Below are 238082 nucleotides of genomic sequence, written 5' to 3'. Positions count from 1 at the left end.
GTAGGGAAGTTGACCAGCAAAGATGCTCTTTGTTGTGCTGAGAAGATTTTGATGATCTCTGTTTGATTTAGAAGCTTCTATCTTTTCATACAATCTTTCTACCCTCCCCCACCTCATCCTTGTGCTTGGGAGATGACCCAGTAAGCTGAGTCATGCTACTTCTTGCAGGTGGCCTGGCCCCTGTATGGAGCTGCTGGCTTCTTTCACCAAACAACTGCCCAGATCCAGATCTCTGACTAAAATGCCGTGGGCTGATACACAGGCTCTTGTCTGATCAAACCCAACACCTCCCCCAAAGAAAAAAGCCTTCATGACACAAAGCAAGATTATGGGTCTTGAGAACAGGAGGCCCTGGAAAGAAGCGAGTGATTCACAGACTCCTCTGGCTGAAGAAACTTGATTTTCATTGACCATTGTCTGCTTTACTCTCTTTAAGTTTTTGAACCCAGCTCTGTGTTATGTATGGAATCTTAAAAGATGCTTGGGACATAATTCAGAGAAGAGGGTTGAGTTTGGATAGGCTGGGAGCGGGGAAGGCAGAGCAGAGGGAGTGAGACCAGTGCCCTGGAGACTGTCCATCCACTTCAGGCTCGGCTCCACAGGGACATGCACACCCCTAGATAGTTCTCAACCCGGCAGTATGGCTATTCCTGTTTCATAGAGGAAGAAATCAACGTGGTTTTCAAAGTATCAAGGTCATACGGGTCAGGAAAGGCTAAAGGATCATTTTGTTGTTGTTTTTTACTTTGTAAATGGCGTCTCCATCCACCATATCAGGAGGATTATTCTTGATCTGCCCTCCTCCTCCTCCCCTCCCCCACCTCTCAAACCCAAATCTAGTCAAGTTCGTCTTCTAAATCTCTTTCAAATACAGCATCCACTTCTCTCCATCACCACTGCTGTCATCAAATCCAAGTCGCCATTATTATCCAACCAGTTCATATAATGTCCCCCCTCACTCTTGTCTTGTGGTATCTGGTGTGGTGTCAGGGCCAAGCCCTAGGGTCCGTTTCCCCTGCCCTCTTGTCCATCTGGCCCCTACTTCCCAATCTCATTTTTGCTCTTTTCCATTCTTTGAACATACCATGTTTTGCTGTGGGCTGTTTCACTCTTAAGGCTTCTCCAAGGCCTTTCCTCTGCCCAAGCCTCTCACTGTCTCCCACCTGGCTCACATTCTTTCTTCCAGTCCCAATCTTTGGACCTCAGTTCAAAAACCAACCCTCATATCCTCTTCCCCACCGCCCCACTCGATGCAATGCACAGTCAGGCCTCAGAGCACTTTGCGTTTACTCAGGTCACCTGTCACGTTTGTCATTGTCCTTGTCCTTTGTCTTCCCTGCCAGGTACCGAAGACTGTCAGGACAAGGATATGGTGATGATGCTATGCCCACCACAGAACTGGCACACAGCAGGTGCACAGGTAACCTGCTGAATGAGCCCTCAGCACATACCATTCCAGCAGCCCAGCTGCCCCTTCCTCATGTCTGTGTCAGAGAGGTAGGGTGTGGAGACCCGTGATAAGAATTCAGGAGAGGGGAAGCAGCAACTGGCAGGTACAGGTGTCAAGCTGACACTGACATAGATGTTGAACAAAGTGAAATCTTGATCCCAAGATTACATGTTTAATATAAAACATCAAGTCTAGTGATTTAGGTTGTAGATAGAACAATCTCTAACTGGCACCTAAAAGCATTTCATCTTGGATGTGGACTTGATTATTCTCTAGAACACAGTTTACCTTTTTTATATGTCAAGATCTGAATTTAGCCTTGTGTAGAATGGCATGATTGCACTTGCCCTAAATTTCAGTTAAGTGTGCCTTTTATCTTTTTATTTCAGAAAATCTCCAGCACACACAGAAGTAGAGGGGATGGTACAAGGAACCCCCACTTACCCATCATCTGCTTTAACAACTACCAACTCGGGGCCAATTTTGTTTCATATATACCTCACCTCCACCCCCATTATTTTGAACCAAGTCCCAGACACCATATGGGTTTCATTTGGAATAGTAAATGTGCTTTTTAGTGCCGTTTGCAGAAGTGCATATATGCCTGTACTTGGTCATTTAAAGGCTCCTGAAGGCTTTGTCAAAAGCTACAAAGTCACAGTTAATAAGAAATCTGAGGACTGGGGAGTTCTTATTGATCAGATTTTCTGTTTCACTGAATCATTAGTTAGAAAACCCTTATTGTTTAAAGAGGGAAAAGCTTTCTAAGATAAGAGTCTACTTTCCTGCCTTAATGGGTATAGTGCAGCAAACAATCTAATCTCTTGATCTAGTCTGACTGATTTTCTTTCCTGGGGGACGAGACCAAACGGCGCTGGTTGAAGTTCCATTACAGACTGTGGGAGTGGGGCCTGCGTGAGCAGGAGTCCCCACCTGCCCCCTCACCTGTCCAGATTCCAGCCTGTTGGTGTCATCTCCTGAGTCCCCAGCCCACCCATCAGTGTCACTGAATGACCTTCACCAGGATACACATAAGCTTCTCTGCTTCCGTGCCTCTCATCCAACACCTGCCACGGATTTGCCCAACTGCACCTTCTTTCTCCTCCAGTCTTTGATCAAGGAACATGTGCCAAAGGCCAAATTTGAACTCAGTTCAGGGAACACCGCAGTGACTTTATTGGAGACACCACGAATCTATCGATATACTGAGTGATGGGGGCAAGCAAGCACGGGGGGCCATGAAAAGTCATGAAGGAGCTCCAGGAACCACCTGGGAAGGGACGGGGAATGTACCGAGGTAGGTGGTGCCTGAGCCAGGAACCAGCAGGACAAGCAGAGTTAGCTGGGCAGAAGGGCAGGACCCTCAGGGAAGAAGAGCACGCTTCACAAGACGTAAGCTCCGCCAATGCTGACACATCCATTGATGGAGTCTCCCCCTCTGCCCACTGGGGCTTTTTCTTGTCCTTATCTCTTCTGCCTCACTGTTTTCTCCTTTTCCAATTGACTCACTCCTCTTTACACTCCAGTTTCTCTTTCTCAGGTCTCTGCTTCTAACCACCATTTCTTTAACTTTCAACCTCCCCTGCCTGAAACCTTTTCATCCTCAAATATTCTGTATCTCGCCACATGGTGTTGCCAGCTTCCTGATTGCTCAAGCTGAAACTTCAGACGTCCTCCTGGGTTCTTCCGTCCCGTAACATCCCACCTTCAGCCTGTCATTGGTAAACCCTGTGTGATCCCTCCAGAATAATCACAAGTCCCTTCTCCCCACTCCCACTGCCACCATGTGGACGGACCACTGTAACATTCTCCATGGTCCACTTCTAGCTGCTCATCACCAATTCTTCACAGAGCTAGAGTGACCTTATTAAAGATACTTAGGACACATTGTCCCCCCAAACTTCCAGTGGCTTCCTGTTGCATTCAGAATAAAGTCCAAACTCCTCACCATCTGGCTTCTGACCACCGTGGGTGAGTGACAACCTTTCTGGGCCTGAAAGTCTTCATCTAGAAAATGTGGATAAAAATCATACCCATCCCACTGGATTGCTGAAGAATTAAATGAGCTGGGTTTACTATAAACACTTGTAAATTGAGCTTCTTTTGCTAATCTCTCTTCCCCACCTTCTCCCCCATTCCCAGCACTACATTCTCTCCCAACTCTCTCGGATTTTATTCATGCTACCACAAAGACCATCCTCCTTTTTTTTTTTATTTTATTTTTAATTTTTTTTACCATCCTTGTTTTTAATACCCTGGGGTCATTTTGATTCTCCCTGCCTCACAACATCCTGCCTGCTGCCTTTCATTCACCTAACCTTGTGTTGTGAATTCTTTCTGCCTAATGTCGCTGACTGGGATCCCAGTCCGTGCCATGGAACACCTGGCATGGGTCAGAGTTGAGAAATACTCCAACACGATCTTCCTAGCTCAGGTCTACAAAGGTCAGGAAATAGGAATCATCTTCATTCCTTTTTCAAAAAATCTGCCCTCCTCCCAGAACTTCCTGTTCTTCTAGAATAAAGTCCCCATTCCTTAGTGTGGCATTCAGTAAGGCACTAACTCCACCTCCCATCCCTGCCTGTTACACAGCACAGGTTACAAGCTAAATGCACGCCCCATGGTTATTTAGCTCTCCCCAAGATGCTTCCCTCTGTACCTAGCCAACATCCCCTGCCCCCCAGAAGGCCTTGTGCTCTGTCCCTCTTGGTAACCTGCCCTGGCCCACCCCACTTTGGGTTTTGAATTACCACCTGTGCTCCATTTGTCACTCCTGCCACATGCCACCTTCTCTTGGTAATGTAACTGTCAATACTACCCTCACACCATCACCCCCTGCCTACGGACAGGGACCACATCTCATTGTATCAGCCATCTACCATAACATGCAGTTTCTGTGTTCTGGGCACCGATTCAGCTCATGGTTTAAATCATATCTACCACCCTGCCAGCGGTGATGCAACACCATATGAAATGGGTACTATTAATACCCCTACTTTAGAGATAAGGAAGTTGAGGCTTACAGAAGTACACAGCTTGCCCAACAGCACTATCACCCAAGAGCAAATCTGAGCTCTAGACCTGGGTGTGTCTGATAGCAGCATCATGTGCCCGCTCCAGGCTGTAGACTTTTACTTTACCCCATTTGTATCCTCAAAAGACCCTGTGTGGTACCTAGACTGCTATTCTTGTTTTCCACAGGAGAAAGCTTCCCTTTCATGATAAGGACACTCAACAGACCAGGAGTACAAGGGGACCTCCTCAACCTGATAAAGGCATCTGTGAAGACCCCACAGTTAGCACATTTAATGGTGGAAAGCTTCATGCTTTCCATCTAAGATGGGCACAAGACTCAACCCTGTCCTGGAAATTCTAGCACAGTCAGGCAACACATAGCAATATAAGACATTCTAACTGAGGGGGAAGGTGGGGAGCAGTAAAAGTATCTTTGTATGCAGATGATGCGCTATATATGGAAAACTCTAAAGGATACACATGCACACATTAATCTATTAGAGCCAGTAAATGAGTTCAGCAAGGTCACACACAGGATTAGAGATCAGTGCACAAAAACAAGCTGCATTTCTGGACACTAGCCATAAACAACCCAAAAGTGAAATTAAGAAAACAATTCCACATACAATAGCATTGAAAAGAATAAAATACTTAGGAATAAATTTAGTCAAGGAAGTGTAAGACTCTTACACTGAAAACTATAGGACAGGGTTGATGAGTGTTAGCCATAAGGAGTGAAACATTGACTGGGCTACAGCATAAACATCGTGCTACATGGAAGGAGCTCCAGACAGAAAAGAAGGCCACACAGTACGTGATTCCATACGTGAAATACCCAGAATAGGCAAATCCATGGAGACAGAAGACACTTGGTGATGCCAAGGCCAGAGGGGGAGGTAGAGCAGCAGTGGCTGCCTAATGGGTATGGTGCCTCCTTTCCAGGTGATGATGATGTTTTGGGACTTCCAGGTGGTGGTTACATGACATTGTGAACATACTCAATGCTAGCAAATTTTACATTTCAAGATGGTCAACCTCAAAACAATGTTGAAAGAAATTAAAGAAGTCCTAAATAAATGGAAAGTCATTCTGTGTTCGTGGACTGGAAGACAATATTGTCAAGATGGCAGCACTCTTCCAAAATGACCTACAGACTCAATACAGTCCCTTTCAAGATGATAACTACCCCTTCTGCAGAAACAAACAAGCTGATTTAAAAATTCATAGAAGCATTGTTCATAATAGCCAAATGTGGAAACAACTCAAATTGTCCTTGATCAGATGAACGGACAAATAAAAGATGGCATATCCATACAATGGAGTGTTACTCCACCATAAAAAGGAATGAAGTACTGACACCTACTTCATGGATGAATCTTGAAAACATTACACTAAGTAAAAGAAGCCAAATAAAAAAGGCCACATATTGTACAATTCTGTTTATATGAAGTGCTCAGAATAGCCAAATCCATAGAAACAAAGTAGGTTAGTGCTGGGGTGCCTGGCTGGCTCAGTCAGTAGAACATGTGACTTGACCTCAGGGTTGTGAGAACCCCACATTGGGCATAGAGATTACTAAAAATAATAAGTAAACTTTAAAAAAAGTAGTAAAAGAAAGTAGATTAGTGGTTTCCAGGGGCTGGAGGAAGAGAGGAATGGGGAGTGACTGCTAAGGGGTACAGAGCTTCTTTTAGGGGTGATGAGAATGTTCTGGAATTAGATTGCAGTGATGGTTGCACAACTCTGTGAACATGTACATGCACACACGTATGCACACACACACACACACACATATATATATACACACACTACCAAATTGCATACTTCAGAGAGATGACATAATTCGTCTAAAGCCACATCACACACAGTAAGTAGAGGACCAGAATCTGGAACCCAAGAGCATCTGCTGTTAGCACCAATGCTGTTGGAGGCAGAATGTTTCCGGGGCCCTTGAATAAGCAAATTAAGAAAGCTGAGATCTGAGAAGAGCCTCACAAATGTCATTCTGAATATTCCTTCTCATTATGAAGTACTATATAGTTTGGGATGGTTCACATAAAGGGCTGGGGGACATCATGCCACATGGGTCACACTGAGAAGTCGGTTGTACTCAACAAGGAATAACCTGCCCCTGATGGGCTGGTAGGGCTGTGCCTTTCAGCAGAGTCTGAGAAGCAGATGAAGAGCTGTGAAGAGTGACCCTAGGCTAATTTCAGAGATCAGGGAGGAGAAATAAGCCCACGGCTACAGTGAACAGCCTTGGGATGGCCAAAGAATTTTATCTTTACCAATATTTGTAAAACTCTTTAAAGGCTCCATTTCTCACTCCCTTTTTCTCACACTATTTCAAAATATGAAATTGTATTTATCTTAGTGATTCCTAAGATAATACATGCTACTTTTAGAAAATTTGGGAATGTCCATAAAACTAGAAAGAAAATTACCCCAGTCCTCAAGGATACCTTTTCCCAGTCTTGTTTTCTGTGCATAAGTCTACATGACTTAACACAATTATGGTTTTTGAAATCCCTCTGTCCATCATGCAGGGGCCCTGCCTCCCACAGGCCTCTCCCAGCCAGTGACCGTGGCAGGAATGCTGAGACGGGCTCATTTCCCAGGGAAACCAGGCTCCTCTGACAAGTGACCGGGCAGACTTCCCAACGGCCTTGCCAATCTCTCTTAGAGAAGCAGTGTAGTCTGAAATGCTGCCACCAGCCTCTCTTTCTTCCCACTTTCCTGCTCCTCACAGGCTTGGCTGCTGCTGAGTCCCATCACGGTGTCTGCTCCTTGGGGGGTCCACGCTGACACAGATTTCCTGGTCTGTTTCTGGTATTATCACTAATGCTGTTAGACACCCCGCGCATGCATGTGCGCGCCTGTATGTGTTTGTCCTGCCCTGGTCTGTGATCAGCTCCTTAGGGAATTACAGCAGGATAGAACAACAGGAGAGAGTCACTGGTGAGAGATGGAATCCTCTGATGAGACCAATACCTATTTCCGCAAGTGGCCTTTCTCCTTGCTGCCTTGCCAGCAAGCCTTATCATGTGTAAAACCTCTGCTGATTTGACCTCCTGTTTATTTGCCTTTCTTGGTTACTAGTGAGGTTCAGCCTAGTTTCACATTTAGCAGTGATTTGATTTCTTATTTTACATTTAACCACTTATTTGTCATCTCTCTCCTCCTCCCTCTGGTTATCTGATCACCCCTTCTATTTCCTTTTTATTTGTCCTCTCGCTTCTTAATTCTCCAGAACAAGAAAATGACATTACATAAAAATGTTTTTCTTAAAGCTTTATATTGTCTGTTCTACCTTTATAAATTGAGCAAGTTTAAGCTCTTGCTTAGCCTCAGAGAGCTCCCCCTGAAATAAAGAAGTCATGTTAATTGTATCATATTAGTTTTTGTTTCTCTGTGACCCTTGATTATTTGCTTTCCCTTCCTCTGTGAGTCAGTGGCATTGGATGAAAAAAAAATATTTTTACTTTTTATTTGAGAAAGAGAAAAAGAACATGAGTGGGGTTGGGGGTCAGAGGGAGAGGGAGAAGCAGACTCCCTGTCAATCAGGGAGCACAACACGGGGTTCGATCCCAGGACCCCGGGATCATGACCTGAGTTGAAGGCAGGTGCTTAATCAACTGAGCCATCCAGGTGCCCCTGGATTTTTTTTATGCCATTATTTTGGAGTGTTTTGATCATAAACATACTGTGGAAATGATCTGGTGGAAGAGATATTAAATTTATAACAAAAATGCCAAGATCTGCTTGTCTTTTTCCTCTTTCTAGGTTTTTAGTAGATTATCCCCCCCCAAATGCTAATTACCTGTGGGTTCTTATTAGCTGAAATCCAGGTAACTTAGGTGCCAAAGTTTTATTTACCTTATCAGTGAAGGAATCAGTCAGCACAGCACAGCTGGTTCAAAGGACAGAAGAAAGTCATGTCTCTCTCTCATCTGTCTATCATCAGCGAGGAAGATCAGTGCTGAAACAGAAAGATAAGGTTGCTGTTCAACTGGCCTCATGGTCAACAAAACCATCACCCCTGGCATTACTTCTCTACTAGCTAGGAATGATTTGTACCTTATCAATTTTCTTCAAATTTCTACAAATTTCTATTGCCTCTACAAATTCACAGACTCTGGGACCTAATCCATGAGAAATCATGCCAAAGCTTCATCCCCTGAGAGCAGCGCTGTCCAATAGAACTTCCTGTGGCCATGGAGATGTTCTATGTCCCTGTTGTCCAGGTTAGGAGCCATTAACCACATGTGGCTCTTGAACACCTAAAATGTGGCTAGTGGGCCTGAGGAACTGGATTAAAAAAAAAATGTTTGAGGGGCACTTGGGTCAGCCAGTGGTTGAGCATCTGCCTTTGGCTCAGGTCATGATCCCGGGGTCCTGGGATCGAGTCCTGCATCAGGTTCCCCACAGGAAGCCTGCTTCTCCCTCTGCCTATGTATCTGCCTCTCTCTCTGTGTCTCTCATGAATAAATAAAATCTTTTTTTTTAAAATTTAATTTAATTTAAAAAATGTTTTACTTTAAAATATATTTAGGTGTACAGAAAAGTAATAGATAAGGCAGTTCTCATATACCCTTCTCCCAGCTTCTCCTGAATGGGAATGTCTTACATCACCATTAGGTACATTTATCAGAACTAAGACATTAGGGGGATCCCTGGGTGGCTCAGCAGTTTAGCGCCAGCCTTCAGCCCAGGGTGATCCTGGAGTCCCGGGACCGAGTTCCGCATCTGGCTCCCTGCGTGGAGCCTGCTTCTCCCTCTGCCCGTGTCTCTGTCTCTGTCTCTGTCTCTCTCTCTGTGTGTGTGTCTCTCATGAATAAATAAATAAAATCTTAAAGAAAAAAAAAGAACTAAGACATTATCACAAGTATAGGCTTAATTTGAATCTTCACCCGTTTTTTTCACTGCTATCCTTTATCAGGATCCCCTCCAAGATTACACTCAACACCTGTGTCTCTTTGGTCCCCACGTGGCAGTTTCTCCATATTCCCTTGATTTTCCTGACCCTAACACTTTTGAAGAGTTGTGATCAGGGATTTTGGAGAATGTCCCTCAATTTGGATTTGTCTGGTGCTTTCTCAGGAAGAGGCCGGGCATGGATGTGACAGAAGAGCCTCACAGAGGTGAGGAGCTGCCCTTCCCATCAGGGCCAGTTGACACCCTGTTCACTGGCTGTTTTGTCCTGTGCTTGGTGCTTCAGAAGCAAGTCACAGATCTAGTCTATGATCACTGTCACAGGGAAGGGAGTTCCCCTCCACCTCCTGCAGGGAAAGTATCAAAGAATTTATAGACGTAAATTAAAATTGCCAAATGACTAGTAAATATTTGTGGGAAGATACTTTGACGCTATGCAAATTTCCCGTTTCGTCTCAGTTCACCCATGAATTTTAGCCTTCATCTGTGGATCTTGCCTACAGCAATGAGGACTGATGTGTTGTTCTTTCTTTCTTTTTAAAGATTTTTCTTAAGATTTTATTTATTTATTTGAGAGAGAAATAGAGAGAGCACAGCAGAGGGAGAGGCAGAGGGAGAGGAAGGCTCCCTGCCGAGCAGGAAGCCCAACACAGGACTTGACCCCAGGACCCTGAGATCATGACCTGAGCCGAAATGCTTGAAGCACCGAAGGCAGATGCTTCATCGACTGAGCCCCAGGCACTCCTCAGATTTTATTTTTAAGTTATCTTTATACCCAACCTGGGGCCAAACTTAGAACCCCGACATTGAGTTGCATGCTCTTTTTTTTTTTTTTTTTAGTTGCATGCTCTTTGAGGCATTCTAATGGTGATTTTCTATTTCCCTCATTCCTTCTATGTTTTAATCAGAATTCTGTAAGGAACATTTGTCCCTTGTCCTTCATTTATTTATTTATATCGCTACAAACTAGTGGAGATTTGTTTTACTCTTTTTTTAAACATTTGTTTTTGTTTTTTAAAGATTGTAGGGATCCCTGGGCGGCGCAGCGGTTTGGCGCCTGCCTTTGGCCCAGGGCGCGATCCTGGAGACCTGGGATCGAATCCCACATCGGGCTCCTGGTGCATGGAGCCTGCTTCTCCCTCTGCCTGTGTCTCTGCCTCTCTCTCTCTCTCTCTCTCTGTGACTATCATAAATAAATAAAACTAAAAAAAAAAAAAAAGATTGTATTTATTTGTCCATGAGAGACAAGAGAGAGAGAGGCAGAAACATAAGCAGAGGGAGAAGCAGGCTCCATGCAGGGAGCCTGATGTGGGACTCAATCCTAGGACTCCAGGATTATGCCCTGAGCCAAAGACAGACGCTTAATCGCTGAGCCACCCAGGTATCCCAATTTGTTTTACTCTTGAGAAAGACACATGGTCATCTTTTTTGCCTTATTTCCCAGTTTGGGGGTAATTTTTCTGATAATAGTAAATGTTTTCCAATATAGGACAGTCAAAAAGAATGATAGATGACCACCACAGTGGACATTTTTTGGAAAGTTTGCCCCATATGCTGTCATTGAAGGTTATAGGATGTGGAAGCTTAAGAACCTGTGGGGCTGGAGGAGAAAACCCCACAAGACTAAGACTGAGAATTCAATGGCTCTGAGTCCTAGCCTCATCTCCCCTGCTATGAGAACTGAGGCAAATCATACTGTCTCTTTGGGCCTCAGTTTCCCTCTAAATAAGATGAAGACGAAGGTGTTGGTCAACTTAGAATATCAGTGGTTCCCAGGCTTGAGAGTGCATATCAATCACCTGGAGATTTAGTTAAAAACCAGATCACTGGCTGCACCTCCAAAGTGTCTGATCCAGTAAGTGTGAGGTGGGGGGGGCATGGGTGTGCACATCTAACACATTGCCAGGTGATACTGACGCTGCTGGTCCAGAGATCACGTTCTGAGAACCATTACTCTTTGAGATAATCTCAAAGAACCATGCACAACTTTGGACTCAATGTGTATTCAAATGATAAAATCTTTGGCCTTGGCTCTGAAGAAATCATGGATGCAATGATGGAACAGAACTTTGCAGGAGCAGAGGCACCAGGAATCCAGTGTGGAACCATGCAGAAGACACTTGAGGGATTGCTCTGTACCAGGCATGCCATTCATTAAGTACTCCTAAGACCCAGTCACTGCCCAGAGAGGGACAAAGGCTGGACAGAGTGGTGAAGAGCAAGCTTGAGTCTGAATAACTGTGTGGCCTTGGGCAAATGGCTAAAATGACTCCTTGCCTCCATTTCCCCACCTATAAAAGGAGAACAGTAATGGTACTTATGTCGCCTGGCATAAAGAAAATGCTTGATAAATGGTTGTAGCTGCTGGAATTACTATTATTTGCTACTGAACCTACCCAATGGGGAGAAGTACCAGTGACAGAAATGATCTCAACTTCCACAGCATGTCCCATGTTTCCTCAGCCACAACACCACCTAGTCTGGATTCTCGGCCACTAATTTTAACCCCCTCACAAAATCCAAAACAGATTATGAGAAGAATTCAATATAATTTATTAAATAATTCCCGAGGGCTCCTTCAAGGAGCATTAAACAACTCTCAATACAATAAAACCAATAAATTAACATAGGTGCCTCCTCCTGCCTTCACAGAGGCATGATGAGGATAAGATTTAAGTCTACAGAGGAAAAACATACTAATAAATATCAAGAGTGATAACAATGACATAACCTGAAGTCTTTTCGAAGTTAGTTCACATATTTATACCTCAGTCCTCCCAAGACCAGCCCATCCGGGAATTCATTAAGAGTATTCACTGGAATAATTTACTTGACAACTCACAGCAGAGTTAGCTGTCAGTCATGTTTTCTCAAGGCTTCATATATGTCCACCATTACAAAAGAAATAGGTTCGACCAGATAGCCTTGAATGATCTACTGAGGTCCAGAGGTTAGTGACTTAAACACACTTTCCAGGCACGCCGAGAACTGCTGTAAAATCGTCAAGATGAAGCTTTTACATTCAAAAGTATCTGCAGGCACAGAAATTTCTGTTTCTGGTTCATGTTGAAATTTGAGTTTGTCAAGCTGTTCTATGATTTTATCAATAATGTTCTTATCTGATAATGGTCTGATTGCCCTGAAATAAGGCAAGATGGCTGAGCTGTTGAGGCGTGGTGGTTGGGAATCAGAGGTGAGACACGGCAGCAAGGTACGGTTGGATTCTGGCACCCCTGTCTCTTTCTTCTGCTGTGGAATGAGGAGGAGAAACAGGTGAGCATTTGGTTTGTAGTAACAGCTAGAAGCCCCAACACTAGCGTCTGAAAGCTCCCTCTGTGATGGGCTGGGGGGGCACTTCCCGCTGCCATCTGTGGCACCCATTACAATCCCCCTGGTTGTAATGGGTGCCCCAACCCTGAGAGACTGTGATCATTGCTATTTTCCTTCCCAGAAGAAACTAAAGCTCCGTTGGTTTGTGGAGCTGGCCCAAGATCAGGTGGCAGACCTGAAATTCAAACCCATGTCAGCAGCCATCCCAAAGATTATGCGAATAACCACTGCTTCAGCCTGCCTCCCCTACCCATCTGGCCAAGGCCTTAACAGCCCCCTGGACTCTTCTCTTAGCTGATCAGGGACTCAGAGCTGGGGACTAGGAGAGCATCTGGGTTTCCATCCTGCTTCTTGCTCTCTGTGTTAAAGCCAATGTATCTCAAGCTCATTGAGGGAGTATTTGCATATCTGGAAAGGCCTCCAAGATGGCAGGGAGAGTTTTTCCAAACTCCAGACCATACACTCTCCTGTCCCTCTTCCCAAGGACTAAGAGCTTTTGGGTTCACCTGAAGTTCTAGTAACACCTCACCAGCCTGAACGACCTAGTCATCTTGGCTGGTAACTAGGTGTCTATAAAAACCAAGGCTAAGGTTTCAACGTCAAGGTAGAAGAGAAGGGCAAGGCCAATTTCATGAGGTGTTTCCAGTTTTTGATTTGTTTGTTTAATCAAAACAGTCTAAGATATTCTGTCTTGATCACAACTCTAAGAAAGTGAGAGTATTCACATTTGTTCAGCCTCAAACTTTCCTCCCAATGGAGTCAGGCTCAGAAGAGCCTCGGCTTAGAAGTAGATTGGGTCCTAATTAAACAATTAAGTAGCTTGCAAACAGACACCCAATTTGTTAACTGCCCTTCTCTGCAGTAAGAGAGACTCTCTGTGACCCATGTGAGGATTTTAGTGTCCTGAATTCCTGGAAACCTCACTGACAGCTTAAGTTGACATACGCTGCTCCCTAGCAGGCTCCTAAATGATCAGGCAAGACAGCCCATCTCTAGGGATGTGCTAGAGGCAGGAAAATCCACGTAGTATTACTGTGAACCAAATATGTTAGAGATGAGCAGACCTACTAAAGCAGATCCTATAGTACATTAGAAGTTGAACTTCAGGCTGTCTGGGCTAATCTCTGCCTCCAACTCTCACAAAATGTCCATTGTAGCCTGTCTCGTTGTTTCCCTTCCCTTCCTGGTGTATCCACAGCCCTAGCTTCAGGTCTAAAAAGAGTTGGCTTCTTCTGGGGGCAATGGAAGGCATTTTAAAGAAATGGCTTGGAAAAGAAATCTGTAGAGCACTTACATAGTCTTCCAAAAGTCCCCTCGACAAGGGCTGTAATTCCAAGATGATTTTTCGTACATCACTTGGTGGTAGCTGATGGGTGGGTGCCATATGGGAGGACAGCAAGGTTTCCATAGAGCAGAGCAGGAACAGGGCAAACCTGGATGGTCCTGGAGAAAGAAAATGATACTGTGAGGCAAGTGACCAGACAGACCACCCCTGCCCAGCCCAGCTGTAACCACTGCTGGCTGAACCCCTCCAGCCTTGCCCTCTATCTGATGAGACAAGACCAGGCCCATGAAACAGGCAGCAGGACACGGTAATACCTGTGTGGGAGAGCATGGTGAGGGAGCACACAAAGCCCGTTTCAGCAACAGCTTCTAGAGCCAGACGTGCTCGCCATGGTCTTCAGGAGATATATAAAGGGCCAGCTGAGAGGAAAAAGAATGATCAATGTCCCGCCCATGGCAAAATCATTGCTCAGCTTTTCTCCAGAAAACACTCAAAATTCTGCGGCCAAAGGTTAGGCGAAAGCAGGGCTGGAAGGAAGCGCTGAGGTTACCCTCTAGGTGGGCAGATGCCTGACTCAGTGCAGACACACACAGGAAGATGCACAAATCTTTGCTATTTCTTCTGGGAAAAAGCTTGTTGATCTGAGTAGAAAAAATTCTGAAGCCCAGACTTGACAGGCATAACTCCTCAAGAACAGGAAATTTACAGAAGCTGAGGGCCAGTGCCCCACAGGGAATTTCTGGGGAGGGTCACAGTGAGTGTGTGTAGGTGTCAGGCTGGCATGAGGTTTTCTTTCTTTTTTTTTTTTTTCTAAATATTTTATTTATTCATGAGACACAGAGAGAGAGAAAGAGGGAAAGAAAGAGAGAGAGAGGCAGAGGCCGAAGCAGGCTCCATGCAGGGAGCCTGACGTGGGACTCGATCCCGGATCTCCAGGATCACACCCTGGGCCAAAGGCAGGCGCTAAACCGCTGAGCCACCCAGGGATCCCCTGGCATGAGGTTTTCAAACTGTATTACCTTTGGAAATTTCTAAAGCATGTCCATGCCAGTGTGTGAGGATGGCCCCGATAAACCACTGTGAATGTGGGGAGTCAAAAGCCTTGTCTCCACTCTGTTTGACCTTGAACATCATTGGATTCTCAACTGCTCCTTGGCAATATCAAGGCCTAGAACCAGAATAAGTGTTCCAGAGTTATTTGTTGAAGGCACTTATTCCTATTTTGAATGTCAGCTTTGACCAGGCACTCTTCCGGGGTCTTAGGAATAGTGGCAAAAAAGTTAAACATAGTCCCTCTCCTGACCAAGCTGGTGTTTTAGCAGGCAATGGGCAGACATGAATAAACAAGAAAGTGTCAGGTAATGATAAGAACTATGAAAATAGAACAAGGTGATGAAATAGAGAATGGCGAGTGATATACTTTAGGTCAGGTGATGAGGAATAGTTTCTCTGAGGAGGTGTCTGCTGTAGGAAGATCTGGGGAAAGGGTACTCTAAGTGTAGGGGACACTAGTGCAAAAGTCCTTGGGCAAAAGTGAACTTGGTGTGGTCAAAACCAGGAAACAGGTCATGGCAGCTGGAGCAAAGTGAGGGAAGGGAAGGGTGGTGGGTAATTAGGTGGAAGCCAGGTCACAGAAGACCTTCTGAAGCCATAAAAAACTTGGGTTTTATCCCAAGTTTGACAAGGTACCCCTGGATGACTGCAGGGAGGGGAATATAGGATCTGGTATACTTGAAGCAGTGAAAATGAGAGAGGCTGCTAAGTGGAGAATGGATTGTGTGAATTCAAGATGGAAGCAGAGGACCAGTTGGTAGGTTATGTGACTGTCCAGGTAGAGATGATGGTGGCTTGGACCAGGGTAGAGTGGATGGGGATGGAGTCCACAGAACCAGTTGATGAATTTATGTGGAAGTAAATCCAAGAGAGGAATCAAGGATAACTCCTGGGATTTTTTTTTTTTTAACTCCTGGGATTTTGATGAAGTGAGTGGTTGACATGCAGAGAGGAAAACAAGTCTGGAGAAGGGAAATCAAGAATCTTGTCTAGAATGAGTTAAATTCAAGATGCCCATTGGGCATCTATTCAGTGTCAAGTTAGCTATTGGATAGGAGTCAAGAGCACAGGGACAAGGTCAGACCAGGGCCATCCACAGAAGCCAAGATACACAACGGAAGAGAGAGTTGAGAACCCCCTTCCACCCTTTTAAACCCACGTCCCCCTTCGCCCCTGCTGTCTCCTTCCTCTTCTTATCCAAGCTTCTTGACAGAGTGGTCTACTTGCACTTTTACCTTACTTCCCAAACCTCTGCAATATGGTTTTACCCTAACAATTTATTCAAAATCCTCTAGCAAAGTCATGAATTTTGCCCACATGACTTTCACCCTCTGATGTTTACTCCCATAATTTTATCGCATTACAGGGACTTTGCAGATGTAATTAAGGTTATTAATCAGCTGACCTGAAGATAGGTTGTTTGCCAGATGGGTTCAATGTAATTACATGAACCCTTAGAAACAAAGAGGTAAGCAGAGAGACTCAAAGCATGAGAAAGACTCAGCTGACCATTGCTGGCTTGAAGAAGGAGGCACCAAGTGGAAAGCAGAGAAGAGAATGAATTTGGCCAAGAACCAGTGAGTTGTAGGAGGACCCTGGGCCCCAGCTGAGAACCACAGTCCCAGCTACTACTCTGACTTTAGCCTGCTAACACCCTGAGCAGAGAATCCAGTTACTCCATGACAGACTTCTGACATACAGAAACTGTGGGACAGCAACTTTATTGGTTCAAACTTCTGAGTTTATGGTATTTGCTATGGCAGTGACTGAGAACCTGTATAGTCTCCAGTGGCCTTATGGTGCCAGCCTTACTGGGTTCTTCTCAGTCTTCATTTTACTTGACCCTTCCATGACATTCAGTAATGCCAACCACTTCCTCCTTCTTGAAAACCTCTTTTTCCTCTTATTCTGTGACAATATTATCCTGATACATTTGGGCCCTCTGACAGTACCTCCTCAGATCAAATCATCTTCCTGCCCAGTCCTTTAATGGGTGTGTTTCCACAAGCTCCACCCTTGACTCATGGTCCTCACACTTTAATATCTCTCTCTTTCAAACTCCAGATCTAAATGTCCAACTGTGTCATGGACATTTCTACCTGAATGCCCCACCCTTGACATGTCCAAAGCCAAGGATCTGAACCAGGGTAATAATGATTGTGGAGATGAATAGATGTGAATGCATTGGAGAAATCTGTAGGAGGCAAAATTCATAGGATATGGTGGTTGATTGGATTTGAGGATGGTGGAGAGGGAGGAGTTGAGGACTGCTTCTGGGTTTGTGGTTTGGGTAACTGGACTGATGAGGGTGCTAACAAACAGAGAGGACCACAGGGTTCAGGTGAATGATGAATTCAGTTTTGACATGGTGAGTTAGAAGTGTCATGGAACTCTCAGGTGAAGATGTACAGTGAGCCATTGGACATTTGGATTTGGAGCTCAAGGGAAAGAACTAGAGACATGGGTGCTATGTCTGTCTATTGTACCATCTTTGGGCGCCATCTGCACATTGTGGTTGAGAAAACTGTAAGTCTACAAGAGATAACCAATGAGAGACATGTGAGGTAAGTGTGGAGGCCAGGGGTACACTTCTATTCACAGAACAGGGAGAGGAAGATGACAGTCTAAAATGCTAAGAAGGCATTCTTGAAAGGGAGAGAAATGTACTAGAAAAACATGTCATGGAACAAGATGAAAGTGGTTTTCAAGGAGGATGAGATTAGTACCATTATAAGCCATGGGGAGGTCAAATAAGATAAAGGTTGATGAGAGGCCCTTGGTTTGATAACATGAGGTCACTGGGAACTTTGCCAGAGAGTTTGAATAAGTAGTTGGTGAAGGGAGCTATACTGGGCAGTTTGGGAAGTGGGGTAAAAGTGCACATAGACCACTCTGCCAAGAAGCTTGAATAAGAGGAAAGAAACAGCAGCGGTTAGAAGGGCTTTAGGGGTGGAAGGGGGTTTCCAGCTGTTTATTCTGTTGCACATTAGGTTGTGAAGATCACCCAGGGCTGACCTCATTCCTGGGCTCTTGACTCCTATCCAGCTGTTGACTTGATATGGAGTAGATGCCAATGGCATCTTGAGCTTAACTCATTCTGTACAGGACTCTTGCTTTCCCCTCTCTAGGCTTCTTTTCTCTCATTATATCTCAGTCACCCAGCTGTTTCATCAAAATTCCAGGAGTCATCCTTGATTTGTCTCTTTAATTTGTTTATATCACTCATAGATGTTTTTCCTGTTCTTTAAAAGGACATGTGGCTCTTTTTTTTTTTTTTTTTTTTTTGTCTTAGTTTTTTTTGTCTCCAGTTTTGGAGAATTTTTCTGATAATAGTAAAGGTGTTCTGACATAGAACAATCAAAATCAAAAAGGACAATAGGTGAGTACCACAATGGGTGTTTTTGGAAGGATCACATCAATAAGTTAGACTTCCTCAAAAAATGTTTGGTCTTCTAAAGACACTGTTTAGAGGATGAAAAGTTAAGTGTAGACTGGGAGAAATATATTTGCAAATCACAAATCTGAGAAAATATGTAAAAAACACTCAAATGCCATTTTATTAGAATTAGGCAATAGTTTCTTTAAAATGACACCAAAAGGGGATCCCTGGGTGGCTCAGCTGTTTGGCGCCTGCCTTTGGCCCAGGGCACGATCCTGGAGTCCTGGGATCGAGTCCCGCATCGGGCTCCCGGCATGGAGCCTGCTTCTCCCTCCTCCCATGTCTCTGCCTCTCTCTCTCTCTCTCTCTCTCTCTCTCTCTCTCTCTCGGTCTATCATAAATAAATAAATAAATCTTAAAAAAAAGAAAAATAAAATGACACCGAAAGCACAAGCAACATAAGAAAAAAATAGATAAATTATACTTCATTGAAATTAAAAACTTTTGTGGGTAAAAGGATACTATCAAGAAACTGGAAAGACAACCACAAGAGAAAATACTTTAAATTATATATAAAACAGGGGGCTAATATCCAGAATATATATATATATATACTTTTACAACTCAACAATTAAAAGACCAAAAAAAAATTTAAATGACCAAAGTAAAAAAAAAAAAAAAAAGACCAAAGGACCAAAGTATTCGAATTGACATTTCTCCAAAAATATACAAATGACCAAAAAGCACATGAAAAGATGTTCAATATCATTATGAGTCAGGCATTGGGGAAACGCAAATAAAAATCACAATGAGACACATCACACCAACTAAAGATGGCTATGATTTAAAAAACAGTAAAATAATAGGTGTTAGTGAAGATATAAAAAGTTGGAATCTTCATATGTTACTGATGGGAATTTTCCTCATTCTCACTGATGTGAGGTGGTATCTCATTGTGGTTTTGATTTGTATTTCCCTGATGGCAAGTGATGCAGAGCATTTTCCCATTTTCCCATGTGCTTGTTGGTCATGTGTATGTCTTCTTTGGTGAAATTTCTGTTCATGTCTTTTGCCCATTTCATGATTGGATTGTTTGTTTCTTTGCTATTGAGTTTAATAAGTTCCTTATAGATCTTGGAAACTAGCCCTTTATCTGATAGGTCATTTGCAAATATCTTCTCCCATTCTGTAGGTTGTCTTTAGTTTTGTTGACTGTTTCTTTTTTTTTTTAATTTTTATTTATTTACAATAGTCACACACAGAGAGAGAGAGAGAGAGGCAGAGACACAGGCAGAGGGAGAAGCAGGCTCCATGCACCGGGAGCCTGACGTGGGATTCGATCCCGGGTCTCCAGGATCGCGCCCTGAGCCAAAGGCAGGCGCCAAACCGCTGCGCCACCCAGGGATCCCTTGTTGACTGTTTCTTTTGCTGTGCAGAAGCTTTTTATCTCGATTAAGTCCCAATAGTTCATGTTTGCTTTTGTTTCCTTTGCCTTCATAGCTGTATCTTGCAAGTAGTTGCTGTGGCCAAGTTCAAAAAGGGTGTTGCCTGTGTTCTCTAGGATTTTGATGGAATCTTGTCTCACATTTAGATCTTTCATCCATTTTATCTTTGTGTATAGTGTAAGAGAATGGTCTAGTTTCATTCTTCTGCACGTGACTGTCCAATTTTCCCAGCACAAATGTTGGAGAGGATGTGGAGATAGAGGAACCTTCTTGCACTGTTGGTGGGAATGTGAACTGGTACAGCCACTCTGGAAAACTGTGTGGAAGTTCCTCAAAGAGTTAAAAAATAGAGCTACCCTATGACCCAGGAATTGCACTACTGGGGATATACCCCAAAGATATAGATGCAGTGAAAAACCAAGACACCTGCACCCCAGTGTTTATAGAAGCAATGTCCACAATAGCCAAACTGTGGAAGGAGCCTCAGTGTCCATCGAAAGATGACTGGATAAAGAGGATGTGGTTTATGTATACACTGGGATATTACTCAGCCATTAGAAATGACAAATACCATTTGCTTCAACGTGGATAGAACTAGAAGGTATTACGCTGAGTGAAGTAAGTCAATCAGAGAAAGACAAACATTATATGGTCTCATTCATTCTGGGAATATAAAAAATAGCAAAAGGGATTAAAGGGGAAAGGGGAAAATGAGTGGGAAAAATCAGAGAGGGTGACAGGACATGAGACTCCTAACTCTGGGAAATGCACAAGGGGTAAGGGAAGGGGAGGCAGGAAGGAGGTTGGGGTGACTGGGTGACGGGCACTGAGGGGGCACTTGATGGGATGAGCACTGGGTGTTATACTATATGTCGGCAAATCAAACTCCAATAAAAAATATACAAAACAGGGCAGCCCGGGTGACTCAGCGGTTTAAGCGCCGCCTTCAGTCCAGGGCGTGATCCTGCAGATCTGGGATCAAGTCCCACATCGGGCTCCCTGCATGGAGCCTGCTTCTCCCTCTGCCTGTGTCTCTGCCTCTCTCTCTCTGTGTCTCTCATGAATAAATAAACAAAATCTTTAAATATATATATATATACACAAAACAAAATATTACTGATGGGAATGTAACATGGTGCAGATTCTGTGTAAAACAATTCGCAGTTCCTCACAGTGTTAAACATAAAGTGACCATATGACTCAGAATTTTCATTCCTAGATAACTATCCAAGAGAAAGAAAAACATATGTTGACACAAAAGTAGGTACAGGAATGTTTAAGGCAGCATTATTCATAAGAGCCAAAAAGTGAAAACAGCCCAAATGTCCTTCAGCAGGTGAATGGATGAACAAAATGTGGTCTCTCCGTGCAATGCAATATTAGCCAGCCACAGAAAGGAATGAAGTGTACCGACACGTGTTATATCATAGATGAAACTTGAAAACATTATGCCAAGTGAAAAAAAGCCAGACAGAAAAGACAAATATTTTGTGATTCCATTTAATATGAAATATCTAGAAGAAGCAAATCCATAGAGACAGAAAGCATATTAGCGGTTGCTAGGGGATAGGCCAAGGGGGGAATGAGGATTGACTGCCTTGTGGGTATGGGGTTTCCTTTTGGGGGTGAGGACAAAGTTAAAAATCAGATAACGCTGATGGTTGCACTATGAATATAGTTGCATTGTGAATATACTAAAAATCACAAAATTGCACATTTCAAACAGGTGAATTTTGGGGTTTGTAAATTGTATCTCAATAAAGATGTTGCATTTCCAAATTCTAGAATCCAGAATCATCTTATCCTATTTATTTCTCAAACCTGTGCCCAGGAGCCCTTCCTTTTTGGCCAGCAGTAGGCTAGATGCTAGGTGCTCTGAGAACGGAGAGATGAATGAGATCGCCTCCAGTCTAAAATGAGATCTTGGTGCTAAAATGGTTAATACATGCAAACAGGGATTGTTACAACCCGTGTGTGACTCAGGGGTTAAAGAGACCCACTGGAATCCACCGGTTAGAATCTTGAGATTGTTTGACCTTGGGCTCATCTTTCCTTTCTGGATCTGTCAAATGGGGATGTAATTAGCATTTTTCTCCTCGGGAAGCGCTCGGCATCTGCTGGGAGCTACAGCAGTTAGAGCCCGGGGGTTGTGGGAAGCGCACGAGTATCCCATTTTACAGCTGCGAGCACGGGCTGGGCCAGAGGAGAAAACCCAGGGCGTCCCCGCCTGCAGCAGTCTCGGGGCTCCGGCTCCGGCTCCGGCTCCGGCTCCGGGGAGAAGCGCGCAGACGCCGGCGCAGGTGGGTCTCGGGAACGCCACGTGCCAGCCCCGGCGCGCGCCCGGCGGTTGGCAGGCGGCTGTAGGGCCGCGGCCGCGCAGCGATGGAGAAGCCGGGCAGGGCCTTGAGCGCAGCGGTCCGGGAGCACCTGAGGCAGCTGTGCCTGCGCGAGTTCCCGTGCGGCACCGGCAGCTGGGTGCGCTCTGGGCGCCGGCGGGGGCGGCGAGGACGGACTCGGGCCGTGGGGCACGGACGGGCTGCCCGGGGCGGGGGGCGGCCGCAGCACGTGGCTGAGCTGGAGAAGCCTGGGGGAGGTTTGGGTCTGGGCCTGACCTGGGGTGCGGGCCGCGACCCTGCGAGGACTCTGCGAGGACTGTGGGCCTGACCCCATCCCCAGCACATCAGGCTGACCTGGGGTAGGGCTTCTCAGTCTGTTCAAGACACCAGGCACCTTTTGGGGTGAAAAGCTTTTGCCTGGGCAAAGCGCCTGTCCACCTTCGGGTGCCGCAGGACACGTGGCGAGAGCCCCCAGGCCGAGTGCAGGGCATGGTTCTGGTGGTGCAGAGGCTAGTGGGCCTGGGAGAAGCGGCTTCCTCCCTCCCTTCCTGTCTCCTTGTTTCTGAGGCCAGAAGCACTTCCCTCCTAAGGCTTCCTCCCGGGCAGCCAGTGTGGCTCAGGAGGGCTGGAGCAGGTGTGTGTCCACGCCCCACTCCCAACAGCTGGGTGAGGAGCGCGACACCGAGAACCTGCCGTCCCTGAGATGTGCACAGGAGTATCCTGAGGGTCTAGAATGTTGCCCTCCCACTTGCTGGAGAGCTGGCGCCCCCCACACTGTAGGCGCTAAGGGGAGGTCAGTGTTCCCATTTCCGCAGAGGAGAAAACCAGGACACCAATCAAGGAACTAATGCATGTGTTTCATCAACAAACATTGTTGCACAACCTACTATGTGTACCTGGCATCCGCTGGGAGCTCTTGGGGTTTCATGGATGTCTCTCAAGTGTCTCCTGGAGAAAAGGCTGGGAGAAAGTCCACTCTGGGACTCATCATCCTCTGTGACATCTAAATTCTGAATTCAACCTTTTCAGCCTTGCCACTTTTCCCTCAAAAGCCTTTCCTTGGTTAATACGCCTCCCAGATTGCCTTTTGCTTGCCTCCTAGCTTCTAGTGCATACATCCTAAATATTTGGATGCTCTCACCTGGTGTTTCCAGGGTCCCAGCTTGAGTAAACCCCTAAAGGCAGAAATGTAGTTCTCAGTCTGTGGTTCTATCCATGGCTAATAATCAGTCAAAACTGATTACTCACTGTCTAGATCTCTAAACTCTTTATCCCTGATTGTCCTGTCTTACAATCTGCTCTATCTGGGGAGTCTTGAATCCTTGAGAGGGCTGAGTCACGAGTAGCACATTCTCCACCTCCACCACTGCAGAATAAGTCACGCTTTCTTCCTCGAACTCCCCGAGCATGGAGGGAGCTGATCCCCAGAGACGAGGAGGTCGTGAGCCCTGGGGAGGAGTCGGTGGAGGCCCTGTTGGACCTGGTCCGTAGCCCCCACTCACCCTGGGCTCTGCTGGAGGGCTCCAGTGCAGAGGACCGTTTTCTGAAAGAACTGGCCATCCAGAATCCCCTGGTGCTCAAAGACACCTTCTTCTACTCCTACTTCAGGTCCCTACGGGTGGTGGACAAGCAGGTAAGAGCCGGGGGTTGAGGTTAAGGAGGCCATTCCCCTATAAAACTGTACAGTCCTTAGTGGTGGGGCCTCGGTGTTAAATGGGAGGAAGGATGGGACGGTAGCTCTGTCCCCCTAATTTCACCAGCCGCTCCACCAAGCAGGGCCAGCTGCTCATTTGTTGGGTGTCTTCGTTCTTCGTCCCTGGGGGAATCCAGGTGTGTCTTGTATAGTTGGCTTCTGGTGCACCCTGCACTTGGCCCTCCTGGGTCCTAGGAGCGACCTCTAAGGTATCCATATTGGTTTTACTTGATTTACACCGTGGGGGCCCAGGTTTAGGGAGCGTTAGGCATAGTACCGTATTAGTTTCTGTTACGAAAAAGCCTTCTTCGCTTCTACCAATAACAGAGTCCCGTGCTGCAAACTCAGCCTTCCTGCTTTTGCTTCTCCTTTCCCGGAGAAACTGTGAATTCCCGCAGTACCAGGCATGAGGAGCAGGAGCCACTCCTACCAATTTGCCTGGGACTTTCCCACTGTCAACTATGAAAGTTTTGTGTCCTCAGGACCCCTCAATCCTGGGCAAAGTGGCATAGTCACTGGGTAGCGCCCTAATGACTTTGAGGCCACAGAGAACTGAAGATTTGCAGGAAGACCTCTGAACTTTAGGTCTGACCCTGCTGTGTGTCAACCAGCAATACCTTACAGCCTCAGGATTCACTGTGGCCCAGGGGTAGACAGCAAAGAATATGGGATCCCTGGTCTTTGGAGCTCACAGTCCAATAGGGGACACGGGACACTGGGCTGGAAGTTGTACAACCTCTCCAGGGGGTGGGGTGAGGGCTCAGAGGTGAGAGACCACCCCGTGGTCGAGGTGGAGCGGCTGGTGGGATGTGCAGGAGAGTCTGTGAGGAGGGTGGTTAGGGAGAGAAAGGGGGTTGGCGTGCGCCAAGTAACCCCCTCGGGAGGGTCAGTGGCCAGCTGTTGCTGCCCTCCTGTAGACCCTATTTCTGCTCCACAGCTGCCTCGCCCATGAGAGCTCTTAGCTTCTTGACCTTTCCTTCTAGGTGAACCTGGTGGATAAAGGTCTCCTGAAGTTTCTAAAACTCGAAGAGTTGGTACTGAGTGCCAACCAAATCAAGGAGGTTGATGCCATCAACCTGCCCCCAACTCTCAAGGTAAAGAGTCCCAGGCTCCATTTAGTGTCTGCGGGCTGGTGCAGCCCAGAGACCCTGCCAATGGAAGGTTTGGCCAGTGTGGCTGGGTGCCAAGGGCCAGCCCCAGGCTTTGGAGAGGGAGGCCAGATTCCTCAAAAAGTACAATTTCCACGTGACCCAGCAATTCCATCTCTCAGTATATGCCCCAAAGAATTGAAGGCAAGGACTGGGATTCTTGCAGGCCGGGGGTGGTCACGGCAGCATTACCCACCACAGCCAAAAGGTGGGGCCAACTGAAAGGTCCATCAGCAGATGGGTGGGTAAACAAAATGTGGTCTCTCCACACAGTGAGATGTTACTCAGTCATAAAAGGGAATGATTCATGCTAAAGCACGGATAAAACTTGAAAACATTATGTTGAATGAGAGAGGTCAGACACAAAAGGTCACATATTAGATGATTCCACTTCCACAAAATATCTAGAAGAGGCAAATCCACAGGGATCACAGTAGAGCAGAGGTTACTGGGGTCAGAGTGAGGGCAATGGGGAGTCATTGCGGTACCCAGTGGGGGGACCATTGTGACGGTCCAGAACATCCATCTGGGGTGGTAAACATCTTCAGAAATAGGAGTGATGATGGCTGCACAACGATGGGACTCTACTTAATGCTTCTGAATGGTACACATAGAAATAGGGAAAATGGTGAATCATATATATTTTGCCACAATGGGAAAAAAATCACTTTAAATAAAGTTAGCCCAGGCTTTATGATGTGTTTTCAGCTGAACGTATCAAAATGATCTCAATTTCAAATTAAGTGTGGAAATTAGTAGATATAGTGGCAGAAGGGACTCAGAAATATGGCTACATGCTGGGCCTAGGAAGAAACCAGGAGAGGCCTTGGAGCAGAAAGCCAAGAATGCTTCGTGACGCTCCAGCTGATGCCTTACTGGCTCCAAAGGCCAGCGGGGACCCTTTGGCTTTCCCAAAGATGTGCCACCGTGGGTTGAGCGGTGGCAAAATGCTGTGCATGTACCCATCCGCTCCGCCATCACCTCCTATGCCAAATTTTCACATCTCCTTCACTAAGGAAAAGAAACTTTCCAACACCTCCTGCAGAAATATCCCCTCCACCCCGTATTTTAAAGAGAGTCCAGATGGGCACAGGGCGGCGTGGCATGAGTACTACACAGTTCCATCCTGTTGTTTCTTAGGGAGGGAGGGGAAGGACAGATGGACGGACAGACTCCAGCTCACAGGCACCGTTCTTTCTGCTTCTCTCAGGTGCTGGAGCTCTATGGCAACAAGATCACCAGTATGGAGTGTCTGTGTGCCCACCCGCCCCCACGTCTCCAGCACTTGGGCTTGGGTCACAACAAGCTTCTGGGCCCCTTAGAAAGTCTGTATGTCACCGCAGATCACTGGTAACTGGAGAGCCCCGGATGGAGAGAGAGACACTTAAGTCTTAGGTTTGGGTGATTCCACCCTGGTGCCTTGAAGGACTCACCTTAGCTTGCTCCTTTCCTTCCCTTTCCCTTTCCTTTCCTTTCCTCTTTCCTTTCCTTTCCTCTCCTCTCCTCCCCTCCCCTCCCCTCCCCTTCCCTTCCTTTCTTTCCTTTCCTTTCCTTTCTTCCCTTTTTTGCTTTGCTTCTTTCTATAATAATTGTTGGTTGGCTGCCAGCTCCAGACCTAGGATTTATTTCTCACCAAATAAGCAAAAATTCCCACTGAAGCCCAAGGAAAGATACAAGAGGTAGCAGGAGTGAGTCAGACCTTTCCCTCTGATGCTTTGAGAGCAGGATTTCTCAGCTTGGATATTGCCGACACTGGAGTGGGCAACTGGGGTGGGGCTGTCTCATGCTCCGTAGGAAGCAGAGCTTCACCTCTGGCCTTCACCCACTAGATGCCAGTTGCACCCCCACACCAGTTGTAACCACCAAACGTTCGTAGACTGTGCCCACTAGGTGGGGTGCAAAATCACCCCAAGCTGAAAGTCGCTGCTCTACAGACTACTCTTGGTTTGGCTTGTCTCCTTTGGGAGTGAGCGGAGGGAAACAAAACCTGGGGTCTGAGGAGTATGGGGGAATCAGAGGCCACCTGCGAAAGGCTGTCAGAGGAAGGCTTCCAGAACATGCCTCGAGGATTCCCAGGGTTTCAGCATCTTGGGCGGCGCTGCGTGGGCTACACTATGGTTCCCTTCTCCGCAGCCTGGACTGGGCAGAAGGCATCGGTCAGCATCCCTTCCTTGCTTTTCTAGGTTATCTGGAAAACAATCTCAGGTGGCCCAGCTGTATACACTCTTGGAGGGTCCCCATCTCTGATCATAATTTCCTTCCTCCTCCTCCTCCTTCCACCCTTGCCATAGCCTTGGCCATGCACAATTCCAGTTTCTTCCACTGACTTTAGCTGCCAGAGAACGTAGCCCAGGAGGGAAGCGTACATTTTGGACTTCCTGTGATGGCTGATTTCAGACTCATACCATGGACTGTACTCCATGTGTTCTGATTTTTTATTTGGAAAACACTTTCTCTAAACCTAGGTTACCTGCTTCGTGCCAAGTGTGAGTTTCATAAAAACACGTAAGGGAAACCTCTGTCTTTCACTGAGATTAAAACTAGGGTCCCCTTCTCATGGATGGATTTTCCTCGGGTCTTCCCGGTCTTCTTGAAGGCTGTCGTTGGACAAGGTCTGTGTGCTGGTCCCCACGAAATGTCCTTTTGGGCATTTCCCCCTCAACTGGCTACACAGGCCAGAAAAGCAGGGCAGAAGGGAGCAGGACGCGCCTGAGTGAGGGCACTCCGTCTGCTGGAGGCCGTAGGGTATCCATGTGACCATGCCGTGCCCCTCACATTTTTCTTGCTGCTGTTCTCAGATCTGGAACCTGTTTGCTTTCTAGTTTGTGCAGTTGGGGAACACACCTGTGCCCCCCTCTTCCTGGCCAGTTTTCACCAGACTGGAAAGGAGGGTGCCTCCTTTGTCCTCACTGGCACGTTCCTCTTCACTCATGTTCCCCCAAGAAATGAATCATGTGGCTTCTTACGACCATGAGCCAGTCAGGCTTTGGAAGGTGTCCTCTAGCTTCACGTACCCTATTCTCAGGTCCCCATATTTACCTGCCTCTCTTACCTCCCTCCACTGCTCCTCCCCATGTGGCTTCCCTCTGCCTTCCTTGCCCGTGTCTGTCTTTGTTGAGAACCTTCTGGAGGCACAGTGCTGTATCAGATCTATGGGAGGTACCAGGAGTTTAACTGAGAAGGAGAGATCTATGTAAATGGAAGTCAGGGGAGGCAGGATGTGACCAGGGCCACCTCTGTGTCACAGTGATGATGGCAGTGTCATGGGGGGAGGGGGCAATAGGACTGAGAGGTGCTTCCCAACAAGGGGCTAATTTGTGAGACAAGGGTGGGCTGGGGCTCCCCTCCCACCCTCAGCACAGGCCTGCTGTCTGTCCTGGACACGGGGTGCTGGGGGATGGTGAGCAGGGCAGGCCTGGCGCATGACACAGCTGCCAGTCCCCACCCCTGTGCTCACCCTGCCTCTGGACTCTCCTGCTCCCCTTCTAGGCCCAACCTTGTCTCTCTGGACCTGAGCTTCAATGACCTGACGGACCTGCAGGGCATGATCGCCAGCCTCAGCACCCTCCAACATCTGAGGCTGCTCGTGCTGCAGGGGAACCCACTGGGCCTGGTGCCCTACTACCGAGGTTTCACCATCGACAGCCTGCCCCGGCTCTGCGTGCTAGATGACATCACCGTGTCTCCCAGTGAGAAGTATCAGTTCAGGGGGCTCAGCCACCATGGGGGTGAGGAAGCCGATGTGCAAAGTGGGGAGGGGCTGGTATTTGATGCCCTGAGCCTCAGCTTGCCTGTCCACCATCATACAGGGTGGCCTGTCCCTGCAGCTCCCCAGTGGACCCACACCTTAGTCAAGTGTAGCTCACCTTCTTGATCAGAGTCCTCTCCCAGATTTTTGATCTCTGTACTTGGGATTGGGGGACAGAAGTGGTAAGGAGGGTGAGACCATCCTAGGCAAACAGGAAACATTCTTGAAACCAATTTCTTTACTTCTGCGGTGGCTTGAGATCACCCCCTTGTGGCCCATGCCACAAGCTGCATCAGATCCTTCTCAGGGTAAGGGTGATACAACGTTGGTAACAAACAGCTCCCGCGACTGTGTGCCTGGCTGTGCTAAGGTAACAGGTATTCTTCATCTGTAACCGTCCTGCAAAGCAACTACTGTCATTCCCATTATACAGATCAGGAAAACAGGGGTGTCTTACCATCTTACCAAAAAGGGACGTGCTGCACATCACTGTGTTTGAACTTGGCAGAACTGGGATTTGAGCCCAAGTCTGCACACTGTGAGGCTGGGCCCGGGTGGAGGAGAGAATGCAGGGATCCTGTTGGCCATGCCCTCCCCTGCCTACCCCTCACTTCCGCCCATCCCCCTTGCAGACCTTTTGGCGTGTGAGGCGCAGCTCGTGGTGACCATTGGAAATGTCAAGGGGGTTCCTGACACCTCTATCTTGGACCCCGACCCGGGGCCCCAAGGCCCTTTTATCAGTTACAGCTACTATGTGACCTACGGTTTTGTGGAAGATGAAGAAGGAGAAGGAAGTAAATATGGTGGTGTGCTGGCTGAGGTGGGTTCCCCTCGGGCTGTCCCGGGAGCCAGGGGCCTGGGCGGCGCTCGGGGTCTCCTGTGCAGCAGAACCGCTTCTTGGAGCCCAGAAAACCCCCTTAATTGGAGCTTTCTGGTTCACACCCGACTCTGAGGGGGAAGCGGCTCTGGTCAGACCCTTTCTTGCAGCTCACTGCCCTTCGCCTCCTTCTTTTGCCCTTGAAATCCCAGCAAATGGCCTCACCAGGGAGCAGCATGTACAAGCAGGCTTCTCCCCTACCTCTCCCCCTACCACTCCCCCTACCTCTCCCCTAACTCTCCCCCTACCACTCCCCCTACCTCTCCCCTACCTCTCCCCCTACCACTCCCCCTACCTCTCCCCCTAAGTCTCCCCTAAGTCTCCCCTAAGTCTCCCCCTAACTCACTCTCCCCCTAACTCACTCTCCCCCTACCTCTCCCCATGCCTCTCCCCTGCTCTTCCATCACTCTTCTCACCAAAGGCAAAGCCAAGGGTATCATCCAGCCAGGAGAATGGGGGCACCCCAGCTCCCGCAGAAATCGTTCCTCCTAACGTAGACCTCTCAGGAGGGGCGAGACGGGCATTTAAAACAACAGCCCAGAAGCCTCCTTGCTTCCCGCCCGGGGCACAGGCACCTGCTCCCGCACGTGCGCGCTGCGCCGAGGACCCCGAGCGGCGGCCCCGCGGGGCCCGTGTCTCTCCCGCAGACCGTCAAGCCCTCGGCGCGCGGCGAGCAGCTGGGCCCGGACGTCCGCGAGGAGCTCTCCGAGGGGCGCGAAGACTCCGCAGAGTCGGGCCAGTCCTCGCCGTCGGGGGAGCGGGAGGACTCGCCGGCCTCGGGCGCGTCGGCGGCCCCGCCCTGGGTGACGGACTCGGCGGAGGAGCTGGCGGGGCTGGCGCAGCTGCGGCCGCGCGCGGATCCCCGGCTCCGCCCCTCCCCGGGGTAAGGGCGGCGGGAGCCGGCGCGGGGCGGGGCCGGCGCGGGGCGGGGCGGGGCGGGGCCGGGGCGGGGCGGGGCGGGGCCGGGGTTGGGGCCCCCCGCGGCCTCCGGCGGGCTGCGGCTCCTCCCGCCCTCCCCCTCGACGGCCAGCCCGGGCGGCCCCTGGGTACCACGTGCTTTGTCTTACTTGCTAAGGAATCTTTTTCGATGGTGAAGAATTTTACAAGAACCTGGAGTCACTTCTCATTTAGCATTCGAAGCCCTATTAACTGATTTTGTGACCAGTCGCTAAACATGGAACTCGGTTTGCTTTTAGTTTTGTTTGTTCACAAAGTTCCTGTTCTCGGCTGGTTTTGCCGTCGATTCCTCTGATGGGGGCGGTGGCGGCGGTGCTGGTGGCGCAGCAGCAAACAGAACCTGTGACTTCTGATTACCTGAGCCTGTGCCCCACGCAGACCCTGCTACCGACGCCCTCAAGGAATTGGGAAAGCCAGCTTCTCCCCTAGCTAAAAGAGTTTTTTTTTTTTAATTTAGTTTCTTTTTATTTTTTATTTATTTATGATAGTCACACACACAGAGAGAGAGAGAGGCAGAGACACAGGCAGAGGGAGAAGCAGGCTCCATGCACCGGGAGCCTGACGTGGGATTCGATCCTGGGTCTCCAGGATCGCGCCCTGGGCCAAAGGCAGGCGCTAAACCGCTGCGCCACCCAGGGATCCCTAAAAGAGTTGTTTTTTAAAAAATTACTTGCAACCTCCACAGAATGTAAATGATGCAGGCTTGTGGAGACTGGGGGGGAGCCACAGTGGCCCCTTGTGTCGCACTCCCCACTGCCGGAGGAGGGGAGGCAACCTCCAGCCCAGCCAGGCTCCTCAGCCAGCCACCGCTGATGATCTTGCGGTGGTTGTGCTGGTTGCATTTTTGAAAATATTCACAAAAACGTAAGAACTACAAATGATTCTGCTTTTTAAAAAAAGGCGTAAATTAGAAAATAAAAGCCTCTTCTCATGTATCCATCTAATTCATCCCATGGAATGAAGTACTCTTTTATTATTTATTAAATGTTTTATGTATTTGAGAGACAGAGATCACGAGCGAGGGGGTAAGGGCAGAGGGAGAAGCAGACACCTTGCTGAGCAGGGAGCCTAACGTGGGACTCGATCCCAGGACCCCAGGACCATGACCTGAGCGGTAGGCAGGCGCTTTACCGACTGAGCCAGCCAGGTGCCCCAGGATGAATCCCTCTTAATAGTTTTGTGCATATACTTCCCAGTCATGTGTACAAAGCTATATACTCATAATTTGTTTTTTTAAAAAATGAACTCATATTCTGGGTATCAGTTTGAAATTTGCTGATTCTCCATGTGGATGTGGACACACCAACCTGTTCTATTATGTTTTTATTTTTTATTTTTATTATGTTTTAAAAGATTTTATTTGTTTACTCATGAGAGACAGAGAGAGAGAGAGAGAGAGAGAGAGGCAGACACACAGGCACAGGGAGAAGCAGGCTCCAGCAGGGAGCCCCACGTGGGACTCGTCCCGGGGCCTCCAGGAACAGGCCTTGGGCTGAAGGTGGCGCTAAACTGCTGAGCTACCCAGGCTGCCCCAGTAAAAAAATAATTTAAAAAAGAAACAATATAACAGAACCTCTGAAGACTCCCCAGGCCCCTCCCTCTTTCCCAAGGGTCATCATCAACTCAGGTGACACCATTAGTCACCGTGCCTCTCTTAGACCTTTATATAAATGGCATCGGGCAGTAATCCTGGGTCTGGCCTCGTGGCACGCTGTGCATATCTTCTCAAAAGCCTTGTCCTCGTCCCTGGCCACAGCCTCCCGGGTGATGGTGCCCTGTCTGCCTCTGCCCTCCCCAAGGACAGTCCTCTTCAGCACCACCCACAAGCCCTGGACAGATGTCATTCCCTGCAACTATGAGATGCAGCACAGCCTCAGAGATCTGGTGCCCCTCAAGGCCTTCCTGCTGGCGGGAACCACCGTGACCATTGTGGAGGAGAAGGTGGGGGGCACGGATCCCCACAGTCCACACATGGGCCCCCTCCCCCAGCCTCCGCTCTTCTGTCCGGGTGCCGCGTGGCTCTGCTCCCGTGTTGGCAGGCCCCAGCTAGCCCCGGCCTGGCCTGGCCCGTATTCACCGCGGCCACCTCGCTGTCCCCTAGATCCTCTCCTGGCCTCTGGTGCCGCCTCCTGTCGACATTGTGTCGCCTGCCAAGAAAGGAAAAGGGGAGAAGGACAAGAAAGGGAAGAAGGACAAAGACAAGGAAAAAGACGGGAACGACAAGGCAGGGAAAGGGGAGAAAGGGAAGGCAAAGGTACCGGCTGGGCGGCGGTGGCTGTGGGTGCTCTGGGCCTGGTCCGTGGGGGGCCCCGTCTGCTCTCCGGCCTCTCCCCTCTGCAGGAACAGAAGGCGGCCAAGAAGAAGGAGCTTCCAAAGGAGCTCCGCCAGGACCCCCCCATCCTGAGCGTGCTGGGCAGCGGCCTGCTGGCCTTGGAGCCCCTGCTGGCGGGGGAGCCGCTTGTGTCCTCCGTGTGTAACTTTGGGGTGATCCGCACCCCGGAAATCGACAGGCTGATGTTTCTTAGGGTACAGCGGGGCCTCTGTCCCTCCTGTATCCACCAAAGCAGTGCTGGGCAAGGAGGGGCTCCAGGGGGCTCTGAGCCTCCCAGTCTCCTCAGGCAGGCCCCGGGAGGCACGGGCAGCACTGCCCAGCTCCCAGCTTTCTGGGTCGCGGCTCCTTGGGCAGCCTTCTCGGGCGTGAGGAGCCAGGCAAGGCGGCAGGTCAGGCCCGGTCCTCTCTGGAAGGCCGGCCTTGCCTCCCTGGGCGGGGAGCCCCACAGGACTGCACAGGCATCTGTACCGCCCCTTCCCAAGCACGCCCTGACTCCAGGGAGCCTCTCATGTTGTGGTTCTTTCTCTCAGGATTTGAAGAAGAACAAGAAAGCTAAAAATGGTAAGTGATGATGGTGACCGAGAGCAGGGAATGTTCAGTGGGAGCCTTAGTCTGTTCAGGCTGCCGTAGCAATGCCAGAGCCTGGCAGGCTGGTAAACAACAGATGTTTATTTCTTGCAGTTATGGAGGCTGGGAAGTCCAAGACCAAGGTGCCAGCATCGTTAGGTGAGGGTCCTGGTTGGTAACCAGCCCCCTTTGCTACATCCTATGGTGGAGGGGGGTAAGGGGTCTCTCCAGAGCTGCTTTTTGTAAGGATACTAGGCCCATTCATGAGGCTCTGCCCTCATGACCTCATGACCTCCCAAGCCCCCATCTCCTAATACCGTCACTTCTGGGGGGTTAGGATTTCAGACCATAGCAGGACCTTGGGAAGGATTAGCCTGGTTGGGGACCAAAGAAATGGGAGGATGGAGAATCATACCTTCTGGGCATTGGGAGGGCCATGCCCACCCTAAGGACCAAACCCTACACCTTTCCTGCATCCCTGAGACAAGCACAACGTGCTATAGGTTTTGCTAAGGACAGGTGAGGTGGTCTGGGGCGGGGGGAGCCAGGTGATGTGGGATAGGGGGCTGAGTTGGGACGAGGCCAGGGTCCTTCCGGCTCGGCAGTTGCCTGGCTTGTTTCAGGTCCTTGGCCCTATTTGCCCCACAAGGAGTGTGGGCTTGTTGTATGAACAAGGGGTGGTCAATGAAGCCTCTGAAATAGGTAACCTTTAGATCTGAGTTTCGAAAGAACTGGCAGGCTTGCAAGGAGCAATAGGAGATGGGGAGAGCAGCTGGGAGGCTGCTGCAAAGTATACGGTAAAGTCGGGGCAGCACTATTCCTGACAGCCAAAAGGTGGATTCAGCCCAATGCCCATCAGTGGACGAATGCCCAAACAGGACGTGGTATTTCCATACAGTGGAGATTCCTCAGCAGAGAAAAGAAACAAGGCACTGCATGGGTAGAGCTCAGAGGGGTGGCAGGGAAGGCAGCCAGTCGCAAAAGGCCATATAGTGTATGATTCCATTTATGTGAAATGTCCCAGAACGAGTGAATCCATAGGGACACAAAGTAGATCAGTGGGGGCTGAGAGCTGGGGGAGGGAGGTGACTGCTAATGGGTACAGGGTTTCCAGGCGGGGGACAAAACGTTCTGGAGTTAATGATAATGGTTGAACAACATTATGAATATACTAAAACCCACAGAAGTGTACACTTAAAAGTAGTTAAAATGTTGACTATTATGAGAATTTTATCTTGATGAAAAGAAATTCACCTTAAAAAAAAAAAAAAAAAACAATGTAAAAGGCAAGAAATGCTGAGGGCCTGACCTGGAATGGACAGCAGAGACAGTGTGGGGGAGACAGGTCTGAGAGTTACTGGGGGGCCAGGAGGGCAGTGGGCAGGAGAGGCTTCTGCTCAGGGCCTGCAGAGCTGCCCCTGGGGTGAGTTTGATTTTGCACCTGTGAAGGCGAAGTGTGTGGAGCATCCAAGAAGCCTTGCCCTCACCTGCCCTTTGTCACCCAGTGCCTTCTCCATCTCCTTTGCCACCACCCCAGACGACCACAATGGCCACCTTGCTGCACCTCCTTCCTCCCACCAGCCACTCTGTCCATTCCGCTGCAGTAGCCAGGGTGATCTTGTTGGCAGGTCCGGCCGAGTCACTCCTCTATTGGAAATTCTTCCATGACTTCCTGCTGGCTGCATCACAAAATCCACATTGCCATGTTCTATAAGCCTTGCAGAGCTCTGCTTGGAATACTTAATCTACACTTGCCACTGTTTCCTCAGCTACTTCATCTGTCAAATTTTAGCTTCAATTGCCTTCTTTCAGGAAGCTGGTCCTCTGGATGGGTTGCCTTGTTTCCTTCATAGCACCTGGTGTTTTCATCTATAGTACTCAGCACCATGCAAACTATAGAGATGCGAATCTAGATAATTGTTTTATTTTTATCTCATCTACTACACTGAAACTATAAGGGTGGGGGGCTGCACCTGCATTCTTTAAAGTCGTACAATCCCGTCCCTAGCATAGTAGACTCATAGTAGGCCATCAACATTGAATGAATGAATCAGCTTAATGGTATTTATTTATAAAGATTTTATTTATTCATGAGAGACACACAGAGAGAGGCGCAGAGGCAGAGGGAGAAGCAGGCTCCATGCAGGGAGCCCGACATGGGACTCGATCCCGGGACTCCAGGGTCACACCCTGGGCCGAAGGCGGTGCTATACTGCTGAGCCACCCGGGCTGCCCAGCTTAATGGTATTTAAAACCATGAAAATATACGCGCTTATGTTGACAGAGAAAAGGAGTGAGCACAGCACCCTGGGGAGCACTTCAGATTTTGAGCAGGAAGGGACAAGTCCTGTGAGGATGAAATTTAACCATATCCTAAAGCAAAATCCAAAGATATGGAAAGGAATGCAAAAATAGCACCCAAAGTGGGGCACCTGGGGGTGGCTCAGTCTTTAAACATCAAACTCTTGATTTCAGCTCAGGTCAGAATCTCAGAGTTGTGTGATCGAGTCCCATGTTGGGCTCTGTGCTCAGCATGAAGTCTGCTTAAGGTTTTCTGTCTCCCTTTCCCTCTGCCCTTCCCTGCACTTGCATGCTCTCTCCCTCAAATTAATAAAATCTTTAAAAAAAAATAGCACCCAAGGTAAAATTCACATCTGCCATCCAATAAAAAATTACCATATATGGAAAAAAAGCAAAACTTAATATGTAATGAGAATTTATCAATCATAATTGACTCAAAAATGACATCCATGTTAGTAGACAAGGACATTAAAACTTATAATTATATTCCATATATCTAAGAGACTAAACGAAAGATTGTGGTATGTAGCAATATGGACAGTAAACCAAACTTTTAGGGATGAAAACTACCATGTCATATTAAAAACACATTCACTGGGATTAATGGCAGATAATTCAGAAGAAAAGATTAGTATACTGGAAGCAGTAGAAACTATCCACAATTAAACACAGAAAAATGACTGGGAAAAAATGAACAGAACATCAGTGACTTTTGAGACAAAGTCAGAGGAGCCAAAGTCCTCCAAAGGAGAGTGGGGAAGGCAAAAAGCATATTTGAATAAGTAATTGCTGAAACATTTCCAAGTTAGACGGAAATTATAAATACATCAATCCAAAAAGTTTGGTGAACTCAAAACACAAAAAGCATGGAGAAAACTAAACCAAGCTAGATAAAAAAACTGCTTAGGGATGCCTGGGTGGTTCAGCGGTTGAGTGTCTACCTTTGGCTCAGGGCATGATCCTAAGGTCCCGGATCCCGAGTCCTGCATGGGACTCCTAGCGGGGAGCCTGCTTCTTTCTTTGCCTGTATTTCTGCCTCTCTTTCTCTGCATCTCTCATGAATAAATAAAATCTTAAAAAATAAAACTGCTCAAAATCAGTTATAAAGACAGGAACAAAGATAAAGATGACAGCAGTTTTATCATTGGCTGAAAATGCCAAATAAAAGACAGTAGAAGAATTCTTAAACATTTAAGGAAAAATAACTATCAACTTAAAATTCTTCTTTTAAATCTTTTTTTTAAAAGATTTTTTGTTTGAGAGAGAGAGCACAAGGGGGTGGAGGGGTAGAAGGAGAGAGGAGAAGCAGGCTCCCTACTGAGCAGGGAGCCCGACAGGAGGCTCAATCCCAAGACCCTGACATCATGACCTGAGCTGAAGGAAGATGCCCAACTGACTGAGCCAGCCAGGTACCTCTCAACTTAAAATTCTTTACCTAACAAAAATATCTTCCAAAACCAAAAGTAAACCGAACAGTTGTCTAAACATACAAATGCTGAAAGAATGTATCACCAGCATACTTGTGTTATAAGAAATACTAAAAGAAGTCCTTTAAGCAGAAGAAAATACTAGATGGATCTGGATCTGAACAAAGAAATCAAGAGCACTGGAAATGGTAACTGGGTTAAATATGAAGACTCCTTTCTTGTTATGTTAATATGTTTAAATGATTGTTAATCATTTAATGAAAAAATATATTGCAGTGCTTATAAAACCAGTTGAATGTATAACAATAGCAAGGAGGGCAGGAGTGAGAGTAAGGAAAGAAATAGAAGTATATCACTGCAAGGTTCCTATTTCTATGTGAAGTAGTACAATATCACTTGAAGCCAGGCTGTGATAAGCTAAGGTAATGATATTTATTATAAACTCTAAAGTATAACCACCAAAATGATACAACAAAGGGTGCTAGCTAGCTAACAAGCCAACAAAGGAGAGAAAAGAGGGATCCTAAAGATAATCTAAAAGGAGGTGGAAACAAAAAGAAACAAAGAACACATGAGATAAATAGAAAACTTAAGATGGTAGACTTAAGCCCAATCATATCAATAATCACATTAAATGTAAATGGTCTGAAAACCCAATTAAAACACAGAGATGTTTGGATTGGATAAAAAAAAAAAAAGTAAGATCCAACCATATGCTGCTTACCAGAAATCCACTTTAGAAATAAAGATACAAAAATGTTAAAAAATGGAGAAAGAGGGACGCCTGGGTGGCTCAGCAGTTGAGCGTCTGCCTTTGGCTCAGGGCATGATCCTGGAGACCCTGGATCGAGTCCCACGTCGGGCTCCCTGCATGGAGCCTGCTTCTCCCTCTGCCTGTGTCTCTGCCTCTCTTTCTCCGTGTCTCTCATGAATGAATAAATAAAATCTTTTTTAAAAATGGAGAAAGAAATTCATGCTTACTCTAATTAAAAAAAAAAAAGGAGCAACTACTAATATCAGACAAAATAGACTTCAGAGAAAGACTATTACCAGGAATAGACTCATTTTATAATAAAGGAGTCAGGAGGATGTAACAATCCTAAGCATGTATGCACCTAATAACTGAGCTTCAAAATACATGAAAAAAAAAAAAAAAACCTGATAGAACTATAAGGAGAAATAGACAAATCCAAAATTATGTTCAGAGATTTCAATACGCCTCCGTAAGTAATTGACAGAACAAGTAGACAGAAAATCAGTAAGGATGTAGGAGACTTGAGGTACCTGACATCTATAGAGTACCCCACCCAATAACATGAGAATACACATTCTCTACATCCACACAGAATCAAGATATTCCATAATGTGGACCATAAATAAAGTCTCAATGTTTAAAACAATTCAAGACATACAAAGTATCCTATCCTCTATGACCAAGTGTAATTAAATAAGTCAGTAGCAAAGATATTTGTAAAATCTCCCAATTTTAGGAATGAAATAAAACATCTAAATAACCCACGGATCAAGAAATCAAAAGAGAAATTACAAAAGTATTTCGAACTGAATGAAAATGAAAATATAAAATGTCAAAATTAGTAAAACAGTATTTAGAGAGTAATTTATAGCATTAAATTATAGCATTAAATGCCTATATTCGAAGCTCAGGGCCTGATCCTGGGATCCAGGATTGAGTCCCACATGGACTCCCTGCATGGAGCCTGCTTCTCCCTCTGCCTGTGTCTCTGCCTCTCTCTGTGTATCATGAATAAAAATCTTAAAAAAAAAAAAAGAAGCTTCTGGGTCACCAGGGTGGCTCAGTCAGTTAAGCATCTGCCTTCAGCTCCGATCATGATCCCAGGGGCCTGGGATTGAGCCCCATGGCAAATCTGCTTTTCCCTCTCCCTTTCTCCCCTCTCCTCCCATGCTCACTCCCTCTCTCTTAAAACCTTTTTATTTTTAAAAGAAAACTTCTAAAACTGAGTTTAACAGGGTTGTAGGATACAGGGTCAGTATTCAAGAAATTAATTGTATTTCCATATACTGGCAATGAACAACCAGATAGTGAAATTTTAAAATAGTACCATTTACAATGGTATTGAAAAAAATATGAAATAGGGATAAATCTGACAAAGGATGTGGAAGTCTTGCATACTGAAAACTATAAAACGTTGCCAAATCAAAGACTTAAATGGTGGGATAAATATGTACATGGATAGGGAGATTCAGTATTGATTAGATGTTGGTTTTGGTCAAATTGATCTACAATTCAACCTGATCTCAATCATAATTATGGGGGGGTTTTATTTTTTTAAAGAAATCAGCAGGTGGATTCTAAAAATCTGGAAATTCAAATGATCAAGGATAGCCAAACAACTTTGAAAAAGAACAAAGAAAGTATACTGCTGGACTTTAGGACCCATACAAATATGTGCATACGATTTATGATCAAGCTCCAGAGTTAAGATGGTCTTACATTTCTTTTTTACATTTTTGCAAATCTTTTGTCTGGCTTAATTGACGGTTGCACTGAAATAGCTGGTTCTGCAGTTAATCTCTTGTGTTGCAGTTGTTGAAGTGGATGATGACAATCCAATCTCAATGTGGTCATGTAACTGGAAAAGGGAATATTTTAAAAGACTTTCAAATAACTGGATATTTTTCTTTGGTATTATGTCAAATTTGACAACTAGTAGTTTTTCAAGAGCGGTTACAGAGTGAAAACTATATGAATGCATTTTTCATAGTCATGTTAAAATCCATTGGTCTACATTGCTTTTTTTATTTTTATTTTTTTACACTGCATTTTGAAGGGCTATCTTACTCATGCACAATTTGTAACATCAGGCATTGGTTATTTGTAAAATACTGGCTCACTGAGTTATGCAGATCTTCCCGACTGTCGACCCATATACATTACCCAAAAATCACATTATCAGCACCCATGTCTTTGGAAGAGTCTTTGAGTATTGGGAAACTCTTTATGGTGGCAGATACCACGTTCCAAAATTCTAGTTTCTACTTGCAAGCTCAAATGTTACAGATTCATCAAAATGCTTCCCGTTTTCCCTGCAATGCCAGACTTCATTCGCTTTTTAAGAAAACATCTGCCCAATATTCACCTCCGAATAACCGTGGTTTGTCAATATTCTTTGAAAACGCTGCTCAACCTGTTTCATATTTTCTTTGGAATTATTTGATTTTAGGAATGGGCTGGGGGTGGGGTGGGTTGTAATTAAAATTATTCCAAAGACCCAAAAAAGGAGACATTGCTCTAAGACACCAGCAGCTGCTTCAACGCGCAACTGCAACAGCTGCGCCTGGTTCCACCGCCTGCTTCGCCGGGACCCCGCGGGGTCCTCGCCGCGGTCACGGCCGGGGCCGGAGTCCCGCGCTCCCAGGCGCGCTACCTTCGGTCGGAGCACGGCTCTGCGTTTCGGGGGCGCTCGCGTAACGAGCCCGTCAGGGCGGCAGCGAAGCAGCCCGCACACCTCTCGGGCGGGACTCACATACTCGTGTTTTTATTTCTCAGAAAAGAAAAAATCTGCGCTTGCAATTTCCGAAAGCGACTACCAGCCGCAGCCGCTGACCGTGGAGGTGCAGGTCCAGCTGAGCCAGTGCCGCTCGGCCGAGGAGGCGCTCCGGGACTTCGCCCTGTAGGGCGCGCGATTAAAGGCTGTTCTGATGCCCGCAGCTCCGCGTCCGTGTGGCCGCCACGGCGGGGGGGACGGGGCGGGCCGGGGCCGGGGCCGGCAGGTGCACAGCGGGTGCGGGAGGACGGATGTGGGAGGGCGCCCGCGGCCCCGCCCCGCCCCGCCCCGCCCGCGGCCCCGTCCCCGCCCCGCCCCGCCCCGCCCCGCCCCGCCCGCGGCCCCGCCCCGCCCCGCCCGCGGCCCCGCCCCGCCCCGCCCCGCCCCGCCCCGCCCATCGACCCCCGGGAGCCCGCGGTGCGAGACTAGCGCTCCGGGTGCCCGCTCGCCTGCCGGAGCTTCTCGCCAGTCCCTGGCGCGGTGTCCCGGCTCAGGTAGGTCCGCGGGGAGACGGCAGAGCGGGACCGGGGGCAGCCGCGTCTCACGGTGCCGGAGGGCCCGGGGCTGCCAGTGCCTCCGCCCGCCGCGCCGCGGCGAGGACGCTGGGTCTGGCGGCGGGGTCGGCTCCCCGGGGGGCGGTCGCGGGCCCGGCGGCCTCCTGCCGCGCCCCGGCTTCTGTTCGCCCACCGGGGCCCGGAAGGCTGGAACCGGGCCTGAGGACCGGGAGGGGTGTCCGCCGCGGGCCCCTGCTCCGGCGACCCCGCCCGCTTTCGGCCCGCGCAGCAGCAGTGTCGGGTTGAAAGAAGGAACCGGCCTCTTCCTCGTCGTCGCGCGTGGTGTCACGGAGCCCAAGGACCCGAGGCGGCTGTTCCCCAGAGACCACTGCAGACCCTTAGGCCTCAGCACGCGTGTGGGGCGTGTGGTGCACTCAGTGGAGCCCACGCGGGTTAAGAGTCAGGGTCCTGGGGGCGCGCAGCAGGCAGGTGGGGGGGCGTGGGCGCCGAGGAGCGGCCCGGGGCGCGGAGCGTGCGCCAACCTCGGGGAGCCTGGCTCCGTGGTGGCCCCGGGGGCTGCGGCAAGGGGCGCGGGTGCGGGTTGGGCCGCGGGACCCGCCGGAACCAGAGCGCCCGCCCAGCGCGCCCGTCGCAGCCGCGTCGCGGGTCTTCACTAAGGCAGCAGCTTCCTAGCTGGTGCCGTTTCCCCTCTCGCCTTTCCCACAACCCGTCATCTAAGCTGCAGCAGCGAGGAGCCTTTCAAGCGGTGCGCTCCTGTCACTGCCTCCGCTGAGTCCCCCGTGGATCTCCGCGGGGGTGACAGTGAGCCCAGCCCGAGCTGCCCCCGCCCTCCCCGTCGCGGGCCAGGGCCCCGCTTCACCGCCCTGCACTGGCCCTTGGAGGCCTTCGCCTTCACGCTCCGGCCACGCCGCGCTCCTGCCCCGACATCGTGCCTGCACCTGCTCCAGGAGCTGCGCTGGGCTCGGCCTGGCACACTCTGCTCCATCTTTGTGGTCTGGTCCCGACGTTCTGTTCTTGCTCCAACGCCCTTAAGCAGGGGGCCTTTGTAGACCACCTACCACGGGCTGAAACAACCTCCGGGTCGCTGTGTTCCCCTCCGCTTCAATTTCTCAGCACGGTCTGAAGTCCGCGCCGGTTCATTTGGGGTCTCCCACCTCTGGCCGGCCTGCCCTGCCTACCTCTGCGCCCCGAGCGGCGGGGCTGGGGCCAACGTGGGCGGAGGGGGCGGCAGTAGTTTGGGCGGACTGCGTGCCTGTGCTATGCTTGACCTTGGGCAGGTTCCTCGAACCGCATTTCAGGGCCTTCTCCGTGGACTCAGGAAACCAGAGCTGAGTGAGGGGGACGGAGGGGGGACGGTGGCTGCAGGGGAGGTGGCCCTGGTACGTGAGTGAAGAGCTTTTGTGCTTTTTGTGCAAGTGGGTTGTTTTTGAAACCCCATTTTTAGCAGCTCCCACCAAGAAACCTGTGGGAAAGAAAAGACTTCTTCCGAGAAGCCGGGGAACTTCAGGGGATGTGAAGGATGTGTTGGTGGTTCCTTCCCTGGGGGCGCAAACTAAGGGCAGAGCCCAGGCGGCCGTCCCTGAGACCCAGCCCAGGGCTGGCGGCCAGCGGATCACACTGCCGGCTTTTCAGGGGAAATGGTTTGACTTTAGACTCAAGGGCCCCAGAGGTCAGGGTTTGTGCCTAGAACGAATTTCCTTGGAAATGAACCGGCTCTGTGCCACGTTCACCCTGATACTCGAGTTTCCTGGGAAATGCCCAAAGTGCACATGCTGCTTCAGGTGTTCTGTGTTTTTTCAGTTTAAGTCATCTTGACACCCAGTGTGAGCTCAAACTCCCCACCCTGAGATCAAGAGTCACATGCTCTCCTGACAGCCCCCTGGGGCTCCCCAGTTTTAAAACAGCTGCAGGTCCTTTTGGGGGGAGAGTGGAGACCCCCATGATGCCAGCAGAGAGGAATGCTGCTCCCCTCCCTCCCCCCACACACCCTGGGAGAGGGACTCTGCGACGCAAAAGGCAGAGGTAGGCCGGCAGGACATGAGCTGCTGGGTGGCGGGCGCAGGGCGGCGGCTCACAGCGCTCTCTCCCTGCAGGCCCTGCCATGGTCCGCAGGCTGGGCTGGCTGGTCCTGTACGGCCTGGCTGTGCTGCTGCTCAGCTGCCTGCTCTTCCTGAAGAAGGAGGCCAAGCCAGTGGGGGGCTCGGGGGCCCACCAGCCCTTCTGGGCTCCCCCAGGGCCCCACCGCAACCAGTGTCCCCCCAACCGCACAGTGGCTAACATCTCCTTGTCCTTGCCTAGCCGTCACCGCCTCTTCTTGACCTACCGCCACTGCCGCAACTTCTCCATCTTGCTGGAGCCTTCGGGCTGTGCTGAGGACACCTTCCTGCTCTTGGCCATCAAGTCACAGCCCGGCCACGTGGAGCGGAGGGCGGCTATCCGCAGCACGTGGGGCCGGGTGGGGGGCTGGGCCAGGGGCCGGCGGCTGAAACTGGTGTTCCTTCTGGGGGTGGCGGGACCAGCGCCCCCTGCCCAGCTGCTGGCCTACGAGAGTCGGGAGTTTGACGATATCCTGCAGTGGGACTTTGCTGAAGACTTCTTCAACCTGACGCTTAAGGAGCTGCACTTGCAGCGCTGGGTTGCAGTGGCCTGCTCCCAGACCCGCTTCATGCTAAAGGGAGATGACGACGTCTTTGTCCACGTCCCTAACGTGCTGGAGTTCCTGGATGGCTGGGACCCAGCCCAGGACCTCCTGGTGGGAGATGTTATCCGCCAGGCCCTGCCCAACAGGAACACCAAGGTTAAGTACTTCATCCCCCCATCCATGTACAGGGCCCGCCACTACCCGCCCTATGCCGGGGGCGGGGGCTACGTCATGTCCAGGGCCACCGTGCAGCGCCTCCAAGCAGCGGTGGAAGAGGCCGAACTCTTCCCCATCGACGATGTCTTTGTGGGCATGTGCCTGAGGAAGCTGGGGGTGAGCCCCATGCACCATGCTGGCTTTAAGACATTTGGAATACGGCAGCCCCTGGACCCCCTAGACCCCTGCCTGTACCGAGGGCTCCTACTGGTGCACCGCCTCAGCCCCATGGAAATGTGGACCATGTGGGCCCTTGTAACAGATGAGGGGCTCAGGTGTGCGGCAGCCCCCTTGCCTCAACTCCGAGGGGTGGGTTGAGTAGACCCAGTGTTGATTTTCCTATCATGATGACAAATTGAGAACCTTGACACTTGACCCTGATGTGTCAGGGAATGCTGACTTCTTTTTTGTAACCCCCACCGGAACCTTGCTAACACTGATTAAAAACACTGAAACCTGGCTTAACTTGTACCACCATGTGTTGAATGGGAGCCAAATTTGGCAGCATCTCTAGCAAGGGGAGGTCTGTGTGTGTGTGTGTGTGTTTCCTGGAGCCCCTTGGGGTGCTGCCAGTCTGGGAGGTGAAGAGGCTGCATAGGGCCCCAGAATATACACACAAACATTTTCTTTTTGAAGTGTAAAACAAAAAAAAAATTATTCTCCTTCATATACAATAGAGAAACTTGAAGGAGAGAAGGAAAGAAGTGTGGTTGGAATAGGTCCTGTTGAGCACCAGGTAAACACTCTGCATTCAGTTCTTTAACAATAATGGACTTTTGGCTCCTGGGCTTCAGCTGTCCTTACAGGCAATGAGGCCAGATCACAGAAGGCATTAAAAACACTTAAAAAGAAATCTTATAAACAAGCTCCCCTTTCCCAAAAAACACACATTCCTATGGAGGGAGCAAAGACTAAATCATATTTGAAAATGTGAGTAAGATTGGAAACGGAAGTTAAACAGCTACCGAACTTGTGGGCGTGACAAACAAGGACCCTTCTCTCTGGCTAGGCTGCCGAGATGCTCTGGGTGGGAGGTAAAAAGATGGCTGAGTGGAGAGCTTGCTGAGTGGGGTCAAATGTTAAACAGGGTGCAGTGCCCCAGGGCAAAGAGCCAGGTCCACAGGGGTGAGAGGCCAGGCACTCACAGCTCACTAAGGCCCTCATGGGCCAGGGCAGGACATGCCACCGCCTCTGGTGCAGAGAAGGCCCTGCTGCCCTTGGGCCGGATGGTGGCCACCCCTGCTCTCCTCAGGCTGACCCGGCAGATGTGGGCAACGGCTCCAGCGCTCAATCCTCACGCAGGTAGGCCTCCTGCTCCGCCTCAGCCCTCTCGTCCCCTTCCTCCTGGGTCTTCTGACGGAGCTCCTCTGTCTGTGCTTCTGCCAACTTGGTTTCTGCTTTCTGGGAAAGCTGGCGCACTTCCTGCACCTGCGACTTCACCAACTGAATATGATTCCTGGCTGTTATCGAGGGCTGATCTGCTCCTGCCAAAAGATGAGACCATTAGGCTGAACGGCCCAATAGGGCACAAGCCACCAGTGGACACAAGGAAGGCCTGGGGCTCTGTGGCTGTCATCTGAGCCCCTCCCTCTCTGCACAGCAGAGAACTTTCTACCTCCACGCTGAGGTCTGCATTTTTCTCCAGCTATCAACAGCTATCATTATTAATAATTATATGAAATTCCCACAATCCTCTTTATAGCTATGCAGCTCTTAGTATAGACATCTTATGAATGTATATAAACTTTTTTTGGCAAATTAATAGCTCATTAATGAAACTGTCAAAGATCTCTTTCATCATGCTACCCAATCTTTTTTTTTTTTTTTTTTTTTTTTAAGATTTTATTTATTCATGATAGAGAGAGAGAGAGAGGCAGAGACACAGGCAGAGGGAGAAGCAGGCTCCATGCAGGGAGCCTGATATGGGACTTGATCACAGGTCTCCAGGGTCACACCCTGGGCAGAAGGCGGCGCTAAACCGCTGAGCCACCCAGGCTGTCCATGCTACCCAATCTTAAGAGAGAACCTCTGCTGGAAGTTTAAAGGGCATCTTTCTCATCTTTTGTACATATTGGAATGCATAGAGAAATATCTTGTTGCTATAAATTTACATAATGACACAAAGGTATTTATCGAACATATGTTGCAATTTTTTTTTTTTAAATATTTTTGGGCTCTATCATTCTGTTTACTTGCTATGTACATATGTCATCATATAGATATGCATATTTATCAATTCATCTATAAATCTCAGTGGCTCTTTTCTACCTTACTGTATTATAAGAACCTTCAGTGCTGATAAAAGTTTGTGGAGAATAGCAAGCACCCTCTTATTTGTTTCTGACCTTGATAGGAATGCCTCTCATATTTCATTACTAAATAGAATTATGAAACCTATATCATGTTAAGAAAGTTCTAGCTGCACTTAGATTTACGTCATAAACAGGTACTACATCTTACTGATGGCTTTGGGGCACATATTGACATTACACAGCTGGCTTTCCTCCTTTACTACAGATAATCTCAAGTAGTGAATTATGTTGATAGTTTTTTTTTCAATACTGAAGTATTGAAGTATTTTGAGGGTGAATGGCTATATTTGACTTATATTTATAAGTGATGCTGACCACAGTTTTATTTCAGTGTTGGCCTAGTGGAGTTGGGGTCAAGCCCATGCTGGCTTTATACAACAACAGTTGGGAGGCTTGCCATCATGCACTATGCACTGCTATACTTAACATGGGAATTATATTTCTTGAAGACTTGGTAAAACTTTCCACAAAACAGCCTGGGCTTAGTGTCCATTTTGGGGGCATAAAATCCTTGAATATTATTTCAGCTTTTATGGTTATTGGTTTTATTTGGATTCTTTACTTCTTGGGACAATTTGGGATTTCATAGATTGTAGTACTTACATAATAAAAAGCCCTCAGTATCTATAACAGCTCTTTCTGATGTAACTTTTGCCATCTAAAAAAATCATACTTGTCAAATTTTTTTTAAGGAATCAGATTTTGCCTTTTTAACTATTTTAAAAATATTTTATTTTCTTTTAGAGAGTGTGAGTGAGCACATGAGCAAGGGGAGGGGCAGAGAGAATCTCAAGCAGATTTGGCACTGAACGCGGAGCCCCACATGGGGCTTGATTTCACAACCCTGAGATCGACCTGAGATGAAATCAAAAGTCAAGACGCTTAACCAACTGAACTACCCAGGTGCCCCTATTTCTTTAAATCTTCTTACATCTTTTATTTCATTTATTCTACAGTGTCTAGATGTATTTTCCACTTTTTCTAGCTGTATTACAAGTTTAATTTGTTCACTGCCAGTACTTGATATAGTGACTATTACCTGTCATTCATGGCTCTTCTTTGGATTTATGACATACACATTTAAATGTGTCTGTTTCTCTCAAAGAGTTATTTTATCTGCAGCTCTCTGGGTCTGCTGCATCACTATTCCAAGTATTTTTAAATTTCCATTTTAATTTTTGGTCAGAGAAGGGGGTAGGAAGGAATTTGCAGAGTCTCTGTCATCTGGCACAAAATCAGTTTTTGTGTTTGAAAAGAATTTTTTGGGGGGGGCAAAATTTTATATTCACTATATATACTTGGTTAAGCTTTTTTTTTTTTTTTTAATTTATTTTTAGAGAGGGACAGGGAGGGAGAGTGAGAATCTTTTTTTTTTTTTTTTTTAATTTTTTTTTATTTATTTATGATAGTCACAGAGAGAGAGAGAGAGAGGCAGAGACACAGGCGGAGGAAGAAGCAGGCTCCATGCACCGGGAGCCTGATGTGGGATTCGATCCCGGGTCTCCAGGATCGCGCCCTGGGCCAAAGGCAGGCGCCAAACCGCTGCGCCACCCGGGGATCCCGGAGAGTGAGAATCTTAAGCAGGCTCTGTGCCCAGTGTGGGGCTTGATCTTACAACCCTGAGATCATGACCTCAGCCAGAATCAAATTTGGACCCTTAACTGGCTTAACCACCCAGGTGTCCTTGTTAAGTTTTTAAAAATCATTGTTTCAACCTGTAACAGGTTTACTTTTTGTTTTTTGGACTTGATCTGTGAATCTCTGAGATGTGTATAAAACTTAAATTTTCCAGGGCATCTGGGTGGCTCGGTTAGGGGCCTATCTTCAGCTCTGTGGAATCCCAGGATTGAGCCCTGCACTGGGCTCCCTGCTCAACGGGGAGTCTGCTTCTCCCACTGACTCTCCTCTCATGCTTTCTATTAAATTAAAACAACAAACTTAACTTTTCCTTGTAAATCTCAATTTTTGCTTTATTAGATATATTTTCATGATTTTTAGTTTTAAATATTTACTGATTATGAAATAATATAAAAATCACGCATTATTGGGGCACCTGGGTGGCTCAGTTGGTTTAGCATCTGCCTTCAGCTCAGATCCTGATCCCAGGGTCTTGGAATAGAAGGCCTGCATTGGACTGCCTGCTCGACTGCCTGCTGAGCAGAGTGTCCGCTTCTTCCGTTCCTTTTGCCCCTCTACCCCACTCATGATCTCTCTCTCTCTCTCAAATAAATAAAATCTTTTTAAAAAAAAAAATCACCCATGATTATTTCAACATCCAAACTATATTAGCATTTTGGTGCGTTTCCTTCCAATCTGTTCTCAGCAGTTTTCTTCCATATTTCTTCTCATCATTCTTTCCATCTACATTTTTTTTTAAAAGATTTTATTCATTTATTCATGAGAGACACAGAGAGAGAGAGGCAGAGACACAGGCAAAGATAGAAGCAGGCTCCATGCAGGGAACCCGATATGGGACTTGATCCTAGGACTCCAGGATCATGCCCTGGGTCAAAGGCAGGCGCTAAACCGCTGAGCCACCCAGGAATCCCTCCATCTACATTTCTTCTTCATCGTTACTCCATGAATTTGAGACCATACTATACATACAGTTTCACATCCTACATTTTATTGAAGTATAATTAACATTAGTCTTGCATGTACAACATACTGATTCACACATCAATGCTCAGCGCTCACCACGTTAAGTGTAGTCACCACCTATCCCTGTACAATTTTATTAGAATATTATTGGCTATTTCCCAATCCTGTACTTTTCATTTCCATGACGTATTTAGAACTGAAGTTTGTGCCTTTTAATCCTCTATTTTCCCCAGCTTCCCACCCATCTCCCTCCCTCTCTGCCAACCACCAGTTTGCTCTCTGTATTTAAGAGTCTGTTTTTTTAGATGCCATATGCAAGTGAAATCATATGATACTTGTCTGTCGGACTTCTTTCACTTGGTGTAATCAATACCCTCCGGGTCTATCCGTGTTGTTAGAAATGGCAAGACCTAATACTTTTTTATGGCTAATATTCCACTGTATGTGTATATATGTATACACACACATCATTCATAACTTCTTGATCCACTCATTTATTAGTGGACACTTGGGTTGCTTCCTTATCTTGGCTATTGTAAATAATGCTGTAGTAAATGGGTGCACGTTATCTTTTTAAATGTGTTTTTGTTTTCTTTGGGTAAATATCCAGTAGTGGAATTACTGGATCATATGGTATTCCTATTTTTAATTTTTTGAGGAAACTCCATACTGTTTTCCACAGTGGCTGCATGAATTTACATTTCTACTAATACTACACAAGAATTCCCTTTATCCACATCTTTGCTTATACTTGTTATTTCTTGTCTTGATAGAAGGCTTTCTGACTGCTGTGTTATCCCGTGATTTTGATTTGCATTTCCCTGGTGATTAGTGATGTTGAGCATCTTTCCATGTGTCCGTTGGCCATCTGTATGTCTTCTTTGGAAAAATGTCTATTCAGATCCTCTGCCTATTTCTTAACTGGATTTTTTTTTTTTTTTTGGTGTTGTGTAAGTTCTCTATATATTTTGGATATTAACCCCTTATACATAATTTACAAGTATCTACTCCCATTCATTAGGTTGCCATTTTGTTTTCCTGATAGTTTCTTTTGCTTCACTAAAGCTTGTTATTTTGATGTAGTCCCAGTAATTTATTTTTGCTTTTGTTTCCCTTGCCTGAGGAGACATATCCATATATATGTTGCTAAGGGTGATGTCTGAGAATATTGACTGTGCTTTCTTTTAGGAGTTTTATGGTTTTTGGTCTCAAAGTTAGGTCTTTAATCTGTTTATTTTTTGTATATAGTTTAAGAAAGTGGTCCATTTTCATTCTTTTGAATGTAGCTGTCCAGTTTTCCCAACACCATTTGCTGAAGAGACTTTCTTTTCCCCATTGTATAGTCTTGCCTTCTTTGTTATAGGTCAGTTGACCAGAGGTGTGGGTTTGTTTCTGGGCTCTCTATCCTATTCCATTTGTCAGCCTCTGTGATATGTGCCAGTATGACATGGTTTTGATTACTATAGATTTGTAGTATACCTGGAAATCTGGGGTTGTGATACCTCCACCTTTGTTCTACTTTCTCAGGATTACTTTGACTATTCAGTCTTTTATGGTTCCATACGAATTTTAGGATTATTTTGTTCTAGTTCTGTAAAAAATACTATTGGTATTTTGATAGGGATTGCAGTGAACCTGTAGATTGTTTAGCAAAGTAATGGATATTTTAACAGTATTAATTCTTCCAATGCATGAGAGAATAGTACGTCTTTATTTCCATTGTTTTCAATTTCTTTGATCAATGTCTTATAGTTTTCAGTGTCTTTCGCATCCTTGGATAAATTTATTCCCAGTATTTTATTGTTTTGGGTGCAGCTGTAAATGGGGTTGTTCTGCTAACCTTTTATCGAGAAAGAGAGAGAGAATGCGTGCGTGCAAGTGGGGAAAGGTGCAGAGGGAGGAAGAGAGAATACTAAGCAGACTCTGTACCAAGCAGGGCTTGATTCCACAACCCAAGACCATGACTGGAGCCAAAATCAAGAGTGGATGCACAACTGACTAAGCCACTCAGGTGTTCCTTGTTAATCTTTTTTTTTTTTTTTTTTTAAACCATTGAGTATGATGTTAGCTTGGGTTTTTCATATATAACCTTTATTATGTTGGGGGGAATGTTCCCTCTAAACACACTTTGTTGAGAGTTCTTAACATGAATGGATGTTGTATTTTGTCAAATGCTTTTTTTGCATCTATTGAATTGATCCTATGGTTTTTATCTTTCTTCTTGTTAATGTGAGGAATCACACTGATTTGCAAATATTGAACCACCCTTTCATCCCTGGAATAAATCTCACTTGAGTTTGGTTAATCATCTCTTTAACGTATTACTGAACTCAGTTTGCTAATATCTTACTGAGTATTTTTGCATCTATGTTCATCAGAGCCACTGGCTTCTAGTTTTCTTTTTCTTTTAAATATTTGAGAGTGAGCATGTGTGGGGAGAAGGGGAGGAACAGAGGGAAAGGGAGAGAGAACCCCAAGCAGACTGCCTGCTGAGTGTGGAGACTGATGTGGGGCTTGATCTCATGACCCTGAGATCACAACCTAAACTGAAACCAAGAGTAGGAAGCTTAAAAGACAGTGCCACCAAGGCACCCTGGTTTTCTTTTTGTAGTGTCTTTGGTTTTGGTATCAGGGTAATGTAATGCTAGCCTTGTAGGATAAATTTGGAAATTTTCTTTGTCTTCTGTTTTTTTGACTAGTTTTGAAAATAGGTATTACCTCTTTTATAAATGGTGGAATTCAATTTGGTGAAGCCATCTGGCCCTGGACTTTTGTTTGGTGGGAGGTTTTGTTTTGTTTTGTTTTGTTTTTTTAATTCCATCTAATTACTAATAATTTTTCTGTTTAAATTTTCCATTTCTTACTAATTCACGTTTGGAAGATTTTCTGTTTCTACGAATTTATTATTTCTTCTAGATAGTCCAATTTCTCAGCATATAATTTTTCATAATATTCTCTTTTAACCCTTTGTATTTGTTGTTTTGGTTATTTCTCTTCATTTCTGATTTTGCATACTATTTTACTGATGAGTCTGGCTAAGGTTTATCAATTTTGTCTTTTGAAAGAACCAACTCTTGGCCTCAATTTTTCTTTTAAAGATTTTATTTTGGGACACCTGGGTGGTTCAGCAATTAAGCATCTGCCTTTGGCTCAGGAGGTGATCCCGGGGTCCAGGATCAAGTCCCGCATCAAGCTCCTTGCAGGGAGCCAGCTTCTCCCTCTGCCTATGTGTCTGCCTCTGTCATGAATAAGTAAAATCTTAAAAAAAAAAAAAAAAAAAAGGATTTTATTTTTGAGCAATCTTTATACCTAATATGAAGCTCAAATCCACAACCCCAAGATCAAGAGTTGCATGCTCCACTGAACCAGCTAGGCACTGCTAGCTTCACTGATCTTTTCTATTTTTTAAGATTTCCTATTTATTTCTGCTCCAACCTTTATTATTTTGTTCCTTCTACTAGCTTTGGGCTTTGTTCTTTTTTTCTAGCTCCTCTGAGGTTTCTGTTTCTTGAGGTAGGTCTGTATTACTGTAAACTCAGAACTGCTTTTGCTGTGTCCCAAAGATTTTGGACCATTGTGTTTTCATTTTTCTCTGTGTATTTTCTCATTTCTGCTCTGATTTCTTGGTTGACCCACTTGTTTAGTAGCATGTTTAAGCTTTAAGTTTGTGTATTTTTCCAGATTTTTTCTTGAAATATATATATTTTTAAATTATTTATTTATTCATGACAGACACACAGAGAGTGGCAGAGACACAGGCAGAAAGAGAAGCAGGCTCCATGCAGGGAGCCCAGTGCTGGACTTGATCTCGGGATTCCAGGATCACGCCCTAGGCCGAACGGAGGCACTCAACCACTGAGCCACCCAGGCGTCCCTTGAAATAGATTTCTAGTCTCGATTCATTGTGGTAGGAAAAGATAATAGCATTTCAATCTTAAACTTATTGAGGCTTGTTTTGTGGATTACCATATGATCTGTCCTGGAGAAGGTTCTATGTACACTTGAAAATAATGTGTATTCTGTTTTTGGATGGAATGTTCTGTGTATAGGTTAGGTCCATATGGTCTAATGTATTGTTCAAAGCCATCATTTCCTTTTTTCTATCTGGATCATCTATCTTTTGATGTAAGTAGGGTGTTAACGTCCCTTACTATTATTGTATTACTGTCAATTTCTCTGTTTATGTCTGTTAATATTTGCTGTACATATTTAGGTGCTCCTATGCTGGGTGCATATTTACAATTGTTATGTTTTGGATTCATTTATAATTTATGTAGTGTCCTCCCTTGTCTCTTGCTACAGATTTTTGTTTTTTGCTTTTTTGGGTGGTCGGGAGAACGCACACATTTGGAAGGAAGGGAGAGAGGGAGAGAGTTTAAGATTTATTTTAGAGTGTGGGGTAGGGGTGGGGGTAGAGGGAGAGGCAGTGAGAATCATAAGCAGACTCCATGCGGAGTACAGAGCCTGGACACTGGACTCGACCTCATGAACTTACCAAAAAACAAGAGTCAGACATTCAACTGACTGAGCCACCTAGCTGCCCCACAACAGTCTTTTTTGTCTACTTATCTGATATAAGTATTGACTGCTACCTCGGCTTTTTTTGGTGGTGGGGGGGGCTTGTTTTCATTTTCATGGTATATTTTTTTCCATCCGTTCACATTCAGTCTGTACATGTCTTTGGGTCTAAAGTGAGTCTCTTGCAGGCAGCTTATAGATGACTCTTGTTTTTTAATCTATGCAGTCACCCTATGTCTTTTGATTGAAGAACATTTAAAGTAATCATTGCTGAGTATGTATTTACTGCTGTTAATTGTTTTCTGGTTGTTTCTATAGTTCTTCTCTGTTCCTTTCTTCTTTTGCTCTTTTCCCTTGTGAGTTTGATGGCTTTCTTTAATGTTTATTTTTTGTGTATCTATTATAGATTTTTGATTCGTGGTTATCATTTGGTTCATATATAATATCTTATATGCATAATCTATATTAAGTTGATGGTTAAGTTTGAACACATCCTGGGACACTTGGGTGGCTTGGTGATTGAGTGTCTGTCTTTGGCTCAGGTCATGATCCCAGGGTTCTGGGATCGAGTCCCCCCATCAGGGTCCCCAGAGAGAGCCCGCTTCTCCCTCTGCCTATGTCTCTGCCTCTCTCCCTGTACCTCTCATGAATAAATAAAATCTTAAAAAGAAAAAAAGTTTGAACACATTCTTAAAGCACTACATTTTTACTTGCTCCATATGTTTTATGTATGTGATGTCATATTTTATATCTTTTTGTGTATCCTTTGACTAGTTTTTATAAATATAATAGATTTTTACTACTCTTATGGTTTAACCTCCATATTGCTCTTCAAATGAATAATTAATATTTTTACTATATATTCGCTTTTACTTGTGGAATTTTTTCCTTTCATAATTTTCTTCTAATTATGGCCTTTTCTGTCCACTTAAGAATTCCTTTAACATTTCCTGTAAGGCCAGTTTAGTGGTGATGAAATCCTTTAACTTTTGCTTGGGGAAACTCTCTATATATTTCTAATGATAATCTTGCTGGGTATTCTTGGTTGTACGTTTTTTCTTTTAGCACTTTGAACATATTATGCTACTTCCTTCTGGCCTACAAAGTTGGTGCTAAAAAAACAGCTTTCAAATACCCCTTATGGGGTATCTCTTGCATGTAACTGTTTTACTGTTGTTGTTTTTTTTTTTTTTAATTTTTATTTATTTACGATAGTCACACACAGAGAGAGAGAGGCAGAGACATAGGCAGAGGGAGAAGCAGGCTCCATGCACCGGGAGCCTGACGTGGGATTCGATCCCGGGTCTCCAGGATCGTGCCCTGGGCCAAAGGCAGGCGCCAAACCGCTGCGCCACCCAGGGATCCCCTGTTTTACTGTTTTTAAAACTCTGTTTATCATTACTTTTTGCCATTTTAATTGTGTCTTGGTATGGATCTCCTTAAGGGCTATCTGTGCTTACCAGATTAGGGAAATTTTCTGCCTCTTTCTCTCTCACTTCTGGGATCCCTATAATGCAAATGTTATTATGCTTGATAATGTCACCGAGTGCCCTTAACCTGTTTTCATTTTTTATTTTTATTTTTGCTGTTCAGCTTGTTTTCCATCATGCTGTCTTCCAGGTCACTGATCCATTCTTCAGCACCCTCTAATCCACTGTGGATTCCTTCTAGCATACTTTTTCTTTCAGTTGTTGAATTCTTCACCTCTGACTGGTGTTTTTTTCTTTTTTTTTTTTTTAAAGAGAAATAGAGGGGCAGCCCAGGTGGCTCAGCGGTTTAGTGCTGCCTTCAGCCCAGGGCGTGATCCTGGAGACCCGGGATCGAGTCCCACGTTGGGCTCCCTGCATGGAGTCTGCTTCTCTCCCTCTGCCTGTGTCTCTGCCTCTCTCTCTCTCTCTCTCTTATGAATAAATAAATAAAGTCTTTAAAAAAAGAGAGAGAGAGAAATAGAGAGCAAGAGTGGAAGTGAGGAGCCTAATGGGACTTGATCTCACCACCTGAGCTGAAACCAGGAGTCAGACACTTAACCTATTGTGCCACCCAGGCGCCCCCTGACTGGTTCTTTTCATAGTTTTTCTTTGTTCAAATTCTGAGTTCATCTACTTTTTTCTCAAGTCCAATATCTTTATGACCATTACTTTGAATTCTTTATCAAGCATATTGCTTCCTGATATCTTCTGAATTGTTTTAATGTTTTTAGTTTTGAATCCTTTTTCTCTGACATTGCTCTGCCAGTTTTTTGGAGTAGCTTTCTTTTTGTTAATAATGTTCAGTTTAGTTTTTTGTAACTTTCAGCTGTCCTATACCATTTTGTTTTAGGTGTCTCTAAACTGTTATAGCTGTGATTATTTTTTTTGAACCTATTCATAGTTATTGTGATGACTTACCTTAGAACTTGTTCACCTATTTCTTTTAAAACTTCCTGTCTTAACTGAATTTATCAAGTTTTCTTTGTTTAGCAAAGTCTAATGTTAAGCTAATGTCTATTTCTTCTTCTCAAAACAAAGACTGACATGCTTCCACTTCTTCCCCAAACTGATTTAAAAATTTAACACTCAGAACTTCTGTTAAGTTTTATTAAATTTACTTCATTATTCTTTTATTTCAGTTGTTTTTTCTAAATTAATTTCTTTCTTCACAAAGTAGTTTTTCCAGGAAGCATGTGTGGTTGATAAACTTTGAGTATTTTTATGTTTGAAATGATACTTGGCTATATATAAAATTTTAGGTTATTGATTTGTCATCTTGTATCCGAAGGGTTGTTGATCAGAAGACATATCTGATTAAGGTAAATCTCCTTATAGTTTAAGAACTTTTCTTTGATTTTTTTTATATTGACCCTTTTTTGCCAGGATTTTAAAGTGTGAGATCTTTTATGAGTTTTGTGAAAATGTCTTTTTTCCCAGATAATGCTTTAAGTTTGAACACATGACCTCCCTTTTCTCCAGCTCAATCTAAGCCTGCCTAGGTGAGTGAAGGCTGCCTAGGTGAGTGAAGGCTGCCTAGGGGAATGTTCATCCTGGAATGCCTCAGCAAACTGTACCTAGAAACCCTGTTCCAACTTCTGGTGTGGCACTGCTATAACGCTACTTTCACAGTTCGACTGTTTCACTCCTCATTCCAATTTGGTACTCCAGCCCCTAGTCTTTTTTTTTTTTAAAGATTTTATTTATTCATGAGAGAGAGGGGCAGAGACAAAGGCAGAGGCTCAACTGCTGAGCCACCCCGGTGTTCCAGTCTTTTATCTTTAAGAAAACCAAAGTTTCTGTGAACTACCCAATTTGAGGCCAGTTCAGGTAAGTATAAACTAGAGTTTTCTTCAAAATATGTTTAGTTAAAAACCTTCAGCTAAAGCCCACTGGATGGATTGTGAGGTTCAGAAAGCATCCTCATGCTTATGCATAACTGCATTTTCTCCATTGGGATACAAAGGTGCAAAGGCTTTAGTACTGAGGCTGCTTCCTTACCATACCCAGCATCTCAGTGGATTTCTTAACCTTTTGGTCTCCATTCTCTTCATTTGTAATGACGGAATGCTAATCCTCACAGTTCCTTAATAAATTAAAAGTACCTACATGGACACCTCGGTGGCTCAGTGGTTGAGCATCTGCCTTCGGCTCAGGTCGTGATCCCAGGGTCCTGGGATTGGGTCCCACATAGGGCTCCTCGCAGAGAGCCTGCTTCTACCCCTGACCTATGTCTCTGCCTCTCTCATGAATTAAAAAAAAAAAAAAAAAAAAAAAGTGCCTATAAAATGCTTACTGCAGGAGCATCTGGGTGGCTCAGCCGGTTAAGCATCTGCCTTTAGCTCAGGTCATGATCTTAGGGTCCTGGGATCAAGCCCCATGTCAGGCTCCCTGCTCAGTAGGGAGACTGCTTCTCCCTCTCTTCTACTCCTCCCTCCACATATGCTCTCTCACTTTCTCTCTCAAATAAAAAAATTTTTTTTTAAAGATTTTATTTATTTATTCATAGAGACACAGGGAGAGAGAGAGGCAGAGACACAGGCAGAGGGAGAAGCAGGCTCCACGCAACAAGCCCGATGTAGGACTCGATCCCGGGTCTCCAGGATCACACCCCGGGCTGTAGGAGGCGCTAAACCGCTGCACCACCGGGGCTGCCCTCAAATAAAATCTTAAAAAAAAAAAAAAAGGAAAACCTTTAAAATGCTTACTGCAAAGCCTGAAATAGACTAGTACTCAATAAATGATAGCTACTATTTGTCCTGGATTTGCCATTGACTAGGATTCCAGGTCTCAGTTTCTCCATCTATACAATAAGGTTCACACAAATTGATGGTCTCCAGTCTCCCCTAACTGTACCACTGTATGACTAGTTAAGCCATTAATATTGGGGTTATAAAAAGAATAAGATGCTTAAAAACAATCTGGACACAATCATTTTCTAATCAGCAGCAGTTGTGTCATTTTCTAGATATGGACTCCCTATAATGGAAATAGGGATATTCTCTCACAAAGTTAGAGCCACATGGCCTTAGACTAATCTAAATCCCTCATTTTACAGCCGATGAAAACTAATATGGCACCTTGGTAGTGACAACTTAACCTACCAGTTTGATATGCAGCTTCTGCTGCCATCTCCGAAAGACCAAGTGCAGTCAGCCAAGTGGTTTCCAACTTCAAGTATTCTTGTTGTTTTGAAGTCATCTGTAAATTAAATACAACACTTGAGACAACATGAAGAGGTTAATAATAAGTACATTAAAATAAGCTTATTCAAAATAGATTTAGAGAAGAGTTACTGTTAGTAGACATCTCTGTATTAGTGCCCCTACCTCATTGTGGTATCTAACTTTTTTCTTACCTCAACTCTGGCTCCAATGATCACCTGCCACACTTCATCTTCCTCCTGCGAATTCATCTTCCCAAGTAAACTTGTGTATTGTCGGTACAGAGAAATTAAGGTATAAACGGCCTACAAATACAGAATAAATAAATCTGAGTAAAATAAGTGAGGCATATTAAGATTAGTGAGGTTTACATGTCAAGGAGATTAGAGTCTGACTCTTCGAGTCCTTCTGCCTCACTGAAATTGCACTACTATAGGAGGTACAGGCATTATTCCTGGACATAAGTACTGCTACTTGTCAACTTCCGTGTTTCTAAAAGCTTGTTAGCAATTCAGACACAGAAAGACAACACAAAGTAGAGGGAAAACTCAAAGTGAAGGGGAAAAGCTGCTGAAAAATGAAGGTACAACAAACCTATAAATGGTCTAATTATCCAGATACCTATTAGCTCAGGTAAGTGGTTTTTAAGCTATCCCCACCAAGAAGCTGCTGGTGCTGCAAGTGGTAGACTCTAGACCTCTTTACCCTAACTGAACCCAATTAGTTAGGTTCCTGTGTCTTATATACTGGGCTACTATATTTAAAGATTTTTCTTTTAAAAAGGGTTCCTGAAAAAGTTTCAAAAACCACTGATTTAGGTCAAGGGCTCAGACAACTTCTGTAAAGGGCCAGAGTAAATATTTTGGGCTTTATGGGCCCTATAGTCTCTCTTACAACTATTCAAATCATGAAAGCAGTCATAGACAGCGTTTGGACAAATAAGCCTGGCTACAATCCAATAAAACTATAAAAACAAGCATCACGCTAGATTTGGTTTACAAGCCATAGTTTGGTAACCCCTGGTTTAGATGATCAAGATGTAACAAGAAGATACTTACCTTAGTATATTCAGTGATTGCTTCAATCAATGCATATGTGGTCTGAGAGAGAAAGGTAGAGGTGCTGTCTGTTACCAAAGACACAGCCCTCCTCATTAATGCATCGTTACTAAGAGAATGAGGCTCCAATTTCTGAAAGACACAAACATTTTCACTCAACTTGTAGCCTAAAGCTCAAACCAAGAACTTTAACTTCAACACGGTCAAGTGAAAAACACTTCTCACACTGCAACTGCTTATTTTTAGGCTTTGTTTTTGCTATTAAAACAATATATGGAAATAATTCCAGAGAATGCTTTCTATCTACTTTTATTCTTTATGTTGTGCTCCAAAAGGCCAAACATTTATCTGAAATAAAAGTCTAGTAATTATAACCAACATTTAATTAAGTTACAATTCATTCATTATCACAGTGCCAGATACTTGGGATATGAACATATGTAAGATATATTCTCCATCCTCAAAGATTTCAGATGGGGAAGGGGAAGAGCTGGGGCGAACAGAGAACTTGAAAATTAATGTAATCAAGTACCATGAGAGCTGTAGCAGAAGTCTGTATAAGTATCTTTTTTTTTTTTTAAGACTTTATTTGAATCAGCATGTGTGCATGAGGGAGAGGGAGAAGCAGACCCTCCACTGAGCAGGGAGCCTGATGTGGTGCTTGATCCCAAGATCCTGAGATAATGATCTGAGATGAAGGCAGACACTAGAATGACTGAGCCACCCAGGCGCCCCAGAAGTCTGTATAAGCTACAAGTAGGGGCACACATAAGAAAACAATCACTTCTATGTTGAATAGCTTAGAAAAGGCTTCACAGAACTGATGAGGGATAAGCTGAGTCTAAGAAAGTAAATGGGTGGATGAGGGAGAGCAATCCTGAACAAAATGAGCAGTATGGTGGTCTTTGGTAAGGGCTGGGAGCTCTTCACTCTGACCACCACTATTATGTTAAAAAAAAAAAAAAAAAAAAAGCCAATATAACTATTGCAAGAGTTAAGGAAATGTGGCCACCTTAACTAAATACAGATATTCTCTGCTTTCTGAAAGTCTGCATTGTCTCTTTGCTTTTAAGGTACTTGACTGCATTAATACATGATTTCAATAACCAAAAGAAGTCCAGGAAGGATTTTCAAGTTTACAAAGAAGAAAAAAGAAGTTACTATACTAAATGTCATTTGTAAAAAGCATAGTGCCATAACATGGACTTTTGGAAAGATACTCTTCACTTTATGCTGAATTATAAAAGGTTTTACAGGGGTGCTCTACTTTCAAGTCATCCCCGACTCTGCCTTTTCCTTCCTCAGCATTTACTGTATCAGAACAAAGAAACCAATTCCTCTAATCATATGCTGTCTTTTCTATTTAGAGTATAAACCCATAAATCAAGTAGCTTTTGAAAGTAGCAATCAAGAAGTCTTGGACACATAAACAAATCCAGGATTTTATTTACTATATTTATCTTTCATCCTATCAAGTATTCATATGTACCTTGCATTGAAGGTACAAAAAGACTGGAAAGAATATTATTTCTACTCACTGGAAGCTAATTTTGATATATTCTAACTTATGTCTTCATAATGCATTTTATTTTAATCTCAACACTGGGCTTGATCCCACAACCCTGAAATCACAATTTGAGCCAAAACCAAGAGTCAGACGCTTAACCAACTGTGACACCAAGGCACCCCCATAATGCATTTTACAGTGCATTTTCACTGGTTCCTCGCAACAGTCCAGGTATCAGCACTTCTTTTTTACAGATGAGGAAATGGAAACTCAGAATAGTTACATAAACTTTCCCCAAAAGTCACATATCCAGATCTCAAACCACACGTTTGTCAACGTTTGTATCCTTTCCGTTATGCTCTGACTCAGGAGAGTGCCAGATAATCATCAAATATCAAAATATACAATACATGTGGTCAGAAAGAGGAAAATCACTGTTGGCCAGAAGCTCTGAAAGGCTTTAAAAAAGAGGTGGGACTTGGGTCTAAAGACAGCTAGTATGAAAACTGTCAGGCAGCCTGGGGAAGAAATAATGAGAAAACAAATACATCTGTTGCATGCAGGGGATGTTCAGGAATCTGGTTACCAGATGGCACAGGGGAGGTGAGAGAGCAAAGAGGTAGGAGTACAGGGAGAGTTAGCTGGGTTTTAGTTCTGCAACCCAATGGAGAGCTGCTGCCAGTTTTGAAGAGCAGAAATGGAACTGCCATTCCTACAGGATAATAACCTGAGGCTCCTGTCATGTGGTCCAGAACTGAGGTAACCGAGCCTTAAGAAAAGTGTATGAACTGAGAAAGGACAAACCCAAAAAAGTCTTCTGAAGGTAAGAAGAAAGGCTATCTTAATCGTGGCAGAAACCAGCCTGGTGTTAAGTAAGGGTTTTAGGGTTAACAATTCATGAACAAGCAGCAGAGATGAGGTTTGGTGTGAGGAACAAAAAGATGCAGGCTCATGAGTCAGCTAAATGGAACTGATCTTCTTGTGATAAACACACACAGGTAAGTATCAGTAATATTTTGTCAAAATGGGGTTTGCTAATTTCCTATTTAGGAAACTCTTTCCCAGAAAGCATATAACCAGTGATCTTCTTATCATACTTTCATATCACAGGTGCCACTTTCATATCACCTACTTGACAACGCCCCCTAGATGTCTACTAGACATGTTAGACCATTATTCCAAAACTGAACTCTTATTTCATCTTCCCAAAGCCCACTTCCTTCCACTCTAATAAATGACAACTCCAGGGCAGCCCAGGTAGCTCAGCGGTTTAGCGCTGCCATCAGTCCAGGGCCTGATCCTGGAGACCCAGGACCAAGTCCTACGTCGGGCTCCCGGCATGGAGCCTGCTTCTCCTTCTGCCTGTGTCTCTGCCTCTCTTTCTCTCTGTGTGTCTCATGAAAAAATGAAAAAAATCTTAAAAAAAAAAAAAAAAAGGTAACTCCATCCTTTCAGTTCCTTAGGCTTTTTTAAAAACCTTGGAATATACTCCACATTCAACCCATCAGTAACTCGTGCTGACCACATCTGGTCCACTTCTCCCCACCTACACTGTTGCCTGTCCACTCCAAGCCTGGACTAGAGCAACAATGTCCCACTGGTCTTCCTAGTTCCACACAACAACCTTTAAAAACTTCTGTGAGGGATCCCTGGGTGGCGCAGCGGTTCGGCGCCTGCCTTTGGCCCAGGGCGCGATCCTGGAAACCCGGGATCGAATCCCCCATCGGGCTCCCGGTGCATGGAGCCTGCTTCTCCCTCTGCCTGTGTCTCTGCCTCTCTCTCTCTCTCTCTGTGACTATCATAAATAAATAATAATAAAAAAAATAAATAAAAACTTCTGTGAGATCATAACAGCCTTGTATTAAAATCCTCTGTGGCTTCCTTTTCAGAATAAAATTCAAAACCTTACAATGGTTCAAAAGGACGAAACAGTTGGATCCTCAGCTAATTTTCTGGTCTTCTCTATTATGCTCTTTCTCATTCCAGCCACATTAACCTTTTTGCTGTTCACCAAATATATCAAGTATACACACCTGCTTCTAGGTTTTTGCACTCAAGTTCCTTCTGGTTTTATTTTAGCACTCCCTATACTTTTACCCAATTTGTTCCCTACATAAGCACTCATCATAGCACTTTATATTTTTCTCCTCTTCCTTTTCCCTAGAATGTGGGTGTTTTGCTTTTGTTTGGGTTTTTTTTTTTTTTTTTTTTGAGAGAGAAAGAGAGAGAGAAATAGGGAGCAGAGAGAGATAGGAAGCATCTTAAGCAGACTCCATGCCCAGGGCAAAGCCCTGTGCCAGGCCAATATGGGCCAGATCTCACTACCCTGAGATCATAACCTGGGCCTAAATCAAAGGCAGATGCTTGTGATGCCTGGGTGGTTCAGTCAGTTGAACTTCTAACTCTTGATTTTGGCTCAAGTCATGATCTCAGGGTTGTGGGACTGAGCCCAAGGTAGGGCTCTGTGCTCAGTGAGGAGTCTGCTTCTCCTTGTCCCTCTCCCTTTGCTCCGCCACCTCCCACAACTTTCTAAAATAAATAATAAAACCTTTAGATATTAAAAAAGTCAGAGGCTTAACTGACTGAGCAACCCAGGGACCCCACCCCAGAATCTAAGTTTTATGAGAGCAGCAACTGTTTTTTTCTTACATTTCCAGCATATGGCACATTAAAGTTGCTCAATAAATTTTTGTTGCATGGAAGACTGTTTTGACGATAAATTCCATTATCCTCATCTTATTATTGTTTTTTCTCTATACAATTTGATCACCTTGACATATTGTTCCTACTAAATGGGACAATTTGCTCAGCTATGAAAAGATGATACTGGTATGGGAGAAAGTAAACCATTCTTGGGTGTGGGAGCACTGGATAACACTTAGAGCTTGTCTGATGGTTCACTGCCACGCTGAGATTTCAGGAAGGCACCGCACACTAAGAAACACCCAGTGACACTACAGTATTTTTACCTGTGCAATAGGAACTGCACACAAGGTCACACCAAGTCCAACTGCCACAGTTTTGTGCCATGGTCTTATCAATTCTGAGAAGCAGCGCTTCTTAAAGTTAGCCACGACAGGAACACACTGCCTGTACCTAGAAACACAAGTCAAATTTAGGAAGGCGGTAACTACCAATCTGTGGGTTCCTTCAATTTGCAGGGGTGAGAAACTCACACCGGCCAAGCGGAAGCCCACACGAAGGCGTTGGGTCCGCCTTCAAGATCACAGGGCCGGCGGGGGGGCGTGCCAGACTGGAAAGCCCCCGTTCGTTGGAAGGAGGAACGTCCACCCAACTCCCGGGGACCCCGGCCGCGCCGGAATGCTGGTCCAGGGGTTTCGGAGTTCAACCGAGAACAGGCGTTCAAATTTAAAAGGCGGTCTCAAAGCTTTTGAAAAACCTCGGGCCAAAATGAACGCTGCTGTAGGGAGCGCTCAGCTCTGGACCTCTGTCCCCAGTAGGCTACACCTGGAGCCCGCGGCCACCAGGGCCGCGCGGGGACAGAGCTGCTCTCCTCCTGCTCGCAGGGAAAACTTCCTCTCACAAGCCGCCGCTCGCCCGGGCCGCCCCCCATCTCCCTCCAGGGTCGGCGATCCGCCAACGAACTCGCCGGCTGGCCGACGCGCCCCAGGAAGCCAGCCTGAGCTCGGGGCGGGGGGGGGGCGACTGGCGTTCAGCCAGTGGAATAATGGAGAAGCCGTCAGTGAGCAGTAACCCCTGGACTTCGCCGAGGGGGCGGGAGGCAGAGTCCCGACGTCCTCGGACCTAAGAGGGGCGGGCCGCCGCGGCCCTCTCGGCCGTGGAGCGAAACGCGCGCCTGCTAGGCCGACGCGCTCCCGGCGGCGCCTCCCCCTGGCGGTGCTGCCCTCGTACCCCACCACAGCGGTACCTGAACAGGGAGGCTACGCTCCGCGACAGCCAGCTCCTCAGAGCCGCCATCCTGTGACGGCCGGACGCCAGACGCACACGCCGGAAGTGACGCCACTTCATGAGCAGAGGACGGGGCGCGGCCTCTTCTTGAGGGGGCCAGGCCACATGGCCACACCCCCGCCCGAGGGAGCCGTCGGGATTGGACAGGAGGGAGGGCGAGGGCGGGGCTTACGGTAACGGCTGTAACGGCTGCTGCGAGCGCCCAACGGCCGGAGCTTCCGCGCGGGACCAGGCGCGTCCTGGGCCTGAGGGCGAGGAGCGGGCGGAGCGGAGTCGGCCGTCGTGAGAGGAGATCGGACTCCACCCCGGGCGAGGCCGTGCCTCGAGAGGGAGCCCGGGTCCGGGCGCGAGGCGCAGAGTTCTTCCGTCAGCGTTTGGAGCTTGTCGGCCGCGGGGGCGGGGCAGCGCGCGGTGGGGCTGGCGGCTGGGGGCGGGCGCGGCGGGGGCGGGGCTGCGGGCGCTGTCACTTCAGCACCAGGAAGTAGGTGGTCCAGCCAGCCAGCAGCAGCGCCCCGATGAGCACCGTGTAGCTGAGGAGCACGAAGGCCAGCAGCTCCCGCAGCAGCTGCAGCACGTGGATGGTGGACGAGGCTGGCATCGCCGCGCGCGGGAGGCCCGAGGACCTACGGGGCAGGGGCACTCGGGAGTCCCTGAGCGCGCAAAGAGGACCGTCGCCCCGCAAGCTCACCCCTCCCCCCATCGGCCACGGAGCCCCCGCTGCTCAGCCAGGCGGTGTTGTAGGGGGGCTAGGCTAGGTCCTGGCCCTCCAAAGAGTGAACACGCTGTCCTAAGGCTGAGGAAGCCCAAAGTGCTGATTTTCTAACCATCAGCTGGACGCTGCCTCTGCATTTACATTATACAAGTCTTTTAAACCAAAAGTTCCCCCTTATTCTGTGGATCCTAATCTGGATCTGGGTTCTGGGGAGAGAAGCCTGTTTGTTCCCAGCCTCGGCTGCTGCATTAGTCTTCATCCCTGGCCCTCTCTCCTCCCACCCACCTCCTGCATTTTTAATGCTGTGAGTGCTGCTAATGGCTTGGTGGAGTAAGGTTTTCTTTTGCCATCACTCAAGCTGCAGCCCCAGCTGTCAGTGCTGCCTGGGAGGGGAGGAGAGCAACCCATTTGGGTGGGAGAAGACAGCAGATCCTCACTGAAGCCCCTGTACAATTACCTGGACCCCAAGGCTTGACAACATGCGGAGTTTGAGAATGTCTGCCTTATGGTTCAGCACGCTTGCCCTTGTGGGTAGCCAGTATTGCAAGAATGCCAAGAGGTGGGCATCAATTTAATTCTGGGCTTATCTGCTTCCCCACTATGCTCTTGTACACCTGCTTCACTCCTGTATCTTCCACCACAGATAGAATCACATGGCAACAACCACGAACCAGCAACAACCACGAACCAGCTCTTCATCTCCATTGCTGTCCTGCCCAGCAACTTCCCTCAGGGCCAGCCACTAGCTTCCTTCTCTCCCCATTTCACTCACTCAGCAAAGTTCCTACGACTCCTCCACTGCAGCAGCTCCACGGTTCCTCTCCCGGTCTGCTGTCTGAAGGTAGACGTGTGTGTACTCCAGTGATCTCGACAGAGCTGTGGGATATTCAGGCAGCAGCTGCACTCACCAACTAGGTGTGGTCTGGAGACCAATCACAGTCTCCACGTGGTCCCTGAGCAATCAGGGAGCTGCGCACAGCCCAGCCCAGTCAGGGCACTGGCAACCCTGCCTGCCCTCCACCCATTTCACCGCCATAGCCCATAGGGTTCTAAGAATGCCTGCAAAGCTCCTCAGATGGGCTGATCAAGTGGTACACACTAGGGAATTTTTCATGCCACTTCTTGTCTTGCTTTTCTAAACACTGCAAGTGGGATACAGTCCAAATCCTTTTCTAACAGGCTCACATTGAGAGGAGCCCCATCCTACTCTGAGTCGCAGGCTAGAAGAACCCCTGTACAAAGGACTTTCACTTATGATTGTCCAACTACAGCAAGGTCTGTTATCTTAACAACCATGTTTGTGTGAGCATGCATGCATAGAGAACCAAGAGCTTCTGAGTGCTTGATTCTAATTTATAGAGTTTAGTAGTTTAGAGATGCACTATACAGTTACCTTCCCAACGAGCCCACTTCCAATTTCAACTCCAAATGTGATGCAAAAAGAGCCAGTTAGCATTTCAGCAAATAAAGAATATACACTTTCCCAAATGTAACAATGTAGGAAAAGCACAAACTTTTATGCTGCTTCTGATTATTTTTGCTTTTTGTTGTAGTTTGTGATTAAAGACTGGGTTTTTTTGTGTTTTTTTTTCGACCTTTAAAATAGCAGGGAGTGTGGACGTCAACCCTTTTTATCAACATCATCATCCAGAAGCAAATGGCTCCTTAATTTAATCAGGGTCTGTTATTATCAAATCATTGCCCCTGCCACAGCCCTGCTGAAAACAGGAGCAGAACATTATCAAGCTGCTCAGGAAGCCAGTAAGTAGTAATTGCCCCCCCAGAGAATTGGTCATCCAAAGGGCTTCTGTGTCCTGGCTGGTCACAGGAAAGAAAGTATGGCTAAGATTTATACCTCACCCCACACCAGAGCAACAGATGAAGAAGAGAGGCTATGAAAGTAGACTCAGTTCTGTCTGCTTTCACTTCCATGTCCTTCAAATGGATGTCTCAGAGCAGTCAGGTACTCCAGCCTCTGCAGACTCTGGTCACCACACAGTAACTGAAGCTAAGAAACATTATGTGGCTTAAAATCCAGCTGCGTTCATTTAGATACAGGCGCAACTGAGAAAGCTTACATTACTGCCTTTTTCTTAGATTGCTGGGGCTGACCAAAAGGCATCCTCTATTTTCTGTAGCAGGTCATTAAACCTATGACCGCATATAATACATCTGGCTTTAGACATAACTCAGTCTCTCTACATGATGCTGCATTTCTATGCCTTGCCATTTTTTACCAGGATCCCTCTTCCTATCTGCTTTAGACACTCAGTTCATTTTTTTTTAAAGTATTTCTTCTTGAATTTCTGCTGAATACAAACACTTCCTCCTAGTGACAGGCCAATCTGTAATGTACAACTGAGAACAAGAGACAGACCAGCATGTCATGATTAATTGTAATCCATTTCTAGTGAGGGCAGAGCTATAGTGGCCAATCCCTTCCCAGTGCTCTTCAAGAATTAAATGTTCTTTATCCCTTCTTTCTTTTTTTTTTTTTTTTTTTTTATATCCCTCCTTTCAACCATTACAAACACACCACATTTTGTTGTGCTTTCCACATACTATGTTTACAAATTGAAGGTTTGTGGCAACCTTGCAATGAACAAGTCTGTTAGCGCCATCTTTCCAACAGCATCTGCTTAATTTGTGTCTGTCCCATTTTGGTAATTCTCATCTCTCAAACTTTTCCATTATTATTATATTCATTATGGTGATCTGTGGTCAGTGATTATAACTCCCTGAAAGCTCAGGTGATGGGTAACATTTTTTACCAATATTCTTTAATTAAGGGATACACGTTTTTTAAAAGACACAATGTTACTGCATACTTGAGAGATTACAGGTTAGTATAAACAATTTTTATATGCACTGGAAAACCAAAAAATCCATTTGACTCACTCTATTGCCACATTCACGTTATTGTGGTGGTCTCGAACCAAAGCCACAGTATCTCTCGGTATGCCTGTATTCTCTTGTTCTACAGTTACACTGCAATTCAAATACTTCTCTGTTGGCTAAAATTCAGAAGTGTATAGTAAGACACAGAACAGTGCCTAGGTATGCTTCTTTATCTATACAGACTTCTTTTTTAGGAGTTGCTGGCATGGTAGAACTGTCTACCTAACTAAACAGAAGTCCAGACGTGCTGTAAACAATCTGCCCTCTCCAGGAGTAAATGTATCATTCACATACCCTTTCTCAGTAAGGGCATACTCCTTTGAGACAAAGGCTGTTTCAAGTATTAAGTGAACTTACACAAAGGTGTGTCATATATAATTATCCACCACTTTCTATTTGCATATAAATGGAGCAATTGATGTTTTTAAGTCTTCTGCTAAATGCATTTTAGGAGCTGACCTAACTATGCTCTGGGCAAGCAAGTATAGAGTCACGAGTGAATGCAGACACATGAGACACAACTGAGTATCTGTTCATAGGACAAAAACCCCAGCCAAGGAGACCTGACCAGACTTGTATTGAATCCCATGAGCCAAAGACATTGAGGAACAAGGTGGATTTCATTCACTTAGGCGGCTGAAGCTGACAACAGCTGGGAATGGAAGGTATAATCTCCCTGGAATAACAAGTATTTGAAAAAGGATTTTCTAAAACAGGACTAGTTTTTTAAAGACCATTTTCCAAATACTGAATGTCAAGGCCAAATTGAATGCATGAGAGGGAGATCTTTTTAATATAACCTCTTCTCCTCATTCTTAAAGAGAACTTTTTTTTTTAAATAGAATTTCTCTTTCACTCATAGCACGCAGTGTGCTACCAGAATCTCACAAAACAAAAGGAGAAAAAAACATGTGTGGTTAATGATAAACAATAGAAGCCACAACTGAGGAGGGACAATGACCTTGATCCCCCAACTGAGGGGAGACTTGGGCATGGGGTATGAAATCACCAATTTGGTCCCCTTCTTGGATTTAACTTCCAAATGTTGGGATGGAGCAGGAGGAAGGCAGGGAGCACACACGGGTTTCTAGCCTCTCCACTAACACCTTGCTCTTCTGCCCCACAGGCTAGCAGTCTCATGCAGGCTAGCAGTGACCACTGGACTCCAGGATCATCGATGAGCTGTACAAGAGGAGGCTGAGGTCACTGGACCAGGGACTGAAACGGAGCTGTTTGTTTTCAAGTAAAACAAATGCAAGAGGCTGAATGTGGCGTGGCTGCAGAGAAGTACATGCGGCAGTTACCGTGGAGGTAGTGCTGCCAAAAGAAGCAAGACTTACTACTGCTCATGGTGGGACCAGCTGGTACTGGTGCCCACAATGGGTGGGGAAGAAAAACCCAAGCCTCAGTGGAGATATCTACCACAGAAATGTCATGGAGTGAACAACATGTGTGCTAAGAAAGTGTCTTTGAATAGTGTCTAAGCAAATTCTCAGGACACTGCTTCCCAATCCTTGAATTCTTCAATGTAAAAAGCTCTTGAGAAATATGAGACCCACAGAAATTAAGCTACTCAGACAGATGATACACTCTGATTTGGAGAAAGATGTCCCTCCACACCTCTTGCTCTATAGAAGCAGAGAAATAGAAAGCAGAAGGAATCAACACTTGCCTTAGTGATCACATAAGACAGAGGCTGACGACACCAAATATAATGGACCATACTCTGCAGGGAAAAGAAATCCTGACTCAATGATAAGACCAGCTCTTGCCCCAACACCTAGCCACTGCACATGGCATGATGTGCCTTCAAGAAAGCACTGTTTATCAGGGGTGAGACTTTCCACTTCTCATTTGTACCCACCAGTCCCTGCCTTCTTATTTTTAAAACTGGCCCCATTTATGCAGCTGTATAAAATTATCCATCCCCACCATCCTTAGTGCATTTCCAGAGGTCTCTAAGGAAAATCCTGAGCTTAGAACATTAACAACTTGGTGTAAGCCAGGTGGATTCTCTTCTTTTTTTTTTTCTTCAAGAATTTGGAAAAACAAAAAGAGCACAAAGGAGAAAACAGTGTAACTGAAGAAGCTGACCCTCGAAATAAGTTCTGTATTGTTAGTTATTTTTCAATGTTTCACTTCCTTTTGGCAGCTTCTCCAAAGGAGCAGTTTCTTTTGCAGTTCACTCAAGTCGACTTTGATCACCCTAGAAAGGTTTTTCCATTAGAGATTCTATCCAGCTGGACCCATTCATTAGTTTAGTGGTGGCAATCACATATTCTGTACCTCCATCTTCCAGCTGGGAGAGAAATCGCAGGGCAGCAATTTCAGCAAAGGTTACACCCCCGAGGAAAAATATCAGAGTGACTCGGTTTTCTCCTGGCTGACCTAAAATTGAAACATTTCAGAATTGAGAATTTATTATGGGTGCCTCTCTTTCCACATTAAAAAAAAAAAACTGCATTACAGGGGCGCCTGGGAGGCTGTTGGATGAGCGTCCAACTCTCGGTTTCAGCTCAGGTCATGATCTTAGGGTGGAGGGACTGAGCCCCACACTGGGCTCCACACTCAGTGCAGAGTCTCTCTGCCCCTCCTACCTCTCTCTCTCTCTCTCCCTCTCTCTCTAAAAATAAACAAATCTTTAAAAAAAAAAAAACCCTGCATCATTGGGGTGCCTGGGTGGCTCAGTTGGTTAAAGTACCTGCCTTCAGCTCCGGTCATGATCTCAGGATCCTGGGATGGAGCCCCAAGTCAGAAGAGAGTCTCAGCAGGGGGTATGCCTGAAATTCTCTTTCCTTCTGCCCCTACTTTTGCTCACCCTCCTTCTCTCTCTAAAGTAAATAAATCTTAAAACAACAACAAAATGGCATCATATATAAGGAAAAAAAGTTAATGGTGTCTTGGTACAGATAGTTCATTTGAAACTCAACAACATGATTTTGAATTCAATGATTTTTCTAACTACTGAGACCCTAAACTCAGAGGTTGAAAGCTGCTGCTCCTGAGGGAATGATGGGTTCTAGTGCTTACACTATACGTTAGCAACTAACAAGAGAGGTATACTGGACTGACTCCTGAGTGCCTTACAAACGTACTTCACAAAGCAACTCCTGATCCATGAAAACCACACCAACAGTAGGTAATCAATCATGTGTGGACAAAAGCCACAGACTCACGTTTTTTTTGCAGTCCTGTGGGCAATGGTTGCCGTTCTTCAAAGTGGGGCCCTGGGAGTATGCGGAGAACTTCCTCGATACTGCGCCAGCCGGGCCTCGAGAGGAGCTGGGCCAGTCGCACACTGAGAGGGGCATAACCACTGTACACGTACGATATGTCCGTGGGATTCTGTTGATTGATTAAAGGGGAAAAAGCCTGTTGATATGGAGACTTTTAGAGCCACTGGACAGTGGCTTTTGGGTAACCCAAAATTATGTAATTTGGCTTTGAAGGCAGAAAGACAAACTCTGGCCACATCCTGCTCCAATTCATGCCAGCTGGGCCTGATTCTTAGCTGCCAGAGGGTCACTTTCAACTCGGATCTTGAAAAAACCACTCAAAGTATCTCCAGGCACTGACCAGGAAACACCATTACTTGCTTTGCCAACAAATTTCTCGGAGGGCAATGTGGCACTCTCTAGCTAATTAACAATGAGCATATCACTCGAATCCGGCCATTCTACTTCCAGGCATTTATCCTACAGAGGGGCTTGTGTGCCAGAATAGACCAAAACACACATGTATTAACTGCAACACTGTGTGTACTCACAAAAGACTGGAAACAACCTGAATTTCTATCAAGAGAAATCTGTTAAATCATAAATTGAGATTTATCTCCAAAACCACTATGCAGCAATTAAAAACTTACAAAAAAGAAGGAGGTGGATCACAGAAGGATCTTCAGGATACAGTGTGAAATGGTGGTTGGGGTGGGGAGAGACAGGGCGGAACAGTGAGGGCAGTGGAACTAATATATGTTGTATACTGTACAACATAGAAAGTAAGAGTATCTCTATTCCCCTCAGGGAAAGATAATTCAATTTTGCCACTGGTAGAGGAGACTTTTTAATTACTAGCTTTTGTTGCAGGAGGCTGCCTGATAAATTTCCTACGGAAGTCCAAAAAAAAAAAAAAAAAATAGAGAAAGAAATTTAGAAAAACTGGAATCAACAATAAATGTAAAGCAAAGTGCCTTCTACTTTGGAGGCCAATGGTAAAAAAAATATGCATTATTTATTTATGTGAAAATGTCTGTAGATACATAGACTCTTCCTGGAAGGATAAAAAACTGGTTACAGTGGTACCTTCTAAGGGAAAACGAGGGAGAGATGTGGAGGGAACCTGACTTTTCACTGTTTGCCTTATTTCTGTACCGGCTGACATTTCTACTACATGTGCTGGACATCTTCCAGATCCTTCCACACATTCACCCCCACCCCTAACCCCCATGCTCTGTGTCCAGGAGGCAAACCTGTAGGCTCTGCGCCGATGTGCTCCCACACCCTCTTTGGGTCCGGCCAATGGAAGGCACCAGACAGCACCTGGGGAGTGTTCGTTCCTGCCCCGGCTTCCTGTCTGTGATACCACTGGATGCTGGCCGTGTCCTTCGTCTTGTAAGGTGGTCTCTCCACACTGCTCTCTCCTCCAGGTTCTGGAACAGGTTTCTGCAACCGTTCCCTCTCCTTGCCCTCAGGCCCAGGCTGGTAAGGATTCCCCACTGCAAGCCTTTCACCAGCTCCCCCATCTTATGAAACTCTCCTCAAACTACCCAGTGTCAGAGCACCCTCTGTTCCCTGCTGGGATTCTGAAAGATATAATATATGAATGCACTACTTTCTCAAAAAAATTAGGAAACAGCTTCTAGAAAGGGCAGCATGGATGTATAAATCAAGTAGCCTATGTGGTCATGATAAACCACTAACCGGTAGGGAAAGTGAGTTGAAGTGGAGGGGTGTGTCTCACCTGTTCATTCACATCATCCATCCAGAGGCGTAGCGTCTTCCGGATTGTTGGGTAATTGTTTCTGCCTCCTGTCTGTGGTTTCAGCAGGCCAGCCTTCTCTAAGTTGTATAATGTCAATATGTGCTCATAGCCATATGTCTGCAAGACAAGTTGTTTGGCATTGATGTCATATCAGGAAAACGGTTTCTGCCACTTTCTAAAAAAGAGAACTTCCAACAAATTAATTTAGTTTGTACCCTAGAGTGCTCGCTTCAGCAGCACATATACTAAAATTAGTTTATACCCTAGGGCACGTTACCAAAGTCCACGTAATGACTGTCTATGGGCACAGGGGCAGTGAGGAGGATGACACCTGCTTGCCTGTTACAATTAATCCATTTCACTGCTTCAAAGAGGGATTTAAAGTTTTTACTTTAAAGTCAGAATTTATGGACCTAATTTAGGTGAGCATCAAATAAATTAATATATATTTTATATGGGATATAATTAGATTTTTTTTTTTTTTTTAAAAGAATGAGGCAGGGCAGCCCGGGTGGCTCAGTGGTTTAGTGCCGCCTTCGGCCCAGGGCGTGATCCTGGGGACCCCGGATCGAGTCCCACATCAGGCTCCCTGCATGGGGCCTGCTTCTCCCTCAGCCTGTGTCTCTGCCTCTCTGCGTGTCTCTCATGAATAAATAAATAAAATCTTAAAAAAAAAAAAAAAGGAATGAGGCAGAGGCAGATCTACACATCTTGATAAGAAAGATCTGGATATATTCTTTTTTTAAAATTAATTTATTTGATAGAGAGAGACAGTGTGAGCAGGAGGGGCAGAAGGAGAAGGAGAGAGAATCTCAAGCAGACTCCTCACTGAGTGTAGAGCTCCAAATCAGGCTCAATCTCATGACCCTGAGATCATGACCTAAGCTGAAACCAAGAGTTGGATACTCGACACACTGCACCACCCAGGCACCCCTTAAGGACAAAAAATATAATAGCAGAATACTATGTACAGTCCCAATTTTATTTGTTTAAAAAAATGGTTAATAATAATAGTGATAGCCAACACTTACATAACACTTTCTGGGGGGGGCGGGCAGTGTTCTCTTGTGAACACATCACAATCACTCAGTCTCTTTATTATAACCTGAGAGCTGGGTGGTATTACTATCCCCATTTTATAGAGAAGCTTAAATCACTTGCCCAAGGTCATGTGGGTACTTAGTAACAGAGCTGGGACATGGATGCAGCCAGGCTCACCACAGAGTCTGTGTTCATAAATATTGTTTGTATATAAACACAAACAAGGGAGTCTGGGAACACACAAACCAAACTATTGCCATTGGTCCTATTTGTGGAGGGAGATGGGGGTGTGAGTGAGGTGCAGGAATGATCACACGTTACTCCGGATCACATGTTGCTTCACATGTTGCTCCAGACACTTCACCTTATTTGAATTTTATATAATGAGAATGCATGTGTTATCTATGTAATTTTTTAAAAAACAAAACAAAATATCCCCCCAAAATTGAGCATTTAGTTTTAACCATAATGTACTTGACTGTGGCTGGTAATAGCAAATAAATACTACCCGAGACATTTTCAAACAAAGAGGAGAATTTTTAAAATAATTGTGGCCTTTTGTTAATTATGAAGTAAAACAGGCTTGATGTAAGTACGTTTGCTACGGAATTGTTATCAGAAAATTTGCAAAAAGGTCCCTTCCTCCATCAAATGCAATCTGGTTAAGAGTGGGCACCAGACCCCAGTTCTCTGGGCTCTGGCACTGGCTTTGCCATTTACTAGCGGGGTGACCTTGGGCAAGCTACAAAACTACCTTGTGCCTCAGATTTTTCATCCATGAAGTAGGGATGTTTACAGCATCTAACTCACAGAGCGGCACTGAGGATTAAACAATTGAATACAATAAAGCTCTTTCACTAGAGCCTGGCCCATGGTAAATGCTCAATAAACATTAGCTGTTATTATTATGCTAACACAGTAAATAGTGATCCGTACCAAGGACAACCCCATCAAGGTGTCAAAAAAATTTAAAAGATGTGAAAACAATATACCAAAATAGGAGCTTTAAGCAGTATTTTTTTTTTAATGTTTTTTCCCTTGATACATTAATAATATGAAATCTACTGACCTGGAGAATTTCTCTTTTATAATAATCCAGAACCTTTTGTTTGAGCCCACTATTGCACACGGACTGGAGGCAAACCAGTCTTAACACCTTGATCAGTGGGTGCTTCTGGGCAATACAGTCTTCGATGTAACTGTTGACCTGGAAACAAAATACCTAGGTATGTATCCCAGCATCCAGTTTGGGGGGCCTAATGAACTTGGTATTTACAATGATTTTTCAAAGTGGAATACACTCTGAGGCAATGCAGCTGCCTGTCTGAACACAGCACACAGCCTTCTGAGAGGCTGTGGAATGTCTGGAGTGTGTGTGACCTGAGTCTGTCTCAGGAAGAGAAGCGATTTATTGACCACAATGTAACAGGAGCTTTTTTAGAAAATAGAGAATCTTCCAGAAATGCAATAATTTTAAATTTATTAATAGAAGTGGATATTTAAAGGAATTATATGGGCAACCGCCTCAGAAGGCAAATATCTACTATTGGTCTTAAAAATGGATTTCAGGGCTGGGTCTTCATCACTCCATGTACTGCAGAAAGCACCACACAGAGCAATGTTAAATATCCATGACTTGGTGAAATCTATACTTCCACTTGCACTTGCTCTTAAAAATTCCTTGGCAGAGCATGAGAATCAAAACAGTTGCTTTTCTAGCTATAATCTTACATTTGATAAATCACCAATGACTTGTTAATTTTACTGTTCACATACCTTATCAGTGTCTACTCCAGACATAAACTCCTGCTCCACTGTTAGTTTATCAAAGAAGTCTTCAGAAGCTAAAATGTAATTAGCAAATTTGCAACTTAGAAATTAAATAAATGTTGATTTATTTCAACAGTGTGCTTTTCTACACAGAATTAAGAAACAAGATGTGCAAAAAAAGAAAGCAAAAGGTTCAAACTGTCATCTGAAAACAATCTTCTAAAAACATGGAAAACCCTACAACCCCATGCTCCTAAATTACATCGACATGTAGTTGACCACTGTACTCCTTTGCTGTCCTTACGACTCAATACAGATCCCAAGAATTCTGCCTCGGTCACAGGGAAAGCTAATCTCCCTAGCACTTCACTCTCATCATCAAATTGAACCCAGTTTTAACTGCTTTGTAGTAACATGAAAATAAAGGGCTGATTTTCCAACACCACGTTTTACTGCAGTTTCAAAGTAGGCTTCATAATCTACAGCACCCACATTTTATGAATAAACTCGTCTTCGGCTTAATATACATCTTCTGAGCTCTTTCAAAATACTCAATGTATGATCTCTCTACCAATTCTGCAGGAGATTTCCAAGGGAAAGACAAAAACAAAAGCAGAAACATCACAATGCTTTGATTAAATAACCCTTAACAAGAGAAAAACCTAGACTTAAAAAAGAGCCTCATTACAGTAGCAAACTTACAGAAGTTTTTCTTCTCTTATCACTACAAATATTTTATTTTAGGATTAAATAAATAATGGGGAAAATGAGTTAACAACAAATGAAACACATTTAACTTTCAACATATATACACTTAACACTGAGAATAACATACAATATTCAAATAGAACTGCCTTTCCCAAGGAGGTATCATGGTGCCCGTGACCCTGCTGTTAGACATTGTGTATGCAAGTCGGCCTGATGAAAATCATCACTCCAAAGGATACTCACTGGTAACATCCTTGATTAACTCAGCAATTGAGGTGTGGTTTGCAAGTGAGCCTCTTGCTGCCTGCATGTGGGGCAGCTGGGAAACAAACTGCTTGATCTCCCCAACTGTCTTAGCATTGTGCCTTTCCTGAAATGGATAAAATGGCAAATGCATCATTATTTTGCTTTTAAAGGTATTTATTTATTTATTTGTTTGTTTGTTTCTGAGAGACAAGTGGGGAAGGAGCAGAGCAAGAGGAACAAGGAAACTCCACGCTGAGCATAGAGCCCAACATGGGGATTGATTCCACTACCCCAAGATCATGACCTGAGCCATAATCAAGGGTCAGATGTTAACAAACTGAGCCACCCAGGTGCCCCAAGATATTTTATTTGTAAGTGTTCTGTTCTGTTGCTCAGAGATGTTTACTTTACAATCAGTGGGAAAGAAAGAACAGAATACAAATAAATCAGGCCAAAACCAGCTCTGATGTTACAAAAAAAAGAGAAAAGATGAGTCCACAGTGCCTGATTACTGTGTCAGTAGTTCTTCAAAGAGCAAACTTGTGGGGTTTTCTCCTACTATGCTGGGGCTCATATAATGATTGGTATCTGTGGGCATCTGAGTATTTGCGGGTGCACTATTAGGTTACCCACAAACTTCTGAAGAAAAAACAAAAACATTATGTTAAGAGGGGAATGTAAAGAGCAAAAAGTGTCCTCTGTAATTAAAAAAAAAAAAAAAAAAAAGCATTCTTACTGCTGAATCTCAATCTTGAAGACTGTCCATGAACAAAGTGAACCTTGCTTAGTGATGGGAATATTTTTTGCTAAATTTAGCCATGTAAATCAAATGTGAAATGTGAAAGTCAATTAATGAATATAATCCTTTAGAAAGATGAAATCTAGAAATACATACTCGGTGAAAAATTAGTTTTCAAAACTCCTCCCAGTTTTACATTTCCAAAGTCTAAATATTCAGAGCTTATCCTCTTACTGAATTTCTATGTTTCCAAAATGAGCTCACCCAAGAGTAAATGAGTGACCAGGCAAGAGGAGGCAGGAAGGTGATAATGAAGTGCCTGTCTCACTGTCACCCACCACCTCTGCAGGGCTCCTCTGCTGCTGGCATGCTGGCTAAACTTAGAGCTCTCACCACAAACCCGCAAGTTCTATTCTAGAAGATCTTTTATTTATGGTACACCCGGCTTCCTCTTGAGTGAAGTAGGAAATTATGAAAAAGACAAAGGTAAAACAAATATTTATGACAAAAGCCTGCAACCACTGTTCCCGCCACCCCACAAAGAAGGAGCAAACTAAACACCTTCTATCATGGGTTGGGGACCAGGTTCCAAAAGAAACCCTAGGGACCCCCAGTTCCTTGGGAGAGAAACGTGCACCTGCACTGAAGCCCGGTTTCTGGCTGTACCTCTGCAGGCTCTTCCTCTCCTCGTGGGATGGGCAGTCTTGCCCGTGACCAAGAGCAGCAGCAAGACAGCCACACTGCCTCACCTCAAATGCTGCAGAGATCACCTTCGCTCTCTTGCTAAGCACAGAGCCCACTGCGTTGAAGTTTTTGTCGCGGATCTCAGCATAGAGCTCCTCTGCGGAATTCAGCTGAAGTTTCTTTGCTTCTGTGGGCAGATCCTTCCCACCATCACCCTGTTTCTTTGGTGCAAATTTCTCCGGAGGTAACTTCACATAACCTGAGCGGCAGCGGAAGGGAACAAGCACCTGTGTGTGTTCACTGGATGAACAGATCCAGCACCCAGGCACAAAACAAGGTTTTCCAACCCAGGAGAGAAGTAAGCCAGCTTTAGGAAACAATAGCAGAGAGCACTGAGGTTTTGAGTTTTCCACGATCAGAGTACACTTTGATCATAAATAAGTAAATTGGTTTATTATTAAACATTTCTAAGATGTGAAATGCTGACAGAAATAAACAAGCATCGGGGCACCTGGCTGGCTCAGTGGTTGAGTGCCTGCTTTTGGCTCAGGTCATAACTCTGGGGTCCTGGGATGGAGTCCCACACTGGGCTGGGAGACTGATTCTCCCTCTATGTCTCTGCCTCTCTCTGTGTCTCTCTCGTGAATAAATAAATAATTTTTTAAAAGATTTTATTTATTCATGAGAAACACACACAGAGAGAGAGAGAGAGAGGGAGAGGGAGAGAGAGATTGGCAGACACACAGGCAGAGGGAGAAGCAGGCTCCATGCAGGGAGCCCAACATGGGACTTGATTCCGGGACCCCAGCATCATTCCCTGGGCTAAAGGCGGTGCTAAACCACTGGGCCACCCAGGCTGCCCAATAAGTAATTTTTTTAAAAAAGAGAAATAAACAAGCATCACGTGGGCCCAAATCAAACAAACAGGTTTGTGACCTTTGACCGAATAATCTATTACACCTAAATGCTAGCATCCCCAGTCTTCCATCTGGTGTCCCAACCTCAAGAGTCAGCCCTTCCCCAGATGCGCCCACTACAATCTCTACTGTAGCATCCCTGCTTCTATGATGTGTGGCGTGCCCCTTGCCACGCCCCCTCCACACCTACCCCTCCCCAAATGCAAGGCAAATGCCACCTCTCCAACAAGCTTTCCCAAACAACTGCCAGCCATGATGGTCTGCATTCTCCAAACTGCAGTGTCACCTTTATCTAACCCAGGGCCATTTGTCTTCATGAAGACAAGCACAGTTCTGCAAACTAAGCATCCACCAGCCTTTGTGGGACAGACAATAGCAGTTTTGCTGGGACTTCGTCTAATCCAGAGTCTGAAAGCCAAAAGTCAGTATTTTTCTTTTCTTTTTTAAAGATTTTATTTATTTATTCATGAGAGACACACAGAGAGAGGCAGAGACACAAGCAGAGGGAGAAGGAGGCTCCATGCAGGAAGCCTGATGTGGAACTCGTTCCCAGGACTCCGGAATCGGGCCCTGGGTCAAAGGCAGATGCTCAACCACTCAGCTACCTAGGGACCACTCTGTATTTTTATTTTCTCAAATATCCTCTGATTTATGTCCAAAGAAAGCACTTCCTCAAAAAAAAAAAACAACTTTTGGATATTTTTATCTGATGACCTTTCAGTCAACACAGATGCCACTTTACTTACTGTTCTGAATGCCATAGATTTCATCAATGAGTCCTTCATATGTAAGCTGAGTAGCAAGAGGAGTTAATAAATCCACATTTCGATCGAGCAACAAGAGATTATCAAAAACAGGAAATATTGAATTTTGGCTTCCTGTAAACTCTCTCTTCATCCTGATCATCATATTGGCCACTTGCTGGAAACAAAACATGGGATCATGTGGGATGTTTCTGGGAATTAGCAGATTTTAATATGTAGCTAAAAACAGAAAGACAATCAAAAAAAGTAAAAAAAAAAAAAAAAGAGAGAGAGAAAGAGAAAAGAAAAAGAAAAGAAAAACTATAGAAGAGTGAGATTGATCAAAAATAAACAGAGAAAAGCATCTGCTGTAGGCCACCCACTCCAACATGCACATGTGCACCGACGGCAGCCACTACTCAGTGAGGCACAAACTCAGATGCCGTCTATTCCCGTTATTCACTGGACTCCTGTAAAGTCGCCATGAACACTGACTCAGCAAGTACTGAGCCACTGCTCCATGGGAAAATGCAAGGTGAGGCTCCTTCAAGCCTCTCGTCACATTTTTATCAACTAATGAATGTGTAACCTTGTTTTATGTGGTTTCTATCTAAAGACACTTTATTTAGTATATATTGTTGATTCACCAACAAAGAACTCATAGTCAACAGTGCTATCGCTCAACGCCTGAGGGCATTAGCCAACAAAGGTATTCTCTTGGTAAGGCACACCCCAACCTTCCTGAGCTCAGGGACACTGGGCAGTGCCTCAGGACTACCTCGGGGCTGTGTTAAATAGTGAAATCACCAAAAAAAGTGCAAAAATGCAAAAAATGTGGTCTTTAGTGCATGGGACTATATAGTGGTAAAAAGGACACCTGTTTATAGCCTGAGAGCCAAAACAAGGCAGAGCTTCACTTTACTGGACATCAGCTGGGTACATGCACATTGGACAACTCAAATGTCTTTGCCACTCTTGACATGTTCGCAAAACATTGTGAATATCAATTTTGGGGTTACAAGTACGTTTCAGTAATTAGGTAAATTCATAAATCAATAGGACTGTATTTATCTGTAAATAGCTTCCTACTGTTCCCCTTTTGGGTACCAGGGCACCCCTTTCATTACCCCAGAAACATGTGCCATTTCTTACCCTGGCACACTCTCCTTTCCCAAAGATTTGGGGGATTGTTCCATACAGAGCCTGCAGGGTCATCAGCCCCTTAGCTGCATGGTAGAGGCTCGTCTGGTCACTCTCCAGGTAGCACTCCTGCGAGGAGAAAGGGTGGTTACTGTTAGCCACAGTGACTGGCTGCTCGCTGGGTGCCTGCCTCTGTCTGGCACTGGGACTTTCCTCATATTTTCCACTTTGCCTGGAAAGCTAGAGACTCAAGACCGTTTGGTCAAGCTGCTGTTGGACAGTCTAGAACACAAGACCAACGGCTTTGCTACTGGGATGCAGCTCTGGAAGCAACCAGCAGAACCTTCTGGAAGAAAAGTGTTCACCAAGCAAGCCAATTCTTATTTATCAACTCTTAGGTAAACTGATTAACAAAGACTGACAATGAGAACGGATTCTCTCACTTACTGTGGGGAGTGCAGACTTTGATGTGACATTTAGGGAAGGCCACATGCTAATATCCACAAAGAAACATATTCTTTGACCCCGAAAGGGCCAGAGGACCACACAACAAAATACTTAGCAGTTTTGACAAACATGAAATTTTCATATATGCTGACAACAAAGGTCCTAAGTATCCTGAGAAGTAAAAAGAAGTAGCTGAGCAATCTTCAAAGTATGATCTCATTTTTAGAAAATACATTTTACTTTATAAAATATATAAGATATATTTTGTAAAGGCCAACAAAGTACACACAAAACCAGTTGGGAAGTAAGAGGGGAAGTGCTCGGTTTTAACACTGACAGGCAAGAACACAGCTGTTGCCTCAGGATGCCTTGATCTGAGCCCCTCTGTGCCACTTCCCTAGCTGCTCCCTAAGACCAGTTAGAGAACCTCTGTGCCTCAATTGACTCTTCTGTAGAAGGGAGTACATTCCACATAGTGTAACAAGTAACCAAAGAAAATGTACATAAAACATTAAATCCCAGACTTGAAGCACACAGTAAGTGCTTAATAAATATTAGCTTTTATTATGTGGAATTGTTTGGATTGCTTTCAAAATCATCTGCTCATAAAGTCAAATGGTATATGAGGCACTTCAGTGGCTCAATTGTTTAAGCATCGATCCTTGATTTCGGTTCCAGCCATAATCTCAGGGTCATGTGATCAAGCTCTGAGTCGGGCTCCATGCTGGGAATGGAGCCCGCCTAAGATTCTGTCTCCCTTTGCCCCTCCCTCTCTAAAAAGAAATAAGTCAAAATGGTACACTGCACCAGACACCTGCCCCCTACCCACCCACCAAACATGGATCTAGCCTCCAAAGCCACGAGGGAAAGGACACAACAGGAATCACAGAAGACAGAGTAGAGAATTCAGACACTCCACCCTCAGGAGGAAGGAGGACTGTCTCCTGAAAACACTGTGAGGAGCGAGCGTCTAGTTACCACTGGAAGCACTGTCGGATGATGGCTCTTTTAAGGCCGGGGTATTTTAACATTTCACTACATACGAAAGGCAAAAATAAAAGAATGTCTGAAGACACACTTCCTGGCAAAGTTACTTAAAATTCCTGATTGGAGTAGAACTAAGATAAAAATTCAAGAAAGAAAACAGTAGGGAACATCTCTCAAAATAGTATTCATATTACTTTTTAAAAAAGATTTTATTTTTAAAAGATTTTATTTATTTATTTAAGAGAGAGAGAGAGATAATGCAAGCAGGAGGGAGGGGGGTAGAGGGAGAAGGAGAAACAGACTCCTCCCTGAGCAGGGAGTCCAACGTGGGGCTCTGAGGTCATGACCTAAGCCGAAGGCAGATGCTTAACCAACTGAGCTGCCCAGGAGCCCCTTTAAAATTTTATTTTTAAGTAATCTGTTAATACCCAACATGGGACTCAAATCCACAACCCCGTGATCAAAAGTTGCATGCTCTACACACTAAGCCAGCCAGGTGCCCCAGCATTCATATTATTTTAATTTACAAAGCTGTATTACTACAGAGGGAGTGAGCATGGGGGGAGGGGCAGAGGGAGAGAGAGAATCTCCAGCCTCACGTGAAAATCGGTTTCATGACCCAGAGATCATGACCTAAGCCAAATCCAAGAGTTGGGTGCTTGGGATGCCTGGGTGGCTCAGTGGTTGAGCATCTGTCTTTGGCTCAGGTCATGATCCCAGGGTCCTGGAATTGATTTATGCAGCGGGCTCCCCTCAGAAGCCTGCTCTTCCCTCTTTCTCTGTATCTCTCATGAATAACTAAATAAAATCTTAAAAAGAAAAAAAAAAAGGGTTGGATGCTTAACCAGTAGAGCCACCCAGGTGCCCCGGCATTCCTTTTATAAGTCTATCTTTCAAAAAAGATTTAAAAGTTAACAACAGGTATAAATTTTGAATTTTCTGCTCTACTATAATTGTTGGTACAGTGATTATTTGTATTACTATCCCAACTCTATTGTACGCCTGTGGAATTTCAAGCCAGAGGGACATTTTGAGAGGGACAAATGCTAGTACTGTTAACATTTAAATATACATATTTTTTGACCTCCAAATCCCACATCCCCACACAACAGAAGAGCCCACAGTTTTTACAAAGGAGATACTCATATACACTGATTTTTATGTGTACCTATGAAGGCCATGATACATAAAGCACTGTTAATGAGTGTTCAACGGGCTGAACTCTCATTCTCACATTTTGTATAGAACAATGACAGAGAAGATCATAAGTACATCCCCAATGCACAGAAAGATTTACAATGTGCCTTCTGATGCCAAAAATCACTAAGTTATGTTCATTGTTTAAAGTCAAACACATATGTAAAATTACATCAACTTCATCAGAAATTGGGGTTGAATTTAGCATTAGGTAGAGCTCTCAGCTTTACCATCCAGGCAAAATCTTTGATTTCTTTTTTTTTTAATTTTTTAAAAATATTTTATTTATTCATGAGAGACACAGAGAGAGAAAGAGAGAGAGAGAGAGAGAGAGAAAGGCAGAGTCACAGGCAGAGGGAGAAGAAGGCTCCATGCAGGGAGCCCGACGTGGGACTCAATCTCGGGTCTCCAGGATCATGCCCTGGGCTGAAGGCGGCGTTAAACCGCTGAGCCACCAGGGTTGCCCAAAAATCTTTGATTTCTAAACAGAATCTGAAATGAACGTACAAAACCAAGAGCTTGGGACACTTAGGTGGCTCAGCAGTTGAGCATCTGCCTTTGGCTCATAGTGTGATCCCAGGGTCTGGGATCAAGTTCCACATTGGGCTCCTTGCAGACAGCCTGCTTCTCCCTCTATGTCTCTGCCTCTGTCTCTCTCTCTCTCCCTGTGTCTCTCATCAATAAATAAATAAAACCTTTAAAAAAAAAAACCCAAAAACAAAAAACCAAGAGCTTGAAATTCCCAACAGAAAATAATCCTGTCCCTTTTCGCAAATCATCAGAAAAACAAACAGGAGATCTCTCCTCTGGAGGTTTTGTCATGCAGGGGCAAGTTTTCCTCAGCTGCTACCAATTCGCATTAATTACAGAAATGTGAATTAATTACCTGAGGGTATACCCAGTATAGATCAATGATGAAACAGATACAGCAAAATGGTAATTCCAGAATTTAGATGATGGGTATATGGGTGTTCCCTGTTAAATCCTTTCTTTTTTAAAAAAAAACTTTTACTTATTTATTTGAGAAAGAGGACACTCATGAGTCCAAGCACGCACACGCACGTGTGGATGGAGTAGCAGAGGAAGAGGGAGAAGCCAACTCTCCACTGAGGAGGGAGCCCGATGAGGGACTCAATCTCAGGACCCCAGGATCATAACCTGAGCTGAAGGCAGACACTTTACCAACTGAGCCACCTAGGCACCCCTACACTTGTTACACTCTTAACTTTTGTGTATGTCTGAAATTTTTCATTTAAAATGCTGTGGAGGGAGGGGGCATCTGTACCATCTTTGGATGAGATTTAGTATAAGCAAACCAGTAGGGAAAATGGTGGAAAAGAGCCAAGAAGTTCTTTTGGTTATTCGAATAAATGTTGCCACTGAGATCTACTGCCTCGAATTCACTCTTATAAGGTGGTGATCACTGGAACAATATACTGGGGAGGAAAAAGTTTCAGAGGTTTTTGTACAACTTTTGAGAGGTTCTCAAAAGTTCTAGTCTCCATCACAAACCCATGAATCAACGAAAGAAATATGGACAGATATGACTGTGCTGAAAAGCACACATGGCAAAAACTACCATAAACAAAGTCAAAAGACAAATGTCAAAGGTGAGTAAAGAATAGTCTACAGTTACAGGGCCCACATGCAGAGCGACCTGTGTACAGGGTTATTCACTGTAGCACTGCCTCCAACAGGACAAGATGAGAAACGGTGATATGTCCTGTAGAAGGGGACTGGTTTAATATATCATGCTACCTCCAAAGAGTGGAACACTATGCAGTTTCAAAGAAAAATATAGTATATGCCACCATTTGCATAGAAATGGGGAGGATATTTTATATACACTATAAGCTGTAGCTACATAAAGCATCTCTGAGAGAAAAAAAAAAGAATTAGTAATAGTGATTGCTTCAGGGAGGGTACTGGCAATTTGAGCACTGGGAGGCTTACCTTTCACTCTGTACCCTTTCCGATTCAAAGAAATTTATCATTCTGCAAGAATAACGTTTTCAAAACACTTCCAAGTTATTTTATTAAAGGTAAAGTAATATCCTAATGAGAGAAAGTGTTCTTTGAAATAAAGATGGTAAATAAAGCAGATACACAAAATTACATTTGCAAGAAAACTCTCAGATCTGGAGAACACAGGCATAAACATTCTCTATATACATATGTTGAAAATAGGCAGTGGAGAAAACCAGTGCAATAACAACTTGGTACCCATCTGGAAAAAATTAAATGAGCCTCTACCTCACACCATACACTCCACACAAAAACATAATTCAAGCTAGATTAAAGACCTGACCTTCTTTTCCATTAAAAGCAAAACTTCAAGACTTTCAAAGGAAAATATAAGATTTCCTATGTCTTCAGGGTGCAAAAGGATTTATTAAAACTCAAAAAACATAAGCTCAAAGAATAAAAGTAATATATTTAACTACTTTAACTGGGAAAACTCATACCCTTCAGGGTCAAAGTTTACTACAAAGCCACAGGAATCAAGAGAGCATGGTACTGGTGTAGGAACAGACATACTGATTAATGGACTAGAATTGAGATGCCAGAAATAGACACATTTACAGACAACTAATTTTCAACAAGGGCAATTCAACAAGGAAATTCAACAAGGAAAATACCACCTTCCAGTGAACAGTGCTGGAACAAATGGACAGCCAAAGGCAAATGAATGAAGCTGGGTCCCCACTTCCCATCAGATAAAAATGAACCTAAAATAGGTCAAAGACCTGAAGTAAGACTGAAATCATAAAATTCTTTGAAGAAAACAGAGGGGTCAATTCATTACTCAAGCTTAGGCAATTCTTGGATGAGACACCAAAAGCATAAATGACAAGAGGGAAAAACAGATAAACCGAACTTCAAAATGAAAAATTTTGTGTTGAAAATACAATTTTTTTATGTTGGAGGATACCACTTTTACTAAGTGCAAAAACTCAAGAATGGGAGAAAATACTTGCAAATCATGTAACTGACTAAAGGACCTGCATCCAGAACATTCCAGAACGTTCCAGAATTCTAGCAACTCTCTCTCTCTCTCTCTCTTTTTTTTAAAAAATAGATTTTATTTACTTGATTCATGAGACACACAGAGAGAGGCAGACAGGCAGAGGGAGAAGCAGGCTCCCTGCAAGGAGTCCCATGCAGGACTGGATCCCAGACCCCAGGATCACGCCCTGAGTCGAAGGCAGATGCTCAACCACTGAGCCACCCAGGCGTGCCTTTTACAACTCTTCTAATGAAAGATAAGCTATCCCAATTTAAAAAAATGCACCACAGATTGAATAGACATTTCCTTAAAGGAAGACCTATAAATGGCCAAGAAGCACAGGAGAAGGTGATCAACATCATTATTCACTATGGAAATGCAAAACAAAACCCCAATGAGATGATGCTTCACACTCACTGGGATGGTAAAGCCTCAAAAAGACAGATAGCAACGTGTTGGTGAGAATGTAAGACTGGAACCCTCATCTACCTCTCATGGGAGCAGAAAATGTTACAGTCACTGTGGAAAGCCTGGCAACTCCTCCTAACGTTAAGCACAGTTCTACCATATGACCCAGCAATTCTACTTCTAGGTATATGTAAAAGAAATGAAAACCCACATACGTACAAGACCTTGTATGGAAAAAAAAAAAAAAAAAAAAAAAAAGGGATCCCTGGGTGGCGCAGCAGTTTGGCGCCTGCTTTTGGCCCAGGGCGCGATCCTGAAGACCCGGGATCGAATCCCACATTGGGCTCCCGGTGCATGGAGCTGCTTCTCCCTCTGCCTGTGTCTCTGCCTCTCTCTCTCTCTCTCTCTCTGTAACTATCATAAATAAATAAAAATTTATTTAAAAAAAAAAAAGACCTTGTATGCATGTTCACAACATCATGAGAGATGGCAAGTGAGAAATCGTCACCTGTCTGCTAGAGATGAATGATACACAAAATGTGGGACATCATTATGACAGAACCCTATTTAGCAATAAAAAGGAATGAAGTGGGCAGCCCCCGTGGCGCAGCGGTTTAGCGCCATCTGCAGCCTAGGGCGTGATCCTGGAGACCCTGGATCGAGTCCCACGTCAGGCTCTCTGCATGGTGCCTGCTTCTCCCTCTGCCTGTGTCTCTGCCTCTCTCTCTCTCTCTCTCTGTGTCTCTATGAATAAAAAAAATTTAAAAATCTTTTTTAAAAAAAGGAATGAAGTACTGACACCTGCTACAAGGTGGATGAGCCTCGAGAACATGATGCTAAGACAGAGGCCAGACACAAAGGACCGCATGTTATATGGACCACATGCTATATGGTTTCATTGATAAATTTCCAGAACAGGCAAATCCATACAGATGGCAAGAGACTAATGACTGTCAGTAGCTGCGGAGAGAGGGAAGAAGGCTGACTGCTAATGGGCAGAGGGTTTCTTTCTGGGATGATGAACACGTTCCACAATTGGATGGTGGTGACGGTTGTACAACTCTGTGGCTATACTGGAAACTATGAGACTACACACTCTAAAGGGGTAAATTTTATGGCACGTGAATTATGTCTCAATGTTACTCAATATTACTAAAAAAATAAAACACTTTATAATGGGAAATGTCTAGGTGATACAAAATATTATAATTAAATGAGATACCACAGACTGGGAGCACATACTTGCAGCTTCTATAACCCATACTGATTACTGTCCAGAATATATAAAGAATTCCTTAAAGAAAAAAAAAAAGGCAACAAAAATGAACAAGCAATTTGCTGAAGAGAAAAATCTTAAATGTCAATAAACATATGGAGAAAGGCTCAGCTTCACAGTAACCACAAAAATGCAAATTAAAACAGTATCACTGCTATTGTCATGCTCATAAATACGACCAAAATTAAAGTCTGACGTTAGAAAGGAAAATGTAAAGCTTACTTTGAATGCACCCTCCGATTCCATGGATAAAAGATCCCCATCAAATGGAATGAGGTCGAGGCTGTACTCCTCCCTATGAATAAAGGATCCCAGAACACCCAGATCCTTTAACCGCTGTTCACATAGTAAACTACGTCTTGGCACAAACAAAATGTGGAAATCTCTTGTTGGGCCACGTCGGTCTTCACTGCAAAAGAAATAACACTTGTTAGCTTAGGAGTGCCTTGGAGTGGTAGGCTATTTCACTCATTTTATTTCCAGAGCCTAGCCCAATGCCTGGTACCCAGCAGGCGCTAAATAAATGCTGGTTGGATAAACATACACATATTGATTTTTAGATTCATATTGTTAGACAGGGGACGCCTGGGAGGCTCAGTGGTTGAGCATCTGCTTTCTGCTCAGGACATGATCTGGAGTTTTGGGATCGAGTCCCGCATCCGGCTCCTATGTGGAGCCTGCTTCTCTTCCCTCTGCCTGTGTCTCTGCCTCTCTCTGTGTCACTCATGAATAAATAAATAAAATCTTAAAAACAACAACAACAACAAAAAAACCAAATTGTTAGACAGTTGCTCCCTTTTTTTTTTCCCTGACAGGAAAGAGATATTGACCCACAGCCACTGTTTTCTGATGCATTTTCTAGCTTTCTCTTAAACCATTTATGAGGCATTCAAGCTCTCAGGTTTATTGAAACAGGATATCTGTGTCTTACTGAAAACAAATGGTTCTTTAACCCAACCAATGACACGATTTTATGGAAAATGAAAGATCACTCCCAAAATAGCCCATATGCTTTTAAGATTTCAAGGGCCACATCAATCAACTGTACCACAGAGTGTGGATGGGGCTCTATAGATTGGATACTACATTAAATTTTAATCAGCTCATACTTATTTTGCTTATGAAATTCAAGCACATTATATAGAGTGTATTGAAAAATAACCATTAGAGGTTTTGGCTTTTTTAATCAGAGTCCTTTCTACTGATATAGGTGCAAATTTTTAGCTACCCTGAATATGGGGTTATATGCTGATCCCTTTCTCCAACTGTCTGCACAACTTCATGACTTTCCCATTCGCCCTCTTATGTTCTTTCCCATCCACCCTGTTTTTGGAACACTACCTCCCAATGCACTGGCAAGATGAGGAGGCTGCAATAAGGCACTCAGTACATTAAAACCATGAGAAGAACCAACCTCTCTTGGACTAAATGTAAGCTCTAAATGTACCTGAGCACATTTTCAGCAATTATATCCATTAGTTCTAGCCTGGGTCTGACAAAAAAAATAATATTCTTGACATCAGCTGCAGGCAAACGACTTCCCTTAAGTGTGAACATTTTTTCCACTTCATGTTCCTAGGAAAACACATACACAAAAGGTTAAAAAAAAAACCCCGAATTTCACCTATCACAGCCAAATGACATTAATACTAGATTAGCAAAGTTGAATCTCCCCAAAGCCATATGCATAAAGGACAAAGTTTCAGTATTAAGTCATTGCTACTGCATCTGTCATTGCTATTGCATCTGAATTCAAATGGCTCTCACACAATGAACTATCAGTGACACTATGTAAGGGTCACATGATACAATGCTAATAATTTTCCTAGAATTAGCAGCAGTATAAAATCACAGGCCAGGGACACCTGGTTGGCTCAGCGGTTGAGCAACTGCCTTCGGCTCAGGTCATGATCCCGGGATCCCGGGATCAAGTTCCACATCGGGCTCCCTGCAGGGAGCCTGCTTCTCCACCTATGTCTCTGACTCTCTCTGTGTGTATTTCATGAATAAATAAAAATCACAGGTCAATGGACCACTGTATAAAGAATGTTAGGCATGCACTATCAGTGTTTATAAAGACCAAAGAGCTCTGTAAGCCAATTACTCAGAGAAAATGTAAAATCCTATCATTTGCTAAAGTACAGAATTATTAATCCCTGAACAAAACTCAAATAGCTCATTTACCTTCAGTAGCGAATACTGTGCAATAAGGCCAAAGGGTCCTGTGAGGTACTCATCCCAAACTATTGCCTGTAGGGGGGCAGAAACATTTTCTTGTTATGGTTAAGATCAGGAATTTCAACAACACCCAGAGAAAACAGCAGTCATGTCTAGTAGGAATACTCGCTTCAAACTCTGAATTAAAAAAAATTTTAATGATTGGCTCTAACCACATTCATATCCTACAGATCTAAAGAAAACCAAGCGTCTGGACAAGTGATGCTACTGTTTTTTTGTTTTATTTCTTAAAGAGTAATTAATTTGAGAGCGAGAGAGCGAGAGAGACAGAGTATAGGGGGAGAGGGAAGGGCAGATGGAGGAGAGAAAGAATCTCAAGCAGACTCCCTGCTGAGTGCAGAGCCCAGTTCAGAGTCTGATCCCACCACCCTGAGATCATGACCTGAGCCAAAATCAAGAGTCTGGGGCTTAACTGACTGAGCCACCCACCCAGGCACCTCCTTCTTCCCTTTTGTTAACTGAAATTTTTACTGAGATAAGTGTAGATTAACATTTATTTGTAAGAAACAATACAGAGAGCCCCTGTATGCTCTGCCCAGTCTCCCCTGATGGTAACGTTTTGCTAAACCAGACATCCAGGATATAACATCCTGGATATAACATCCAGGATACTGACATTGATTCAATCCATGATCTTAACTCAGATTTCAGCATCATTTCTTGAGCCTCAATTGGGCACCTAGGACTTAGCCTGCTTCTTTTTCTCTCAGTAGCTGTTAGTACCCAATCTAATCTCTTGGGGTTCTATTCTTCCTAAGACTGGCTGCTGAGATTCCCCAATTCTCCTTCTCTTTTTGGAGTTGTACTGCCAGTTCTCAAGGGGGACCGATAAATCCTAACAGGAGGGGACAAAGGTGACATCCTATCAAGTCCCTGATCTACAATTCCTCACTCAGTTGTGAGCTGGGTGATGGTAAACGTCTAACAGGAGAAACAATCCTCAGAAAGGTCACGTTAAACTCTCAAATAACTATAACTTCTTTCATAATCCGTGTGAGCAGCAGGTTGTTAAGACATCGGTGCTTCAGACACTTTTGGATGGTTCGATATGCAACGACACGCACGATCGCTGTAATGCATGGACACTGAACCACCCACACCCTTGGGCCGGGCCCGCCTCACTCGTCCCGATCTCAGGGGCACCAGATCTGCCCCTCTGGACCTGAAAGGCACCTGACACAGCTGGGACACGAGGGGCTGCGATACCACAGTGGCTTACTCTGCTGCAACAAAACAATCGCGATGCCACGCTGACTCCGGACTGGGTGCCCCGGGACCCACCGGCAGGCCCCTCTCCCGTCTCCCTGGGCCCTCCTGCTCCCCTCCTCGGAAGCCCCAGGGACCTCGTACTCCTGGAGCTCAGGCGGTCGGGCACCGGATTAGGACGGGCCGGACTGGGGATAACACTGTCGCCACCTCCCATTCCTCACCTTGCTACCCGCGCACTTGTCCAGGAACTCGCGCAGCTCGCGACGCACCGCCTCGCGCAGCACGTTCAGGTTCACTCGTCCGTAGGACAAGTGGGCCGCCATCTTGCCCCACCGCCCCCTTTCCTGGCCAACAGACGTGGTCACGTGACGGCGCAGTCACGTGACGTGGGCGGCTGACCGCACGCAAATCCGGAAGCTGAGAAGGGTCCACGCCTGCTATCTTTTCAGGCCCTAGTGCCCGACGCTCCCCAAGACCCCCGGCGTATCCGGACCCTGCCTCGGTCCAGGAGTCACTGGGCTCTGTGAGTTGACCTAGAGACGGGGACTGAACCCTACTCGTTCCCTTTCTTCTTAGCAGCAGGCGTACCCACTGTCATGCAGATCTTTCGTAGCAATCAGAAAACCCTTCGCTTTGCTCTTTGAGTTTGTAGGCTAAAATTTACAAAAAAGGAGAGTAGCTGGGACGCCTGCGTGGCTCAGCGGTTTAGCGCCGCTTTCAGCCCAGGGCGTGTTCCTGGAGAGCCGGGATCGAGTCCCACGTTGGGCTCCCTGCATGGAGCCTGCTTCTCCCTCTGCCTGTGTCTCTGCCTCTCATAAATAAATAAAATCTTAAAAAAAAAAAAAAAGAGTAGCTGAAGGAACCTGTCACGTGATGGGTCTTTTTGGCTCTTCCTGATAAACTTCAACTGCGTGCTGTTTCACACAAATACTATCCCACGGGGAATCCAGTTCTCCCGGCATCAGTAAAATTAGTATGTTACCTTGTGAGTTGTGAGGATGAAGAAGATGGAATTTACATCATGTTTCATATTAAAAGTTTAGAAGGGTGTCCGAATTTAATTGCTTAATCACTATTGTTTTAGGATATGAGCATTTCAATACTTCGAGCGTGGAAATGGACTATTTGGGATGCGAAAGGCTTGAAAATGTTGGGTCTTCGAATGGGTGACCTTCAATCCTTTATATACACGGTATATTATGAAGAAAGAGCTCACTAGGGCAGCCCCGGTGGCTCAGCGGTGTAGCGGCGCCTTTAGCCCAGGGTGTGATCCTGGAGACCCGGGATCGAGTCCCACATCGGGTTCCCAGCATGGAGCCTGCTTCTCCCTCTGTCCATGTCTCTGCCTCTCTCTCTCTCTGTGTGTGCCTCTCATGAATAAATAAATAAAATCTTTTTTTTTTTTTTTTTTTTAAGAGCTCACTAAACAATTACCATGAAGTCTGAATAAGCAAAGAGGAGAATTTGGGGATGATGAAGAGCAATCAATCATACAGACACTTGCACTTTCGAGTCCATGATTCCATAAAAGCCATTTAGATTTTTAAATATCTTGTTTCCCATGCCTGCTAGGAAGTGAGGCCCCAGCTCGCATCTGCCACCACCGCTGCTTCCTAACTTACTGCCCAGGCAGTGCCTGCCACGCACCCTGCTGATGTTCACCACTTGGCGGCTGAGCCCTTAGCCTCGCTGTAGAGATTTCTGTCGCCCTGGATAGAGTTTATTTTTGTGATGGCTAAGATATTGCTGAAATAAACTAGGGTTTCAATTCAATCAATAAACTTGTTTCCACCCATGCAGACTGTTCCATGCTCTATTTCTCAACCCAGTTTCTACAATGGTTCTCAACGTTATCACAGATTGTCACATGTGCAGGCTTTTTGTCCAACTGGAAATGTATTATTTTAGCACCATCTGTGAGAATACATGTTGAGCTCAGCAAGCCTTATCATGAACCGGTAAATGAGGCCACAACTTAAGTATGAGGTGAAATCCCAAGCATGCATGAATGTAAATGAGCAAGCCCAATAAACAATCCTTCTCAGACAGGATCAGGATGCTAGAAGATGATCAACACAGGTGTTTAACTTGTTATAGAGACCCAATGTTTGGGAACATTGCTATACTGCTGTGGTTGCCCTATAAATATTGCAGACCTTAGTGTTTTTTTTAAATTTTTGATGTAATTGACATGTAACAGTGTTTTTTGTTTAATGTGTAAAACATGCTTTGACCTAAGTGTAAATTGCAAAATGATTACCACAGTAAGTTTATGGTTTTAGTCTTTTAATCTCCTATGGTTCCTACCGAAGTCAAGAACTAGTGTCAGGGTATTATTTAGGTAAAAGTTATGTACTACTAGCTCTGCTTTGGGGGCACCTGGGTGGCTGAGCCGGTTAAGCATATGCCTTTGGCTCAGGTCATGATCTCAGGATCCTGGGATGGAGCTGCCTTGAGCCCTCTGCTCAGCAGGGATCTTGCTTCTCCCTCCCTCTGCTGTGCTCTCTTGTTCTCAAATAAATAAAAATAAAATCTTAAAAAAAAAAAAAAAAAAAAAAAAAAAAGCTCTGGGCAGCCCCAGTGGCTCAGTGGTTTAGCGCCACCTTTGGCCCGGGGTGTGATCCTGGAGACCTGGAATCGAGTCCCATGTCAGGCTGCATGGAGCCTGCTTCTCCCCCTGCTTGTGTCTCTGCCTCTCTCTCTCATGAATAAATAAAATCTTAAAAACAAAACAAAACAAAACTCTGCTTTGGAAATATTGACCTGTTGGGGAGTCTGTGCTCATAAAACAAATGTTTAGTTCAGTAATCGTTTTTGCTAAATAAAGATCCTAGCAACTTTCAGAGTTTCTTTCTAAAACTTCATGGATTTATAGTTGGTGCTACCTGGTGCCACTTATATTTTTATCGGGTAATATAGTGTGATATAGCAATGGATAATGACCTTAGGTATTTATTTCATGTTAAATGGGTCATAGGATGCTTTGAGATGAAGATATATTCTTTCTTAAAAGCTGTTTATCAGCAAGACTGCAGCAGAAATTGCTATTTGGATATATAGTGCTTGTTCATTTAAAGAAAAAAATTATGACAAGTCTGAAAATAATATCAGCTTACTACCATTGGCAAAAAAGAATATTTATTAAAGTAGATACAGAACACTTGTTTGCTCAAATTTTAATACTGCTTTACATTTTGTTTGTGAAACACTTCCTATTATGTTTAAAACAAAAAATTTCAACTCATTACAGATTTTTCACTTGTCAGACACACATTTGATAATCTTGAGGAGAAAAATACATCAAATGCTTATATACAATTATAGAAGTTCTTATTATACACATAGCATGGAAGATACATTTATTACTTTTTACATATTCTAGAAGACATTCAAATGAAGATAAATAGATTCAAACTGGTTGATAAAACTTCTGATGGTTGAGGTCCTTCATTTTATTTTTTGTGATAATAAAATCCAAAATTATTAACGTTGAATTTCTCATCGTACATTCATCTAAAAACACAGTAAAAAAAAACTTGTAAAGGTTGTAGACTAGTTAATTTAGGTGTTTTATAGTGGCTTATTATCTAGTTAAATGACTGCTGGGGATATCTGCTGAAGAAACAAATTTGGAGAAAAATCCTCCCAGTTATTTATTTCTTATAAAAGAAACAAAATGAAAACAGGAAAAATAGTTGCAAAGCCACGTGATGTTATTTTCTGGCCTAGTCCATTATGTCCTAATGTGTTTTCTTTTTCATAAAGGTAAAAATCTGAAAAGAAAGACATTGTGTTTTCTCCCAAAATACAGATTTTTAAAAAATATATACATATAATATATAGAAGCTGAAATTATGCAAAACCAATGAACAAACACCACAGTAGAATGAGTAGGTGCAGCATATAGATTCTAAAATGTCCCCACAGCAGTTTAGGGCTTCCCCCTCCCTTTACCTGTTTCATGATTTTATAATCACACCTAAGTATTATCAAGCCTGAAATAAAGGCACTACTGACGTCAGGTAGTGCAAAGAGCTAAAAGATACTTAAGAATAAAATACTTTAAATGAGTAGATGAAAATGCAAAATGGCACATTTTTCCGACTCATTCCAGTGTCAAAGCTTAACCCAAACATCTAAATATACAAATGCAGCCTTGGAAAAATTTTAGTGCAAATATGAAAAGTAACAGCATAATTTAAAGTTACTTAAATAAGGTATTGTGAGGGTAGGGATTGTTCTAGGAGGTCTCCCTTGGGACAGTAAATGTAATGGCATCTGGTGCAATGTCTTGTTGGAACTTTTAAAAATCAAGATGAGAAAATTAGAGGTGAAAACTCACCTACTAGGTGTTTATTATTTTAACTTCTAAGGGGAGACTAAAAGGGTGATTTAGTGAAGATCAAAATATTTTTTTTAGATTTGTTGATGGGGGTCAAAAATAATGTGAGCTCTCCTGAAGTCTGCACACACGATGCTGGTGGTCAGTCGCCTACATCCTAGTGCGTCTGAGGAGCCTGGCGCGCGGCTGGGGGTTCCGTCAGAAGGTCTCGTCATCATTGCAGTGGGAGGCCCAGTGCCCGAACACCTCACAGATTTCACAGTACGGGCGCTCCTCGCTCCGACTGCCGTGGTGTGTGGAGTGGGGGGGGTCCTCTGATGCCTGAGCCTGGGTGGGGCAGTCCTCAGTGTCGTGGAGGTCGAAGCAGTCACATATGTCACAGAAAAGGCGAGGTTTCTTCTTGGACTGTTTCTCCTGGTCGTCACTACAAATGTTAACGTGTATAATCAGAAACTCATCTGCATCAGATGAAATTCAAGAGACGGTATTGCTTGCAAAGCACACAAAATGAGCAAGAACTAATGATGGCCAAATCTGGAAGCCTCAAGTGTACGTTCTACAGTCCACATTTAAAATTTTCACATCGAACCACTTATAGCATATCACTCTCTTGCCAGACTAGGAAATCGATTTATGGCCAATGCAATTGATTCTCCAATCCACTAGAGAACTTAACTTTAAAAACCTTTGTTTAGGTGGAACGAAGGTTCTGATCACAGTATTGCTTAATATAAAATACCTGTCGGGGATCCCCAGGTGGCTCAGCGGTTTAACGCCTGCCTTCAGCCTGGGGTGTGATCCTGGAGTCCCAGGATCGAGTCCCACATCAGACTCCCTGCATGGAGCCTGCTTCTCCCTCTGCGTATGTCTCTGCCTCTCTCTCTCTCTCTCTCTCTCTTTCTCTCTCTCATGAATAAATAAATAAAATCTTTAAAAAATATATATAAAATACCTGTCATAATTGTTTAGGTCATCACCATTCCCATTAAGGGCTGCTTCTGACATCATCTCCACCTTCATCTTGAGGTCCTGATTCTTCCTCTGAAGATCCACTATTACTGAATTGAGGAAATCAATCTGATTTGTCCAGGAAAAAAAAAGAAGAAACAGATGTGTAAAGTGTCTAAAATGTGTACACTGGAATATCAAGAACATCGTGAAAGTATACTTTCATGCTATGGCCACAGAATGTGCTGGGCACAGGAGGGGCAAAGAGTGGCCATTACGGAACCCACGTTTCAATGTTTTATATATACACACACATACATATACAAAACTCTATAAAAAGCATAACCAGTTAATTGTTCCATTAAACTGCAGAACAAATCCAGAACTTCTATGCTCTGTAGATTTGAAAGTTCATGGAAATTGTCCTCAGGCCACCATTTAACATTTACAGATTGGTCATAGTGGGACAGGAGATAAATGCTATCTTCAGAGAAAAAAGAAGGTGTTTGAAAGAGAAGGCTCAAAGCTCCCTTCCAGCTGGTGAGGCACTGTGGCACAGAGTGACAGGGCAGTGCTCAGGAAAGCCACGTACAACGAGCATCTGTGCCAAGATTCACTGAGCAGTGGGACAAGGAGGGACCATCAGGAGGACATGCTTGCCGTAACATCTCCTTTCTAACCAAGGGCACTTTAATTTAAAAACAATGTTTTTTCCCCTCTTCTTCATATAATAAAAACGTCCAATTTCTCTAAATATCCACTGAATAAATCCTACTTTACAATATTAAAACTTCAGTATTTCACTTTTTAAATAAATATTTGGCCTTATTCTCCTGCCTGGGGCAAGTCTGAAACAGAGCCAGCAATCACTAGCTTAGTGGTTCTCTGCAGGACACCCCTTCTAACACTGAAAGGAGGTACATATTTTCTAAAACTTTACCCTGATAGGAGCTACACTACAGGAAGAAGGAAAAGCCACAAAATGGATATAAGTGTAGTGGGAAATCACACACCCATACCCACTCACACACATGCACGCACGCTCACAAATTAGGAAACATAAAACAAACCATTTGCTGATTGGAAGAAAGTGTTGGCAGCAGCAGATGAAACAAATGGAAGCAGAAAGGTAAGGGGAAAAGAAAACACAGTTAATTGAATCCACGCTTATCAGACGCACAGACTAAGCAGACACACTATCCAGAGTGAGTTAGTGCATCTGTTGAATCCTTTCATGTCTTTTGAAGGAAATGTCGGATAACTAAATAAACTGCAAACTCACTAAATTTTTCTTTTATTTAAAGATGGTGGCTTTTGTACTTTTGAATTTTTAACAGGATAAATATATCCAAAATATACCATTAAAATTGAAGATGGACCTTAGGTGCTTATGTGCAATTACATTTCCAAATACAGAATAGTTTGCTTCCATTTAATCCCATTTTTAAAACTAAGGTTGTTTTGGTAATTTTGGCTTTAGGGAAACCATTTTCAAGAAGTCTGCCTTTTTGAGGGATGCCTGGGTGGCTCAGTGGTTGAGCCTCTGACTTTGGCTCAGAGTGTGATCCCGGAGTCTCGGGATCAAATCCCACATTGGGCTCCCCTCATAGAGAGCCTGCTTTTCCCCTCTCTGTCTGTGTCTCTGCTTCTCTGTGTCTCTCTCATGAATAAACAAATAAAATCTTAAAAAAAAAAGTCTGCCTTTTTAAGGTCAAGAGGAGCAAGGAATCTTTTGACAGAGCAACTTTACTTCTAGGAATTGGTCCTAAAGAGATATTAGTATATCTGCAAAATAATTCATTATAGCATTGTACATAATACACCTGAAGGATCAGAAATATGCCAAGTGTCAGGTCAACTGACAAGCAGCTGGCTAAATCACAGAACAACCACATAGGGGAAAACTATCTAGCTATTAAAAAGACCAGATATACTGCCATTTGTGTAAAAAGAGAAAAAGACAGCTAATTTGGTTTGTATATACATGTTTTTAAACTTTTGGAAAGATTGTTTTAAAAGGTCCCAATAAGAATGATCACCTGTTTCAGGGTCTGGGAACTGAGCAGATGAGACATAGTGTTTGGAGGGAGATTTTCTACTGTATATATTTTTAATATTTTTTATTTAGACCATATGAATGTATTGCCTCTTTGAAAGGGTGAATGATCTTTTAAAATAGTATGCCAAGAAAAAAATAAAAAAAGGATTATTACCTGACTCTCCTGGGCTCTTTCATCCTCCTCTGCCTGAGTATCAGTATTACCTTATATTTAAAAAAAAAAAAAAAAATGGAGATTCACAAAACTTGCCATCTTTTTTTCCTGGGTTACTGCAACAAAGGGGTCAGTGTTAGGCTCGTATTTTCACGCGAAATTCCCAATGTGTCTCTTTGGGAACAGTTAATGGGTTCCCATCCCGCATCTGGAGCCCTGAGTATTGGGCACAGACACCGGCCCTCCCACTTTGTGTTCTCCCTTGGGGATGGCCCACTGCTGTGGATGATGCCCATCACATACAGCTGGAACTTACAGTAGGAAAGCAAGCTATCATTTGCTCACAAAGGGGCCACCTCTGCTTCCCTTGGCGGCAGTGCATACACTTTCAGAACTGGAGTGGCTACTGGGAGGGCAGCTGTCACATCCTCTGCTGCTGCCAACGCTCCAGAAGGGGGATAGCCGGCACGCCCCTGTGCGCAGAGCCTGGGTCAGGACTAGCCCTATCTGATTTAGTGGTGAGAGAGCCCAAGGCAGATGGGCTGGGTCAGGTGCAGCATAACAGCTGCCTTCCAAGGACATCTCACGAGAAACAGCTTCTCTGCAGGAAGGGGCAGTACTGGAAAGAAGCACCATGTGGCCATCACTTTACCTGAGGAGCTGCCGAGCTGCCTTCTGTTTTCTTTGAGTTGAAGTTCCAAGTTCTTCACCTGGAGTTCAAGCTTTGCCTTATCAGACTCTAGAGACTGAACGATCGAGTGCAAGGACTTGGCGGAGGCGCTCTCTCCCCGGAGCACTGTGACCTGAAAGGCAGCAGGTTAGCTTAGGCTTGCAGTTGGAACAAAAAGAGATGGCAGGAACTGTCACCGCACATGGTACTCTACCTCATTTCTCAGTTTTTCCAGCTCTGCATCCTTTTCGGTGAGTAAGGCACTAGTAATACTGATGGATTTCTGCAAGGAAGCTTTTTCTTCATCTGCGTCCTTTATTAACTTGGATTCTCTAAAAGACCAAAGAGTTAAAATTCCAGAAATCAACCAAGAGAGTGGTCAGTGTTCAACTGCCCTAGGACAAACACGCAATTAACTTAAGTTAATGTAAAGAAAAAAAGTATCACCAGGGAAGTTTAAAAGGGGGCTAAGGCTGTTATGCTTACAAAATTTTACTTGAAATTTTACTCACTGTGAGGGAGAACAAGTTTACCTATGCAAAGACATGCCAGAATCTGCATATCATTGTATCCATTTGAATTTAAAGAAACAAGTTAATAACCTTGGAAGACGGAGAATTAACAAAACAAGACTATTACCCCCAAAGAATTCTTTTAAAATCTAACCCCCCCCAAATGAATTGTTACTTCTTGAATAAATTATTACCAAGCAATAACAACAATTAAAATACACACATGCAAAGCGATTATACACAGATGTCATGCAGAGCAGTTTTATGCTGGAGGTATCCATTGGTTCTCACTAATTTCAGTAACTTTTAGCATCTTCCAAGAATGTGTTTTTGAGATCTCATGGGCCAAAACAGTAGCAAAGGTTATTACTGCTATTTATACTGAAGGATTATGACCTTTCTCCTCCAGAGGATCTGAAAAGGACATTATGTTGCTCATGGAGATTCAAGGTAATTACATAAAGGCTGGAACAGAAATGTTAAAGTGGATTTCCAGGTGTAGAAGGAAAGCATGGACATGGGGGGAATCTGGTGGGAGACTTCAGAACGCTTGGTTTGCGTTCTCGGCTTGACTCAGCATTTGGTTGTCAGCAGAGGGAGTAGGACCAGGCCTTAATGAGAGGGAAACATTTACTCCTGAGTCAAGGGATGAGAAAAAGGAAGGAGAAGATGAAGGGAAGACAGGGAGGGAGGGCAAGACACAATAGACACAAACCCAAAGGGCAGGCTACTGTGTGTTTATATTTATATGTATATGTATTCAAATTTTTGTTGTAAAAATTACATGCATTCAAAAGTGCCAAAGTCACGAAAGACAAGGAAAGACTGAGGACCTGTCACAGACCAGAGGAGACTGGGGAAACATGACCACTGAATTGAAATGTGGCTTCATAGGCTGAATTCCAGAAGAGGAAAAAAGACATTAATGGGAAAACTGGGACAATCTGAATAACAGCTACAGTCTAGCTAAGTATACTGAGTCAACGGTGCTTTCTCAATGTTGACAAATGTACCAAGGAATGTACAATGTGTGTTTCAGGGGACACAGGGTGAAGGGTATTTGGGGACTCTCTGTACTGCCTCTGCAACTCTTCTGTGAATCTAAAATTTTAAAATAGAAAGGCTTAAAAAAGTACATGCAGTGTGAAACAAGAGGGAAAAAGCCCTTGTGTCACAAAAATATTTTGGGGGAAATATGACCGGAAAAAAAAAAAAAAGTCTTAGCTAGCCCTCAGGCCATTCAACCTACAGCACTGCATCTACTGTAGATGACCATCAAAACTTCAACAAGAAGTCAAATCGCTCCCATTTCTAGAAGAAGGAACTGCATGAATGCACATGGTTCAGTCTGTTTTAGAACTGACTGGAAGAATTGGAAACCGAGGCCCAGGTTAGAAATGGCAGAATGTATGTCTGGTTAGTGAGACCCAAGATATCCGGCACGCGAATTACAGAATTCTCATGATTTATGGTAAATTGAAATTTTACACAAAGATGAAAATTTCAGTGTTGTATTTATCTCGTTGTGTGGCTTACACTTACACTCCAGAATGATAAGTAGTAAGAAAAGAATCTGAGACTTACAGAAATTTCTTGAATTCAACACCCAAGCATGATAAGAACACTGGAGAAGGGGGTGGGTATTGATGGTGTTAAATCACTAAGTGAGTAGCACCTTGCTAGGAAATAGGATCTTGTTTAGGTTAATACAAAGCAAAGCAAAGATATTAAGGACTGTACAGGCACTTCTTCCACCTGGAAAGTAAATATCTGATGTTATCCAAAGTTATCCAAAAAATCCAGGGCTCCTGAAGTTTCAATTAAATTTATTTGGTAGTTTATTCTATTGCAAAATCTATTTCAAGAGCTTCACTGGTTATATATCCAACTCAAATTTGAAAAATGCAGTTTTAATGTTCTTACTGGAAAATACCAGGACTTGGGGGTTACTGAACAGAGTTAACTACCAGAACTCTAGGTAGGCAAAATCCCATGGGGTCTTTGTGTTAGAGAAGGATAAAGACACCACCAGCTGGCAGAAGGAAAAAGGTATGGGGAACCACTGCCTGCTTATCACATACACACAACTCCTAAGGGAGGCTGCTTTCTAAGAAGATGGCAAGCAGAAAGTTTCTTGCACAAGTTATCAAAAGACACATGGTTAAGAAAGTGATCTGCTTCATGGTTTATATATCAAATGACAGGACAAATAGCCTTTGGCAGCTCATCTTTGTGGCAGATCTTCACTGCTGGCTTTTTAGGCTATTTCTAAGCCCTAATCCTACTGTGCAAACCAAGAGGGACTAATTTAAATCATTTATGCCAACATTACTGACATCTGAGTCACAAACCACACTGACTGGGGGAGGGCCTCTGTTACTTTTAAGCCATGCTGGCGAGAATGACTCGGAGTTACTGAAAGTATCAAGAAGGGAAGAGAAACACGAGAAAACAGCTATGGGGGCCAGAAATCTTTCCCCCAAGGGGAACATATTACCCAGATTCTTTCCTTACTACTTACTTAAGAAATAAATTCTAGTAATGAAGCAAATACCTTAAAGTGTTACTGGGCAAGCTTTAAAAATGCAAGATAACAAGAACCAAATATTAGAAACATGAAAAGAAATGCAGGTACAGTTAAGGAGAGCTAAATTTGCGCTGAAGATCTTTGTTGTATGTAGGTATCAAAACAGCGTGTGTGTGTGTGTGTGTGTGTGTGTTTGTGTGTGTGTGTGTGTGTATACCGCTGAGAATATTTTACAAAACAAAAGCAAGACAGAGGGACAAAGGCAGCCAAAAAATATATACAACAATTTGTTTTACTAAAAATATATGAAATTTATTTATTATAACGTGGATAGACTTTCTTTAGTCTTACCATTAAAGACACACAGATAGAGCAAAGGAAGCAGGAGTAGGGAAGGGAAAAGAGAGGGTGAAATGAGCATTGGTAAGTAGCGCAAGCTCGAGACAGTCAGACAGTCAGCAACCCACAGTGAGCTTCATGAGCCGAAGCAGTATGGGACCTCTTCAGATTTGGTATCTTAGATGGTTATCGCCCACCAGTTTCCATTCCTGACATTTATCCTGCATTTACACTAACAGAATTAATTCTGACTCCAAAGAGTCTACGTCAGAGATTGGAGCTCTCAAGTCCCTGTGTGGACATCACAAAGCCTAGAGAATGGAGGGGAGCCAAACAAGTTCCCACACCTGCTGTAGGCTTAGTGGACAGAGGGTCACACCACCCCACTCCTGGCAGAGCCATTCAAGGGTGGCTCTGCTCTGTCAGCTACCCTGGAGTCTGTTTTGAAAAGAGGTCTGCCTAACTTGGGAATTAGTTTCCGAAATAATGATTACATTTTTCATTAGGAGAAAAACCTTTACTATATGTCACTTGCAATTCAATGTTCAGATACAAGAAAAGCAACGGCAAATACAGGACAACGTTACTTCCAAATAGTAAGTAGTTTGTGCTGACAGGTCAGGGCTAAGTTCTGCATTTCAATATAATGACCACTTGAATGACACATTAGATACTGTCTTGACTATGTATGTTCAATGATCACTTCTAAATCAAACTCTTGACAAAGATCTCAGTTCTTGCATGAACAACTATGTTGCATATACTTTTATGATTTAAGTACTTTCCAGACTTTTAAATTAAGGGAATATCAAATTCTTTTTAGTACTCCATGCTAAATTTACTTAACTATTACAAGACACAGACCTACATATGAATCTGCTATCAAACTGACTTTTAGAGAGCATTTAAGGGCCCAATTATTAGCTAAAGAATATTTGCATTCAGATTTAGACATAATTTTCCATGAGGATTAATTTGACAAAAGAGCAGTGCTAAATAAGAGAGGCTAGGTCTTTAAAATTTTCACTTTCAGAAAAAATAACCATCTTTAAAATCTGCATTCATTGATAAAAAGGGTAATTTTCAGGAAACAGTCTCCTAAATTCATCCAGGACTTAAAATGGGAGCAAAGCTGGTAAGAAGCGGCTTTAACAAGCACTCAAACTTGTTCTATCTCCTTAAGCCATGAAAAAAAATCCCATGCCTGGTTCACATTTTCAAAGGCATGTAATCTAAAGTCACATAGAAAAGACTAATGAAGCACAGAAGTTTTATTCTAAAAAAAAATAATAAAAGTAACAATAAATAAATAAATGTACAGTGAGAAAAAAATCTGCATCTTATGCCTGCCTCTGAGTTCTTGGCTAAGCTGCCTAACATTTGGCTTCAGTTTCATCATTTGTTAAATGCAAGCCCCACCATTTAGTTCACTGGGCTGTTTTGAGATTGTGTTTGTGAATTACGAATACCAAGGGATAATGCCAGTACTTGCTTACTTAAACCAGCCCATTTTCATATGCTCTCTTGCTAAAATGTCACAGGAATAAGCCCTATTAATTTTTTTCACACACCCTTGATAACTGCATGGGGAGGCTCTCTTTAAAGAAACAGAGCCTTATCTGTGTGAAATCAAATATTCCGAGCCCCACCCAGGCAGAGCTGGGGCTGACAGTATACAGGTGCTGGGGTAAGGCATGCATGGCAGAGCAGTCCCCACAGCTCATGGTTGCCTGAAGAACACTTGGCTGTCTTGGGGTGGGGGTACTGGGGGAACATGTGTGTATTCTGGTGCAAAATTTTACAGAAGAATGAATCTAAGTATTTGTTAATTTAAAAAAGAAAGGAGGAAAGGCACCCCTGGACTGAGGCCTAGCATCTCTTAGGATATAGCCTCTGGATCCCATATCTCTGTGGGCTGAATAAAGCCCTCAGCAACTAAGCAACCGCCCTGCTGGCAGGAGGAAATACTGCCAGAGTAAAATACATGTCAGTGGTCAGTGAGAAACTTCCTCCTTCCTGACAAGAAATAATAAAACACTCTGCAAGAGCATGGAAAAATTCTTGATTAAGCTATTCTTAAAGAGTTATTTTTAGAATAACTCTTGGCTTTGCTTTCATTTAAAAAAAAAAAAAGTATGTGCCCGTTGTGATGCCCATCTACTCAGAACCACACAGGCAAGAGTTCTCAATAAGAGTACACACCACATCTGCTTGGCATGCAGCATAAAGCACAGAACTTCTCTAGACACAAACTGCAAGTTCTTTTAAAAGAGCACACAGGGCAGCCCCGGTGATGCAGCGGTTTAGTGCCGCCTGCAGCCCGGGGCTTGATCCTGGCGACCCTGGATCGAGTCCCACGTCAGGCTCCCTGCATGGAGCCTGCTTCTCCCTCTGCCTGTGCCTCTGCGCCCCCCCCCCCCCCCCCCCGTGTGTCTATGAATAGATAAATAAAATCTTTAAAAATAAAAAATAAAAGAGCACACAAAGACTGTCAGGATATAGAAGCATCAGGCTTCTAAACAGTTATTTCTGTTGGGTCAGTTTATCATTACTCAAAAGTTCTGGAAGGTTTCCATTCAAATATCATTTGATTATCATGAAAGAAAAACAAATAATAAAGCTCTTTTTTTAGAAAAACAGAAATATTCAAATTGATGCTAACACATAATGATAGAAAAGTTAAGCTTTTTATATAATGCAATCAGTATTTATGTGCAGACCAATTACTGCATGTAAAATTACAGAAGTTTTAGTTCCTGAAAATGAGGAGGTAACAGCAGTATAATGAGATGATCTGATCTTAGAACACTTCTGAATAAATGCAACTAAACGAGGCTTAAAAAGTAACCTATTCTTTGTTTTGGTAATACTATAACTTTTGCAAATACATTTTTATCATTTATCAATGATGAGAACCAAACTATCACAATCTAATTTTCTGAATATAAGCAGCTGGCATGTTTTCTACAAGTCACTGTACACATTACATTCTGATATTTTCCTAATTCCATACACACACACACAACAATAAACACAAAAAAGAAAGCCTACCTCTTTTTCATTTCTAACAACTGATTATTGAGCACAGATCTCTCTTCTTCTAGCTGGAAAAAAACACACACAAAAAAGTTCAGTTCATTACAAAAGTCCACAGAGAGGTCTATTTCTCATCTCACACGCCACATTTCCATGCTCCAGGACAGCTAAAACAATAGGTCTTCCTCACTAGCAATGAAAAAAGAGCAGTGGTTACTACATTATGCACAGTTGTTAATTTACAAACATTTATGACCCGAATGATTCCCCTAAGTACATGCCGTATCTTCAACATTTGATAAATGTTTCATTCATTTCTTAAATGAGCGAAAGCTTCACTGATAACATTCTGGCTCCTTCACTGAAATCACAGAGATCAAGTGTCACTAACTCATGGGAGGCTAGGAACAGGCTGTTTACCCTGCACTGGCCTCATTTCATGCCTTCCATGTTCCAGGCATTGGTTTCTCACCTACAAAACAAGGAGATTAGAAGAGAATTTCTAGTGGCCATTTAGTTCTAAAATCCTATTATTCTATGAAGGATAAAAAACAAAGGATTCAGTTAGTTAATCCTGTGAGAAGACTTACCCCTATCCTCCAGGTCTGTACCACGCAACATTTATGATCTAAAATACCAACTTTATATTGAAATTGAAATAAAACTGAGGGGTGAAAATACTCCTTTGTGGGGTTTTCCCCCCAAAAGCAAAGGATAATCCAAAGACTGGAATGGTTTCCAACAGCCCAGAATTGAAGCTATTAGCTCACTGTATAGAGCTATGGTCTGATTTCTGATTTTGTATCTCTTATGTTATGTATGTGCTTTGATATGAGGTCTTCACAGCAAAGTTCTTAAATATACATAAACATGTTTTGAACATAAAATTACGTTTATCACAAAATCTATCAAGGTTAAACACTCAGTTTTTCCAATGTAAATTCTGCTTTACTAGTCCATTAAAGATGTATGCTTTTGCTGTATGAAAATTCATTAAAAATATTTAGTGGATCCCTGGGTGGCTCAGCGGTTTAGCACCTGCCTTCGACTCAGGGCGTGATCCTGGAGTCCCGGGATCAAGTCCCGCATCAGACTCTCTGCATGGAGCCTGCCTCTCTCTCTCTCTGTGTCTCTCTCATGAATAATAAATAAAATCTTTTAAAAACAATTTAGAAACTTTTAAAGAGTCAAAGAAAGGAAAAAGGGTGGGAGACAAACTTTAAAAACTAAAATAAGAGGGAGAACATCTGGAGAGTGGGATGTGGAGATGAGAGGGGCTTTCTTTTTTTTTCCTTTACATCCTTTTATACAGTTTATATTTTTTAAGCAAGGAAGCTGTTTTATAATTAAAAGTAGGTACTGAGACGTACCTACAATTAAGATAAATGGATAAAGACAGACAATTTACAACAGAGAAAATACAAATTATTAATCAACATGTGAAAAATAACACACTAAAGAACATGTATGCAGAGATTCTCCCTCTTTCTTGGAGGGTGCATTGTGCCTGAATTTCCACGGAACAGAAGTTTGGAGTACTTATGGTATAGTTTTCTTTACAGGAGACAATGTTTCTTCCTTCTCTTGCTCTAGGACCAAATCCAGGTTGACAAGTTCATTTGGTAGTTCTATTTCTTGATTCTGATTCCTCGTTCTTTCCTTATCTTTTGTGACCTTGACATTTTTGAGGGACACAAGCCAACACAACGTCAATTTGGATTCATCTGATGTTTCCATTTGAGAAGAGTCAGACCATGCACTTTTTGGCCAGAACGCCACAGAACAAATCCTGTGTCCTTCTCAATAGGGATCAAGAAGCAAACAATGTTGTCTTCCAGTGAGGGTAACTTTGATCTCTTGGTTGAGGAAGCATCTTCCATGTTTCTTCACCATAAAGGTATTACTTTTTTCTTTGTAATTAATAAGTATTTTGTGAAGAGATACTTTGAAAATGTATAAGCATCCTTCTCCTCAGCAAAATTTCAATCCATTTCTTTTAGCACCAATTGATGATTCTTCCCTAAATAAAGACTACCCATGGTTACCCAATAGTGATTTTCTAATTCCATCATTTCACCTATTTACTAGTTGTCATTTCCCCCTAAGAAAGGGCCTTTGTTTTTCCTCCATTTTTTGTGTTTCTATGATAGATCATGGTTTCTTATGTTACTGAATAGACTATACTCCATTACTATCAATATTTCTTTTGATGTTCAAATTATCTGAGATTTGGTCAGTGGAAGCCCCTTCAACAAAATTATGATGTGCTTTTGACTAATCTCTAGTATTCTTTAAGCACTTCCTTGCTTTCTGGTATATAGGATATTCCAGGATCATCTTGTACTCTCTCTGTCCCAATCTTGGAATCAACCATTTATCTAAGAATCTTTGAAGTGAAGAAGTACAGTTAAAATCAAAATCTAAGGACGCCTGGGTGGCTCAGTGGTTGAACATCTGTCTGCCTTTGGCTCAGGTTGTGATCCTGGAGTCCTGGGATCAAGTCCTGCATCAGACTTGCTACAGGGAGCGTGCTTCCCCCTCTGCCTGAGGCTCCGCCTCTATCTGTGTCTCTCATGAATGAATAAAGTAAAAATCTTTAAAAAACAAAATCTAGGTGCTAAGTGTACTCACTGAGATTGCAGTATTGTCAGTGGACTTGATTTAAAACTGGTATTCAGGGCAGCCCCGGCGGTGCAGTGGTTTGGCGCCGCCTGCAGCCCAGGGCGTAATCCTGAAGACCCTGGATCGAGTCCCATGTCAGGCTCTCTGCATGGAGCCTGCTTCTCCCTCTGCCTGTGTCTCTGCCTCTCTCTGTGTCTCTATGAATGAATGAATGAATGAATGAATGAATAAAATTAAAAGAAACTTAGTCACAGTCAGGTGATTAATCACTAAGGTGTTAATAAAGTCTTCTTAAAAATATAAAACTGGTCTTCAAAAGATACTGTTGAGTATAAAGACAAGCCACAGACTGAGAGAAAACACTTGCAAAACACAATGTAATAAAGGACTTGTATCCAGAACTTAAGAATACTCACAACTCAATAATATGCAAACAACAAAATTTAAAAATGGGCAAAAGAGGGACAGCTGGGTGGCATAGGCAATTGAGAATCTGTCTGACTCTTGGTTTCAGCTTAAGTCATGATCTCAGGGTTCTGGGATACAGCCCTGTGTCAGGCTCCACACTCAGTGTGGAGTCTGCTTGGAACTCTCTCTTTCCCACTTCCTCTGCCCCTTCCCACCTAGAATAAATAAATCTTTTTTTTTTTTTTAATGGGCCAAAAGATCTGAACAGATGCTTGACCAAAGAAGAGAGATAAAAGTCCAATAAGAACATGAAAAGATGCTCAACATCATTAGTCAACAGGGAAATGTAAATTAGAACACTTGAGATACTTGGGACGCCTTGGTGGCTCAGTGGCTGAGTGTCTGCCTTCAGCTCAGGGCGTGATCCCAAGGTCCTGAGATTGAGTCCCGCATCAGGCTCCCCACAGGGAGCCCGCTTCTCCCTCTGCCTATGTCTCTGCCTTTGTCATGAATAAATAAAATCTTAAAAAAACAAAAACAAAAACACTTGAGATGCTTGTGTCACAATTTAGTTTTAATCTACTGTGGTCAGAAAATATACTTCACCTGATTTCAATCCTTTGAGACTATTCTATGGTCTATCTTGGACAATGTTCCACATGCACCTGAGAAGAATGCGCATTCTGTTCCTGTTGGGTGGAGTGCTCTAGATGACTGTTAGGTCTAGCTGATTCATAGTGTCCAAGTCTTTGTTTCCTGTTGATCTTCTCTCTAGTTGTTCTATTAGTGAAATAGGGTATTGAAGTCTCGAACTATTACTGTGGAATTGTCTATTTCTTCCTTTAATTCTAACAATTTTTGCTTTGCATATTTTGGGGCTCTATTATTAGGTGCATATATGTTTATAATTGTTACATTTTATTAAATGTTTTAACATTATGAAATGTCTGTCTCTAGTAACAATTTTTGTCTTAAAAGCCTATTTGGTCTGATATTAGCATAGTCACTCCAACTTGCTTTTGGTTACTATTAGCAGGGAATATCTATTCCATTCCTTTTACTTTGAACCCATTTGTGTCTTTGAATCTAAGCTGTGTCTCTAACAAATAGCATGTAGTTAGATCATCATTTTAAAATATTCATTCTGGGATCCCTGGGTGGCGCAGTGGTTTAGCGCCTGCCTTTGGCCCAGGGCGCGATCCTGGAGACCTGGGATCGAATCCCACGTCGGGCTCCCGGTGGATGGAAACTGCTTCTCCCTCTGCCTATGTCTCTGCCTCTCTCTCTCTCTGTGTGACTATCATAAATAAATAAAAATTTAAAAAAAATTTAAAATATTCATTCTGCCAACCTCTACCAACACTCTCTTAATCATTGTTTAATCCACGTATATTAATGTTATCATGGGTAAATAACAATTTTTTGAATAAATTTTATGTTTTATTTTTTTAAAGATTTTTTTTATTTATTCATGAGAGAGACAGAGAGGGGGGCAGAAACACAGGCAGAGGGAGAAGCAAGCTCCATGCAGGGATCCCAATCCCAATGTGGACCTCGATCCTGGGTCTCCAGGATAACGCCCCAGGCTAAAGGCAGTACTAAACCACTGAGCCACCAGAGCTGCCCAAATTTTATGTTTTAGAGAGTTTTAAGTTCACAGCAAAAGTAAACAGAAAGTATAGGGATCCCTGGGTGGCGCAGCGGTTTAGCGCCTGCCTTTGGCCCAGGGCGCGATCCTGGAGACCTGGGATCGAATCCCATGTCAGGCTCCCAGTGCATGGAGCCTGCTTCTCCCTCTATGTCTCTGCCTCTCTCTCTGTGTGTGTGACTATCATAAATAAATAAAAATTAAAAAAATAAAATTAAAAAAGTATAGATATTTCCCAGACACTCCCTGTCTCCACACATGTACAACCTCCCACACTATTAACATCCCACACCACAGTAGTAACATTTGTTACAAAATCTAAACCTATACTTACACATCATTATCAAAGTTCACAGTTTACATTAGGTTCCCTCTTGATGGTGTACATTCTGTGAGTTTTGATGAATGTATAAAGACATGTATCCCCACTGCAGTATGACCAAAATAGTGTCACTGCACTAAAAATCCTTGGTAGTCTACCTATTCATCATTCCTTTCCCCCTTTACCCCTCCCACAACCACTATCTTTTTCTTGTCTCCATATTTCTCCCTTTTCCAGAATGTCTTATCTTTGGAACCATACAGTATGTAGCCTTTTCAAATCAGCTTCTTTCACTTAGTAATATGTATTTAATGTTCCTATGTTCCTCCTCACAGCTTCATGGTGTGATAGGCTGAATAACATTCCATCATCTGGATGACCACAGTTTATTTATTCACTCACCTACTGAGGGACATCTTGGTTGTTTCCAAGTTTTGGCAACTGTGAATAAATCTGCCATAAATACCTGTGCACAGGCTTTTGTGTGGATTTAAGTTTTTAGTGAATTTGGGTAGATACCAAGGAGCACAACTCCTGGATCTTATGGTAAGAGTATGTTTACTTTTATTAGAAACTGCTGAACTGTCTCCCAAAGCAAGCTGTACCATTTTGCACTGCCACCAGCAATGAATGAGAGTTACTGTTCCTCCACAATTTCACCAGCATTTGTAATGCCAAACGTTTGAGAGTTTGGCCATCCTGATAGTTGTATCATATTATCTCATTGTTAATTCACAATTCCTGGGACACCTGGGTGATTCAGCGGTTGAGCACCTGCCTTTGGCCCAGGGTGTGATCCTAAAGTCCCAGGATCGAGTCCCACATCAGATTCCCTGCATGGAGCCTGCTTCTCCTTCTGCCTGTGTCTCTGCCTCTCTCTCTGTGCCCCCCATGAATAAATAAAATCTTTAAAAAAAATAATTCCCAATTCCCTAATGACATAATGTTCAGCAACTTTGCATATGCTAATTTCCATCTACATATCTTCTTTGGTGAGGTGTCTATTTAGGACGTTTGTACATTTTGTAATCGGGTTATTCACTTTCTTATTGTTAAGCTTTAAGAGTTCTTTGTATAGGGATCCCTGGGTGGCGCAGCGGTTTGGCGCCTGCCTTTGGCCCAGGGCGCGATCCTGGAGACCCGGGATCGAATCCCACGTCGGGCTCCTGGTGCATGGAGCCTGCTTCTCCCTCTGCCTGTATCTCTGCCTCTCTCTCTCTCTCTGTGACTATCATAAATAAATAATAAAAAACATAAAAAAATATTTATAAAAAATAAAATAAAATATAAACCACCACCAAAATTAAAAAAAAAAAAAAAAAAGAGTTCTTTGTATATTTTGAGGAATAGTTCTTCATCAGATGTATTCTTTATAAATACTTTTTCCAAGTCTGTAGCTTGTCTTCTCATTTCTCTTTTCACATTGTCTTTCATGGAGCAAAAGTTTTTAACTTTAATAAAGTTCAGCTTATTGATTCTTTTTTGTGGACCAAGCTTTTGGTAGTCTTGTACCTAATAGTTACCACTGTGCTCATGGTCATTTAGGCTTTCCCCCTTTTTTTTTTTTTTTTAAGATTTTATTTATTTATTTATTCATGAAAGACACACACACAGAGATAGAGAGAGAGAGAGGCAGAGACACAGGCAGAGGGAGAAGCAGGCTCCAGGCAGGGAGCCCGATGTGGGACTCGATCCCAGGACTCCAGGATCACGCCCTGGGCCAAAGGCAGGTGCTAAACTGCTGAGCCACCCAGGGATCCCTGCCCTGACTTTATTTCCTAAGAGTTTTATAGTTGCACATTTTACATTTAGGTCTATGATCCACTTATACCTAATTTTCACAAAAGATGTAACATTTGTGTCTTGATTTACTTTTTACATGTGGATGTCCATTAGTTACATACAGCACCGTCTCTTGAAAAAATAATCTTTGCTCCATTGTATTGTCTTTCCTCTTTTGTCAAAGATTGGTTGCCTATATTTATAGGAGTTGATTTCTGAGCCCTCCGTTCCATTGCTCCATTTGTCTATTATTTTCTCAATTCCACACTGTTTTGATTACCATTGCTTTATTCTACGTCTTGAAGTCAGGTAGTGTCAATCCTTCAACTTTGTTGCTCTTCTTCAATATTGAGTTGGTTCTTTGGGGTGTTTCACCTCTTCATATAAACTACAGAATCAGTTTCTCAATATCTATAAAATAATTTGCCGGGAATTTTGATTGGGATTGTGTAAAATTTATAGATCATGTTCGGAAGAGCCAACATCTTGACAATATTGAGTCTTTCTATCCATGTACATGGCATATCTCTCCATTTATTTAGTTCTTCCTTGATTTTGCTCATCATAGTTCTTTAAGTTTTTTCCTCAAATGCTATACATATTTTGTTATTTACCTAAGTATTTCTATAGGGGGGGTGTTTATGTAAAAGGTATGTTTTCAATTTCAAATTCCACTTGTTCACTGCTGGTATATAAAAAAGTGATTTGACTTCTGTATGTTAAACCTCGTATCCTGAAAATCTGTTGTAACCACAAAATAGATAAATAAATAGATATGCATTTTCAAATACACATACACATAGATATGATGGTTGTCAAGAATGTTGTTGATTGTGTGGCCATAGGGCGAGGGACTGGGACAGTGAGGCCAATACACGTGAAGTGGTTCTTTATATAGTGCACATGTGTGTCAACTTAGTCTCTGAATTTTATTCTTTGTTGTTTTCTTCCACTTTCTTTCCACTCTGTTACCTCAAATTTGTTAGTCATATTCTCTCTGTATATTTGTTTATGTTTTTCTTTTTCCCTTTTTTCTTTTTACTTTGCAAGTGTTTTAAACTCAGTTACTAAAATTAACATCATCAATAAATGGGATAAGAGGCAATAAAGGGGATAAGAGGCAACATCACACGCCTCTTGGAAGGATACATCAATTATATACCTGCTAAAAATGCATAACTAACTATTATGATTAAACTCACACAAACCCCAAATTAAGGATTTTATACATCATTGTCTTGTTCTTTAATTTAAAAAAAAAGTCATAAGAGACAAAGAAAGGCAGAAGCATTTCACAGATAAAGAAAACAAGAGAGACTGGAGTCAGTGAATGAAATGCATGATCCTGGGTTGGATCCTGAACCAAATGGGGATGAGGAGGGAACTATAAAGGACATTTATTGGGACAATGCCTAAATAGGAATATGGTTTGTATATTAGATAATAGTGTTAAAACTTCCTGATTTTGGTAACTGCACTGTGGTTAGGTAAAAACAAGACCTTACAAGTATATAAGTATTCTATGTTCTATTTTTATGATTTTTTTTGCAAAGTTTGAAATCACTTCCAAATAAAGGTTAAACACGATTCTATTCTGTATCTGTAACTCCCTGAGCTATTAGCTGAGTTGTCTATTTACTTGCATTTAGTGCTCACACCAGTACTAGCCCTTTTGCCACAATTTCTCTTTAGCTAAGTCCTGAATTTTGATTTATGGCCAGATTTTATCAGCAAGCAGCTTACTTTCCAGAAGAACTCACAGATGTTACTGCTTCTAAGTTCTTCAATGATTATTTTTCCAGATGATTTTTGAAAACATCTGTCTTATCTGTGTAGTAACTGCCAGGATATGACACTTCTGATTACATTTTCTGTGCTTTAGAACTTTGGAAACAGTGTTGGCACAGTTTTCTGCCATTAAATGTGGCTGCAGTGGATTGGTTTTTATTTTTTTACTTTTTTATAAGGAATATGCTTTTTCTGCCTGGGCACCTCAAGAATTCTCTCTATATTCCTGAATTTCATTAATAACCACTATATTTTTTGGTGTCAATTGCTTTGAATCAATATCCTCCCCCTCCACCACCACGACTGCCTCCGCCACCATCCACTCTGGGTTCCCTAACTGAGCTTCCATACAACCTACTATGTCCTTCCTAAATGCAGACTCGGTTCCTCACTTAGGGGAAATTTCCTTATTGTATCTCCTAACATTTCTGTCACATTTGTTGAATTCCTTACTTCAGAGATCCTAATTATACTCATTAAGATTCTCTCTGTCCTCCAAGGCTATTATCTTTCCTCTAATTCTTCAATATCTTTGTTTCCCTCTTTATTATGACTAGCTCTAGACTTTCCTTTAGATATTTAGAAATGTTCACTTGACTTTCTGTTTCTTATTTATTTAGGAGTCTTGACATGGTGCTGTTTTGGTCTTCCCTTATTTCCTTAACTCTTCACTTTTTCTGTTCCACTTGTGTCATTTTATCATCCTTTGAACACTTGCTTCATTTAAGTCACTGAGGGGATCCCTGGGTGGCACAATGGTTTGGTGCCTGCCTTTGGCCCAGGGCGCGATCCTGGAGACCCGGGATCGACTCCCACGTCGGGCTCCCGGTGCATGGAGCCTGCTTCTCCCTCTGCCTATGTCTCTGCCTCTCTCTCTCTCTCTCTCTCTCTCTGTGACTATCATAAATAAATAAAAAAATTTTTAAAAATTAAAAAAAAAAACATTTAAGTCACTGAAGTTTTTTATATTACACAAAGCAATATTCCACTTTGGGTATTGCTTTCTCATGGCCTGAATTCCTCATCTTTCTTTGGATTCCTATGTTCCATTCTTTTTTTTTTTTTTCTTCTTTTGGAACAAGAGGCATTCAAGTGTTCATCTTACTATGGGCAGCTCTACCTAGACCTTATGTTTGTTCACATGTGATATATTCATTTTCCCTGATATCCATCCTACTTTATCTGAGACCTTTAATCTTCATCTCCAAGGTACCACTGGAAAACTGAGCACCATAGTCTACACATTTCTGTAGCTGGAGGGCCAAGGACAAGGATGGAGGGAATGCTTTTAAGGAGATGTACAGAATCTGTTGGGGGTCTTTTTCATGGATTTTTCTTTTCTTTTTTTTTTTCTTTTTTTTTTAATTTTTTTTTTTATTTTATTTATGATAGTCACAGAGAGATAGAGAGGCAGAGACACAGGCAGAGGGAGAAGCAGGCTCCATGCACCAGGAGCCCGACGTGGGATTCGATCCCGGGTCTCCAGGATCGCGCCCTGGGCCAAAGGCAGGCGCCAAACCGCTGCGCCACCCAGGGATCCCTGGATTTTTCTTTTCATGCCCCTTCTGGAACAAAGGTAATTCTATTCCTGCAAGAATATGTCCTCAGGCTTCAGTCTCAGGCAGATACTATGAAACTGTCTTTTTCAACATCTAGTCTCACCTCCTCTGCTGCCTTCCCTTCACAGAGAAGGGAATGCAGCCTCATTTATGGCTGGAGGTGGTTACACGACACTATTACAGAGATAGGAATTTTCCTCTCCAAATTAAAAGACAAACCCATATAAAGAGAAGGCCTTCCTGCCTTTCCCCACTTCATACCTCTTCTACTTCCTCCTGGAAAGTTTCACAGTGACTGGAGGTACAAGAGCCCTGGTGACCAAGAGAATGACATATATGTGCTAAGGGTAGCAGCAGAGCAGAAAGAAAGGGCAAGGTTCCCTGAGAACATTCTCGAAGTAGAGGACTCTCCTGGACTGCTCACTTGTGAATGTATTATCATGATAGGACTCTCCCCCACCATCCTTTTTACTTAAGCCACTCTGCTGATTAGCTATGGAAAATGACAATCAGCAATTCTTTCTGCTGCTGGTAAAATCCTGAGATGGTCAAAAAGGGCTTCTAGTCTCAAAGATTCTTCTGTGACTTTTCTCCCAGGCTATTCATTCACCTCTTCAATCTCATTTTCCCTAAACTGGATTTGGCACAAGGATGGGAGAGTAAAAATTATCAGGATTTGGGGGCACATGGGTGGCTCAGTTGGTTGAGCATTCAACTTTTGATTTTGGCTTAGGTCATGATCTTGAGGTTGTGGGATCAAGCCCTATGTCGAGCTCTGCGCTGGGTATTGGGCCTACTTGGGCTTCTCCCTCTCCTTCTGCCCCTCATCCCTTCTTCTCATGTGTTCTCTCTTTAAAAAAAAAAATCAGGATTTTCTTTTCTCTTACTACTGGGAACAGCGTCAACAGAGTCAAACCACAATCTTGTTTCTTTTCTTGGTTGTCAATTTTAATATTTACAGCATGAAGCCAATTGGCTTTACTGGATTTTCCTAGAGTCTACCCCCACCCCCTAATCAGGAAAGTGTGTTCTCTTCATTAGGTATTGAAGAAGAAAGATTCTGTGACCAGCTTCACTCAGCCCTACTTGTCTGGAAGTCTCCGAGCCCAGATTAAAATTACAATGGCTAATGTACACTGTTTTCCAAAATAAAATATGACAAGCTAAAAACAAGTGTTGCCTTGGGGCACCTGGCAGGTTCAGTTGGTAGAGCATGCAACTCTTGATCTTGGGGTCATGTGTTAGAGCCCCATGCTGGGCAGTAGAGTTTAGTAAAAAATAGTTTTCAAAAAAAAAAAAAAAAGTTTTCTCTTTCTAAACATTCCTATCTGTGAATCTAGGCTTATTTAACATTTGCAGGGCAGCCGGGGTGGCTCAGCGGTTTAGCGCTGTCTTCGGCCCAGGGTGTGATCCTGGAGACCCAGGACTGATTCCCACGTCGGGCTCCCTGCATGGAACCTGCTTCTCCTTCTGCCTGTGTCTGTGCCTCTGTGTGTGCCTCTGTGTGTGTGTGTGTGTGTCTCATGAATAAATAAATCTTAAAAAATTTTTTTTAATTTTTTTATTATTATTTATTTTTGATAGTCACAGAGAGAGAGAGAGAGAGGCAGAGACATAGGCAGAGGGAGAAGCAGGCTCCATGCACCGGGAGTCCGATGTGGGATTCGATCCTGGGTCTCCAGGATCGCGCCCTGGGCCAAAGGCAGGCGCCGAACCGCTGCGCCACCCAGGGATCCCAATCTTAAAAAATTTGCAGACAATTATTCATAAATTAATCTAGATGGTAGCCCCAATTTTTTGTAGACTGCATTTGCTATAATATAACCTCTGTCAGAAAGAAGTGTTGATAAAGTACAGTTATTGAGATCTAATCCCTGTCCAGTTTTTACAAACAAAAATGTAACCTCATTTTGCAAATAACTGGGAAGGGGGTTAGGGGGAGAAATCAGCACTGTTCCCATGGTGACAGTGCAATGTATCTGCAGTCCTTACAAGGGGGAATACCTGTGGGCTTTGGAAATAATCTATCAGACGTTTCAAAAGTAACTACTTAAGGTGACTATTTCTATAGGAAAACTCATATATTATGACGATTAGTTTTATAGGAAATAATGCTCTGTATCATTTCCATTAATCTTGAAATTATATGACCCTTCCTCATTTTGCACTGGATGCTATCCACACAGAGGCACACACGTGGTAACCACAACTCTGTAACAAACCTGTGACACTGGAAGTAACTGAAATCATGTGAAAAAGTAGAAAGAGTAGTTAAGATTTCTATATCCTGAGGCCCTGGCTAAAAATGAGGTGTGCATTTAATCATTTGCTCATTCATTCAAACCTACATACCATGCACTGGGATTCCCACCATCTCACAGCCTGTGTGGGGAGAAGCATAAGCAACAGCCACAACACCGCATTCTGAGTGTGACAGGGAGCTGTAGAGACTACTACATGAACACAGAGCAGGAAGCAGGGAGCCCTGAGGCTGGAGGATAGGCCTCTGACTGTGAGGAGACATTTACCATGTGGGGACAGGGGGAGAGGAGATGGCAAAGTGGACATGTGAATGGCAGCTGACCAGGTGTGATGGGAAAAACATGAGCCAACAGCATGGAAGGTGTCAAAGGAGGAAAGTCAAAAATGTAGGTGGCAGTGCCAAATGTTCAGAGGATGGAAAGGAAGCCATGCACTTGTGCAATCATAAGGTGAGCTATGACTCAAGCAAGAGTCATTTCAATAGTACACTGGTGGTGGTGAGGAGCAGATCACAAGGGATCGGGGAGAAAACGGGAGGTGAAATTAAAAGCAGAAAATATGCCTTTTAAAAGTTTGGAAGTAAAGAAGACAGGGCTATAAATGTGAATGAACAGAATGGCAAGATTTAGAACTACTTTTAAGAGGTGTCTAGCAGGGAGTCTACTTGAGTCTCTCTCTACCTCTGCCCCTCTCTCCTCCGCACTCACACACGTGTGTGCTCTCTAAAATAAAAATAAAAATAAAACTAAAAATAAAAATAAAAAGGAACCGCTGTTTAAGAAAATGATGATTTTACATCCCACAGAAGATCCAAAGTGTCAATCAGGCTTCACAGCTACAGGCAGCGATGCAGACAGACTTTGGGAGGGACCCTGATAGTCTGAATTGAGAAAGGAGCCCTAAAACACTTGGAGCAGATGCATAAACAAAATGTGATGCACTCAATAAAATGCCATTCAGCCATGAAAAGGAGGCAAGCACTGACACCTGCCAGAACACAGAAGAACCCTGAAAACATGATGCTGAATTAAAGAAGCTGGTCACAAAAGGTCACATGTTTCATGAGTCTTGTTTGTTCGTTTATTTATGACACAGAGGAAGAGGCGGAGACATAGGTGAAGGGAGAAGCAGGCTTCCTTCAGGGAGCCTGATGAATGACTCAATCTCAGGACCCCAGGATCATGACCTGAGCCAAAGGCAGACGCTCAACCACTGAGCCATCCAGGTGTCCCTATGAGTCCATTTGTATGAAACATCCAGAACAGGCAAATCCATAGAGACAAAAAATAGATTAGTGGTTGCCAGGGTGAGGAGAAGGGAGTGATGGCAAGTAACAACTTCAATGGGCATAGGGTCTCCTTTTGGGGTGACGAAAATGTTCTGGAACTAGACAGAGGTGATGACTGCACTGCATGGTGAATGTGCCAAATGCCACCAAATTATATACTGTAAAATGGCTAAAACAGTAAAGTTTGTTACATGCATTTACACATACAAAACCTGAAGCAGCATGAAACCAGTCAGGCCATCAGGCAGGAAAGTGAAGTACTGCCAACAGACAATGGCAATTATGTGACAATTTTCATAATTGTCAGTTATCAAGAAGAGGTAAGTTATGCTAACCAATACGGCTGAACAATACGAAATTGCAAAACAAAAGCAATTTCATATGGTTCAATCTAATATATTCCTTTTTCAAAGACAGGGCACTCTGTTGACTGTCTGTAGAGATTTCTGTCACAGTTGATGCTAGATAAATCAAGCCTCTCTCAGTCCCAACTGACCCTGGATTTTGCTCCTCTGTGCCCCTAAAATAAGTACTCCACTTGGGAAAGGCAACTTCTACAATTCCCTTTGGAAAGGAGAATGTCTGATGGGGAGAGCAGACAAAAAAGAATGCAGACACGTGGGTTTTGTTTCTGGCTTTGCCAGCTCTGTTCTAGAGAACTAGGAACAAATAGAGGAGTCCTTCCAACTGTTAGAATACTTCTTCATGGGGGTGCACGATGCCCACTAGTCAATCAAGTCAGACGAGAATTCCTATCAAAAAGCAGAAACGAACACCACTCCTCAACTTTGACCAACCAGTCCTGCTCATGATCACCCCTCCTAATCTCAGAATATCCTACATTTTCTTTAATTGATAAAAAAAGAGAGTATGTTCTATAAAACCACTGTCTCAAGGAGGCAGGGATTCTTTTATTTCAATAAATGACCTCACATCCAATTGACAAACAGGAAATCAAATAGCCCTCATCGTGAAAGAAGTAATCCAGTGAGATGCTGAAGATGCAAGTGATTTGGGCTTTCTAAGCAAAATAAATATTTGAAGCAGGAAAAAAAAAAAATTGAGAGTGCATTTCTCAATTGCTTGACCCCCACCTGCTACATTCCTAGCTCACAAGTTTTTCTTTCTTTTTCATCTTAACAGTAATAATTATGAAGTAAGTAAAAGTAAGTTTTATTCTCAGCATAAGCTAGGAGCAGGGAAACAGGCTTCCGTGTTAGTCTGCCATTAGTACAGGTTTTGGCTCCAATGCCTGTGTGTCCTTGGCATATTGGCCCACTTTTGGGCCTCTCCTTGTCTACAAAATATCTTCCTATCTCAGAGGCATGTCCTCTGTGAAACAGATTCTGTGAAGATTCTGTGAAACAGATAAAGCCATCAGCTCCATAAATACTCCGTGAATTACAATGCCACTAAATAAAGCAATCAGGATAGAACTCAAGTCCTGGGTTGGTATTTACCCATGCCCTATCAACTTCATCTCCACTGTCTTCAGTTTAGAAAGTCATGTTTCTGTAGGAATACAATTAAAATTCTCTTTTTTTAAAAAAGAGAGTTTCTGCCAAACATGGTGGCTCTGTAGTATATTTCTAAACATAGTTGGTCAATAATTTGGCGTGACTACAATAAAGTGAAATTTGTGATTTTACAGAAGTAAGCAGTACTCTAAATTCCTGAAGATTACACAGTAAGAGTAACAGAGCCAATGAATTAATCAGTCTTCTGTAGACTAATGTTGCTTCTAAATTATTTTAGATGGGTGATTCTCTCCATTCTTTTGAAATAAATATACACAGACACTATATATATGTGTGTGTATTTATTTATATTTGTGTTTATTTCAGGAAGAATTACACATAATCCTCCTTGGTAATCAACATCATTGTTAACAAGTTCTACCATTGAAGCGTATTATCTAGTTCATACTCCTTTCTCTCCTGAATAAAACACAGAACTAGTAAGGGCCTAACAACCTGTCCTTTAAAGAGAAGTCACTTTTCTTATTTGATCCTTGCACGAGCTGTTCTGTAACACCCTTTGAAGTCACTGACTTTCAAATTTCTAGTGACAAAACCTTTTCAAAAGGAAGGCAATTCAAATGCCAACATGCAAGAGGAGAGCATGGGAGGGAGGGAGCCCTGCCTTCCCATCCCATTGGAAGGTTGCCTACCTTCCACTGCTTTCCAGTTCTGAGTGACTGGAAGCAAGAAATATAATCAACAGTCCAGTTAAGGTCACAACATGAGAGGAGAGGATGATCCCTCCGTGTTCCTCCCACGTCTGGAATCTGCTCTACCAGAGATGTTCCATGAAGTCAGGTGAGACACCTCTTAGAGATCCTTCTCTTTCAAGAACTTACAGACACAGTGAGAGAGCTAAGCAGTGCTCTAGAAGCTCTAGTTTGTGCCAAGAAAAAGAAAGATCTCATCTGGTCAAAGGGCTCCTATTTTTCACAAACTCCAGGTTCTCACCAAAGGATAAGGCTTTATTTAAGTTAACTTTCCCTGATCCAAATCAGAAGATGGCAAACATTTCGTGACACTAGTCCCTGACTGAGGGTAAGCAAATTACTATCTTTATGTATCTATTTCTTCTCTTACAAGTAGAAATAATGACAGAGTGAGCCATTTCCTAGAATTATTGTAAAGATTAAATGATAGGACAGCTATCATTTATTTGTGCTTGTCACAGTGTAAGAGCCAGTAAATGTGAGCTAATATCACCAAAGCATCATTGCCATCCTGGAGTCTGGAGAGAATTGGCATTTCTTTCATGAGAAATATCATGGAAAGCTAGAATGAAGACTTTAATATTGGAAATCAACTCCCCAAAAAGTGCTTTCATCACAAACTGCACCATGTCATTGGGTTCTCAATATAATTACCTCCAAATGACTCCATCCTGAGAATTAATCTTTGCAAAGTATGCTGGGGTAAAAAAATTCTCTTAAAGTATAAAGCAAGAATTAATGACCACACAGTAAAATTCTCTTAAAAATCTCATTTTAAGATTCTGCTGAGGCCAGATGTGACTGACAATTTACCACTTTGATTCAACTAAGAAAGAATAAAAAGCAGCGTACAGCATTCTTTAAAATCAGTTTTGTTTCACTACTTAATAAACTTATCAGAAATCTTTGTGATTTAAGTATAAAGCAAATGGGTTTGGTTAGCCCATTCCAGGTGACATACCACATGTCAACGCACACAACTGCACAGACATACACAGTTCCATTAGGAAATGCTTTAAAAAAATTTTTTTTTAAAGAAAAGGAGAGTTCTATTTAAAAACAGCTGCCAACCCCCACACCAAACCCTTATCCTGGGAATTTGATTCCTTCAAGCCAATTCTGATGAAAGAAAAAAACAAAGAATCTTAGGAGAAAAGTAATTTTGGAATCCAGGCAATAGTAGGGAGAAGATATTGTTCCTTTCCATTTAAATGCATTGCTATGAGATTGCCTAACAGAGGTCTTATTTTCCACTTCCTTACAAGTTCCCTGTGTTGCTACTGGGATTTTTGGGGTGTTTTTTGTTTTTTGTTTTTTAAGAATCTGTCAACTCCTATCCTAAGTCCTACAGCAGCACACTTGAAAGCAAGGAGACATCACACAGGCAACTTGAAATCCCATTCGGAATGAGCCAACCACATGGAGGGGCCTCCGAGCATCCTGCCAACAACAGCAGATGGGAGCGTGGCAGAGCTGGGCACGTCCCCTCACCTCTGCCCACCCTTCCCCACCCCGGACCCACTGACCTTCTGATGACCTGTGACTTCGTCCCTGGTTCTCCCCAGCTCCTCAGCAAGTTTCACGTTCTCTTCTTGCAAAGCCGAAAGCTGCTGGGACTTCTGAGCTGATGCCTGCCTGAGGGTTTCTCTGCAAGGACAGTGAGTGCAGGGTTACCATAGAAACAAGACAGGCAAGGAAACTGTGGGAGACAACCAGCTCCACAGCACTGAGGAAAATATATCTGGGTCACGTGCCCAATGGGATCTATAACAACAGGAGGCCACAGTATCTCTGGACGAAGGGGCTGAATGGCTCTCACCTTTCAGGAGGAGGACTGCCACCCACAATCATTACATGTTTTTTTTAAGCCTGATAAACACTACATCCCACCCTCTCTCCACCCACACTCACCCACTTCTCAACATTCCCCATACAAAGAGCAATGCTACTGTAAAATAAATGACAAGCGAAATGGTCAGTCCTCTCATCTTTAAGGACTATTTCCACTAGAAAATTATGCTAAAACCCAGTATGTTAATAAAGCCAAGGTACTCTGTTCTGACTGCACAGATCCGTAATCTGGCTTTTTTTCTGGCAGAAATAAAAATCTAATGGTCCCATTTGCCAGTATCTGTTAGAGTCAAGTGCTGGCGTGAATTTGAAGATATTTTTAGGATGCCTCTTGAGGTGAAATGCCCAAAGGAAATGAGGCTTTCCAGTTACATAACAGGTGTTTCATTTTGACTGTATTCTTTCCACAATGCTGAGTTGTAATTAAAAGTAGCAAATAAAAAGATAGCCTGCGGACCTATATCATGAACATCAGCATACAGAATGTGAACACTTATTAAACATCTTGACAATTAAAATTATACAAAATATACATCTCAAATTATCATCCTTTACACATGGATATTGAAAATACTTTATCTGATCACTGGATTTTAGTTTTCTGTCAGAGAAGGTTTTGATGCCACTATGAGATTTAAGTCTGTGTTGGCTCAACTCCATTTAGGAAGCTGTCATACATGGCTGAATCCTGAATCAAGTCCTCTGGGTATGAATCCATCTGCTGATGCAGGAACATATCTATTTTTAACTTCAATTGTCTAATGGGTGGCAATGCCTGGCATCTTCAGTTTGAGTTTTAATTCTCCATCCACCTATAATATGCATACTGGGGTAAGATTTAGGGGAAGAAATCTACACAAAAATTCTGCTAGCACGTTAAATTAGGTGTTTTACAGAGACGTCTACTTAGCAAGTGAAGAAAAACAGAGAACTAATCTTTGCTTCCAGTCATTCAAAAGCTAGGAGGGTTGATTTTAATTATGGATACACACACACACACACACACACACACACACACACAAACACACACACATACACACTCTACAACTACAGCTCAAGTTCACCTTCTGGCCAAAGTCCATCAATTCTTGACAAATCTGAAGATTTTACTTAGGATGAAATCATCGTAAGTCAAATCTTTTATTCCTAGGTGGTCGCTGTCTTCCTTAGGAGCTATTTGGTCTCAGCATCTGCGTAGCCGGTCAGAGATATGTTTGTGATCCTGCTCTTGGTCTCTTAAAGATTTTCATCTTTTAATGGTTTATTATTATTATTATTATTATTATTATTATTATTATTATTATGTAAGCTCCATACCATGCGTGGAGCCCAGTGCAGGTTTTGAACTCATGACCTTGAGATCAAGACCTAAGCTGAGATCAAAAGTTGGATGCCTGACTGAGCCACCCAGGCACCCCTTAATAGTTTTTTAAATCCGTGGTTTCTATTAAAGGCCCACACTAAAAAAAATTTAATAAATAAATAAAATAAAATAAAGGCCCACACTAAAGAAAATTAAAATAAGGAGTCAAAGAAATTTCAAAATGCCCTAAAGTATTGATCTAAAAAAGCAGTATTTGTTCAATGTAAAATCGATAAAATGCTTTCATGAACATTTTCTCAATCAGTCCTCAAACCCCAATGGGGCCAATATTATTTATATTTTAAAGATGAGAAAACTGAAGCTCAGGGAAGTAAGAGATTTTCCCCAAATCATAAAGCCAGTAAGTTGTAGAAGCAAGAGAACTAGAGTTAAAACTGGTGATGGACCTCACTTGTGATTCGAATATAGAAACACCTTTCCATTTTTCTTTAGAGTGTAGCAGGGTACATGCATTTCATAGAGGAGGCTCTCACAGCTCAATTTCCAGAAATACTCTAGGGAATAATTCTGAAAATACCTACAAGTATTTCTAACAATTTTTAAAGCTACCTTTCTTTCTACATGACAGAAGACTATCTCAGTTTTAAAACTGAGAGGGAGGGGCACCTGGGTGGCTCAGTAATTAAGCATCTGCCGCCTTTGGTTCAGGGCAGGATCCCAGGGTCATGGGATTAAGCCCCACATCAGGTTCCCTGCAGGGAGCCTGCTTCTCCCTCTACTTATACCTCTGCCTCTCTCTGTGTGTCTCTCATGAATAAATAAATAAAATCTTTAAAAAAAAAACACACAAATGGAGAGGCAAATACATATTGTTCACATTGACTTGCAAACACTGTACTTATAAGTCTATTATAAATCTATTAATTGCCATGCTAAATCTATACTAGATTTATTACTGTGCCAGGTGACTAAATACAATAATTAAACTACTTATATCATTTTCCCTAAGATTGAAAATTATATGTCAGAGAGAAAACATTTTATTTCCTCACTCCACCTGATAATAGGAGCTGGCTAACCTAAACCAAGTTTTTCTAAAATCAGTCTAGTAAATAGCATAGAAAGAACACTTAGCTACAAGCTCTGGTTTCCAGCACCAAGGGCAATATTCCGTAGGAGGTAGTTCCAGTTAGAACTCCAGTGTCTAAACTGGTGTCCATTTTCCTCCAGGAATTGAAATCCTGTCAACCTAGGGGAGATACCAGGGAAGTTCTAAAGGACACAGAGTGCCCCATATACAAGCTGAACCACAGAGAAACAATCAGCAGCTCATTCTCTAGCTTTGAGTCCTGAGGAATGAAAGAATGGTAAAATGACTGCCCCCCTGCCTTTTTTTTTTTTTTTTTGAGAAGCATGATCCCCATTCCCATTATGTAGTATATTTATTTTAGATGGTCCCTGAAATGTGGCCAAGTCTAGGGCAGGGAACAGAGTCACTGGGGGCAGGGGCTTTCAACCTACTCCTCCTACTCCCTCCACCAGCTTCTGAAGCCTGTCCCTGGTGTCTCCTACTGCTCTGCCCTCCTGCTAAAGAACCCTAGCCACGGTGTGCCAGATTACCAACAGAAGGGGTGATTCCCCCAGGCCTGGTAGGCCGGAAAAAAGGTGGAGAAGCAAAAGCAGCACAGGCTGTCTGCCTGATGGTCCTGACTCCTCCTCAGCCAAGCTACTCCCCTCCTCGGTGGTCAGAGATGTGGGGACAATGGCTCCAGGGAGGAGGACAGGCCAAGATTAGAGAGGCAGCGGCATGGGCCACAGTCTTTTGCTCATGATCCTCTGTGTCCATAGCCAGGAGACTAAGCTTTTATTATTCAATGGAATCATTCAAAGAAAAGCACAAAACATTCTCGTAACAGAGGTAAAACCACCCCATACTAATTGGAAGTGGGTGACATGACACAGAGATCTAATGAGGACGGTGAATGCTTAAATACTAGACCAATGCAATGGCCATTACGAGAGACTCCTGAATAATCCTGTAGGAAAGAGTTTTATCAAAGTCCCAAGAGCTCTCTTGGCTAGGTCCATGCTGGCCCTGCCCCTCCATTACCTAGTATGGCCCAGAGAGCTCAAAGGTGGGATTATGGCAGTGGGAGGTTGGTTAAGGAATCTTCTCCTGCTCCTCAGATCCTCCCTCACCAGCTGCCTGTGTGACACAAATGAACTAAAGTCAACAGTGCTCCAAACTCTCTAGGTCAGCCTAATTACTTGTGTCACAGGGGAGATTCCCAAACCGGACCTGGGGCTACCCTCTCGGAGCTGATGGTGTCTCTGTTTCCCATCATGTGACCTTTCTCTCTCTGTGATGTAGCTTAAGAAGGCAGAGAAATGCAAGCTCTTCCTGATGTCCATGAGCACAACTATAAACTGAGAAATCTGTGTATGTGAACAGAAGTAGTGGGATCTGTCTAAACATCGTCTAGGGGATCCCTGGGTGGCGCAGCGGTTTAGCGCCTGTCTTTGGCCCAGGGCGCGATCCTGGAGACCCGGGATCGAATCCCACGTCGGGCTCCCGGTGCATGGAGCCTGCTTCTCCCTCTGCCTATGTCTCTGCCCCACCCCCTCTCTGTGTGACTATCATAAATAAATAAAAATTAAAATAAAATAAAATAAAATAAACATCGTCTAGAAAAGTATCAAGTTATCATCGAAACTAAGACTGAGGTACAGAAGTGCTGAATCATACACTGTACCGCTGAAACTAACATTACACTGTATGTTAACTAACTGGAATTTAAATAAAAATTAAATACAAAAACATGAACTATGACTGAGGAAAGGATTAATCGCTTGCCACCTGAATCACTCAGATGAGATTCTTTCTTGGGGGATTTTAGGAACTCTTAGAAACCAATATGTAGCAGGTTTAGTCCAAGCTTGATCAACAAATTGTATTGAGAAAAGAAAAAAAAAAATCGTATTGAGGATGGTGACTTGGAACTGATGCTTCTGTTTGATCAGAACTAGAAGTAAATAATTTAAGCCCTGGAAGGGCAGGAGCCATATAAATCCATCCTTGTATCCTTCCTAGCATGGAAGACACACTCAAACATTTACCTTATTAACTGGCTTTAAATGTTGAGGTTCACACAGTTGGTATGGTACAGCTCTCTGAAGAGTAAATGAAATCTACACTGAAACTATCATTTAAAATGCCAGATAAACAGCAATAATTATGAGTATCAGACTTGAAAGGCAAGGATTTGGAGGCGGTGCTGACAAAGGAAACATGGCCAGCCTGTCCACCTGAAACTGATGTAGCAGACTGGTGGTTAACCTCCATTACCAAGATTCTTCCAGGGCAGCCTGGGTGGCTCAGCGGTTTAGCGCCACTTCCAGTCCAGGGCCTGATCCCGGAGACCACGGATCAAGTCCCATGTCGGGCTCCCTGCATGGAGCCTACTTCTCCCTCTGCCTGTGTCTCTGCCTCTCTCTCTGTGTCTCTCATGAATAAATAAATAAAAATCTTAAAAAAAAAAAATGCATGGTGCTTTAGAAAAAAACTCTCATTCTTCTTGTATTTTATTCATCAAGTCATATTCCAATCCCAAACATCTTTACTTGTCAGCCAGCACACATTTGCTTTGATCCTTTAACCCAGCTATCGGTGTGACTTAGCTACCTAACAGGTAAGTGGCTACAGGTAAGTTACATCTCAGGCGTGCTGGGAGCATTTGGGAGGAGAAAGGGGAGAGTTATTTTTTACTTTAAGTACTTGTCAAGCTATTTTTTTAAATAACTAGTATCGTTTTCACTTTTGCAATATTAAGTCCCATAGTTTATCTCAAAGGAGATGAACTTACATTTCTTTCCTAAACTCTTCCATTTTTTGGTTCTCTACCGTCAGAAGTTCTTTTGATTTGTTCAGCTCTTCCACGTTCTTCAAGTTGTTTTCCTTAAGTGTATCCAACTTAAAGACCAAGAAAAAAAACTGAATGAAATGATTTCATTTTCCAGGGACATGACTGGATAGACAAATTATTCATGCAAATGGGCACTAAAAAGACGAAATTAATCACTTGGAAAAAAAAAAAAAAAACACAGAAAAAGTCACCAGGTGAGGAGATGACAAACAACCACATCTATTACAAACTGCAAACCTCCCCCTTATATTTAGTCAGACATTTCCTGTACACCCGGCCAAACTGTCAAACTAAATTGGTATGTGGATTACAACAAAAGTTTGCTTTCATTTCATGTACAATTCTCAATATTTACGATTGAACCTACTATTCAAGTATGACCCCTCTTAAAACGGCAAAAAAAGCCCACAAGAAATAAGTTCCAAAGGCATGACATCAGCAAGAATTACTCTTTGTAATAAAAACAAAAATCCCTTTCCTTTCCCACAGATTAGTAATTTTGGATGTATTTGTCAACTTTAGTACCAAATGGACAGAGTTCTGACTATAAGAATTTTTTGAATCAAGTATCTGTAGGTAGGAGAATATTTGGTTATCCATCTTAACTTGGATCTGAAAAGGAGAAAGCCATGCAGTGAGGCAGAAAAGCATTCACATTCGTCCAGCCCTATCACAGGCCCACAGGGAATGCAGCCAGCTCAGGGCCTGGCCCTGGTGGGAAAACTGGACACGTTCCTGGGATGAGTGAGGATACGACCAACTATACAGGCTCTGGGAGGTGACAGGAGTTCTAGGTGAGGAGCCTCTAGCAAGGATAGGGAGCTCATTTCGAGCCATCATTGCCCAGGGTATGTTTTCTGATGCCACGGTGGCTTCCTGGGACTTGGGTAGTCATCCCCTACAGTCAGAGATACCTTTGCCACATTACATGCCACCAGTCAGGAGTCCTAGACAGTGGCTTGATAGCTTTACCATCATGATATTCCTTTTAATGCCCTCTACAACTAAATAGAGGAATCTGGAATTCCAGATTCACAGAGCAAGAAAAACCAAGTATTGCAATGGGTCCCAAAAAATTATTCATCCAGTCTTGTATTCTGGTTGTGACAAGGACACCAAGGGTTGTGTCTTGAAAACACAATTCTCCCTGATTCTATCCTCAAAAATTAAATATATTCCTAAAATCTTCTCATTTAGCTTCTGCAATTATCTTTTTTTAATGCTTTTTCTTCTTCTCTCAGGACTATCAATTTTGTAAATGTACCTTCTTCTATATCTAGTTTTATTCACCCTATAATTATCTCAAAATGTGCATATCTTTCCAGATCTCCATCTCTGATCTTCCGTAATGAGGTCTAGCCTCTATGAAGCAGCTATTCAATGTGGCTAGCCTTTCCCCTGCTTTGATTCCTTAATGTCTCACCTGACCATCCCTTTTAAAAGTATCTGAAGTTCTATGGAATTTCACGTATCTACTCTGGTGAATCAATCTGCTTAGGGTTGAGAGGTAACTGCTTCCCAAAGAAGAAAGGGTTGGAGAAGCTGGGAGTGGGGAGCAGGGGAATAAAAAATGGGTCCAGGAATGAGAAATACGCTCCTTTGGAAAGAATCAAAGTGATCTCGATGCCACCGGTCTGAGACCCAGAAGTGGCTGATTGGAGAGGACACAGAAGGGAACCAACCAGGGCTGAATGAGGCCAAGAAAAGGTCTTTGTCAAACTCAGAGCTGAGAAGTGGAATTTAGTGGCTCATGCTGGGAAAGAGTTGAGGAAAAAAAACGTGTGTGATTTAAGATAAAAGATACAAAAAAAAGAGAGTGTCGTGAGTACCTCTCTGATCAATTCCATCATTGAAATTACCACAAAGCCACACTATCAGGGTTTTCCCCTCACTTTTTTAAACGTTGATCCCACTAAGTGAATAATGAAGTAATACACTTTATTTAATATTATTGTGCTCCTGGTGTACATTCGACTCCACTAACACAGATCCAACCTGCATGAGGGCATACTTCAAAAAATAAACAATCCCGAGTTAGTGATCAAGCATTCCATGAAGTCGATAAGCTGTCCTTTGTACAAAAAGCCATTTAAATCTGATTACTTCATTCTGTAGTTTTTCATTTGTTTGCTTGGTATCCTCCAAGGAGGCCAGAGTTTCGCTCTTCTCTTTGGTCATCTGTTCCATTATCTGCATGGCGTCTTCTGCCGTTTGAGCAGCCTGAATATAAAAAAGCACTGTGAGAAATGAGGGCAGACCTGAGCAAGCCTGCTGGGGATGCTCAGGCTGTGCTGCTCGGGCAGCCCTCACTGTCTGTGTGGCTAAGGTTAAGGGCCAGTCACCAATCCGATGCCAAGGCAAACAAACAGACGTGAAAGGGGAAGAGAGTTACAGACCCTTTCCATGCCATTCTTCAAACAAGCCAACTGCAATATACCTGTGTATTTTCAGACCCTTCTAAACCTGTCTTCCAAGCTCCAAAGTTATACTGTCACGCCCATCATTCTGACCTATATTTGAGAGAAACATTCAGTGATAATAAACAGCAACATCCTTATGTAGCTGATTTTTCCCTTAATCATATTTATTGCCGTATGTTTGAAATACTATTCTTTGCTATTTCAGATTTGGGGCTTTTGAAATCACTTGTCATTTAGGTTGGTAATTTCTCAAGTAAAAATAAAAATTATTTGGGCAATTATTAACATAAGGCTCAAGTGTTTAATGAGAAGCATTAAATGGAAAAGTCTATGAAGGAAGCTGTGGTAATGAATATAAACATGGCTGTGAATAAAAAAGATAATGTGCATATGGACACAAAACCTTAGCTGATAAAATATAAAAATAATTATAAGAAATAAAATTTTGTGTTTATTTCTTGTTTTTCATAAAAAATAAAACATTCTTAGGCACTTGCTTATAATTTCATGTGGTCTAACAAAACTTATGGACATTCTGCCTTATGCCTTCCCCACCACCAGCCATGGAGAGCTCACTGGAGTATTCCAACTCCAAATGGACAGACACAAGGAAACAGTTAAAAGTCAAACAGAAGATACCATGTTTCACAATGTGCCCATTTTACTCTTGTTCTTAATCCTTTAAGAACCACAGCTGACTTTTTGAAGAAAATGTCTCCTTAAATTAAAACATATATCCTTTTTATTCACAGTTTACAATTCTTTCCAACAGGGAAAGACAACTGCAATTAGAGATTTAGTAAAGAACTGCCCCTTCAGGTGGGAACAAACACATGAGCTTGAGACACATGAGCAACTGCGAAAGTGTGTTGGGGGGGTGGGGGGTGCATTTCCTCAGGTGGCCACAAAGAAGACAAGACCCCAAGCCCCCGGGGCGCTGGGAAGTTAGTACACAGGGTTAGTAGTCCAGGTCTGGTCCCTGACCCTCCCATTTTACCGTAAATGACTGAAGAGTCTCGAGCTCTCTAATTTTAAGAGTGAGCTTGCTCTTGTCTTTCCTCAAAATACGGTTTTCATTTTGAGATTCTAGGAGGTTGGCTGAGATATGGCTGTTGGTTTTGGCCAATTGGCTAATCTCTTTCTGAAGGATGAAGTAGCTTTCTGCCAGCTTCTCCTTCTCCTTCAGGAGCTCCTCCTTCGTCAGCATCATGTCTCTCTTCTCCGCCAAGAGGTTCTTGTTGTCCTGCACCACCTTGATGCGATCAGCCAGAGTCATCTCATGCTTCAGCCGGAGGTCGTCCAAGATCTTGGTGAGGTAGCTGTGCAGCTCCTGCAGCTCTAACTTGGACTTGGACAAGGTGGTGAAATCACTCTTTAGAGTCTCTATATTGGCAGCAAGCTGGGCCGTTTCTGCACTCAAGAGTTCCTTCTCCTTAATTATCTCTACCACTTTCTGCTCAGACTTGGTCTTCTCTTGGACAAGTGCAAACTTTTCAGACTGCAGTTGCTTCGTACACCCTCTTAATTCTTCCAGCTCCTGCTCTAGGAGCACCACCCTCCCGTGAAGTTTATTGTTTTCATACAGGGAGGACTCGTTTTCCTGTGCTCTGGCTTCTTTTTCCAGGATGAAGGACTGCTGTATTGTGTGGATCTCCTCGTTTAGTCTCTGACACTCTTCTTGCAGGCTCAGCCCGTCCCGTAGCAAGATGCTCTTTTCCGAACAGCAAGTCTGAAGTTCAGCATTCAGACTCTCCTTTGCCTGCAGGATGCTCGTGTGCTCTTTTTCTAGACTCTTCTTAGCATTCTGAGCCTCTTTCAACATCAGAGAGAGATCACACTTGGTGGCCGCCAGCTCCTGGTTTTCCCTTTTCCTCTCCTGAAGCTCCTTCTTCAGAGTGTCGAGATTACCGAGGAGTTTCATCTTCTCGTGCACGATGATTCTTCTGTTGGCAGACTCCTGATCATATTTCCGTTTGAGGTCTCCCATGGTTTTCATGGAATTCTCTCTTTCTGCAAGCAAATCTCCATTTTGCATTTCCAAGACAGACTTTTCCTTCAAGAGACTGTCATGCTGCTTTTTGAGTTTTGCAATTTTCTGACATACCACCTCTTTCTCAGAAATCAGGTAAGTGATCTTCTCGTTCAGGCTCACTTCGATTTGGGTGGCCTCTTCTGAGCATTTCTTCAGCTTTTCAGTGACGAGTCTGTTTTCACTTAGAAGTTCTTCTTTTTCAGCCAAGAGTCTTCTCTCGGATGAAGCCAAGGTTTCTTTTTCATGCAGAAGCTGGATGCACTCCGAGTCTGTGATCTCCCGACTGGTCTTGATTTCTTCCAGGAGCTTGCTGAGGCTGGTATTTGTAGCCTGAAGCTGCCTCATCTCCAGCTCATCCTTTCTCAGAGCCCGCTGGGCATTGTCCAGCTGTGTGCGGAGCCCACTGGCTTCTGTGCTGAGCCGCTGCTTGATCTGGATGGCGGCCTCCAAGCTGGCACTCAGCTTTTCTCGATCTTGAAGAAGCATGTCCTTCTCAAACTGCAGATCTTTGCTGCTTTGGAGAAGATTTTCTCTTTCCACTTTCAAGGCTATGCACATGTTATCAAGACCTGACTGCTTCTCCAAAGCTGACTTTTTCTCAGTCATGAGATCTTCAATCTCCTGCACCAAGGTTTTCTGATCTTTGACTAGTTCCTCATAAGAGCTCTGGAGCTTCTGAATAATTTCATCTTTATCTTTAGCCAAGGCAAGATTTTCAGTAATGAGCTTCTTGATATGATCCTCCAGGTGATCTTTTTCTTCCTGAACCTTCTTAAACTCAGCAATCAAAGTATCTTTGCTGAGGTGGAGCTCTTCTATGAGTGCCTGCAAGCTTGCTATGGAAACCTGCAAAGAATCATTTTCCTTACTGATCTTCAAAAGTTCTGACTGTGCAATATTGACTTCTCGTAGTAATTGCTCTCTCTCAACCACCAAAGCTTCTTTATGGAGCTGTTCCTGCTGATGAAGCTTTTCAGCATCTTGCTTTTCTTCTAAGGCTTTCTCTTTTTCTAAATGAAGAGTTTCATTTACCAACCACAGTTTCTGTTGATCTTCCTGAAGTAAAGTTATTTTGGCTTCCACCTCTACCAGCTTTGATAAAAGTGAACCTTTTTCTAACTTTAAAGCATTCCCCTCCTGTGCAAGAAGCTGCTTCTCTGATTTCAGACCCCTCAGCTCTTCTGACATTAGTTCAATTTCTTTTTTGGCTGATGTTAACAAATAAGTTAGCGACTACAGAAACAAAAGATGGAAAGAATGGAAACAAAATGAAGTCAAGCAGACAAATGCGAGCCCAAATAACTTAATGTAACCTAAATCATAAAAGTTTGAAATTTTTTAAACAGTAACTGTCATAGAAACTATCTAGATAACAAGAGGGGAAACCTAGATAAAAAGAGCCCACAAAAGGTTAATACAAAGCAGGTTTAGTGTTGCCAAGTGCTAGTCTACCCACTGGTCTATCTTTGCAACACTTTTGAAATCATCCCTGAGTGGCACCTCTGAGGTAAAAACAGTCTTTTGACTTTGATATCAGGGGATGAGATTCTATCCTGCCCTTCCAACTTCCCAATTATTTCTATTGTTGGAAGAATTCAGAGAAGAATTTTAAAAAATACAATCCAGAGAACTACAAAAAGTGAGTATGTTTTAATCAAAAAAGGGAGGGAAAAGGTGAGGGAAAATAAACTATTGCTTTTCAAACTAACTACAAGACCTTAACTTTCTAAAGGACAATCACTGGCCTAACTTGATCCCAATATTACATATAACTTATTAAAAGTACAGACCAATTTGCTAAGCTTTGGTGACTAAAATAAATGGGTTTAAAAAATACCTATATATATATACACTGGTTTACAAAATGACTTGACCACATTATCTATACTAGTGCTTTCCAGAACCTCCTGCAGTGGTATGAGTTTCTTTATCTGAATAAATATGGTAGTCTCTGATTATGTGTGTGCCTTGTGAGCACGTGAAGTCTAGTAAGTACAATTGAGAAGTTAAATTTGTAATTTATTAAAATTTAACAAGTTCAAACTCAAATTGATGTGGCCAATGGCTAGTAACTTGGACAGCACAGCTACAGATCACCAGCTCTTAAATGAGGAAATGCAGCAATTTTGTAGGTTCCATGAACCTCCTAATACCTTATATAAAAACTTGCTGAGCATATAAATTTTCCCAGAGGAAAACATCTTAAGTTTCATCAGATTAAAATCTGTGGGCCACTGTTGTTGACAAACACTGAAATCCATAGAAATCAGGTATTGAGACAACTTTGGAAGAGGAACAATCCTAACCAAATGACCCTTGTAAAAATTTTTTTAAAACTTAAAACATCAGTAAGCAAAATTCATGAGCCTTTACACAAACTACTGGAATGCTGTGGTTTGGTCAAACTGCAACATTTATAAGGAAAACACTAAAAAAGTGGAGTCTATCCAGATAAAGGGAACCACAAAGACAAAAGGTCTGGAAATAATACCTAGTGTTAAATGGCTCATAAAGCTGGAGATGTTCTATAGGGAAAGACAAAGCCTTGAGGGCGGCATGGAGAGGAGAGAGAGTGCAGTATATATATACATAGCACGTGTTATGTCATGGTCCAATTTAATTAACAAGTTTTAGGTGGGATTTGTTTCAAGTCTTATGTATGCTCTTTTACATTTCCTTTTCACCAAACTCCTAGACAAACATTAAAAATAATAAAAGACAAGTATTTACTTTTCTTTGAGCAAGTTCAATGGCGGCAGGAAAAAGTTAAACACTGGCAGGACAGTTGAACTTCATTATCTTACCAGAGTAAAAAAATATACTGGGTTGCAGATATGATCCTGATGCCATAAAATGAAATTTAATGTATTACATTCTATTCTATTTAATAACAGGATGTTTCCTCACAGCCCCTGTCTCCAGCTTCCCTGCCGGGAGCTCAGAGTGCTTTCCAGGGACATATAAAAGCCCTACAAAAGCCCTCTCTAGAGCCCTCGCTTCTAACATGCCCTATAGGAGCCCTGCTTCTCCAGCACTCACTTGCTTTGCTTGGCCTCTGCCTGTTGTTTTGCTGAAAGATGTCTCTCCTAACCTCAGGGAAGGTGGTGGCAAGATGGCCAAGATTAGAGGCCACAAGAGGGCCTCCTGCAAGCCAGCAGACAGAGCTCAGGCTACATGAGCCTGTGTGACAGCTGGGAAGCAAGCAGCACAGGGGTGAGGGGATGATGGCTACACAGTACACTCAGAGGAAACACCTGTATGGCAGCCATCACCACCCTGGAGAAGGAACAGCAGCTGGCAGAAAGAGCTGGAAGCCAGGAAAATGTAATTCGCCATCCTGCCATGCACTTAGAGGTTAGCACCTGTAAAGGCCACTGTTACCCATCCCATCTGCTGCTGCTTTATAAGCCCCACTGCAGCCCTGATGCCATGTGGCACCGTGATCCTCTCCTAAGAACATACTTTGGCTTTGTCGGCTTGCTTTTTCAGTTCCACCATCTCCTGCAGCAAGTCACTGTTCTTCTCCTGTGCAGCCTTCAGCTTCTCCTCTGTGTCCGACAGCATCTTATGCAGGTTCTGCAGGACTGCTTCGTGCTTTGCCTTCATGTCACAACTGGCTTCCTCGAACCTGGTTTTCAGATCCTGGCACTGGTTGTGGCTCATTTCCACCTTTTTTTCCTACAGAGATCCCAAGCAAAGCAGTAAGTCATCTAGCCATATGTGCCCCACCCTCACCTTCCTTGCCAGCACACAGTCTCATTTACTCTCCTCACCAGGTCCAACAATTTCCTCAGAAGCTCTTTCTTTTCTTCCTCATGCTTTTTAGCTGCTTCCTGCTGGCTCTGTTCCGCTTGGAGAGTTACTTCCCCAATACTCTTCTGCAGAAAGTTTGCATTTTCATTCGCCTTCGTCAGTTTCAGCTGTAATTCTTCTACATTTCTAGAATAAGGTTCAACACAAGGTGTCAGAGTTTTCAAAAGAATGCTTTAAATTCCAGAGTTACACTTGGAAAGATACTATTAATAATTGTATTAACGATTAGAAGTTAGGAGTAATTGGGCAGCCCGGGGGGCTCAACGGTTTAGCGCCGCCTTCAGCCCAGGGCCTGATTCTGGAGACCTGGGATCAAGTCCCACATCAGGCTCCCTGCATGGAGCCTGCTTCTGCCTCTGCCTTGTGTCTCAGCCTGTGTGTGTGTGTGTGTGTGTGTGTGTGTGTGTGTGTGTGTGTGTGTCTGTCTCATGAATAAATAAAATCTTAAAAAAAAAAAAGTTAGGAGTAATTAATAACATCTGAAATAAAAAAAAATGACCTGGCTTGCCCTGAAGACTAATTTGAACAATTGAGACAGTTATAAATACATTATTTAGAATGACAATTACTATAATTGTGAAGGTTTATTACTTTATGTCAATAGATCAGTAAGGAAAAATTAGCGAAAAGTAACTTTAGATGAGGAAATGAATTATTTAGTAAGTTTCAAAAATTTTAGCAGACTAGATTATCATAAACTCATTCTAATGCCACCTGAGAACAGAAGATACAAAAATGACAAGTGCTAATTTGAAGATCTAGCTTCGAGACACCCATGTGGTTCAACAAGATGTACAGAAGACATGGGACACAAATCCAGAGAATGGGCTAGAAGAGGACTCCGAGAGTAGAGGAGGGAAACTGGGATGGTCCCTCTGAGTCACACATCTGCCCAACACCCGCAGAGCTGGAGTTCTCTGCCCACAGGCACCATGCCACAACCACCTGTGCAGCTCCACCCACCTCACAGCAAGTCTGACCACAGGTGGTCAACCAAAGCCCTCTCACCAACCCCTTGCCCCCTGACACTGAACTGTAGGGGCGCATGGGTGTAGACCTAGCTGCCAACTAGTCACACTTTCAGAATCATGGGTCTCAGAGCCCTAAAGTGTCCTCTAAAACTTCTTCCCTTACAAAATAAAACATTTGATTTTTATCCAGCAGCTATTCAAAGAAAAAAAGGATCAGAGCAACAATAGCCTCAGAATAAAGAAAGGAAGAGAGGTGAGGGCAATGGAAGCTATAGTGGTGAAGGGCTGCAAGGGCTCTGGGACCAGCCTGCCCAAGTCTGAAACCACAGGCAAGTTACTTCACCTCATGAAGCCTCAATGCCTTTCTCTTCAAGATGGGAACAAGAATACACTCACCTCCCAGGATTACTATGAGAAATCAGAAAACACACTCTACTATAGCTGTCAGCATAGTGCAAGGCACACACCTAGTTAGCTTGTATTACAGTTACCCTTCATTACATTGAAACAAGTTAAACACTGTTAGCTGCCTGTGAAAGATATTCCAGCCCCTGGTAAACTACTACCTTTTCTTTACAAATCATCAAGTCTACAATACTGTATTACTCAGAAGGCTCTGTAGCTGATTTAAGGGTATACTCACATACTAAGATAAAGGAAGAGCGACAGGAAACTTTAAAACAGAAGAATCATGAAATTTTGACTCCCCTCCCTCCTAGACTGCACTTCAGAGGTGAATCTAAATCAGGAGCCCTTAAAACCATTCATACGTACCTTTTTTTTATTTTTTAAAGATTTTATTTATTTATTCATGAGAGACACACAGAGAGAGAGAGAGGAAGAGACACAGGCAGAGGGAGAAGCAGGCTCCATGCAGGGAGCCCGACGTGAGACTCAATCTCGGGTCTCTAAGATCACACCCTGGACCGACAGCGGCGCTAAACCACTGAGCCACCCAGGCTGCCCCATACGTACCTTTCTTTCAGACGTAACTCATCATTCATTTTTGTCAGCTGAGAAGAATTATCTCCGGACATCTTCATGATTTCTGCAATGTCATTTTCTAACTTTTCCTTTGCCTTTATCAACTGTTCTTCTCTTTCATCTCTCTCTCTAAATTTTGCCTCCATATCTGAATATACATAGGAAAAAAACAGCACTGTAGTGTTATAGTCAACAAAAATTTACTGCCTGTGTCCTGTATTCCAAGTTTTGCTCTGGGGATATTTGTACATAGCAATCTCTGCTCTCATAAAAATCATATCCTAGCCAAGAAGACAGACAATAAACTAGATTTTTTAAAACCCCACAAATAGCATAAAAAGTGTTAATTCCTAAAAAAGAAAAAAAATACAAGCAGAGAAAGGAACTAAGAAGGAGTTGGGGAGGCTAAAATAAAATCTCAAGCAGGGCCTCTCTGAATTGTGACATTTAAATAAAGACCTGAAGGAACTGAGGGAAAGCAAGTGCAAAGGGTAGTAAAAGAGGCAATCAGGGAGGTAACAGGGCTTGACAGTGGGACTGCAGTTTTTTACTGGGGGAGATGGGAGCCACTGGGTGATCTCGAGCAGAAAAGTGACATGACTTAGCAAAAGGACCGCTTTGGCTGCTGTGCTACAAATGGACTGAAGGGGACGAAGGCAAAAGCAGGCTGAGTAGGTAGGTGCCCAGCCATTGTAGCAGCTCAAGTGAAAGATGATGTTGGCTTGAATGAAGGAGAGTGGGGAGAGTGAGAGGAGTGGTGATGTGTGGTGGATTCTGACTTGTTTGAAAACACAGCAGAGAGGATTTGCAAATGTTACTGACATCAAGAAAGTATTTTATCCTATTATACCACATTAATGAATGAAGAAGTGAGCCCTGAATAGATGTTACTGTAATTTACTACAGTTATCTCAAATCCTAGGAAACCTACTGTACTCAGTGTTTAGGAAACAGAGACATCTTACCTGTTAAATTTTCTCTCAACTTCTCCAATTCAGTAGACAGTGCATTAAACTGTTCCTCCTTTTGGTGTAACTTATTTACAGTTTCTATTGAGGATAAAGTTAAAAGTTTAATATATTTCATACTTAGTATGACATCTAGAGGTTGGCAGTCTTACAACCAAATCAAATCACATCCTTGGGATTTGATAGGACAGAAATACTAAAAAAGTCCCATTACACATCGAATCACTGTGTAATGGACCTAGAGAAGCAAGCATGCATCTTTTTTTGCCTTCTCATGTCTGTGGATTAGGCAAGCACCAGGTATCCCTTTCCAGGCCTCTCTTTCCTCTTTCTAGCTAAAACTCAATAAAGTAATCAAGGACTAAAGATTCAGTAAAGGAATATTTTTCCCAAAGTATACTTAATTTTAAGATGGAACAAGCTTTTAGTCATACGAAGAAAGAATTTAATGGGAGTTTGAGGCTTCAGGAAGCCAGTGCAATCTGGCATGACCACGTGCTGCAGAAGCTTCCAGAAGAGTGGCAGCAGACTATAAGAGCATCTATTCCCTGTACTCCAGAGGCCAGCTCCAATCTGAGAATGTGACATTCTCTACAGCCATACTTTAGTAAAACATACCTTGCATGCTTCTCTGAACAGAGACTGCCTCCTCCGAAGCATCAGCAAACTTTTCTTTCTAAAATTAAGAATTGGATATTCAGAATAGAAAGACTTCAAACTATAGAAATAAGTTTCAATTAGTTATAACTACAACACTATCTACTTTTTGTGACTGATTTTGTTTCATCAAAACTTAAGACATGTAGACACCAAGTACTACCATATGCATACTGTGCACGTACATGACACAGGTGAACGAGATTTACATCTACATCTGTACATGTGTGTGAATGTGTATACAGAAGCACATGTGTTTATGCATATATGTTGCACATGTGTATGCTTTTTTCATGTTGCTACCCTCAAGTAGCACAACATCTCTTCAGAAATCTGCCTGAGACAGTGGTCAGAATTCTGAAATGTTTTATATCTGAGAGTAATCAGAGACTAATATCTTGAAACTGTATCAACTACCTCGCCCACCTATTCTTTTCTAAACACGACAAGAGATTAAAACAAACAACTGCTCTCCTGGTTTCCCTGAGATGAATTCTGAGCTAGATACACCAAGAAAAATTTTAATTAGTATTTCTAACCATTTAGGATTAGGAAAAATATGGGCACACAAGCCACACAGGTCCACCAAAGTCTAAATGCTGTCCACCTGTGTTATTCCCACAGAGTTAAGAGGCAAATTTTCTCCTCAGAGTACAGAGAGGTATATGCTAACTTACAAGAAAAGTAAAGCATCCTGAAAATTTGGTGGGGGGAGGGAGGAGGCCAGAGAAACAGTATGGAACTCAAAATACATTTTCTTAACAGATATCATATTAGAAAATCGTGATTCGCCGGCCAACTTGTTCTCAAAATGTAACTAAAATATTGTATATCAAAACTGTCCAATATACCACCCACCATGATGGAAATACTTTATCCTGTGCCATTCAATATGGCAGCTACTAGCCACACACAGCTATGAAGCACTTACAATGTGGCTAGTACAACTGAAGAACTGAATTTTAAATTTTATTTAATTCATTTAAATATATATACTCATATAGGGACAGTAGCTATGGTAATGAACAGGCAGCTATATATTTAACGTTTGAAAAACTAGAAACTCGTAATATTAGCATTAAAAAAAAAAAGCAAACATTCACCTCTGGTACTAGCACAGAAGCGTAATAAGTGGGGGGAAAAGATGGTATATGGAGGGATCTAAGACAAGCGTCCCTTCCTAACTCATGTTGCTCTCACTCAGTTTCTCCATAAGCCTACAACCTTCCTTTCCCGTGATGTGTGCTTATGGTTGTCAGTCTTCACGAAGTTCCATTTCTGATGCAGGAAGAAGGGAGAATAGTTGAGAAAAGGTAAGGGAAAAAAATGTCTTACAACTAACTTGTAAGGCAAGAGGACATAAGTTGAAAAGAAATATAATTTCCTGAGGAGGAATAAACGGAGTTGGAAGAAATGGTTCCTTGAATTTGTTGAGTTGGACAGCACCCTGCCATCCTGACAGGGGATGCCAATGGCCCAGGACAGCTCTCTCTGGAGGGCTGTCACAGGCAGGTAGGAGCGTAGCATAAGATCTCATTATAAATGAAATCTAATGTGTTGGGTATATAACTTGGGAGTTCCCTGTGTTTAGCAAAACCAGTCAGTAATAGGCCAAAAAGCCACATTCACCATAGTCAAAGGATAGATTTAGAAAAGAAAAAAGTAATACCTACCTTTATTGCTAGTTTGGGTTTGATCCCATTCCCTTCGAGGTATTTGTCAGCCAATGACTAATACACTCAATTTAAATCAATACTTTGAAAGAGAAAGGAAAGAGGTGCAGTACATTTGTCTTTACAGAGATTTTTGTTTTTGAAACGGGAACCATTCAAACAGCTAGAAACCCTGAGACACAGATTTCCAGCAGGTACTTACCAAAATCTGAAGTTCTTTTTCCAAAGCCTCTTTCACTTGACTGACTTCACTCAAGTTTTCCTGAAGGTTATTAAGTATTAGATCTTTCCCCTGCAGCTCTCTGGTAATGCTACTAGCCTACCATACAGAGTAACACGGTGCAAAGCAAATGAACAAAAGGAAACAAAAAAGAATGAATGAGAAACACAAAATAAAACAAATATAAAAACATAAGAGAAACAAACACAACCAAACAAAATTCAAAGAAATAACGGCATGGGTGTTTAAAAAAAAAAAAAAAAGTCGTTTTTCTTGTTGTTGTTAATTCTAAGAAGCCAATGACTTTTCCTGCAGTTTTAGATAGGATGATCTGACAATTATTTAAAATAGTCAAAACAGACTATTTTTCTATATTGAGATTTGGAATATCAGAATAATCTAAAGCAGAAAGTGCAGATGCTTACTTTCTAAATGGGTAAGTTAATAAGCACTTTCATTTTCTGTACTTTAAATACCATCAAGCAGGAAGATACACAGTCTGTGTTATTTTCTCTATTTTGTATACACTTAAAGTAGTTCAACTTTTTTAAAAATGTTAACGTACTAGACAACAGTCATCAGAAATTGGTTTTCATAAAATCTTGATGTAAAAAAGGTTGACCAACCCTTAGCTACATATTCTCTACAAATTAATTTTCGTAATTTGTTTATTATTTTGGGTTCAACTGAGGAGATTTGAGAGAAACTTCCTGTACTTAGCCTTCTTTTAAAAAAAAAAAAAAAAGATTTTATTTATTTATTCATGAGAGACACAGAGAGAAGGTAGAGTCATAGGCAGAGGGAGAAGCAGGCTCCTCACAGGAAGCCCGATGTGGGACTCCATCCCAGAACTCTGGGATCACACCCTGAGCTGAAGGCAGACCTCAACTGCTGAGGCACCCAAGCGTCCCAGCTTGTCACCTTCAACTAAGATTACTTAGCAATTTTTCGGTTTGTCCTCACATCTCCCTGTCTAACCTTACAACCCTTTGCCAAAGAAGCAGTTTCTCCTGCAAAAAGCTCAGAACATTCCACATCAGCACCAGCATCCTCACCAGTGGCAAGGGGACTAGGAGGGAGCATTCATTCCTCAAACAGTCCTTAAAGATGAAGATGACATCTGACAAGGCTAATTAGAAAGAGATATTGCTGGCAAATGTTTCATGCAATTTCCTATGCCTTGACCAAAAGCATACTTGTCTTTCTCCAAAAAGGCAGAAAATAGAATGCGTTCTCACTACGGCATAGGAGAAGCTCTCCTATGGGACGGAAATGGTGATGCAAAGGGCTCCAGGTTCTTAGCCTTATTTCGCTGTATTACTTAGCACAGCATGTTAATTTACAACAGTCAAGTGGCACTCAGCATCTACAGTGCCTTTGTATAAGATCTTATGAATAGGAAAATGACATTAATGGGAAAGGAAGAGGAGATAGTAATATAATATGCTCCTTTCTTGTCTATTCCTTCATTTACCTTAACACCATCATCTTAGGGAGTTCTCTATTTTAAAGAGATTACAGGGGTATGTAGGTGGCTCAGCGGGTTGAGCATCCAACTCTTGATTTTTTGCTCCTGTCATGATTTCAGGGTTATGGGATCAAGCCCTGAGTCAGGCTCTGCATTCAGCAGGGAGGCTGCCCGAGATTCATTCATTATCTCTCTCTCTCTTTCTCTCTCTCCTCCTCCCCCTGCACATGTGCTTTCTCTCAAATAAATAAATATTTAAAAAAAAAAATTACAGACTAGAACCAAGCCTAAACAGATTAAAAAGCATGGCCCAGAGATAAAGTCATAAAGTACCCAGATACTAGGAAACCAAAATAAATTCACCTAATTGAGCCATTATTTTCTCTAATCTCCTCAAATGAAACCACACTCAAGATAGTCAGAGGACACTGCACGCAACTGGGCAACCTGCTAACACCAGGCAATCTGCTGTAATTAAATCTGGAATTTGGAAGATGTATGAGCTCCACTCAAAAGTGACATAAAATGCAAAGTGATACTGACAAACAGAAAATAAAAGGAATGGAGGACACCAATACAAACCTTGCCACTCTCAGTATTCTTTTCAATCTCTAAATTTTTAATCTGTTTCTCAGCTGCCTCAAGCTGCTGTCTAAGTTTCTTGATTTCCGATTTACCTTCGGAACTGGCTTTCCGAAGTGCATCAAGATCCAAGAGCTTTTCTTCGGTAGCCTTGAGCTGTGATGTAAAATTATCAATAACCTTGGTTTGTTCATTGCATTTGGCTTGTAGTACCTCTAGCTCCTTTACCTTTGTCTCAGCTTCCTGCAATTTGCTTAAGGTGTCCTCCATCTCTACTAGATGCTGGTCTTCCGCTTTGTCCAGCTTCGCCTTGATGGCTTCCAGGCTGCTCTCCTTCTCTTTAACGACTGCCATCAGCTTACCCCGGAGGGCTTCTATCTCTTTAGTGTGAGCAGACCTTTCCGAGTCTTGTTTGTTCTGAAGGTTCTCTATTTCGTGCTGGTAATCTAGCCTCATCTTCTCTATCTGTGTTTTTAACTCCATAAACTCCGTGGTCTCCATTCCGACCCCCTTGCTGAAGGACACCTTCAACTCTTCCATCGCCTGTTGGTGAGACGCGATGGCCGTCTCCAGCTTGGACTTCCACAGGGCTATCACATCCGAATTCTCCTTGTTGGCATGATCAAGCTTGCTTTTCAGTGACTCATTCTCTTTGGAAAGCTTCTCTGTGGCAGCCTGAAGAGCCTTTATCTCCTTCTGATGTGTTTCTTCGCAGGCTCCAAAATGCTCCTTCAGAGAAATTACTTCTCTCTGGTGGTCAGCATGGGTGGCTTCCAATTTTTCTTGCAAAGAGCTTATCTCTTGCAAAAAGGAGAGTGACATGTCAACATCCCCAGCAGGCTTATGGGACTCTAGCCGCCTCCGCAACTCAGCTACCTCCTGCGCTCTCAACGCTAGGTCTTTTTCTAGTTCCATTATACGGGACTTTTCCGACACTGTAGCCACCTAGTAACCGCAGTCCAAAGAAAAACAAAGCATGTAAATAACCAATCACTGACGATTTTCTTTAACCTTGAAACTCTTGAAGAGCTCCCCAACCTTGGGCAGCCATCGAGCTACTGAGAATGCCTGCATGCTCACCCACCTCTGCCATCGTGGAGGAAGTTCAATTCTGAGAGCTCTAAAGTCATCATCCTTGGCAAACTACCACTATCCTGAGATGGTCAAGGAATTGAAAACTGATATGGAATATAACTTACTCCAGAATTATTTTTTTCCTCTAAGGAAACGTAGAGAAGTGCCCGTCAACTGAGAGTAAGTTAATGGAAACAGTAGCTTTCAAAATTCTCAGAAATGTCCAGCTGCTGGAAGACAGAATTCTCTTCATTTTACTTGGTTTTCCCCTACTCTGCTTCACCCAGCATGTATAAATGTTCACTTATCTAATGCAGGTGATTTTAAAGACCTGTGCTATCTGGTAAAGCAGCACACATGGCTACTGAGCACTGCAAATGTGACAGATGGAGTATGTGTAACATATACAGATTTTAAAGACTCGGTGGGGAAAAGAACATAAAATATCTTAATTTTTACTTATTACATGATGTAACTACCTTACTTTCTGATTACATGATGAAAGGATATTATTTTGAATATAGTGGTTTAAATCAATTATTAATTTTACCTGTTTCTTTTTATCTACTAAAAATGTATGTTAATGTCGGTGGCAGAGAACTTTCGATTATATACATGTGGTTGGTATTATACTTCTGTGGGCTACCACTGGTATAGAAGGTGTGAAATTACCTATCAAATGTTTCAATGAATACCAACGTTAGCTGTAGAATGAAAGCTTTATCTGGATAATGAAGAAATAATTTACTAACCTTTTCTAAAAAGACAAAATAAGAACAATTACTTACCTGTAATTACATATGAGAATCTTTAGGGAGTCCCCTTTTTGGTTTCTATAATTCTATTGGCATTTTAATATACATATCTTGTTCCCCTAACCCAGTGGTTCTCAGACATCAATCTCCTGGGATGCAGGTCTAAAAGGCAGGTTCTCATTCCCCCACGTTTTGATGTTATTTGAGCTCTGGGACAGCACCCAGGAATCTGTTTTGTTGTTTGTTTTTTAAACAAACACCCCAGGACTAGAAAAAACACTTTCTTAACTTGTGTCCATTTATTCTTAAGCAATTATTTCCCTCTGATACCTGTTAGCCAGCCAGTGTAATACACAAATTATGTGGGATTTGGTTGCTTCAGGGATAAAAATGAATGACTGGACTAACCTAGGAAATAGAAGGGAACGTGAATGATTTAAGAACAAATTTCAAGAATCCAAACTCCTCCAGGTGGAAGGCTCCTCTTACCCAGTGCCTCTAAAGTGATAGGTGGGTTTCCTTCGCTTCCTCTGCCCACCTGCAAACTGTGAGACCAACAAACACTAACTTGTCCACAAAAGACCAGGAAAAGAAAGCAATCAGTCTCTGAAACCTGCCTGAGGGAGTCATTAACTATTTCAGAGCTGACTGTAACTAGTGTGCTTCAGGGTCAAAGATGCTCCAGGTTAAAGATGTTTCTTTACATACTTTCTTCTGGGGCAGGCAGTAGGGTGTCCAAGAGTTTGTTGCCACAAAGTAAGGTTTTGTTTTGTTTTTTTTTTAAAGATTTTATTTATTCATTCATTATAGTCACAGAGAGAGAGAGAGAGAGGCAGAGACACAGGCAGAGGGAGAAGCAGGCTCCATGCAGGGAGCCCGACGTGGGATTCGATCCTGGGTCTCCAGGATCGCGCCCTGGGCCAAAGGCAGGCGCTAAACCGCTGTGCCACCCAGGGATCCCCAAAGTAAGGTCTAAAACATTAATAAACCCCAACACTGCAAGGTCTAGAATGTAAATAAATCCAATAGGACAAGAGGTCTTTATTAGTCAATGTCAAGTAAAAAATAAGTGAAAAAAAGAATAGCGTGATTATACTGTAGCATTTCTATAGCTCTTCCATTTTTTGTTTTACTTCCCAAAGTTTGCCCTCAAGCAAAGCTGTGTCTGCCTCTCCCACCAGAGTGAGGTATCTTACTCTTGCGACTTTTCTGCAGTAGTAAACACCTTGCTCATGAACTGGACATACTGGCTCAAAGGAATTCTAAAGCACTTCTTAAAAGGAAGGTAGGTGATAGGAAACACAAGTGATTCATGGGCTGGTTTCACACTTGGCCAAGAGTGAGGATCAACAGAAGGCATTAATTTCTTATAGAAAGGACACAACCTGAATCTGGAATAGTTGGATAAACCATGCTATGAATAGATGCCTTCTTACCCGCAGAGAAGAAAAAAACAAATAAAAAAGGGCATCTATCCAAGCTGTTTGCTGACAAAGGTACATGGGAGGAGTTCACAGGTTAAAAAAATACGTATTGATAGATATACGTATACATCTCCTTGCTTCAACAGCTATTCCAGTAAAAGAACCCAATCTTATCATCAGTCCCTTGTATTTCCCAGATCAAGTCATTGGCTCTCAGGTAACAAAGAAACATTACCAAACTACCAGGATTTTTTCCTTACCAAATACACAGGAGATACCTTTACTTTTGAGGCCAACTGAGAACATTTTCTTTCTTCTTAAAAAAAAAAAAAAAAAAAAAAAAAAAAAAAAAAAAGCTTATGATTTAGAGAAGAAAAATTAATTATCTAGATTTTTAGATCAGTCAATGATTTCTCAACAAAAGAAATTTCTACAAATACAATAATTCAAAAGAAAAAATCAGGATATCAAATTTGATCAGAGACAGTAATTTTTGAAATTTTGTAGTTAAGGATCTGGGCAATTTAACCACTGACAGTCAAACTTGTGATTTAAAAGATATATGTACATACACGTCCTCTTATATGTAAATGAGTTGGATTATTTATTAAATGTTTTAGCACAGAACTACCTCCATAATAGACAGACTCCACCCTGTGGTGGTCAAGAGCACAGACTTTGGGGCCAAATGGTCTAGATACAAATCCTGACTGCATTGTGACTATTAGCTGTGTAACCTTGGGCAAATTATTTAATCTCTCCATCCCTCATCCTCATCTGTAAAATGGGGACACTGCTACCACCTCCCTTGGGGTTTAGGTGAGATGAATAAGTTAATACTGGTGCAATGCTCAGAATAGTGCCCAGCACCAAATAAGCACTGTATAGGTGCTTTAATACATAAATAAGTGAAAATGTGACTGATGCATTGGCTCCAAGGGCCAGAGACAGTGAGCTGGGGTTACAGGAAGCCATTCTGTTCTCAGAGCACTTTTCCCTCCTGATCACTGAGATTTTCATCTACTGGTGACAGAAAGGAGGGAAATGCAAAGACAGATCAGGTATCAAGAAAAAAAAAAGTCATTCAGATGAAATTCCTTAACTCTCATTCAAAAGATCCAGTGTTTCAATTCCCCCAAAAGGTCAGGGAAGAAGGCAGGAAGAGAGAGGTGAAGTAAACAGTAACAAAAAATTATTCAGAAACCCCTGACACTGAGAATATGAGAACAAGAGGACAATTGACTGCTTGTGGCAAAACTGGAGAAATGTATTCCAAGGTATTACTACAAAGAGCCTCAAATGTGGTTGTGGATGTCCATGCAGTCTATACACAGGTGTAGGGTTTCCGATCTTGATTTTGGTTGAGTCAACCAAAGGAATGAGTCTTTACCTTTGACAAAAGATTTGATATGAAACATCTGTGTCTACCCATCAGTCTACGCTCATGAGCACCTGAACAGCACCAAGACCAAACTCAGGTCGAACCACTGGGTCAAGGCTCAGGACAACTGCAAGGCACGTCCCCCGAGGCGTCACCATTCACATACACGGGTCTGCTTCATTAAACAGTGAAAACCATTACCCTAGTGTCTTCTAACTCCCTCTGGAGTTTGTCAGCTTTGGTCTTTTCAAAGAGCAGGCTCTGTTCAAGCTCCTTAATGCGGGCATGCTCCAGTTTGGTCTGCGTCTGTTAGTAAAAAGGAAGAGGAAGAGAACACAACAGTGCCACCATGACATGCCAGCACAAGAGGAGAGAGAGCGGCATGCAGGCTGAGCCACCAGTACCTTCCGCCAAAGGATGAACAAAAAGGGAAATGGAGAAGGGCAGAGGATGGGCTGAGATGGGGGTGCTGGGGGTGCAGATGAATGCTATGGATGACAGGATGAGGTGGGCAGGGGACACGAGCTAGTCTACTGAGAAAGACAAAGTGGAAACACATGTGGCGGGATGAGCAGTGTCAGATGCGTGCAGCCAAATATAAGTTATATTGATAAGTGAGGTTGATCAGCACAAATTAGAATAGTTAATATTCCTCTAAACTATCATTTGCCCCCTCCCCACAACAGCCATTTGACATTAATGTGTATGTAACTGACTCGGTGACTTTAACAAGTAAATTGACCCTCAAAATGATCATGGCTATCCCCTAAATATGGCAAATACAATGTCATAAATCTTACAAGTATTCAGTAAGTCCCTAGGGCAGATTCCAGTGCTATGGTGTACAATTTGATGTGAACAAGCGTGGAGTGTTCAGCCTAAGGAAGGGAATCCAGAAACTAGAGCTGAGGAAATTACACCAGTGGCCTTTGCTGAGATGAACAAAAAGGGTCTGGCATTCTTAACATTTCCCGATCCCCTAGTTTCCTTCCAACAGTGGGTTTTCCAAAAACTAGGTGTCATTAAGGGAAAAAAGGAGGGGATCATATTTACATGGGAAAATTCAGTAACAATTATGCTTGATAGCTTCCATCTCTGAGACTCAGCTCAGGAGAGTTTAGAGCTGGTGAAGGGTTCATTTTTTTCCAGCCCAGGATGAAGTAATTATCATCTCAGGAGTGGGAAATGGGTGACTCAGGCCAAAGGCATTTAGTTTGAACTCCATGCAAAAGGAGCTGATAAAGATTCTGTGTTTTAAAACTTCAGAGACTCCCCATCATCACTTAACTCAGATGTAACTTGATGGAGAACCCAGAAAGTAACCTCTAACAGCATGATCTTAATTCATGGGAATAATCTGTCTAAACATACCTCTCTCCCCACCACCTCCCCCAATCAAAAGGTTAGCAGCAGAACCAAGTGATCAAACCTAGGGACAGAGCTACTCTCAGCAGCTTCTAGTCACTTATATTAATTTAAGTATTTTCTGGTTCTAACTGGTCAGATCTGTGTCTGGACAAATGTGAGCAACGCGGAAATGACAACAAACTCTAAACAAAGTAACAGAAAGTAGTGCACAGCTTAAGTAGAAGGTGGATTATTTAAGTTATAAACATCTTTTAATGACTCCAGTGGTCCTCTAGGGATTTCAACACATAAAAGAGGTCACTATGCTTGTGAACCAGATATAAACCATCGTGAAATATTTCAAAAGTGAAAAAAAAAATTTTTTAAATTTCATCATCTGCTTCAGCTCTTTACACTCAACAAAAATAATGAAATAAAACCCAAGACCTAACAGTCTGGACAGTCCCCTTGGTCCTTATGTGCCTTAGAACATGTTTAATTTACCTGCTTTTACAAGAATCTAATCCAGATCTACATAATTGGGGTCACAGCCTCAAGAACTGTTATCTAAAACTAGGAGTAAAAAGCAAAAGGCAACATAATCTTTCTTCACCTCCTGAAACTGAATTCAGTGTCTTCTGGGTGAAGGGTTGTGTGATCTTCCCATTCCAAGATGTTCCAGATGACCACAATCCCTCCTTGCTGGCGGGTATGCATACAAACCATCTGGGACTCTACAGCTGCATCTGAGCAATCACCAGCAAGGGAACTAGTGATCCACTTCCATGCCACGGTGTATGATAAAAATGTCACACTGTGCAGGACTACCCTCCTTTTAAAAGTATTCCTTTCTTACAGTAAGACAGAACATCCCGAGAGGAAGGTCCCGGGAAGGGATTAGGAGGGAAAGCAAAGGCTCTGCGAGAAGCATACAAGAAAGGCAGGAGGGAGATCCCCATGCAGACTGACATGAGTGCAGAGGGAGCCTGTTTTGGGAGGAGAAAGAGACCCAGATCACTGAAGTAGCTTCACAAAAAGGAAACCTTCAGAACGGAGGCTTTTTATAAGTTCGGCCTTAAGTTGTCTATGTCAGCTGCCAGGGAGCAGTAGGAAGAAAAATCTTTGCTTTAATTTTACTCTCTTATGTGGTAAAACAAAACCAGAAGTTTTGAGGTTTCTTTCAACTGGCATTACAGCTGGCAGTGTGCCAGGAGGAACCAGGCTATGGAGGCTACTTAGGTGAGATTGGAGCTGGGTATTTGATCTTCATCAGATGGACAAGGGGAAAAAAAAATACCTACATGCCTGGTAGCACTGCTACTAGAAAAATCTCACTTCGATAATAATAAATTTAAAGCACATAGTGTCTTCACTGAAGAATGCTTGTCTCTAGTTTCACCAACTCAGGGAAAATACTGCAGCCCCAACACGCAGATGCTTGTATTTCTGGTCACATGCACTAGCGGGCACTGGCCAGAAGGGGGCGCTCACAAAAAGGCAATGGCCCCCAACATGCCCTTCTGCTCTCAAGGGAATGAAATTAGACCACTTGGGTAAACTTGCCCACAGAATTTCTCCCTTCATCTTGCATGTTTTATGTTTCCGTTAGCTATCATCTTTTTTGGAATGATTCCATTAAAATGAGAAGGCATTATGAATTAAGTGAAGGAGGCCAGGCCCCCAGACAAAATCCTTTTTCCTTCTTGTTGGCAAAATTCTCCAGAAAGCAAACATTTGCTTATGCATTCAATAAATGGATTTATACAGCTTAGTCATTAGATACAATTTTTTCAGGATACAAACATAATTGCTTTGAAAGCCACATGCACAGAAATATTAAGGTCAATGTCTCCGGTCAGATTATGGAGTTAGTATTTGAGTATATCAATAAGCATTTTAATCTGTCATCAATCTGTGTTAACAAGGGAAATCTCCACACAGTTAAGTGCCCTCTTACATTCTCAGGATCTTCAGAAATCTGGCTCTTTTGCTATTAGTAAAAAAATAAAAAAATTAAGCAACAACAAAAGGAGAGATTCCACTAAAGTTTTGATTATGTGATAGGGTTTCAAAATAACCCTAACTCTGATTAATTTCAAATGATTATACCATACAGAGTACACTGGCCTAGTGCTGATGGGAAGATTTCACTCACTCCTCCCCAGAACATCCTTGGCTGTGTCTCACATGAATCAGTTGATGATATGAAACTTCTAATGAGACTTTGGGGTGTTTTTAAATGGATGAAAACAACACGAAAGTCAACTAAAGGGATGTGACTATATATGAAATGAGCCAAGAAGGGAACTATTGAATTATGAATAATCCATTAAATTCTAGGCCTTATAAAACTAGAACTTGAAGAATGCCTTCCTTACTCTCTGTTGACTATGAAGACAATTTCCAAAGGGATCAGAGTTCCTATCTGGAAAGGCCTCTGAAATGGAAGCATGGTGTGGGCCACCAACAGGCTCTAAACTGGTAACAGCAGCAAAAGTGTATATTCTAGGAACTGCACAGGCAAGTACAATTTTTCCTAAAATATTACAGATTAAAGTACCAAAAATCTGCAAAATTTGAATAATTTAATAATTTATATTTGTCATATATCTAGCAGTGGTTTAAAAAGCATCAAAATCATTTAAATCTGTCATCCACTTAAACTAGTATGAATAGTTGTTAAAAGATGAGAAATTGATGCTAAAGGAAATCTCTATGAATGTAAAATATGCCATAGAAGTAAAAGAAGCTGAAATACAAATGGCTCTTGTTTTTTCTTCAGATAATTACTTTTAAAAAAATCAATTACCAGAACATGTATTTATTCCTTCTACAAGGTTATAAAAAATTTATCCAGCTCAACTGAAAAGCAAAGCTGAGATAAAGCAAAATAACTTTTTGGGAACAATTATGATGAAGTTAAAAATGCTCTTTACAAGGCCATTTCTGATCATCAGAGGAACATCTAGAGTCTCACTTGGACACACTGCCAGATTTATGACTTGATTAACTCCATTAAGGTTGTGAATTTTGAAGTGCAAGAAGAAAGTAGTAAAAACCTAACAGGGTCCCTGGAGTCAGGACATGACAGACCCAGGCCCATGGACAGGTTCTGGCACCTGAGCTGGAACCTCGCCCAAAGCCCGAGGCTGGCTGGGGCTCCTTCCGTTCCCTCTGCTGCCTGTTCTGGCACAATGATCTTATCCAGATCTGTGAATGCTAGTACCCATGAAAGCTGTAGAGAGCTGGAGGGGTTTTACCTCAAGATCTCCTTTTGTGATGGATTCTTCCTCAACCCGGAACTGCAGGTCCTCCACCTTCCTGTGAATAAAATTGAAACAGAGCATTTAAGCAACCAAGGAACACATGTGCCTTACCAAAAGAAGGATCCATAATCAATACCCTGGGGAATGTAACAGATGATGGTGGAAGAAAAGAAAGAAATGCAATTTTAGGCATCTGGCTTATAACTCTAAGAACTCTATTCTACTTAGGAAGCTTCCAATGTTTAATCCAGGTACTGATTCCAGGAGGCATGAGGTGAGAGTTGAAAAAAAACCACCTGGTTTCCTTGGTCACAACCAGCAGAGTGAATCTAATCAAGATGGGACCAGCCTAAAGGGAAAAGGTTTATCACAAAAACAGGTTCTGAGATTTCAAGTCTGTAATTTCTACTTTCCAATTATAGAACATAGGGGAAAGTGGCAAGAAAACAAATCTCTTTATATCACCCCAGGTCAGATATTTTAGGGTGAGGTTAGCAGGCCACCCACACAGAAAGCCCAAGGATAATACTAGTACCTGTTCCAAGACTGGGAGAATAAAGTTATGAACAATTTGAGTCACTTTTTTTTTTTTTTCACATTTTAAAAATCTCTGTTTTGGGTTTGGGTTTCAATCAATGAAATAAGATATCCTAAAGATTTACAAAATCCAGATAACCTCCAGATTGTAACTCTTCACAAAATGGAGTGTAAGGAAGAAAAGGGGACAAAGTTCGTAACTTGTCTGCAGAAACCAAAACTGTCGAACTCACTAGCATTTCTGGCAAAGTTAAGAAAATGTCTACTCTGTTGAATCAGAAATATAATCATAAATAATTTACAACCCTCTAGCTCACTGGAGGGTGAGCCTGAAACGGGAGGACATTTTTCTGGCCCAGCAGTCAGCAGACCAAGAGCTGGCTTAAGAACCAAAGCAAATGGTACTGGTACCTTGGCACTCAGAAGGTCCTACAAAGGCCTGTTACTATCTTTCATTTATTTGTAGCCATTTTTAAGATACAAAGAGAATTTCCCAAGAACAGAATTTCCTATGTGTAGTGTTTCTCTTTCTAGTGAGAAAATAGTTTCCTTGGTAAAAGACTGTATTATATACCTCCACTATATATCCCTTACCACAACAGCACCTTTGATTGTCCTGAACTCAGACCATACGGCTATGGAATTAAATCACTGCCACCAGGAAGGACAGAAGATGGCATTAAACGCAGTTGAGGACACATGTCCCATTACCCAGAAATGTCCCAATGGTTTCCATGCAGACACCTCTTTCAGAGATCGTATTGGTTCACAGCCTCAAGAAGAACCAAACTTGCTTCCTCTGTTTCGCACAATTTAGCACTTGATTCCATCCTGACCTGGATAATGCTAACTGCTTCACTCAGAAGTTTTGTTTTCCTAATCATATTGAGTTTCTCAAGGACAGGGACCCTGTATCACTCACCAGACATAATTCAGTTTTACTAGATACATGGAAGGTATTTCCCAAACATGAAGTAACTTGCACCCACGATGTCCTCTCACCAAAAATAGTTCCAGGTAGAAACAGGGTTTGAATTAATCTCATGACACTGAGGCCATTCTCACAAGGATGTTTGGCACATAGCAGGGGCTCAATAAATAGCTGTTAAACAAAGCAGGGTATGTCTAGATTCCAAACTTCCTAAAAAACAGTCAAATCCATACAAACCCTCCTCAGGCAGTACGAAGACTTAATTTCCACTGAATACACAATCATTCCTCTGGTTCTAAGGGCTAGCACCTTAATGAGAAGTTTTCCTAAGATTGTTTAAAAAGAAAAGGCCACACTTGCACCAAGGGAACAATTTGAGATCACCTTTTCTCCTCTTCAAGTTGGTTGAGAAGTTCCACCTTCTCCCTGTCAGCAGCTTCCACCATTGTTCGCAGCTGGTCCATCTTGGCCTCCAATTCCAGGACATGCTGGGAAAGGCAAGGGTGTCAGTGAGTGGCCTCTCTCTGACCCAGACACAGGCCCAGGGTTGCCTCCAGAGAGCTACAGCTAAGTAGCTACAGCTAAGACTCTATAACTTTTACAACTGAAATGCTTTCTATGATCTTTAATAGGTTACTTCTCAGCCGCAATCCTGGAAACTGGAGGATGAAAAACCACAGCACTACAACAAAAGAGAGCAATGTTAAAACAACACTCATCTTTTTTGAAGCTGAAATGCTTACAAAGGATAATCTACAAAACAGGAGTTGCAGTCGTTGGTAAGGTCCTAGTAAACAAGCTCCCCTGACACAGGCCAAAAGACCTGGATGTAAAGACCGAAAGACTAAGGTAGGCTCAAGAAGAACAAAACTTCATCTAACAATACAAAGTGGTACCCCAGGTCACAGCTTCAAACAAGCCCAGCAAAGACATTTCTACTCATTTTCAGCGCTCCCAAGACTAGCTCCCTGGCTCCAAGCACCAGGTTCGCCACTCAGCCTTTTCCCTCGAGTTAGAAAGCACCACCATCTCCACAAGGTCATCTTAGAACCCATCACCACCTCTGAAACAAGGTCAGCAGCAGACTTCACCTGGTCGTGTCCGTCCCGGGCCAGAGCTAGCTCCTGCTCTATTTCCCCCACGTGGCTTGTGGCCTTGGCCACCTCCGCCCTCTCTAGATCCCGTTCAGCCAGCAGCTGCTCAATGTGCTGCTGCTTCTCCTTCAGGGCCTCCTGGAGGGCAGTGGTGCCGGAGATCTTCCTGGCGTAACGGGAGGAGGTTTCAGTCAACTGCAAAGGAAAGTTAAAGAAGTGAAGGGCGATGATGCTTTCGGGGATGCAAGGAGGGCGTGAGGCATGCACGGCAGGCATCTCCTCAGCAAAGCAAAAGTGCTGTCCCAGCTCCCAAGCTTGCCAATTATTAGGAAAAGCTTGTCATCAAGGAAACAGGACAGCATGGGCCTCCTGATTGTGGCTATCACAAATAACACATCAACATAAGAGGTCATGGGACAATCAGAAAGATGTTTGGAAGGAGAATAAGTGGCTCCAATCAAAGGTACCCTGAGCTCAGCTGACAGGGCCTTGTCAGAATCTAGAAAAATCCCAGAGAACCCAGTTAAGAAGTTTCTCTAAGCTCCATTTCTCCCCAAGGCTCATTAATAGTGATGTTCTTGTTATGATGTTTTGACCAGTCTTTTGCTCCTCAGACTTGAGGTGGAGACTTTCTTCCACTCTTAAAGCTTCTAACTACCAGTAAGTAACCAAGAGGTCACCCCTGGAGTCATAAACCTTCCTTTTATGGATTAAAAAGCTGGATTTTGTCAGGATTTTCTTCATCTTTCTTTCAAAATGAAAGGCACAGATAAAAAAGAATGAAATCTTGCCATTTGCAATGATGTGGATGGAACTAGAGGGTATTATGCTGAGCAAAGTCAGCCAGAGAAAGACAAATACCAGATGATTTCACCCATATGTGGAATTTAAGAAACAAAACAAATAAGCAAAGGGAAAAAAGGGGAGAAAGACAAACCAAGAAACAGACTCTTAACTCTACAGAACAAACGGATGGTTACCAGAGGGAGGATGAGTGCAAACAGGTAATGGGGATGAAGAGGAGCACCTGTCCTGAGAGCACCGGGTGATGGAAGCACTGAATCACTATATCATACACCTGGCACTAACATAACACTGTATGTTAGCTAATTGGAATTTAAATAAAAACTTTTAAACAAATGAAAGGCACAGGAGATCTCACCCAGGAATCCAGAACTTGAGGACCTGAATCCCAATCACCAGAGACATTTATGAAGAGGGAAATTCTATCCACCCTCAAAAGTGTGTTTTTGTGCGTGCAGGTACACACACGCATAAGAGAAAGGGAGACAGAGGACATGTGGAGAGAAGTAAAAAGAGGGGAAAACAACCAGTGGAGAAAGAGGAGGAGGAGGGGAGGAGGGAAGAGAAGAGAGGGGAATTAAGAAATGGGGCAGAAAGGCAGTGGCGAGAAAGGTGGAGAAAGAAAGCTGTCCGGGGCCCCCTGCTACTCTGCTGTTTCTCATACAGATTCCTCCACCCTGAGGCCCTCCTCTCATGGTAATGGGTAACGGGGACAAGCTGAACAGCATTCTTCCAAGCAAGACTCCAAGGGTTGGGAGGGAATTTAGGAAAGGCCTCATCCCTTGGCATGCATTTGTCCAAGGCCATTGAGGTAGAGACCAGATGGTTGGATCTAGACTGAGTGGGCCCTGCCTTCATCTCCTGTAATCAGAGCCTCCTTTGCCACTTCAATGCCCTTCATCAGCCTGAGCCATCCTCCAGGAGGCAGAGTGAAGATCTGCCATCAATCAACTGTTAGGCAATCTGAGGGGCACCTGGAGGCTCAGCTGGTTGAGCTCCTGGTTTTGGCTCAGGTCATCATATCAAAACTGAGATGGAGCCTCACATTGGGCTCTGTGTGTATGTGTTTTTTTTTTTTTTTTGAAAGATTTTATTTATTTATTCATGAGAGACACACAGAGAGAGAGGGGCAAAGACACAACCAGAGGGAGAAGCAGGCTCCATGCAAGGAGCCCGACATGGGACTTGATCCCGGGTCCCCAGAATCACACCCCAAGCAGAAGGCGGTGCTAAACCGCTAAGCCACCAGGGTTGCCTGGGCTCTGTGCTTAACGGGGAGTCTGCCTGAGATTCTCCCTCTCCCTTTGCCCCTCCCCCTGAAATGAATAAATAAATCGTTTTAAAAAATAGGCAACTTGACAACCATAAGAGTACAGGAATACAATCAAACCCAAATTGTCCTTTGCTGTTTCTATTTAGTAAAATTTCTTAAATTAAACATATGGGAGGAAGGATACTCTTTTAATAATTTTTATGGTTAAAATTATACTTTCTCGTATTAACATTTCTTCCTGAATGTACTAAATCTGAGGTTGCCTGCACAGAGATGCCCTAGGGCCCTACAGCACAATCACTGGGCACTGTGGAATATTTTCAAATTTCCAGGGAAACACAGCAACACTTGTTAGACACCATACAAACTACCAGCTTGAGGCAACTGTACTACATTCCTTTCAGTAACATTATGTCTTCCCAAAGCTAGGTTTTGGCTGCTGCTGTGACAAAAAACCAGTACTGTAGAAAAAGAAATCAATGTGTCACAGGAAATGAGGGTGGCACTGTTCAGTAAGATTCCATGGTCTGATAAGGATGTGCAGTGCCTAACAGGAGCATACAACCTAATAGTGTGGTTATTTAAGATTGAATTAAAAATATTTTTTTCTCAATTAATGTATATCATTCTTTTTGGACAGCTACTAAACTGCTAGAGCATAAATATTAAGTTGCTTGGACCCAGTTGCTTAATAAATAGAACTTCTAGCTATTTCTTTTGGCCTAGGGGCACTATGACAAAATAACAGGCACTTAGGTGGTAGGAGATCAGAAGAGTTTGGGCACCTCTGTGCTCAATTCTCCCAGAGGACCATTCTGCATTAAAGAATCATTAGACATTTTCATATACATGCATGGGATTATGCTGTGGAGACATATTTCTAGAAGTCATACCCTCTGTGTTTTTGGCTTATTGTTTTATGGTGATTTTTGGTTTAGAAAATACAGCCACTCTCTATAAAAACAAGGTGTATCTCCAAAATAAACTGTATCTGCAAAAACAAGCTGTTTTACAAGGTAAGAAGACTTTCTCTTTTGTCACTTTTCTTCACTGAGGTGAGCTAAAATGAATCCGAACTGGTCTGAAAAGAGGAGAGAGAGGAGAGAGAGGAGGGAGTGGGGAGTGCTTCATTCTCTTCCAAAGAGATAGACACTTAAAACTACAACATAATAAAAGTTACTCAAGAAAGAATTCATAATCCAGAGAAGACACTTCTATGTACTTGCTCCTGGATTAGCGAAGTAGACTAGATGTCCATATGAGTTTGCTAAATGAGGCTTTGTCCAAAGAGGGGTGGCTTCACTTCTGTCATTGTTCTTGTCAAGCTTTTATTGTCAAAGTCCATTTGTAATTTTTCTGCTGAAGATTTAGACTTTCTTTTCATATGCAAAATGAAAAAGTCCAAATAGGTATTTACCAGAACTTAAGAGAAAGTCCAGTTGGTTGGCACAGAAGCACTCCTCCCCCTCACCCCACACTTGAAGGAAAGATTCCTCCCCTTTCTCTTCCCAGAGGACCTGAGGACCACGGAAGGGATGGCAAATGAGACCAGGGGCCACAGCCTTACTCCACATCACACCATGTAATATTCTCCCTCCTGTCTGTAGTTTACTTATAATGCAGTGATCTAGTGCAGAGCAGCCTTACAAATCTAAACAGTATTTGCCTCACTTCAAGTAAATAAAATTACTGGCAGGAGATGAGCCAAGAAGTTATTGTTTTGACCCTAATAAAACACCACATTAACAAACAGAATGAGCCACCACTACCTATTTTAATTCTGATGATTCTATTTTTACTGATCTAAATGGGAAAAAGCAGGAGAAAGGAAGTGGAAGGGAGAGGAGATAGAGAAACAAGACATGGCTTTTCCTAGCATCGTTTCAAGTTCCAGTAGTTCCCCTCTGTGTCCTCTGGCCCAAGTCAGGAACACTTCACACACTGAGGGTTTTCCATGGGTTAGACTCTACTAACATACTACCGAAATTCTAAGAACATGCCTTTTCTCAAAATACTTTAGTCCTTCAAATTGTTTGAAGTCAGAGAGACCTAGGTCATTGAGGAAAAGGACCCCTCCAATTTTCCTGTCATTCTTGTGCCCCAAATAATTTCAGAGAAAAGAAATCATCCCATATGTTAGACTCCACAGTAGTCACTACAGACTCAGCAAGAACTGGTATATCTTAGGGCCCTAAGAAGCTGAAATGGTGTTCAAAACTCTATTTCCAAACTTGTCTTCTTGCTAAAGCTTTGTTTTATGAAACCTAGAATGGGCCTCCGCAAGCTACAGCTAACATTTAGTATGAGGCAAATTAATAGCTCCAAAAGCAAAGCAGGTCCAACAGCAGCAGGTGTCTATGGTGTCTGGAAGGTAGAGGCATGCGGTGAGAAGAGGGAGGCTTACTAATCCTGTCCGGCTGGGCTTGCTGCTCACGGAGGAGGCCACTGAGCTCATGGAGCTGAGAGACGAGGCAGAAGGGCTGCGCTTCAGGCTGGCGGGCGTGGTCGCCATCACCCGCCTCACGGCAGCAGCCTTGGCTTTAGCTGGCGTAGTGGAAGGGAAACCAATCTTGGTCACTTTGTGCACAGGAGCAAACAAGCCGTATTTGGGTTGGCACTGAAAATACCTGTAGAAAATAACAATAAAAGCAGTGACAAAAACCTTAAATACAAGAAATAAGAACTATAAGCAAAGGCATCATTTTTTGGTTATAATTCATGACTGGTTTGCTGTGAATTCTATCAGTAAGCCAGGGCGATCAACCAGCATGCAGCATTCACATGTATGGGGGCTGATAACCCCAATAATGTTTTAGAAAACACACTAATGAATTACTTTATGATACACAGAGACAAAATTACTTATCTATTGCTAAAGTGCTCCTAAGGTACAAAGGGAATAAATATTTCTACTATCTGACATACAGTAGAAGGGTTCAGACTATGATGTGTCAATGTTGATTCAAAGGTCATAACACACACGCCACCTGGATGCAGGATGTGGATAATGGGGCTAGTCGGGGCCCCATTGCGTATACAGCAATTCTCTGTATCTTCCTCTCAATTTTGCTAGGAAACTATAATTTCTCTTTTAAAAAAGTCTTAAAAATAGGGATCCCTGGGCAGGTTTAGTGCCTGCCTTTGGCCTAGGGCGTGATCCTGGAGTCCCGGGATCAAGTTCCACATCAGGGTCCCTGCATGGACCCTGCTTCTCCCTCTGCCGGTGTCTCTGCCTCTCTGTGTGTGTGTCTCTATGAATAAATAAATAAAATCTTAAAAAAAAAAAAAAAAAAAAAGAACAGCTCTAATTCTAGTGGGGAAAAGAATCATAGGAGTCTTAGGAAACAGAAATGTAGCTCTTGGGGTGCATGGGTGGCTCAGTGAGTTAAGTGTGGACTCCCAGTTTCTCCTCAGGTCCTGATAGCAGGGTCATGGGATTGAGTCCCGCCTCAGGCTTTGCACTCACTGAGGAGTCTGCTTAAGACTTTCTCTCCCTCTCCCTCTGCCCCTCTACCCTGCCCCCCTCTCAAATAAATATATATATATTTTTTAATGCAGCTCTTGGTGAAATCTGTTTGAGCACCTTTACATGCAAGAGGGAGATAAGATTCCAACTCCAAACAAACCTGGTTCCAGCAACTGCCCCATCGTTCTTCCCAAGAGGCTCATCCAACTCCACACCACACCATTCCCCCTTGGCAAAGTCTGTCTCCCCAAGAAACCGGACTACACCAGCCTTGGTGCCACCAACCTGAAAAAAAAAAAAAGCACATGTAAAAATATAAGGAGATGGACATAATTCCATAGCTTAATCCTTTGTAGTTGCAATGAATAATTAAGTAGAAGACTTCACATTTCCCCCAACAGCTTCTCTTTACCTTCTCTTCAGCATTTAAAGAGTTTTCTCCAAAGATTGGTGAAGTTTACTGGGATGACTTACATTAAGAGTGATATGTCCCAGTAACAAAACAGCCTATGTAATATTGAGTCATTGTGCTGTCCACCAAATTAATTAGTCCCTTCCTTAGAAAACACTTTATTACTCCAGAGGAATTCTCCTGCTTCAAATTAAGTATTCGCGGCAGCCCCGGTGGCGCAGCGGTTTGGTGCCACCTGCAGCCCGGGGTGTGATCCTGGAGACCTGGGATCGAGTCTCACATCAGGCTCCTTGCATGGAGCCTGCTTCTGTCTCTCCCTGTGTCTCTGCCTGTGTCTCTCTCTGTGTGTCTTTCATGAATAAATAAATAAAATCTTTAAAAAAAAATAAGTATTCACTACAAAAATAAAACCCGTATATTCCCTGAAGGAAAACAAAATCCATCCATATTCCCCACACTGTACCACTGCTCTGTTTCCTCATCCTTCCTTTATGTCTTCATCCATGGGAAGTGACAACACACACACATTAAGGATAGATATTCACGTATCCACGTTTGGTTTTGGCCTAAGTGTACATGGCATGAAAACATAAATTCTCTAAGATAATTTCACTTTACTGATATTTTCCATTGTGAGGCTGTTTCCTCATGACTGTTAAGATTATTATTCTTCACATTTTATTTCACATGAATCTTCAAAGCTGTCTTTTTTAATGTGTAACTCTTTGTCCCCTCCGTTTGATGTACTATGCAAACATTACTTCCAAAATTACCCACCGCATCTATGTATTATTCCTTCTTTTGCCATTACTTTCTACTTCAAATACTCATTTTTCCAGAATCCCCTGGGCCCCCAAGAACACAGTGATGAGTGAGTCCTTCTACAGGTTTGAAAATTCAATATTTGCGCTACTGCCACGGCATTATTTGCCACAATTACTGCCACTTTGCAATCTGTGTCGTATCTGCTAGAGCTGGCTTCCCTTAAGACTCTACTTTTTTTTCTTTTCTTCCTTTTTTTCTAAACTTCCTTTTTCTTAATTGCTTCTTTAGAAATTGCCCCCCCCCATCATGAAGAGGAGTCACTGCAAGAACTTAAGAACGTTATAACCAAAAAAGAAATGTTTTGCCTGTGTTCTCAACACCCTGAGATAGCCCCTGTTTTCTGGTTCACTCTCCCTGACACGCTCCAGAGGTGGGCTAGGATTCCATGGCAGAGATGTACCACGATACAGGCACTTTCCTCACTTTTCCTTTGGGATGTTCACCTTTTTATTACTGATTAAAAAACAAAAACAAAAAAACCAAAAACAAACAAAAACCCTCCTTATACATAATGAACTTAAATTAATTCCTGAATAGCCAATGCATTCTCATGGTTCCAAAATTTTAAATATAAATATGCATCAAGGGGTGCCTGGCTGGAACAGTCAGTTAAGTGTCTGACTCTTGGTTTGGGCTCAGGTCATGATCTCAAGGTTTGGAGACGAAGTCCTGTGGCTGTCTCGGGCTCAGCCTAGAGTCTGCTTAAAAGACTCCCTCTCCCTCTACCCCTTCCACCGCCTCACTCCTATCCCCACCACCTCCCCTGTGTGCACACAGCACTCCCCCTCACTAAAATAAATAAATCTTTTAAAATAAATAAGTAGGGCAGCCCCAGTGGCTTAGTGGTTTAGCGCCGCCTTCAGTACAGGCCATGATCCTGGAGACCTGGGATCGAGTCCCATGTCGGGCTCCCTGCATGGAGCCTGCTTCTCTCTCTGCCTGTCTATCTGTCTGTCTGTCTTTCTCTAATAAATACATAAAATCTTTTAAAAAAATAAAAATAAAATAAATGTCAAGGAAAGCATCTCCTTACTGAACTCTTGTCCTAACCTACCCCACTCCCACCATGCAGGAAAGCACTGTTACTGATTTGGCCATGCATCCTTCCTCCCAGCATTTCTACATGCAGATGAAAGCAAACATCAATGTTCTTATTCCTCTCTTTTATTTTTACACAAAAGCTGGTGTTTTATATGCACTGTATTATACCTTGCAGAACACAGAGAACTTCCTTCTTTGTATTTGCAACTGCTGTTAATCTACCATATGGATGCATTCGTTTATCTAATCAGTTCCTACTAACAGATACTTAAGTAGGTTTATTTATTTAACCCATTTAAAAATCATTTTGGCTAATTCTGAGACCAGCGGAACTGTGTTAACTGTAGATTACCTAGGGAAGGTGATTTATTTTACTGATGTTAAACAGGAACCAGCTTGTAGATTTTTCCCTTTTGTGTTTGAGGTTCTCTATTTTCTCAAATTCACATTTTATCCTTACTATTTCCTTTTTTCCTGCTTCCTTTTGGTTTATTGTTTTTTCCTTCCTAGTTTCTTTTTGAAATTTTTTTAAAAATTTTTATTTAAGTAAGATCTAGGCCCAACTTGGGGCCTGAACCCACGACATTGAGATCAAGAGTCGCATGTCCAGCAACTAAGCCAGGGTCCCTCCTTCCTAGTTTCTTAAGACCAATGCTAAGTTTATTTTTTGTCTTGCTTTTTAATACTAAAGGCATTTGTTTCTAAATCTTGTATGACTATTGCCCTCTATGAATTTGGGATGACACACTTCGTTTTTCCAGTTTTAACCCTTTGTTGAAGATGGAATAACGTTAAAGCCTCAAGCCAATGTTTCCTCTGAAAGGGAAACTTACGCAACTGATTTAAGGAATGAGGGAAGATGGTTTAAGGTGTTGCTGGCAGGAAGGCCATGTAAGGGTGACAGAGGACAGGCAGTGCCAGGACATTACAGGAGCGCTCTGGTGTCATGACAGGTGTCACTGAGGCAAGACAGAATAGGAGGAAACTCTATGGCAAGAGCCTTGTGTCCAGCACCTTGACCTTCAATGTCTAGCACAGCAGACAGTTAACAAACGTTCACCAGATAAATGAAAGGTGACTTTCTCCACTGGCACTTACACAGAAAAGGCCACTTTCCCACATAAACCGACTAAAGGAAAAAGATCTCTCATAGCTGAGGTTGAATCTGATGTCTCAGAAGTGAGTAGAGGAAGTGATATGCTGAGATAGAGCATAGCTTCTAAAGTTGAACAAACTCAAATTCTATTGAGTCAGGTTGCTTAATGTCTTTTATTTATTTATTTATTTATTTATTTATTCATTTATTTATTTATTATAGTCACAGAGAGAGAGAGAGGCAGAGATATAGGCAGAGGGAGAGAAGCAGGCTCCATGCACCGGGAGCCTGACATGGGATTCGATCCCGCTTCTCCAGGATCGCGCCCTGGGCCAAAGGCAGGCGCCAAACCGCTGCGCCACCCAGGGATCCCGTTGCTTAATTTCTAAAGCTCATTTTCCTCATAGGTAAAATGGTGATAATTTTGGGACTGCTGGGAGGATGAAGTAAAATAATCCACATAAAATTGCTTAGAGCAGTGTGTGACTGTGGAAGAGTCTGATATATGCTAGCAGCTAGTTTGCCCACACTAACGGGAATCCTAGTTCTAGATCTGGCACATTTGACTGTTTAATAACTCATACTGGTGTTCAAGGAATCTATAATAGTCTCCTATATAAGCTCACTTCAGTTTTCTCCACCCTCCCACACCACACCACTGGGAACTGCTGGCTACCCAACATTATATAAACAGAACACAAGTCATTAAAGATAATGTGATCTCATCAGATTAATCTGTTGAATTCTTTGGGGTGCGTGGGCGGGGGGGGGTTGCTGAGTCTAAGTTAATGTCATGGCAATTGTTTTCGTAAGAGGTGTCTAACAGGCTGTGGTCAGTAAATAATTTGTCCAATCAAACCACAGGCTTCATTCAGAAGCTTTATTTTTAAAAAAAAAAAACACAAAATAGCATATAGCAGGCATGGATACATTGGGATTTCCAACAACTACCCTGCTGGACTGTCATGGAAGACTCGCCCAGAATACAGCTTATTTCAATGTGAAAATAAATATAATCACCCTGAGGCCATAGGATCCTCAAACTGAGATTTCCAGAATTCTTTCAGAAGAGAGAAGCTGGAATAAAAATCCCCGGATTCTAGGACACTACGGAAAGATTCACCTAGAGTGAGACAGAGGATCTATGAGTGTCAAGAAAGTGGAAGATCCTTCAGGCAAAATTCAGTCTTAACCTCATGTGAGAGAATACATACTGGTCAAAGGTCCTTTGAATGTATCTACTGTGGAACAGCTTCAGGGCCAAAGGCAATCTTGTTAAACATCAGTGAATACATGCAGTAGAGAAGCCCCATCAGTGCAAGGAGTATAGGAAAAACTTTTAGTCAACAGGGTAGTTTGGCCATTCAGGAAAAACTCCACACTAGGCAGAAACCCTAGGAGTGTGTTATCTGTCAGAGAAGCTTCAGGAATCAAAGTAACCTGGCTGTTCATAGAAAAGTTCACAGTGGTGAAAAGCCCTATAGATGTGATCAGTGTAGAAAAGCCTTTAATCAGAAGGAGGTTTCATTGTTCACATCAGAGTCTGTACAGGCCTGAAACCCTAGGCTTGCACACAGTGCAGGAAGTTTCCACACCAGGGGGAATTGTATCCTACCTGGAAAAACCCACACAGAAGAGACACCCTATCTGTGTGGCAAGTGTGGGAAAAGCTTACTCAGAGACGGAAGTCTGTGTAGCAGCGAAGCTAATCTTAAAGACTCACCTTCTGACCACTCTCTCTTATTAAGATTTTATTTATTTGAGAGACAGAGCATGAGCAGCTGGGAGAAGGCAGAGGGAGAAGCAGACTCCCTGCTGACAGGACCCTGAAATCATAACCTGAGCTGAAGGCATATGCTTAACCAACTGAGCCACCCAGGTACCCCCTGACCACTCACTTCAAAGGAAGTTCTCTTTATGAATTAAAAGTACAAAATCCTGGGGCACCTGAGTGGCTCAGTCGGTCGAGTGTCCACCTTCAGCTCGGGTCATGATCCTGGGGTCAAGCTTTGTGTCAGGCTCACTGCTCAAGGGGGAGCCTACTCCTCCCTCTCCTGCTGCTCCCCCTGCTTGTGCTCTCTCACAAATAAAGCCTTAAAAAAAAGAAAATGTCTTGTTTACTATTAAAAAATAAAAATTTAAGAATTTAAAAAACATCACCAACAGCAGACAAGCAACTATTTCTCTAAATGCAGGTAATAAAATATGCATTTACCCTGAAGAAAAAATATCAAGCCACAAAATTTATTTGAAATGGATGATTACCAGTTCCTAGGATGGGTGTTTTTTTGTTTTTGTTTTTTTAAGATTTTATTTATGCATGAGAGACAGAGGCAGAGACATAGGCAGAGGGTGAAGCAGGCTCCATGCAAGGAGCCCGACGTGGGACTCGATTCCAGATCCCAGGATCACGCCCTGAGCCAAAGGCAGATGCTCAACCACTGAGCCACCCAGGTGTCCCGGATGGGTGGTTTTTTATACTTTTTCTCCCACTAAACTCCGAACACTTGACTCATATGACAGTCAATATGCTTTCCCCCTTCCTGTAAAATATCATTGGTAGTTGCTCAAAATATCAACAGAGACAGGAAGTCACATTAAGTCCTAAAATCACTTGAATGCTTTTCTACTTAATCATTCTACAGTCAGATTTTTTTCTAAGCATTTAAACACAATTGTATAAAGTTAGTTTTACTTTTCAAATGTTCCAGAGATCCACAGTATTTTAGTATGTGCAGTTACATTAGATATAAGCCACAATTTTCAAATCTATGTTTTAGGTACAGATAGCAAGATTCTTTTTATTTTTTTTAATGTTTTAAAGATTTTACTTATTTATTCATGAGGGACACAGAGAGAGAGAGAGGCAGAGACACAAGCAGAGGGAGAAGCAGGCTCCACGCAGGGAGCCCGACACGGGACTCGGTCCCAGGTCTCCAGGATCACACCCCAGGCCAAAGACAAGCGCTAAACCACTGAGCCACCCAGGGGTCCCCTAAACAACTTTTTAAAAATATTTATTTATTTATTTGAGAGAGGGAGAAAGCATGAGTAGGGGGGGAGGAGCCAGAGCGGGGAGAGAGAGAGAGACTCTCAAGCAAATTCCCTGCTGAGCATGGAGCCTGATGCAGGGCTCAATCCCAGGACCCTGAGCTGAAACCAAGACTCGGCTGCTTAATTGACCAAGCCACCCAGGCACCCTAAGCATTATATTTATAAAAAGGTAAATGTGGCTATCTGGTATTTACCAAGTACAAATTTAGCCCTGACTTAAAACTTAATCAGCTATAAAATGAAGGTGCCAGCACAGGTATTTTTTATTAACTCAACTAGAGAGCCAACCCCATTTGGGCGCTTCTTCCAGGCAAGTCTCCCACAGACAATGGTAAAACCTTCCTGCCCTCTTTTTACACATGGGTCCTAACTACACTCTTGTCATACTTGACAATTTTACTCCTTCCCTCCCTTCAGTATAGCTGTGACAGCTATACTGAAAACTGTCTCATTCTTTAACAATCTTTAAGGGTACCTACTATGTGTCAGGCACTATCCTAAGTGGATCATGAATGACATACAGTCTCTAGATTTCCACGGAGCCTAAATTCTGGTCAGGGGAGAATGGACAATGAACATGGAAGTAACTGAAAAGAATGTTTTAAGCATTACAGAGCGCTAGGAAACAAAACAAAATAGGGTGATGGGACAATGCCTTTGGAGGGTCTTTTTCCCAGTTGGGGTGGCAGGGAAAGGATCCCTGAGGAGGTGACCTTTGAACCAAGGCTCGAATGACTACGAGGCACCAATCATGCAAAGACCTAGGAGCAATATGTTCCAAGTAGAAGAACCAAGAAATCTCAAGGTGCAGATGAGTCTGGGGTTTAGGAAACCGCAAGGAAGCCAGTGTAGCTGAGTGGAGTGAGGCAGGAGGACATGTAGAGAGAGAGAGGTTCAGAGAGTGGGCAGGGTCCAGATCATGTGGGCCCTGCGGGTCCCAGGAAGGAATTCAGATTTTTATTTGAATGTAATGGGAAGCCCTAATAGATAGAAGTGTGTTGGTTCTGGTCACTGCCAAACCTACAGCACTAAGAACAAGGCCTGGAACAGGGTAGACACTCAGCATATTTCCTGAACAGACTGGAGGGTGTTAAATACAGCTGTTACAAGTTCTCCAGGCTAAAGAAATGTAGTTTTTTTACTCCCTTTATGTCATCATTTTGAGTTTCCCAATCTATGACAGTAAGTAAACCCCCTTAGAAAATTAACAGGACAAGGGACACCTGGGTGGCTCAGCAGTTGAGTATCTGCCTTTGGCTCAGGGAGTGATCCTGGAATTCCAGGATGGAGTCCCACATCGGGCTCCCTGCATGGACCCTGCTTCTCCCTCTCCCTGTGTTCTGCCTCTCTCTCTCTGTCTCTCATGAATAAATAAAATCTTTAAAAAAAAAAAAAATTTAACAGGACAAATGCAGATGATGTAGAACAGATGCTCTCTCAAAAACTCTAACTCTCCTGAGAACAAACAGGTAAAGAAAAGATAACATAATCATGAAGACAATGTTAAAAGAAGAAAAAGTTATGCTTCATTTGAATGTTAACTCTTGAAATTCATCTTCCCTTCCCAGGAAGAAAAAAAAGGAGGGTGGGGATGGGCAGTTAATCTGTTATATCAGAGCAAGGGCACAGAACTACTGAATTTTTCACACAAGCTCGTAAGTACCAAAATCAGGACATTTGGAACTAGGAGCATGATTTCCTTTAATGAAAACTTAAGTTAATGAATAGTGAATAGATAAATAAAATATGGTATACCCCTCAAGCGGAATATTTTAGCCATGAATAGCAATGAACTACAACATGAGGAGCCTTAAAACATGTTATGTGGAAGAGACCAGACACAAAAAAACTATATAACATAATGGCACTTACACAAAATGTCCAGGAAAGGTGTAAGACAGAAGGCAGATCAGTGATTGCCTGGGGCCGGAGGTGGGAGTGGGAAATGACTTGCCAGGGGCAACAGAAATATTCTAAAATTGGACTGTAGTGACTGCATAACTCTACCCATTTATTAAAAATCACGGGGAACCTGGGTGGCTCAAGGTCCTGGGATCAAGCCCAGCTTCAGGCTCCCTGCTCTGTGGAGAGCTGGCCTCTCCCTCTCCCTCTGCCCCTCCCCAGCTCTCACTCTCTCAAATAAATAAAATCTTTTTTAAAAAATCACTGAATTGTATGCTTACAATGGATGCATATATTATACCTCCACAAAGCGGTCTAAAAACAAAATAGAGGGGATCCCTGGGTGGCTCAGTGGTTTAGCGCCTGCCTTCGGCCCAGTGCGTAATCCTGGAGATCAGTTCCACATGGGGCTCCCTGCATGGAGCCTGCTTCTCCCTCTGCCTCTCTCTCTCTCTCTCTCTCTCTCATGAATAAGTAAAATTAAAAAAAAAAAAAGTAGATACCAGCTATCCTTTATACCCACCTAAAAGACAAGTTCAGTTCAAAAGATGGTAATAGGATAATGGATGTATGTACAGCAGCAAAATGGGATTCCCTTAAGGAGCCAGCAACACAGAAAACTGAAATGCTGAGTGTCACATAGCATCTATTTACTTTTTAAAATAAAAGACATACAAAAATGTATAAAGATGCTAGTATGCCCAACCACCAGATTAACTGTAAATATTTCACTGTACCATTCACAGTATTTCTAGGATACTACCACAGGAAAGGAGCACACAGCTAACTGTGTGTGCATATTAAACAGATGTCCCCTGAAAAGGGTTACCTAGAAGCTAAAAGTTGTCAAACAAATCCACTGCCAACCTGAGAAGCTGCAAAGAGGATTTCTACATTTTTCCATCCCTATAATCCCCGATTCAAAACATTCTTTAAAAAAAGAATGTCTTTGCCCAAACTCCTGGGCCCTTAGATGGGCTCTAAGATATTTTGGTAATTCTGCTTAAAGATTTCATGAAAGCAATACCAAAAGTTAGAAGACGTGATCTAGTAACAGGCTTTTCAACATTCGACTCGTAGTCAATCTTTAATCTCTCTGAATCCCACAGTAGGACAGGGTGACCTGCGTCCTCGACCAGAAAACTCCTGAGTCCCAGGAGCCTACATAAAGTTCTCAAGGCTGGAGAGAGATCAGCTTTGATATCTGTAAGGTATCTTACATTTGCAAAAAAAACCTAACCTATACTAATTAGCCAGGCCCAGAAAACTCTCCAGGAGCAAAAACAAAACCACTGCTGCAGACACAGAGGGCACCACCACGGGTGTTATGCAGGACTAGCATAAGCAGATCTACATTTTAGATGCACCACTCTATGACAGTGTGGAGAACAGACCTGGGGAGAGACAGGCTAGTAGCATGGATAGCAGTGTGGCAGCAGTGTGATGGTCCAGGCAATGGTGATGTGGCCTACTTGAGCCTGTGTAGGACAACAGGGCTGGAGAGAGGAAAGGGGAAGCTGGAACAAGACATGAAATCTGTCGGGCGGATGGATAGTATTATGCATCCCTAGGCCTCAGAAGTAAAAGCACACTTATTCTACCCCCTCAAAACTGCGAGCAGTGAGCAGGAAGAGGGGCGTTTGCACCCACCATGAGCACTAAAATGGGGCTTTACCCACCCTGGCTCTGCAAAAAAGGCAGCAGCAGCTGGAGCCAGCTTCTTCCAAGTTCTCTGCATTTCCCCAAGAAGAATCTATCATGCTGGAAAAAAATCTCCATATTCAGACCAGGTCTCCAAAAGGAATTTTTTTTTTAAGATTTTATTTATTTATTCATGAGAGACAGAGAGAGAGAGAGGCAGAGAGAGAGGCAGAGGGAAAAGCAGGCTCCCTGCAAGGAGCCTGATGCTGGACTCGATTCCAGGATCCCGGGATCATGACCTGACCCAAAGGCAGACACTCAACCTCTCAGCCACCCATGTGCCCCTTCATAAAGAATTTTTAACATAATGTGAACATCTAGAGTCTTCTCAACTTTGGAGTATACAAAATAACAGATCTTTCTGCTAATAGCTACTGTCTCCTCAATCAAGGTACAGAGAGGCCATAGTAAAGAATAGTTTCCTCAGAGCACAGGAACCCGACCAGGCAGATGACAAACAAATGTCCCACGAAAGGGTGATGTCACAACCAGACTTGTAGATTTGGGGGTTCTCAGTCACTGGTAAGAGGACTGAGAAAAACAGAAGAAACCAACTTATTAAAAAGGGCATATTTAGGGACGCCAGGGTGGCTCAGTGGTTGAGTGTCTGCCTTTGGCTCAGGTTGTGATCCTGGGGTCCTGGGATCGAGTTCCACATTGGGCTCCCTGTGGGGAGCCTGCTTCTCCCTCTGCCTATCTCCCTGCCTCTCTCTATGTATCTCTCATGGATAAATTTAAAAAAATTTTTTTAAAAAAAAGAAAGGGCATATTTGTATGTCATTTGTATAAACCTAAAATGGTAATGGCTTTCTGGACCATAATTTGGCAATATGTTACAAATTTAAATGTTTATATATTCCTCTATGCAAACATTTCTGGGGAAAACAATGGAAACAATCTAACGTGTATAATTAAATTAAGTGCAGTACTTCCAAAGAGTGTGATACCAAACAGTAACTTATTATTATTTTTTTTTTGTAACTTATTATTTTAAATAGGGTTGTATTACCAGCATAGAAATGTCTCAAACCAAAAAAAAAAAAAAAAAAAAGAAATGTCTCAAACCTACAGAAGTATATTATGAAGAGGTGTTTACACAATATGACCCTACTATGAGTGTGTTTTAAATTAATAAGTTACAGATAAATCTCATAAACCTAACAATGAACAAATCAAGGAAGACACATGAAGGAAGTATATATAGTGGATGAACTACAGTTATTTAAGGTTCAAGCATAATAAATAAATAAATAAATAAATAAATAAAATAAAAAAGGTTCAAGCACACACAAAATAAATCTTATGAATGAAGGTATTTTTTAATTCTCAGAAAGACTTTTCTTCTTTCACAGTATCCAAAAGACCTACAGATCTACACTAAGATTCTTTGTGTTAAGAGCTCTGGGAGCAGCTCATAAGAAAATAAAGCTTGTCATTTTAAAAATAAAATGCTAGGGGCACCTGGGAGGCTCAGTCAGTTAAGTTTCTGCCTTTGGCTCAGGTCATGATCCCAGGGTCCTGCTCCGCAGGGAGTCTGCTTTTCCATCTCCCTCTGCCCCTTCCCCTGGTTTGTGCTCTAGTTCTCTCAAATAAATAAAATATTTAAAAAAAATAAAAACCTGGGCAGCCACAGTGGCTCAGTGGTTTAGCGCCGCCTTCAGCCCAGGGCATGATCCGGGAGCCCCAGGATCGAGTCCCACGTCGGGTTCCCTGCAGGGTGCCTGCTTCTCCCTCTGCCTATGTCTCTGCCTCTCTTTCTCTCTGTCTCTCATGAATAAATTGAATATTTTTTAAATAAAATAAAATAAAAATAAAAACCAAAAGAATAATAATAAAAATGCTGAAAAGTCTTCTTCTCATATACATCATAAGCTAAGAACTCAGCATAGAACACAGTCTCAGACATGGAGCCAACCATGTTGAAACCCAACAGCTGGAATTGGTCACCTTTCTCAAGAATCTGAAAGCACCTCCCTGAAATATCAAAAACACCCAACACAGCAAGACTATCTCAAAAACATTCAGCATGGGGGATCCCTGGATAGCTCAGTGGTTTGGCGCCTGCCTTTGGCCCAGGGCATGATCCTGGAGTCCTGGGATCAAGTCCCGCATCAGGCTCCCTGCATGGAGCCGCTTCTGCCTCTGCCTGTGTCTCTGCCCCTCTCTCTCTGTCTCTCTCATGAATAAATAAAATCTTTAAAAAGACAAAACAAAAACAAAACACCTCTGTTCAAAAAAAAAAATTTTTTTTTCAGCGCAATTAGCTACCCAAGAGGTTCCCAGTCTACGAGTTATGTGTCTCTCAAGAGTCCGGCAAACCACTGCATAAAGCAATCTTCAGTGAGATCTGCTGAGCCATCCAGGGATCCCAACAGCATTTTTCTTTAATTAGGAAAATCATAAATCAAACATGTTAGATGTCTAAACCTAATTTCCTAATAAATTAATCTTGAAGTAAAAATGTTTCATATTTCTAAATCAAAGATTTTTTCTATTAAAGCAGTATGTTAAAGAGAAAAAACCAGGAACTGGGACAAGAGGACACAGTGGTACATGTACACATTTATCACACACCTATACAACCTGAGGTAAGTTATATTTCTTCTCAGTATTATAAGCAAAAAAGAGGTGAAAAAAAAATTTGGTGATCTCAAAAGATTCTTTCCAGCTCTAAAATGCTGTGGTTCCGGGCACCTGGGTAGCTCAGTGGTTGAGCATCCGCCTTCCACTCAGGTTGTTATCCTGGGATTGAGTTCCACATCGGGCTCCCTGTGGGGAGCCTGCTCCTCCCTCTGCCTATGTCTCTGCCTCTCTCATGAATAAATAAAATCTGTTTTTAAAATAAAATAAATAATAAAATTCTGTGGTTCTAAGGTATTCCTTAATCTCTCCTAGAAATACTAACCAAAGGCAGTAAATAATTTTACTGCTTCTAATAACACACTCGTAAGACTTCGGATTCTCAGAGATTCAAATGAAATTCTGTTCCAAGTATGCTAGGTTTGAACATATCATTAAAATTTTCCTAGAAATACACCATTCAAACCTCTACAACCCAACCAACATCTGCAGATTCTCCTTCTCCCTTCCTACAAAAATGGAAGAAGTCTTCCTCTCTTAATCAAAGGCCAATTGATCCCCTCTGTATGTGAGCTTGGGATATCATCTTTTTCCAGGAACCTCAGTCCATTCCTAATTCCCTCTCTCTTCTGTGTCTTTAACCTGTCCTTCAGTTCTAGCTCAGTTTAGGTAGGATATAAATATTCCAGACCCTGCCATCTTTAAAAAAAGAAAATAAAGATTCTTCCCGAGACCCAATACTCCTCCAGCATCAGGCTGACCTCTATGCTCTCCTTCAACTTCCAACCTCTTCAAAGAATGGCCACCTCCGACCTGTTCTTATCTACCTCCAATCCACGCTTTACAAAGTAGCCAGAGTGGTCTTCCCAAACTACAAATCCAACATTACTCTTGTTCTTAATGAGAACACAGGCTGTCCTCATAGGTGCCATGTCACTTGGCCCTGCGGACCCCACTTCGTAACCAGTCTCATCTCCTGCCACACACTCACTGCATCTGGGGAAGGACACTGGTCTGTTCCTCAAATATGCCAACTCCTTTCCATCTCAGGGAGTCTGCCTTCCCTCAGCTAGAAGCCTCCCTCTCCCCACCACCACTTCCTTCTGCCAAGCCAGTTCCTTTTTTTTTTTTTTTAATTTTATTTATTTATGATAGTCACAGAGAGAGAGAGAGAGAGGCAGAGACATAGGCAGAGGGAGAAGCAGGCTCCATGCACCAGGAGCCCGATGTGGGATTCGATCCCGGGTCTCCAGGATCGCGCCCTGGGCCAAAGGCAGGCACTAAACTGCTGCGCCACCCAGGGATCCCCTGCCAAGCCAATTCCTATACTTCAGGTTCACTTTAATCATGACAGCCTTCTGCAAGCCTTTGGTCTTAAGTTAAACCAAGCTGATCTTGTCATTTCAGCTGTCTTAGCAGCCAGGCGGTATACTGCTGGACCAATACTTCAATCAGCTAGTTCTCACACTGGCTGATGGAAAGGGAGAGCTTCTTGTTTTAAAAGTGCCACATGCTTTCTCAAATGGGAAAGAAGTTGTTTACAGATAAGCACTTAAGACGGCACTGCATACAACTTATAATCTAATCTACAAAGCAGTCCTGTGCTGAGGTAATAGGTTTCTGATTTAAACAAAGCTTACCAGGTAAGCCTTAAAAATGTTTATGCACTTTAACCTAGTAATTCCACCTTTGAATTTATTCTATTAAAGTAAGGTATGTACACAGAAAAAAATTTTAGAGGCATTCATGGCAGCAATATCTATACAGCAAAGAAGAAAAACAAGTAAGCATCAGAACTCTTGGGTTTCCAGGTTTTGAGTTAGAGTCCCACAATGGGTATAGAGGTTACTTAAAAATTAAAAAAAAAATCTTTAAAAAAAAAAAGCATCAAAAAGCCTTTGTTGCCACAAAAGAGCAGCTGTCCCAAATATAAAATTGGTACAGCAAGTGAACATCAGCTAAACAAACAAGATATAGGTTTATCTGCATCACATGAAAATGCAGTCTTAAAAATGCTTTAAGTTCTGGTGCATCAACCTTTGAAATTCATGATGATTGTAACTGAAGAGGGAACCTACTGACCTGGAGCCTAAGGGATCCAGAAGGAAGCCCTTAAAGGCAGGAGGTATTACCAAGCCCCCACAGGTATGTGAGACCTCCTGGATTCATGGAGGTGCTATGGGCCTGGGAGGCAGAAGTCCTGAGTTCTAACTCTAAAATCTGCTGAGAACTCACTATGTGATTAGGTAGTCACACCTCATTTCTCTGGGCTTAAGCTTCCTTATCTGTAAGACAACAAAATCACAAAAAACACTTCCAATTTTACAACTATACTGTCAATCATCAGCTCTCCACAACAGGCACTGAGGTTTAAAAAAAAAAAAAAAAAAAAAAAAAACCGCTGAAATTGCAAGTCCACCCCAATTTGGGTTGGGAGCCCCTGGACTAGTAGGTCCCACTTTTCTAAGCCTCCATCTCATCAGTTCCATGGGGCTGCTCCAGAGCACTGTGGAAAACATAACATGAGACACACAGTACACAAACGGCTAACAGCTAACACTCTTCTTATCCTCCTGTGGCATCACTGGAAGCTGCCAAGCCTGGTGGAATTTTACAGCTGCTGAACAAATACAAGGAAAGGCAGAGCACAGGGTCAGAGACTTCATGCCCTAAACTGAACTGGTTCAAGTGTGGGAGGAGTGAAATAGTAAAGCTTTAAATTTCCATCAGTGAGAAGAAGAGCTACCGTTGCTTAAGTGTTCACTGTATCCCAGGCACTGCTAAGAATGCTATATGCATTATCTAATTTAATCCTTTCAATGATGCTAGGAGGTGAGTACTATTATCACCTCATTCTTACAGATGCAAACCTTGGACGTTAAAAAACTTGTTGAGGTCACAAAGGCAGAGATGGGGCTCAGCTTGTGTTTTTAGCACTGCACACTGGCCTCTTGTTTAAAATCAAGAACAAGCTGGGACACCTGAGTGGCTCAGTCAGTTAAGCGTCTGCCTTCGGCTCAAATGATAATTTCAGGGTCCTGGGATTGAGCCCCACATCAGGCTCCCTGCTCAGTGGGGAGTCTGATTCTCCCTCTCCCTCTGCTCCTCCCCCACCACTCCCCACTCATGCTCATTTGCTCTAATTAATAAATAATCTTAAAAAAAATAAGACAAAGAACAAATCACTGGCATAAGTTCAGAGATTCTAGAATGTACAGCATAAACCTTATATGTTGTGTTTCTAGCTTATTAGTAAATAGATACTACTGTACATTCCCTTCCTCTTCCTAAACCTAAACCTGATCATATCAAAGGCACAGAAGTTCTGAAATAACATCCTGTGATGTCTGAGTTTTTCAAGACACCTAAGGAAGTAGGACCTTTTATATACCCACACATCATCCTTACAGCAAAATTACAAACCAGGGTGGGGAAAACTTTTATAAATGTTGGTCCAAGTCCAATTCTAAGCTTGTTCTGTCAAGTAATAGTTACAAGAAATAAACTCAATATTCCTTTGGCTAAACTGGTAGATAAAATCAGAACCAACCACTGCAAACTTATGCTCCTACTTCACTCAGAGCCAGTTTCTAATTTGTTCCCTTCGTATATAAACTGAACACTAGAAAAATGGACTCACTTCTCTATAAATGAGTGGTCCCTCCACAGAACATACTCTGAGCCTGGATGTGTGCGTTTCAACCATTCATCAATTCAACGCAATGACCTCAGAGGGTCTCTGGACTCACCAGTACTCTGTCCCCAATTTTGAGCTCTCTTTCTCCTTTCTTGATTGAACCAGCCTCAGATAGGTTGGAGATAGATTCACTGGCAGTTTTTGTAAGGTTGCTGATCTGAGATGTCGTTGACGGTTCCTTTGCTGTAGGCTGGGATGATTTATGGGGGATATTTGAAGGGGCTCCTGGGGAGGAGGTCATCATGCTGGCTGCAGAGGTGGACAGAGGTGAAGTCGCTCTGGAAGCAGGCGTTGTCTGTAGGCCATTAGCTTCATCTTCCACCTGCACCTTCCTTGTCAACTTCGAAGGGCGGGTGAATATGCCCTTTAGAGGTTCACACTGGAAATACCGAACTCCTGCCACAGAACCATCGTTCTTACCTATGGGTTCATCTAAAACAATCCCGGCCCACTGGCCTGGTGCAAACTGGGTTTCTCCCAGAAACTGGATGAATCCAGGCTTATTCCCATTCACCCAAACTCTCTCCCCAACTCGAAAGTCATCCACAAATTCCTCTTGTGCCTCCGATGATGGTGTGCCTGATGCCTTCTCACTGGATGTTGTTCTTTCTACTGGAGCAACAACTGCAAACAGAAGAAAGGATCAGAAAAGGCTCATATTCAAGTAGACAACTCCTAACTGAATGGAAAAATTGGTGAAACTCCACAGCAACAGGAGCAGTCACAGCTCTTTTAAGTTTTTCTGTTCATCTGTCCTTCTGTCTTTCTTTTTTTTAAAAGCAAGGAGGCAAAAAGTCCTTGACCCATCGGGGTACCTGTCTGGCTCAGTTGGAAGAGCATACAACTCTTGATCTCAGGTCATGAATTCAAGTCCATGTTAGGTATAGAGATCATTTAAATCAATATAACTTAAAAAATAACAAAAACAAAAACAACTTGGCCCATAACTACCATTCTCAATGCTGTCAAAACTCAGTGAGTGGTGGGCTTTAATCCTTATTGACAATTAAAAATGGAAAAAGTCATAGCAAGGAGGGGGAGAAGTCCCTTTTCCAGAGCTCATAGCACAGGTCTGATTTCATTCTTTCCTCTACTCCTTGCCCTGCACATCATGAGTAAACACCCATTCGGATCCCCGGAGACGAGCTCTATTCCCACATGTGAGTTGTCAGGGAGGGATGACAGGTCGAGGACCTTGGAACCAGAGATTCACAATCACGCTTAAAGGAGGAGAAGATTCAGTGCCACAGCCCTGTTATCTCACTCCAAGACCACCAAATAAACCCTAATTCTTTGCTGGCAGAGAAGAAATCACAGCAAGGGGAAAAAGAACCTGGGCAAATTCCCTGTTAAGGCAAGATGACTTTACTCAATTTCAAGCATTCATTCAACAAGTATTTATTAAATATTTGGTATGAACTGGCAAAGAAAGCCCACATTCTTAAGCACTCTACCATTTAGTAGGCATATTGTGGTCTTAATATTTTACATGACCCCTCTGAGTTTAATTTCTTCTTAAGAATAAGGGGATAGTTGTATCTATCTCTCATTTCAGTAAATGAAATAATGTATTTATTCATGCTCGCCCTTTCTATGAGTGTCTACCACTCCAGCACTAGTCCCAGGCATTGTTCTCACTAGGGAACAAAGCAAGACAGCATAGTACATGCCCCTTTAGAGCCCAGAGCCTAGAGGTGGGGACACAGTCAGGAGACACACCAGGTAATTTCCGGTGATGTAAGTGCTACCGAGGAGACAATGCCCTTAGGCAGAGCAGTCACAGGAAGGCCTCCTAGAGGAATAACATCTGCCCTGAGGCCTGATCAACAGAAAGGGTGAACCACACGTAGACAGGGAAACAGAGTGGTCTTGCAGGCAGGCCTACAGGGGGTGCTAAACATCCCTTTCCCCTACACAGAAGAGGAGACTGGTGTTTCAATTTGTGAAGGGTTTTTGGGAGTTTTGTTTTTTGTTTTTTGTTTTTTAGAAGATAATAAACCTTCTCAAATCAAACAGATAATCTGCCAAAGACAAGTCAGCCCAGTCAGTTTTTTAGAATCTATTCCAGCTTTGTACATGAACAATTCTTTCTGACAAGGCACTGAAAGGACAAGTTTCTGAAAAACAATCTTCATAAAAGTACAAAAATGGGCAATGATTTCCTTTTAAGCATCTAAGTTTTAGTGTCTATAAACTGCTTTACTCAGGCAGCCCGGGTGGCTCAGCGGTTTAGCGCCTCCTTCAGCCCAGGCCCTGATCCTGGAGACCCGGGATCGAGTCCCATGTCGGGCTCCTTGCAAGGAGCCTGCTTCTCCCTCTGCCTGTATCTCTGCCTCTCTCTGTGTCTCTCATGAATAAATAAATAAAATCTTAAAAAAAAAAAAAAAAAAAAAAAGATCTTGGCCCTTCTAGAAGATCAATGAGATTTTATGCAAGAACCTGAAGGAGCAATGTAGGACTTAATTATTTTATGGTGGACACCTGACTGTCGGGAATGGCTGATAACCCATCTAAACAGCATATAAACCACATGAAAAGACCATAAGAGCAAGCAAGCATCAGATGCCCTCTCCTAACTCTCTTATTAAAGACTATCAGTGGTCACTATGGGCTGGAAGCTGAAATGGTGGAAGAGGAGACAGAGCAGAAGGACAGAGGCTGCTGAAGACAATCCAGGCCACCGCTTCATCTATGAAACAGGGACAGTCTCCTGCATAAGCTGGACTTCAGCCATCACACTGCTTGCTCCCTTGAAACCAAAGGCCAACTTTCAATCACTTAATGTCCTGAAATCTTTTAAGCCAGACTCGTCTTTACATTCTCCACACATCCCTAAACCCCAAAGACGAAGGCCCAGATGGGTTCAGGAAGACACAGAAAAACAAAATATCTTAATATTGTAAGGATTAAATACTGAAGTTACTTGACAACTATTTTAGGACCTTACACTAAATTAACTAAGAGCTCTTAAGATTTTTAAATCTATGGGGTGCCTGGGAGGCTCAGTCAGCTGAGCAGCCAACTCTTGATTTCAGCTCATGTCACCATCTCAGGGTCCTGGGATGGAGCCCAGTGTTGGGAGGGGTGGGGTCCACACAGTGCGGGGGTCTGCTTCAAGATTCTCTCTTTGCCCCTCCCCTCACACCCCCCTCTCTCAAATAAATAAATCTTTAAAAGAATATATTTTTAGGTGTAAAATTCCGTATGTTTTGAAAAGATTTATATACTTAAAGAGCAAGTGAGGGGATCCCTGTGTGGCTCAGCAGATTAGCGTCTGTCTGCCTTTGGCCCAGGGCACGATCCTGGAGTCCCAGGATCGAGTCCTGCGTCGGGCTCCCGGCATGGAGCCTGCTTCTCCCTCTGCCTGTGTCTCTGCCTCTCTCTCTCTCTCTCTCTCTCTCTCTCTCTCGAATGAATGAATGAATAAATAAATAAATAAATCTTAAAAAAGAAAAAAAAAGAACAAGTGAGAGAGAGCAAGCAGGGGGAGGGGCATGAGGAGGGAGAGAGACAAGCAGACTCCCGATGAGCATGAAGCCCAACAGACACCGGGCTTGATCTCAAGACCCTGAGATCACAACTTAAGCTGAAACCAAGAGTCAGATGTCTAATCAACTGGGCCACCCAGGTGCCCCCAAAATTCCATGCCTTTTAATTAAAACTTCCTCAAATATTTTAAAAAATATCAAGTTTCTTAAGGCTATCTTTTTAAATTTTTCAAATAGGGTTCTGGTTTAGATATAAATCATAGAGCCTTACCAGCAGCAGGTGTCTTCAAGGCTGTGCTTCCAGGCTTAAGGATCTTGGTAGGGGCCTTAAGCCCACTCGGTTTTAGCATACTCATTGTCCTTAGTATGTTGGAGCTGTTTTTCCTTTGCCTGTTGCCACTATCTTGCCCCAACCATTGATACAACTGTGGGTGTTTCTATGGTGAAGTCAGTCTCTGGGTTAAATCTGCAAGAGAAAAATATAAACAGAATTTAGAATCTAGGGGAGGAAGAAAGAAATGACACCTATTATTAAAGCAGCTTTCACAAGCTAAACTTTTCCTTATACATGATGACAAACTGTCTCCACACTGAACCTAGGCACATGAGAACCTCACATGATAACATGGTAGATAAAAACACAAAGATGCTGCTGAAATGGATCTAGAAAGCAATTTACTACCCTAAAAACAAGCAGTTGAACATATCAATACATTCACTTCTCTTTACCTAATATACCAGCTCGGGACAGTGTCTAAAATCCACACAGTCCATATAAGGAAGTTCTGAAAAAATGTACACCAAACTCAATGGCAGGAGAACAGACAGAGCTTTCAGTTTTTACTTCGTTCATTTCTATATTGCTGAAGTTTTATGACCACAAGCCTGCAGTAAATGCTTACTTTTTTATGTTCACAGAATTATACAATGCTCAATATAAAATAATTTATATGGGCAGCCCCGGTGGCTCAGCGGTTTAGCGCCGCCTTCAGCCCAGGGCCTGATCCTGGAGCCCCGGATTGAGTCCCACATCAGGCTCCCTACATGGAACCTGCTTCTCCTTCTGCCTGTGTCTCTGCCTGCCTCTCTCTCTCTCTCATAAATAAAATCTTCAAAAAGAAAAAAATATAATTTATATGTGGGATGAGAGAAAGGTTCAAACTGTAAAAAGCTGTATCTGGGAAGTGCCAAAGGAAAACTTTTTGTTGTTATTCTGTCCACAGAAACACAATATACTTCTGATTTACTCAAGACCAGGTATAAATCTACAACTTTGGCACTCAGGCAAAATAGGATCTTGTCTTATTCTCTTTAAGAAGAAAAAGACGCTTGATGTAATGAGCACTGGGATATTATTTGCAACTGATGAATCATTAAATTCTACCTCTGAAATTAATTTTAAAAATTAAAAACAAAAAGAGGACGAGAAAGACTGGGATTTTGGAATATGGGAAAAGATTTCCAGACGTTATACTTAAAAACAGAATAATTCAAAGAGAAAAATGCTTTTGATTCTGTCAAATGATTGTGTTATTACACTTTGCTGGTAGAGCTTGGATGATGAGGCACCAATGTCACACTGCCATTTACAAGAAATGACAAGGATAAGCAAAAAATCTGGCCAGGGATGACAGAGGAGGTGGCTATGGCCCCATGAAGTGGGATTAATGGTGCCAACTGCCCCCACCCCCAAAAATATATCCATCCAGAACCTATAAATGTGACCTTATTTAGAAAAAGAGTCTTTGCAGGTGTAATTCAGTTAAGGATCTTGAGATGAGATCATCTGGAATACCTGGGTGGGTCCTAAACCCAGTGACAAGTGTTCTTATTAGAGGAAGAGAACCCACCAAGGAGGCATGAGAAGATGGAGGCAGAGACTGCAGTGATGTGTCCCGAGCCAAGGACGGCTGACAGCTACAAAGAGTTTGGGGACAGGCATGAGATGAATGCTCCCTCAGAGCCTCTAGTACATAACCAACCCTGCCGACACACTGCTTTTGGACTTCTGGCCTCCAGAACTGTGAGAGAACACATTTCTGTTCTTTTAAGCCTCCCAGTTTGTGCTTATTTGTTATGGTGGCCTAGGAAACTAACAGCCATACTAGTTTTTCTTTCTTTCTTCCTTTTTCTTTCTTCTTTCTTTTTCTTTCTTCTTTCTTTCTTCTTTCCTTCTTTCTTTCTTCCTCCCTCCCTCTTTCTTTCTTTCTTTCTTTCTTTTTCTTTTTATTTATTTATGATAGACAGAGAGAGAGAGGCAGAGACACAGGCAGAGGAGAGGGAGAAGCAGGCTCCATGCCGGGAGCCTGACGCGGGACTCGATCCCAGGACTCCAGGACCACGCCCTGGGCCAAAGGCAGGCGCGAAGCCGCTGAGCCACCCAGGGATCCCCACACTAGTTTTTCTATTCAGAGATAATCAGAGTGAACAGAAATAATAAGACAGCTCCCTCATTAGGCTCCATTTGCAAATTCCCCATGCTTTTTTAAAGGGTTCAAAATGGTACAAAGTGTTTTTAAAAATGTCAAAGGTAAGTTATGCAGTTTTCAGAAGACTCTAACAGAGAAAGAACTGCTGTTCCCTGGAAAGCAGTGACTGCCAATCCTATTAATACAAAATTCCCAGGCTCCTTTCCATCACCACCATCATCATCCCCATCATGATAGTGACAGTGGGTGTGGGAATCTGTGTGCAGGTTGATTCAGGGTCAGGTCTGAAGGCACGAGCTTTACTGTAAGGCCCTCAGTGTACACAGCCTGTTAAGATACAAGTAGATTCACTGGCTCTTGCTACTGCCTTAGACGGGAGGGAAGGGCTGAGCCCCTCTAACCTCAGCTGAGAAAGACTATTTACATACATATCCAGAGAATTTGAGAAGGATGAAGGATAGGCGAAAGGCGAAGGGCAGAAGCTGCTGTGGGGCCTCATTATATCGTGCCTGCTCTTCACCCTGGTCCAACTTCATAAGGTCAGGTAGGTAAGAACAGAACAGAGGACAATGGGCCTGGGGAAGCAATGATGATGGTAAGAAAAGAGGATGACGTGCTCCTTAAAAAATTTCACTCAGGTAGAACAGTGAATTCTAGGGCTCTAGCCAAGCACTCCTTCCTAAAGAAAGATTTTGAAAACCACCACAATCAGCAACTCAGAAGCCTCAGCTAATTTCAAATTTTGCAGCTCAGTACCCTGAGCTCACAAAAATACAACCATCTAAAAACTCAGCCTAAGGAACAGTGCATGTGGTTACTAGGAACCTAAGAATAGCTATAAACCCAAAGTCTAGGACTTTCTGGTCTAACATGAATGCTTCTGTCCCTTGGTCCATCCAAGTCATTTGAATCCCAAAGCAGGGAACTGTGACCAAGATATAACAAAGGAGATACCTGGGTGGCTCAGCAGATGAGCATCTACCTTACCTTCGGCTCAGGGCATGATCCTGGAGTTCCAGGATGGATTCCCACGTCAGATTCCCCATGGGCAGCCTGCCTCTCCCTCTGCCTATGTCTCTGCCTCTCTCTCTGTGTCTCTCATGAATAAATAAAATCTTTTAAAAATTAAAATAAAATAAAATAAAATTTTAAAAGATAACAAAGAAAAGTCTAGTCTTTCTCAATTAAAGAATTAGGAGCACTACCAGCAATGGTGGGTTTTTTAATCTTCCAATTCAAATTTCTTCTTCATGTATTATTCACGAATGGCATGTCAGGCTTGCTTTAAAAAATCAATCTGCCAAAAAACAAAAGTTCGAAGTCTTGGTCATGACACCCACAAATTGTAATGACCCAGAAGCAACATCTCTGCATGATGTTTCAAGGTCAGTGAATGTCACCTTAAAACTAATCGATTCCAAAACACATGAAAAAGGAAAAAAACAAGGGTTCTTGCCTAATATGCTGAGCATAGTTGAATTTCTGATGTTTGTGCTTACTGAATCTCAAGAGTTTTGAACCTAACATAAGACAAACCACCCACTTCCTCTACCCTCCCAACATTTAAGGACCACAATACACAGGTTATAATCCACAAATAGTTTTTATGCAATATTATCCCATTTGAGGCTTAAAATTCTGTGGCTCAGCTACTATTATCCTTTCTTAATAAATAACGCCTCAGAAATTAAAAGATGTATTTCCTCATTTATTAATGACCTGCTGCCTGAAGTCACTTGGCTAAGCATCAGATATGTATGCAAACAGCAGGCCTGATTCCAGAGTCCAGGTTCTTTCCACTAAACCTAACATTCAAACTTAGGAGGGACTGCACACCACAATTAAAAGCACTAGGACTCATCTTACAAAAATGACCTACATGTGTTCAGTACCAAGAATATCCAAAGCACAAAGATAAAACTGTATTATCTGCATCTCAAAATAACTGTGAAGGTAGGTGAACTGTCATCATGCCCATTCACGGTCAAAGAAAATGGAGGTCTGAGTAGTTAAGTAGCTTTCTCAAGGTCACTCAAAGAAGTGGTGGCACTTTGTTTTTTGTTTTTGTTTTTTTAATATTTTTATTTATTTATGATAGTCACAGAGAGAGAGAGAGAGGCAGAGACACAGGCAGAGGGAGAAGCAGGCTCCATGCACCAGGAGCCCGATGTGGGATTCGATCCCGGGTCTCCAGGATCGCGCCCTGGGCCAAAGGCAGGCGCCAAACCGCTGCGCCACCCAGGGATCCCAGTGGTGGCACTTTGGAGCACCTAGGTGGTTCGTCAGTTAAGCATCTGACTCCTGATATCAGCTCAGGTCATGATCTCAGGGTCATGAGATCGAGCCCCATAGTGGGCTCCTTGCTGAGCGCCAAACCTGCTTAGAATTCTCTCTCTCCCTCTGTATTGTGTATGTATACACACACCCACACTGACTTCATATATATATTTTAACATTTAAAAAGTGAAAATACACCAAAATGAAGAAAGGTAATTAGGTGTTGCCAAACTAAAAGAAGTATAATCCAGGAAGTCCAGAAAAAGAGTTTAAAAGAAAATGTCTATTTTACAGACACTGGAAAAGGGCTCTCTGGAAAATAAACAAGGGGTAGTCTATGGAGGATGCATCAAGATTGCAAAAACTGCATGAAAACTGGAACTAAAGACATTTCAGACAAGGTTCCAAAATCCCATGCTGATTAAGGTTTGGGTTTCCAGCAGTGACCAAAGGGAATGGTGTCTTTTGGAATTTCTCTCACTATAAATATACAAAGTTACATTTTATAAACTATCATCTCTAAATTTATTATGATTCAAGAGTCTAGCCTGTGAGTAAATGGATTTTAAAAAATGAGTTTCTAAATGAGTGGGAAATATCAGGGAGGGAGACAGAACATGAGAGACTCCTAACTCTGGGAAACTAATAAGGGGTGGTGGAAAGGGAGGTGGGTAGGGGGTGGGAGTGACTGGGTGACAGGCACTGAGGGGGGCACTTGATGGGATGAGCACTGGATGTTATGCTATATGCTGGCAAATTGAAACTCCAATAAAAAATTTTAAAAATTAAAAATGAGTTTCTGAACTTACAGAGCAGAGGGTAAGCTCACCAACGTAGGAGTGACAGAGCTCTGCCATCCTACCAACTCCGACTTTGGTTACTGGGATACCACGGTTCTCAGAGTGTGGTCCATGCACTTCCAGGGCACCTGGAGACCCTTTTACGGAAACAAAACTATTTTCACGGTATTGCTAAGACATTTTTTGCCTTTTCCACCTCGTTGATGTTTACACTGATGGTGCAAGAGCCCTGGTTGGCAGACTGCAGGTACTGCATTGGGGCAATGGGAACACACCACACATTCTTCCCTGCGTTCTCTGCCATAGGTACATGCAGGAGAGGGGAAGCCACTTTCACATAATAATGTGAAGCACTTGATGTAGCAGAAAACCAAATCATTAAATTTCAACCTTTAAATATGTGGGTTTTTTTAAGATTTTTTTTTTTTTTAATTTATTTGACAGGCAGAGTGAGTGGGAGGGAGAGGGAGAGAGAATCTGAAGCTGACTCCACTGAGTACAGAGCCTGCTTTGGGGCTTGATTTCATGACCCTGAGATCAGGACCTGAGACCAAACTAAGAGTCAGATACTCAACTGACTGAGCCACCCAGGTACCCAAAATATGAGCCTTTTCAATACTCTTCAACAAATTGGCAAGCACACATGAAGCACTTCTGCTGAGCACCACTGCACCATGTCTCAAAGAAAAACGTATGCAAAGGGCAGACTTAATAACCACTTTTTTCATGGAACGTCAATTTTATTTGAAAAAAATGACTGATAAACTATGATTACTCAGGCTTGAGTGTCTGGCAGATATTTTCTTGAAAATGAACTATGTGACCCTGTCACTTCAAAGGAAACAACTATTTGTTGACAATGAGAGAGTTTAAGCATTCAAGAGAAATTTAGAATTTTGGAAAACATACCCTCCACTATGAGCTTGACAGCTTCCTAATACTAAAGACTTTTCTGATGAGATCAACAGTATTAACAAATGAAATTTTTTTTTATATTATATAATGAAATGTGTCATTAATGGAAATGTGCCACTTGGTGAATCAATATTTTTCTTTTTTTTTTTTCAATATTTTTCAACCTACAATGCAAAATGTTACAAAGTCATCAAAGTACAAAGTAGACCAATGGATTTTTATATGACAATAAAAGTTCAAAAAAAAAGTTCAGTTCCAGATGTCACTTTTATGAAACTACAACCTACCAAATTTTGGGAGTAGTATCAAAGAAGAAAATCCATAATTATCTGAACATGCTCTTAAAATCTTTTTTCCCTTCCTCTTCATCTGTGTGAGGCCAATTTTCTTCATGACCTCAATCAAACTTCTCACTACAGATCAAATGCAGTAGCAGCTGCCTTCTATTAAGCCTATCTTCTATTAAAGACAGATTTGCAAAAACAAAAACAATGTCTTCTCGTTAAAGGTATTTTAGAGAAACAGTTACTCATTAAAAATTGATGTAGGGATCCCTGGGTGGCGCAGCGGTTTAGCGCCTGCCTTTGGCCCAGGGCGTGATCCTGGAGACCTGGTATCGAATCCCACGTTGGGCTCCCTGCATGAGGCCTGCTTCTCCCTCTGCCTGTGTCTCTGCCCCCCCCGCCTCTCTCTCTGTGTGTGTGAGTATCATGAATAAATAAATAAAATCTTTTTTAAAAATCGATGTAGGTATCCCTGGGTGGCGCAGCGGTTTGGCGCCTGCCTTTGGCCCAGGGCGCGATCCTGGAGACCCGGGATCGAATCCCACATCGGGCTCCCGGTGCATGGAGCCTGCTTCTCCCTCTGCCTATGTCTCTGCCTGCCTCTCTCTCTCTCTCTCTCTCTCTCTCTCTCTCTCTGTGTGACTATCATAAATAAATAAAAAAAAATAAAAAATAAAGTTTAAAAAAAAAAAAATAAATAAAAATAAAAATAAAAATAAAAATCGATGTAATGTGTAATAGGTTTATAATTTGATGAATTAATATTTTCAGCTTTAATTTCTAATATGGTAAACATCAATAGATAAAAACCTAAGAAAAACTCAATTTTTAAGAATGTGAAAGGGTCCTGTGGAAAAAAGTGTGAGAACTGCTGCGATGTTTATTTTTACTTTACATTTAGAGTTGCAAAGGCTGAAAACCCCCATTCCCCAAGGGCTTCTGGAAGCATGTGCTTCTGATTCAGATATTTACAGATGAGGATGCCAAGTTAGCAAATACAGCATTTACTACTGTATTTCCACTGGCACGGCGCCGTGCTGGGGGGCTGGGTGAAATAACTGACAACCTGTGGGAAGACAAGAAGTATGAACATAAACCAAAAAGAACATACATTTGGGGTATTTATACACGTAAATCAGGCATTTCTCTATAGCAGTAATCAGATGGACTGTACTCTAAATCAGTAGTTCTCAAAATGTGCATCAGCGCCACCTGGGAACTTAGAAATGCGTGTTTAGGGGCACCTGGGTGGCTCAGTGGTTGAGTGTCTGCCTTCAGCTCAGGTCATGATTCTGGGGTCAAGTTCCGCATCAGGCTCCCTCGGGGGACCCTGCTTCTCGAACCTCTGCCTACATCTCTGTGTCTCTCATGAATAGATAAATAAAATTAAGAAACAAAAAAAAAGAAATGTGTGTTTATGGGGGCCCCTGCCCAGACTTACTGAAACTGGGGATAGGCCCATATTTTAGCCCTTCTAGTGATTCTGATTCAATAAGAACCATTCACTGCTGAATGATAAGAAAAGTCATCTTAAATTTATTTTCTCAATTATACGCACATGAACCATCCAGGTGTCCGAGTCCCCAAATACCACTACAGAGGCCTTGGCACTTCAGTCCCCTACGCTGTTGTTTTGGGCAGTTTGCTCCACCCTGAATGCCCTTTCCAAGTCTAGTTATCTCCATCTGCTGAAGCCTTACTCGAGGGTAAACTTAGGCATTCAACTGCCCCACAAAACCTCCCAAGTTCACCAGTAAAATTATGCCCATCCTGCAATTACCTATAGTACTGAGTCTGTACCTCTTCCTAGCACCTGGCACACTGAGTTGTGTGTGGAGTCTATGCATTCCAGCAAACTCTATAAGCACCTTGTAGTCATTGTTATATTATTCTCCATAGCACTTTATAAACGATGCTTATTCAATAAAATGAATGAGGAAAAGTCTCAATTGTTTAAAGGACTCTGCAAACCAGGTAGGGTGTATCAGTATTTTAAAAAGTCATACTTGAATGAATGAATGAATGAATGAATGAATAAATAATCATACTTAGGGGGCACCCAACTGGCTCAGTTGGAAGAGCACATGACTCTTGATCTCAGGGTCATGAGTTCAAGCCCCACACTGGGTGTGGAGATTACTTAAAGTTATACCTGGTGCTTGCTACAGGTCACTGAAAAATACATGATCTAGACGTAAGCTCAAGAAATTTATAATGGAAAAAAGGAAGAAAAGACTCACATATATATAAAAAATAACTAAGAATACAATATAATGTACAAGAAATACCAAGCCGTATGATGTTCCTAAAAGCATGTTTTTAGAAGATGGGAAGGTAAAATGGATTAAAGCAGAATGAAAAGGCTCCACGGTGAGACAGGATTTCTGCGAGGGCTCAAAGGAAAGTAATAGCGTTGTACAGGTGTTGGCAGTCAGGATTTTCACAAAGTAAGACTCTGGAGAAGGAGATGAAGGAGGAGGAAAGGCATAAAGCATGTGAATAAGACAGTGAGGAGCCTGATTGGACTAACATCAGAAGATTCTTGCAAGAAATCAAGGGAGACAAGTGCCTTAGAGTTCAATCTAAGAAATTTACTATGATCAGCTTTTTTTTTTTTTTTAAGATTTATTTATTTATTTATGATAGATAGAGAGAGAGGCAGAGACACAGGAGGAGGGAGAAGCAGACTCCATGCCAGGAGCCCGACATGGGACTCGATCCCGGGACTCCAGGACCGCGCCTTGGGCCAAAGGCAGGCACTAAACCTCTGAGCCACCCAGGGATCCCCTATGATCAGCTTTTACTTGCCTTTCACTTCAAGTGAAAAGCCTCCATTACTTCAAGAGTCTAGTGGTAGGAAATGAAAGATGTCTGGAGTTTCCTGTTAAGCCCGGAATTTATGTCAGTTGTTCATCTCAGTTATCTTAACCTGGCTACCACTGTCAAGCAAAAATTTAAACCAAGGGTTGGCAGTATGCCAAGTCTTCACCAACTCCCACTGTGGGTCCAAGTAACAGATGGGGACTGCCAGGGCAGGTCTTAAGTTTCAGGAAAGAACCATGAGCAACTGAAGTCAGTAATCAAAATGGAAATACAAAGGAAGATTCTCATCTCAAATCCTTCAGATAACACCTTAGCAAGGATAAATTTGGAGAGGCTATTAAAGATTAGATACCACCAAACACAAATGACAAATTCCAGCCTTCTCTACCACTTTGCACATGGGGGGTGCAGGGGAGACCAGATATCCCATGACCTACTCTGCCTTGATAATGTGAACATTTATGAAGGGAAGTTCACTAACAGAGTCAGGAAAGCTGTACCAGTCAAGAATTGTCAAGGACAGACCTCAAAAGAAGTGTCAAAAGGAAAGAATCATCAATTAGACGCCCCCAGTGGTTGAGTGTCTGCCTTGGGCTCAAGGCATGATCTCCAGGTCCTAGGATTGAGTCCCACATCGGGTTCCTCTCGGGGAGCCTGCTTCTCCCTCTGCCTATGTCTCTGCCTGTGTCTCTCATGAATAAATAAAATCTTAAAAAAAAAAATTAGGGGCAGCCCCAGTGGCACAGTGGTTTAGTGCTGCCTGCAGCCCGGGGTGTGATCCTGGAGACCCAAAATCGAGTCCCATGTCGGGCTCCCTGCATGGAGCCTGCTTCTCCCTCTGCCTGCGTCTCTGTGTGTGTGTGTGTGTGTCTCATGAATAAATAAAATCTTAAAAAAATAAAAATTAAAAAATTAAAAATAAATAAATAAAAATAAATTAATTAATTAATTAAAATTAAAATTAAAATACTACCCTTCCCAACTTCCTTCTCCATAAAATAAAGTGCTTCTCCTTTGTTGGACTAGCCTATGGTTTTTGCTATGGCTTGTTTGTTCCATACTGCAGTTATCTGCTATTCCCAAATCTTTTTTTTTTTTTTTTAAGATTTTATTTATCTAGGCAGAGGCATAGGCAGAAAGCAGCAGGTTCCCTGCGGGGAGCCTGATGCAGGACTTGATCCTAGGACCCCGGAATCATGCCCTGAGCGAAAGGCAAATGCTCAACCACTGAGCCAGCCAGGTAGCCCCCCAAATAAAATCACTTTTGCTGGTAAAATAAATTTTATTTTTAAGATTTTTATAGTATCTTACCATCAATTGCTCATACCAGCCTCTGAGTCATACTGAAAGCTAAATATTCTAGACCTGCACTATCCAGTATAGTAGTCACCAGCAACATGTGCTGCTTCAACTTTAAATTCTTTTAAAATGAAATGAAAATTCAGAGGCACCTGGGTGGCTCAGTTGGTTAAGCATCTCACTCTTGGTTTCAGCTCAAGTGAAGCTCAGCTGGAATCTGCTTAAGATCTTCTTCTCCTTCTCCCCAGACTCCATGCACACACATGCATGTGTGAGTTTCTCTAAGAATAAATCTCTAAAATGAAATAAAAATTCAGCTCCTCAGTCACATCAGCCCCATTTCAAGTGCTCAATAACCACAGTGCCACATATAAAACAATCTCTATCACCACAAAAAGTTCTATTGGACAGCACTATTCTAGAACCTCCTCCATCCAGGGAGGATCTACTTGCTAAATGCCATCTCCTGAGGAAATTTTAAGGTTATCTGAATTATACTGCTTTAGTCAAAATATTTTTTACTCCTCTTTTAGAATAACTTCAGAGATAAAGTTGTACTTCATTGGTGACCCAAAGTGGTGGTGGCCATCTCAATCTCTCAAACCTTTTCATTAGACTTGGCCCTTAAACACTACTGCCTGTTTCCAAAATTTGAATTAAAAAAAAAAAAAAAAGACAACCTTAAAATATAATGTGCAACCACTCACATAGCAAAAACCTATCCAAGGCACATATATAATTCTCAAAGTTCTAATTACTAATGGCTCTATCACTGTAATAAATGAACATTTCCCTAGATGACAGAACCTATGTTCAGATATATTTTTTCATTTATTTTTAAGAAACAGTCACATTTTTTATTCTCAATTTCCAAACTATAATATTGCAACACAGACTACACACTAACTCCAAGAATTCTGTATTTACATCACTGACTGACACCATAGTTCTAATATTTTTTCAAGCCAAGAACCATTTGTTGTTGTTGGGGGAAAGGGAGAAAGACAATTTTAAGCAGGCTCCATGCCTACTGCAGAGCCCAATGCGGGGCTCAATCTCACAGCCCCGAGATCATGACCTGAGCCAAAGGCAGATGCTAAACCAACTGAGCCTCCCAGATGCCCCAAGCCAAGAACCATTTGTAGAATGTTTATCTCTAAAACTCACTTCTGAATAGTCAAAAATAGCTACTATTTTGCTTGTACATTCTCAAATGGGAAATGCAGAGAGGGAGATCTAAGCACCAACTCCATACCAGACAGAAGGACTCCGGAATATATAGGTGGTTCAGCTGCACAATCCCTTCCTATTCTCTTCCTTCTCATTACAAGGTTTACATTTCACCTAACAGGAAGCTTTGTTGCTGAATGTCAACACTAGAGGAACAGAGGTTTTGGTTTTGGTTTTTTTCCTATGTAACCTATTGGTTTAAGAGACAAAAAAAGCCAGGCCTCAAATAAGCAAAAATTTTGAAGTAGATTAATATCCTAGTTTGTGATTAAACTCTGAAATCTGACCTAAATAAATTTTTTAAAGGCAAGATATTTATTTCAGGGAAATAAACAATCTTCGAAGACCTTCTTTGCCATTTCCCAAAAAAAGTATGCTTTACATTTCTTGAGAATGTCAGCTTTACGCCAACTTAAGATTCCAGAAAGTACAACTATTCTTCTCCACCCAACAAAAAAATGTGTTCTACCCCCTGGGAAGTCAAGATTTGGTACACATTTGTTGAGTGTAGTAGATACTCAAAAAGACCAGCATCTGGGGATGTTTCATGATTAGGATAATGTCAGTACACAGTAAGCACTCAAATAGGTATTATTTCTACGAAATCAAGCACCACACTTTCCTTTCAGATAGAACTTCCCTCTCTGCACAATATTTTAACAGGAAATTACATAGATATCAATCTCATGTTTTAAACAGATTTTCAGGGGTTGGGGTTACAGTTCAAGACTACACCCTTCTTGGGACAGCCCAGGTGACTCAGCAGTTTAGCATCCAGGGCCTGATCCTGGAGACCCCAGATGGAGTCCCACGTCGGGCTCCCTGCGTGGAGGCTGCTTCTCCTTCTGCCTGTGTGTCTCTGCCTCTCTCTCTCTGTGTGTCTCTCATGAATAAATAAAATCTTTTTTAAAAAAAGACTACACCCTTCTCAAAACAGAGAACATAAGCTTACTGCAGTTAGTCCTTTTAATAAGCAATCTATGTTTCATAAAGAATACTGAAAAAATTCAGAAAAGAAAAAAGCTGCTTTTACGAAAAATTCCAAGACCTTGGAGAAAGGAAAAATAAACATAAAAACATGACTCTAGTAAGGAATCTCAAAGTTGGAAATGAAGTCAAAGCCATCTAACACTATGCAAAGCACAGTGAGCAAGTGCTACTTCAGCTGACCCAGAAAACTACCAACTATCATTTTAAGATGCCTCTGGGATCACTCCTCCTCTGCTATGACCTGCTACCATTCCAACTCCATCTGGATAACCGTTTCATGAGAGATCTTGCAATGGGAATGGGAATTCAGAAATCAAAGATTCAGTTCTGTTCTCACTGCATAAGCATTTATGCTGAAAACACAGAAATGTGGGACGCCTGAGTGGCTCAGCAGTTGAGTGTCTGCCTTCAGCTCAGGGCATGATCCTGGAGTCCTGGGATCGAGTCCCACATTGGGCTTCCTGTATGGAGCCTGCTTCTCCCTCTGCCTCTGTCTCTGCCTCTCTCTGTGTCTCTCATAAATAAATAAATAAATAAAATCTTTAAAAAAAAAAAAAACAGAAATGTTTGTAACAATGAAAACTGATCTAAAATAGTTAAAATTCATTTGAAATTTGTAGTTTCAAATTTCTACAACTTATGTGTACAGGATGGCCATTTCTAAGATGTCTGAAAAACATGCCAGTTAAAGAGACACATTTGAAAAAGAACAGACCTAGTAGACCCATAAAGGGCTTGTAGTCTCAAAGAAAGTGAATGTTTTAAAACTCTAGGCTTTACATGTTTAAGAAAATAGGGACATATGACTATCACAGAAAGAAACACATAGGACAATATTTTAAAAAGAGATGTCTACTTCAAAAAATGGGATGTTGAGTCTCATACATGCTTTGTGGGCAGCCTGGGTGGCTCAGTGGTTTGGCACTGCCTTCAGCCCAGGGCGTGATCCCGGAGACCTGGGATCGAGTCTCACGTCAGGCTCCCTGCATAGAGCCTGCTTCTCCCTTGGCCTGTGTCTCTGCCCCTCTCTCTCTCTCTCTGTCGCTCATGAATAAATAAATATTAAATAATAATAATACATGCCTTATGAGAAAAAACAGTAACAAAACAAAAAAAAAATTTGGCCATTCAATAATCTCTCAACTTAAACTCACAGAATCAAATTTAGAAGAGACCGCTATCTACTTAAATAAAATATGGGAGGGGATAATTTATCAAGTGCTTATACCCAGTATATAAGAACACAGGGTAAATAAATAAATAAAATAAAAATAAAAAAAATAAAAAAATAAAAATAAATAAATAAGAACGCAGGGTTTTTGAAGTTTTTGTTTAAAGGAAGACAATCTTTGGGGCACCTGGTGGCATAGTTGGCTGAGCATCCAACTCTTGGTTTTGGCCTGGGTTGTGATCTCAGGGTGGTGGAGTCAAACCCCACGTTGGGCTCCATGCTCGGCACGGAGTCTGCTTCGGACCCTCTCTCCCTCTATCTCTCTGCCCTTCTTCTCCATGATGTCTCTCTCTCTCTCATAAATAAATGTTTTTTTTAAGATTTTCTTTATTTATTCATGAGAGATAGAGGCAGAGACATAGGCTCTATCTCTAGATAGAGGGAGAAACAGGCTCCTCACAGGAAGCCCAATGTGGGACTCGATCCCAGGATCCTGGGATCATGCTCTGAGCCAAAAGCAGATGCTTAACCACTGAGCCACCCACGTGTCCCTCTCATAAATAAATCTTTAAAAAAATAAAAACAGGGGTGCCTTGGTAGCTCAGTCGGTTGAGCCTGACTCTAGGTATCGGCTAGGGTCATGATATCAGGGTTCTGGGATTGAGTCCTGTGTTGAGCTCTGCGCTCAGCAGTCTGCTCGTCCCTCTCCCACCATCCCAAACCTATAAATGGGTAAATAGAATCTTTGAAGATAAAAATAAAAAATAGGGCAGCCCGGGTGGCTCAGCGGTTTAGCACCTCCTTCAGCCCAGGGCGTGATCCTGGAGACCCAGGATCGAGTCCCACATCAGGCATCCTGCATGGAGCCTGCTTCTCCCTCTGCCTGTGTCTCTACCTCTGTGTGTGTGTGTGTCTCTCTCATTAATAAATAAATAAAATCTTTTAAAAAAATAAAAAATAAAATAAAAAAATTAAAAAAATTAAAAAATAAAAAATAAAGGCCAATCCTTGAGGAAATTATATGTATTAATCATCAGAGACTACATTTTTGGACCTTTGTATGAGCCAACACTTTTTCTTCCAAATCCAGCTAAAACAGGTATAAAGAGCAAAGCAATATATTAAAAAAAAAAAAATGATAACAACTTCTCAGCTCTGATGCATCTGAATTTAGGCCTCTGGATCATAGACAATTTATACCAATGCTAACAACCAAGTCTCATCATTTCAAATTGTTACTTGCCCTAATGCTAAAGATATAATTTCAAAGAACAAAAATGTTAGATTTGCAGGGAACAGGTAAATTGATAGCCAATTACATAGCAAATAGAGCTACTAACCACATAGCCATTCACACAGTAAAATACTTCTGCTCTACTACTTAGTTTTCTGTTTTGAAATTTCCTGCCAGGAGATCCCTGGGTGGCTCAGTGGTTTAGCCCCTGCCTTTGGCCCAGGGCACAATCCTGGAGTCCCGGGATCGAGTCCCACGTTGGACTCCCGGCATAGAGCCTGCTTCTCCCTCCTCCTGTGTCTGTGCCTCTCTCTCTCTCTATGTCTATCATGAATAAATAAATTAAAAAAAAGAAAAAATGAAATTTCCTGCCAGAGGATATTTTAAAACAATAATTTTCTTACCATTATACAATCTTATGTAAAATATAGAGAGCCTAACATTAGTGTATTTTTTTAATCTACAGAAGTTGCAGGAAAGTTCTACCTGTACAATCTACCAATATGAAACAAACTGGTACCTCATGGTGTCTGTATTATCGGACCAGGCCTCAGCTCATATCTTGCCAAGAGCTACACAAACATTTTGAGCAACCCTGCCTACGAGGTCATGATGATGACATCACAAAGAAGAATTCTGAGGTGGGTCTGCCTCACCAACGTCACCACTTTAAAGAAAAACCAGGAGTGCCTGGGTGGCTCATTCAGTTAAGCATCTGACCCGATCTAAGTTCAGATCTTGATCTCAGAGTCATGAGTTCAAGCACCACACTGGGTTGCACGCTGGGTGTGGAACCTACTTAAAAAACAAAACACACACACACAAAACTCAGAAGGTTCTGTATTCCTGAATCTGGAGCTGATGATTCAAGAAACACATTTTCTCTCAAAGGGACATCTAAGACAAGCATCTTTCTCCACTGCTGTGACTGGAAAAAGTGATGCAGGTAAGCAGAGAAAAGTACATCCACCTAAGTCCTCACCTCACCACCAGAAACTTCTTTTTAGGTATTTCGAGCTGTCAAGTTTTAAATCTGGCTCAGTTTCAAACACTTTTTCTTAGTATTCTCTCCTGGGAAATTAAACAGTATTTAAGAATTTTAAAAGCTGAGTAGGAAGCAAACCAAAAACCTAAAATATTATCTCTGCCTTGCCAATCTAACTTCAGCCCCAATATTTACTCTATTTACTAAGAGGAATGAAGATTAAGACATGTAACCTAGAGTTAATTTCGAAAATGCAAAAAGCATAAAGCCTCATCATGACTCTGCAGTAGTGTATTTTTGTTAAGAAAGGGCAAAATTGCCAGACTATTGGTAACTGCTGTAGATTCCCCACTCAGGAGTTTTGGAGTTCACGAGCCAGCATAGAACAAGAACTAGTAAAAATTTATTATTATTTCTAAGCAGTTAAAAAGTCTTGAATTGGAAGGAAATGTAACAAAGGATTAATAATTATCTCCAGGTAATATGGGATTAGTGGTAGTTTTCAGATCTTATCTGTGTTTCCTTGGGTTTCTCAAATTTTATTTAAGGAACAATGTAATTTCTTGAGCAAAAAAAAAAAAAACAAAAAAACTGATTTTTAAGACACAGTAAAATGGCTTCAACCACAAAGAAAACACTCTACTGTGCTGTTTTCCACACAGGAACATAAACGCAGCAAACATGTCCAGCATGAGAAGTGCACATGCATGCAGGGTCTAGGTGTTTACTAACTGGATTTGGTCTTCCCGGAATCCCAGACATTTTCCAGCTCCCCTTGCTGCTCAGTACGGTCACGTGACTGGGTTCCAGCCAATGGCATCTGAGGGGTGTAGGCTGTGCACCAGGCCCAGGCCTAGCCCTTAAGACCTTCCCTGCGTGGCCCCCATGTGGGCCCTTCCATTGGCTTGATGGAGACCAACTGGGCAGCCAAAAAGGCATAGCTTTTGCCTAGGTTCCTGAATCACTCCTCCCTGGTCCCTCAATAGTAACAAACCCACCCTGAACTTTTCCATAACTGAAAATAAACTTCTACCTGTTTAAGTCAGCAAAATCAATAGGGTCTCTTAGGGCAGCTAGCTCTTCTTAGCTAATATGGTGACAAAGATAAAAACCTCAGTAGAGCACACAACTCTTGATCTCTGGTTTGTGAGTTGGAGCCCCATAATGGGGGTGGAGTCTCTTTCTTAAAGAATGTTAAAAAAGAAAACTATGAGGCAGCCCGGGTGGCTTAGCGGTTTAGCGTCGCCTTCAGCCCGGGGCCTGATCCTGGAGACCCGGGATCAAGTCCCATGTTGGGCTCCCTGCATGGAGCCTGCTTCTCCCTCTGCCTGTGTCTCTGCCTCTCTCTCTCTCTCTCTGTGACTATCGTAAAATAAAAAAAATAAAAAAATAAAAAAATAAATTCTATTAAATAAATAAAATCTTTAAAGGAAAAAAAAAAGAAAGAAAGAAAACTATGACTAGAGCTTTACAATCACCTCTACTAAGTCAACTGACAACATTTTTAGGATAAGCACTTGAGACAGAAATATGTCATACCATCAAAAGCATAATTACATGAATAATACAAGTACTGTATTTTTCTGGGTGGCACAGTCCGTTGAGTGTCCAGCTTTTGGTTTCTGCTCAGGTGGTGATCTCAAGGTTGTGATCTCCGCATGGGGAGATTGAGTGGGAGTGGGGCATGGGGCTGGAGTCAGCTTAGGTTTCTCTCTCCCTCTGCCCCTACCCCCTACAAGCACACACTCTATCTAAAATAAATAAATAAGTCTTTGGGGCACCTAGGTGGCTCAGTCGGTTAAGTATCTACCTCCAACCAGGTCATGATCCCTGAGTCCTGGGATCCAGCCCCATATGGGGCTCCCTGCTCAGCCAGGAATCTGCTTCCCCCTCTACTTCTTCACTCTGCTCCTGCTTTCTCTCTCTCTCTCTCTCTCTAATAAATAAATCTTTTAAAAATAAAATAAATAAATAAAATCTGGGATCCCTGAGTGGCTCAGCGGTTTGGCGCCTGCCTTCGACCCAGGGCATGATCCTGGAGTCCCAGGATCAAGTCCCACATTGGGCTCCTTGCGTGGAGCCTGCTTCTCCCTCTGCCTGTGTCTCTGCCCCCCCCCCCCATGTGTATCTTTCATTAATAAATGAATAAAATCTTTAAACATAAATAAATAAATAAAATCTTTAAAAAGGCAAAAAAACATTTTGCTGGCAAGGGCAAAATAGGTGTAAAAAACATACAAGTCTTAACTACAGCGCACTAAAATTTACATGAACTAAGACTGATGAATTGACAATGGTTCAGTTAGGTGATGGAAGTATTTTCTTTACATCTGTGCATGTTTGAAATTCTCCATCATGTAGTTTGTATTATATGAAGTATTTTAGTAAAATCTAAACCCTGCCTTCTCCCTCATAACCTAAAAAAAGCTTAAGAAATTTACAGAAGAGATTCCTCAAAACAAGCAGTTCCCAAAAATAAACATGGTATAAATCATGTCAAACAAAAGGAATAATGTTCTTCATAACTCCTCTCTGATTTTAAGGTTTTGTTTACTCATTTTGGTTTTGTATTTATTTACTGTTAAAAAAAAAAAAGTTATGGCTTACAAAAATATAAAGAAAGGCACAAAAGGCTAAACTAGGAAATGAACACCTGGATTCTATCCCAGCTGGATAACCCTGAACTAGCATTTAACCCCTTCCCAAACCTTGGTATCCTCAGTTATAACTGGAGATTACTGACTTAAGATCTATTTCCAACTCCATCCTTTTGTGGTCTGACTGTTTCTGGATTTCAAATCCAAACTCTCTTAAGTTAAAGGGCAAGGATCCAAAATGAAAGGTAAGCCACTGTAGTTCTAACTTTGCCAAAGTAAGAGAACTCTGCCATGTGTGAGGAGAGACGACTCGTCTGATAAGATCAGCTTCTTACAAGCTCAGCATCTCCTGGCATTCTCCAGTAGAGCACTGAATCCTCCCTGGCAAATCACATCCTCACACTTCACCTGGTCCTCTCATGGTCCATTTCGCCCCATGAGCAAAACAAGAATCCTCCTTTACTTACTAACTCTGGAAATTCTGTTGGGAAGCAAAGGAGAGTTGAAGACTCTGCAGTGCAATTAACCTGCCAGGAGAGGGAGTTTGGCACTGAGCCTCTGGAAGCCAGCTGCGTGCTACTGATGGCAGAGTGGCACCTGGAGACCTAAGTTTCAACTCTGCCCTGCTGGGCACCGTGAGGAAATCTGGCACCAAACACGTTACACGACTTACCTACAAACAGCCGTGCTCTGAGACTTCTGAGCTCCCTTGTAATTCTAAAATGATCAAAGTTCATGAACTTAATAACAGAAGTTCCAAAAGTAATAGTCTAGTTTGAGAGAGATGTTTCTGAGGCTCATCTTCAAGTCAAGCTTGAGAGAAAAATTCAAAGCCTGTGTTCTAATGTCATAGTCCAGAATTTGGGAGGTCCATTCACAGCTTAGTCCTGTCCCCTGGAGTCATGGTTATGTAAGTGTCTGTTGCATGCTATGTCACTTGCTGTCCCCCACCCCCAACATGGGAGATGCAGTGTAACCTGAGCTGGTCTGCTCCAGCCACTGAAAACACTTACACAACACTCTGGTAGCTTTCCAAAACTGACTCATGTTTCTACTAAAGAAGGGCAGGTTATTCGATTTTTTCCCTCTTTCAGCTTCTTCATATTCATATCTACGTACAGAAAAGACTGGAAAAGACAAAACGGAAGAGCATTTACATATTTTCTTCAACTTTACAAGGAAGGTCAAGTATTTCAACTTCGCTTGAGACAACCAAAACCCAATCAATAAGCTGACGGGCCTGCCTGGCTAAGCTGAGCTTACACTCCTGGGATGGGAGTGCACGGCCACATCTCGCCTCCTGAAAATAGGCTGTTTATACACCAAGACCTGTACTGCTTCACACCACACTTTCCCCTGCATGTGAGTTTCCGGGATGTTCTCTAAAAGAATATAAGCAGAGGCATCCCCTCCTGGCGGGGTCCTTCCTGGTGACTGTTTCTGCCCTAACTCTTCCTTCTCCACACTGCACTAACCACCATGCAGTCTCCTATTACTGAACGATGAATCACACGCCTGTCTTGTTTGCATAGCACGCGATGACTAAGTTCCTCATGGTCAGGGGTAAGATTTGTCTTTGCATCCAAAGAAGCTAAAAAAGTATTTGGTACACAGTAAGAGTTCAAAGAAGTTCTAAACTGACTCAACATCAAAACAAGAACCTGTAAAATGATGCAATACTACAATTTTCAAACTAAAGCATCAACTAACTCTCACTATCTCCAAAACATTGACAAAGATGACAGCAATAGATTTTCCCAATACAGGGGCTTTTTTTTTTTTTTTTAAGATTTTATTTATTTGACAGAGAACATGAGAGAGCAAGAACGCAAGCACAAGCAGGGGTAGCAGCAGGCAGAAGAGAGGGAGAAGCAGGTTTTCTGCTGAGCAAGGAGCCCAATCCAGGGCTCAATCCCAGCACCCTGGGATCATGAGCTGAGCTGAAGGCAGATGTTTAACCAACTGAGCCACCTAGGTGCCCTCAGGGAGCTTCTTTTTAAAAGTAGGCCAATGATGCTATGAGCAAACTGTTCAATAGCTACCGCCAGTGAGTGGTATGTAAGAGCTGCAAGTCTCAAGTTAGATCAATATCTTTGTTGACACCACCATACTTTATAGAACAGCACTGTCTGATAGAAATATAAGAAATATATACTTTTAAATTTTCTAGTAACATTTAGAAAATTAAAACAGGTAAAATAGCATTTTATTTAACTGAATATATCCAAAATAGTACTTCAAAATGTAATCAATATTAAAATTATTAATAGGCTGTATCACATTTTTTCCCCTACTAGGTCTTTGAAACCCACTGTGTATTTTTTTTTAAGATTTTATTTATTTATTCATGAGAGACAGAGAGAGAGAGAGAGAGTGAGTGTGTGTGTGTGTGTGTGAGAGAGAGAGAGAGAGACACAGGCAGAGGAAGAAGCAGGCTCCATGCAGGGAGCCTGATATGGGACTCAATCCTGGGTCTCCAGGATCACGCCCTGGGCTGAAGGCGATGCTAAACCGCTGAGCCACCCAGGCTGCTGCCCATTGTGTATTTTATATTAATAGCACATCTCAACTAGGACTTAACACTTTTCAAGTGCTAAACAGCCTTATGTGGCTTGTGACTATTGTACAGGACAGTACAGGTCTAGAATATATGTTTAAGGTACAATATAAATGAAGTGGCCTTCTTCTTGGCATCAGTAACAGAGTTGCCAGTTGCCCCAAATCCCCTTAGATATACAACATTCGTCTTTTCCAATTTTTTTTAACATTTTTATTTATTTATTCATGAGAAACACAGATAGGCATAGGCAGAAGGAGAAGTAGGCCCCCTGCAAGAAGCCCAGTGTGGGACTCGATCTCAGGACCCTGGGATCATGACCTGAGCCAAAGGCAGATGCTCAATCACTGAGCCACCAAGGCACCCCTTTCCAATTTCATTACAACACACATGTGAGGAAAAGGAAAAATATAGAATCTTGAATATGAAACTGTGGATAATTTAATCATTAAGATAAAAAGGGGAGGTGCCTGGGCAGCTCAGTGACTGAGTGTCTACCATTGGCTCAAGTCATGGTCCCAGAGTCCTGGGATGGAGTTCTGCATCAGACTCCCCACAGGGAGCCTGCTTCTTCCTCTGCCTATGTTTCTGCACCTCTCTCTGTGTCTCTTATGAATAAGTAAATAAAATCTTTAAAAAAAAATAGATAAAAAGGAGGGCAAAGTATTTACTGTAAGGGGATCTTTAAAATATCTATTTGAGGGACACCTGGGTTGCTCAGCTGGTTGGGCATCCAACTCTTGATTTTGGCTTGGGTCATGATCTCAGGGTCTTGAGATGAACCCAGCCTCGAGCTCCACACTGAGTCTGGAGCCTGCTAAAGATTTTCCCTTTCGGGAACACCTGGGTGGCTCAGTGGTTGAGCGTCTGCCTTTGGCTCAGCGTGTGATCCTGGAGTCCTGGGATCGAGTCCCACATCAGGCTCCCTGTATGGAGCCTGCTTCTCCCTCTGCCTGTGTCTCTGCCTCTCTCTCTCTCTCTCTCTCTCTCTCTCTCTCTCTATGTGTGTGTGTGTCTCATAAACAAATAAAATCTTAAAAAAAAAAAAAAGATTATCTCTCTTCCTCTGCCCCTCCCCCCTGCTTAAGTTGTGCATGCATGTATGCTTTCTCTCTCTCAAAAAAAATAAATATTTGGGGCAGCCCCGGTGGCTCAGCGGTTTAGCACCGCCTGCAGCCCAGGGTGTGATCCTGGAGACGTGGGACTCGATCCCACGGGCTCCCTGAATGGAGCCTACTTCTCCCTCTCCCTCTGCCTGTGTCTCTCTCTCTCTATCTCTCTCTCTCTCTCTCTCTCTCTCCTGTGTATTCTCATGAATAAATAAATCTTTAAAAAAAAAATATTTGACAAGGGATGCATAATGTATAAAGATGACCTGCTGGTAGCACAACGCACTGGCCAGTAAAACCGATAGCTCAACACTAAGAGTTTGAAAATACACCCACACAATACTCAAAGCAAAGTACACAGATTGAGTTACAGATGAAAATTTAATAAGTGTGTCTCAAGCTACACGAGAGGAAACAGAGAGTTAGTGACCGGCAGATTGAAGGCCAATGTAGCAGGAGCAGCATTTCAAGTACAAAGAGGGGCTGAGAGCATTATTGCCAGATACTCCACTCTAGAGGAGAGCAGCATCGTGCTTAGCTTTTGCTGCCTTTCCAACTGTAAGCAACCAAGGCAGAGGAGAGGAATGGCATAAGAGTATGTGGAAAGGCAGGCTCGGGACTGGAGGGAAAAGCTGTAGGAGAGTCAGAGACGCTAAAGGTTAACACATCAGTTGTTTCTTACTAATCTGATATCCCCCCACACACACTTTATTTTAGTAAATGGTCTTTGACTTAGAAACAACCTAGTGGCTATAAAATAAGACCCAGGGAAGAAAAAGCATTGTCCTACATTTTAACTTTTGAGAAACTTGCTGGTCTTCTGAACGAAGACACAACACTGGCTGGGGGATGGAGGGCATCTCCTCTAGAGTGGAGTATCTGGCAAGCACAGGAGGATCAGTCGGTATGAGTGACATGAAGCGGCCTCAAGGCCATCATTTGTTCTGGCCTACCAGAAGCTAGCCCCTTGAGCACAGGGAAAATGTGTGAGACATCACCAAACACAGTACAGGGCACAGGGCACAGATCCACTGCTTCAAATCAGTGCAACAACGAGTGAGGTAAACTAGAGAGAAGAGTAAGGAGAGGTCTGGAGCCATTTGGTTTCAGCAGCAACTAAGTTATTGGCTTAAAGGGTAAGAGGATAAAATCTTAAACCTGAGAGGTTAAGTCTATGATGACTGGTGCCCATAATGACAGGGAAATTCCAAATTGCCCCTCTGCTTCTTTATCCCACCATCTCCAACAGAGGATTAGAAGACTCAGGAATAATGAAAAGATCAGCCAGGGGAAAAGGCTATGCAGCCTAGTCAGAAATAAACTTCCACGAGAAGAAAACAACTTTCCAAAATGGAAAGAGGAGAAAGAGAATCCATCTTCCTAAGAGCTGACTCTGTCTTTCCAAGGCATATGCCTAAAAAGGTGGAGCCATGTCTCAAATTTTGATCAGGAAGCCAGAGCATCTGAAAATAGTGGTGTTCTTAACAGAATATCATGAAATATTGAGATAAGAGTATAAAAAATGTTTAATACATAGTAGCACGAGCCTAGAACTTAGAACAAACAAAATGCACAACACATGATATAGCTTTTTAAACAAGCCAGAGTCAAACAGCTTTAAAGTTAACACAAAGATTAAAAACAAAGTGCACATCTCTCGCAAGGACAGAGTACAAAAGATAAAAGAGATAAGTAAATATTGTAGTCACTGTTTAAAAGAATCAATGTGAAAAGCATATTTAGACACTAAAGGAGACAAGCCAGGAAGGGTCAGAAGATTAACTGACTTAATTCAAATGGTGCCCGAAAGCAGTTGCACTTCCAATTTCTAACTGGTTAGAGGCCTTACAAAACAATTTATAAAATCAGTTTACCAACTTAAGTGCTGGTTTGAGGATGTCTGTCATCCAGTAAGATACTGAAGGTAAACAGAAACTTTTACTACACACTCTAGCAAAATCAGAAATAGAATTTTAAGTGATTAAAGACTCAGTTCAGGATGTTTGCTGGATGAAGTCAGAACAGGGTATCAGTAGAAAGACATGACCATTTCAAAATTTCTATGCTTGAAAATCATGTTTTTAAGGCTCAGCGTATGACGTAGTGCAGAATACAAATTGTACCCAGAATTTCAAAGTCTATAGCAGTTTTAAAAAGGAGAAGGAGGGGGCTGAAATCCAACCAAGCCAAAGAGATCTGGAGCATTAGGCAATTTTTCTAGAAGATGACACTCTGCCATGATGCAACTGCCTGCAATTATGAATGTCTTTGTACAGCTAAGTTTGAAGATTTCATGTTCCTGCTACTTGGATAAACAGAAAATAAGCAGCCTCTCAAAGTTCATCCATCTGCAAAAGAATTTTTTAAAAAGGGAACATGGAAAGCTGAGTAATTTGAGCTATTTTGCTCATTTACACAAATATCTACAAAATTCTTGTGACTCTGTAACTCTAATACCACCAGCTGAGAGACAGATCTTAAAAGAGACAGAAATTAGTAGGCTGGTTAGTGTCTCCCAGAAGAACTTACTTAATAGGTCGACAGCAGTCAATTATACTAATGTGTCAAAAGGAACTAATGTGCTTAATATAGCATCATAAAATTTTAGAATCAGAAGAGACCTTAGCAATCTAGTTCAACTTCCTCATTTTACCACTGAGGAAATGGACTCTAAAAAGTGAAATCACTTGTTAAGGTCCCAGTTACTTAACAGTCTAAGACATAAAACCTCAATCTCCAGATTAAAGCCTCCTGACCCTAAAAGTGTGCTGATGAATAAAAGTTTCTGAGCTGTTATATACAGCAGTGAGAGGAGTCAATCCCCAGGCAAGTTAAAATTGGTGTCCCTTTCTGATCTTCACAAAGGAATAAAAGTAAGTATACTGTCTCTTCCCCTTAACAGTCAGACACTGCCGGTACTTAAAGCAAATACATACCAGATGTTTGTTCTGAACAAGAAAAGAGTACAAAGATAATTCACAAAACAGCTACTTACTTGGTTTTCTTTTCCTCTTTATAAAATCTCTCGTTTTTACTCAGCAAATAAGCAAATTTAATATTTGCTATATAAGTCTTCAGATCCAATGGGAAAGAGAAAAATCACTTCTCTATTTTTCACAGTACTGAAGGATACCTGGCTATTTCAAGAGAAAATACCACTCTACTCATTTCCTCACAAGTCTCTAAGATGCTTTTCTGTACAATCACCCTGGATACTATAAACAGAGACTAGGAAATGGTTTCATTTGGATCTTAATACCCAGCTTCATTGTTGGTTATTTTTTTCCTGCTTAGGTAATCTTCCACACAGACACAGAGCAGGTCCTATCAGACCTTAGAAAGAAAGACTCCACCCTTGGGGCGCCAGGCTGGCTCAGTCAGTAGGGCATGCAACTCTTGATCTCCAGGTTGTGGGTTCAAGTCCCATGTTGGGTATAGACATTACTTAAAATTAAAATCTTTAAAAAAAAAAAAAGAAAGAAAGAAGCCAACCTTACCTTTAGTTAAACCCTGGGAAATAAAACTCACAAACATACAAAAGAGCCTGAAATTTGGCAAGGCACAAGTTCTGACATGAGGAACAGAAGATGCTTTTCCATGCTGAATTTAACTCCTCATAAATTACAAGTTCTTCAGTGACAACTGTTCATTAAAAGTGTGCCCTTTAATAATGGCAAGGCACTCCTACTCAAACTAACATTCGAAAACATGGCCAGGAAGAAAGATTTTAATTTCCCGTACTGGTAGAAGTGGGTTTTTCCCTATTCTGACTTAAATGAAAAGAAAACTAAGCTGAACCTAACTTTCTAAGCAACAGGCAGCCAGGAAGACCCCAGGGACTAAATGGAAGGTGAGGAAGAATTCTAATGTTTACTGAGTTTTATGCACATTGCCTCATTTAATCAACATGGCAACTATGCAAAGTAGCTATTATCCCCAATTTACAGGAGAGAACACTGAGCTCCAAACGGTTAAGCAGTCTATAGGAGGTCTTCCATTAATTAACAGAGCCAGGATCTGCTGCCAGGCAAAGGACTGACTTCCATTACTAGCCCTGCATCCCCCTCCCAAGAGCAGAAGGTATGCCTGTTTTACTCAACTTTGTGTCTCCAACATCCGCACAGGTGCCTCCCTAAGGTAGGTACGCAATAAATGCCTGATAGATATATAAATTAAAAGGTAATTGGTAAACTCAACAACAACAAAAAACAGCTTAACAGTGGGCAAAGGATGGGCAGCCTGGTTATTTATTTATTTATTCATAGAGACACACACAGAGAGAAAGAGAGAGAGGCAGAGACACAGGCAGAGGAAGAAGCAGGCTCCATGCCGGGAGCCTGATGTGGGACTCGATCCAGGGACTCCAGGATCGTGCCCTGGGCCAAAGGCAAGCGCCAAACCGCTGAGCCACTCAGGGATCTCCAAATAAAAAAAAAAAAAAAAAAAAAAAAAAAAACAGTGGGCAAAGGACTTGAATACACATTTCTTCAAAGATCCACACAAGGCCAACAGGCATACAAAATGATGCTCAACATTACGAATCTTAAGAGAAATGCAAATCAGAATGATAGAGAGATACCACCTCACACCCATTACAATGACTACTACCAAAAAATTGGAAAATAAGTGTTGGCAACAATGTGGAGAAAGTGGAGCCCTGTGCACTGTTGGTGGGAATGTAAGATGGCACAGCTGCTGTGGAAATAGTACTAAAAAAATTAAAAAGAATTACCATATGATCCAACAATTCCACTTCTGGGGGTATATCCAAAGGAATTGAAAGCAGGGTCTTAAAGCAGTATTTGTACACCTACGTTCATAGCAGTCCTCATAATAGCTGAGACACAGGAGTGATCTAAGTACCCACTGTCGGATGAGAAGATAAGCTAAATATGGTCGATACACATCATGGAATAGGATCCCCTTATAAAGGAAAGAAATTCTGACATGTGCTACAACATGGACGAACCCAGAGGACATTATGCTGAGTGAAATAAGTCACCAACAAAAAGACAAATACTGTGTGATTCCACTTATATGAGGTAATCAAAGTCCTAGAGAAAGAAGGTAGAATGGTTGCTGCCAAGGGCAGGGAGAAGGGAACAGAAAATTAGTGTTTAACGGATATAGAGTTTCACTTTTGCAAGATGAAAAGAGTTCTGGAAAAGGATGGTGGTGGTGGCTGCACAGCAACAGGAATGTACTTAATGTCACTGAATTGTAAATTTAAAAATGATTAAGATGAAAAAAAATGATTAAGATGGTAAATTTTATGTTATATGTATTTTACCACAATAAAAACAATTGGGAAAAAAAAGATAGTATTCTTTTGTGTACTTTTATGCTAAACACTAACATACTAGTGGTTCTGCACATTGCTTTTACACTTAATATTCTTAAGGTCAAAATAAAAGATGATTGGTATATTCTCCGAAGAAGCTATACAAATGCTCAATAAGCACATGAAAAGATCTTTAACATCACTAGCCATGAGGCAGATGCAAATCAGAACTACCATGAGAGGGATGCCTGGGTGGCTCAACAGTTGAGCATCTGCCTTTGGCTCAGGGCATGATCCCAGGCAGGGGATCGATTCCCACATCTAGCTCCCTGCAAGGAGCCTGCTTCTCCCTCTGCCTAGGTCTCTGCCTCTCTCTGTGTGTCTCTTGTGAATAAATAAATAAAACCTTAAAAAAATTACAATAAGATACCACATTTGATCCTCGCTTGGATGACTGTAATTAAAAAACATAATAAATTGGCAAGGATGTGGAAAAAATGGAACCTCATTCATTGCTGATGGTACGACCACTTTAGGAAACAGTTGTGTGGTTCCTTACAAGGTAGAGCTCCCATATAAACCAGCAATTCCACTTCTAGGTATATACCCAAGATAAATGAAAACTTAAGTCCACTCATAAACACAAATGTTCATAATAGCGTTACTTGCAATAGGCAAAAAGTGCAGCAACCCAAATGTCCATCAGCGGATGAACAGAAAGTGGTATATCCATGTAATGGAATATGATTTAACCCTAAAAAAGATAAAGTATTGATACATGATGCTACAACACAGATGAACTCTGAAAACATTTTGCAGGTGAAGTCTTCCATACTGCATGATTCCATTTATGTGAAATGCCTAGAATAGGCAAGTCTAGAGAAACACAGAGTAGGGCTGGGAATATACGGTTTCCTCTTGGTGTGAAGAAAATATACTAAAATCGCTGGTGGTGGTGGTTGCACAACTCTGCATGAAAAGGATAGTTTACCCAGCAGTTTTTCCTGTTTACCACCTACAAGCTGGTATTTTTGGTCAAATAACAGAAAAAAAGACTTGCAGAAAACTCAGTGATTAAAATGCTAGATGGGATACCTGGGTGGCTCAGCGGTTGAGTGTTAAGTCTTTGGCTCAGGGCATGATCCTGGGATCCGGGACTGAGTCCTACATCGGGCTCCCTGCAGGGAACCTGCTTCTCCCTCTGCCTGTGTCCCTGTGTCTCTGTCTCTCTCTCTCTCTCTCTCTCCTTTTCTCTCTCATGAATAAATAAATCTTTAAAAAAAATAAAATGCTAGAGACCAGTGGGATGAACTCATCAGGGCCGGGAAACCTCTCCTTGATGTAAACCCAAACTTCTTAATTTCCTGTGACTTGCCCTCAAAATACAGAGCAGTAGACTATCCACTATTATCTCAAGTGCTACTTTTATGTCTCATTATCTTTGTTCAATCTGGCCTAGGATGTTTTACCTAAACTATCCCTGCCTCGGGGCACCTGGATGGCTCAGCTGGCTAAACATCTGCCTTCCGCCCAGGTCATGATCCTGAGGTCATGGGATGGAGCCCCACAGTGGGCTCCCTACTCAGTGGGGAGCCTGCTTCTCCCTTTCCTGTTCCTCCTGCTTGTGCTCTCTCTCACTCAAATAAATAAATAAAATATTTTAAAAATTAAAAAATAAACTATCCCTGCCTCAACACGCTAGATTTCCATCAATACCAAACACAAGAAAAGGAAAAAAAAAAAAAAAAAAAAAACAAGTGCTAATTCCTACTTGGGAAGCATTCCTGAATCTCCTCCCATATTCACACTCCCAACACTAATGAAGTGATCACCTTCCAGGGTCCCATCCCACCTTACTCACTGTAGCTGTCTTACCTTGTGAGAGACAGAGCTCCTTATACCTAGAAGAGTCTTCAGAACACAAGAGATATTTGATAAACTGGCATTTCTGGGGCTTTCTCCCACCCCACCTTTCTATTGGTTACATTCACCTGAAAAGCTTTTCTATAAACTTAACTATGTACAAAACAGGCAACCATTGTATGATACAGGACTGGCCCTTCCTTTGTCTTCATGTTCCTAGGCCAATTTGGCATTTGAAAGCACTGATTTCCTCTGCACTATGGTTACTACCTGACAAGGTTATCTAGAGCTCTCCAGTTCAACAAACCTGAATCCCTTCCATTAATACAGCAACCTCACAGGATGGAGCCGGCAAGTGTCACCCCCCACTTCACAGAACAACAAGCAGAGAGAGTTTAAACAACTTGCCCAGTCGAGGCTAAAGCAAATCCAGAATTCAAACTTCTGATAGTTCTGATATAATTCTGATTCCTCATGCTGATTTACTGAGAGTCCAGTGAAAATATTACACTTTTAATTACTTAAAAATATTAATATAAATTCAGACTTTTAAAAAAGTATTTAAAACACTGAAATGATTTTCCCTGGGCAGTAAGATTATGGCTAACTTGCCTTTTTCTGTGTTTTTGTATATGTTTGTTTTACACGTTATGCCTTGAACCTACATAATACAACTGATATATATTTAATGAAACATAAGGGCCACTGTCAAACCAGTATATAAGGAAAAAAACACCTATGAACCCCCAAAAATCATTACTTCACTGGAAACATTTTCTAAAGTCTAAATTTGAAACTAGATTCTCCATGTAACAACCTAAATAAGCCATATATATATATATATATATATATATATATATATATATGCCTTAAAACAGAAATCAGTAATATGGCTTCAAGATAACAGTTTTTTCTAGTCACCCATGTGTGAAGGAAACTTAGTGATAATAGTTTCCTTTCACTTAGGCCATAAAAAAAAATTACCATGCCTATAAAAGTTATTTATTCTACAGTCTGGAAAAGAACAGTCTAATAGGATCCCTCCTGCCTTAAGGTATTAGAACATAATGTCTCCAATACAAAATTATTCTTAGGAGTAAATCAGTTAAAGAGAGAAGGCAGGAGGTCAAATGATTTGATTACAAGATTTTTAGAAAAATATCCCTAATATCTCTTACCTTTCCTGAGAAGAGAGGGGAAAACATATGCCAAGTATTTCAGTGCACTACACGACTAGGATCTGTAGAATCCGGGGCGGGGGGGTGGGGGGGTGGAATCTCATTAAAGTTGCTTTTCCTTTATATACCAAATCCAAATTTCGGATGATTTGTATACCCTGATCATTTGGATCTTCGGGCCTTTAACTCCAAAGAAGATACAATAAATCAAGGACTCAGCAATTTTAAATGTGAAAAATGGGCAGAGTTCATATGGTGACCTGATCCAAGCTATATTTAGACATAAGGAGAATACAAATATCAAACTACTTAATTCAAGTGTCAACTGTATTAGACCTCATGGTCATGTAAAAATATTAGGGCAGGAAAATGTACTCTCATTAGGATCCCTGAGAAGAGGTAGAGGAGAATACGTTTCTCCAGGGAAAGATACCAAGGAGAGTTCCTAACAGGGATTCTGTAATAGGACTACTTCCTCTTTCCAAAGATTTTACAAAGCATACTTTTAAGATTTTGTTGCTGAACCAGTTAAAACAAACAATTAGAAAACAGACCCACCCACTGAGTTAGTGCTAGTGGAATCTGTCCTGGAAGTGCCAGATGGAGGTTGAGGGGAAAAAAAAGCTCTTTACTACTTGTGGCCAAGATTCCTTGCTACTTGGTGCCAGGACCAGGATATTAACCCAGACGTCCTAGCCAAATCCAAGGTTGGTTAATTATTATCTGCCAACTTTAAAAAAAAAAAAGCCTCTCTTCTGATTGAAACCTGAAGAGGTCGCTCTTACTTGGAATTCTTGTATAGTACCATCAGTATGTTTTCCCTTAAAAGAGCATTGTAACTGAAATGCCGATTTAAAGCATATGGATTCTCTGAGTTCCATCTACATGGGAAGCATACACTACATATATTAAAAATATGTAAGATGCTGTAATAAGTCTAAAGCCTCCCTAAACAGTTATCTAAAAAATTCACATCCTGGGCAATACTGACAATGCTTTCCAATTAAGATTGAAGAGACTTAATTGAAGATTTATATTAAAGAGAGATTTTGAACCCTGAAACTATTAAGACTAAAAAGGAAGGCTTTGCTGCCAGGAGCACAATTCCAGAAAAAACCTATATATGCAAATGTCAGTTACAAGGCCTCCCAGGGGGATCCCTGGGTGGCGCAGCGGTTTGGCGCCTGCCTTTGGCCCAGGGCGCGATCCTGGAGACCCAGGATCGAGTCCAACGTCGGGCTCCCAGTGCATGCAGCCTGCTTCTCCCTCTGCCTGTGTCTCTGCCTCTCTCTCTCTCTCTCTCTCTCTCTCTCTCTCTCTGTGACTATCATAAATAAATAAATAAATAAATAAATTTTTTAAAAAATATAAAAAAAAAAAAAAAAACCAAGGCCTCCCAGGGTTGAGCAAAGATCCTGCATACAAACAGAGTATACACTCAAGTCTGAGCATCAAGTACTGGTCTGGCTTTTCTGCCAGCCACTTAAGGCGCCATTGCCAACATACTCTGCGCATTGCTGAAGGTACCATAAAGTAGGGTTCAATTTCCAGCTCTGTATTCACTAGCTATGTGGCCTTCTGGGCAAGTTAGTAAAATTCTTTGAGCCTCAGTTCCCTCAATATTTAACTTTTTCTTCAACAAAGTCAATAATGTTACTATTCTATATCTTTCACTATTTTAAAAATATTTTAAGACATATTTTAAGGACTACAATCTACATAGCCTTAAACTATCTGCGCCCTCCCAGACTCCCACCTCAGGATCTTTGTACTTGCTGTTTCCTCTTCTACTATGCTCTTCCCCAGGGATCTACATTCCCTCACTTTCTCTAGATCTTTACTCAGGTCACATTCTCAGCAACCCTATCTAAAATATCTTGCCACCCTATCTAAAATATCTATTACCCTAACTCTTGCCCCCAAAAGGGCATATTCCCCTTTTCCTGACTTATTATTTTTTTCATACCATGTATATATCATGTCCAATATACAATAAATTTTATCAATAGGGTTATTGTAGGGATGCCTGGTTGGCTCAGCAGTTGAGTGTCTGCCTTCAGCCCAGGGTGTGATCCTGGAGTACCACATCGGGCTCCCTGCATTGAGCCTGCTTCTCTCTTTGCCTATGTCTCTGCCTCTCATTAATAGAAAAGAAAAAAAAAGAAAAGAAAAGAAAAGAAAAGAAAAGAAAAGAAAAGAAAAGAAAAGAAAAGAAAAGAAAAGAAAAGAAAAGAAAAAAGAAAAGAAAAGAAAAGAGAAAAGAAAAGAAAAGAAAAGAGAAAAGAAAAGAAAAGAAAAGAAAAGAAAAGAAAAGAAAAGAAAAGAAAAAGAAAATGGTTATTGTATTCCTCCCCTATTTGAAGGGGGAGGGGGGAGTCTAAGAGAACAAAGATTTCAGTTTTATTCATTGCTATACCATCAGCACCCAGAACAGCACCTGGCACACAGCCATGTTTAATAAATATTTGTTGAGTGAATACCAAAGGAAACTTAATACAGCCCACAGAGAGGTACACCATAGCCCCACCTGCTGCCTTTGGGGAGAATACCACAACACTTTGAAAATAATGTAAAGAACTATCAGCTTGTAACTACTCATCAACAACACCGTCCACTCTTCATATATGAAAAAAAAAAAACACTGAACCTCACACCTCATCTGTACAATAAAGAGAATTAAAAAGCTGATAATTGGGATAAAGTGGAAAATTACAGAGGGTAAAAAGTCTCACTTTAAACACTGAACAAAACTTCCTTTTAATGTTAAGAAATATTAAGCCATCTCCATGTAACTTTACTACCCAACTCTGTTTTCTTTAGCTTCGACCTCTATAAAACCAATCTTAAAACTTACAGACCTCATATTTGCAATCAACTAAATAACATTTACCAAATTAAGTGACATACAAGAGGTGCCTAGCTGGCTCAGTCAGTGAAGCATGCAACTCTCCATCTCACAGTTATGAGTTCGAGCTCCACACTTGATGTAGAGATTACTTTTTAAGAGTTTTTTAAAAAATGAAAAAGTGAAAAATAAAGTGAAAGGTCCTTACTATATACATTCCCAGAATGAAAAAAATGTGTGTATAGGCAGAAATATATCTGCAAATAATAAGAACACTAGGTGACCAGTAAGCGAAAAATTCAAAGATGCCTACCTTTGTAGGGAATACAAGAGGACCAGTTCATCTCTTATTAACCATCCACTGGGTTTAGAATCTCAACAGAGACTACTTAAAAGGGCCAAACATTACTGAGGTAAGTTCACATGTATTCATGTATGAGTCACATGGGCTGCAGCAGATTCAATGTTAGACACTGGGTACAAAAAAAAATTTAAGTAAAAAGGGCAATTTTTTAAGTAAGTAAGAATTCTAAACTCCTAGAGAGTAGAAACCAGATCAGCTTATGTTGTGCTCAAGCGCAACAGGAGCTTAAGCAATTCTTGAAAAGGTAGGGAAGGGCATGATCTTTATCTTCAGACAATACTTACAAGGGACCCCACCCAATTTCAGCTTTTTTACTCCTTTGAATGAGGGGGCCTAAGATGTACTTTACCACTTTCTCTGGACCTCAAAAACCCAGCACCAGCTGTTTGTAGCAATCATCTACTTCCTCTGGCTTAATAAAAGCCAGCCTTGCTCCTTGCCAAGGGATTCACTACACTAATCTAATAACTAAACACCTGGAGTCCATGCCTGAGCTCAAATCCTGACACCACCACTTAAGTTGTATGACCCTGGGCAAGGTACTTGACCTTTAAATGCCTCCTCTGTAAAATGGGGATAATGATAGCACCTTCATTGGGTGAGATGATTAATGAGATAAAACATAAAAGATTTGCCCAGAGCCTGACCAAAGGAAGCCCTCAATAAAGGTTAATTGTTATTATTTCCAGAGAAAAAAATGCCCCAAGGCTGAGGAGCAACATAACTGAGGATTTTTGCAAAAGGTTATCATTAAGCTCAAAAGTCAAACACATTTGTTCTCCTGACTTGAGGATACCACAGGTTATATATAGTAATGCTAATAAAATTGTAACACCAACCAGAATCATAACCACAACAGCAGCCACGCTAATACTGAGCTCTTACTGGCTAGGTTGGCACGGTCCTAACCTAAAACAGGAAGAAGGCAAGGTTGCTTTAAAAAAAAAAAAAAAAAAAAATCCAATGTCCTCTACCCTCCTTTTTTTTTTTTTTTTTTTTCTTAAGATTGATTTTATTTATTCATGAGAGACCCAGAAGGAGAGAGGCAGAGACACAGGCAGAGGGAGAAGCAGGCCCCACGCAGGGAGCCCGATGCAGGACTCAATTCCGGGACCCCAGGATCACGCCCTGGGCTGAAGGCAGATGCTCAGCCGCTGAGCCACCCGGGCGTCCCTACCACCCCTTTTAAATATGGTAACTGGTGGCCAAGTTTTGCCAAAAACAGGTATGTAGAAGATTACAGACTCGACGTGTAATTTCTTCATACCAAAGAGGTGGGGCTGTGAAGGGAGGAGGGGTGGTGCTCGGTTCCTGCCAGATGGAAAAGCCACACGAAGTGGAGAAAACAGCCCGGTTCAGGGTTTATCCCCAAATCAAAATCAGATTTCTGAAGCACAGGATCTGCACATTAACGGAATCCGAAGCCTCCCTTTTAAAATAACCTCTAAACAAGTGTCATCTGTCCTCCGAGCCAATCCGCTGCCAAGGGAGCGGGCTCGGGTTGCGGGCCGCGGTCTTATTTCAGGAATCGGGCCGAGCTCTCGCCATCCCCCTCCGAGAACCAGGACCCCCTGGGAGGACGGGGACAAAAGCCGCGGCGAGGCCAGGCAGGAGGCCACGGGGCCACCCGCCGAGCGGCGCACACGCCGAGGCCACGGCCGGGCGCCCTCCATTCCGGCCCGCGGGCACCGGGCGGCAGGGCCCAAGGGACGCTCGGGACACCGGGCGGCCGCGCCGGGGGGCAACAGGTCCCGCCGGGGCTCGGGCTCCGCGGGCTCCGCCGCTCCCGTCCCGGCGCTGCCCCGCGGCCGAGCGGAGCCGAGCCGGGAGCCCGCGAGGGAGCGACGCCTGGGGCGGCGCAGGGCAAGGAGTCCAAGCTCCATCTTGAGGCGGACGGAGGAAGGGAAGGCCGGGCTCGGCACTGACAGGGCCAGCCGCTTCCCCGGCTCCGGGGCGCCACCCCAGGGACCTCCGGCCTCCGGGGCCACCCGCTCGGGGCTGCTCGGGCCCCCTCGGGAGCGGCACCGCGCGCGGCCCCCGCGGCCCTCCGCCCGCCGGGCCCGGCCCCCGCCCCGCCCGGCCCGGCCCGGCGCAAGGGAAGGGGGGGAGGGCACCGGGAAGGGGACAGGCCGCGCCGCGCCGCGCTCACCTCCGCCTCGGCCGCCGCCGGTCGCCGCCACCTGCCCCACTGCAGCAGCAGCAGCAGCAGCAGCAGCCGCGCGGCCGCCGCCTCCCGCCTCCCGCCTCCCGGCTCGTCGGCTCGGGGCGGGGGAGAGCGTGACGCGCCGCCGCCGCGGGGCCGGGCGGGTGCGCGCCGCCAGGAGAAGACGCCGTGGCGGCTCCTCCCCGCGCGCTCGGCCGCCGCGCCCGCGCCCGCGCCCGCCCCCGGCCCGGCCGCCCTGCGCCGGAGGCCAGCGCCTGAGCCCCGCGCCGCCCCGGCCCCCGACCCCCAGCCCCCAGCCCCCAGCCCCCGCCCCGGCCCGACTCCGGCCGGAACCGGCCCCGCCGCGTCTTTGTCTGCGCCCGCCGCGCCCGCCGAGCAGCCCTCGGGGCCCGCGAGCACCGCGCGGGAGGGCGCAGCGAGGGAAGCCCCGGGGGCCTGGCTGAGCCGCTTCTCGTCGTTTCGGTTAGTTGCGCGTTTTCCGAAAGTGCTCCCGGAATGGGCCGGTCACACCCCAGAGCTGCGTTCAGTCCTGACCACAGCCCACCAGCCTGATTGATTTTTTTTTTTTTCTTTTTTCTTTTTCCCCAGACCCAGGGTGAGAAATCCTTGGCCACAAACGAGGAGGAGCTGCCTGCGGCAGGTTAAGTTCGGGGAACGTTGTCTCTGCTCCCCTCTCCCTCCGGGGGAAGACTCGGAGCGCACAATCCCTGGGAAAACCTGAAAGCAAGTGCAGCTCGAGAAGGACCATCTCTGCAGCCGCCTTGCCTCCAGGGGAAGACCGGGGGGTTAGAATCCCTGAAACGGGCCCAGCACTTGCTCCATTAGCTTGAGAAAAGCCCCTTTTATTCTCCCCAGCCGCTTGGACGAAAGCCCTGGGTGGTGTCCCTTCCTCCCTCCTCCCCGCGGGAATCTCCTTTAAAAGCTTTTGAAAGGGCCCGGAGAGGAGGCAGCCGCAGCCGGCCCGGGCCGCCGCCGCCGCCCAGGGCGACCCGCATTGCACTCTCACGGCCCATGGCAACCCCAGAAGCTTTGCAGGCTCCTGGGAGGAATTTGCAGCTGTCAGGGAAGCCCAGGGTTTTGCTGCGACTGCGAGGTAGATAAGGGGCCCCCTGGGCTTCCTCCTCCTGCGGGGTAGAAGAGAATAATCAGGAAGGCGACCCCTTTGCTGACCTTTGTTCAAAGCCCTGTGCTGCTGGACCGGCAAGCTCGCACAGAGCAAGAGGAGGGAACTGTGTTGGAAATGGCCCAAGTTCTGAATAAAGTGAATTTATCTGCTGGCCCCTCCCCTTGATTCACGTTTTAAATCACAAAAATTATATTTCTGAATTCAACACTTCCCTAGTTTGCAAGCCGCGAGGTCACAGTGGTGGGGGGCACCCCTGAAATCCAGTATCCATATTCCTAATCAGAAGGACTCACTTCCCTCATCCAAACACTTCAGCTCTAATAAGCAACCTATGTAATCATAGATGTCCTAACATGAGGTCACCGCTAATGGTGGGGTGCAACGTTTAAATGCTTCTGTTTTTATCTTCTCTACTCATTCTGCTGAGCCTGTCTTTATTTTTAAATGCTGATATTTTGTTCATTATAGAGTTTTTTTTGCATCAATTTCTATGTTTTAATATTGCATTAAAATAATTATTTTTCTAGTGTGTTTTTAGCACCCCTTTAAATTTTGTGATGAAGGCCTGTCCGCCATCCGGCCGAACATGGACTGCTCAGTCCCACAGAGTGGCCAGTGTTAAGATTGAAAAACATGCTTAGTCCTACCTCAAAGTAAGCTCTCACATCCCATTTTTAGATTTAGCCACAGAGCATTTTAAAATGTGTGTCTTCTGTAAAAAGTATTAGAACAGCTCAATTGACAAGACTTTGGAAAATGGAAAGAGGTAGCAGAAGTGGAAAGCCAGATAGATAGGGCCGGTCTCCCAGATCTTCATTTTACAGAGTGAGGATGTTGGTAAATACCTACAGGGGTTTTTTTGTTCATTTTCCGGAACAAAAAATAAAGGTGTAAAATATTTTTTAAGAACATAGTAGTCTCGGGGATCCCTGGGTGGCTCAGCAGTTTAGCGCCTGCCTTTGGCCCAGGGTGTGATCCTGGAGTCCCAGGATCGAGTCCCACATCGGGCTCCCTGCGTGGAGCCTGCTTCTCCCTCTGCCTTTGTCTCTCTCTGTGTGTGTCTCTCATGAATAAATAAATTTTTAAAATATTTAAAAATATATATAGTAGTCTCTGGGGAAGGTGGGCAGAACAATGTTGCTTTTCACTATAAACTGATATACTTTATTTTTTAAAACTATGTGCATGCATTACTTTGATTCCTGCCACCCCCTCCTCAAAAAAGTATCAAGATCCTCAAATAAAATGAGTAAAGAATACTCTGCAAATAAGACAAAATCAGAGAGGGAGACAAACCCTAAGAGACTATTAACTCTAGGAAACAAGCTCAGGGTTGCTGGAGGTGTGGTGGGTGGAGGACGGTGTAACTGGGTGATGAGCATTAAGAAGGGCAGGTGATGTAATGAGCACTGGGTGTGATATGCAACTGATGAATAACTGAATTCTACATCTGAAACTAATGATACACTCTGTTTATTTAAGTAAAATAAAAATTTTTTAAATTCTCTGCAAGGTGATGTTTGTGGCTTGTTTCTACACAGCTGTTTAGCATTAATTCTTTTTTCTGGCAGTTTTTCACAGTACTGCAGGTTTATTATTGTATTACCTGTCTTACTCCACCTCTACTGGAATGTAAGTTGCAAGAGAGTAAGGATCATTAGCTCTTTTTTTTTTTTTTAAGATTTTATTTATTTATTTATTCATGAGAGACAGAGAGAGGCAGAGACACAGGCAGAGGGAGAGGTAGGCTCCCTGTAGGGAGCCTGATATGGGACTGGATCCCAGGACCCTGGGATCTCCCTCCTGAGCAGATGCTTAGCCACTGAGTCACCCAGGTGTCCCGGATCATTGACTCTTATTAATTGCTCTAGTTGCATCCGCAGAATAATGCTTGATCCATACTAGATTATTAAAAAGGATGGGAGCCTGTGTTGGGCTCCCTGGTCAGTAGGGAATCTGTTTCTCCTCCCTCTTTCCCCCCGCCTCATGCTCTCTCACACACACTCTCTCTCTCAAATGAATAAATAAAATCTTTAAGAAAAATAAAAAAAGATGGAGTGTAAGGGTTCAGGTTCTAAATAACTGGGGGCTTTTCCTCTGTATTTTCTCTTTTTAAAGAAAACAATAAATGTTCATTACATAAAGTCAAAGCAAGCAAAATGAAGAAAACAAAACCCTTATAATCCCACATATCCAAAGGAAATTACTATAAATAATGGTTTTAAATAATTCATAACTTTAGAAATACTTAAAATGTCTCATTAAGGCCCTAATACTTCTTACTGCCATTCAAAAGCAACACTCATTATAGAATAGTGGTTGGAGAGTACTTTGTAAACTGCTATAAAGATGAGAAGATTTATAGAGATTTTTTTAAAGATTGTATTCATTTGACAGAGAGAGAAAGAGTGAGTGCACAAGCAGGGGGAGCAGGTGAGGAAGCAGGCTCCCCGCTGATCAGGGAGCCAGATGTGGGACTCGATCCCAGGACCCCAGGATCATGACCCAAGCCAAAGGCAGATGCTCAACCCACTGAGCCACCCAGGTGCCCTAGAGTTTTGAAATAGAAAGCAAAACAAAGGCTGTCAGAGCAAAAACATCCCTAAATTAAATTATCTTTTTCTTTCTCTTTCTTTTTTCTTTTTTTAAAGTTCCTGAACCATGATAAATAATAATTAAATTATATAATTATATAATAAACCATATCTAAAATATGACTCATAAGGGCAGCCCCGGTAGCACAGCGGTTTGGCGCCGCCTGCAGCCTAGGGCGTGATCCTGGAGACCCTGGATGGAGTCCCCACGTCAGGTTCCCTGCATGGTGCCTGCTTCTCCCTCTGCCTGTGTCTCTGCCTCTCTCTCTCTCTCTCTCTCTGTGTCTCTATGAATAAATAAATAATCTTTTTTAAAAATAATAAAATAAAATATAATTCATAAGAGATAGTCCATGATTTAAATAATCTTTATAAAGAAGACATAGGAATTCATTTTCACTATGCAATTTTTGAACATCTATTTTTACTAGCATTGTTTCAGAAACCAGAGTTAGTTTCATTCATCCCACAAATATTTACTAAACCCCTACACTGTCCCAGGCACTATTCCAGGTTTTGGAGGGGACAGCTGTGCGGTCTCATCCTTTAGCCTTGACTTCTACTGCTATCTGGTTTGCTAAATCAAGGTGTGGTAATCATTGTTCCATGCATTCTATTAGTTGTATGCCTGCAATGCATATAACGCACCAGCCCATGCCTCTTGCCAACTTCATTCAGCTCTGCTAAAAATTTAGAGAGAGAATTATAAAGTCAGATACAAGAAAAATATTTATGTTAACTTCGATGTTTGGGGGAAATGTTTACTTTCCTTGCAAAGGTAAAGACTTATAACTGGTTCATTTAATGAAAAGGTGACTATCCCATACATATATTGAATCATTATGTTGTACACTTGAAACTAATATAATGTTATACGTCAATATCTCCCCAAAAAAAGTTTATTGACTAATCCAAAGCAAGACAGAGTCTTCAACAGCAAAGAAAGGAAACAGAAAATAAATCCCACAAAACACGATGAAGCAGTCACAAACTATTTGGAGCTAAAGATTACTTTTATCACTGAAGTTAAGACTGCTGTATCTACTTTATACAAAGAATGCTAACAGGGGGTGCCTAGCTGGCTTAGTCGGTAAAGTGTGTGACTCTTGATCTCAGGATAGTAAGTTCGAACCCCACTTTGGGTGTAGAGATTCCTTAAAAATAAGACTTTAAAGAAAACAAAAACTAAAGAATGCTGGTGGTGGTGGTTTCATGGAATTAAAAAAAAAAAATGATGAAAGAATGACAAGCTAAATTTAAACTCCTAGCCTGATTTCTCAAAGGGAACCATCTTGTGACAACAAAAGCTGTATTGTACACATTGAGTTAACAATAAACAATATCAGTAGGGAGCCACACATCATGATGTAAACTGTATTTAAGGCCTTCTAAATAGACTGGTACTTTGAGAGTGTGCAGTTTCGTGATGAGGGGGTTGAACGAGATGACTTATCAAGTTCCTACCACAAACATTTTTAAGATTCTATGACTTTTCTCCAGTAAAGCAAAATATTTGTGAAATCAGTGGTTGATGCAGCCATTCAAACCTAATTCAACAAATATCTGTTGAGTGTGCAAAAAGCTGATCCTATCTTCAGCAAAATCAAGCAGACTCAAATACATGGTACACGTTCACAGCAGTGCTATTCATAACAGCCAAAAGGTAGAAATAGCCAAATGTCCATCAACAGATGAACAGGTAAACAAATCAAGGTACATAAACACGATAAGATACTACCAGCCAAAAGAAAAAAAAATGAAGTACTGACTCACGCTACAAGCTGGATGAATCTCAAAAATAGTGAAAGAAGATACTGAGTGAAAGAAGCCAGACACAAAAGGCCACATATTGTATCTCCATTTATATGAAATACCGGGAATAGGTCAATACATGGAGATGGATATTGGTTGCCAGAGGCTGGGGGGCCATGGGTGGTAGGGGAGAGCAACTGCTTAATGGGTACAGGTCTCCTTTTGGAGTGATACAAATGTTTGGAACCAGATAGAGGTAGTAGTCGCACAACATTGTGAAGATACTGAAGACTACTGAGGGGGGATCCCTGGGTGGCTCAGCGGTTTAGCACCTGCCTTCAGCCCAGGACGAGATCTTGGAGTCCCGGGATCAAGTCCCGCATCAGGCTCCCTGCATGGAGCCTGCTTCTGCCTCTGCCTGTGTCTCTGCCTCTCTTTCCCTCTGTGTCTCTCATGAATAAATTTAAATCTTAAAAATAAATAAATAAATAAAATTTAAAAAAAAAAAAAAAAGACTACTGAGTTGTATGCTTGAAAATGCCTGGGATGCCTCGATGGGTCAGTTGGTTGGGATCCGGTCATGACCCCAAAGTCCTGGGATGAGCTCCCTGTTCATCTGTTCATCTGGGAATCTGCGTCTCCCTCTCCCTCTGCCCTTCCCAGCAAGCCCATGTCTTTCCCTCTCTCTCTCTTTCTCAAATACATAAAATATTTTTTAAATGGTTGATTTTGGGGGGGCGGGGATCCCTGGGTGGCTCAGCAGTTTAGTGCCTGCCTTTGGCCCAGGGCGTGATCCTGGAGTCCTGGGATGGAGTCCCGTATCAGGCTCCCTGCATGGAGCCTGCTTCTCCCTCTGCCTGTGTCTCTGCCTCTCTCTCTCTCTGTCTCTCATGAATAAATAAAATCTTAAAAAAAATAATAATAAATGGTTGATTTATGCTATGTAACTATTATTGTAATAAAAATAAATATTAACATAAGTAAATATAAATAAATATAAATGAATAAAATAAATATTGATTTATATCAATCAGTCAGTATAAATAAATAAAGTAATAAATGTTCCCCCGAAAAAAAGTCAAGCAGAGAATGGATGATAACCAATTAGGTGGGAGATATGGGAAATGAATTTTTTTTAAAGATTTTTATTTATTTGAGAGAGGGTGAGAAATCACAGAGGGAGAGGGGGAGGAGAAGCAGACTCCCCTCTGAGCAGGGAGCACAATGTGAAGCTCCATCCTAGGACCCTGGGATCATGACCTGAGCCAAAGCCAGACACTTAACCAACTGAGCCACCCAGGTGGCCCAAGAGATTTTATTTTATTTTATTTTTTAAGATTTTAAGTACTCTATACACCCAACATGGGGCTCAAACTCACAACCCCAAGATCAAGAGTCACAGGCTCTACCGACTGAGTCAGCCAGGCACCCCTGGAAAAGAGATTTCAGACTGGGAGGCAGTTTGGACTAAAGTCCTTCCCAACTCTAAAAATTCTATTATTTTACAGACCCAACTCTTCTTTATGTGTTCAAAATGACAACTGGGGAGACCACAACTGTGTTGAGTCTGAGGTCTAACTGAACAAAAAGAGACCAAAGTTGAATCTGAACTATAAATCTAAGGAAAGGTGCACACAGAGTTGCCAGCCCCTGCCAGAGCTCAATAAAATGGCTCACTCTCATTTAGACACCTTCTAAAAAGCAAGGCTCAAACAAAATAGGCAAATTGAATACTATCCTCAGCCTACGTCCTAGAGATACCAGATAGCCTTTGTGATTCCAAGTAAAAAATAATACTAGGAGCACCTGGATGACTCAGAAGCTGAGTGTCTGCCTTTGGCTCAGGGCGTGATCCCATGGTCCCGAGATTGAGTCCTGCATAGGGCTCCCCGCAGGAAGCCTGCTTCTCCCTCTGCCTATGTCTCTGCCCCTCACTCTGTGTCTCTCGTGAATTAATAAATAAAATCTTAAAAAAAAAAAAAAAGTTAATATCAGAGTAACTAGTTTAACTCTGTAGTACTAAGTTAACTTCATTAACTTCATGCCTCACAGGTTGTGTGAGGAGATGTATGTGTTTCTGGGTGTACAATTATTACTCGTAAACAGGTCAGTTGGATACACTTGGGATACCCTTAATGGTTGTCAATGCAACTGGGGGAATCAGAATTTCCCGGGGAAAATAGAAAACAAAAAGAGGCAAAACAGTGTGCATGCCATGCCATTCTTTTTTATTTTTTTTTTCAGTTTTATGCCATTCTTTTTTAAATAAGAAAGAGACAGACATCTACATAAATGTTTAATGGAAGTGTTTATAGAAACAAAATATTAATGTGCTTTTCTTGTCTTTCATCATAGCTGACCCTGACCCTAGACAGCCCAAGCCATTCACTCGCAGTGACTGAGAGGTGGGAGTAAAAGTGAAGTTGTTTTGTTTTTAAAGATTTTTTATTTATTCATTCATGAGAGACACACACACACAGAGAGAGAGAGAGAGAGAGAGAGAGGCAGAGACACAGGCAGAGGGAGAAGCAGGCTCCATGCAGGGACTCGACCCCAGGACTCCAGGATCATGGCCTGGGCCAAAGGCAGGGGCTAAACCGCTGAGCCACCCTGGGATCCTCTGAAGTTGGGTTTTTACCCAAGAAGACCAGAGAAAAAGAAGGAATTAATATTCATGTTTTGACAGTCAAACTAGGATCTTTTCAACAGCATTATTAAGATATAATTCACTTACCCTACAGTTAACCCATTTAAAGTATATAGTTCGGGGCTCCCCAGCTGGCTCAGTCGGTTGAGCATCCAACTCTTTTTTTTTTTTTTAAGATTTATTTATTTATTCAATAGAGACACACACAGAGACATAGGCAGAGGGAGAAGCAGGCTCCATGTAGGGAGCCAGACGCAGGACTCGATCCTGAGTCTCCAGGATCACTGCCTGGACTGAAGGCAGGCGCTAAACCACCAAGCCACCCAGGCTGCCCAAGCATCCAACTCTTGATTTTGGCTCAGAACAGGATCTCAGGGTCATGATCTCAGGGTTGTGAAATCAAGCCGCAGGTTGGGCTCTGCGCTCAGCTGGGAGTCTGTGGGAGATTCTCTCTCTCTCTCTCTCTCTCTCTCTCTCTCCCTAACCCCACCCTCCCTCCCTCTCTCTCTCTCTCTAAAAAAAAAAAAATATATATATATATATACACATATATATATAACATATATAATTCAATGATTTTTAGTATATTATATTATTAATTTTTTTTAAGATTTTATTTTATTTACTCATGAGAGACACACAGAGAGAGAAGCAGAGACACAGGCAGAGGAAGAAGCAGGCTCCATGCAGGGAGCCTGACGTGGGACTTGATCCCGGGTCTCCAGTATCAGGCCCTGGGCTGAAGCTGGTGCTACACTGCTGAGCCACCTAGGCTGCCCATTATTAAGTTTTTAATGTAAAAAACCAAATGGAATTTGCCAGTTTAACTATCTTTAAGTGTACAACTCAGGACATCAGTTGTAGTCACAATGTTGTGCAACCCCAAATAGAATTTTTCAGAAAAAAAGAATGGCTTAATATTATTCCAGCATTGTCAAGTAAGAAAGGATTTTTTTTTTTAAGATTTTATTTATTTATTCATGAGAGACAGAGAGAGAGAGAGAGAGAGAGAGAGAGAGAGGCAGAGGGAGAAGCAGGCTCCATGTCGGGAGCCTGATGCAGGACTTGATCCCAGGACTCTAGGATCATACCCTGGGCCGCAGGCAGGCACTAAACTGCTGAGCCACCCAGGGATCCCCATAAGAAAGGATTATTAAAAACTCCTTTATCTCCCATTTGTGATACCGAGGGTCTGGATGACCTTTGAGTTTCTGCTGCGTTGTACAGAAGAGACTTCTGTCTAGCATTAAGGCTTCGCTAGGAGGCTGGAGATGGAAAGAAAGCGGTTGTGCCATAGAAGAAATATGAGAGAATGCTATACTTCTAGGCCTGGGAGCTGATGAGAAAGAATGAAGAAGAGAGTCAAGGGAGGAAGGCAGATCCACAGGTTGGGATCTGGGGCAGGGAAGAGGGGTAGTTCCCAGGACAGGAGATTTTTGTCCCCAGCCTAGATTTAAGAGTCTGGAAGAAAATCCTTAGGCAGAGTGGTAGCTCTATGTCCACACTGTCAGGAGGATGGTGGCAAGGCCAGGCATAAAGGAGCTGTGGTTGGTGCTTCTGGGCCTCACTGAGACACTGGGTGGCATGAACGGCTGGTTGAGAGCCCCATGTGCTTGCTCTGGGAGCCACTGCAGCAGCATGGCCTGGTGGCAGACTCGGAGATGCCTGCTGTGACAGCGGGAGGAGGCCCGCAGTTCTGGCTGAGCCAAGAAAGGGCCTAAGTTAGGAGCAAACACTGGGACAGGGCACCGGGGCAGCGGCGCTGCGAGAAGCCAGCCCTGGCTGACAGATTGCCTCCCCACGATCCCCGCCCGCTTCTTAACTAAACAAACCCTGACTATTTGGGATGTGGCAACGGACCCAACACTTTCTGCTCACTTGCTCAGACTTTCCCTAAGAACGTCGGCTAGAGGCATTTCTGGAAAAGCCTTTCCTTCCCTGATAACTGGGGGCAAACACAGATGTACTATCTGGAGCCGGAGCAGCTCTGTTGTTACCCTGGGGTAATTAAGGAACATAAAGGCAACAACTAACAGGCCAAAGTGGCAGAACAGAAAGATGGAAAGAACAGAATTCCTTGGGCGACTCCCGTGGCCCAGCGGTTCAGCGCCGCCTGCAGCCCAGGGCGTGATCCTGGAGACCCCAGATGGAGTCCACCGTCCGGCTCCCTGCACGGAGCCTGCTTCTCCCTCTGCCTGTGTCTGTGCCTCTCGCTCTCTCTCTGAATAAATAAATAAATAAACCTTTAAAAAACAAAACAAAACACAGAATTCCTCTCCTAGGAACAGACCTATTCATCTGGGGCAAAGATTTGATAAGAACCAAAACAGAACTACTTGGAATAGTAAAATATTTAAGGGCTAAAATAAATTAAAAATAAAAATAAATAAATAAATATTTAAAGGCTAACAGACTGGTTGAAAAGAAACGTTTTGAGGGAACTAGAAATGGTTACCAAGGATGTTTATGGGTTTTCTGTATGTTGGGCATTAACTGTATTTTACTCGAGATTTGTCAGAAAACGTACATCACTTGTTAATGCTTTGTGAATTCAAAATTTGCTTTGGGAGATGGCACAAAGTTCTGAGTCCTGCGCCAAGGTGGACATGAGTTCCAGGGAAACCAAAAAACTGCTTATAGGAGTTTTTTTCTCAGTGGACAGTCCTCAAGTGACACTTGCAGTTCTATAGCGTTATAACCGTGTATGAATACAACCACATGCAGTATTTTCACATATAAACCATCTCCTTGTTCTGGACTTTACTAGATAAGGTAGTTTATCATTTTTTAGACTTATTTATTTTATTTTATTTTAAATTTTTAAAAGACTTTATTTATTTTTATTTATTTATTTATTTATTTATTTATTTATTTATTTATTTATGAAAAACAGAGAGAGAGAGAGAGGTAGAGACATAGACAGAGGGAGAAGTAGGCTCCTTGCAGGGAGCCTAATGCAGGACTTGATCCTGGATCCCGAGATCATGACCTGAGCCGAAGGCAGGCGCCCAACCACTGAGCCCCCCAGGTCTCCCTGTTTATTTATTTTAAAGAGAGAGAAAGAGAGAGTGAGAGCAGGGGAGGGAGAGAGAGAGAGAGAGAGAGAGAGAGAGAGAGGAAAAAAGCAGACTCCTCGTTGAACACAGAGCCCAAAGCAGGGTTCAATCCCACAACTCTGAGATCATGACCTGATGATGAAATCAAGAGTCGGACACTCAACTGATGGAACCACCCAGGCGCCCCTGTTATATTTTGTGTTTAACCTTCTGCATACCTGGGTAGGTCTCAAATTGAACATTAATGCCAAGCATATGAATTATGCACTTTTTTCCAGTATCTTCAACCTACTTGTCTCTACCAAATCCTCATCAGCATGTAAATATATTCAAACTCCTTCATCTTTAAAAACAAAATAAAACAGAACAAGACCCTCTGTCAACACATCTTCACTTTCCCAGCCAACCTTCTTGAACAAGCTTTCTATGCCTGGTATCCCTGTAATCTGGCCACATTACTTAGCTGAAGTGGTTCCTGCCAATATCATCAATGAGCACTGGGTCATTTAGTGACCTTAGTGATGTGGCTATTATTTTTTTAAAAATCTTTCTCCACATTTTTAAAAAAGATTTTATTTATTTATTCATGAGAGACACAGAGAGAGAGGCAGAGACAGGCAGAGGGAGAAGCAAGCTCCCTACAGGGAGCCCAATTTGGGACTCGACCCCAAGATCCCGGGATCATGCCCTGGGCTGAAGGCAAGCACTTAACCGCTGAGCCTCCCAGGTGTCCCTGATGTGACTATTATTGATGACTCTGGCAATAGGCGTTTCAGCTGAGCAGTGGAGGCAAGAATTTCACCTACTTGATCTCTTAGCACCATTTTCACTGTTGGTTATTCCCTCTATGGTATATTGCAAAAAGTGGCTGCAATTATTCATGCCAAAATCCATGAGAAGAGCTACCTAGGTAACCCATAACTGATTGCAGTTAGAGATTATCCGGGAGCCCAACTAAGACCAGAAGAACTACCCACCTAAGCACAGTCTAAATTTCCAATCACAGAATTATGAGCTATGTAAATGGTTGTACTAACTGATACATCCCCTTCTCATCCTTTGTCTTCCTTCTCCTTCTCTGGCTAGTCCTCCATTTATTTTTCAGGACTCTCTCTAATGACTCCTTAATATTGATGTACCTGAGGAATCTATTCTAGTTCCCTCTTCTCTTCCCATCCATCATTTTTGCTCTGTATAATCTCACCAATTTACTTGTTTTCAATTATTGTCTATGTCTGAAGAACTCTCAAATCCACACCTCCAGCCCATAATTCTTGAATTTCAAATTAGTATGTAGAAATAGATGCTGGATATCTCCACTTCAATTTACTCAATAAATATTTATTGATTATGTTATAGGCACAGATTGCACATATTCAATACTGAACTTATAACTCCTCCCCTAGGCTGTTTAATTTGTTAATTCCTGGGAATCCCTGGGTGGCTCAGCGGTTAGTGCCTGCCTTCAGCCCAGGGCGTGATCCTGGGGTCCCAGGATTGAGTCCCACATCGAGCTCCCTGCATGGAGCCTGCTTCTCCCTCTGTCTGTGTCTCTGTCTCTCTTTCCGTGTGTGTCTCTTATGAATAAATAAATAAAATCTAAAAAAAAAAATTGGTTAATTCCTATCCACACGCAAGTAGGTCAAATTCTTGTAGTCACTAAGGTCTGTCAATTCTATCATATTTGTTAGAAATCCATCTACCCTTCTCTATCCTTCCTGCCATTCTTGTTTAGACCACCATTATTATAGGCAAAAAGTTATATCCTTCCTTCAACATGTGATTGTTAGTCTTCCTGACTCACATTATTGACCTTCAATTCCTTATCTGCCTTGTTATCAGAATGACCTTTTTCTTTTTTTTTTATTTTATTTCATTTTTATTTTTATTTTTTATAATAAATTTATTTTTTATTGGTGTTCAATTTACCAACATATAGAATAACACCCAGTGCTCATCCCATCAAGTGCCCCCCCTCAGTGCCCGTCACCCATTCACCCCCACCCCCCGCCCTCCTCCCCTTCCACCACCCCTAGTTCACTTCCCAGAGTTAGGAGTCTTTATGTTCTGTCTCCCTTCCTGATATTTCCCACACATTTCTTCTCCCTTCCCTTCTATTCCCTTTCACTATTATTTATATTCCCCAAATGAATGAGAACATACAATGTTTGAGAATGACCTTTTTCTAAGGCAAAGTTAATATAAGTCTCCTACTCAAAACTCTTCCATGGGACAACCAGACTTTATGTGGGTCTGAAGGTGATATAAGGACATAGCACCATCTATGAAGAATTCTCCCCACAATAATTGAACCTGAATCTAATCAAGGCTTTAAGGCTAACTTCTAGTTTTTAAGAGATGTAGGGGATAGAGGAAAAGTTAAATGACGAATTCTGAAGGCAGAACGTTCTATAGCACAACTGGCCCAGTTTATTCAGCTAATGAATAGCTTTTTTTCTTTTAAAGATTTACTTATTTTCAGAGAAAGAGAGAGAGCCGGCGGGGGAGGTGGTGCATGGGGAGCCTGATGTGGGACTCAATCAGGACCCCGGGATCACGACCTGAGTGAGCCAAAGGCAGACAGACATTCAACCACTGAGCCACCCAGGTGCCCCAATAAGGCAGTTTAATACTGGCACAAGGTCAAAAATACAGACCATGGAATAGAATTGAGAGCCCAGAAAAAACAAAAACAAAACCAAAAACAAACAAAAAAACTTATTTTTAAGATCAAATGATTTTTGCAGGGTGATCTTTTACCAAAACCATTCAAGAGGAGAAAGAATCATCTTTTCAACAAGCAGTACTAGGATAAAAGGAATACCTACTTGCAAGAGAATGAGATTAGACCCCTACTTCATGCCATATACAACTTAAAATGTGTCAAAGACCTAAATATAAGAGTTAAAATGGTTAAAGTCTTAGACGAAGAGGGGAGTACATCTTCATGATGTTGGATTAGGCAATGATTTCTTAGGCACAACAAAAGCATAAGCAACAAAAGAAAAATAGATAGGTTGGACTCCATCAAAATTAAAAACTTTTCTGCTTCAGAGGATATCCTTAAGTGAAAAGATAATGGGAGAAAACATTTGCAAATCAGATATCTACTAAGGAACTTGTATAAAGAACATATAAAAAACATTTAAAATGCAACAATTAAAATATATATAAGCTGGGGCTCAGTTGGTTGAGTGTCCCACTCTTGATTTCAGCTTCAGGTCATGATCTCAGGGGTCTTGAGATTGAGCCCTACATCAGGCTCTGTGCTCAGTGGGGAGTCTGCTTCTCTCTCCCTCTCCCTCTGCTCCTCCTCCACAGTTTGTGCTCTCTGTGTACCTGGGTGGTTCAGTGGTTGAGCATCTGCCTTTGGCTCAGGTCATGATCCCAGGGTCGTAGGATTAAGTCCCACATCAGGCTCCCCAAGGGGAGCCTGCTTCTCCCTCTGCCAATATCTCTGCCTCTCTCTGTGTGTCTCTCATGAATAAATAAATAAAAATAAATAAATAAAAGATATATAACCCAGTTGAAAAATAGGCAGATGATTTGAATAACATTTGTCCAAAGAACGTATACAAATAGCCAATAAACACCCAGAAGGACGCTCAGCATCATCATTCATTAGTGAGATGCCAATTAAAAATCAAAATGAGATATTGCTTCACACCCACTAAGATAACTAATATAAACAAGGTAGGCAATAGCAAGTGCTGGCAAGCATGTGAAGAAATGAGAATTCTCATAAAGTGTTGGTGAGAGCATAAATGATGCAGTTACTCTGGAAAATCGTTTGGTAATTCCTCAAAATGTTAAACATAGAATTCCCACATGATCCAGCAATTCCACTTAATGGGTAGATTCCCAACATAAAAGACAACAAATGTCCACGTGAAAACCTGTATACAAATGTTCATATGTTCATAACAACACTATTCACAAAATTCAAGATGGAAGCCATCCAAATGTCCATCAACTCATAAATGATATACAATGTGTGGTATATCCATGCAAAGGAATATTATTTGGCCATAAAAGGAATAAACTACAATACCTGCTACAGCAAAGATGAATTTTGAAAACATGATGCTAAGTGAAAGAAGCCAGGTACTAAAGGCCACAGGCTGTATGATTCCATTTATATGAAATGTCCAGAGTAGGAATTTACCAGTAGAGACACAAAGATGACTAGTGGTTGTCTGGAGCTGGTGGGGGGACGGTGAACGGATGTAACAGCTAGTAGGTAACAGAGGCTTTTTTGGGTTGAAGAAAATGTACTAAAATTGACTGTGGTGATGGTTTCACAACTCTATGAATATACTAAAACCACTGAATTGTAAATTTTGAAATGGAGAATTTAATTTATGACTTATATCTCAAAACATTATTAAAATTTTGCATAGAGCTACACACACATAAATGAGTATATGTATAACTGATGAAATCTGACAAACTTTCTGGATTGTACCAACATGTCTTTCCTTGATATTATGCTGTGGTTGTATAAGATGCGAACTTAGGGGAAACCGGGGGCGGGTTGCATGGGACTTTCCTGTACATTCATTTGCAACCTCCATGAATCTATAATTATTTCAAAACAGAAACTTAAAAACAACAAAAATCATTGTGGGGGGGGAGGAGTAAGTTGCTTTCAATTAAAAGAGAAAAAAAGTAACTAACAACCAAATATGTGAACTTTGATTGGATTCCTGATTTATTGGGGTATCCCGATGGTATGTGGTTACCTAGGGGAATGTCCTCATTCCAAGAAAATGTGGGACTTAATCCTAGGACCTTGGGATCATGACCTGAGCCAAAGGCAGATGCTCAACCACTGAGCCACCCAGGTACCCAGTGTATTTGAATAAATACACTGAAGAATTTAGAGGTGAAGTATCATGATGTCCACAATATAGTTATTTAATTAGATTTATTTGTTTATTAGAGAGAGAGAGAGAATATGAGTTGGGAGGGAGCAGAGGGAAACAATCTCAAGCAGACTCCCTACTGAGCAGAGCCTGATATGGAACCTGATCTCAAGACCCTGAGATCATGACCTGAGCTGAAAGCAAGAGTCGGACACTCAGCCAACTGAGCCACCTAGTGCCCCTACAGTTTGTTTTTTTAAATAAACTCTACCCCCAATGTAGGGCTTAAACTCACAACCCCAAGATCAAGAGCTGTGTGCTCTGCTGCCTGAGCCAGCCAAGTGCCTCCATGATGTTTAGTTTGACTTCAAATGGTTCAGCAATGTACACGCAAATATAAAACTAAGTGGCACACTATTAACAATTGTAGACAGCGCCTGGGTGGCTTAGCAGTTGAGCGTCTGCTTTGGGCTCACGTCAGGATCCCAGAGTCCTGGGATCGAATCTCACATCAGGCTCCCAACCGGGAGCCTGCTTCCCTCTGTTTATGTCTCTGCCTCTCTCTCTGTTTCTCATGAATAAATAAATAAGATATTAAAAAACAACAACAAGGATGACGAGAACAGGAGAGGTGTCAACAGTATATTTTCCTTTCCCAATGGTATATATTTGGCAGTTGGAAGGCAGATAAAATATCTTGCCTTTATTAGAATAAAGCTTAAAGTAACTTCAGAGGGGATACTGATAAGGGGCGAGACCCTAGGAAAGCACATCACTGAAGACACCGGGTCTGCATATGATAGGAATGAATTATGGCCTGGCCTCATGTCACTGGATGCTTGTGGCCACTCTTGAGTTTTCTGCCTTCTTGCTTCCACAGGGAATCTTTTTTAGCCATGCTTGGGCCTTTGTATTCCTTCCTCCAGGTTCTGAGTCCCAAGAGGTTCATCCAGTTGGCTCAGCCTGGGTCACAGGGCTGTGCTGCAGATGTTGGGGAAAGGGCACAACACTGCTTTTTTGGTTCTGTATTAGGAAAAGGGGCTCAGAACCTGTCTCATGATTCCCCAGATTGGAATGGTGTTTGGATTCTAGGCAGCAAAAAAAGGATAAATATTCACCTCCCCTTCTAAGAACAAAGTATTTCAGTTCAAAGCAGTCATAAGGGCAACTACTGGGGCACCTGGGGGACTCAGTGGTTGAGTGTCTGCCTTTGGCTCAGGTTGTGATCCGGGGTCCTGGGACTGAGTCCCACATCAGGCTATTTGAATAAATATCTCACCATCAGAATGGTTAGAGTATTTTGTCAACCTTCCCCAAATGTTAAGAATTCTCAATTGCATGTCAAGGATTTTCATTTTGTTACCTGCTAGAAGAGATTCCATCATTTGAGTTTAATGAGATTTTTTTCATTTCTTAAATTATCATTATTATATCAAAAATCATAAGCTGGGGGACCTCTGGGTGGTACAGTTGGTTAAGCATCCTACTCTTGGTTTCAGCGTGGGCCATGATCTTAGGGTCATGAGAAAGAGCACCGCATCAGGCTCTGAGCCCAGCAGGGAATCTGCTGGAGATTCTCTCTCTCTCTCTCTCTCTCCCCCTTTGCCCTTCCCTGCACTCGCACAAGTGTGTACTCTCTCTCTCTCTCTCAAATAAATGAATGAAATCTTTTGTAAAAATCATAAACTGGGGGCAGCCCCGGTGGCGCAATGGTTTAGTGCCGCCTGCAGCCCGGGGTGTGATCCTGGAGACCAGGGATTGAGTCCCACGTCGGGTCCCACGTCGGGCTCTCTGCCTGTGTCTCTGCCTCTCTTTCGCTCTCTCTGAATAAATAAATAAATAAATAAATAAATAAATAAATAAATAAATAAATCTTTAAAAAAAAATCATAAACTGGGATTAGAACTCATCACATCAAATTTTCCATTTCACTGTTGCCCACAGGGCCTTAGGACCCATGGCTGTGTTTGGCATCCTAAATCAGTTTTCTATATGTTGTGCCACAATGCTTTTTCACTTTGTAACTATGTGGACACCATAAATGCAAAAATTAGCACCTTTGGTGAGGAAGTTAATTTTAGTGTTGAATGTTCCTTTTGTCATTATGGAGCAAGGCTTTAGGCTGCCAAAGTTAATTCTCATTTCTGTGTTTACTTCAAGGAGCTTAAGTGCAAAGGGAAAATTTTTTTTTCCCATTATATAATCTTTATACAGTGCTTCTGGTTTGGCAAAAAAAAATACAAACAAAAGATGAACAACCAAACACACACACACACACACACACACACACACAGAGGCTTTAATGCTAAATGCACAAAATCATAAGGCAAATTTTATCTAATTGAATTTATTCACATATGACATCATCAGGAAACAGAAAACGAAGATGGTCAAATAGTATTGCTCAAGGGGAAGAAAAAAAACCTCTTCCCTGCAGAAAATTTGGCTTTCCAGCTATTCCTGCCTGTAAAGATCTGCCTTAGAAAACTGCCTGCCAGGAAAGCCAGCCACTTATATTTTCCATGTCTTCAAGCTAAAAATACATCCAGAGTACTAACAAGCAGTAATGCGCTGCTTTAGATCTCTGCATCTGAATAGCAATGGCTAATGACTTGTAATACTGTATTCTTCTGAGGATGAGAAGTAAAGTGTTATTATGCCCATTTCACAGATTAGAGAACTGAGACCAGGTAGATTAAAAGCTCAACACTACTGGAGTCAACCACGATCAAAACTCAAAGAACGCACAGACCTTCCTACATTCACTCTGCCTTCAGGCTCTTGTCAGCTGTTAGGTTGAACTGCATGAAATCGCCGGCGTTTCATTATTTTTGTGTACAAAAAGGCAACTTCATTTATTTATTTATTTTATGATAGTCACAGAGAGAGAGAGAGGCAGAGAGAGAAGCAGGCTCCATGCAGGGAGCCTGACGTGGGATTCGATCCCGGGTCTCCAGGATCGCGCCCTGGGCCAAAGGCAGGCGCCAAACCACTGCGCCACCCAGGGATCCCCAAAAAGGCAACTTCATTAAATAATTTA

At 42.8% G+C, this 238082-nt stretch overlaps 8 protein-coding genes, 1 long non-coding RNA gene and 1 pseudogene across 40 annotated transcripts; 5 read left to right on the top strand and 5 right to left on the bottom strand.

Annotated features, from left to right (window-relative positions):
* Window positions 1-12331: 12331 nt before the first annotated feature.
* IL31 (interleukin 31) lies at window positions 12332-14342 on the bottom strand. The gene is made up of 3 exons (XM_072725256.1): window positions 14327-14342; window positions 14022-14170; window positions 12332-12646 (listed from the first exon to the last, which is right to left on the bottom strand). The coding sequence occupies exons 1-3, from the start codon at window positions 14340-14342 to the stop codon at window positions 12332-12334; spliced, it is 480 nt and encodes a 159-aa protein (XP_072581357.1).
* A 7641-nt stretch (window positions 14343-21983) lies between these two features.
* Window positions 21984-40987, top strand: LRRC43 (leucine rich repeat containing 43). The gene is made up of 12 exons (XM_072725249.1): window positions 21984-22189; window positions 23598-23858; window positions 24902-25012; window positions 26277-26416; window positions 28556-28794; window positions 29447-29634; window positions 30113-30609; window positions 32205-32589; window positions 32750-32902; window positions 32989-33174; window positions 33511-33541; window positions 40805-40987. The coding sequence occupies exons 4-12, from the start codon at window positions 26310-26312 to the stop codon at window positions 40930-40932; spliced, it is 1914 nt and encodes a 637-aa protein (XP_072581350.1). The 5' UTR covers window positions 21984-22189; window positions 23598-23858; window positions 24902-25012; window positions 26277-26309; the 3' UTR covers window positions 40933-40987.
* A 192-nt stretch (window positions 40988-41179) lies between these two features.
* On the top strand, window positions 41180-44634 carry B3GNT4 (UDP-GlcNAc:betaGal beta-1,3-N-acetylglucosaminyltransferase 4). 2 transcript variants are annotated; one of them, XM_072722766.1, is made up of 3 exons: window positions 41180-41296; window positions 43118-43339; window positions 43411-44634. In XM_072722766.1, the coding sequence occupies exons 2-3, from the start codon at window positions 43276-43278 to the stop codon at window positions 44490-44492; spliced, it is 1146 nt and encodes a 381-aa protein (XP_072578867.1). In that variant the 5' UTR covers window positions 41180-41296; window positions 43118-43275; the 3' UTR covers window positions 44493-44634. The 2 variants fall into 2 exon arrangements, with proteins under 2 accessions (XP_072578867.1, XP_072578866.1); XM_072722765.1 differs by lacking the exon at window positions 43118-43339 and having other exon boundaries at window positions 41194-41296.
* Window positions 44635-44879: 245 nt separating this feature from the next.
* DIABLO (diablo IAP-binding mitochondrial protein) lies at window positions 44880-65226 on the bottom strand. Of its 2 annotated transcripts, none has more exons than XM_026018895.2 (6): window positions 64690-65183; window positions 63770-63896; window positions 59294-59425; window positions 58430-58540; window positions 58176-58272; window positions 44880-45658 (listed from the first exon to the last, which is right to left on the bottom strand). In XM_026018895.2, the coding sequence occupies exons 1-6, from the start codon at window positions 64788-64790 to the stop codon at window positions 45462-45464; spliced, it is 765 nt and encodes a 254-aa protein (XP_025874680.1). In that variant the 5' UTR covers window positions 64791-65183; the 3' UTR covers window positions 44880-45461. The 2 variants fall into 2 exon arrangements, with proteins under 2 accessions (XP_025874680.1, XP_072578868.1); XM_072722767.1 differs by having other exon boundaries at window positions 45071-45658; window positions 64903-65226.
* On the bottom strand, window positions 65194-66276 carry LOC140594135 (uncharacterized). Its single transcript, XM_072722768.1, has 2 exons — window positions 66215-66276; window positions 65194-65353 (listed from the first exon to the last, which is right to left on the bottom strand). The coding sequence occupies exon 2, from the start codon at window positions 65326-65328 to the stop codon at window positions 65194-65196; it is 135 nt and encodes a 44-aa protein (XP_072578869.1). The 5' UTR covers window positions 65329-65353; window positions 66215-66276.
* Window positions 66277-66777: 501 nt separating this feature from the next.
* Window positions 66778-92460, bottom strand: VPS33A (VPS33A core subunit of CORVET and HOPS complexes). The gene is made up of 13 exons (XM_026018893.2): window positions 92299-92460; window positions 90815-90880; window positions 90078-90205; window positions 88853-89039; window positions 81321-81437; window positions 80172-80346; window positions 78574-78767; window positions 77083-77209; window positions 76138-76205; window positions 75431-75568; window positions 73300-73437; window positions 71517-71685; window positions 66778-70728 (listed from the first exon to the last, which is right to left on the bottom strand). The coding sequence occupies exons 1-13, from the start codon at window positions 92398-92400 to the stop codon at window positions 70547-70549; spliced, it is 1791 nt and encodes a 596-aa protein (XP_025874678.1). The 5' UTR covers window positions 92401-92460; the 3' UTR covers window positions 66778-70546.
* A 22-nt stretch (window positions 92461-92482) lies between these two features.
* On the top strand, window positions 92483-93874 carry LOC140594136 (uncharacterized). Its single transcript, XR_011994632.1, has 2 exons — window positions 92483-92600; window positions 93494-93874. It is a non-coding gene; the product is annotated as an uncharacterized lncRNA (long non-coding RNA).
* A 1324-nt stretch (window positions 93875-95198) lies between these two features.
* CLIP1 (CAP-Gly domain containing linker protein 1) lies at window positions 95199-219133 on the bottom strand. Of its 30 annotated transcripts, XM_072722736.1 has the most exons (28): window positions 218988-219085; window positions 193587-193729; window positions 182879-183073; window positions 179172-179743; window positions 162972-163096; window positions 161750-161972; window positions 157266-157463; window positions 156559-156662; window positions 154701-154761; window positions 153398-153430; window positions 150295-150399; window positions 145460-146404; window positions 143392-143508; window positions 141478-141535; window positions 140857-140940; window positions 139883-140039; window positions 137897-138062; window positions 137586-137801; window positions 133089-135356; window positions 131775-131891; window positions 129612-129718; window positions 124100-124220; window positions 106680-106732; window positions 100465-100582; window positions 100233-100383; window positions 99581-99630; window positions 97372-97496; window positions 95199-96843 (listed from the first exon to the last, which is right to left on the bottom strand). In XM_072722736.1, the coding sequence occupies exons 3-28, from the start codon at window positions 182961-182963 to the stop codon at window positions 96618-96620; spliced, it is 6585 nt and encodes a 2194-aa protein (XP_072578837.1). In that variant the 5' UTR covers window positions 182964-183073; window positions 193587-193729; window positions 218988-219085; the 3' UTR covers window positions 95199-96617. The 30 variants fall into 30 exon arrangements, with proteins under 30 accessions (XP_072578837.1, XP_072578835.1, XP_072578858.1 ...); XM_072722734.1 differs by lacking the exon at window positions 193587-193729 and having other exon boundaries at window positions 218988-219133; XM_072722757.1 differs by lacking the exon at window positions 133089-135356 and having other exon boundaries at window positions 218988-219087.
* On the top strand, window positions 166979-176897 carry LOC112935207 (uncharacterized; annotated as a pseudogene).
* LOC140594316 (uncharacterized) lies at window positions 203180-220093 on the top strand. The gene is made up of 3 exons (XM_072725248.1): window positions 203180-203204; window positions 218127-219464; window positions 219591-220093. Exons 1-2 carry the CDS (start codon window positions 203180-203182, stop codon window positions 219443-219445), a joined length of 1344 nt encoding a protein of 447 aa, XP_072581349.1. The 3' UTR covers window positions 219446-219464; window positions 219591-220093.
* The last annotated feature ends 17989 nt before the right edge of the window (window positions 220094-238082 follow it).

This window comes from Vulpes vulpes, chromosome 10 (genome assembly GCF_048418805.1).
Source record: "Vulpes vulpes isolate BD-2025 chromosome 10, VulVul3, whole genome shotgun sequence".
NCBI classification, from domain to species: Eukaryota; Metazoa; Chordata; class Mammalia; order Carnivora; family Canidae; genus Vulpes; species Vulpes vulpes.
This window is presented reverse-complemented; position numbering and strand designations above follow the sequence as displayed.

Coding starts and splice junctions, on each gene's coding strand:
- LRRC43 (XM_072725249.1), top strand. CDS start 26,310: ATGGAGTGTCTGTGTGCCCACCCGCCCCCACGTCTCCAGCACTTGGGC. Junction 30,610..32,204: donor GCCGGCGCGGGGCGGGGCCG/GCGCGGGGCGGG, acceptor AATTTAAAAAAG/AAACAATATAACAGAACCTC. Junction 32,903..32,988: donor GGGAGAAAGGGAAGGCAAAG/GTACCGGCTGGG, acceptor TCCCCTCTGCAG/GAACAGAAGGCGGCCAAGAA.
- LOC140594135 (XM_072722768.1), bottom strand. CDS start 65,328: ATGCCAGCCTCGTCCACCATCCACGTGCTGCAGCTGCTGCGGGAGCTG.
- LOC140594316 (XM_072725248.1), top strand. CDS start 203,180: ATGACTAAGTTCCTCATGGTCAGGG. Junction 203,205..218,126: donor TAAGTTCCTCATGGTCAGGG/GTAAGATTTGTC, acceptor GGGGCTGTGAAG/GGAGGAGGGGTGGTGCTCGG.
- DIABLO (XM_026018895.2), bottom strand. CDS start 64,790: ATGAAGTGGCGTCACTTCCGGCGTGTGCGTCTGGCGTCCGGCCGTCAC. Junction 58,541..59,293: donor CAATCACTGAATATACTAAG/GTAAGTATCTTC, acceptor CTGTATTTGTAG/GCCGTTTATACCTTAATTTC. Junction 45,659..58,175: donor AGAAGCTGCATATCAAACTG/GTAGGTTAAGTT, acceptor ATCTTTTGGCAG/GAGCAGATCAGCCCTCGATA.
- CLIP1 (XM_072722734.1), bottom strand. CDS start 182,963: ATGAGTATGCTAAAACCGAGTGGGCTTAAGGCCCCTACCAAGATCCTT. Junction 140,040..140,856: donor GTTGAGAGAAAATTTAACAG/GTAAGATGTCTC, acceptor ATGTATATTCAG/ATATGGAGGCAAAATTTAGA. Junction 100,384..100,464: donor TGGAAAAACTGAGAAATGAG/GTAGAGTACCAT, acceptor GCTGCCTTTCAG/GTCACAGTGCTCCGGGGAGA.
- B3GNT4 (XM_072722766.1), top strand. CDS start 43,276: ATGCTGCTCCCCTCCCTCCCCCCACACACCCTGGGAGAGGGACTCTGC. Junction 43,340..43,410: donor CTGCGACGCAAAAGGCAGAG/GTAGGCCGGCAG, acceptor CTCTCCCTGCAG/GCCCTGCCATGGTCCGCAGG.
- VPS33A (XM_026018893.2), bottom strand. CDS start 92,400: ATGGCGGCCCACTTGTCCTACGGACGAGTGAACCTGAACGTGCTGCGC. Junction 89,040..90,077: donor ATTGCTGAAAATGTGCTCAG/GTACATTTAGAG, acceptor TTTCTTTTGCAG/TGAAGACCGACGTGGCCCAA. Junction 77,210..78,573: donor TGATCTCTGCAGCATTTGAG/GTGAGGCAGTGT, acceptor TATCCATTTCAG/GAAAGGCACAATGCTAAGAC.
- IL31 (XM_072725256.1), bottom strand. Junction 12,647..14,021: donor GGGGACTTTTGGAAGACTAT/GTAAGTGCTCTA, acceptor CTCATTCCACAG/CAGAAGAAAGAGACAGGGGT.